The following is a 288,358-nucleotide window of genomic DNA, read 5'->3' as shown; positions in this document are numbered from 1 at the left end:
GCAGCAATGCAGGCTGCTATTCTCCCATGGAGACGATCGTAGAGATGCTGGATGTAGTCCTGTGGAACGGCTTGCCATGCCATTTCCACCTGGCGCCTCAGTTGGACCAGCGTTCGTGCTGGACGTGCAGACCGCGTGAGACGACGCTTCATCCAGTCCCAAACATGCTCAATGGGGGACAGATCCGGAGATCTTGCTGGCCAGGGTAGTTGACTTACTCCTTCTAGAGCACGTTGGGTGGCACGGGATACATGCGGACGTGCATTGTCCTGTTGGAACAGCAAGTTCCCTTGCCGGTCTACGAATGGTAGAACGATGGGTTCGATGACGGTTTGGATGTACCGTGCACTATTCAGTGTCCCCTCGACGATCACCAGTGGTGTACGGCCAGTGTAGGAGATCGCTCCCCACACCATGATGCCGGGTGTTGGCCCTGTGTGCCTCGGTCGTATGCAGTCCTGATTGTGGCGCTCACCTGCACGGCGCCAAACACGCATACGACCATCATTGGCACCAAGGCAGAAGCGACTCTCATCGCTGAAGACGACACGTCTCCATTCGTCCCTCCATTCACGCCTGTCGCGACACCACTGGAGGCGGGCTGCACGATGTTGGGGCGTGAGCGGAAGACGGCCTAACGGTGTGCGGGACCGTAGCCCAGCTTCATGGAGACGGTTGCGAATGGTCCTCGCCGATACCCCAGGAGCAACAGTGTCCCTAATTTGCTGGGAAGTGGCGCTGCGGTCCCCTACGGCACTGTGTAGGATCCTACGGTCTTGGCGTGCATCCGTGCGTCGCTGCGGTCCGGTCCCAGGTCGACGGGCACGTGCACCTTCCACCGACCACTGGCGACAACATCGATGTACTGTGGAGACCTCACGCCCCACGTGTTGATCAATTCGGCGGTACGTCCACCCGGCCTCCCGCATGCCCACTATACGCCCTCGCTCAAAGTCCGTCAACTGCACATACGGTTCACGTCCACGCTGTCGCGGCATGCTACCAGTGTTAAAGATTGCGATGGATCTCCGTATGCCACGGCAATCTGGCTGACACTGACGGCGGCGGTGCACAAATGCTGCGCAGCTAGCGCCATTCGACGGCCAACACCGCGGTTCCTGGTGTGTCCGCTGTGCCGTGCGTGTGATCATTGCTTGTACAGCCCTCTCGCAGTGTCCAGAGCAAGTATGGTGGGTCTGACACACCGGTGTCAATGTGTTCTTTTTTCCATTTCCAGGAGTGTATTATTGGGAAAACTCCCGCCAAGTTTCTCTCTGTCAAAATCATCATTTTGTCTACAAGTTTGAAAATATAAATTCTCGTCAGTGTTTTCTCAATCACAGCCATTACTTTGCATTGACTGGAGCACGTCCACCCAAGAATAATATCACAGCAGCCGAGAGGACTGCTTCACGTTCACTTAGAGTTGATCGGTATATTGCTATTTTACCTGCGGACAAAGGCCATGCTACCGTTTTATGGACAAGCGTATCGCAGTATGAATGTTCACCCCAGAAAAAGTGTTAAGTGAAAGACTAACAACCTCCTTAAGGAAAGTTTCTTATCGCTAGAGACTATGAAGAGGCTTAATTATTATTGTGCATGTTCCTCCTACTTTATAGGGCTTTCCTAAAGCCCACTAGACAGTGGCTGCTCTACGCCCGATTGTAACACTGGTGCTCCGACATATCACGTAGCAAAACATCTTTAGTCTGCTGAGCCGTATAGTAGGTCGGTGTGAGCACCACGTTAAAAAACTCAGCGGATTTCTTACGTCGATTTGAAGGATATTTGTTTGAATGACTCTGATATTCTAGTAAGTTTTCATGTGGTCTATCTCTTCACTCGTGTTCCTCTGTCAGATCTGTTACGGTTGACTGATGTTAGGTTTGGTGCTGAATTAAGGAAATATTTCGACATGTGTTGACTTCCACTTACTTTTTATGCAGTGACCAGTACTAGGCACAGACTGACAGAGACGCGATGGGAAGCCCGTTGTCACCTGTTATTGGCAATTTTTCTTATGTAAGACTTCGAGGAAAGTGCTTTGGTATCGGTGACTTCGAAACCTGTTCTGTTTTTATTAGGTAGATGATATTTTTGTTCACTCAAGGTATGAATTAAAAAATGCATTCAGTCACAATTTTTCGTGTTTTATACAGTACACAATGCATTTCGCACCCTGTTGGGTCCATCTTCAGGTGTAATTCGTCTTAATACATGCTTCATTTGTTTTCTTGAATGAGATGAAATGCATATTCTAGTCACGAAAAGGTTTGATGTTAGGTTATGAATTTCGTAAGTCAGACGCGGAAAATATGTGCGAAACAGTGGAAAAGATTAATAGTGTCAACTTACCAAATAAACCAAGAAAAGCGTTTTTAACGTTTTAGTAAGAGCGTAAGTTTTTTCCTCCGTCGTTTGTAAGCATATCACCTCATTCAAGAGGCACTTTCGCAAACATCGATGTTTTTGTACATGGTGTCGTCAAAGATAAATTTTTCATAGTGCTAAATATATAATTATTAAACAGTTGACATATGCAAGAAACAATTGACATATGCAGGAAGCAATTGACATATACAGGAAATAACTTTTAGAACAGATCTTTAAAACTACTGAAATAGCTGTGGCTTGCGAAATCTGTTTGTTCATTTAATACTGATTCTGGTTTTTTGATTTTGTGGAGGTATATGTCCAGTTGTTCTAACAGAGTTAGGGTCTTACCATTCTCTTCATTATGTAATACTTCCAAATTGTTTTCTAGATTGTTGATGACATGTTTCGTTTCCAACATACGTTATGCAATGACTGGTCTTTCAAGGGGTTGAGACTTAAAGTATCTACATGTTTTTGTAAACGGGTTTAGAAGTTTCTGCCTGTTTTTCCTCCATAGTAGGCTCCATAGTGGGCAGGACAACTGGGGCATGATACTTTGAACACTCCATTGTTGTTGTATGTTTGCGTATTTGCTTTTATGTTATGGACGAGTAAGTTTCCTAATTTATTATTAGTTGAGAATGAAACTGTTGCATTTGTTTTTTCAAATAGATTGGCTATTTTTTGTGATATGGAGTACAGGTATGGGATACTGGCGTTATCCAGTTGCATTTGAAAGTCATTTGAAAACTCATTATATTGTTGACCGTGATGAAGATGTGAGTCACTCCGCTTCAGAATTATTGCTTTTCTAGGAAAACAATTACCAAATTTTTTATTTTCATTTGTGGGAACATTGTTTACCTTGTTACTGCTTTTGTTGCCGATACTCTTTGATTTCCATGTTACGCCACTCCAACCGTTACCATTCGTTGCTTTTTCGGGCAAAGCAAACACCTCGCATGACATCTTCCAATTCTTCCCAATTTTCTCTCAACAGTTTCCGCTATATTGTGCTTCTTTTTAGTGACAAATTTGCGAAACGTACGCTGCCTTCGCGTAACGGTCTTCTTCTTTAACATTTCCACTATGAATTCCTACTTTAGCCCTGCTTCTCAATTTTGACTTTAATTTCTTCTTAGCCTTTTAGCAGAAAGTTCAGTGTACATGTGTGACTGAGCACATGCTGCATACCTGCTGCTTTCATAACCCTCCCCTTAACATCGCTGACATCATTTTTTGTAACAGTTTCTACTTTAAGTGATGGTGTGGTTTGGATTTGCTAATTTCTTCAAATTGAATGGTTCAAATGGCTCTGAGCACTATGGAACTTAACTTCTGAGGTCATCAGTCCCCTAGAACTTAGAACTGCTTAAACCTAACTAACCTAAGGACATCACACACATCCATCCCGAGGCAGGATTCGAACCTGCGACCGTAGCGGTCGCGCGGTTCCAGACTGAAGCGCCTAGAACCGCTCGGGCACACCGACCGGCGCTAATTTGTTACTAGGTTCTTAGTTACATCCAAACGTAATTATTATTATTGAATGAATCTCTTCAGCTGATACAAACTTATTGTTTACATCCGAGACTGTATGCATCATTCTTTAGTCTCATCGTTGGCCGTAGCTTGCAAAGTATTTCTGCTGGATTGCATCTGAATGGTTTCACTCGTAAACTCTCTGTTTGCTGATCTATTCCCCAGAGCATTTTCAAAGATTTTCATATGTTATTTAGACCTTGCCATATGTTTTTCTTATTTCATGATATTTTTGGTTGGTTTTCATTTTTTCTATTTTATTGTTAGTCTCCCTACAGCATTCTTCCGCGTTTTCTAATTTAAGGTTGGTTACCTTAGTTTTATTAATCGCTTCATTGATTTCTGTCATTTATAAAACTCATCCCTAAATATGTGGTTAGTTTCCCTAGAAGATTTGCTACTTGTTCACTGATATCTTTCATTTTAACAAATTCATCCCTCATAAATTTCATTAGATCTTGCATAGATGTTCCTTGAAAATTATTCCTCAATTAAACCTTACTAGCCGCGCGGATTAGCCGAACGGTCTAAGGCGCTGTAGTCATAGACTGTGTGGCTGGTCCCGGCGGAGGTACGAGACCTCCCTCGGGCATGGGTAGGTGTGTTGGTCCTTAGGATAATTTAGGTTAAGTAGTGTGTAAGCTTAGGGACTGATGACCTTAGCAGTTAAGTCCCATAAGATTTCACACACATTTGAACATTTTGAGACCTTATTAGCCCCTTCCCCGTCACTAACAACCAGAGTACGCACTTCATCAATATTTCCCGCAATAATCACATCTTCATTTCTTTTTGTCACACTCTCTCGTTAATGACCGACTGAGTGTGGGACTCCTCTACTTTATTTGCAAGACTCACAGACCTTTGGGCCATTATCTGCTCCTCATTTACCGTTAATTCATTCAATTTACATCCCTGACCTCCTTTAGATATCTTGAGGGTATTTTTATTTTGTCGTTGCAGCTACAAAAATTCGTGATTTTTTCACCAGATGCGTTTTGCTTTATAGAGGTGAAGCATCATCAGAAAAACAACGATGTGCTAGCAGACGGCATTCCCCGATGTAAGCGAGAAATCAGCCGAAAAATCACCGTATGTGCAAATCAACCTATTCTTTACGAACTGTTTTTCGACCTAAAAGAAATCAAATTGTAAATAATTTAATTACACACCACTGATGATGCTTTACCTCAATAAAGTGAAACGCGTCTGGTGAAAACATCACGCATTTTTGTAGTTGCAACGACAGAACAAAAATACCCTCAAGAATTATAAAGCAACACGGACACTATGGCCACACAAATGAAGATTTATTTTATATTTAACGAATGGATGTAAGTTATTCATGTATTCCTCTTGGTCTGTAGTTGATTCAACCATGTTCAGCTCTATGTTCTTTCTTTCTGAAGTACTCCTGATTTCTTCTTTTATCCGGCTACTCCCAACTACGATATCCATATTTTATAGCCGGCCGCGGTGGTCTAGCGGTTCTAGGCGCGCAGTCCGGAGCCGTGCGACTGCTACGGTCGCAGGTTCGAATCCTGCCTCGGGCATGGATGTGTGTCTGTCCTTAGGTTAGTTAGGTTTAAGTAGTTCTAAGTTCTAGGGGACTGATAACCACAGCAGTTGAGTCCCATAGTGCTCAGAGCCATTTGAACCATTTTTTCCATATTTTATACACCTTCTTATAGCTTGTGCTAAATTCGAATTGCTGTACGTAAGTTTCTCTGTTCTTAGGATAACGTAGCTATGTGTTGATGGTGCACCCGTCTCTCGAACTCAGGACCTCCGTTTGTGCGTCTCCCCCCTACCCCCACACTGCCGCGGTGGCGGATTGATTCTGGCACCCTCTCTGCGTGTGACAACGTTTACTGATACGTGACTGGTCTGAGAAAGTCTGCTGCCGCTGTCTTTCTTCCTTGCGATTTTTTCTTAATTATCGATCGTTATGACTGACTCACGAAATGTTTGTAATCCATAAGCTTACCTTTTTAAAATGCCAACTTATTACGTTATGAACACACTTTCCGCATTCCGTGAAGAGTTGAATTTTAAATCGACTTTGCTACCCACAATCTGCTAATCTCAGTTCAAAAAAATGGCTCTGAGCACTATGGGACTCAACTGCTGAGGTCATAAGTCCCCTAGAACTTAGAACTACTTAAACCTAACTAACCTAAGGACAACACACACATCCATGCCCGAGGCAGGATTCGAACCTGCGACCGTAGCGGTCGTGCGGTTCCAGACTGTAGCGCCAGAACCGCTCGGCCACCAGCGGCCGGCGCTAATCTCAGTCATTGTAAGTTCACAGCTCACTTGCCGATTTTCCTTTCGATGCACTTTATTTCAAATTGGATCTTCTGTCTTTCACACATATTTTTCAACTAAATAAATGTGCCACTTTCACCATATGTTTTGCTATCCACAACATAGATTTTTCTAATGTGAGGCTATCGCCGGCATAGGGATGCCATACGCAAACTCTCGCAGTCCCAAATCTCTATACAAACTTAACATTACAGCCGCGATTCCGTAAAAATGTGCAATGAACTACTCAAGCTTTCCCGCTGGAGAAAGTGGTAGTTAAAATGACCCTTTGACGGATTATTTTAGTGAAACGGCGCGCATGATTTCCTGCTACCTGTTTTCTGTGAAGCTCTCGTAGCTATGCTTCCTCAAAGCGGCTCTTGCAGCGCCATGGATTCTTCAGAAGATGCAAGCAAGCGACATATCGTGATTTTAATTGGTAGTGCGAGTACCCAGTTCATATGATATGTCCCGGGTGCATTATGAAGCATTTATTTACAAACACGGTAAAACAGTAACAGTTTAGTATCATTAAACGATTCCTCTCACAAAGTTAATAACATCCGAAAGCATGGTAAAGACGACTATCAAATAAAACAAGTTCCGCTTACGTCCCATTGTCGACTAATGTGAACAAGCTTCGAGTACCTCGTATCACCGACAGGTGACACTGGGGCTCAGCCTAAATCTCTTTCTTCCCTTCGTACTCCTTTGGCATGTTAACAATATTACAGCACTGCTTAATGCAGCGAATTTACTTCGCCCATTTGCCGAGTTTCAGCAAACGTAGAATTGGGAAAACCATTGTCAAACCAACGAATTTCCTCGCGAAACGGAATCTCTTCAGCTACATAACGAAGAAGATTTTCATAAGGTACACTCTGGGCGAACTCGAGACGAAATTGCGCTGAATGCAGTGAGAAATCAGGAAAGCTTGATCTGAACATTCCCACCAAGAATTGTTACCATCGAAAGCCTCGACACAAAGAAACTGCTAAATCCTTTCATACAGCGGTAAAACAATTCAGCCTTGTACTGTTTGTGAGTGAGCTGAAAGTCAAAAGGAAGTGTCTCAGAGTTACCACTTACCAAACTGACCTTGAAACTAAACGCAGAAAAACAATTGGCATCACTTACAGACTGCCAGAAACTATCAAGACATTAAGCTCACGCACTAAACTACAACCAGATTGGAAACCACATGGACCCTCCGTAAGTGTAGTCATCACTAGTGCATATCACGATTTCACCTATGAAGGAGTCTATCTCAAGGTGTAGGGATGCCACCAACTTAAAAAAAGCAATCCGCATCTACCCGTGTCTCACAAAACGACCAACTGTGATCTCTGATCACACGGAAATCACATAAAAACATCTTCCACACCACTTCTGGAGGCATTGCGTACCAAATAAATTTGAGCAATCCAACCCGCCATCACCGCAACTCACACAGTGCAAGACGGGCAGCCGTTTTCAGCACACCTACGGAAATCGTCGCAACAACCCAAATGCAGAAAATGTAGCGGACGACGCCTCATTTTCAACTGAAAACTTACTTCAAAAAAGAAAAAACTAAATGCAGAAATTGCAATCGTACTCACCTCGCTTCCGATCTAAAACGCTCCGGAAGGCCAAAGAAACCCATATCCGCCCACAGAATAAAGAAAATGAAATGTATTAATGCACCAACCTATTACGGACAGGAATGTTCATAAACTCAAAACTTCCAGTATGCATTCACCACTGCATTACTCAACACTCTTCCGGAACGCAGATCCCTCCTTACTGAAGCGATGAAAAAGGTTTCCAGAGAGTTCCTCCGGTGGGATACGGAATTTGCGTTCGCCTGGAACAGAGTACATATCTACATCATGCGGGCTTTCAAATAAGAATGAAATTATGTGGTGGTGGCCCTCAACTACGTACCCACAGGCTCAGAGTTGAAATATTAAAAGGTTTTGGCTGGTTTCGATTCTATGGGCTGGGATACGTAGTTGCCGCATTACAAGCAAAATACTGCTGAGTCTACTGTACACAATAGAATGGGCGAAGGTTCCTATCGCTCGGCAATTGCGAATTTTGAACGTAACATAGGCCATTCTACATGAAAGATTGCAATTAAATAAATTCTGCAGGCACTATTTTAATGACGTTAAATGATGAGTACGATAGCAGAAGTGCCTTGAAGAATGCCCTTTATTACGGTAAAACACTTGTTGGTGTTGATGGTCCAGCAGTTAAATAAAATATAATAAGTTGAATAACAGGGATACAATAGATTCCTACTTCACATAATTAGTTACGAACAACAACATAGATCGCGAGATATTCACTTCTAAACGCATACTACGCCTTCACTGCAGAAGTCACGTGAGTCTCGCAAGTGCTCAAGTGGGCACTACGAAATATTTCCATCTCCCACGACCATTCGCAAACTGCTCCACTCTCCAAGTCTTTACCGCGACTGTACATCGCTGCTCCACATCCTGCCTTTCCCACGACTGTGCGTCCGTCACGCCGTACTGTCCAGGACTCTGTCCTGTCCTCTCCCGTACTCCTCCACTTAATTACAGTCTCCGTATTAACGAGCGCTGTGATTGGCTAGAGCGCTCCCGCCATGTCGTCAGGCCAATGCATACTCACAAACACATTGAAACACATACCAAATACTGGATTTACATTTAAATAACTTGAATTTGTAAAAATATTCCTATGGCTGGACCATAAACACGCTCTAACACACGTTATTAAATACATAAACAAATCAAATAAACATATCTCAAAGGAATAGAAACAAAAGGTAGGCCCATAGCCTAATGTGTCTGTGCTTTCTAAACACAGTAAATATTTAACCCATTTCTTCATGAATAGTATATATCGGATATAAACAAAGACATAGATCGATAAGTATATTCATAAATATGCTGCTACCGATTTTTCGTGTAACTATGGAGTACTTATGGCCTGATGCGATCGATAGTAATCGGCCACTTTGACCTCCAATAACTCATGTACAGGGTGTCCAGAAAAGGGCTCCCTCATTTCAAAATTAAATATCTCGAAAACAAAGATCGATAGAGGAATGCAGTAAACGGTATGTTTATTGTGAAAGCTGTAAGAAGTTTATACAGTAGTTTGAAATAATAGTTGCAAAAGCTGCTAACAGATGGCGCTGTACGCTGTTCAGCACATATCAGCATAAATAAATGAAATAATGGTATGAAAACAATCTTTGCAAACAATCACATCACAATGATTTCAAAATGTTCACCATTGGCACTACAGAGGTGGCGCAAATGAAGAATGAAATTCGCCATCACATTTCATAGTGTCTCAACCGAAATGGATTCACATGCCACAGAGATCGCCGATTCAACCTCGTCCAGCGTGGCGGGACGCTTCGGGTAGACCATGTCTTTCACTGTGCCCCACGAAAAAAAAAAAATGTCACAGGGAGTCAAATCCGGCAAATATGGAGGCCAATCCATGCCTGCACCAGTAAATTCCAAAGCAATGACTCGATTCCCGAAGTATTCCTCAAGAAAGTGAAACACTTGTTCGGTCCGATGTGGTCGGGCTCCATCTTGCATAAACCATTCACTACCTGGTCGATCCTCTAACGCTTGCTGTGTGGCAACAAATTGTTCCAAAATTGCAACGTAACGTGCACCAGTGACCGTTTCTCGAATGAAAAAAGGGCCAATAATGCCTCTGCTGCATACTGCAGCCCACACAGGAGAATACAGGAGTTTCGCGTCGCACCAATATGGCTTTTCGGAGCCCCAAAATCGCCAGTTCTGCTTATTCACGTATCCATTCAGGTGGAAGTGTGCTTCATCTGTAAACCAGATGCAGCCAACATCAAATCCTTCACTATCAATCATTGTGAGCATCTGATTAGCAAAGGCAACCCTTTGTTGCACAGCTCGTACGGATATGGCATGGTGCGTTTGAATTTTGAATGGAAACATGTGCAGGCTCTCTCAGTATTTTCTGCGTGCTGGAACGCTTAAAACCAGTCTCAGATGCAGTTCTACGGACGGATGACATTGGATTTCGCTGAATAATTACGGAAACTGTGGCGATATTTTCAGGCGTAACTGCGGTTTGCTTGCGGCCAACATGCCCCACTAGATCATCAGTTACTCTGCCTGTTCGTTGAAATTTTGCGAAGAGCGAACGAATGGTTTTCGTATCGGGTCCTTTTGCAACATTAAATCGTGCTTGAAAACTTCGTCTTGTTGCCGTAGGACTCTCTTATAACCTGTGGTACTCTAGCACCATAAAAACGCGTTGTTCAATGGAGTACATGGTTTTAATCTCTTCCTTCGGTACGCTAACCTCCTTTCACGTTTCAATAGTGGAACTGATCGCTCTGGGCTTCGGATCACTATTTATACTAGGCATTACGTATGGCGATTACAGCGCCTTCTGTTAGCAGCTTTTGTAACTATTATTTCAAACTGCTGTTTGAACTTCTTACAGCTTTCACAATAAACATACCGTTTACTGCATTCCTCTATCGATCTTTGTTTTCGAGATATTTCATTTTGAAATCAGGGAGTCCTTTTCTGGACACCCTGTACTATTCAGGTTACATGCCTGTTATTTATACCAACTTAGGTTTACACTAATAGCTTTCTAAAGACACGTCGAGCGACAAAATCGAATCAACCGTTTACATTTTGGAAATTCGTTGCTGGGTGTCACTTATATAATTTATCGTCAGATACTAAACTTTCAACTAATCAAGATATTTCAAATATGATTACACCATAAGAATCGTCTCGAAAATAATTGTAACATACATGTTTCTTTTTAAGGTATTATGATTCCTCTGGCTATTGTAAAATCTACATGAGCTGTCCAATGTCTGCCATTATGGTTTCACAAAGTCCGCCATATTTGGCACTCCATGACACAGTGTTATCATGGAACTGCCAGCCGTGTGGTCGGCCTGCACCAAGCGCTGGGGCTACCCGTTTTGCTCCGGCTAACGTACGGCACCAGGTGGTTGCTGACGAGCCCCGGCTTGCCGAGCGGCCCGTGTGGCCACGCCAACTCCGAACTTAGAACATTTTCAGGGCGCCACAACTCGCCCGTTACCCCACAACCAGCAAGCCAGGAGATTTGATCAGCCCAAGTATAATCTATTGCTATGTTCTACAATTATTGGTAATTTTTTCACTTTCATGTCCGGACAAAATACTACAACCATATGTTTGGTCGACGCAAATGGTTTCTGTACTAAGGAAGAGCTTCTAGAAAAACTAGAGGACGAAACCTTACAATTACTGGAATTGCTTCGGGAAAGACATTGGTTTACTCGACTATGTATGCCGCATATACGACAAACACAAAACGAAAAAGAAAGCTGCTCACAAGAAGGGGTCACCATCTTTCATACAAAACAACCGGCTGCTATAAGACTTCATTTACCAGAAAAATTGAATACCCACCAAGATATTGGCATAAAAACAATAGGAAAATAAAGGAAAACGATCTTCTTCGCAACTTTATATGTACCTCCCACTGAGGATCTACCAATAGATCGCTTTGAATACGTCTCTGAACCTGGCCCACAAATCATCGCAGGAGACCTTAATGACAGATACTCTGTTTTTAATCATAAAACCAACAACAAAAACGGCGATCTCCTCATTGCAGCTCTAAACGACAAAAAAGCACCCACAAAATAATCACCCGCTTTGCACACCGCAAATTGCTAGTCACTGCAGTGAAGTGTAATTAGATAACAGCATTTCCAGCGACCACCTCCCAATCACGATAAAAACAACGGCCACTACCTACGACAGTTACAGTACGAAAGCTTTCATCGATCCCAAGAGCTGTAATATAGAAAATTTCATAACATAATTTTGAAACAAAAAGCCCACCACGACAGTCATTAATACTGCAGGAGACCTCGCAAGTATAGCCAGCTAATCATTAAAACGATACAACCAGCTATCATTAACAATGCACCTAAGAAAACAACTACAGAACGTTAAGGACACATTTCCCGCTCATATTCTCAATCTAATCAAAGAAACAAGAAAACTATATAGGCAAACTAAACGACAACCTAACTGAAGGGCTAAAACTAACTGAAACGGTCTAAATAATCGAGATTCGCCAATTCGGAACAAATAGATGAGGTAATAGATTCATCAGAATACTGGGCAAAACCGGCACTGAAGAACCGGCTTTTGAAATGTACGATCACATTACATTGGACAAAATGGAGAAGGCTGAAATACTCGTATTCCGCGATTTACTCCAAAAAGTCCAGAATCATCCACAGCATCCCAAATCTTACGACGACCACGAGGAAATTATTCTTAGGGAACTTCATTCACTACTATGCAAAATAACAGATCAACCGCTTCTGACAGAAATAACACAACGTGAGATAGCCTCTGATAAACCAAACGGCAAAAGTACAGCTCCTGGAAATGAAGGCATTGGACGATTTAATCTCCGACTATTTCTGCGACAGATATTAACTCAAATACTAAGACCTCTATTTAATGCAGCCATAACTCAAGAAACTGTACCATCCTAGTGGTAACAAGCACGTATTACAATGATTCCGAAAACTGGAAAAGCCGAAATCATCCCTAACATAGAGCTACCACATAACTTCCACTAAATGCCAAAAATTTGAAACAATGTTTAACAGACTGGAACAGTTTGCAGAAGAAAACAACATTAGACCACTGACCAAAATGTTTTCGCTCCATTAGTAAGACTAACTAACAAAGTAGCAAAAGCTGGCAACTTAACAGAAGTGGCCGCTGCCCTCGTTTCGGACATACACCGAAGAGTCAAAGAAACTGGTAGACCTGCCTAACATCATATAGGGCTCCGCGAGCACGTAGAAGTGCCGCACCACTACGTGGCTTGGACTCTACTAATGTCTGAAGTAGTGCTGGAGGGAACTGACACCGTGAATCCTGCTGGGCTATCCATAAATCCGTATGAGTACGAGAGGCTGGAGATCTCTCCTGAACAGCCCGTTATAACACATTCCAGATATGCTCAATAATGTTCAAGTCTTTGGAGTTTGGTGGCCTGCGGAAGGGTTTAAAATCAGAAGAGTGTTCCTGGAGCCACTCTGTACCAATCCTGAACGTGTGGGGCGCCGCATTGTCCTGCTGGAATTGACCAAGTCCGTCGGAACGCACAATTGACATGGATGCTTACGTACGTCTCACCTTTCATAGTCGTATCTAGACGTATCAAGAATCACTACAACTGCACATGTCCAACACCATTACAGAGCCTCCATCAGCATGAATAGTTCCCTGCTACAAGAACGGTCCATGGATTCATGAGGTTGTCTCCACACCCGTACATGTCCATCCGCTCGATACAATTTTAAGCGAGACTCGTCCGACCAGGCAACATGTTTCCAGTCATCAACAATACGACGTCGGTACTGACGGGCCTAGGCGAGGCGTAGAGCTTTGTGTTGGGCAGTAATCAAGGGTACACGAGTGGGCCTTTGGCTACGAAAGCCCATATCGTTGATGTTTCGTCGAATGGTTCCCACGCTGGCACTTGTTGGTGGCCCAGCACTGCAAACTGCAGCAGTTTGCGGAAAGGTAATACCCCTGTCACGTTGAACGGTTCTCCTCAGTTGTCGTTGGTCCCGTTCTTGCAAAATCTATTTCCGGCCGCAGTGATGTCGGAGATTTGATGTGTTACAATATTCCACATATTTATTGTACACTCGTGAAATAGTCGTACGGGAAAATCTCCCTTTCATCGCTACCTCGGAGATGGTGTGTCCCATCGCTCGTGCGCCGACTGTAACACCACTCAAATATTGATAACCTGCCATTGTAGAAGCAGTAGCCGATCTAACTGCGGCAGACTCTTGTCTCAAATAGGCGTTGACGACTGCCGCCCCGTATTTTGGCTGTTTACATATCTCTGTATTTGAATACACATGCTTATACCAGTTTCTTTGGTGTTTCAGTGTAGAACGCGCCTTTGATAAGGTATGGCTTGCCGAACTTCGTCGCAAAATGTTAAAGTACAACTTCCCACCTGAAATACTACAATTAATATCTAAACTCATTGGGCAAAGAAAAGTACATATACCAGTTGGTGATCAAAAGTAATCTTACTTCCCACCGAAAGCGGGAATGTCTCAGGTTGCCGTCAGCTCCCCATTGTTATATACAATACATGCTGCTGACATCCCAAGATCCAAGAGGCGGAATAGAGACACAGCTCTGCACGCTGATGACACTGCTTAATGGTGTCATGCACCCACTTGCAATGCAGTCAGTGAACAGGCTAATAGCTACATCAGCAAACTTGGAACCTGGCTCAGTAAATGGAGAATACGACAGAATCAAACCAAGAGTCAACTTATGCTATTCATGCATAGAAATCTTAGTAATCGCCAACGAAAGGACCCTCACAAACTCAACATTCGACTCTGGAGACAAATATTTGCAGCGCAACAAAACGTCGAAGATTTCGGAATCTACTAAACTCTTAAACTCTTAAATAAGCAAAAAAATATCTGAAAAGATTAAACTAGCAGAGAGCCGACGTAACTTAGTACGTCTCATGGAATACCGAACACGTGGTATGGGACAATCAGTTTCTCTTCTTACAAACAAAATATTTATCTCATACATTCTCGGATACAGATCTCAAGCATGGATTGTGTCACCAAACGAAACGAAAAAAACTGTCTGCGGACCAATGAGTGTTTCGATAGTTGTCGCCCATGCTATAAGTTTCCAACAATCCCCGGTGCGAAACACTTAAAACCAAAAATATACTACACTGGATAAATGAACCAATCACCTGATTCGGGCTGAACATACTATATAGCAAAGGGCTTACAAAATTACTCTTGCAGCACGATCCTACAACGTTTCACTCCGAAGATCAAATATGCATTTCTTCCCTACATTACTCTCGAAGCACTATCGATTCCACTCAAACGGAGTCCTCGGGAAGGCGAAGAAATCAATGAGAGTGTCAACAAACCATGAATGCTTATAGGGGTTTGGGATGCTGTAGCAGCCTGATATAGAAAGAACAACTTATTGCACAAAAGGATATCAGTAAATTCCTGCAGAAGGAGATAATATTCTCTACATCGACTACATTTTGAAGTTTTTCATCTTCTACGCAATCACACGAAAATTCTCTACATAAACTAAATTCCAAGACCATAATATCACTTTATCAAGACCACTGAGATAATATGTATACGCCAGAATATCAGGTAGCCAATCCCAGCCGGGGATTTTTCGAACGAGAGGCTTTTCCCTCAGCCATAAGGCGAATCAGGAAATTTGGAACGGAGGAAACCTAAACAACAACATCTTCCTCTCAATCATCCATATCCATTTATATGCAATTAAAAATCCTACAAAATTAAATAAGCACCCAGGTACCCTAAATAAATGGCATCACACTAGAAAAAACTACAACTACTGGCTGAAAAGTGCTATGCTCTCCTACAGCCCATCGAAACTGTGAGGGTATTATTTTTCAGAAGGTCTGATGGTACGTCGTCAATCTCATACATTCTACACGCCAACCTAAAGAGTCTTTGATTGTCATTTCCTCTAATTCTTTAGGAAATTAGGCCGGAATATTATCTATACCTTCTGCTTTATTTGCTCACAAGTCTTGCAGAGCTCTTTTAAATACTGACTCTAATATTCCATCCCCTATGTCTTCCCTACCGACTCCGATTTCTTTTTCTACCATGTCGTCACCCACGTCCTTCCCCTTATACAGTCATTCAGTGTACTCTTTAAACGTATCCGCCCCTTCCTCAACGTTTTGCCTTGCACTTTTAATTTTAGCACCCACGCTTTTAATTTCACTGAACACTGTTTCGAAGATTTTATGTGCTGAGTCAATATTTCCGACAATCATTTCTTTTTCGATTTCTTCACATTTTTCCTGCAGCCATGTAGCCTTGTCCGCCCTATAATTCTTATTTATTTCATTCCGAAATTTATTTATATTGCCGTAATTCTGTCTTTCCTTGAACATTTTTATATTTCCTCCTTTCGTCGATCAGTTGAAGTATTTCTTCTGTAAGCCAAGGTTCAATCACATTGCTTTACTTTTACTCGTATTTTACTGTCCACAAACTGTGACTGCCCTCTTTATATATGTCCACTCTTCTTCAACAAAACTGCCTGTTCAGGTACTCCTTATCGCAGTAACCACGTCCATACCGCCCTCAAACGTGTCACATCATTCTTCAGTTCATCGTCATCTCATTTCCTTCAACACTGATTCTCCAACACTATTGTCTTAAATTTCTGTTTCTTCTTCACCTACATTACATTGTGATCCGAGGCCATAGCTACGTCTGGGTCTGCCTTGTAGTCCAAAATCTGATTTCGGAATGTCTGTGTGACCATAACTGAATCCAGGTGGAACGTTCCCATATCTCCGGGTTTTATCCAACTATACTTCCTCCTCTTGTAAGCAGTGGACAGAGTATTCGCTATGACAGTTTGAAATTTATTGTAGACCTCAATCAGTATTTCTCCTCTCTCATTCCTACTGAGTTGCCCATATTTTACCATAACCCTTTCGTATATTCCTTCCAATACAACCGCATTCCAATCCTGGCACTATAGATTAATATATAGAATAAAAGAGAATAATATACTAAGTACTCAGATTGGTGGTCATTTCTAGATAATATCATATTGTTGTTAATCCCCACACGTGCGGATAATACTACAACTTTCAGACTGCAGGAAAGTATTCTATGTGCCCTCTCATAACCGTTTCCTGAAGTACATAAATACAAGAGAGTTAATTCTCATAGAGTTACCAATTTCATTAAAATCGCTGGCTAAGGACGATTGGTTTTTCCATGCGGTGTGAAATGTTATTTCAGAAGTACAGCCTCATACGTGCAAGAGATACATGAATCCGTAGAACTGATATCAGAGAGAATTTTTTTATGCCGAAATATGCCAGTGAAATAGTGAGATTCACTGAAATGAACCCAAAATTTAGCCGGAAATTTCGTGGGACAAGACCTTCATGTTTCTGGCAGCAGCTGAACGAAATAATTAATATTCGACAGTGCTAGCCAGCAATATGAAATTACGAGCGAACTTCGTTGCTCAGTCTGTAGTCAGCTGGTACGGATACGCGTTCGCTAAAGTAAAACTGGCTAAGTTTGTGTTACTTTAAATGTCACTATTTTAACTTGGCTCTTATGGCTATTTGACTGTTACTGCGAATTTCGTCTGAGCAGATTTCTCAGGACAGAATACTAGAACAGTTTCATTAGTAAATCTTGAATTTCTAGTTCAAGTTACAGCGAGAAATACAATATACATTTTCGGAGGTTCGTTCAGTCGCTCATTACTTCCTGAAAATTAACATTCATTTTTGATGTGAAGTACTCAACCGTAACCACTTTGCACAATGGTCGTGAAAAGACAGCTACACCTAAGTACAGTCTGAGCAGGATGTGAGCCTTATCAGCAAAAGGACAAAAGATATGCTACTCTTACAGTTGATATTGTTATAACTATTTTTGGGCAAACAAAACCTCAGCGAGTTACCATCTAACCGTTTGTTCCCTTTGTTTCCCTCAGTGACTCCAATGTCTAATTTCCTTTTAACTTTACTTATCTGAGAAATAGCCTGGTGTAGTCAGTTGCTTATGTACTGTAGACGATAGTCGCCGGGAACAATGAATGATAATTTTCAGTCCTTCATCGACGTTTAAATCATCTTAGACCTTCACGTGGTACTGCTAGCAAGGGGCGCAATCACGTTTTTCTACGCTTTTTCATACAGACAAGGAAAATTTTCGTCTTTTGCAACTGTAAATGTTTGTGTGTACGTAATAGTTTTCATTGTACACTCTGGGCTCTTTAGTGATCTAATTATTTAACTATACATATATTGATATCTGTAATGAGATCTGTAATGATTTTTAGCAGCTTACTCTATTCAAGACTGCGTGGGTGTGTCTTCTTTTCACGCTTACGATTCTTTTTTTGTCCTATTCGTGTATCCTTTTTTTGTTCTGTATGTTCTAAATGCACACAGCATAGCTTTCTTCGAACTGATATATCATATCTAGACATTTTCCTGCATATGACCTGTACTGTTGCAGACTGCAAACAAATTTTCCTGCTCACATACTTCAGGGCTGCCTGAGGAATCATGCGGGCTGTAGCAGTAGAGAGTGAAGTAAAGTGGTGGGGTGGGAATGTACGGAGGGTAGGAGGTGAGGCACAGTGTGTGCGTGGGCTTGTGTGTGTTTGTGTGTTGTGTGTAAATTGTTTATGGTAAACTGTAATTAGTTCTTTGAGAACATTTTAATTTTTATTTGTGACCTTCTGTGTGAAATATTCTTATACTCCACCACACAGCCGCCCTCCGTCTACATCCTAACATCCTAGTCTGCAGCTCCCATATTCCATCGGTCATCCCTGAAGCATCTGAGGAAGAACTTATATACTCTGCTACAGTATACGAGTTGGTTCTGTGCAGTGAAATGTTTGAATGTGGCATATCAATTCATAGAAACTTGCACCACGTGCGTCCAGTACATACAGGCCAACAAAGGGATACATGAACAGGACATAAAATTAATGTAAGTCAAAAAAAAAAAGAAAAAAAACATAAATTTGTAAATAGAATTAGAGTTGAATGAGCTGCAGGAAATCACAACAGTTCTCATATCAAAAAATGTGTAATTAAGTAACAGACCTCCGAATAGGCGAAAACTATTTGGGAAACATATTGAAATTCAGTTATAAAGATTGAAAGTTTATTATCTTTATGATATATCATAATTGAAGAATTAAATGAGGACAAATATCTACAAATATTCTCAGTACCAGAATTTTTTTTAATTTGGGAATGTATATTTTACTAAAATTTGACAGTGAATGTTATTAAAGAAAATTTCGCAATGATCATGATATAGCTCTCTTTGTCTTTACGAATATATCAAGGTTTTTGATGGCACTGCAGATACTGCCTCCAGAACATAAATTTTGGCGATGAATGCTTTTTAATATAATCACATGTAGTGAATATTAAATTTTACATATTCACATTAATTTCAGATATCCCACACATTGTATTTCTTCACTAATTCAACAGATATACACTATCATAGAAAAAGAAAAAAAAAGTGACACACTGCGAAGAATTGTCTGAATGGGACGGATATAGGCAGAAGTGATCTACATACAGAGAGAAACTTAATGAAGCATTTGGAGTATTATGATTAGGGGTCTCCAACCAGCTTACGATTCTGGATATCAAATGCGCCAGTAAGATAAAATTTGGCACGATACCCCTCAACACAGCATCCAGCAATTCTACAATTCTATCAGTCAGAGCCGAGTTAATAACTGCCTGCGTAAGATCCAAAGGTGGACCAACGTGTTATTGACTTCCTCAACATGTGAAGCTCTTTCTCTTGAAAAACTCATGCAGTTTACTGAAACTGGTATCATTTGTTTTTATATGTACATTACGTGCTTTTGTTAGAGTGTATTAGCACAGTACATATCAGTACATAATATGACAGATGCAGATATAGAGAAATTTGCTTACGTTGAGAAACTAGTTTAACCGCTGCATAAAATCACTTTATTTTCAGAATTTGTATCACCATTCGTGACTACTGTCATAAGTTTCGTGTCATATTGACATTGTAAACAGAAATGACATGCACCGACATTTGAGTTCTCGTATTTTCATACTAGCAGTTGTTTTGTTCCGTGATAATGTCACTCTAGCAGAGTACAGCCGCATATCGAAACAAAAAGTGGTCGAATCAGGATTCTCTGCAATCATCAATGACCATAGGGTCGTTTTAAGAAAGTTAGGTAGGTAGTGAGTGGAAGTTGAAGGAAACATCACTCGCACTTGTTTTGGGATTGCGTCAGCCTGCGGACGTCGTCTGCCCTCCACATTTTTGTGGTATCGGCTCTTTGTTTTCGGCGCTTGTGCGACAGAGAACAATTAAATTTCTATTTCACGTTTCCCAAATAGCGGGCTTCTCTCAGCTAAATTTTTCTAGTAATGCTTGCCTGAAGACTTACAAAATGTAAATCGTATACCTCTATTCCTTGCACTGTTCCTGAGCCCAAGTCGCCTACAACCTGGTTACTCGTTTCACATTCTTTTGTTAATGGTTTATATCACAGAATTATTATAATAATAAGTTTTAAAAATAAAATGTCTTGTACATAAATGTATCATTTCAATGACTGGAATTATTTCCTTTTTCATTTGTGTCAGGAGTAGAGTGAGGACACATGCATTTACAGAGTCTTTATCACTGCCAAACATTGCGTTAACTACATAATGATTTAGCTGAAATATTGTCTACATCTGCATCATTTCGGACGGTACACTGCCCAAATCAATTAAAAGGTGACTCTTTAAACTATATCATTTCCCCCCATTGTGACGCAGACAGAAATTTGGTTCAAATGTGCCTTCTGTGATGGTGCAAAAGGATGACATCTTGCGATGTCACCTACATCTACATCTACATGCATACTCCGCAAGCCACCTGACGGTGTGTGGCGGAGTGTACCTTGAGTACCTCATCGGTTCTCCCTTCTATTCCAGTCTCGTATTGTTTGTGGAACGAAAGATTGTCGGTATGCCTCTGTGTGGGCTCTGATTTTATCCTCATGGTCTCTTCGCGAGATATACGTAGGAGGGAGCAATATACTGCTTGACTCCTCGGTGAACGTATGTTCTCGAAACTTCAACAAAAGCCCATACCGAGCTACTGAGCGTCTCTCCTGCAGGGTCTTCCACTGTAGTTTATCTATCATCTCCGTAACGCTTTCGCGATTATTAAATGATCCTGTAACGAAGCGCACTGCTCTCCGTTGGATGTTTTATATCTCTTCCCTCAACCCAATCGGGTAAGTATCCCACAACCGTGAGCAGTATTCAAGCAGTGGGAGAACAAATGTACTGTCAGCTACTGCCTTTATTTTCGGATTGCATTTCCTTAGAATTCCTCCAATGAATCTCAGTCTGGCATCTGCTTTACCTGCGGCACACCTGAAATCACTTCGAAAGACTTCTCTCTATTGAGAATGACATGCAGCGTTCTGTTATCTAGGAATTCTTCAATCCAATCACGCAATTGGTCTGATAGTCCATATGCTCTTACTTTGTTCATTAAACGACTGTGGGGAACTGTATCGAACGCCTTGCGGAAGTCAAGAAACACGGCATCTGTCTGATAACCCGTGTCTATGGCCCTCTGAGTCTCGTGGACGAATAGCGCGAGCTGGGTTTCACGACCGTCTTTTTCGAAACCCATGCTGATTCCTACAGAGTAGATTTCTAGTCTCCAGAAAAGTCATTATACTCGAACATAGTACGTGTTCCAAAATTCTACAACTAATCGACGTTAGAAATATAGGTCCACAGTTCTGCACATCTGTTCGACGTCCATTGTTGAAAACGGGGATGACATGTGCCCTTTTCCAATCCTTTGGAACGCTACGCTCTTCTAGGGACCTACGGTACACCGCTGCAAGAAGGGGGGCAGGTTCCTTCTCGTACTCTGTGTAAAATCGAACTACTATCCCATCAGGTCCAGCGGCCTTTCCTCTTTTGAGCGACTAAAATGTTTTTCTATTCCTCTGCCATCTATTTCGATATCTGCCATTTTGTCACATGTGCGACAATCTACAGTGCAGTCTTCCTCTGTGAAACCGCGTTGGAAAAAGACATTTAGTATTTCGGGCTTTGTGACGCTTGAGACACCAAGGTGTCATCTCAAGCGAATAAAAGGTGAAAATCAAGTGAGGCGCAGCATGAGCTGATGACGTCACGTCGGCACCAAAATTCCACACAATTCTGGCCTGTTCAATCGTAGACGCGTCACAAGATGCGAAAGACGTCACAGCTCCCCTCAGCCACATATCATCCCCTCATTTGACTCCTCTGTCATGGAGAGCAGAAGCGTGACGCCCAGTTTCGGGATTAGGTGCTTTTATTACGAGTGACCGATGGGAACACTCCAGACCCACCGCATAAAACGAGAGTGTTGAATAATGATAAACACCCTTTGCTGCTTCAGATTATTTTCAGGTATACTCGAATGGTTTTCAAAGAAGCTTAGCGACCCCATTCTGTAAAACAGAGCAAGATTTGCTACAATCCAAATGGATGAAATCATGTTCAATGTGGTTGCATCCCTATGATACAAAAATGCTGAATCGTCCTGGGGAAGTCAGTAGAATGAAAACTGGCCAAGAACGTAGTTGCGTTGCACATCGAACCGAAAGCTCTCGGTTTCGACCGCGAAATTTGTGTAAATCAATGCTTCGAGGGAAGGGGTGGTTTCACTAATGCCCTTAATGCCATACCCTGAGTCCTTTGTTGTTGATCCTGAGCGTTAGTGTGTCTCAAATGCTTCTCTCGTCCGTCAATAAGAAAACGGCGGGGTGTCAACACTAGGAGTCTCTGTTATGTCCTCCAATGCAGAGGCGTCAAGACATGGGGTAAATTTTGGTAGTGGGAGGTGTGAGAACCTTCCCACCACGAGACACGTCCACAGTGGCAGCGAGCAGAATTTTGTTGAAATGTGGTGCCAATGTAACATCATTAACTCACCTTAGAACTCACACGAACTTTTTGGGTTTGGCTTTCTATCTCGAATTTGAGGGCGGAACGCGTCAAGCTTTTGCTCCGTTACACAAGAAGATTGTAGGCTTCCTGCGTCACAATGGCTAGAAACGACGGAGTTTCAAAAATGTAATCCTTAAATTATTTTGAGCAGTGTAGATTGTGCACCTCGTCGTCATTCAAGACTACTTTAATGACTTTAATGGCTGCTTGACTAGTCACGTCGGCTTGTGTGTAACGAAACGTAAAAAAGTGTAACCTCGATGTAAAACGGATGCTCTTCCGGAATGTGTAGGAACTGATAGTTGTTTTAAGGTAATCTTTGGATAGTTCGAATGACTATTCCTGCGAACTGCTGGATTTTTTCTTCACCCTGTTCGTATGTAACACCTGAATTTTTTGAGACAGGCTGCCTATAGATACTTGGAGTATCTATTTAATGATTCTGTGGTTGTTGTGTAATTTAATACAAACTCGCGGTAAATGTGATTTCGTGAAAAAGAAAATGTGGAGAGTTGTTTATCTATTACCGTAATTCGACTGTAATTTGAACTTAGATATCCCTCTGGCATCGTATTTGCATCGTTGCTGTCATACAGACATAATTTGAGAATATAGGATCACTGTAAAAGTTATTTCCACGAACTTACTTGCTTGAGAGTTGCCTTGTTCATGAATGATTTTGTTCCGACATTTCACATGTGTTGAGGACGGAACTTGTCCATAGCACGACCAGTTATTTGGAAGTATTGCGTGTTGTATTTTTTCTTCCAGCCTCTTGTTTCCATCTAAGGTTACTAACATTATTACAGGTAAGTGAGAAATAGTAGTATTGTTCCATGTTTTATATTTTGTTAGTTATGTGCCACTTAGAGCAGGAAAAGGGGTCAATTGATTGGCGAAAGAAGGCTGTACAAAAATGTTCAGGAAAACACAAGAATACAGCATTACTAATCGCTCAGCAATGAAATAAATAGGAAGCGAAGCGAAGCCAAGAACAAAATGGCTGCAGGAAAAATGTGAAGAAATTTAAAACTAAATTATCATCAGGACTGATTCAGCATATAGAAATGTCAGAACAGCCTCTAAATTTAGAAACATTGTCTATGGGGTGCAGCGATCTGCTGCAATATTTAGGTTACAATCACCAGTCGATATCTCAATAATATTTATTTATTTATCGGTTTAGGCTTCAGAATTTTTGTCCCCGTGCGGCCAGCGTAGGATCGTGGTATCAGGAGAAAACCGACTAGCCGCCAGCACCAGCCATAGGGGAGCAAAAAGTCTGAAGATGGCTATAACATGAGCCGAAACCGGTAACTAAAGACATATTATTTCGATCTCGACCGTTGACCGTAACCTAAAAACAGCCTTCGGTGAAATTAAAGGCAAGGGTAGCAACATTAAGAGTGCAATGCAAATTTCAGTGTTAACCGTAGAGGACGGAGCGGATACGTATAAATAGAACACTGCCTTTCGGAAGAACATCATTCACCCAATTCCGGAGATTGTAAGAGCTGGCAATTGCGAGAATTACCTCACAATCAGCTCAAAAGTTCATCGATACTAGTTGCTGACCAGAATAATGTACAGGACAATGGGAAATAAACTTGAGGATCTGTTTAACGACGATCACTTTGGCTTTAGGAATGGCAAAGACACCAGAGAGGCGGTCCTGACGTAGTGTTTGATAAAGGAAGCTACAAGGAAGAAAAATCAGGATCCGGTAATAGTATTTGTCGATCTAGAAAAAGCTGGAACCCTCCAGGATCTTCGGATCTTTTCCAAGTATACCTCCCCATCTTATGATTCCTGAACACAGTGTTCGCTATTACCATAGGAAACTGGACTTCTGCCTCATTCGTTCCTACTGCCAAGAACACATCCTCTAGTAACCTTTCCTTCCATCCGTTCCCTACAACCGCGTTAAAATCCTACATCACTATTCGATTTTTATCGCCTTTTACATACTGAATTACCCATTCAGTATCCTCATTACCTGCTCTACCTCTTAATGTGCTATTTGCGCCGTTGGCATCTATGCATGAACAATCGTTTTCGGCGTTGTCTTTTGCTGTCGATCTGGTGAGAGCAAGACTATCACTGAACAGTTCACGGTAGTTCACTCTCCACCCCATTTTCCTATTCATATCAAATCCTACTCTAGCTATACCATTTTTTTGCTGCTGTTGATGTTACCCTATATTCATCTGACCAGAAAACCTTGTCTTCTTTGCATTTCACTTTATACTCTCCCACTACATACAGATTGGACCTCTGTATTTCACTTTCCAGATTTTATAGCTTTACATCAGATGAATTCGCAATTGCGAATGGCTACCATCGGCTGTGGGGAATACACATAATGGTTCATGACACATGGAAGTTTGGGTCTAGCCGTGAGTCGTGCAAGGATAGGCAAACGGTAGCCGGCACAGTAGCTCAGCGTATTCGGTCAAAGGGTTAGCTGCCCTCTGCAATGAAAAAAATGAGTTAATGGATCAACAACGAACTTTCACAACGTCATGAGACGTCCGCTCCGAACTAATACAGCGACCAATAACGAACAAAATGAGATAAAAAAAATGGTAAGGCGACCGCGAGCGATAAGCAGGAAATCCGGCTTCGAGTCCCAGTCCGCCACAAATTTTCATTGTTGTCATTCCATTCTACAGCCGATGGTAGTCATTATTCGAAATTGAAGTTTTTCGCAAACAAATTTCTTCGGTTACTCAGTTGAGTTTATCGAAAAAATACGAGCTTACCCTAAACTGGACCACATTTGCGACTGGATTCAGGACTTCCTTGTAGTTAGAGTTCTACACGTTACTATTAGCGGAACAAAATCGAGAAGTGGAAATTACTCTTAACGGAACAAAATCAATAACTTTTCTTTTCTCTCTTTCCTTTGCGTGTGCCTATTTTCCCGCTTATACGCAGGGTCGGCATGGTTAATCGGATGTGGCAATGTTAGTTTAAGGGGTGGCCGAATGCCCTTCCTGCCGCAACCCCTCACCCGCCGGGAAGGAATTAGTGTACCCCAACTGTCTGCGACTAATATAATCCATGGAATAGTGCGAAAGTGTTCAGATATATGCGAGCTGTGGAACTAAGGCGGAACGTGGGGACCAGCCCGGTATTCCCCTAGGGGGATGTGGAAAACCGCCTAAAAACCACATCCAGGTTGGCCGGCACACCGGACCTCGTCGTTAATCCGCCAGGCGGATTCGATCCGCGGCTGGCGCGCCTATTCTAGTCCAGGAAGCAGCGCGTTTGCTCTCTCGGCTAACGTGGAGGGTTGGAACAAAATCAACAACTATGAAGTTAAAATCACGAATACACGGGGAAAGTGAGCTAGAAGCGTTACCTTTTGCAATATACACAAAGACTCTAGTCTAACGGAAAATGTCGGAAGTTACTTCAGGGTTTACATAGATAATGTGTTTGTCTATAAGCAGGTAGCAACGCCCGAAGACTGTAGCGAATTGCAAGAAGACTTACAGAGAATTTGTGACAGTTATGGAGTCTGTCAGTTGAACGTAAACGGAAATAAATATAAAACAGCGCGCCTTAACAGGCGTAACAAATTACTAGAAACAGTAGCAGCCGTAAAATATCTACAGCGCTCTAGAGTGGAAAGACCACATAGAACAAATAATGGGAAAATCAGAGGCTGGGCTAAGATTCATGGGAAGAATCTTAACATCACGAAATTCGTCCGCGAAGGAAATTGCATGCAGAACAGTTGTTCTGCTGATTAATGAGTATCACTCATCAGTCTGTGATCCGTACCAGGTTGGATTCACGGAAGACAAAAATCGAGCGAAGAGAGCGAGTGTGGCTACGAGATCGTTTAGTCATCGCGTAGGTATTACGGAGATGCTCAACAAACTGCAGTGGCAGCCGGTGCAACAGACTCGGTGTGCCTCACGGAGGGGTTCGCAGTTGAAATTCCGAGAAAGTGCGTTCACGGAATTGTTGACAACATTTATTTCTCCCCATTTAAGGCTTCTGAAATGATACAACAAAAGATCGAGAAATTACAACTAATACAGTGATTAGAGTATAATCTTTATTCTCGCGACTAATTTGCTAGTGGAACAGGGAAAGAGGGAACAGATAATGCTACCAGAAGTACTCTTCACAGTACACCGTAAGGAGGCTAGCGAAGGATTAAGACAAATGAAGACGCAGATTATGGATGTGAGAGCATTTGATTCGTTGTATTGACGCGTTTATTAGAATAAATAAGTAATTTATGCTAAATAACGGTGAGAATTTAACGACAAATGGGAAAGAGGACGACAAAGAAACAGAGCGTGGGACGCAAAGTCGAAGCTTGGCCTGGGTTTCAGTCGCTACAGTTACCCAACTTCACTGGATGTGTGACAGTAAGGTCGAAAAGAAGCGCGCTGTCTCACAGAAGAGACCGAAAATTTTCTGCAGGTGGCGCCAACAGCTCTTTTTAAAAAGATCATTTTACGATAAGCTACTGGTAACATGCATTTATTTACTAGCCGAGTACCCGGCGTTGCCACGATGTGTATTTAATCCGGTCTTCTGTTACTCCATCTCCTCCTTCCCCCCTCTCTGCCTATCTCACCCTCCCCTCTTGTCTATCTCATTCTGCTCCCTCTCCCTGTTTCTGTTTTCTTTCTATGTCTATCTCCATCTCACCCCTCTCTTTGTCCGTCTTCTTTCCTTTCTCTGTCCATTTACTCCCTCAGCTCTCTCTTCATCGCGTCCTCACTACTATCTCTTTCTCACCACGTCTGTGGCCAGTTTCCCTCTTTCATTTCTCTATTCGTTCTCTCCGTTTAACTCTCTGATGGTCTCCTCCCTCTCTCTGTCTCTGCCTACCTCCTCCTCCCATCTATCTGCGCCATCTCCCCTTCCCCGTCGCAGTCTGTCCATTATCTCATTCCCTCTCCTCTCTCCATGTTATCACTCTCACCCCAAGAAAACGCTGTTGGTTCTTACTCTCACAGTATTTGTTTTCAGGTCGTAACTAATATATGTACTAATTTCGGTTGAAATCATTCCAAAGCTTTAATATGGGCTTTTTACCCATGCTTTTATTCGAGTACACACATGTCACTGTCATTAATATATGTTAAATATATTTCACACGTAATTGTACACATTATTCAGTGGCATCTCTAGCGTATTCTGCCAAGCAATTTCGTTTTCACGCACCTTAATACTGACTCCCGATCTGTGTGTTGTACAATGACATAATTCTGCAGATACATCCAGTGGTCTATGTGGCCATCCTCTGAGAAAAGTTCTGTGAATAGAGTTAGTAGTAAATAAGCGATAATTTAAAGCGTCTTTGTTATTCAAGCATGTCAGTGTTTATGACGCCATGTCTCTTGATCTATAAGTAGCAAAACGACACAATTTTGCTGGTGTATGTAGTGGTATTTGTGAACAATCCAAAAACCGCGTCGCGAATACAGTTAGTAGTAAAATAATAATAAATTAAAAAGTCATGCTTCATGCGGCAGTTTTACTGCATGAACGGCGGTGAACTATTTTCCTTTCATCATTTCATGGGGATTGTCAGCTTGAAAAAATGTACAAGTTTAAAATTATGCCTAAAGTTTGCCACTAATTACTCTCCCTCTCAAGTAATGGATAAATAAAGTATGGGTATTCGGACGTCTTGGCCTACACTGCTGTTTCACCCACACCTGTTTAACAGGTAGGTGGTTCTTACCAGCACAGCAATGATTTCAGACAGTAAGTGATAAAAGTTTAGTTGAAATACGTACAGCAGTTTAGGAAGAGGTGTGGATGATACATACAGGGTGACAGTTATAATTGTTTTCATACAGTTCAATAATTATTGAACTATATGAAAAAAGATATAAATTAGTTACAAACTACGGATTGCACGCATTTAATTCAACATGTAAATGTTACTGCAGATATTGAGATTTACATGTTCGATATGCCTATCATCTTTGGCGATGATGTGGCGCAGACGAATAGCGAAATTCTGCATGATGTGCTGAGGTGTCGGAACACATGTGCTGTCGATGACCCCCTGAATGGCTGTTTTCAGCACAGCAATGGTTTTCGGCTTATTGCTGTACACCTTGCCTTTAACATAGCCAGGAGTTGCATGTGTTCACAGCCGGAGAAGCCGGAGGCCAATAGAGGCCGATACCAGTGGCCCCTGGGTACTCCAGAGCTGAATAATAGGGATGAAATCATCTTCCTAAACCTTCACGTACCGTTCGGTAGTCACCATGCCATCGAGAAATATCTCACCGATTATTCCGTGACTGATCACTACACACCACACAGTCACCCGTTGAGCCTGAAGAGACTTCTCGATCCGGAAATGGAGATTCTCAGTCCCCCAAGTACGTCTGTTTTGCTTATTGACAAACCGATCCAAACGAAAGTGGGCTTCGTCGCTAGACCAAACCGTACTCACCTTAAAGTCCTGTCTTCAATTCTGTGGTCAATAGTGCTAGCGAAACACAACCGCTGTTCCATGGCCCTGGGTGTTAATGGTTGATGGGTTTAAATTTTGTATGGGAAGAGGGGAAGGTCTTCAACAACAATGTTTCGCAGTGTCTCACGGTTGATTTCCACCTATTGCATAGTTCGTGTGACCGATTTCCTGGGCCTGGTTCGAAACTCAGCTCGTGTCTTCTCTATGTTTTCAGGCGTTATCACACATTTTAGATGACCGGCATTGCCATCACTGTCATCGCGGACAATACCCGTTACTCAAACTTGCGAATCAAATTCTTGATTGCTAACACACTTGGACTGGTTGTCTTCAGCTTGAACTCCGTCGCAAACTTCCTTTGAGCCGCAGCTGCTCTGGCTCGCTGTACCGTGGCATTTTCATGTGCAAATTATCACCACAGCCGGCCGCTGTGACCGAGTATTTCTAGGTGCTCGTCCGGAACCGTGCTGCTGCTGCGGTTGCAGGTTCAAATCCTGCCTCGGGCGTGGATGTGTGTGATGTCCTTAGGTTAGTTAGGTTTAAGTAGTTCTAAGTCAAGGGGACTGAAGACCTCAGATGTTAAGTCCCAAAGTGCTTAGAGTGATTTGAACCATTTATTTTTTTAATTACCACAACAACAAGGCGAGCGCGCATAAGCACACCAATTCCCATCATGTCCCATGGCCAACCGTGCAGTTTGAACGTATTAACGCAAACCGTTCAGAAGTTATGACGATTTCATTTCATACGGTTCAATAATTGTCACCTTGTACATACATATACTCGTATATGTACATCCATTTACATTTGTGTAAATAAAGAGTTTTACCAGCAACTCAAGATGGTAATGTGGCATTTTTTGATCCAAAATTGTTCCAGACCGTCTGGATGTACGAGGATGAACCTGTGAGTCTGTGTGTGTGTGTGTGTGTGTGTGTGTGTGTGTGTGTGTGTGTGTGTGTGTGTGTGCGTGTTGGGGGATGGAAGTGTGTTTATATCTGTTTAAGGCACGCGGACGTAGTAGTGATGTGTCGTAGTCGAGTAGTGCATCGTGTAGCGGAATGCGTCGTGAGTGTTTTATCGACGGAATAATGCGGCGGAGCTCTACAGGCAGGTTGCCGTGAAAGTACCTTGCGGCACACGGGTCCCCGTTGTGAATCCTCATTAGGACCCCGACGTCGCTAGCAGTACGGCGAGTACACACCGCAGCGCACAGCGCCGGCGAAACTCATTTGTCCTCGTTTACGTGGCAGCCGTGCCGCTGTCAGGCGGGCGGCCTACACGGCGAGTTGCAGGCGCCCCTGGTCGCGCGGCGCTTCTCTGAGCTGTGCTGAGCGGAAGCGGCGGAGCCAGGAGCAGCAATAGGCGCGTGTCCGTGTGGCCCGCTAGGTAGCTACAGAGAGAGCCGGACATCAGCGGCACGGCCCAGCCAGCTGCGGCGGCTACACAGAGGCAGGGACGGCTGCGCTAATGCGATTATGCGGCCGGCAGCGGCCAGGAGGCGAAGCGACGGCCACGGGTATGCTATGGTCAGAAGCTTACTCGCTGCTCCCTCGCTTATGACCGGGATCACTGAGAAGCAGATGAGTAAGTAAGCACATATCATTATAATGAAGCTGACAATCTAAGAATGCCTCCTTACGCTCTATAGTTTCGATTGGCTGATCGACACAGATTATCAAGTACATTTGAAATACATCTATACTTCGTTGTTGTAATCCTGGTGGTGTCACCAGCGAAACTCTCCTGCACTTCGTTAGAATTTTAACTGTGTCGTGAACTGATTATTGTAACTATTTTATTCTAATCTCTCTGTGTGCAAATGCACAACTTGACTGAATGCAATTTTGTCGAAAACTGTCGTTTGGGGATTACAGCTGCGAACAAAATTCGGATTAATTCTTTCAGAGAAGAATACAGCAACCAGCCAGTACTGATAATGCTGCTTATTTACGCTGTTAGCACCGTAACCGGTGTTCATCTTCAGATAGCTGTTCAGATCAGAATGCGCGTTTTTTGAAGTCAAATTAGTTTTTGGCTCTTATTTATTTATTTGTCGTGCGGCATACATCGCTATTCTTATACACTTTATATACAGTTTAATTACAAATTGACATCAGTACATTGGATATAATGTAACAGATAGCTTCCTATGTCGCAGCTACGAAGTCGATGAAAGTTCCCTTGTAAGCTTCAACTGGGCATTCTTCTGCTACTGTTTATTGTTCAGTACTGCAGTCGCAATTTGGATTTGGCGTCTTTCCCCGCATGTAGAGGGAGTCAGCAGTTCTTCCGTGATCATTGCGTATGCGGTGGAAAGTTGTCCACACTTCGCGTGACTGATTGAAGTCGGAGGATCTCTCATTTATCATGAACTTTTTGCATTTTGGTCGGCAGTGATCTCGCCAATGTTGTTTCCAGAGATTGTGGATATCAAAGTTGGAAGTTGTCATCTCTGTAGCACTAGATAGTAGTGGTCTTTTCGATTTGATCTTCTGCACTCCAGGTCAGCTGTATCTTTATGCATGGGCAGCTGTAGTTTATTAATTACCTTGTTACAGTCTCTGAGGAGAGAACTATTTCGTCGTATTCCTAGTGGTGGTGTGTGTCTCAAGGCTGGCGTAGATTGTATTGTGTCGCTGATGAAGCGCATGGTGTCTCTTAATACCACATCATTCTTGTGTACAGGCTATTAATCCATACTGAAGCGCAGAATTCTGCCTCTGAGTATACAGACCCAGTTGCTGTTATGCGGAGTGTGTTTGCCGCTGAGATCAAAGCCGTTCCGCACAAATTATGGAAGATGTTTCTTGTCCTCATACTGCCTGCAGTCTTTGTCAGGTGCTCCCTGTTAGAGATCGTCCTGTCCAGTGTGTTTTCTAGATATCTGGGGTAGTCGTTATCGTTAAGGCATTTCCCTTCAAAGATCACATTGAGCTCTCCTCTTGCTGAGTGGTTACAAAATTGGAAGCTTGATACTTCAGTATTGTTGGTTTCGGCTCCATTTGCGAAAGTAGCCGCTCAGGGACTTCAGATCGGAGCACAGGATGTCTAGAGAGTGACTTATAGAGGTTGTGTTTGGAACGTGGAAAATGTAAAGACTGAAGAACAATGAATAAAGAGGAGCAAACACTGAGATCTGTGGTAGCCCGTTTTGAGTACCTTGGTGAAGCTCTTTCTTTGTCCAGAGAACACTTTAAAAGGTCTCCTGTCAAGCATGTTATCAGTCTGATGGTATTGTTGCGTGGAAGTATTTGATTCAGTTTTTTTCATAGCCCTTCTTTCAAGAGAGTATCATAGGCTGCGCTTAGATCTGTGAATGCAATTGATGTTTTTTGCGTTTTCTGATAGCCTGCCTCTGTATAGGTTGTCTTCGAAAGCACTGTGCAGCTTCTATGAGTTCCGATTCCTGCTTGTCCATCTGGGATTTATTCCAGTACGTTTGGGTACAGTCTGTTATGTAAGAGTCTCTCGAGCACCTTATATATATGACTGCGAGAAGTGCGATTGATCTATAGCTATTTGGCTGGTCGCTTGGTTTTCCAGGATTAAGCAGTGCGATCGTCTTTGAGTTCTCCATTTTCTGTGGTATGTTCCCTGTTGCCTTTACATTTACATATAACTCGGAAAGCAGTTTTTTGTATACTTCCCACACTGAAGAAGGAATTCTGGGTGTATTCCATACGGTACAGGTGCCTTTCCTGCACTGAAGTTCTTCAGCCCATCTCTGATTTCTGTATGGGCAAATGTGGGAGAATATTGATAGAAAGATGAGCTGCTTGTGTTAAGGCTACTTCACGTCTTTGACTCCACTTGCCTTGCGTTGCTGGTTTCTTGTGCTGGTTTTAGAAACGGTAAGAACTGTAAGGAAAACCGTGTTAGAAACAACCTATTCCAACCTATCTAACCTCCTTAACGATCGAACACAACGCAAAGTAATATTTAAATAAAATCTTAAATACGTGTTTACACTGCGTTCGGCCTTCATGAAGGAGAGATAATTTTGCACTGATCGATTATAATACCGTTTTTCAACGCAAGGCACCAGCAAGCCACGAATCTGTCAACACGAGGGAGAATAAAGAGCCATAAAGGTTTTGTGAACCACAACAAAAATGCATCTTGATCTGAACAACCATCTGAAGCGACACCTGTCCGTTCAATACCGGTTACAGCGCTTTCTGGGTAAACAAATACCATTATCAACAGTGGCAGGGTTCTGTCTTTTTCTTTGAAGATATGAAACTGTATTGACTGACCTGTTATTTTCGTATGTGCAAAATGATGTTCTACATAGGGTAGTATTCTGAAATATAATCAGTTCGCCACTTGATTGACAATGAAAAGTTCTTTATGATTACCACTCAGATACACACACACACACACACGCACACACACAATTAAATTAATTGACTAGCTGGAGAATTAGAGGAGCAATAATCTAAAAAATGTGCCATCAGAAATACAAGCACTCTTGTATGAGATAAATTCATTGAATAGTAGTAATATATTATTTGCATAACCACGACGTGTGACGTGCACCAGTTTTCATGTAAGCTATTTGTTAACCAATAAAAATGTAATAATATTAGCAACAACAATAATAATAATAATTATTATTATTATTAATATTACTGCCGTCTCATTCTTGCAGATTTGGTTGGTATTTCTAACTGAACAGAAAAGTTGTTTCTTTTCATGCCACGTTTCGCTTCCTCTTTTCTTTACGATACTATTATTATAATTGTCATACTCCTCTTGCAGACTTAGTACATTTTCAAAATAAATAAAAGGCGGTTTCGATTCATGTCATACATGTTACGCTTCCCTTTATTTACAAAAACCTTCCGCGGCGTCTTTGGCGTGTGTACTCTTAGGTGATGAAAGTCATGCGATACATGCTACTATCATGTTGGATGTCCTTTTACCCGGCATAATGCAGCAACTCGACATGGCATGAACCCAACAAGTCGTTGGAAGTCCCCAGCAGAAATACTGAGCCATGTAGCCTCTAAGGCCATCCCATTATTGCGAAAGTGTAGCCAGTGCAGGATTTTGTGCACGAATTGACCTCTCGATCATTTCCAATAAACGTTCGATAGGATTCATGTCGGGCGATGTAAGTGGCAAAATCGTTCCCCGAAATTGTTCAGAACGTTTTTCAAACGAATCGAGAACAGTTCAGTCCCAGTCACATGGCGCACCATTGTTTGGGAACCGTAAGTCAAAGAATGGGTGCTAGTGGTCTCGAAATAGCTGAACATAACATTCCCATGATTGTCGGAAGGACAGACTCAGCATACAGAAAGTCAAAACAACCTTTGGTGACATTAAAAGCAACGGTGGTAACATTAAGAGTGCAACGGGAATTCCACTGTTAAATGCAGAGGAGAGAGCAGGTAGGTGGAAAGAATACATTGAAACCTCTATGAGGGTGAAGATTTGTCTGATGTGATAGAAGAAGAAACAGGAGTCGATTAGAATCGGAATTTAAAAGAGCTTTGGAGGACTTACGGTCAAATAAGGCAGAAGGGATAGATAACCTTCCATCAGAATTTCTAAAATTATTGGGGGAAGTGGCAACAAAACGACTATTCACGTTGGTGTGTAGAATATATGAGTCTGGCGACATACCATCTGACTTTCTGAAAAGCATCATCCACACAATTCCGAAGACGGCAAGAGCTGACAAGTGCGAGAATTATCGCACAATCAGCTTAACAGCTCATGAATCGAAGCTGCTTACAAGAATAATATACAGAAGAATGGAAAAGAAAGTTGAGAATGCGCTAGGTGAAGATCAGTTTGTCTTTAGGAAAAGTAAAGGGACGAGAGAGGCAAATCTGACGTTACGGCTAATAATGGAAGCAAGGGTAAAGAAAAATCAAGACACTTTCATAGGATTTGTCGACCTGGAACAAGCGTTCGACAATATAAAATGGTGCAACCTGTTCGAGATTCTGAAAAAGTAGGGGTCATATACTATATGTACAAAAACCAAGAGGGAATAATAAGAGTGGACGATCAAGAACCAAGTGCTCGTATTAAGAAGGGTGTAAGACAAGGCTGTAGCCTTTCGCCCCTACTCTTCAATCTGCACATCGAGGAAGCAATGATGGAAATAAAAGATAGGTCCAGGAGTGGAATTAAAATACAAGGTGAAAGGATATCAATGATACGATTCGCTGATGACATTGCTATCCTGAGTGAAAGTGAAGAAGAATTAAATGATCTGCTGAACGGAATGAACAGTCTAATGAGTACACAGTATGGTTTGAGAGTAAATCGGAGAAAGACGAAGGTAATAACAAGTTGTAGAAATGAGAACAGCGAGAATCTTAACATCAGGATTGATGGTCACGAAGTCATTGAAGTTAAGGAATTCTGCTACCTAGGAAGTAAAATAACCAATGACAGACGGAGCAAGGAGGACATGAAAAGCAGGCTCGCTATGGCAAAAAAGGCATTTCTGGCCAAGAGAAGTCTACTAATATCAAATACCGGCCTCATTTTGAGGAAGAAGTTTCTGAGGATGTACGTCTGGAGTACAGCATTGTATGGTAGTGAAACATGGACTGTGGGAAAACCGGAACAGAAGAGAATCGAAGCATTTGAGATGTGGTGCTATAGACGAATGTTGAAAATTAGGTGGACTGATAAGGTAAGGAATGAGGAGGTTCAACGCAGAATCGGAGAGGAAAGGAATATGTGGAAAACACTGATAAGTAGAAGGGACAGGATGATAGGACATCTGCTAAGACATGAGGGAATGACTTCCATGGTACTAGAGGGAGCTGTAGAGGGCAAAAACTGTAGCGGAAGACAGAGATTGGAATACGTCAAGCAAATAATTGAGGACGTAGGTTGCAAGTGCTACTCTGAGATGAAAAGGTTGGCACAGGAAAGGAATTCGTGGCGGGCCGCATCAAACCAGTCAGTAGACTGATGACCAAAAAAAAAAAAAAAAAAAAAAAAATGAATAAATGAAATAAAAATAAAAAAAACATTCCCAATAAAAGATCGATTGATGACCCAGCCCACTCCACGTAAACACAGGCTACATCATTATGGAGTCACTATCAGCTTGGACAGTGCCCTGTTGACAACTTGGGTCCATGGCTTCGTGGTGTCTGAACCACACTCGAACCCTACAGTCAACCCCTACCAACTGTAATCGGGATTCATCCGACAAGGGTGTGGTTTTTCAGTCTTCCAGGGTCCAACAGCTGAGTCCTGAAGAGGCGCTGCAGGTGATGTCATGTTGTTAGCAAAGGCACTCGCAACGATCGTCTGCTGCCATAGCCCGTTAACGCCAGATTTGGCCACATTGATCCAGCCGATACGTTTGTTGTTCGTCACACACTGAGTTCTGCTGTGTTTTCAAGTAATGTTGCTTGTCTGTTAGCACTGACAACTCTACGCAAATGCCGCTGCTTTCGGTCGTTAAGTGAAGGCCGTAAGCCTCTGCGTTGTCCGTGGTCAGAGGTAATGCCTTAAATTTGCTACTGTAGGGGCACTCTGCTGACTGTGGGTCTCGCAATATTGCATCCCCTGACGATTTCTGAAATGTAATGTCCCATGCCTCTAGTTCCAACTACCATTCGGCATTCAAAGTCCGTTAATTCCCAGCGTGCTGTCGTAATGACGTCGGACACCTTTCCACATGTCTCACCTGAGGTCAAATGACAGCTCCGCCCTTTTATACTTGTAGTATGCGATACTGTTGTCATCTGCAAATGCGCATATCGCTATCCCATAACTTTTGGCACTTTAGTGTATATAGCAAATTTGTTATATAATCATCCCAGAGATGTTGCAGTATTACGATTTTTCGTTATTCTCTTGCTGTTAGAAAAGTGACAACTTTTTGTAGAACTAAATTCTCATCTAAAAATAAGAGAAAAACGGAAAGACTGTAATACATTACACTTTGGGAGCATTATATTACATATTAGTATATATGTACAACAAACGTTTGTTAAAGTCCACTGAGAATGCATCTTGGATGAAAGGAAGTGAAACACACGAGGAATAGAAACAAACAGCCTCTTATTTAGTTGCTAAGACAGGCCGTCTCTCTAAGAAGATAATAATTGTAATAACATAGAAGCTACAAAGGAACCGAAAAAGATGAACCAATTATTGCAGGACAGAAAAATACTCCTAGTGTTGACAAGCGTACCTAATCTCTAATAACTCTTTTAAGTATTGCACATGACCCTGGCCGAATGAAAAGAAAAATCGTGAGACGATCACTGTCCCACTGTCCTTACCTATGTGTCTCTCACTTAAACCTATCTTCCCCAGCAAAGAGTCACCGACCAACCTGTATCACTCAGATCTTGCACTGCCCAAACATCTTGCACTGCACAATGATATGCGAGTGTGCCTATATCTTTTACGCCAGCGATAATGCCAAACACTAGTCCGTCCTGTAGAGCCATGATTAAGTGATAGTCAATGAAAGGTAACACATACACCATACAAATCAGAAATAGTTGCAAGTACACTGAACCCCTTTCATATGTTATAATTTGATTTCTCCTATATTTAAGAGATTAGTTTTGTGGCAATCAAATGTAAGTACAGAATGGTTAACAAAGAAAACAGGCAAGATGAATTTCGGTTTGTCTAATATGAAAACGTGTATCTTTACGAATATTAAAGTTCCTAAATTAAACTGGAATTATGTTACTTTAAAAGAATAACAGCAGAAAACACTTTACTTCGTTATTTGATTTTTTGCACGCAACAGGCTTCTTAACAATTCCTTGCACCTAAGCATGACCTTAAGCCGCCGGCACACGGACCGTGTATCCGAACGTCGAGCGTTGAGCATGCCGAGTTCCTGACGTCATAGCATGGAACAGCGCGTTCTGGAGTCTTTCCGAACGTGCAGAGCAATATCAGGCATGTCAGCTATTCTCAGCGTGCGTCTGAGCCTTCACCAATCACCTGGCACAACGTCACCTACGTCACACGCACGCCATCTCCCTCCAGCGCAGAGCTGTGAGGCACCATATTGGCATTCAGTTCAAGCCTATACGTACATATGACGTTTCTGTTCATCAGCAAATTGAGAATCACTCGAAAACCCGTTGTTAACTGTGTGATTCGTTGCAATAAAATAATGAGAAACGTCATATTCGTGGCAAAAGAATTATTGTAACTTGCCTATTATGAGTGTATGCCATTTGAAGGTAGCGACACACTGAGGATCCACCAAAAATCCATTGTTCTTCGTCCAATTTGTTATAATTAAATTTCAGGCAGTAACGTAGCTACGATTAAAGCATTTAGAATGTGGTAATATGTTAGAAGTGGCCACAGATGAATTGTCACTTTAGCGTAGTAAGTAGCGTCAACGATCTACGACCAGATGGGTAGTAAAACGATCGTTCGTGTCCCGAGGAGTTTTCCTAACATTCGCGTATTTAATAGGTTCTGATGCTTTATTATTAGTTTATTGTAAGTACACTCCTGGAAATTGAAATAAGAACACCGTGAATTCATTGTCCCAGGAAGGGGAAACTTTATTGACACATTCCTGGGGTCAGATACATCACATGATCACACTGACAGAACCACAGGCACATAGACACAGGCAACAGAGCATGCACAATGTCGGCACTAGTACAGTGTATATCCACCTTTCGCAGCAATGCAGGCTGCTATTCTCCCATGGAGACGATCGTAGAGATGCTGGATGTAGTCCTGTGGAACGGCTGGCCATGCCATTTCCACCTGGCGCCTCAGTTGGACCAGCGTTCGTGCTGGACGTGCAGACCGCGTGAGACGACGCTTCATCCACCCCAAACATGCTCAATGGGGGACAGATCCGGAGATCTTGCTGGCCAGGGTAGTTGACTTACACCTTCTAGAGCACGTTGGGTGGCACGGGATACATGCGGACGTGCATTGTCCTGTTGGAACAGCAAGTTCCCTTGCCGGTCTAGGAATGGTAGAACGATGGGTTCGATGGCGGTTTGGATGTACCGTGCACTATTCAGTGTCCCCTCGACGATCACCAGTGGTGTACGGCCAGTGAAGGAGATCGCTCCCCACACCATGATGCCGGGTGTTGGCCCTGTGTGCCTCGGTCGTATGCAGTCCTGATTGTGGCGCTCACCTGCACGGCGCCAAACACGCATACGACCATCATTGGCACCAAGGCAGAAGCGACTCTCATCGCTGAAGACGACACGTCTCCATTCGTCCCTCCATTCACGCCTGTCGCGACACCACTGGACGCGGGCTGCACGATGTTGGGGCGTGAGCGGAAGACGGCCTAACGGTGTGCGGGACCGTAGCCCAGTTTCATGGAGACGGTTGCGAATGGTCCTCGCCGATACCCCAGGAGCAACAGTGTCCCTAATTTGCTGGGAAGTGGCGGTGCGGTCCCCTACGGCACTGCGTAGGATCCTACGGTCTTGGCGTGCATCCGTGCGTCGCTGCGGTCCGGTCCCAGGTCGACGGGCACGTGCACCTTCCGCCGACCACTGGCGACAACATCGATGTACTGTGGAGACCTCACGCCCCACGTGTTGAGCAATTCGGCGGTACGTCCACCCGGCCTCCCGCATGCCCACTATACGCCCTCGCTCAAAGTCCGTCAACTGCACATACGGTTCACGTCCACGCTGTCGCGGCATGCTACCAGTGTTAAAGACTGCGATGGAGCTCCGTATGCCACGGCAAACTGGCTGACACTGACGGCGGCGGTGCACAAATGCTGCGCAGCTAGCGCCATTCGACGGCCAACACCGCGGTTGCTGGTGTGTCCACTGTGCCGTGCGTGTGATCATTGCTTGTACAGCCCTCTCGCAGTGTCCGGAGCGAGTATGGTGGGTCTGACACATCGGTGTCAATGTGTTCTTTTTTCCATTTCCAGGAGTGTATATACTACATATTTGATCTTACGTAAATATAAGTTCACCTTTTTTTGAGAATTGAGTTTGTTCGATTGCCTTAATTTACAGGACAGCTTGCGCAACTTGTTTAAATTCTTTTGAGTTTCGTAATTCACGTCTTTTAAAGATTCTGCTAATGTGTAGGAACAGTGATCGACTATGAATGACCTTAGTGTTTTACCAAAATGTGGAAAAGATAAAATAACGTTTATCTTCTGTGGAGAACTATTGAAAATTTGTGTCGCACTGTTCGTAATGGAACGTTTATAAGCCTGTGTCCTTATTGATTGTACTTGGTACTTTCCTTTTTGTCTTAAAACATGTACATAGATATTAAAGTTTTTGTGTATATTACGTATAGAACAACGTGACTAGGATATGAACAATGGAGGAAACGTGCGTTTTAATAGAGCTAACTTGGAAATTTTACGCGCGCCCGTTGAGTAAACAGTGTGATTTATGAATAGAAACATCCCACAACGGCCGCTGGAGTGCGTCGCGATCGCGTATACCACGTTGGGGCCCACGTACCGTATGCACAAGTCGCATCGTCTCCGAGCGTTCAGCAGCACGTTGAACTTGGGCACGCTCAACGTTGACGTTCGGAAGCACTATCAGTGTGCCGAAGGCTTCAGCAATCGTTAAAGGTGTTCACTTTCACGCTGAAGTCTGCCATCACTGTATTGCTTTTCCGTATTATCTTTGAGATTGTAAGTGTGAAACATAGCATTTATATAAGGGTTCACTGGAAGATCTTACTGAATAAAACTGACATTACTGTTTCGTCAGTTTACTGTCGTCAGGCTTAACAGAAATATGAGTGTTCCATTATGTTCTCTACTGGTATCAAAGAACTTATAAAGGCCTGCGTTAATGCACTTCACCTCTGTCACCCAGTCAAGGTAATTACAACGTTTGAAAATCTCGCATACATAATAGAAAAAGGTATAACGTAGACAGTAAGAACGTATGTGAAACTGACAATAGGGCCGGCCGCGGTGGTCTCGCGGTTCTAGGCGCGCAGTCCGGAACCGTGCGACTGCTACGGTCGCAGGTTCGAATCCTGCCTCGGGCATGGATGTGTGTGATGTCCTTAGGTTAGTTAGGTTTAAATAGTTCTAAGTTCTAGGGGACTTATGACCACAGCAGTTGAGTCCCATAGTGCTCAGAGCCATTTGAACCATTTGAACCTGACAATAGGAAAGCATTTTCGAATTCTGAATAATATTTTGTAAATACGTAAATTTGGTAGTATTAAATAAATTGATATTATACAGAACCATTTCTCATACCGACAGAATTCGAGGTTATAACTTGTGTATGTAATCCCTAGAAAACGAGGGATTATATAATCTTTTGTTTTTAACGTTATGGCAGCAGAGCTATAGCCATTAGAATTTAAACCTAAACCAGGAAAACTGAGCCTGAGGGCTCTGCAGCGGTACTGACAGCGTAAATGATGCTTAGCAACGGCAATTCAGAAAAAGGGTAGCTGGGGTTTGACTTGCAATGATTGTGCACAGAATTACACGGGTACTCCACCGTGGTAGACAGAAAGGCTCAAAGCGTTTTTCTTTAAAATATTTCTCGTCTGATTAAATTTTCTTCGGTGATCTATTCACGTTAGAGTGAACAAAGATGTGAACATTTAATGTCCATCCGACCCCATCATAAAATTCTGGAAGTTTCATTGAAGCCAGTCATCTTAGTAAATAAAGGTACGAAAACAATGTGTAATAAACTATTACGCTCCCTTTTTTACAGATTTCTTAGGCTACATTCTATTTCATCCTACATGAAATAGAAGATGGACTACGCCACTTTTCACATGACAGCAAAATGTAGAAGGCACGCAGAGAAATATGTAACGGCAGTTGGTGCTGAAATGATTATCTACTTCTGCATCTACACCTACAGTTCTAAAGTAAACTTACGACATATGGTGTAGATTTGTTCAATACTACTGACATTATCAATTTGTTACATGAATAGAATGTATTTTAATATACACAAGAAAGAAAAGAATTGTCTCACAACCTTTATATTATTATGTTTGTAAATTATCCTAGATACACGCTCTGAAACTCATGTTAAAATTAGGATCGACATCGCTTAGCCGGCTGGAGTGGCCGAGCGGTTCTAGGCGCTACAGTTTGGAACCGCGCGACTGCTACGGTCGCAGGTTCGAATCCTGCCTCGGGCATGGATGTGTGTGATGTCCTTAGGTTTGTTAGGTTTAAGTAGTTCTAAGTTCTAGGGGACTGATGACCTCAAAAGTTAAGTCCCGTAGTGCTCAGAGCCAATTGAACCATCGTTTAGATGAACTACTGTGGCTGGACGTCCCAACAAACGAAACTAAGTAGTTTATTTACTTTCCCTGCACCAGAATGATAACTTGCGGTAGGAGGGTTCTTCGGAGGGTAGTACTCTCAATTCAATGCCCTGAGAGCATGTTCGTTTCCATGTTTGCTCTCATTTCTGGCTGAATCTGAAACACTCGATGAAATTACCGTGGTAAGTTACAAGAAAGTCTTATGTGTCCCCTTTTCCGACCACCTGGTGGCGTTGTGGCGCTACACATTGGTGGCAACTATTGGCAGACAAGACGATGGAAGTTTGTTGCCATCAACACGTTTCATGTTGGTGGACCGCTTGTAACGTCTTGTAATAAACAAAGACAATATATTATGTAATAATTAAAATATTAGATGTGTCATATTGTGTCATTAGGTAAAATTATGTATTATTTTCTTTATTTTTTATTTTTGAGAACGTCTGTGTCGGCGAGTAATAAGACCGACACAGAAGATAAATGTTGTACAAAGATCACCAAATGAATTTGTATATAAGGCATGATGTAATGCAATGTCTCTGTTCTTCTTAATCTGAAAGCTGTGAGAGAAAGATCTCCTGTTATTGTCGTAGAGAGCGCGGAGGTAGCATTCTTTTGTCGAGATTGTGAATTGGACGCCATTGCGCGTGAATATACACAGGTCTGTAATTATTAAGATATTTAAATGTTTAAATAGAGTTGTTTAAATGAAAACTTGTATTACTTAAATGTTAAAGTGTGCCTGCCTATTATCCCATCCTGTTAAGATATTTTTCAGCCATATAAAAATATTATCTGTGGAGCTGAGTTGTGTGGAGAAAGAAGAGCCGCTGCCGCGGCGTATTTAAACGACTTACAATATAGTCGAGTATACCGCAAGGAAGCGGTAAAATAATAGTAAAATATAATATTATTTCTTTTAGCTCCCAGGTAGGCAGTGAAGATCAGCAGATTTTATGATGTGTTGCAGGTTGACGCGGGCTGCTGATAGGATATAATTTTCAGTGCAAATAATTTTATGTACCTAAAGAATCTGATAGGAAACTTGCTGTGCTCCGTTCTGATCTGGCTAAATTTTATAGTGAATACGTAATTTTCTTAAATGAGAGTCTCATGTTCTTGGGCTAGCCGTGGTATGAAATAACATTTTAGTAAGAAATAAAATCCACTGCAAACTTGTATTTGTGAACGATCGTACGAACTGTAACATCAGTGATCATAGGACATTAATTTCAACTTTGAATAATTACGAAGTAGGAAGGATATATTGATACTTAGCATGAGTTGCAGTTACTAAAAAAAATCGTTCTTTAAATTGTAGGCCAGATTCAGGACAATAATACTTCCATCATTTTATTTTGCTAAAAAAGGGTAACGATGATAAAGCAATTAAAAGCACAGCATTGTTAAAAGAATTTCACGTCACTCTTCCCATATATTTTTATAAAAGCAATAATTAACGAAAGGGCAGTCAGCAACAGCAATAATAGTTTTTTTTTCAGAGAGACGTGAAACTGTCGCCCAAAAACGCGGGGCCCGAATTTGCAGTGGCCACAATTATAAAATTTTATGTATTTTCTTTCAGTGTCTATTGTTATGTAGGTGTATATGTATATGTATTTAGTGTTAAATGTATGTATATCATGATCTATGCTATGTATTAATGAATGTTCAAACACTCTTACATGACAAAACGTACTACTGCAAACGAGTTTGAGAAGACGATCCTGATTGTACTGAGAAGCTCTAACGACCACGTAATCCGGGGGCAGCCGGACCCCGAGATAATAGAAACTAAAGGTAAGACTACAGTGTAGTTGTCCTGTTTGTAGAAGTTGAGCTCCAGTGAAGTAATCTCATATCGCTAGTGGTGTGCATACTGTACGTAGTTTGATGTTAGTAATTGTGACAGGACAAAGTTGATGTAGATAGTAATTTTTAGTGTGCAGTGTAGTGTATATAAAGTGATGTATTTTGTGTGCAAGGGGAAAAACTGTTAGATTTTGTGTTTTAGTAAGCAATTTAGGAATATGGTTAAGTTGCGTAGTCAACGTCCAAGCAATATGGATACTGAAGAACAACAATTAGCTAGTGAAGGAAATGTGGAACCGGGTGCCTCAAGTAGTACTAGTACTCTCTTTGAAGATATAATAGGCGAAAATGTGGGGGCAGGGCCACAGGAAGTAGTGCCACCGCCCACTAGTCATCAAGTTGATGTAGATAAAGAAATTGTACCACCACCAGAAAAGCAGGAACCAGAGAGTGGTAATCTGCCTGGTGGGTATTCAATTCAGACTATATTAGAGCGTGTGCTAGATTACCAGGCAAAATTTGCGCAACAGCAAGTTGAGCGAGATCGCCAACAAGCTGAACGAGATCGCCAGCAAGCCGAGCGAGATCGCCAGCAAGCTGAGCGAGACCAGCAACTTGTGCAATCGATAGAAAGTATGAAAAAAGAGATAGCAGATATGAAAAAGAATTACGAGTCGATACCTAAGGCCGTGCAGGAGCTGACTGAACAGGTCACCCACCTGCAAGTAGCAAACACTAACATGGTAGATGAAATAGGTGTCTTAGCCAACAGAGTAGAAAAGCTAGAAATAGATTCCACACAGCTTGTAGAGCAGAAGTGGAATGAACAGGCAAATAAAATTGAAACAGAATTTAACTCATGGCTAGAAGTGAAGGAGACTGAGATTGACACGAATATTAATTCTAAAGTAGAAGCAGCAATAGCAAATAGAGATTCAGAATCGTTCAGTACCGCCGTAAATAGTCAGGTACAGAACGATGTGCAAACCATTAAACAAATACTCAGTGAGGATATTCCGCAGTGGCAAGTGAATGTTAACAAACGGATATCCGATCTGGAGAAGGGTTTAGCACAAAGCAGGAAACAAGTGGAACAGGAACCTCTGTCGCCAACAGCCCATGGTTTTGGCAACGCACAAACTTATATGCGATACAACAATGGGGAATCTGTAGTCGATAATGCGAAGAGCTGTAGCTCCGGTTCGGAGCACACAGCATATGTCCCAGCAGCGAACCCATGTAGTTCAAAAATATTAGTGGAAGAAAGTTTAATTAAAAATAGACAATTTCAAACATTTACTACTGAAAGGAAATCAGTACACCCAGTGGTATTTATAAAAAGCTTTAAAAATATCTTACCCAGTGTATGGAACGAAACACAGAAAATACAATACGTAATGTCGTACATTCAAGGTGACGCAGCACTGTGGGCTACAGAAGTAGCAGACAGCTGCAAGACATACGAACAGTTTGAAAGGGCATTTTTATCGAAATATTGGTCGCCGTGTATACAAGAGCGACTAAGAAAAGAGGTATATAATCCCGAACCGTACTCACCCCGTCTTGGGAATTTGAGGCGGTACTTTGAAAAATATATAAACAAAACACGCTACTGGGACGAGCCTATATCACCGAGAGACATAATAAGACTACTCAAATCCCATTTACCAATTCAGATCAAGGAGAAGTTAATACATGTACCAGAAAGCGACATGGAAAACTTCCTGTCGGTCCTAGATTCCATAGATTTGATACAGGAAGATGTAAAATCGGCGTGCGACCATTTGCGGAATAATGGGTCGGGATGTAATCACGACAGAAACAGTAGTGCACAGAACCACAACCATAGAAATGGTGGGGGTGGTGGCAAGCGACAAGAACAATCGCAAAATGGTAGTAACGGTAGAGGCCAAAACGGGTATGGACAACCAAATTATAACAAAAAGCGTCGATTTGACGACAGATACGAATCCGGAATATCAGGGACCAACCGCTGGAAAAATGCGCGAGGTCAGTGGCAGAGTAATTATAATGATAGTAATCGAAATTGGCAACAGAATCAGTGTAGAAGCCCAGAGCGACAGGCTAGTGACCGGTATGACAACAATAGACCACCACCGCAAAACGCGCCTATTGCGCAGCCGTGGCGGCCTACAAATCAGAACGTACATATAGTGGAGGTCGCGGACAATAGCCGTCCAAGTACCTCCCAAGTAACTAATCCAACAAACTAGAATCGGCCTCGATATGCTCTCCATCGACGGCCGAGGGATGGAGTGAGAGCAACTCGAGTAATAACAGTAATAGACCTGGGATACGCATGCTGCGATACAACGAAGGTGTCAGTATGGATAAAGATCTGCTGAACGAACCGCACGAATGTAAGAAGGATAATAACGAAAATGTGCAAGCTATTATTGAAGCTAGAATCAATGATGTTGCAGTAAACATAATTATCGACACAGGTGCCTCAGTAAGTGTGATGAGTATGGAGCTATTTAAAGCACTGGGAAAGGGACATAGTATTCCGACCTTCCCGGTTAATAATTGTAAGGTGTCTGGAGCCATTAGTGCACAGAGCCAATCAGTTAAGTACCAGGTGCAGGTGGAGATTTATAAGGAGGGCGAAGCCATAGTGAGCTCGTTCCTCGTGGTTAAAGGATTGAAGGTGGCCTGCATTCTGGGAATAGATTTTCTCCGTGAGAGGGACGCATTGATCGACCCCTCCGTGGGGAAACTAAGCATAATTAATAGGGGTAGAAGGATTGAATTATCTATGATGAAATCGAAGGAGGTACTTGTGCCGTACTGTAATCGAATCGATATCAAAGGTAGGAACCCTTGGGTACTACACATCGATGATTTTTCACATGCAACAGACCTCTATTACCCGAATTTAGAGGATCAAAATTTCGAAACAAATGTTGAGGCATTTCAGACTAAAGTGCACGAATCGGAAGGTTTAAATGATACGCAAAAGCAACAGTTGACGCAGCTGCTATCGGAATATACTATGGTATTTACCGACCGTCCAGGAATAGTCAAAGGGTACCACTATAACATAGAGGTGATACCCCATAATACATACTGTCGCGCAACCTACTCCATCCCTTGGTCGAGGAGGGAATTCGTAGCTAAAGAGATTCAGAAGACGTGAAGTTATTTATTCAGTGACACATAATATATAAAGAGTAATAGGTGTAAAAAGATTTTAATTGTGTTTTAGAATATAAGTGTGTTAGTATTTAGAAAGAAATTTGTGTGTAATGAAGTTGGGAGGAAGTGGAACCAGAAAGTGAGCAATAGCTTACACAGGACAGATTTTGTTTACAGACAATTAGTCATTAAGATATTATGTGCTTATTAAAAAATGAACAATTTTCTTGTTGTATAAAGGATTAATTTCTTGAACCATTTTCTATGTGTAGTGTGTAAGTGCAATTAATGATGCAATCTTATAGAGTAAGGGAATTGCTGTAATGGTATTAGGATAAGAAACCCTGAGAGAGAGAGTCTTTACTAGCCAGACATTGACTTTGCAATATGCGACAATGATGTAATGTGATGTTGGCTGCCAGTAGTGATTTGAGAACGACACTGGAGCAGAACCTAATTAAAAATGAGCCCGTTCCGTGGAAACTCCGTTCTGTATGTAGCAATGCTTCAATTGAAGCCTGTGTACTTGGTACACGACCTTGAATATTCATTACGCGATACGCGAGTTAAGTCAGACAATGCAGAACCTACACTGTAGTCATATAGGAAAAATCATTAAAAATAATGTTATTGCTGAACGAAGTATTTATTGAACAATATGCCCGAGTCAAGCTGTCATGCACATGGTAAAATCTGTTTGATAGATGGGTGATAATCAGGCAAGCTACACTAAGAAAAAAAAAAAAAATATGTATAAAAAAAAAAAAAAAATTTACAAAAGGGCCAAATACGCCTAGCAACAATATGAAGAGTATGGTGTGATAAAGTGAAAACAAATAAATGCTATGTAAATCAGAGTGACTATGCAAAGAACAGTTAAAAGGTGTTAAAAAATAAACTGTGTGCATAAACACTTAAGGACAGGACGGAATATTGTGTGTAGTAGGGACAGAAAATGACTGTTGTATCTGCACCAATATATACGTCGATAAATCTAGTGTTGAGTGATAGACTGTCCTAGTGCAGCGCTCAACGAACAATAGACAGTGTATAAAAACAGTAGTTATTGATCCGTTCGGAGACGATTTACACAAACATCGCTCAACGGAGACATGTGGTATGAGTGTAACGAACCATTTTCGCGTGTTGAAAGACGCTCTGGCAGTGTATCAACCGTGGAAGTGAGTGAAAACGTGTAGTACAATGTGCGTGTGACGAACTCTGAATACCAGTGTCACGATGCCACAAAAAACCTGTTATCACGCCAAAACATCCTGTGCATACCAGTGAAGCGACGGCTTACTGAACAATAAACGCTTTTAACAAATTGCCTCTTCTTCCACAGCTAGTAATCTGTGTCCTTAAAGACAGTACACCGTTGTGGAATGTTTGTTTCATGCGCCACGACGGGGAGCCATGCGGAGAAGCAGAGACGAGTGCCGTGCCGCCATCCAGCCGGTTGCGGTAAACCACTGCCACTCGCCGACAACAGCGAATGGTTCCGCGCAGTTCGCGACTGCTTGGACGCCACGCTAGCACGACCTCACTGTTATTGAGAGCCGGTCGTCGAACCCAGCGGCCGTCGGTACGCGGCGTTCCAGACGACGCTACTCAACAATTGCTTCGCGCCGCCCGCTCCATACCACATTGTTGTCATTCAAATGAACTATTAACTATATGTATAATGTGCTAACATGAATGGTGTTTAATGGACACGCAATGACGTGATAAACATTTTTTTTGTTGTTATCCAACACGAACTCACAATATTCATGGATTTAGTGATGTATCGATATAATATGTTTGCGTCATGTTAATGAAAGGTACTCGCACGAATGCTAGACATTTTAAACCAACTGTCGCGAGTAAGTGCAAAGACGGTTCATTATACTATTGTAAAAATGTGTAATAAGTGACTTTCATAACAATCCAGAATACAAGTAGTATATTGATAACAAAGAGACTAAAAGTGTAGCATGCTATCACAAATAGCCTTTGTTATATGTGGACATTGAATAGAGTCTAAACTTTTCGTGAGATGACCATGGCTCCGGCGCAGTTTTCCCAGGTTTTCTGATCGCACGTAGCCCGAATGGGGGAGCCAAATAAATGTAATGACCCTGGGACTAGGTTGACGGTCACCTCGCAAAGTGTAAGAACAGTATACGAAGTGTAATTAAACCTACAGTGTAAAAGAACTGAGTAGTGTAAAGTGAATGTTCCAACCAAAGTAATAAACCATAAACAAGACAGACGTTAGTGGCAGCATATTGCCGAACATTTTCATCGTTAGTCAAATGCTGCCAGGGGGCAGTGTAACGTCTTGTAATAAACAAAGACAATATATTATGTAATAATTAAAATATTAGATGTGTCATATTGTGTCATTAGGTAAAATTATGTATTATTTTCTTTATTTTTTATTTTTGAGAACGTCTGTGTCGGCGAGTAATAAGACCGACACAGAAGATAAATGTTGTACAAAGATCACCAAATGAATTTGTATATAAGGCATGATGTAATGCAATGTCTCTGTTCTTCTTAATCTGAAAGCTGTGAGAGAAAGATCTCCTGTTATTGTCGTAGAGAGCGCGGAGGTAGCATTCTTTTGTCGAGATTGTGAATTGGACGCCATTGCGCGTGAATATACACAGGTCTGTAATTATTAAGATATTTAAATGTTTAAATAGAGTTGTTTAAATGAAAACTTGTATTACTTAAATGTTAAAGTGTGCCTGCCTATTATCCCATCCTGTTAAGATATTTTTCAGCCATATAAAAATATTATCTGTGGAGCTGAGCTGTGTGGAGAAAGAAGAGCCGCTGCCGCGGCGTATTTAAACGACTTACAATATAGTCGAGTATACCGCAAGGAAGCGGTAAAATAATAGTAAAATATAATATTATTTCTTTTAGCTCCCAGGTAGGCAGTGAAGATCAGCAGATTTTATGATGTGTTGCAGGTTGACGCGGGCTGCTGATAGGATATAATTTTCAGTGCAAATAATTTTATGTACCTAAAGAATCTGATAGGAAACTTGCTGTGCTCCGTTCTGATCTGGCTAAATTTTATAGTGAATACGTAATTTTCTTAAATGAGAGTCTCATGTTCTTGGGCTAGCCGTGGTATGAAATAACATTTTAGTAAGAAATAAAATCCACTGCAAACTTGTATTTGTGAACGATCGTACGAACTGTAACATCAGTGATCATAGGACATTAATTTCAACTTTGAATAATTACGAAGTAGGAAGGATATATTGATACTTAGCATGAGTTGCAGTTACTAAAAAAAATCGTTCTTTAAATTGTAGGCCAGATTCAGGACAATAATACTTCCATCATTTTATTTTGCTAAAAAAGGGTAACGATGATAAAGCAATTAAAAGCACAGCATTGTTAAAAGAATTTCACGTCACTCTTCCCATATATTTTTATAAAAGCAATAATTAACGAAAGGGCAGACAAGACGATGGAAGTTTGTTGCCATCAACACGTTTCATGTTGGTGGACCGCTGCACTATCCCAATTTCCTTTCATATCTTTCTTTACAAAATACAGGACGTAATTAATGTGATATTGCTGTCAACAGATACAATACACATAGCATAATTGATAGTCGCAGTGGTGACCGAACGGCATACTTGTACTTAAGTTTACCCAGGTGTTAGTTAAGGTCAACTAACGCTCCTCATCCAACCGTGTCACGATTCTGGAAATGTGGGACGGGCAGTTATCTAGCTGCAAGAGAGCAAAGTAGTAGGTGTAGTTGCCAGGTGTGAAGGGATGCAGTAATATTCACAGAATCCTCGGCTGTCATGGTGCTTTCGATTACCAACAAAATCGCGTGGAAGACCAGATAAATGACTCCCTTTACCAAATAAGGCATGATTTGTGTTAATACCTCGTAGCTAGGAGTAATGGATTGCCCAATTTTTCGTGCGGATCTACGTATTTATCAGGGTGTCGTTAGTACGGTTATGAACTGTGATTGCTGTGGTCAGATGCGAGCCAAGTTGTTGAACCCTCCCTCACAGCTCCGGCATGTGTTGGCTTTGGTCACGCAGCTTGAGGACGTCACCAATGGCAATCACTGCGAGGAGGCGGTCGGCACTATGCGAGGGATGTCCAGCTTGGTCCACGTGCCTCCCGATCGGTCCATTGCGTGAGTGCCTTCGGTACTGCCCACAATGAGGTTGATGCCTCACGCATGGTGCAACTGCAGGTCGTTGCATCGTGTGGCCGGCAGTGAAAGGCTTTCTTAGCGGCAGATTGGAGTGCCTTCCCATTTCGTCTGATGAAAAGATTTCGAGCGTTGTCTGTGGCTGACAAGGACCCTGAGCTAGATTAAGTCGCTCCCCCTATTCCAGAGGAATCTCCTCGGCGCGCAAGGTTTGGGCATTCGCAGAGGAGGGGATTGCTGGCAGGTGGGAGCTCCAGCGTCAGGCATACAGTGGACCCCCTTACATGATATGGCTGTGGAGCTTGGGAAGGATTCCTACGTGCACTGTGTGTGCATACTGGGAAGTACCACTCCATATGTGGAAGAGGTGCTTCCTGTCGCCAGCCACAGGTGGTGGCTTATGCTGGTACTAACGACAAGTGTCGTTTTCCATCAGAAGAGTTTCTCTCTGGTTTCGAGCAGCTAGCTGAAGTAGCTAAAGACTGTCAGTCTTGCTTGCAAGGTGAAGACGGTGCTCATAGTCTGCAGCATCGTCAACGGAATAGTCTGTTACCATTTGGTACAGAGTCGAGTAGAGCATCTGCATCAGAGGCTCAGAGTTTGTGCGACCGTGTAGGTTGCAGATTCTTCTACGTGGACATTAAGGTGATTGGTTTTCCAGCTTGCATTAAATAGGTCAGAAATCCACTACACGCAGAAGCGGCTACACTGGTACCGGGCGCTGTATAGAGGGGACAGGACGAACACAGAAGGATGGTTCAAAAGGTTCAAATGGCTCTGAGCACTATGCGACTTAACTTCTGAGGTCATCAGTCGCCTAGAACTTAGAACTAATTAAACCTAACTAACCTAAGGACATCACACACATCCATGCCCAAGGCAGGATTCCAACCTGCGACCGGAGCGGTCGCTCAGCTCCAGACTGCAGCGCCCAGAACCGCACGGCCACTCCGGCCGGCCACAGAAGGATGCTAGACATAGGAATAATCAATATCGTAGATGTAAATAATCGAAGCCGTGTTGGAAAATAACCAGATCTCCAGGCGGTAACAGAAAACACTGAATCTGAAATAGTTGTAGGTACAGAAATCTGGTTACAGAAGGAAATAAGTCAGTCGAAACTTTTACAAAGGACCTGACCATTTTTTGAAAGGATAGATTAAATATCTTTGGTGGTGGAGTGTTTATTGCTGTCAGAAGTAGTTCACGTTGTAGTGAAACAGAAGTAGTTAATTCTTACGACTTCGTGTGGGTAGGGATTACACTTAACAACCGGAATAAATTAATAATTCGTTCCTTTGTCCGACCCCGACTCAGATGATATAGTTTCTGAACAGTTCAAAGGAAACTTTAGTGTCAGTTCAAATAGGTGCCCCACTAAAACATTCATAGTTAATTATGACTTCTGTGTACCTTTCATATGTTGGCGAAAATACGTGTTTCAAGTAGTTCGAATTACTACTAGGCATAAAATGCGTTCTCAGAAAATTTATTTCGACAACTAATTCAGAAGCCCACTCTAAGTGCAAATGGTTGCGAAAACCTCTTAGCAACGAATAAACCTGGCCAAACAGGGAACGCCGTAACAGAAATGTGTTGTAGTTGCTAGACAGAATACCTTAACATTCAAGCCCACCAAAGGTAAAGGCAAAATATATCTATTTAAAAGAGTAGATATGAAATTCGCTTAACTCTTTCCTAACAGACAGTCTCCAAACCTTCCAAACGGATTATGTAAGCGTAGACCAGATGAGGTTTAAATTGAAAGAAATAGCATTGACGACAATTGAGAGATGTATACACCAAATAAAGTAATAAGAGATGATACTCATCCCCCTTGGTACCCAAAAATGTTTCAGAACACTATTGAAGAAGCAAACAAAAAGTATGCCAATTTTGAAATAATGCAATATTCCCAAGATTGACAAAGTTTTAACGAAACTTGAAATTTGAAACGAGAAACAATGCGAGACGCTTTTAATAGTTCCCACAACGAAACTACGTCTCTAAATCTGGCAGAAAACCCAAAGAGATTCTGGTCGTACGTAAACTACACAAGTGACAAAATACAAACAATACCTTCATCGCGCGATAGCAGCGGTGATGTTGTTGATTATAGTGCCACAAAAGCAGAGTCACTAAACCCGATTTTCCGAAATTCCTTCACAAAAGGAGACGAAGTAAATATTCTAGAATATGAATGAAGAACAATTGCCAACATGAGCAACTTAGATGTAAATACCCTCGGCGTAGCGAAGCAGCTAAAGGACTTAAGAAAGGAAAGGCTTCTGGTGTAGACTGTAGACCAGTCAGGTTCCTTTCAGAGTACGCTCATAGCTCCTTACTTAGTAATCATATACAACCACTCACTCATAGAAACATCCCTACGTAAAGACTAGGAAGTGGCGCGCACAAGCACCCAAGACAGAAAGTAGGCGTAATTCGCTAAATTACAGACCCATGTCACTAACGTCGATTTACAGTTGGGTTTTGGAAGATACACTGTGCTCGAACACAATGAATCACCTCGAAGAATACGACGTATTGACAAACAGCCAACACGGATCCAGAAATTATCGTTCTTGTCAAACACCAATAGCTCTTTAATCTCACGAAATGATGAATGACGTCGACAGGGGACGTCAAACTGATTTCATATTTTTAGATCTCCAGAAGGCTTTTCACAACGTTCCGCACAAGCGAGTTCTAATTAATTTGCGTGCCTATTGAATATCGCTTCATTTGTGTGACAGCACTCGTGATTTCCTGTCAGAAAGTCACAGTTCGCCACAATTGACGACAAATCATCGAGAGAAATAGAAGTAATATCTGGAGTTTCCAAGAAAAGTGTTATAGGCCCTCTGTTATTTTTCTCTGCCTCGTGATGACTGGGTGTTGTGTGCTGTCCTTAGGTTAGTTAGGTTTAAGTAGTTCTAAGTTCTAGGGGACTGATGACCATGATGTTAAGTCCCATAGTGCTCAGAGCCATTTGAACCTCTGTTATTCCTGATCTCTATAAACGATTTAGGAGGCTATCCGAGAAGCCCTCTTACATTGTTTCCGATGATACTGTCATTTACTGTAATGTGAAGTCAACAGACGATCAAAACGAATAGAAAAATGATTTAGACGAGATATATATATGGTGCATGGAGAGCTGCATCAAACCAGTCTCAGGACTGAAGACCACAACAACAACAACAACATATATATGGTGCAAAAAGACGCAATTGACTCCACATTATGAAAAGTGTGAAGTGATACACATAAGCCCTAAAACGCAAAATTTCAGGTAAACGATAAATCACACAAATCTCAGTGCTGTACACTCAACTAAATACTTAGGGATTATAACTGCACATAGCGCTCACACAGATAATGTTTTGAGGAAAGCAAACCATAGACCGCGATTTATCGGCAGAACGCTAAAGAAACTGCGCTTAATTTACGCTTGTCCACCGTCTTCTGGAGTATTGCTCAGTGCTGTGGTTTCTGCATTACATAGCATTGACGGAGGAAATCGAAGAAGTTTATATTTTGGTGTTCCTCATCTACATAGGGAGAGATGATCATCATAACAGAAATCAGAGCTCGCACGGAGAGATTTAAGAGTTCGTTTTCCCCACACACTGTTCTAGAATGGAACGGTAGAGAAGTAGCTTGAAGATGGTTCGATGGGCCCTCTGCCAGGCACTTAATTGTGCTCTGCAGAGTAATCATGTAGATTGTAGGTGACTTCGATGATGAACTGATCGGACAAGAAGAGAACACCAGCTTTCGAAATGTGATGCTGCTGATGAATGCTGAAGATGGTGTAACCAATGAAATTTATGACACAACATAATTCAAATGAGCAGTTACTTTATGGGAAACATCGTTACTCATCGAGGAATTGTCAATTCTGAAATGGAGGGTTGCGATTGGGGGTAGAAACAATAGAGAATAACGCTTGACTACGTAAGCAGGCTCAAATAGATGTCGTTATTCCGATAATTGCGCCGGACAAAAAAAAAAGATATTTCTAGAGAAAATTACAAGCATAATTTAACAACGTGTAATTTTGCCCCTGGACTTGATAACCGCCTTGACCCGACTAGAATGTGACTTCACAAGGTTGTGCAGATATATCGCATCCAGTTGAAGCCACTATCTGGGGATTTGATAGTGCAGTCCCATCAAATTGCGGGGATGCTGACGTTGGCATTGCAGCCGCTGTTCCAAAATGTAAGACAGATTTAGTACGGGCTTCATGTCAGGAGATTTTGCAGACCAGACGAAATGTAATAGGATGACGGAGTGTTCAGAAAACCAGTCACATATTCCTCCAGCCCGATGAAATTTCCTGTTGTGTTTATGTACCTGTGGGGAGCACCGGCCTATTGTTAGGTGGCCGACTCACAATCATCACTGCATGCAGTTTCCGTCACAATATTCTGTCGCTAACAGGTTGGGATGGACCTTCCTTTACTGCCTGCAGATATTCCTATCTGGTTCGGAAAAGATTTCGATTCGCAAGCCGTGAAGCGTTTTCCCGGTCCCTCTCAATCAGGATCCTTTTCCGGTCGCGATTCTGACGTCGCGTTACGTCGCCACGAGTCTTACACCACTTCTTATAGACACGTTGAGCAGTCAGCGACAAAACATTAACATAGCTGACAACTTCATACACCGGATGAACATGGGGACGGCCGAATGCAATTAGCGTTTTACGGCTCCGTCACGTCCTTATATTTCACCATGTTTAGCTACAATGGTCACTTGAAACATAAATGTCTCACTGAGAGCTAATGCGCTATGTTCCTGTAGAGGCAGCGCGCCACGTGTCAAGGATTAACGATTCATCTGTGCGTGTGCACTGCCGTGACTAATTATTTGTCCGGCGAGCTTTTTAAAAGGATCACACAGAACGGAACAGGACTGAGATTTCTATCAAAACCCTTCAGAACTAAATAAAACAATAACTTCTACTACTACAAATGAAACAGTAAGCTGCATTCGTTTGTCAGCCATGTAGCTTGGCTGGTTGGTTGGATGATTTGGGGGAGGGGACCAAACAACCAGGTTGAAACTTTTTTGTTTAATAAATTTTTAACTAAACTGCTGAGTGAAATTGAATGTAAGTGAACCTGCTTAAACTGCTGAGTGAAACTGAACGTACTGCCTCTTTGCATCATTTTTATCATATCACTGACCTACAGATTTTTCCCTAACAAATACAACTCAAACTTATTCATTTATTATCCACAATATACAAGGATAACGCAATCTGACTGTTACTTAACACAAAAGAATGGCCCTGAATTAAAAGAAATCCTAACAATAACCCATACATTTCATAAGTCACTTATCTCATAGAAAATCTTCATTACACGAACTAAAGCGATAAAGCAAGCTCCAATAAAGTCAGATAAATTAAAGATTCTGACTACTGTAGGCTCTAACTACTAACAGGCATGAGGTTAGCAAAGGAAAGACTTTGTTGCACAGCAAACAATGTTTTTTTCCGGTTTTACCTTAATCATTTGACATCCAGGTCAAAAATTATATAATCGTCAATGATGTTACATCTCCATGACGGACACACGTCCAGACCGTCCGCTCCCGCTAACACTTCAGACCTCTAACCTCCAGCACTGTTAACTACACTACCGGCCATTAAAATCGCTACACTAAGAAGAAACGCAGATGATAAACTGGTATTCATTGGACAAATATACACTCCTGGAAATGGAAAAAAGAACACATTGACACCGGTGTGTCAGGCCCACCATACTTGCTCCGGACACTGCGAGAGGGCTGTACAAGCAATGATCACACGCACGGCACAGCGGACACACCAGGAACCGCGGTGTTGGCCGTCGAATGGTGCATTTGTGCACCGCCGCCGTCAGTGTCAGCCAGTTTGCCGTGGCATACGGAGCTCCATCGCAGTCTTTAACACTGGTAGCATGCCGCGACAGCGTGGACGTGAACCGTATGTGCAGTTGACGGACTTTGAGCGAGGGCGTATAGTGGGCATGCGGGAGGCCGGGTGGACGTACCGCCGAATTGCTCAACACGTGGGGCGTGAGGTCTCCACAGTACATCGATGTTGTCGCCAGTGGTCGGCGGAAGGTGCACGTGCCCGTCGACCTGGGACCGGACCGCAGCGACGCACGGATGCACGCCAAGACCGTAGGATCCTACGCAGTGCCGTAGGGGACCGCACCGCCACTTCCCAGCAAATTAGGGACACTGTTGCTCCTGGGGTATCGGCGAGGACCATTCGCAACCGTCTCCATGAAGCTGGGCTACGGTCCCGCACACCGTTAGGCCGTCTTCCGCTCACGCCCCAACATCGTGCAGCCCGCCTCCAGTGGTGTCGCGACAGGCGTGAATGGAGGGACGAATGGAGACGTGTCGTCTTCAGCGATGAGAGTCGCTTCTGCCTTGGTGCCAATGATGGTCGTATGCGTGTTTGGCGCCGTGCAGGTGAGCGCCACAATCAGGACTGCATACGACCGAGGCACATTGGGCCAACACCCGGCATCATGGTGTGGGGAGCGATCTCCTACACTGGCCGTACACCACTGGTGATCGTCGAGGGGACACTGAATAGTGCACGGTACATCCAAACCGTCATCGAACCCATCGTTCTACCATTCCTAGACCGGCAAGGGAACTTGCTGTTCCAACAGGACAATGCACGTCCGTATGTATCCCGTGCCACCCAACGTGCTCTAGAAGGTGTAAGTCAACTACCCTGGCCAGCAAGATCTCCGGATCTGTCCCCCATTGAGCATGTTTGGGACTGGATGAAGCGTCGTCTCACGCGGTCTGCACGTCCAGCACGAACGCTGGTCCAACTGAGGCGCCAGGTGGAAATGGCATGGCAAGCCGTTCCACAGGACTACATCCAGCATCTCTACGATCGTCTCCATGGGAGAATAGCAGCCTGCATTGCTGCGAAAGGTGTATATACACTGTACTAGTGCCGACATTGTGCATGCTCTGTTGCCTGTGTCTATGTGCCTATGGTTCTGTCAGTGTGATCATGTGATGTATCTGACCCCAGGAATGTGTCAATAAAGTTTCCCCTTCCAGGGACAATGAATTCACGGTGTTCTTATTTCAATTTCCAGGAGTGTATTATACTAGAACCGATATGTGATTACATTTTCACGTAATTTGTGTGCATAGAATCTGAGATACCAGTGTCCAGAACAACCACCTCTAGCCGTAATAACGGCCTTGATACGCCTGGGCATTGAGTCAAACAGAGCTTGGATGGCGTGTACAGGTACAGCTGCCCATATAGCTTCAACACGATACCACACTTCATAAAGAGAAGAGACTGGCGCATTGTGACGAGCCAGTTGCTCGGCCACCATTGACCAGACGTTTTCAATTGGTGAGAGATCTGGAGAATGTGCTGGCCTGGGCAGAAGTCGGACATTTTCTGTATTCAGAAAGGCCCGTACAGGGCCTGCAACGTGCGGTCGTGCAGTATCATGCTGAAATGTACGGTTTCGCAGGGATCAAAAATGGTTCAAATGGCTCTGAGCACTATGGGACTAAACTGCTGTGGTCATCAGTCAACTAGAACTTAGAACTACTTAAACCTAACTAACGTAAGGACATCACAAACATCCATGCCCGAGGCAGGATTCGAACCTGCGACCGTAGCAGTCGCGCGGTTCCAGACTGTAGCACCTAGAACCGCTCGGCCACTCCTGTCGCAGGGATCGAATGAAGGGTAGAGCCACCGGTCGTAACACATCTGAAATGTAACGTCCACTGTTCAAAGTGCCGTCAATGCGAACAAGAGGTGACCGAGACGTATAACCAGTGGCACCCCTTACCATCACACCAGGTGATACACCAGTATGGCGATGACGAATAAACGCTTCCAATGTGCGTTCACCGCGATATCGCCAAACACGGATGCGACAATCATGATGCTGTAAACTGAACCTGGATTAATCCGAAAAAATGACGCTTTGTCATTCGTGCACCCACGTTCGTCGTTGAGTACACCATCGCAGGCGATCCTGTCTGTGATGTAGCGTCAAGGGTAACCGCAGCCTTGGTCTCCGAGCTGATAGTCCATGCTGCAGCAAACGTCGTACAACTGTTCGTGCAGATGGTTGTTGTCTTGCAAACGTCCCCATCTCTTGACTCAGGGATCGAGATGTAGCTGCACGACCCGTTACAGCCATGCGGATAAGATGCCTGTCATCTCGACTGCTAGTGATACGAGGCCGTTGGAATCGAGCACGGTGTTCCGTATTACCCTCCTGAACCCACCGATTCCATATTCAGCTAACAGACATTGGATCTCGAAGAACGCGAGCAGCAATGTCGCGACACGATAAACTGCAATCGCGATAGGCTACAATCCGACCTTTATGAAAGTCGGTAAAATGATGGTACGCATTTCTCCTCCTTACACGAGGCATCACAACAACGTTTCACCAGGCAACGCCGGTCAGCTGCTGTTAGTGTATGAGAAATCGGTTGGAAACTTTCCTCATGTCAGCACGTTGTAGGTGTCGCCACCGGCGCCAGCCTTGTGTGAATGCTCTGAAAAGCTAATCATTTGCATATCACAGCATCTTCTTCCTGTCGGTTAAATTTCGCGTCTGTAGCACGTCATCTTCGTGGTGTAGCAATTTTAATGGCCAGTAGTGTATTAACTACCAACTTCCATCACTGATGGTTATTTGCTCCCAACTGCGAGTCCGGCCAGCCACAGAGTCACTTACAGAGGACGCACAGCGTTGTCTTTGACACTGATGCAGGCTAAGACGCTGCCAACATACCAACACACAACAGGCTACTTACAAGGTTATCGGTCCCATTGGATTAGGGAACGATAGAGGACTTCCCCGTTCAAAGGAACCACCCGACATTTTCCATATGCGATTTAGGGAAATCACGGAAAAAATTGAAGTACGTTGGCCGGTTGCGGGTCTGAACTGTCGTTCTCCCGATTGCTAGTCCAGTGTGCTAACCACTGAGCCACCTCGCTCGGTCACCCTTGGAGAATAAAACTAACGCCTTTAAACGTGTAAACGATAATCTGCAATAAAAATTAATTAACAATAGTCTTGACTGCAATAAAGCATTTATTTTCCTTGTTTGCTGGTTTTTGTCAGAATATGACCATCTTCAGAACATTATAAATACACTCCTGGAAATTGAAATAAGAACACCGTGAATTCATTGTCCCAGGAAGGGGAAACTTTATTGACACATTCCTGGGGTCAGATACATCACATGATCACACTGACAGAACCACAGGCACATAGACACAGGCAACAGAGCATGCACAATGTCGGCACTAGTACAGTGTATTTCCACCTTTCGCAGCAATGCAGGCTGCTATTCTCCCATGGAGACGATCGTAGAGATGCTGGATGTAGTCCTGTGGAACGGCTTGCCATGCCATTTCCACCTGGCGCCTCAGTTGGACCAGCGTTCGTGCTGGACGTGCAGACCACGTGAGACGACGCTTCATCCAGTCCCAAACATGCTCAATGGGGGACAGATCCGGAGATCTTGCTGGCCAGGGTAGTTGACTTACACCTTCTAGAGCACGTTGGGTGGTACGGGATACATGCGGACGTGCATTGTCCTGTTGGAACAGCAAGTTCCCTTGCCGGTCTAGGAATGGTAGAACGATGGGTTCGATGACGGTTTGGATGTACCGTGCACTATTCAGTGTCCCCTCGACGATCACCAGTGGTGTACGGCCAGTGTAGGAGATCGCTCCCCACACCATGATGCCGGGTGTTGGCCCTGTGTGCCTCGGTCGTATGCAGTCCTGATTGTGGCGCTCACCTGCACGGCGCCAAACACGCATACGACCATCATTGGCACCAAGGCAGAAGCGACTCTCATCGCTGAAGACGACACGTCTCCATTCGTCCCTCCATTCACGCCTGTCGCGACACCACTGGAGGCGGGCTGCACGATGTTGGGGCGTGAGCGAAAGACGGCCTAACGGTGTGCGGGACCGTAGCCCAGCTTCATGGAGACGGTTGCGAATGGTCCTCGCTGATACCCCAGGAGCAACAGTGTCCCTAATTTGCTGGGAAGTGGCGGTGCGGTCCCCTACGGCACTGCGTAGGATCCTACGGTCTTGGCGTGCATCCGTGCGTCGCTGCGGTCCGGTCCCAGGTCGACGGGCACGTGCACCTTCCACCGACCACTGGCGACAACATCGATGTACTGTGGAGACCTCACGCCCCACGTGTTGAGCAATTCGGCGGTACGTCCACCCGGCCTCCCGCATGCCCACTATACGCCCTCGCTCAAAGTCCGTCAACTGCACATACGGTTCACGTCCACGCTGTCGCGGCATGCTACCAGTGTTAAAGACTGCGATGGAGCTCCGTATGCCACGGCAAACTGGCTGACACTGACGGCGGCGGTGCACAAATGCTGCGCAGCTAGCGCCATTCGACGGCCAACACCGCGGTTCCTGGTGTGTCCGCTGTGCCGTGCGTGTGATCATTGCTTGTACAGCCCTCTCGCAGTGTCCGGAGCAAGTATGGTGGGTCTGACACACCGGTGTCAATGTGTTCTTTTTTCCATTTCCAGGAGTGTACATGTCTTATTGCGGTCGAGACTGTTTTTAATCTATTTTTAATGACCGCTGTTTATCCACGAGAAATGTACTTAAAAATTGTTGATAATCTGCGAAATTAGTTTTTTGACAACTCGTAAGTTATTTCGCAAAGATAATCAGAATGAGTCAACAATCCTCGAAACACCACGTTGTAGATAAAATTGCATTTCTTACTTGTTTGAAAAGCAATTTCATGACCAACTGCACTGAGAACATCAGGATAAAACGAACAGTACAAATGGCTCTGAGCACTATGGGACTCAACATCTATGGTCATCAGTCCCCTAGAACTTAGAACTACTTAAACCTAACTAACCTAAGGACATCACACAACACCCGGTCATCACGAGGCAGAAAAAATCCCTGACCCCGCCGGGAATCGAACCCGGGAACCCGGGCGTGGGAAGCGAGAACGGTACCGCACGACCACGAGCTGCGGGCGAAACGAACGGTACTCCGTCCGCTCGGTCCTCTTGGCTGACACTGACTAAATCTTTCTTGAGTGACAGGAGGTTGTGCTGCTCTTGTTTCGCCGCGGAGATATTTTAAACCGAGTACAGTTTTTATGGCACAGCTGTTGCCTGATATGCATAGACGTTAGTAACAGCTGTTACGTCGAAAATAAAAGACGGACGGGAAAATATAAGGGGAAAAGTCGGTATACAGCGAATAAGATTTATGCAGCAGAACTCAGGTAATATAAGTAGTACTATGATTTATGACATTCAGAGTTTATTACTGGGGGCCATTGATAACATCCAGCGTCCAACTGTCCCACATGTTTGGCAGTAAGCTATCGCTGTTTGATTTATCTCCCGGGCTGTCGGTGGAACGAGGACCCGATATTCAATAGCGTTCTTTCATAACGTATACGCCGCTCAGTTTGTGCTCACCTTGCAGCTTTCTCCTCCAGAGTAGTGTCACTCTCGTTGACGTACTGCTTGTGGAAGTCGTAACACTGTTCATCCCAAAAACAGGACGTTAATGATTCTGCCACTATTTTTATTACATACGTCATTTATGTGAGACATACAAAGGAGGGACATGGAAGGGAAGCAGTGGTTGGGAAGGGAGTAAGACAGGGTTGTAGCCTCTCCCCGATGTTATTCAATCTGTATATTGAGCAAGCAGTAAAGGAAACAAAAGAAAAATTCGGAGTAGGTATTAAAATCCATGGAGAAGAAATAAAAACTTTGAGGTTCGCCGATGACATTGTAATTCTGTCAGAGACAGCAAAGGACTTGGAAGAGCAGTTGAACGGAATGGATGTTGTCTTGAAGGGAGGATATAAGATGAACATCAACAAAAGGAAAACGAGGATAATGGAATGTAGTCGAATTAAGTCGGGTGATGTTGAGGGTATTAGATTAGGAAATGAAACACTTGAAGTAGTAAAGGAGTTTTGCTATTTGGGGAGCAAAATAACTGATGATGGTCGAAGTAGAGAGGATATAAAATGTAGACTGGCAATGGCAAGGAAAGCGTTTCTGAAGAAGAGAAATTTGTTAACATCGAGTATGGATTTAAGTGTCAGGAAGTCATTTCTGAAAGTATTTGTATGGAGTGTAGCCATGAATGGAAGTGAAACATGGACGGTAAATAGTTTGGACAAGAAGAGAATAGAAGCTTTCGAAATGTGGTGCTACAGAAGAATGCTGAAGATTAGATGGGTAGATCACATAACTAATGAGGAGGTACTGAATAGGATTGGGGAGAAGAGGAGTTTGTGGCACAACTTGACCAGAAGAAGGGATCGTTTGGTAGGACATGTTCTGAGGCATCAAGGGATCACCAATTTAGTATTGGAGGGCAGCGTGGAGGGTAAAAATCGTAGGGGGAGACCAAGAAATGAATACACTAAGCAGATTCAGAAGGATGTAGGTTGCAGTAGGTACTGGGAGATGAAGAACCTTGCACAGGATAGAGTAGCATGGAGAGCTGCATCAAACCAGTCTCAGGACTGAAGACCACAACAACAACAACAACATACAAAGGAGCATGATTAGCAATTTTGATGTCATATATAGAAGAAGGCGTGTGCACACACGTCACCGTATCGATGAAGAACAAAGAATAAACCGAAATATGTAGTAAAAATATGTGGGTTAGGTTTCTTTCAAATAGAGTGAAATTACTTATTCATTTATTCCAATTTATTAAAGATCTGCCCTTTTGAATTTCTGTTTCACATCGTTAAAGGCACGAAGTGGCAGTTAATCGCAAGACATTCTTATACAAACTATAATCGTAAAGATAGTTGCAGCAACAGAAAATGCAAAAAGATAGGCCAAGTGTGTGTAGGTCACGAGTACTGAGAGTTCCGTACAACCTGAACTGTGTATATAGACGACGCATCCATACAGGAACTCGACAGTCTGGGCGATTTTAACCTGTTACCGATATCGATACTGGCAAGATATCAGTCCCGGGAATTCTAAAACCGTACCAAAATCTCTGGGGAGACTAGCCCAATCATACAAAAAGAAGCGAGCAGGGGTCATCAGTTTATTTATGTAGAGAGACAAGATTTGATAAAATACTTTTTTATTTACTTGCTGAAACTTGATTCCAATTTACATTTTACGTTTGAATGCGGTAGCATTTTTCTGTTATACTTTTGACAGCTAATGAAAGCAATGTAAGTTCCAATTTCAAGAAGATACTTTTATGTGATTTAATTACAGTTTAACAGTATACTGATTTTTTCCCCTATCTTGTGCCGTGAAACTTGCTCCTTGCCAACTTTCGTGATTCTAGTTATTGAACTGGAAGTATCCTGTTGGTTCTCATGAGTGAGTTTGTGGGTACCAAAATGTGTGACCTCAATGATCGTATCTTCTAACGACACTGACTTACAAGTCTTACACCACGAAAGTATCATAGACCTAAGTCTGCAGCATCAGTTTCACCTTGATACGTCTATCCGTTGCTGAAAGGAAGGGGTCTTAACAGACAGACAGATACAAAGTCGGACAAAAATTGACAGAAAAAATCATGAGATATAATTACATATCAAGAACTTTAGGATTTTCCCTTATTTGTACTTTAAGGCCTTGTTTCTTGCCGAATTTCATAATTCACTGTCATCGGGAGGTACCCTATGAGTTTTAATTGAACGTGAGAGTATCAGGATTTGATAAATGGTCGTACCTTTTCACTGCATTGACTTAATAGCTTCATTGTTTATACCGCCTAGGGACAGTAGACGTTAGTATTGGTCACTGAACTTGCAGCCCCTACCCGTTCCTGAGAAAAAGGGTTCTTATCAGTCGGACAGACAGACGGACTGACATACAGAAAACAAGGAAAATAAAACATAAAAACCTACCAAAACAGTATTTCTATTACACAGATCTTCACACTTTCCCGAATTTGCAGGAGCTACTTAATCTAAGTAATAGTACATTATACATAATGTGTTCGGTATTCAAGACTTTGCACACTTTTGCTGTTCCTTCTATTCCAGCTCTAATATCAAATTCAACACACTATTTAAAACATGTCTCTGCGAGCAAACAAATACAGACCGCTCAGTAAAAACGATGAAATACAACTGAGATTTTTGCATAGTGATGAGCCGCAGTTATTTACTTGCCACGTGCATCGTGCAAATTCGACGTTCAGATCTACCTTATGTTTTCCACGGGAGAAATGATTACGGGTTGAAATTGTGGATGTCATTTCTTCAGGTATTTTCTGTCATTTCTCAGCTGCTTCCGTCAGTATTACTGACGGAAGCGCCCAGAAGCTACGAAGCTGTAATTTAGACACTGGACATAAAATGTGAACTACAGTATTCCAAACGGAAGGCGATACATTTTTAATAGTTGGTGGGTCTTGATACAAAGGATGTAAATGCTCTCTGTTACTCGCTGATGTGTCTTTGGAACTTACCACCACCGAGTTCCACTTTAAACGCATCTTCTGTTTAGTACTACCCACTATGGTATAGCTTAATTTTAATCACTCCATTTTCTCCAGCGGTTAAAATATTGTTTAATTAGGTATTTTTATTCAGGAATGATTACAGTTGCACATTCATCGTTAGTTCGAGGCAGTAAAACGAATTTTCTAGAATCGAACCTAAGTCGCTGTCTTTTCCTATACCAGTTTCTTCGTGCCACTTGTTAAGACGAAAACGTTAATGGAGGACAATTCATTTGATTACCTGCACTGAAAACGACATAGACACTATATTAGTTATAACGTGTAAATGTATCCATTTAAACTTCTGTTGTCTATTCGTTGAAAGACATGTGTTAAGAGGTAGCGATTCTGTAGGGGGAGCCAACATGGCTAGCCCAAAATGCATCTTTTTCGCTCCTAATGTATCAATATTGTTCTTGGTGCAGTTTTCTCTAATTGCGTAGTAGGAAATTTAACAAATTGTAACGAAACTGTTGTCACATCAATGGTACATAAGTAATCCGACGTAGAAGCTTCGTCGCGGGTCCGCAGTGTATGTGTGTGTTGGGAACCTGTTGAAATTGCATTTTCTCGTTAGCATTGAGTTACACTAAAAAATTATTAATTTATAATTCTGTATTATTACTTTCGATTCCTTTTGTTCGCAAAGGGGTGTTTTAAGTAGTATATTGGACTTGATATTAGACCTATAATAGCAGAAAACAGCACAAGCTTGTAAAGTCTTGAATACCGAGCACATTAAGCGTAAGTTAGTTGCATTAGATTAACAAGCATGATACGGTACTGGCAAGACGTCCAGTCTTTCCAACAAAGCCATGGAAATATGTAGGTCTGTGCAATAAGAATAAGTTTGTAGCACATTTATAGGTTTCATGTTATTAGGCAGTGGTGAATTTGTGTGAATTACATTTCATTTTATCATCCACACTATGTTATGTCTTTTTTCTTGTTAGAGGAATCAAGACACAATATATGTCTTTTTGGATATTACTTATTTGTATCCAGAAACCCAGCAGATAATCTAATGGTGCAGAGTTACGCTGCCCACGTCAACCCTACAAAAAATAATCACGCACATTAGAAAATAAACAATTTTTTTATGAACGTGTAAGTATCACAGCAGGAAACTCAGTGGTTCGGAGTATCAATATGAAAGTTTTTGTTGCAAGTGCCATTAATACAGAGACACTACCCTCTCTCTGTGAAAAGATAAGTACGCAAATACAAATTTCCTTTATATTTTTTACAAGAGAATAACAAAATTATATTAAAGGAAAACAGTCTCCCACTACTGACTTCCATTTTTACACAACTCCATTCTTCTAATTAGATGTCACAAAGTTTACTGTAAAACTCGTTTTGCTGTCAGCAGGATTTTCCGTTTTGTGTCTGATAAACGCGGCTGGCCTTTCAAATAAAGAACGTTGTGGCATATATCTGCTGTTGTCTTCCCTTTTTTGAATATACTGAATTTTTTTAACCCTCCTGTTTCAGAGTAAGAATTTTTAATAGCTCTTTGAGACGGATGAATAAGAGACACTTTGATTATACAGAATTGGGAGACCTTACACGCCTGCGTTGACCATAATATTTCAGTAGAATCTTTAAAATGAACTAAGTCCCTTGTAGGCACTGGAATTACGTGCAATGGCTTTAGCTGGCGCAACAGTCATTTGTAAACTTTGAGGAAGAAGGCCTTGGTTATGTTATTTCGTTTCTTTATATCTGCAAAACCTCTGTCTCAGTTAAAACCGCTGCACCCACTCACCAAAAACCTGTGTGTTGTCTCTTTAAACCATTCAAATCTAAATAGAAGAGACTTAGTGCTGAATGTTTGAAACACGTCCTCCATTATTTGACTCTTGTTACAAGTGTAGGGATAACCAATAGAGTGTAGAGAACGCAACAGTATTGAAACTGCGTTTTGTAAGTTAATGACCAGCTAACAAATCATTCTTACGACCATCTTCCATCAATAGACACGGATTCATAAACGATGACGGAGTGTAGGATCGATTGTTCATCTTGATGTACAGGATACATTCGGCGTCTGAGGATGGTCAGTCAAGATGGTCAAGTTGATGATGAGTCCGGATGCCTTCATTTCCACGTTTAATTATGAAAATCCTCTTCAATGGTTGGTAGTGCCAGCAGCTTTTTTAAAAAAAGACTTCCTTTATATGGGTTACCAACGCCTTGTCACTACGTCTTTTCCACAGAAGCCTCGGGCACTGTCGACATCACTAACGTGGTTTCACACTTGAAATGTTTTGCACACAAACGAGGTAGATTGTTGCCAATCTGTATAGGTGCTGTATCCTCGGTACGATGCTTCTACATGACATTCTGACGATTCATTTCCGAAATCATCTTTGAATTTCTATTATTTTGGGTGAGTATGGGATAAACAACTTCGTGACATGACCGTCATGATGTACGTACCTACGATTAATCGTGCACTTCAAATCGTCGTAAAGTCTCGGAAGAATGGTGCATGAAATACCAGTATCGTTTCCGTTCCTGCTAGTTGACGTTTTCTGACAGTAACAGCACGTTGCCATTAATTATGTAAGTAGAAATTTCCACACCGGATGTATTCTGCATAGTTGTTGTTGTTGTGGTCTTCAGTACAGAGACTGGTTTGATGCAGCTCTCCATGCTATTCTATCCTGTGCAAGGTTCTTCATCTCCCAGTACCCACTGCAACCTACATCCTTCTGAATTAGTTTCACTTTTTGCTTTCCTGTTACAGCATGTGGTTGATTACATGGTCCACTCACATTAATGTGACCATCGCTTACGGTCGAAGTCAACGTGTACAGACTGAAGGAAGTAGTGAAGAGTATTTAAAGCGTGTCGGGCGGGCGGGGGGGGGGGGGGGGGGAGGGGGACGCGGAAACCAGTGCAGTACTTGTCGTAAGGAGGAAACGAACTGATTTACCTGACGTCCAAAAGGGTATGATCATTGCCTTTCGGGCGAAGGGTGAAAGCATTACCGTAACGGAGTGCTTTGTTAACTGACCGCGCGCCACCACGGTTAAAGTATACCGTGCACGGCAAAATGGGGTGAACGACATCTGCGGAGATATTTACGGGAGAATACTCGTGCAACTGTTGAGCAACAGACCGCCCATATGAATTAAGGGGCCACCAACGGTGTCTCCTCAACGACCGTTCAGCGAACGTTGCTGAGTATGGGCAACCACAGGCCGCGCCTTGTTCATGCGCCGTTCATACAGGGTGTTTCAAAAATGACCGGTATATTTGAAACGGCAATAAAAACTAAACGAGCAGCGATAGAAATACACCGTTTGTTGCAATATGCTTGGGACAACAGTACATTGTCAGGCAAACAAACTTTCGAAATTACAGTAGTTACAATTTTCAACAACAGATGGCGCTGCGGTCTGGGAAACTCTATAGTACGATATTTTCCACATATCCACCACGCGTAGCAATAATATGGCGTAGTCTCTGAATGAAATTACCTGAAACCTTTGACAACGTGTCTGGCGGAATGGCTTCACATGCAGATGAGATGTACTGCTTCAGCTGTTCAATTGTTTCTGGATTCTGGCGGTACACCTGGTCTTTCAAGTGTCCCCACAGAAAGAAGTCACAGGGGTTCATGTCTGGCGAATAGGGACGCCAATCCATGCCGCCTCCTGTATGTTTCGGATAGCCCAAAGCAATCACACGATCATCGAAATATTCATTCAGGAAATTAAAGACGTCGGCCGTGCGATGTGGCCGGGCACCATCTTCCATAAACCACGAGGTGTCGTCTAAGGCAGTTTGTACCGCCACAAATTCACGAAGAATGTCCAGATAGCGTGATGCAGTAATCGTTTCGGATCTGACAAATGGGCCAATGATTCCTTTGGAAGAAATGGCGGCCCAGACCAGTACTTTCTGAGGATGTAGGGACGATGTGACTGCAACATGGGGCTTTTCGGTTCCCCATATGTGCCAGTTCTGTTTAAGGTAAAAATAAGCTTCGTCAGTAAACCAAATGCTGCCCACATGCATATCGCCGTCATCAATCCTGTGCACAATATCGTTAGCGAATGTCTCTCGTGCAGCAATGGTAGCGGCGCTGAGGGGTTGCCGCGTTTGAATTTTGTATGGATAGAGGTGTAAACTCTGGCGCATGAGACGATACGTGGACGTTGGCGTCATTTGGACCGCAGCTGCAACACGGCGAACGGAAACCCGAGGCCGCTGTTGGATCACCTGCTGCACTAGCTGCGCGTTGCCCTCTGTGGTTGCCGTACGCGGTCGCCCTACCTTTCCAGCACGTTCATCCGTCACGTTCCCAGTCCGTTGAAATTTTGCAAACAGATCCTTTATTGTATCGCTTTTCGGTCCTTTGGTTACATTAAACCTCCGTTGAAAACTTCGTCTTGTTGCAACAACACTGTGTTCTAGGCGGTGGAATTCCAACACCAGAAAAATCCTCTGTTCTTAGGAATAAACCATGTTGTCTAAAGCATACTTGCACGTTGTGAACAGCACACGCTTACAGCAGAAAGACGACGTACAGAATGGCGCACCCACAGGCTGCGTTGTCTTCTATATCTTTCACATCACTTGCAGCGCCATCTGTTGTTGAAAATTGTAACTAGTGTAATTTCGAAAGTTTGTCCGCCTGAAAATGTACTGTTGTCCCAAGCATATTGCAACAAACGGTGTATTTCTATCGCTACTCATTTAGTTTTTATTGCCGTTTCAAATATACCGGTCATTTTTGAAACACCCTGTAGGTGACGAAGGCTGGAACTTGCACACATATCGCAGCTGAACGTCCACTGAGCGCCGACAGATTGCCTTTTCGGATGAATCGTGTTTTGTTTTCCATCTGACGAATGTCCGCTGTCATGCACAACGTGAAGCCCCTGAAAGCAAACACCCTGCAACAGATGAAGTGCCTAATTCGTAGGAGGGAGCGTTTATGGTCTGAGGAATGTTTTGTGGCATTCCCTCGGCTCGGCGATCTCGTTGTTTGGGAAGGCACAACGGATCAACACAAGTTTGCTTCTATCCTTGGAAACCACGGCCACTCTTACATGCAGTTCGTTTCTCCTCGGCATGATGGCATGTACCAGGTACCAGCAGGACAATGGCACGTGTCACGCTCCTGACTGTATGCGTGCGTGGTTCGAAGAGCACCAGGCCAGGCTTCCACGGCCACCCAGCTCCTGGATTAAAACTCAACCAAGAAACCTTGTCAGCTCGCCATGGCACTGACGTCGACTTGGCGGCACATCCCTGTACGTAACTTCCTAGGGACCTCATAAATTCTCTTCTTGCAAGCCTGGCAGTGATCCGCGCTGCAAACGGTAGTTACTGAGTCTTTTGACAGGTGATCAAATTAATGTAACTAGGCAGTGCATGTATTTATCTAGTATACACTCCTGGAAATGGAAAAAAGAACACATTGACACCGGTGTGTCATACCCACCATACTTGCTCCGGACACTGCGAGAGGGCTGTACAAGCAATGATCACACGCACGGCACAGCGGACACACCAGGAACCGCGGTGTTGGCCGTCGAATGGCGCTAGCTGCGCAGCATTTGTGCACCGCCGCCGTCAGTGTCAGCCAGTTTGCCGTGGCATACGGAGCTCCATCGCAGTCTTTAACACTGGTAGCATGCCGCGACAGCGTGGACGTGAACCGTATGTGCAGTTGACGGACTTTGAGCGAGGGCGTATAGTGGGCATGCGGGAGGCCGGGTGGACGTACCGCCAAATTGCTCAACACGTGGGGCGTGAGGTCTCCACAGTACATCGATGTTGTCGCCAGTGGTCGGCGGAAGGTGCACGTGCCCGTCGACCTGGGACCGGACCGCAGCGACGCACGGATGCACGCCAAGACCGTAGGATCCTACGCAGTGCCGTAGGGGACCGCACCGCCACTTCCCAGCAAATTAGGGACACTGTTGCTCCTGGGGTATCGGCGAGGTCCATTCGCAACCGTCTCCGTGAAGCTGGGCTACGGTCCCGCACACCGTTAGGCCGTCTTCCGCTCACGCCCCAACATCGTGCAGCCCACCTCCAGTGGTGTCGCGACAGGCGTGAATGGAGGGACGAATGGAGACGTGTCGTCTTCAGCGATGAGAGTCGCTTCTGCCTTGGTGCCAATGATGGTCGTATGCGTGTTTGGCGCCGTGCAGGTGAGCGCCACAATCAGGACTGCATACGACCGAGGCACACAGGGCCAACACCCGGCATCATGGTGTGGGGAGCGATCTCCTACACTGGCCGTACACCACTGGTGATCGTCGAGGGGACACTGAATAGTGCACGGTACATCCAAACCGTCATCGAACCCATCGTTCTACCATTCCTAGACCGGCAAGGGAACTTGCTGTTCCAACAGGACAATGCACGTCCGCATGTATCCCGTGCCACCCAACGTGCTCTAGAAGGTGTAAGTCAACTACCCTGGCCAGCAAGATCTCCGGATCTGTCCCCCATTGAGCATGTTTGGGACTGGATGAAGCGTCGTCTCACGCGGTCTGCACGTCCAGCACGAACGCTGGTCCAACTGAGGCGCCAGGTGGAAATGGCATGGCAAGCCGTTCCACAGGACTACATCCAGCATCTCTACGATCGTCTCCATGGGAGAATAGCAGCCTGCATTGCTGCGAAAGGTGGATATACACTGTACTAGTGCCGACATTGTGCATGCTCTGTTGCCTGTGTCTATGTGCCTGTGGTTCTGTCAGTGTGATCATGTGATGTATCTGACCCCCGGAATGTGTCAATAAAGTTTCCCCTTCCTGGGACAATGAATTCACGGTGTTCTTATTTCAATTTCCAGGAGTGTATGTTATGTACTGTCCAGGATCTAGCTATGGATCTCTGAAACCAAAATTATATCTCATTCAGTCTATTGAACCATGACAATAAGTAACAATTTTTTACAGGTCAGCTCTTTGGAATGATTCAAATGGCTCTGACTACTATGGGACTTAACATCTGAGGTCATCAGTCCCCTAGAACTTAGAACTACTTAAACCTAACTAACCTAAGGACATCACACACATCCATGCTCGGGGCAGGATTCGAACCTGCGACCGTAGCGGTCGCGGGGTTCCAGACTGAAGCGCCTAGAACCGCTCGGCCACTCCGGCCAGCCGACATTCAGTTTCTGCAACAGCGACGGCCGACAATGAGTGACTGTCGCCACCTCCTCGATCGACGACTTCAAATCTTCAATTAAACAACAAGGAAGACTGGAAGCACGTAAAGTTTTAGAACTGTATGGCAGTCCTCAGCTTTTCAAACTGTTCCATTTGCCTCACAAAATTACAGCAACTTAGCATGAATCTTTGTTGCTCATTGTCCGAATTGCATTACCATGGACGGTCCCTTCCCTTTCCGGAATGAACCCGAGCGTCGTTGAAATTCAAAAGCCAGCATTAAAGTAATATCATTCGATTTCACTGCTTTAATTTCAAAGTTCAGTTAAGGTATTCATAGCTGGCTACAATATTTAGATTACACAAGCACAACTTAAGAGTGCGAATTTTGTTACCATATTTTAGCTTACCTGTGACTGCAGGTCAGCTTGGTACGTACAAAATTTTACTATTGTTAATTGTTCAGAATCATTTAATTCAAGTTCAAAGTTAAATCTCTTATTTCTAAACTGCGTAGATTCAAGTAGCTTCTGAAATGATTGTTGAGGTAGCCCAAGACTAACCTTACTTTACTGAATTTCGTAGTGCTTCAGAAACAAAGCTCACTATTAATTTCAGTCACTAAATTAACTTTCAATATTCCGGTTTTATTACTTCTTTTGCTAAAATAAGTCAGAGTGTAGCGAAATTTATTACTTCTGACAAACATTCAGTGTGTTACTTTGCCGAAAACATGTGTCAACCTTCAGTTGCCACGCTTTTAGTGCTAATTATATGTGCAATAACCTTTCTTTTTCAGTTATTATAGTAGTTGTCCATAGGACTGGCAACCGTAATTTTCCCCAAATCTCAAATATCTGACTAACACTAGTTAATTGTTAACGTAACGACCGCACATTTACTTTCTTTATTAACTTTACCCCTTTCCAAAATTAATTTCCACGAGTTTCATTTGCATTTTTCCTTTCATTTACATGTAACCCTTTCCTCCCTCTTTACCGACAGATTAACTTCGGTGACGATTGATTTTCCCAATCTTCCACTAGGTACACGTGGTTTAATTTTTACTGTCATTAAGGTCGATAAGGGAGAGGGGGAGGTTACACATTGAGCTCTGAACAGACTCATAGATTGAATTTTATGGAATGGGTACCACCTTTGCCGAAAACTGTTACACAGCTCAAAGTGCGCGCTTTTAGTGTGCTTTCGTTGATGACCGCACATATGCTTCAAAAGGTATGGAAACTAACCTGCATTAAAAACGCTTTGAGATTCGAAATAAACGCCTCCAAGTGCTACTCTCTCATCACTACAATAAACTGTAAAAATTAGCGCACAACTGAATTACTATCACATTGAACAATACATTAGTGTATTCCTGATTTGGTAAATAAAGGTCACCTAATCATGGAGGAAGTTGTAGGGAGTAGCGTTCATAAACGGACGCCGCTTACACAAATTACTAATTTAATTGAAATTTAATAACTAACATGGAGTCTTATTGCAATGTGACTCTCGGAAAACTGAATCACCGTAAACTAAGATCATAAAACACTCCTAACCAGATGAAGGCGACCTACTCACAGTACAGACTCTGAAACGTGCAACACCTCATTCCGTAGAAAAAAGTTTTACTTCCATAAACTGCACCGTCAGCACGGGAAGACAGCTAGGCAGTAAACGATGGTCCACTCCCTGGTAACGAGTAACAAGAATACAGAATTCTAAGTTCTCGAATAACATTTGGTAGGAGGCGCATGTAGGCAGCAAATGTGACCAAAGTAAAATTCTTCAAATGGTTCAACTGACTCAGAGCACTAGGGGACTTAACATCTGAGGTCATCAGTTCCCTAGAACTTAGAACTACTTCAACCTAACTGACCTACGGACATCACACATCCATGCCCGAGGCAGGATTCGAACCTGCGACCGTAGCGGTCGCACGGTTCCAGAATGAAACGCCTAGAATCGCTCGGCCACAGCGGCCGGCAGTAAAACTGTCTCGGAGCAAGGACGAAGGAGGGTACGCTGCAAAAATTTCCCTGATGTTGTGAGCAAATAAACATAAATAATTTATTAGGTCGGTTCAGAGTTCAAATGATATTTCGCAATTGGAAGACATATCACAGACAATGAGGCAATGCACATGACTAGATGAATGTAAATATTGATAAGATAATGCTCATTTTCTTACGTTTTATTTGAACTGGAAGGCAGCACTATAGTTGCTATCCTCGCTGGATAGTTGCTACATCTCAGATGGGCACAAAGGCAGCCTGGTGACGTTGCTTACCGCCCGAAAACCGCAACACCAGGATGGGCCCAACAACCCCTGACAACCATCTCAGCACTGCCATCCAGTTCTTTAGCAAAGCTGTCAAGTCGAACACGACAGTAACAATGGGTAGCGAAGGAATCCTCTTACTTGCGTGACAGCATTTCAGCCAACTGCACGCCTTACTACAAGAAATAAGTGGTACTGACCTCATATAGAATCGTGAATTGATTGGTACCAGTCAATTTTACGGTATGGCGTGAAGTGGATTATCCCTTAGATTCTGTCCTGATGACCAAGGAAGGTCGTACGTAACACTTATGAAGTTCGTAAAAATAAAGAATCTGACTCATTCTTTTACGTTCCCTGTAACTGTTACAAACTTATCGCTATGCATTGGTTATACTAACTTATGCAGGACTTCAACATCGCTACTTTTGCTCCCGTAACACATACGAGCGAATCCAGCAGTGCTTATTAATTGGTAAATAAATATGAGCATTATATATACATGCTAATATCCTTTTCTACCCTCTCTCTGTCCATCTCTTCGTACACTATTCCTTTGCCCATCTCCGCTTCTCTCCGTCCATCATCTCTTGACCCCCGTCTCTGTGCATTTCTTTCTCTATCTCTCTCTCCATTCCACCTCTCCCTCTGTCCATCATTTCCTTCCCACTCTCCGAGTATATTTCCTCCAGCGCTCTCTGTCCACCTCTCCTTCACCCCTCCCTTCGACCTTGAAACTTGTTTACTAGTAAGTAAATTGAAGATGGAGAAGGGAGAAAGGAAAGGGAGAGTGTGAAACCAAAAATGCAGATAAGATACCTTCTACACCATCGAAAATTTTTGGCCGTTTAATACCCGTTGATAACTTGTACTGTAATTCTGATTCTGAATCTGTAAGCTTTATTACAAATGGTTCAAATGGGTCTGAGCACTATGGGACTTAACTTCTGAGGACATTAGTCGCCTAGAACTTAGAACTACTTAAACCTAACTAACCTAATGACATCACACACATCCATGCTCGAGGCAGGATTCGAACCTGCGACCGTAGCGGTCGCGCGGTTCCAGACTGTAGCGCCCAGAACCGCTCGGCCACTCCGGCCGGCAAGCTTTTTTACAGAAACTATATTTAGTACGTAATCGATGTAACAGTGTATTTATTTCTGACTGTACGTAATTGATCGTAATTATAGCGAAAATATTGTAAACTGCTGCCTAATTGCCAAGGGAACTTTATTTAAATGTATTTGAGCTATGTGTGGCTCATGTTCGTGCCATCTTTATTGAACATCTTGTTTTTACCGTACGGCCGCCTCGTCACTTTAATTTCAATTCCTTGTGTCACTGAATTGCTGTCTTGTATGCCCGTGAGTGGCAGTAGAAGCGCGTATCGATAAGTGCACTATCGTACTATCTCTGGGCGACGAATAGTATTTCTGATTCGTCGTGTGTCTGGGAGTCCGAGTAAGAGGACCAGCAAGGCGGGCATGGAGCCTCAGTGAGGTCCGCATAGCCCTTACCCGTGAGGACGACCGTTGGTTGGTCGTTCAGTAGGTCGTCTCATCGACGGCGTGTATTTGGGTCGGTTCCTTCCTGTGCAGAGATATCGGTCGTGTTCCCTCTACATGGTTGGCTCACAGCCCGTGTCTCTGGGACGTCGTCCGTCCGAAGGAAGTCAGTGAATGGGAGACGCACCAGCAGTGCAGTCGCGATTGAGCAGCAGTCGCGCACGGACTACCAGTCCAGTCGGTCGGTTGGTGTGGAGCAGCAAGCAAGCCCCTCTCGCGCGGGATCGGGTTGGAGCCGCTGGCAGGGTGCGCGAGCGGTAGGGGTGCGAGGTGGTGCTTGCGAGTGCTGCGGAGACCGTCGCCCATGGATCTTGGACATGAAAGTTTGAAACGTCCCCTTTTGAACAATTTTACAGGACTGTGATTAAACTGACGCACAATATTTTTAGCGCAACGCAATCTGACTTTCAATAATCTCTACAAGAGAATGGCCCTGACTAACATTAACCTGTACTTTTCACAAATCACTTACCTCACAAAAATCTTGGTTACTCCCACTACTGCAATACAGAAAGCGCCACTACTGCCAGCTAAATAAAAGATTCAAACTATGGAAGGCTAGACTACTGATAGGGATAGTTAGCAAATGAAAGATATTAATATATATATATATATATATATATATATATATATATATATATATATATATATATATATATATATAGAGCAGTTCATGACAAATTTCAAAACTCCGCCATCTCTCTCCCCACATCCACCACTGCTGGCGGCTCACCTCCAACTGCCCAACGCTACGCGCTGTTCACAGCCAGCTGCCTAACACTACAATGGCGAGTATTACAACAATGAAAAGCAGCCACAGACTGCACACAGCACAGCCAGTGATTTTCATACAGAGGTGGCGTTACCAATAAAAAAACCTAAACAGCCTACTTACAAGTTGAGTCCTCACTTGACTTACTATCGAGTCTCAACTGTTTACATTTCTTTGTTTGATCCCGGTTGTGTAGTTCGACAGCTGACTTGTTGTTAGTCGTTGTAGCACCTATATTCTGTGTGTCGTTGTATTGAAATCTTGTGGTCGTTTTGCTGGTTGCGTCGAGCGGAACTGATCAGGTTGATTGTTCGGTCGGCTGTCGGTCGGTTGGGTTGCCTTCCGATTAAGAGATTGTTGGTCAGGCTGCTTGTCTCTCCTAAACGGGCACTAGTGTTACAATTCCAGGCCGATCCTTGGAACTTGTGAGCACCGTTCCGTGTCTGTTACATAGTAACTTCCCTGTTTGAGTTTTAGTTATTTGGTTGATGTGTGTCCTTCAGCCATATTTTAATATCTCTTGAATTAATGTTCTTCTCTTGCCCTTAATTCATGAGATTGTTGTTCTTATAGGGGCCTTCAGCCGCATTTTACATCAAATCTTGTAAGGCCTGAAACCGTTAAATTATTGTGTTGGCGTGTGGCCTTCAGCCAAGTTTTAGTATCTCTTAAATTAATGTTCTTGTCTTGCCCTTAGGGCATACTGTTGTGATGTTCTTGTATGGGGCCTTCAGCTAAATTTGCTTCAATTGTTTCAAGATTAGGCTTCCTGCTGTTGGATTGAAACATTTCTTATTGGTTAATATGCGGCTCCCAGCCGAGTTCCACTAAAAGTAAAGTGCTACGGCCTTCAGCCTGTTTAAATTGAAGATTTAGAAAATATTTTTGGGTCACACCTCCAGAAGAGCCTTCTATGTTAATTTCTTACTTAGGCCTTGCGTCTTGGATTTTGAGTGTGGTCTTCAGCCTATCTAAAGTTAATCAAGGGAGATCCATTATGACTCTGAGTGTTTGGCATTCTTGTGTAATGTTGTGTGTGGAGAAGTAAAGTTTATGTGTTGAGTGCATCTGACAGCAACCTCATTTTGGCCCCTTTCCACAACCTAACCCGCTGTGGCCTGCTATCCTAGGCATTTCGGTATTGACAGCAACGACGAAATGGCAGTAGCTGTGCCGTTGTTTATCTTTGCGTATGGATAGGCTCTGTCGCGTTGCGAGCAGGGAGGAAGCAGAGCCACTTGAGTCACGAAAGAGTGCGGAAATGTTAGTTGGACACTCCCGCAGACGCAGTATGCAGCTATTATTGCGCCAGTGTAAGCGCGTCAGAGTCGTTAACCCGCGGGTATAGAGGGCACGGTGAGAGTGGACAGGCGGAAGAAGCTGCAATTCTAGCTACTACCTATCCCATGATTATCCGTGGTTCTAGAGTCAGCTCAGTGGTTGTCAACCAGCAGAAACAGCGACAGGTCAGCATTGTCGTCGGCTACATTCATCGTCCGCACAGATACAACTTCGCAAGACTGTTAAGTGGAACATTATAAACTTATACAGGCTTCGCCCAGCGACATTTCTTTCAAGAAATATGACTAACTTGAATAATAAGCTGCAACAGTTGAAACTTGTAGGGCAGCCGTGTTATCATTGTCCTCAGACATTATTACCAAGCAGGGTCCCTTTCCCTTCCAAGCAATCACCGAGTGTCGAATAACTATGAAAATTGATTATTTATTGACAGTCTTTTATTTTTGCTAATGACCAATTTCAGCCTAAATTTTCTGCCTTAGTAACTGTTCACTCTTGTATTGCATAACAGTGGCTTAACTAATTTGCAATTTTAAGTATTAACTTCATTCACTTAAATTAACATAAAATTCCACTGGCAAAACTAATAACTAAAGATACAGCAGAAACTGAATTTAGCTTAGCGAGTGTCTTCTGTTAGGTTGATATGCATTTTATTGTTGTTATATTAAAAATAAAATCATTTGCTGTTTTGCTTTATCATTTCAATCTTTCAATAATCAAAAGTAAATTGATTGCCCTTTTCTAAATTTTGTAATGTGCTACACTGAGGTTACTGGAACTAACATAACAAAGCCTTAGTTACATTTGTTTAACCAATAGCCGGCCGAAGTGGCCGTGCGGTTAGAGGCGCTGCAGTCTGGAACCGCAAGACCGCCACGGTCGCAGGTTCGAATCCTGCCACGGGCATGGATGTTTGTGATGTCCTTAGGTTAGTTAGGTTTAACTAGTTCTAAGTTCTATGGGACTAATGACCTCAGCAGTTGAGTCCCGTAGTGCTCAGAGCCATTTTTTTGTTTAACCAATAACTCCATTTAACTTTACTTTCAAAATGTTGTATTTCCGAATAAGTAACTGGGAACTCAGAGCTTTCCGATTCATTTATTTTCTCGTGAACTGTTGTGGTGTGGAATAGCGTGACGTCCTTCTGCCAGTGATTATTTGCTTAAATTTCTTTGCCGTTACCTTTCTCAAGATTCTGGGGATTCCTTATATTACTTTAACTAGTCAGTGGTTTCTTTGTATTATCAGTAATTTTTGTAATAAATATTAAGTGGTACCCCTCTCCCCCTGTGTGTTTCCTGAGCGATTGCACTATATTCCACCGACTTCAAAATTATCATCAGTATTTAAATTAGGTTTACATTGGATTCTTCTTTCAGAAGGGTCTGTTGTACACTATCCTTCAACCAACTGTTGTTATTTTCCTTCGATAACTATAGCCTTACCCACTGTTAAATTACATTTGGCATACGCGATCACGTTCAGTCATTTCGCAATCCAATAGGTTGATTAGGAAGGCGGAGGCTACAAGGGGAAGCAGTTGTTGATGTCTACTCCATTGGGACTTCATCGGCGATGGGTGAAAATGTGTTCCGGAGCTGGATTCGAACCTCGGATCTCTTCCTTACTAGGCAGTTGCACTGCGCCATCCAGACCGTGCTCATCGCATTTGCGCAGACTGTCTCGGAATGGTTCCCGGCCGTCCCATATTACCATCCAGCGCCACCTATCCGCAGTGCTCTCCATGTCCTCCATGCTCACTACTTTGAGATTCCTGCAGGACGTCGAACGTAATGGTGCATCCTCTCTGAATATAGTGAATTCACTGCCCATCTAGACAAATAAATTATATCTTTCAGACACGCCCAGACACTACATGGAATCCACAGCTGTGATACACATACAATTCCAGGTTGAAGGGGAGAGAAAGGAAAGGAAAGGGAGGGGTGCCAAGATAGTCAGCACGATTGTGATAAACACTGTGTCCGGATGGCGTAGTGGTTAACGCAGTTGCGTAGTAAGCAGGAGTCCCAGATTCGAGTTCTGGTCAGGCACACATTTCCACTCTTCGTCGCTGATTCCACATGAAGTCCCGAAGCACTTAACGTCAACAGTTCCTTCCATTTCTTTTTACTTCTCCAATCTGCACTTTCAGTTTACATAATATGTATCACTGCTGTAGAAACTACATGGTGCCCGTTCTTCCGAACATGCCCGAAACAACAGATAGCACGCATTCGTATATTTTTTTATTATTACTGACAACTGCAGTCGCTTAAACTGAATGGACAAATCGGTTGGGATCATAGTTGTGTGGGGTATGAGAGACATTTCCTGGTGCTAGACTTCTAAGGATGGTATCTCCAACGACACTTTTTCAGATAGTTTTAATATGCAAATGGAGAGGATTGCAAGGTTTCGAACATATTCTCTGGTAGTGGCCTAATGATAATACTTCTTTTCTGTTTTTTGTCGAAAGCGCTGCGAGAAAGAAAACAAAACACGACATACTTGTCTTTACAATATTCTTGTTTAAGGTTATATATGAGGAGAATGTATATATATATATATATATATATATATATATATATATATATATATATATATATATATATGGGAGATATAATTTGTCTAATGGGTTGAATTCCTTGGAGTCGTAGTTAAAACGGATGCGAGAAAGAAAATGAGAGCACATTTCAAAGAACAGTATTTTCTTTCTTGCAGTTGGTTTTAACAGAAAACCTGTACATTGATGCTTAAACTGAAATTGCTTAACTGAAGTTGCTTCAGATATATATAACCGATATCCGTTTCAATATTTGTTAGAGTCTCGTCTGAAGATTTTAAGTAAATTGGTAAAGAACTTCTCCTGCTTTTTGGTAACAACGATGTATCTTTGTATAGTAGTTGAGATTTCAAAAATGTGTGGTGGCAGGAAGCTACACTTAGTTGCCGATACTATGTTGCACCTGCAGTTGATGACCCTGTACTATGGGTCATCATTGCTGAGCACAGCTCACATACGTTTTTACATTTTTTTCATGGTGTCTGACTTAGCTACAAGTTTCCTATGTTTAGTTACCAGTTTAGGAAGAGAGGCATGCTGAGTTTCGGCTGCTTCCCCGGTCAACTACGTTGTTGCTATCACCGATAGAGTTGCATGTGACCGTAATGCTCTAATTTACAGGATTGCACATACTTTTTGTCAACAAAAACACAAGGGACTGAAGCTGAAGCAAAAAACCTGACAGCCAAAGACGACTCGAAATGAAGCGAAACGTCTCTGTTTTAAATAAGACGTTTACTATAGTTCCGACGACGTACTATATCCCATATTAGTTGTACAACTGTGACTGCGTAAGACAGGCTAGAAAGATAAAGTGAATAATCAGTTAATTGACGTTTGTAGCTGTTTAGTAATGCCACTTGTTTATTACATCACAATGTGTCACTGACGGTATGCCAATGTCCATGCGTCAGAAGTAGACAATGTACGAGGTTTGCCCTGAAAGTAATGCACCTCATATTTTTTCTCAGCCGAAAACAATGCTATGAATGCGAAACGCTACGTATGTAGTCTCCTGAGTGAGCGCGCCTAGTTTCCGTCACTTCCGATACATAGCCTAGCTGCAGGACAGTTTCAAAATGGCCTTTGTAGATGATGTATGTTACAAGCAACGCACCGTCACTGAATTTCTCACTGTAGAGAAAGAAACTGTGGGAAGTATTCACAAACGCATGTGCGAAGTCTATGGAGCATCTGCTGTCGACAGAAGTACAGTTAGTCGCTGGGCACGGAGGGTGAGGTCATCACAGGGCGGTTCGGCGGATCTCCACGATCTGCAGCGGTCGGGGAGACCATCCACGGCATTCACACCTGCCATGTTGCAACGAGCTTCCACTTGTTTGGGCCATTACAGCATGTCATTCGCTGAAGACATTTTGAGGGCGATAAGGAGGTGATTCATAGAGTGAAGCACGGGCTCCACCACCAGGACAAGGACTGGCACCGACAAGGCGTACACGCCCTTCTTTCGCACTGGAGGAAGGCCACAGAACCGGATTACGTTGAAAAATAAGTTGTGTAGATAAAACTCCATTCTTTCGTCTTTGTAAATCTCACTATATTCAATAATGTTGTAGAAAAAAATGAGCTGAGTTACTTTCTGGGAAACCCTCGTACATTCAGACAGGGCCTTCGTAAGAAGTGGCCTGCGACTGTCTAGTGACGTCACGGTACAGGCAAGCAATCATAAACAGAGTGAGTACGAGTCCAGTGTTAACGGTTGCTTACTTTATAAATCAAGGAGCCACAGTCACATCACTTCCATAATGGCCTCTCTCATTCCTCCTACGGTACCGCGAGTACGGTTAACTGGTCTGAGAAAGGTGGCGCTGCGTCACATCCTACTAGTCGACTCGTTCCCTTATTAAATCGTGCAACAGTGTGTTGTCAGCGGTGAGTTTTGAGAAACAGCTCCACCTTTCTTGTTATCATTTTCGCATGTTTTGCCAAAGCTCTGCACAATCTACAAAAATTCATCTAACACGCTGATCAATTTATAATTGCAACAGAATCTCGACGAAGTGTTTTATTAAATAAGCAACAGAGGACATGAAAAAGCTCATTCTCAGAATAAAAGTAAACGTCTAAATTCTTCACTTACGTTGGTGCGAAATCTCACCGATTGGGCTACCTTTTCTAACCCCGAACCATGATCCATTCGGAATGGTCAAAGATCTTCGCTGCACAAGAGTGTCATTTAACTTGTAGGAGCAAAAAAGGGTAGTGAGGTTGATATAAAGACTATATTGTCTCTTTCTACGATTAAGGATCGAGTAAGATCCGCTACAGACTCTCTTAAAAAAGTTGTTTGTTTTACTAGTTACTGCTGCTATCACCGATAAAAGAGCTTCTTCCAAAATCGATATATGGATGGATGACGCATCTAAAATACTTACACTACAGTGACCGTATCCACACTAACAAGGGGAGGCCGCCAATTGTGAAATTCAGATTTGATTCATACTGCGCATAATAAAAGCTCATGGCCAGAGGTGTAATGTGGCGAAGCACCAAGATGCACTTCTCAGCCGTTGTCGAGAAAATCGACAGTTAAAAGAAACCGTTGCGGTGAAATACTCTCGACGATTAATAATTTTCTACAGCGTCGTGGCGCAGCGGTAAGCGCTCGGGTTTGTAATCCGAAGGTAGCCGGATCGAATCTCGCGCCATGCAATTTTTTTTATTATTAGTTTTTTGTAATTCAAATATATATATATATATATATATATATATATATATATATATATATATATACATATATAATTCCCGGCAATCAGTTGCAACAATTATGCATATAATAAGTTGTTGAAAGTCGTTTGTCGTCGAAAACCTGGCGACTTCGAACATCATTATGTTTTCCGCAAACAAAGTTGTATTTCACAAATGTTATTAATTATCTTCATAATGTTAACCACGTATAGTTAACGGAAGACGTAGAAACGATATTCCGAAACGAATACGTATGGCGTAAGTCAAACGTTCGAATTAGAATAGAGACCCCACGAACACAAATTTGCTGTGGCAGGTATGAAATATAAACTCCGTTACCCGCTCGTTACACTTGAAGGACAGATGTTGAATGGGCCGAAACGAGACGCCGCATAACAGGGTAGTTGCCTGCTAACTTCGAAAGCAGGTAGATGCGGTCCCTGGCGCCACTTATAACATCGTCGAAAATCAGTGCGGACGGGAGAGCTTTGGTACACCCTGTTAAAAAAACGGAAAAATGGAGGTGGTACAATTGGAGAGCGATCCGCCTTCACCAACATGCATAAGCAATTCATTAATACTTTATATATATGAATAACAAAAAACTAATAATAAAAAAAATTGCATGACGCGAGATTCGATCCGGCTACCTTCGGATTACGAACCTGAGCGTTTACCGCTGCGCGACGACGCTGTAGAAAATTATTAATCGTCGAGAGTATTTCACCGCAACGGTTTCTTTTAACTGTCGATTTTCTCGACAACGGCTGAGAAGTGCATCTTGGTGCTTTGCCACATTACACCTCTGGCCATGAGCTTTTATTATGCGCAGTATGAATCGAATCTGAATTTCACAATTGGCGGCCTCCCCTTGTAAGTGAAACGTGCGTGTGGAGAACAGAATACTGTTTACCGCCCCATTTCACACTGACGAAAGAGCAGCAGTTAACGTTTTATCTTAGCTTGTCCGCCGTTTCGATGTTATGCATCTGTTCTTTATCATTATTATATCTCCTACGGTATGTTACATACCAAATTACGCGCAAAATGTTCTATTTTATACCCTGTTTGAATCTGAAATTTTACGCAGGTTTAGTACTTACGGTGAAAGCGAGTTTACGGCGCTCATTTCTGGTACCTATACAGGTTCAGGCGCGTCGGCACTGTCGGCTTATGATGCGAATTCCAGTCTGGAATTGTGGTGCAAACGTGTGAACTAAGATACATTGTGCATTAGCCGATTACATTACCCTATACAGGAACTGGGAAACGTGATCCGTCACGTTAGCCGACAGTGCAAATGCGCTGTTTCGTGGACTCGGGTAGGCACTCCGGCCCCGGATCGAAGAGGGCCGGTGTGCCTGCCAGCCTCGAGGTGGTTTTCAGGTGATTTTTCACATACCACTAGGTGAATACGGGGCTGGTCCCCACGTCCCGCCTCAGTTACACGCCTCGCAGACATCTGAAAAACTTTCGTACTATTTCATGGTTTACACTAGACGCAGACAGCTGGGGTACACTAGTTCCGTCCCCAGGTGTGTGTGTGTGGGGGGGGGGGGGGGGTTAGGGAGGTGACAGGAAGGACATCCGGCCACCCCTTAAAATTATCCATGCCAAATCCGGCTTTAACCATGTCGACTCTGCGCAAAAAGGCGGGCAAAGGCACTAGCAAAAAAAGAAGAAGAGGAACTGAGAAAGGGGAATATGAACTATAAACAGTCTTAAGCAATATTACTGTAAACACAACTTACCTTCAGGGCATCTACTTGTTTCACTTTCGTGCTTTCGTGAAATTTGCAGCCTTGTAGCTTGCTTCAGTCTCCAAAATAAAGCGTTTAAATCATGAGAGTACACAAAATTAAATATTCGGTAGGGAAAAATACTAAGGAAAAAACACGCCACTGCAAAGAATTCAGCACTTAGAAAATGTAACTTCCGTTTACTGTTGTTTACAAGGGGATTGTTTCTTATTTTAGAATAACTGTTCGTGAGAGTATTTCCAAAAATATGTCATGTTTTTGAAATGATTTCTTTCACATCGTTACTATAAGCAAGTGTCTCAGAAAAGCGACTATAAACACTTTTCTGCCTTTTTCACTGCTTACGAGAGAATTTTCAATGCTACCAATTTAGAGGGAAACGGCAATTTCTAATTCAAAATCACACTTTCCCTTAAGGTTGTTCTGCACAGATTTAGGAAATATTAATTAATGTCATCCTTATCACGATTGCAGTAGTCTCTATTTTAGTTGAATGTTTAACAATATGCTTGAAATGCCTAACCAAAAATTAATCATCTGTTGTTTCTACAGAGCTCAACGTAAAATCTCAAATAGAGGTCTACAAATAACGGAGATGTCATTTTTAATATATTCATTATGTACTGTTCCTTTTCGGTTTCTAAGACCTACGAAACTAACAACTGGTAACATACACCATATAATTGCCTGTAACGAACAAACTTACTCTCAACATATTCCCTCTGAAACTTACTCAGTAACAAGCGTCCACAGCCCACTGAAAACATGTTCAGTTAAATGGATGTCTGTTGCTGATGCAGGTAGCAAAGAAACAATTACCAGTTGTAAGTTTTAAAGCTGGATCGGGCGTTGAAAAGTAATGGGTCAAATTTTGTATTTGAAAACGTTACTGTTTTTTAAATAAAACAAACGTTACTAACATTCTTCATCTTTATTCTTCATATCTGCATATCCGTATCCTTCTGCCGCTAGAAAGCTCCGAATTGTAGCGTGTAACAGAGCGGTGTGCTACGTAGGTATGTGGGTGTATCAGGAACTGCGTGCTGTAATCAAGTTTCGAATTCGAAGAGTTCGTCCACACATGGAGCATCTCTTCTTCAGACTGGCAGTGATAGACCATACATGAGTGGGACGATATGAGCAACAATTCGACGTCCAGGATTCACTCTCATCGATGATGCTCCACACAGTCCCGACCTGGCCTATCCGATTTTCAGTTACCCAAAAGTTAAAGAACACCTTCGAGGACTTTACTTTGATAGTGATGAAGCGGTGCAAGCAGGTGAGAGGCTATGGCTCGGTCAGCATAGTAAAACATTCCACAGTGACGACAACAACAAACAGGTCTGTCGCTGGGAGAAATGTGTTCGTCGCAATGGCTACTACGTTGAGAAATAAGCATGTAGGCACGAAGATTAAAGATGTAGGATATTAATAACTTTTGTTTTATGTAACAAGCTGTAAGTGTTTTTAGACAAAATATTCTGAGTCATTACGTTTCAGAACGTCCTCGTACGTTACGGCGGAGGTACGGCCAGTGGTAATGGCAAACATTTCTTTTTTGAGACATCAGCTTCCCCACCAATTCCTCTCCTGTGCCAACCTCTTCGACCCAGAGTAGTACTTGAAACCTACGTCCTCAGTTATTTGCTGGATGTACTCCAGTCCAGTCTCTGTCTTCCTCAACAGTTTGTACCCCCTACCGCTCACTCTAGTATCAAGTACGTTATTCCCTGATGTCTTAACAGATTTCCTGTCACCCTGTCCATTTCTTATGTTCCATTCCTGGCCGATTATGTAGAAAACCTCATTACGTAACTTGTTAGTCCACTTAATTTTCGACATTCGTCTGTAGTACCACATCCCAAATGCTTCTGTTCTCTTCTGTTCCGTTTTTCCCGCAGTCCATGTTTCACTACCATACTACATTGGCCATTCTTATAAATTTCTGTTTCAAATCAAGGTCTAGGTGATTTCTGTTGGTCAGGAATGCCCTTTTTGCAAATGCTAGTCTGATTTTGGTGTTATGCATGCTCCGCCCGTCACTGGTTGTTCTGCTGCCTATGTAACAGAATTCCTTAAATACATCTACTTCGTTACCATCATTCCTGATGTTAAGTTTATCACTGTTCTCGTTTCTACTACTACTCATCACTTTCGTTTTACTTCGATTTACTCTCAATCCATATTATGTACTCTTTAGACTGTTCATTCAATTCAGCACATCATTTAATTCTTCTTCACTTTCACAAGGATAGCAATGTCATTAGCAAATATTATAATTGATATCCTTTCCCCTTGAGTTTTAATTCCACTCCTGAACCTCTCTTCTATATCTGCGACTGCTTCTTGTATGTATAGACTGAAGAGTAACGGCGAAAAGCTATATCCTTGTCTTACACCGTTCTTAATCTGAGCACTTCGTTCTTGGTCTTCCACTCTCGTTATTCCCGTTTGACTCTTGTACGCGTTGCATAGTCCCCTTCTCTCCCTACAGCTTACCGCTATTTTCCTCAGAATTTCGAACTTCTTTCACCATCTGACACTGTCGAAGGCATTTTCCAGGTCGACAAATCCTACGAACGTGTCTTGACCCATGTTTAGTTTTGCTTCCATTGTCAACGGCTACTTGAGATTTGCCTCTCCGGTGCCTTTACCTTTCCTAAAGCGAAACCCATTATCATGTAACACAGCCTTAAATTTGTTTTCAGTTATACTAGGAATTTGACATTACTATCACTGCCAGTTGGTTCCTGCAGTGGATCTCTGAGGCGATTAAGAGTGTTAGGAGAATGAACGTTCAAAACATCGATCGTAAGCTGTGGTATTTCCAGAATCTCAAAGGGATTCCGCTCAGAAATCGCCTTGCTGCGAAGTGGTGACGTCATTTGGCTCTACCTGTCTATTTTCACATGCTACGTATCCCGTACGGTGTGGTTCATATCGCGCACGTAGAAACTCCACCCTCCGCTTGCTCTGCGTGGAACTGTAAAAAATTAATTCGGTCTTTCAATAATGTCCAGCTTATAGTTCTGGTGAGATGAAGAGTTAAGACGTGTGGGAAATTTGGTTTGTAAATTTTTTCGGTATTAGGGAGCGAAAGTAAGTAGCGTCCTGGTCGAAAGGACTCGTTCACTTATTGTTTCTAATGTATCCTATTTTGCACTTAAACAGTAAATATTTTCACTTTTTACTTTTCGCCATTTCGAAATTCGATGCTCCACTTCGTTAACAGCGTGTATTTCTGAGCTACACGTCGCCTGCTTCTGCTGTAACCAACTATTGGAGAGGAAATGAAGGGGGCGACACAGAGAGCGCTTGGCCGGATCCCACTGTCCACAGCAGGCCGTGGAGCGCTGCGCGGAACTCGGCCGGCCGTATTTGCTTCTTGGCCAGAGTTCCACTTGCGGAAGAACAAACTGGCCGGACGCGGGACCCGGCTGGAGAGGAGAGCACTCCGGCGCGGCTGATCCTTTGTTCGAGTTCGCAACTTGCCTCAAGAACCGGCCTGGCCGCCGAGCCGCCCTCTGTGAAGCACTGCCGCCGCCGCCGCCGCCGCCGGAGGCCATCCGGGCTGCCCCGCGCAGCACGGCCGCCGAATTACGGCGCCGCCGACGCGAAATATTACCTTCGATTGGCGCCGGCTTTCCTGTGGCTGAGCACGGGAGAGACGATGCTGCAGTTTAGCTTGCCAAACAGCGAATACTGATACTAAAGGCGACGCTCTACGACGCGTAAAGGCTTCGTATGTCACATATTTTAAATGATAGACAGGAACGGTCTATTACAGCCTAAATTAAGAGACATCTTTTTCATACGTTTGTGACTACACGGCAGGCCCGATAATGTACTCGTATTTATTCCAATCATCTATTAGTCCACCTCCTCCTTCCGCTTCTCTTTGTTCATGTTCTCCTCAACCCCTCCCTTCCATGTCCATCTCTCTCTCTCTCTCTCTCTCTCTCTCTCTCTCTCTCTCTCTCTCTCACTCTCTCTCTTTCTCTCTCTCTCCACCTCCTCCTCTGGCCCCTCTCCATCTCCTCCTACCACTTTTCATTCCCCTGCTCCTCTGTCTGGCTGTTGCTTCCTCCCCCTCTTACTGTCAATTTCCTCCTCCCCTCTCGCTGTTCATCTCTTTCCATTCTCTATGTCCATCTCCTCCTCACTAATCTCACTGCCCATTTCTTCTCCCTCTGTCTTTAACCACTTTCTCCTCTCCCCACGTTCTACCATCATCTCCTCTCCTCTCTCTCCGTCCATTTCCCCTTCCCGCTCTCTCTGTCCAGCTTTTTCTCCCGCTCTGTCTATCTCCATCTCATCGTTCCCCCTCTCTGTCTATCCATATCCTCTCCCCCTATTCTCTCACCACTTTGTCTCCACACCCTAGTAGGTGTCTAGTGGTTCTCACCCACACAGTATTCGTTTCAGGATCGTAACTAATGTACGTACCAAATTTGGTACAATTCGTACCATGTGCTTGGGAAGAGCTCTTTACCCATTGCTTTAGCTGCGTACGCACATATCAAACTTATTTCACATATAATTAACATTTTTCACGTGTATTTGTGGACATATTTCAACCATAGCTCATTTCGCCATGCATTTTCATTTTAACACAGCTCAGTGTTTGTGGAATCGTATCTCCTATATTATGTGCTAAGCAGTGATTTCACGTACATCCATTGTTATATGTGGCTACTATCTGCGAAATGCGCTGTGAATAAATTAATACTAAATAAGTTATGAACTAAAACGTCATGCATGACCCGTCAGTTTTCCATGCATCTCAGTATTGGTATAATATCTCCTGAACTATATATAGTACAATGACATATTATTCTAGATACCTTCAGCGGCATGTGCGGATACCTGTGAAATGTGTTCCGAGTATCGTTAGCATTCAGAAAGTAATAAAATAAAGCTTCATACATGATGTGGCACTTTTTCACACATCTCAGTATTTGACGTCAGATCGCCTGAACTGTATGTCGAACAATGACACATTTTTCTTGGTACATCCACTGTTAACATGGTTACTGTCTGCGAAATGTGTTGTGAATGGAATTAGTGGTAAATGTGTCATGACGCGTCAGTTTTTCAGGCATCTCAGATTTTACAACGTCGTATCTCGTGAACTACTCTTACGTGACGTAAAATCATATAGTTTTGCTGGTACATTCTGTGTAAAAATTTTAATGCTGTCGGCAAAATACAATTAGCAGTAAAGAAACAATAAATTACAATGACGTGCTTCATGCAGCTGTTATAATGCGTGAACAGCGAAACTGTACTAAACAATAAACTTTCCTCCTTTCGTCATTTTGTGTGTGTTAAATGAGAGAAAAAGTTTTGTAATTGTTTGAAACTCTGTGTAAAGTTTGTTACAAGACACTAAATACTGTCAATCTCGAACCGCGGTTGAAAAACATACGGCTATTGACGCATTAAGTGTACATTGTTTTTTCACCCTCCCCAGCACCATATTCATAGGTAAACAGCTTAGGTAGTTATTACCCTCACAGCGGTTCCTTCCAGACAGTAAGTGACACGTATTCCAAGTTTCGTTGAGATCGGTCCAGTAGTTTAGAAGGAGATGTGGCCCACACTTATTTATATAATACTCGTATATACGGGTATATTCGTTCGCTGAATCATGACATTTACGTTTCCGACCTGGTAAATCGTAATCGTAACCAGTACCTTGCTAGTAAAAATTTGAATTTTAATAAGAAACTGGTACTGACGAAGACGGAGTCGAAACCGATTAACAGTCACAAATAAACCAAATTTGATAAGTACGTTTCTGAGTAACAAACTATTTCTCAAATAAATCATGTGCTCCACTTTGACAAAGCCCAATATTCCACCAAAAAGTAAGACATTAAGAGATGATGAATCTGCGTACCTTGAGCGTAGGCTTTCGCGGTCGAAGACCCTTTTAACCAAATCCGCATATTCGGCTACTGATAACACATTATATTGAGAAGATTTTTGTTTTCATTCCGCAAAATTTCCTCCAGAAACTTTTCTCTCCACAGCTTTTGGTTGGCTTGTCCACCACACGAAGGCTCAACCATGATGAAACGCCTCACAATAACTGTACTACGATTATAATAAAATCTTTTAAACGCAACCAGTAACTTAACACGCTGACTCGCAGATAGAAAATACCGCTAAGAACAAAGAACAGTGCTAGTGAAGAGCGGTTTAGAGGTGCGAGGGGCGAGCCAGAGATGATTCGGGGATTCCCCGTTCGTACAGGCAGCGACATACGTTCCTACTAGGCAAACTTAGTTCAGACTAGAACGTACCAGTTTATCCTAAAGCATGTAAATTCTAACTAGGATAAACTGATTTGACCTAAGCTAAATTGTTTTATCCTATCGGTAACAGGATGAAAGAGTTTGACCTGGGCGAAATTAATTCATCTTGTACTCGGGTTTGGCCGGTAAGAATTAAACATGATGTGTGCTATTCCTTTCATTTTGTTGGGATGTGTGAGCGAGAAAAAGTTTTATAATGGTTTGAAATTATGTGTAAAGGCTGTTGCAGATGATGCAGGAGAAACTCAGACGTCAGCCTCATTCTGGCATTGAAATATGTTGTATGGCGACAACTGAATGAATATACGCCACAGACGGCGAAAAATTTTCGGAAGCAGGGCGCCAAAATGATAATCTTCTGCTATTAATATAAGAAAAATTAATAGTGAATTTACTTGCCTTTCAATAAATACGTCTTTCAAGAGGAGATTGTCATTCTATTGTTTCAAAGTTCAATGAACTGTGGATGAAGCCCGACCAACAGGCATTACATGCATTGACCAAAAATGATAGTGCATTGAGAATGGCTAGTTTCTAGCTGAAATCTAGATCTGGCAATAAAATTTAAAAAGGACAACTGATAGCTGAAATCTATTATTTACAAGTCAATATAACAGTCGCTGCGTGCAACAACCTTCTGAATGGAAGGTAACCTGAAAGTAAAGAATTAATTAGCACTCTCTGATTTGTAAATGTAAAGCTCGATCGATAGTATCGGAGGAGAGTATGCTGCACGGCGCGGTCGGTATCGGTTAAGAATTTAATTAGCAATATCTGGTATTTTCGAAATGAAACTGAAAACTAGTCTGACAGTAATTACGCAAACACGCAAGCCATAATTTCGTTCGTTTTTTTTCTGTGAAAGAGAGAAGACCGGAAATTATTTGCGATTTTTCAACTGGACTTTAATTCTGTTGAGACAAGGGACTTAGGGAAAGGCAGGATTCGGTGTAAACGGGACCTTTTCAGTTACCGTTGATTGCTCAGTCCTTTTTTTTAAAAAAATCACGTACACTTTATTTGGAACCAATTTCAAATAAGATTGACAATAAGGAACAATTATCAAATTTGACTGTTAAGACACAATGTCTAATAGAAAATTCGTAAGCAATTTGCACTCACGGCAGAAGGCCTTATTGACCAGAAATTCAAATTATTTGTTGGCTGAAGGCCCCAACAGTAATAACTCAAAAACAATGTGACGGCTGAAGGCCTGGATACCAAATTCTTAAAAACTAAAATATATTACTTAAAAAAATCATGAAATTTTACTATTAAGAGACAATATCTAAGTAAAAATTCTTAAGATACACTGCATTCACGGCTGAAGGCCTTAGTGATCAGAAATTCAAATTACTTGTCGGCTGAAGGCGATCACAATCTGATCAAACCAAGAGAGAAGTGGCCTCAGACAGAGCTCCAAGGATCGGCCTGGGAAAGTCGCTCAGCTCCGTAACCGATGATAAAGACAGCCAAGAGTCGTATTCCCTTAACCGGACGGCAACTCAAACTAGAGACAGTTTACAGACCAACACTCTTGCAGAATCTACCTATCGTGTGATAAACTATACAACGATGGAGTAACCCAGGCAAGGCGGAACCGGCGGACAGTACAGCGTCTTGAGAATGTGGTTTTTAGAACACCCAGAAGCAGAAGGAACCACTGCGACCAAAGTAGTCCAAAAGTAATAACATATCCGGACCACAGTCAAGGAGGCCGTCGAACTACACGCCTTACCGTACAGCAGCAGCAAGGTGAGGAAAGGTACTCTGGCGAGAAAATACGCTAATCTCCAGGGCAGGCAACTAGGGCATTGGCGGCCACTAGGCAGAAAAATATTGCACGTTGAACTTCACCAATTAACACAAGGAATTCAGTGACTAATAATAAGAAGTGGAGGATGGCTAACTAATTTCGACAACTCCAAACACTCCACTCGTTGCTCTTCATCTTCCCGACCCTGCGACCAGTGGCGTGATCTCAGAATTGTGGAGGTTTCACTACTGGGTTAATGTTCACTCAAACGTCCTGGGTCCGTTGGACTACGCGGTTGTGGCCCTCGCAACTACAGGCCCTCGATCTGGCAGTGCCTGCGCGCCACCAGCGGTCTCGGCATGTCTTTCCGCTGCCGCACCTTACTACTGCTCTATTCCAACCAAGCTACCCGACACAATCCGACCCGGAAAACGACGTTCTTCCGAACACAGTTCCACGGTACTAGGTATCGATAACCGCTGCTGCTGGCATGAGCTGGCAGACAACGCTAGCAAACGTAGTGGTGCTAGTAAACACAATAAGAGGATGAGACGCCACTATCACTATTACACGATGCCAACCTACCGACAGCACCAACGCGAGCCGCAACATGGCTCAACCTTCCCCCATCAAACACCAACCCAGGGGTAAACCAACACGTGGCATAACCAAACTTAATTTCACCCAGATGGACCCAGTATTTCTCACTGGTGTGGTTGTCCTTAACCAGAAAATCAACTGGGCCTAAAATACGCTTAATAGTACAGGAACCCAGGAAACGGGGGTGAACTTATCAAGGTTTCTAACACGCACCTCCCTCCCAGGTAAATTACGGACATACACCTGATCTCCTCGTTTACCCTTAAAGACTCGTTCATTAAGGTTGTAACGGTCATCTTGTCTCTTGTGGGCCCTGAGAATATTGCGCCTAGCAAGATTCCAGTTTTCCTTGACGATCTAATTGGTGATATCCGCAGGGATTAGATCTTGAATTCCCCATAAGTTCGAAAGGGGGGAATTAACAGGATAAGCAAAGATCAAGGAAACCGGAGTAGCATTCAAACCCTAATGGCTGAAGGTATTCAAGGCAAAACTAAGCCAAGGGAGACTAGTATCCTACCTACTGGGAGCCTTCTGATGGAAGATAATCAGTGCGAATTTGAGACTACGTTTGACCCTCTCCGCGAAAGAGCTCTGCGGGTAATATGGTGTGTCACGTGCTTCACACCGCTTTGAAAACAGGGAGCCGAAAGATAGGCCGGCGCATTATCACTAACGATTTGCTTAGGGGGTCCAAAAGCACTAAATACGTTAATTAAATGCGCAATAGTAGTAGCAGCAGTCACATTACGACTCGGCGGAAGTCAGGTAAACCTCGAAAACGCGTCAATAATGACCAATACGTATCGATGGCCTCTTTTGGTGCGTGGTCATGGCCTCACATTGTCGATATAAAGTTTGTCCATGGGGCAGGATTCGCGCTGAGAACTCAAGAAGCCCTTCCTGATGACGCATCCATCCAAAGGTTCCCCCGTCGACAGCCGTTCGTTAACTTGTCCTCAAGTGGGGTCCTGATCCCGATGGTCGCCAACGTCACTAAACAAATCAGGGATGCCGCATAACACGACCCAACTAAAATTGCCTTCCTCCGCTTGTAGGGCAACCTCACTGGATGGATGTTCAGTGAACAGACGGCTGAGGATGTTCGCGAGCACATTCTCAGTCCCCTTGGTGTGTTTAAACTCGAATTGAAACGCTGAAATGCGTACTGCGCTCTTGGCGATATGGCTAGTTTTACGCGACCAGGCTAGCACCCAGTTTAATGCTTGATTGTCGGTTTCTAGCTGAAATACTCTATGTTCGAGATAACAGCGATACTTCTCAAGCACAAACAAGACGGCCAATGCCTCACATTCATAAACGGAATATTTAAGTTCGGCACTGGTTAACCGACAAGACTCGCACGCTATAAGTAGCCTTTGACCCTCGAACTCCTGTAGGAGGACGGCCCAAATCCCCACTTTAGATGCATCGGTTTGTACAACAAATTTTTTATTAAAATCAGGCACTCCGAGAACCGGAGGGTTGGCTGTAGCTACCTTAAAGTGCTCAAACGCGGCCTCTTGGGTAGATCCCCATTCAAAACGCACACCTTTTCGACATAATTCATTTAAATGAGTCGCCAACTGAGCAAAATTAGGGACAAAAGACCTAAAACAATTCGCCATGCCTATAAACCTGGCAATCCCACGTTTCTCAGCAGGCAGCGGGAGAGCTCTCAAAGCCTTAGCCTGCTGCAGGTCAATGAGAATGCTCTCGCCTGATACTAAGTGACCTAAGAAGGATACCTACTGCCTGGCTAATGTCACCTTACTGGGTTTAACAGTCAAACTGGCCCTTTGCAACCTAGCAAAGACTTGCTGGATATGTTCCAAATGCTCCTGAAACGAACGGCTATAAATCTCCAAGTCGTCCAAGTAATTATAAACACAAACATCAAGTCTCCATAATAGTAACCAGCAAACGAGTAAGAACTGCTTGGAGAGTAGCCAAACCACAGGGAACCCTGCAATCAGTACAAAATGCTGTAACATGTTTGCATTCTTCGGCTAAGGGTATCTCATTATAGGCTTAATTCAGATCGAGCACAGTGAACAAATTAGCGCCAGCAAACCAAGTAAAGGAACTGATTCGAGGACAACCTTGGTGTCCAGGCGCCGGTAGTCAACAGCAGGCCTAAAATCCCGACCCTGATCCTCAGGAACAAGGAATATGGGGGAAGCATAAGCAGATGTAGAAGGCCTAATAACTCCTTGCTCGAGCACTTTAGAGATATTTCCTCTTATCTTCATCTTAGGCGGTGAGAGACGATATGGGGACTGTTTGACGGGAATATGGTCAGATAGACGAATATGGGAGTCAAGAACATTAGTTACCCCCAGTCTATCACAGAGAAGCTCGGGTAACCTCTCCAACAAATCTTCTAGTTCAGAGGCCTGCTGTGAAGACCGATGGGTGAGATCAAACTCATTAGCCTTAGCATCAACAACAAGCATACCGGCATTTCGATGCACCTTACGCTTAGCACATTCACAGAACTCAAACTTCTGAGCAGAAGCGAAGTTAAAGAACAAGGTGTTCCCGGAATAATCCAAGAGAAGGCCAGTTTTACTGACAAAATCACATCCCAAAATCATATCGACTGGCAGCTTCTAAACCAAGTCCAGAGAAAAGGGCGAAGAGAAATCCCCAACCGAGATACTCCCTCGGACCCAACCATGCAGAGGCAACACTTGCCCATTGGCAACCCGACATCTCTGCACCGAAGAAGCGACCGACCTAAGTCTCGTAAGGTGACCAAATTCAAGAAACCATTTCAAGCCCAACAAGGAAAAGGAGCTACCAGAATCCGAAAGGGCACAAATAGTTTCGCCATCTACTCGAGAACAAATATAAGGCAGAGGGGATGATGATCGAACAGCGACAGGGGCATACTAAGGTTTAAAGGCTTGATCCCGAAGTCGCGAAGTCGCTAAGTGTCATATATTAGTTCTGGGTGCGCGCGGTCGAACTCAAGAACGAACTAAATGACCTGTCTGACCGCACCTGAAGCAACGCCGAGGTTCCCTTTTAGCAGACTCAGCCGATGTGGATAATCCGGGGTTCTCTTTGATAACGCCCGCGGGCCGAATCTTAACTTAATGGCATGGATCATAAGCGACCAGTAACGCAGATATCGTTGCAACGACGGCACGAAGTTCTTCCCAGGTGGAGGGACCACCACGAAAAACAAAGTGTAACTTATCCGCCTCTCGCATTCCCCTCAGGACAATAGAAACTAACTCCCGTTCTGCCAAGTCGACTAACAAGGCCAACTATGCCGTCTTGACTGTGTCGACTTATTGATGTAACTCCTCTTTATCTTGCTTCATCTGCCAAATATAGCGATACTCGAGCTGTTTGCGAACTCACATGATCAATCCTTCGTTAATTACAAGCTCCCTCAACCGCCGCAAGGAAAACCCCTCTGCCATGGCTCTGGATACGAGGGTCCTCAATTCGCCTCTAGCTAACGGATACAATAGCGACAAAACTACTTGATGCGAAACACCAAAGGCATCAGCGTCTTGCTCAAGGCTAACCACCAACCATAATAACCTTTCAGTTTGCTCGAGTCGGTCTATAGCTAATTCTGTGATGTGTTTAAAGAAATGCACCAGAGGATTAGGAAATTTCGCAAACGATGCGTCTAACCTCTCGGGAGACATTGTTCCCAGGCTGGCTTGCACGTCCCCCTGAAGACAGCAAGTCCTGATCCGCAGTCCTCTTTCCATCAAGCTCTAAACATGCAACATTAAACTGCAATTCATTAATCAAGGACCCCAATATAGCGCTCCATTCCTTAAAACGATAGTCTGACTTTAATGTCCTCAAATCCACTATCCGGTTGGTTAAACGTATTAACTGTGCCCGCACCCTGTCTAGCTGACTGCCATTAGTTTTAGTGCCCTCCAGAAAGCCGTTGGTGTCCCCAAGACCTCTAACAAAAAAATGGTTCAAATGGCTCTGAGCACCATGGAACTTAACTTCTGAGGTCATCAGTCCCCTAGAACTCAGAACTACTTAAACCTAACTAACATAAGGACATCACACACATCCATGCCTGAGGCAGGATTCGAACCTGCGACCGTAGCGGTCGCACGGTTCCAGGCTGTAGCGCCTAGAACCGCTCGGTCACTCCGGCCAGACCTCAAACAGCCTTACTCGAAAACACGATGGGTGCTGCTGTCTCACGCAAAACAGCCGGGGTGACGTCAACAGGCTGAAGGACGGTAGCACGCAAACGGGCGGCTATGTCCGGGACACTGCCCTCAATATGCTGGCGACTTATCGCCACCTCATAAATGAGGTTGTCCTTCTTCAACAGGGCGATCCAGAGGCACTGCCTGACCACCATTAGAACTGGTCACCTGAAGCGATCAGATAGCTAAGACATATATTGTGTAACACTGACAGAGTTACAATTCGAACCAAAGGTAATTGTAATGGCAATATTGCAATCGTAAACACGCTATGCTACCACTGAGCAATGGGACTTAGGGAAAGGCAGGATTCGGTGTGGACGGGGCCTTAATCAGTTAACCTTGGTTGCTCAGTTTTTTTTTATTTTTTAATCACGTACACTTTATTTGGAACCAATTGCAAATATGGTTGACAGTAAGGAACAATTATCAAATTTGACTGTTAAGACACATTATCTGAATAAAAATTCTTAAGACAAATTGCATTCGCGGCTGAAGGCCTTAACGGCCAGATATTCCAATTATTTGTCGGTTGAAGGCCCCGATGGTATTAACTAAAAAACAATTTGATGGCTGAAGGCCTGGGTAGCAATTTCTTAAAAAACTAATTAAAAAAACACAATCATAAAATTTCACTAGTAAGAGACAATATCTATTAAAAATTCTTTAGACAAATTGCATTCACGGCTGAAGGCCATATTGACCAGACATTCAAATTATTTGTCGGCTGATAGCCAGGGTAGTATTAACTCAAAACTGTTTTGTACGTGGGAGTCTGATTCTTTAAAAAAAACAGGGCGTACTGGTATTTAAAGACGAGGCAGGATTCACAAGAAACTGCACAGTACAGGCGCGCGTGTCAAGTAGATGTGAAACCTCGTGAAGTCATGGGGCTGAGGCATCATGATGGCGTCAGTATCAATGTATGGACGGCAATTGTCGATGACAGATTCATTGAGCTATAGACCCTGCCGAACGGATTAACATGTGCTTTGTACCCCACATTTCTGCTCGACAGATTGCCAGCGCTATTGCGCAATGTTACCTTTGCAGAAAGACGACGGACGTGGGTTGTGCATGACGGGACACCACATTTTCTCCGGATTATAGGACAGTACTTCATCGAAACGTTTAATGAGCGACAGACTGCTCGAGGGGGTCCGGTATCATCGCCTCCCCTTTTACACGATGAAAATCCGTTGGATTTCTGGTTGCAGGGATATTTGAATCCATTGGCGGATACCCAAACCGTCGACAATGTGCAGGCGTTACATGGACTTGCGACCAATACATACGACTCAGTCCGAATGGAGTATTTGAAAGAGTGCGTTATTCACTGCGAAGATGCGCTGAATGATTTGCCAGCGTGGCGATAATCACAAGTTGTACTGCTTGGAGTGCCTACTTCTATGTAACATACAGATTGGCTCATATCTCGAAAGATTTGGTCATATCACAACACGTATCATTACAGGAGCTTGTCCTCTTGTTATGACCTATTCTTGTCCACGTAGAAATGTGTGACATTTTTTTAAACAATCTGTTCTTTAATTCTAGGCGCTTGAGTCCGGAACCGCGTTGCTGCTACGGTCGCAGGTTCGAATCCTGCCTCGGGCATGAATGTGTGTGATGTCCTTAGGTTTAAGTAGTTCTAAATTCTAGGGGACTGATGACCTTGGACGTTAAGTCCCATAGTGCTCAGAGCCATTTGAACCATTGTTTGAACTGTACAGAACGTGCCACATTGGTGTAGGGGAAGTCGAGACGAAATACACTCCTGGAAATTGAAATAAGAACACCGTGAATTCATTGTCCCAGGAAGGGGAAACTTTATTGACACATTCCTTGGGTCAGATACATCACATGATCACACTGACAGAACCACAGGCACATAGACACAGGCAACAGAGCATGCACAATGTCGGCACTAGTACAGCAATGCAGGCTGCTATTCTCCCATGGAGACGATCGTAGAGATGCTGGATGTAGTCCTGTGGAACGGCTTGCCATGCCATTTCCACCTGGCGCCTCAGTTGGACCAGCGTTCGTGCTGGACGTGCAGACCGCGTGAGACGACGCTTCATCCAGTCCCAAACATGCTCAATGGGGGACAGATCCGGAGATCTTGCTGGCCAGGGTAGTTGACTTACACCTTCTAGAGCACGTTGGGTGGCACGGGATACATGCGGACGTGCATTGTCCTGTTGGAACAGCAAGTTCCCTTGCCGGTCTAGGAATGGTAGAACGATGGGTTCGATGACGGTTTGGATGTACCGTGCACTATTCAGTGTCCCCTCGACGATCACCAGTGGTGTACGGCCAGTGTAGGAGATCGCTCCCCACACCATGATGCCGGGTGTTGGCCCTGTGTGCCTCGGTCGTATGCAGTCCTGATTGTGGCGCTCACCTGCACGGCGCCAAACACGCATACGACCATCATTGGCACCAAGGCAGAAGCGACTCTCATCGCTGAAGACGACACGTCTCCATTCGTCCCTCCATTCACGCCTATCGCGACACCACTGGAGGCGGGCTGCACGATGTTGGGGCGTGAGCGGAAGACGGCCTAACGGTGTGCGGGACCGTAGCCCAGCTTCATGGAGACGGTTGCGAATGGTCCTCGCCGATACCCCAGGATCAACAGTGTCCCTAATTTGCTGGGAAGTGGCGGTGCGGTCCCCTACGGCACTGCGTACGATCCTACGGTCTTGGCGTGCATCCGTGCGTCGCTGCGGTCCGGTCCCTGGTCGACGGGCACGTGCACCTTCCGCCGACCACTGGCGACAACATCGATGTACTGTGGAGACCTCACGCCCCACGTGTTGAGCAATTCGGCGGTACGTCCACCCGGCCTCCCGCATGCCCACTATACGCCCTCGCTCAAAGTCCGTCAACTGCACATTCGGTTCACGTCCACGCTGTCGCGGCATGCTACCAGTGTTAAAGACTGCGATGGAGCTCCGTATGCCACGGCAAACTGGCTGACATTGACGGCGGCGGTGCACAAATGCTGCGCAGCTAGCGCCATTCGACGGCCAACACCGCGGTTCCTGGTGTGTCCGCTGTGCCGTGCGTGTGATCATTGCTTGTACAGCCCTCTCGCAGTGTCCGGAGCAAGTATGGTGGGTCTGACACACCGGTGTTAATGTGTTCTTTTTTCCATTTCCAGGAGTGTATTTGATATGAGACACATGTGGGCTATCACACCAAGGAACACCCTCAATTTCGCCTACAAAAGCCACCTAAGCGCGCCACGTGAGATTTTGGAATATCCTCTCACACTCATACGCCATCGGCTTACCCGTGCAGTTAAAAATTATAAAACTAACGTTTGTGTCAGTTTTTCGTCAATGTTGTCAATGAAGAGCGTAAAATTAATAATCAATATTTAACTTTATTTGCATGTCTTACTGTGACACTAGTCTGCACGTACGAATTTCGTTTGGATCGAAATGGTAATGTAATTAATTATTGCACAACGATTACTAAAACTCTTTGTTTCTTCCATTATCCGGAAAGAAAAGCTTAACTACGGATGTTAATAAAAGCCAGTGGTATAATAAGGCAAGTGAGCGTTCAACGTATGAAGCAGCGTGCATCCAGTGTAGCTTAGATGGCTTTTGTAGGACAAAATGAGGTTATTTCCGGCTAGCCGGACAACAAGCGTCTTATATCAAAGTGCTCTTCACGACTTTCCCTATTCCATGGTAGTACATTGTAGACAAATGCCGCTTACACTACGTATAGTAATAATAATAATATGAAGTGTGTTCCAGGCGAATAGCCAATAGTCAGGTATATGACAGGAACGATCATTCGAAGTAAAGCATCTATTCTAAAATACATATCTTAAGTGCCATGACAACTTCATCTTCGGTATTATGAAAGAAATCTGAACTGCAGTATCTTTCCATTCCGTATTTTGGTTCGATCTCATTATTTTCCGCTGATTTAGTAACAGCACACATCTCGTAACTTGCTATCAGCTTATGAATCTTCTTATCCACTCCAAGCCAAAGAAATTGTTGTCTGTTTTTCTCCCCCATGTTCCACATTCCTAAATGTCCTCCAGCAGAATATCCATGGAAGTAGCGGAACTGTAAGGAAACAAATTTCCTGGGTCACATTGTCTTGAACCGATTAGTCTCATGTGCCTTACGACACGTAACTTTCTCACTCATAAAATAGGTTTTACAATTTCTCCTTTGCCTGATCACTCGTAATCTCATGAAGGCCTTCGTCTTGATGAAGGAACTCCCTAACATCACGAAATATGCGAGGAATCGGTGTAAGAATCGAAGTTATCAGGGACTTAGAATTGCAATTTGTCAGTAGCTGCTTATCACCTTGACTGTCGTCAGTCCGTCAAAACATGCGCCAGAAACTTTTCGCGACGTCCAAATGTTGTTAACTTCAAGTTTAAAGCTTAAAATCCTAGTCACCTACGTGGCAACGCGACCCGTTTTTCTTGGTCTGACAAACACCCTGCTGACTGCTTGACTGTCGGTTTCCAAGACAAACCTACGGTGTGCCAGATAATACCTAAACTTCCCTGTGCCAAACAAAATTGCCAGAGCCTACCACTCGTAGATGTAATATCTTTTCTCCATATCATTTAATCCCGTTGAGGTGTAGACGGCTAAAGACCTTCATGTTCCGGCAACAACACTGCTCGTACCACCAGAGCCGACGTCCGCCCCCGGTAGCTGCGAGTTCAGCGCGACAGAATGTCAATCCTAAGGGCCCGGGTTCGATTCCCGGCAGGGTCGGAGATTTTCTCCGCTCAGGGACTGCTGTTGTCCTACTCATCATCATTTGTGATAGGCTGCTCACAGGAAAAATATTAGGGTGGAATCGATTGATTGAGTTAACAGTATAACAATAATCATTTATTGAAAACAAAGCCGGCCGAAGTGGCCGCGCGGTTCTGGCGCTGCAGTCTGGAACCGCGAGGCCGCTACGGTCGCAGGTTCGAATCCTGCCTCGGGCATGGATGTGTGTGATGTCCTTAGGTTAGTGGTTAGTTAGGTTTAACTAGTTCTAAGTTCTAGGGGACTAATGACCTCAGCAGTTGAGTCCCATAGTGCTCAGAGCCATTTGAACCATTTTTGAAAACAAAGTTGATCCACAATAAATAACTTGTCTTAAGCTCACGAAAAATTAGCAAAAATGTAACAATAAGAACATAATAATTATTCAAAACTTGGGACAGGGACAACAGTAATATACCCTGAAATTCAAGTGCTAAGAGAACACTCAATAAAATCATCCATTAAAATTTAACGATGTTTTGAATATTACAGCATAAGAAGAAAGGCACATCAAATATCCAGCTATTAAGAAGAATAATTTCAATAACGACAATAATTTAGAACGATGTTTCCCTTGGCAAAAGCACTGAGATTTCCAACCAGATCAGCACCACGGTTTGGTCTTTAGTACTGGAACTTGAATTCACACACATAAAGACAGGTCATAGGTTACCCTGAAATAACTGAATGGTAGAAAGTAGAAAGTAGAAATTCTAAGCGCAACCAGGCAGTACAGCACACGATGTTGTTCAAAAGTGGCTCTGAGCACTATGGGACTGAACATCTATGGTCATCAGTCCCCTAGAACTTAGAACTACTTAAACCTAACTAACCTAAGGACATCACACAACACCCAGTCATCACGAGGCAGAGAAAATCCCTAACCCCGCCGGGAATCGAACCCGGGAACCCGGGCGTGGGAAGCGAGAACGCTACCGCACGACCACGAGCTGCGGACGGTGTTGTTTAACAAGCCGACTATCAACCACATGTCATCATGAAAGGCTAAAGTTATAAAACACCATTAAAAGATCCGTCCTGTTCACAGACTGCAAAGGTAACCATACAACTGTCCATCGTGCAAAGTCAATCACTGCATGGAACCAGGGAACAGAAAGTACAGTCAAATACGATAACACAGTTCAAATCACTCTGTCGGAGCACAATCGGTAAATAGAAACTAGAAAACGGTCATATGTCCACACCACGACACGGTACTTGTTTCTGTCAGAAGCAATCATGGCTTTATTCCGTGCTTTAAAACTTGAGTAAACACAATACAGCCACTGCTCTGGCTGCAGCGCCTCCAGACTCAACCCTACTGCAAGCCCGCGACCACACAGTGTGTGCGGCCGGCCCATAAACAGTCCGCACTGACGGCTTGCCGGAAAGTTCTTCCATAATGAGCAAGCCACCATTTTTCGTACCTCCAACCAGCGACCAACTGACCTCATCTGTGTTCTGCATGCCACCAGACAAACACTTCCGCTCTAGGACAGGGAAGAGCATAAACCACTAGGAAGCGTAGCCAACCAATGTCTGCTAAAATCAACCTAAGCAATAGTCCTGCACATGGTACGTAAGCCTATCCAGTAGTAGATATGGATTTCAAATCGCAATTTGGTAATGATGAAGACTCAAGTTCAAGAAAGAGATAAATAAATAAATAGACACTGAATTAAGTGAGGAATGATGAGAAGCGTTTCAAGTTCTCTTAGGCCATAGATACCGTGGCAATGAATACCAAAGTTGGTTGTTCTTATGAATAGGATTGAACATTTCTACAAAGTGCTATTACAGAATTTGGACACACTACTACAGCCACAAGGAATATAAGCACAAAGAAAGCTTAAGCAAGAGAGGAAATACTGTAACTGGTCGATAAGAAGATGTACAAAAATATTCAGGGATAGACGGGAATAGCCGGCCGGGGTGGCCGTGCGGTTCTAGGCGCTACAGTCTCTAATCGCGTGACCGCTACGGTCGCAGGTTCGAATCCTGCCTCGGGCATGGATGTGTGTGATGTCCTTAGGTTAGTTGGGTTTAAGTAGTTCTAAGTTCTAGGAGACTGATGACCTTAGAAGTTAAGTCTCATAGTGCTCAGAGCCATTTGAACCATAGACGGCAATAGAGATATCTAAGCTACTTACAAAACAGTGAATGAATAAAAAGTGCAAAGTAGCGGAGCCAGAATGGGTGCAGAATAAATGAGACGAAACTAAAAAAGCATGGTCATTGGAAGAAAGTATTCCGCGTATAAAATCAAATAAACTTTGATGAAATTTAAGGAAGGCAACATTGAGAGTGCCGTGGGAATTCGACTGCAAAATGCAGAGGATAGAGCATATACGTTGAAGGAATGCACTGAATGGCCTTACGAGGGGTAATACTTGTCTTATGTGACAGAAGAAATTACAGTTTTCAAGACACACAGAATACAGTGTTAGACCAGAGCTCCAGAACTATGATCATTTAAGGCAGAAGTGTTAGATAACATCCCAAGAGATTGCTAACGTAATTGGGCGATGTGGAAACCAAACAACTATACAGGTTTGTATTGAGAGTCTATGAGACTGAAAATGTGCCATCAGCCAATCGGAAGAATATCTTTCATGCTATCCCAACATTTCGAAGGCAGATAATGGTGCGAACTGAAGACAATCAGGTCAGCAGCTTAATAGTACTGACAGGGGTAATATAATCTTATACGTTCTGAATAGACACCTGCAATCTGCGGCCAGGCATCTCACAAGGTCGTCTTGGCATTCCGCTGCCAGAAGCTGTAGAGGGTTTGCGCCGGCGTGATGCACGTCTCCTCCGCAGCACAGGAGCGAGCCGGTTACCTCTCATCTAGCCTACTGTCCATTGATATGGCTGGAACATTGAATTAACCAAGTCTAGGAATGGTGCTGCACTTCCGTAGCTGTCTAAGTGACGACAGAGCTGGTCTCGGCTGCCATTAATACCACCCGCTCCGGCAATGCAGTATCTGTTGCTGGCTGCAGCCCGCACCAAGAAATAACTCCTCGCCATTCCTTCACATTATGTTGTACATCAAGCTGCAACTACCAGGTCCTTCCTCCTCTAGCTACGGGTCTATGAACCACATATACTCCCAGTGCTGATGGGAATTGAACTGGTGCATGCCGGCTAGGGTCCTGACATCAGCTGACTCGAGGGTGCTACGTAGGCATCCAAGTATGGTCGCTCGAGTTCTGGTGCCAATCGTAACGGATTTGCAGCCAGGATGCTGACTGCTCCAAAACCACACACTCTGTAATCTCATACATGTGTCCGTGGGGCTCTGACACCGTATGCTTGGCGAAGTTTCCTTGGTTTACAGCCACGCTTGTGTAGTGGCATCTTCTGCCACCGAATGTATCAGGATGACCAAATGTAGAGGAAAGAGGTAGAAGGGACTTATTAAGACTCACCTGAGCTTTCCAAATGATTATTTGTTTCCACTAGAGTGCCCCATTCACCTCGGTCCGCAGCCCAGTCCCGCAATGCTGAGGCTGCTATGTGTCGACCTGGTAGGGCCGCATCGTCAGGGCTGCACCGGCAGCTGACTCAGCAGTCTTTTCCCCTTTGACACTGTGCCGCTTCGCTGCGAGCCGCCAAGCGGCCCGCCGCGTCCTTCCTCACTGGCATTGCTGAGATCAAGGCGACCCCAAGCAACCGCGATCCCGTGTCCGAATCTGTTGGCCTCGGCCCAGGATGCCTCTGGCGTGCGTTGTGAGCCAAGACGACTGTCCTCGGTAGCAAGCCGAGGAATGGCTCACCACTGGCTAGCTACGGACCCACATCAACCTCAGAGGGTCGAACCAGCGACCCGCTGTGGACTGGAATGCTGGCGCCCCATCTGCTGATGTGTGTAGCTGGTGGTGTGACACACCCCGCCATCCAAGAGAGCTGCCACACTTGAATGCCTTGTTAGAAAATCGGCACCTATTTATACATGGCTGTGCACCTCTGTTTTGTTAACGCGGTAGTCCGAGTCACATACTCACAACACCTAGGTTGCGCTAGTGGGCCCATTATGCCTGTAACTCGCGCCATGCAAATCGCTGCATTTACGCTTTTCAGTGGTTCGACAGCCCTGTGACCTCCATTCTTCTTAGCAACCACAGGTCAGCATAACTTACTGTCAACAGGCCAGCTCCTGGCTGTAACTTGGGTGCTCAGAAATGTTGCACCGATTCTAACTTTCCTATCTTAAACTGTGGTACTGCTGCACTTGGGTCCTTTCTGTGGTAAGTCCACCACTATACTGCGTCGTCGCTGCATTTGCACATGGTCAGCTTACATCGGACTGTAAGGTAGCACATCCACGAGAACGTGTTGCAGAGCTCACTGCCCTGCTTACTAGCCTACAAAGTCATCTTGACATGTGGCCTATATCAACAACACTCAAGACGATCTGAACCCCGCTGTAACACAAACTAATTCACAGAAAATGAGAATCCCTTATATTACGATCAGGTAGGCTTTCGTAAAGGTACAGGGACACGAGAGGCAGTTCTACTGTTGCGACCGATAATGAAAGTAGCTCTTAAGGAAATGAAAATACAATTCATAATATATGCCGACCTACAAAAAGTTTTCGACAATGTAAAATTCTGTGAACAAGTGGTTAAGCTGTAGGTAAGAGGAGACAATAACATTGGAAGACCACGGACTGACTCGTCGACACCATCATCATTATCGTCATCTACATCAGGTGTTGAGGCATTTGGTTCACTCTCTCTCTTTCAAATTGATTAAGTAACATCTTTTGCCCCTTGGCCACATCGTTTTCCTCTTGCTTTTTCTATTATTTTATTGTTTTAGTTTTTCTTGAATATAGTATATAACTTCGTATTGCTTTCAGCTTATCTGAAATTGTTTAGTACTGTCAGTTATATTTTGCAATTCCCTATCAGCTTGAGTGCCATAATTTCATTTTTATCAATCAACGTACGTCCAGGTACATTTCTAACGAATTCCATTTCACAATATTTCTCTTCTTGTTATCCCCCTTTTCTCCTTGTTATCTCCCTTCTCAAGGGGCCGTTTTAGTATCCATTGACCATAACACCGTATATTTCCAGCAATTAATGTACACTCTCTTACCCAACGCTGTGAGCGTAATTCCACAACAACAAATACATTACTGGCCATTAAAATTGCTACACCACGAAGGTGACGTGCTACAGACGCGAAATTTAACCGACAGGAAGAAGATGCTGTGATATGCAAATGATTAGCTTTTTAGACCATTCACACAAGGTTGGCGCCGGTGGCGACTCTTACAACGTGCTGACATGAGGAAAGTTTCCAACCGATGACTCATACACAAACAGCAGTTGACCGGTATTGCCTGGTGAAACGTTGTTGTGAAGCCTCGTGTAAGGAGGGGAAATGCGTACCATCACGTTCCGACTTTGATAAAGGTCGGATTGTAGCCTATCGCGATTGCGGTTTTGTCGTATCGCGACATTGCTGCTCGCGTTGGTCGAGATCCAATGACTGTTAGCAGAATAGGTAATCGGTGGGTTCAGGAGGGCCGTGATAGCACCCAACGGCCTCGTATCACTAGTAGTTGAGATGACAGGCACCTTATCCGCATGGCTGTAACGGATCGTGCAGCCACGTCTCGATCCCTGAGTCAACAGATGGGGACGTTTGCAAGACAACAACCATCTGCACGGATAGTTCCACGACGTTTGGAGCAGCATGGACTATCAGCTCGGAGACCATGTCTGCGGTTACCCTGGACGCTACATCACAGACAGGATCGCCTGCGATGGTGTACTCAACGACGAACCTGGGTGCCCGAATGGCAAAACGTCATTTTTTCGGATGAATCCTAGTTCTGTTTACAGCCTCATGATGGTCAGATGCGTGTTTGGCGACATCGCGGTGAAATCACATCTAATAGACTATACTTTATTTCTTACCCCATGTGTAACGTTACGCACAATATGAGAAAAAAATTAACATTAACGTGATGGCTCATTGCCAGTTAACACAGTTCGCTCTATGAAACTTGGAGCATACATAGAAACAAGTGCCACAGGATGGTGTAGAGGGTAACTGGAAGAATAGCAATCAGACGAAAACAGTGATAATTTTGTTCAAAGGAAACAATTACACTAAGGTCACCGCGATTCTTGATGGCCCGTTCCACAATAAAAAAGGCTGGTAACAATATTTAATAGCCTGTGTGACCACCACCCATGTCAGTCCATGCTCTGCAGCCTGCTTCCAGACTTGTCACAAGGTTGGTAAGGATTTCTTGTGACAGGTCGTTCCATTCCTGCCGCAGCGCTTTTGTCGTTGGTGCATGTTCGTCACACCAACGTATCCCACATATGCCTGATGGGATTGGGGGGGGGGGGGACAGGGCAGTCCATTTTCCGAATACCTTCTCGTCCCAAGAGGTCCTCCATCTGCGCTGATCGACGCGGTCACCTATTGTCATCCAGAAAACTATCATCAGAGCTAAATGAACCCGTTCCTCGACGTCCTACGAGTTTTCACTGCTCGCCCTGTGAGGTTACGTCGAGTAGTGTATGTATATTCTGTTTGAATCTGTATCTGCTGTAGTTATCAAGGATAATATTTGGCTATAACTTATGTATACGACAGTCATATTCATCACCTGCAGCATTAGCCATGTATCATCAAATTGTCTACCAAATTCCGTCCAAATGTGACTAAGATCATCAGCTTTCGTTCAAAGTTATCCTGCTTATTTCATTTCACCATCTATAAAGTTCTTAATTCTGCCACGTTCTTAATAAGTTTGACGTGATTTTGTAATTACGGAAATAACTTTACATAGCCTTTTAATCCGTCCCGTGAAGTTTTTTTCGTTTCTTTTTTTTCTGTGTGGCTGGGTAGTTAGTCGATTACAAATTATTCCGTCTCCTATATGTCTGACGAGTCCCCATTTATCCGTGATGGTCATTGCCATGAGAAACATTGAACCATGCCATGGTACACTGCACTGTGTGACTCAACGAGATGCGACAGCCGAGCTCTAAACGCAAACACAAGGTTTAGTATCTGTGGAGAGACCGAAGAGGGGCAACAGCCTTTCTAGTAGTTGCACGAACAACATGTGGATTCTTGATCTGATCTTGGGACACTAGCCAACACGGCATTTTTATGTACTGTGAACGGCTGTAAAAAAAAAAAATAAAAGGAAACTGCTGCTATTATTTATCCCGAAACCATGCAAGTGTACTGTATTGACTGCATAGTAAGGAAGACATGAATTCAGTCACAGACATGGCCCTATATTCAAGCTCATACTTTGTTCACTAAACTAAAGAGCGACGTTCCTTAAGCTCCAGTGATTAACAGATTACCTGCAAGGGATTGTTTGGGACGAAGGTATTGTAGAAACTTAGCTCCTATACTAGTTTCAGGTTAAGAGTCAGAAATTTTGTATACAATATGTTACAGATGTTTGGTAAGCTGCTTTGGTGAAACCCATCAAATGGTACTTTTCAATAGACTCACACAGTAAAGTAACTGATAAAAGTGTAGCACCGTCAGTATATTCACACCTTGGATTATATGCCTTTAATTATGTAGAATTCTCAGTAATAGAACGGATTAGTTAACTACCGTCGGCACAGTGGGTTGAGATATCACATGCATTTTTAAACTTTCTTTAAAACAGATTAAGTCTGAAAAGTCATTATAAACTCACAGAACGTAGCAACTGTTGCCAGAGTTAACATTAATCACTAATGGTTCCTCCACATTTTATTGAAGTATTCCACAAGAACTGTGGATCTTGTCACAGTGTGATGGCTGGTGTACCACAGTGGTACAGCTCGCCTTTGATACAGTCACATCTCAGAGGTATTTTTCAGACGACAGGCTAACATGTGCCTCTTGTATTGTATTGAGTTAACGCAGGGACGTCTGAATGACTGATCTCGCCTTGCGACGTCAGGTAACTGGGACTTGCTATGTTTGAACTACGAGCAGCTGAAAGCAGTGTGATGCTGCAGCCATTACACTTCTCGTGAGAATCCAGCCGTACTGTATGGTTTAAAGATGATGACATCCCATTGCAAAAATATCCCGAAGGTAAAACTCTGGATCGTCAGCCGTGGGACTGCCCAGGAATATGTCGTTATCAGCAGCATCTAGACAGGTATTTCACGTGCCGCAACGTATATTATTAGGTCCCCTAATCGACTACGTGGAACTGATGACGCGACAAGGGAGGAAAGGGGAGTCGTTGCGGCAAATTCAGAGGTTCCAGTATTAGATTAACAGATCAACAGAGCACTGGAAGTCTAGCAATTAAATAAGGCAGAAGGCATACACAATATAGATAAGGGTCCTTCAAAATGTCTAAAACCCTTGGGGTAAGTGACACCCAAAGGACTGTAAAAGTAGGTTTGCATTGTCTATGAGATTGAAGCTATACTATCGGAGTTCTGAATAAAAAAAGAAAAAAAAATCACCCACAGAACACCAAAGGTAGCAAAAACCGATAAGTACGTGAACTTTCACAAAATAAGCTTAACAGTTTACGCATCAAACTTGCTGAAAACAGATCTATACAGAATAAAGGAAAATAAAACTGAAGAGCTGTTTTATGACTACCAGTTTGGGTTTAGAGAAGGTGAAGAACCAGAGAGACTCCTGAAGGTGGAAACAACAATGGAGCATGACTTAGGTAAAATAAAGAGACCTTCATAACATTAGTCGATGTAGAGAAAGTGTTCAACAGTGTAAAATGGCGAAAAATTCTTTAAACAGATAGAAATATGGTATATACTTTGTACAAGAAAATATAGAGGAAACTGTAGGAAGCGAAGACCAAGTACGAAATGAATGGATTAAGAAGCGTGTGACACTGGGCTGCCGTGTTTCACACCAACTGTTCAGTCTATACATCGAAGAAGCTATGGCAGACATAAGAGAGAAGTTCATGAGTGGTATTAAAGTTCATTGTGAAAGCATAGCAGTGATAAGATTCGCTGATGATATTGCTAAAACAAAAAAAGGTGAAAATAATGGGGAGTAGCGGAAATAAGATGACTGCTATTGTTAACACCAAATTTGATGACCACGTTGTAAAAGTGTTCTGCTACCTTGAAAGAAAGTAACATATGAAGGACGAAACAAGGACATTACACACAAACTAGCGCGGGCGAACGAGGTCATTCTGAACCACAAGAAGTCTAGAAGAGGTCTAGCATAGACCTTAATTTGAGGAAGGTGTTTCAGAGAATGTACGTTTCTAGGTAATCACTGTATGGTAGTGAATCATGGAATGTGGGAAAACGGCAAAAAAAAAAAAAGGAACATCCGAAGCGTTTGAGGTTTGCAGGTGAAGAAGGAGCTTGGTAGTTGGATATAAGAAAAGGTATGAGGAGGTTGTCCACAGGGACAATCAAGAAACGAACTTTCGCAAGTCATTGACTACAAGAAGGTACCAGATGATGGAAAATGCAACAAAACGTAAAGGAATAATTTCCAGGGTGTCACAGGTAGATGTAGAAAACTGTAGGGGGGAGATGGAAATTGGAATATATCCAAGAAGAAATGATTGAGGACATATGGTGGTAGTGCTACTCGAGATGAAGAGGTTGGCACTAGAGAGAAATTTGAAGAAGAAATTTCTGAGAATGTACGTTTGGAGCACTACAGTGTACGGTATTTAAACATGAACTATTGGAAAGCCTGAACAGAAGATGAGAATCGAAACATTTGAGGAGTGGTGCTACAGATGAATGATGAAAATTAGGCGGACTGATAATTTAATGTATGAGGAGGTTATGCACAGAATCTGAGAGGAAAAGAATATGTGGAAACACTGCTAAGGAGAAGGGACAGGATGGCAGGACAATTGTTAAGACATGAGGGAATGACTTCCACGGTATTAGAGGGAGCTGTAAAGATCAAAAACTATAGAGGAAGACAGAGATTGGAATACATCCAGCAAGTACTTGAGGGCATAGGTTACAAGTGCTACTATGAGATGAAGAGGTTGGCACTGGAGAGGAATTCGTGAAGGCCCGAATCAAACCAGTCAGAAGACTGATGACTCAAAAAAAAAGCATAAATGTGTCAGCAGACCGATGTCTCACAATAAAAAGATCAAAGAATTTAAAAATGGGTATGGAGAGGCTGAGATACAGTACGAGTTAATGAAGTGCCACGGCAGGAAGGGTGTATGGCCAGGAAAGCAGAGAACTGTTATCACAATATTAAACAAGCTTTTTGCAGGAGTTGGTCACAAAAAGACTACTAAAACAGATATGACGGTAAATTACTTTAAACGCTGCAGTGATAAGACTTTCTTTTCCTAGGTAAATACAGAGGTCACACACTATGGTAGAAAATGCATATGTGCCTACTAACTCCGAAGTTAAATAAAATGTTGAAAGAGCGTATGGTAAAATAAAAGAGATCATTAGGTACTTTAAGGAATATCAAAGTTTAATTGATTGGATGCTGGAATTCGTTATCAGGAAAAGCAAGAGTAGGAATAATAGCAGGAGAAAGTGCACTGGAAGTAAAGGGGATTTCCCGTTGTAGATTTACGCATTTAGTACAATTTAATCTTTGCAATTACTTGGTCCAAGAAATCAGAATGAAGGTCTTTATACTTGCAAGCGATCTGGAGACGCCGAGATGATTCAGACAGATTATATATTCTTATGGTAAAATATCGAAATCATATTTAGATGTAACACATGTAGAATCTGAAGTCGGCTCTGATAGTTTATTGGCAATTAACTGACGATTAAAACTGGAGAAATTGTGGAAAGGTAGAAAATAACGTATATGCAATTTGAAAGAACCAGTGAGAACGTTGAGAACTTCAAAAGAAGTGTTTGGAAACTATTGACTGAGCCAGGGACAAGCAACGGATACAACACGAATATGAAGCAATTAGAGCTGAAATGGGTTGAGACAGGGTAATGGTAACTAGGCAAAATGCCAAGATCGAGTACAAGTTCTTGGATACCACACGAGATACTGATTGAAAAGGAGTAAATGAAAAAGATGCAGCACGTGAAGCTGGAGAAAGAGATAATTTTTTTTTTTTTTTTTGGGGGGGGGGGGGTCGTCAGTCTACTGACTGGTTTGATGCGGCCCGCCACGAATTTCTTTCCTGTGCTAACCTTTTCATCTCAGAGTAGCACCTGCAACCTACGTTCTCAATTATTTGTTTGACATATTCCAATCTCTGTCTTCCTCTACAGTTTTTGCCCTCTACAGCTCCCTCTAGTACCATGGAAGTCATTCCTTCATGTCTTAGCAGATGTCCTATTATCCTGTCCCTTCTCCTCATCAGTGTTTTCCACATATTCCTTTCCTCTCCGATTCTGCGTAGAACCTCCTCATTCCTTACCTTATCAGTCCACCTAATTTTCAACATTCGCCTATAGCAACACATCTCAGATGCTTCGATTCTCTTCTGTTCCGGTTTTCCCACAGTCCATGTTTCACTACCATACAATGCTGTACTCCAGACGTACATTCTCAGAAATTTCTTCGTGAAATTAAGGCCGGTATTTGATATTAGTTGACTTCTCTTGACGAGAAATGCCTTTTTTGCCATAGCGAGTCTGCTTTTGATGTCCTCCTTGCTCCGTCCGTCATTGGTTATTTTACTGCCTAGGTAGCAGAATTCCTTAACTTAATTGACTTCGTGACCATCAATCCCGATGTTAAGTTTCTCGCTGTTCTCATTTCTACTACTTCTCATTACCTTCGTCTTTCTCCGATTTACTCTCAAACCATACTGTGTACTCATTAGACTGTTCATTCCGTTCAGCAGATCATTTAATTCTTCTTCACTTTCACTCAGGATAGCGATGTCATCAACGAATCGTATCATTGATATCCTTTCACCTTGTATTTTCATTGCACTCCTGAACCTTTATTTTATTTCCATCATTGCTTCCTCGATGTACAGATTGAAGAGTAGGGGCGAAAGGCTACCGCCTTGTCTTACACCATTCTTAATACGAGCACTTCGTTCTTGATCGTCCACTCTTATTATTCCCTCTTGGTTGTTGTACATATTGTATATGACCCGTGTCTCCCTATAGCTTACCCCTACTTTTCCCAGAATCTCGAATAGCTTGCACCATTTTATATTGTCGAACACTTTTTCCAGGTCGACAAATCCTATGAAAGTGTCTTGATTTTTCTTTAGCCTTGCTTCCATTATTAGCCGTAACGTCAGAATTGCCTCTCTCGTCCCTTTACTTTTCCTAAAGCCAAACTAATCGTCACCTACCGCATTCTCAATTTGCTTTTCCATTCTTCTGTATATTATTCTTGTAAGCAGCTTCGATGCATGAGCTGTTAAGCTGATTGTGTGATAATTCTCACACTTGTCAGCTCTTGCCGTCTTCGGAATTGTGTGGACGATACTTTTCCGAAAGTCAGATGGTATATCGCCCGACTCATATATTCTACACACCAACGTGAATAGTCGTTTTGTTGCGACTTCCCCCAATGATTTTAGAAATTCTGATGGAATGTTATCTATCCCTTCTGCCTTATTTGACCGTAAGTCCTCCAAAGCTCTTTTAAATTCCGATTCTAATACTGGATCCCCTATCTCTTCTCAATCGACTCCTGTTTCTCCTTCTATCACATCAGACAAATCTTCACCCTAATAGAGGCTTTCAATGTTTTCTTTCCACCTATCTGCTCTCTCCTCTGCATTTAACAGTGGAATTCCCGTTGCACTCTTAATGTTACCACCGTTGCTTTTAATGTCACCAAAGGTTGTTTTGACTTTCCTATATGCTGAGTCTGTCCTTCCGACAATCATACCTTTTTCGATGTCTTCACATTTTTCCTGCAGCCATTTCGTCTTAGCTTCCCTGCACTTCCTATTTATTTCATTCCTCAGCGACTTGTATTTCTGTATTCCTGATTTTCCCGGAACATGTTGGCACTTCCTCCTTTCATCAATCAACTGAAGTATTTCTTCTGTTGCCCATGGTTTCTTCGCAGTTACCTTCTTTGTACCTATGTTTTCCCTCCCAACTTCCGTGATAGCCCTTTTTAGAGATGTCCATTCCTCTTCAACTGTACTGCCTACTGCGCTATTCCTTATTGCTGTATCTATAGCGTTAGAGAACTTCAAACGTATCTCGTCATTCCTTAGTACTTCCGTATCCGACTTCTTTGCTTATTGATTCTTCCTGACTAATGTCTTGAACTTCAGCCTACTCTTCATCACTACTATATTGTGATCTGAGTCTATATCTGCTCCTGCGTACGCCTTACAATCCAGTATTTGATTTCGGAATCTCTGTCTGACCATGATGTAATCTAATTGAAATCTTCCCGTATCTCCTGGCCTTTTCCAAGTATACCTCCTCCTGTTGTGATTCTTGAACAGGGTATTCGCTATTACTAGCTGAAACTTGTTACAGATTTCAATTAGTCTTTCTTCTCATTCATTCCTTGTCCCAAGCCCATATTCTCCTGTAACCTTTTCTTCTACTCCTTCCCCTACAACTGCATTCCAGTCGCCCATGACTATTAGATTGTCGTCCCCCTTTACATACTGCATTACCCTTTCAATATCCTCATATACTTTCTCTATCTGTTCATCTTCAGCTTGCGACGTCGGAATGTATACCTGAACTATCGTTGTCGGTGTTGGTCTGCTGTCGATTCTGATTAGAACAACCCGGTCACTGAACTGTTCACAGGAACACACCCTCTGCCCTACCTTCCTATTCATAACGAATCCTACACCTGTTATACCATTTTCTGCTGCTGTTGATATTACCCGATACTCATCTGACCAGAAATCCTTGTCTTCCTTACACTTCACTTCACTGACCCCTACTATATCTAGATTGAGCTTTTGCATTTCCCTTTTCAGATTTTCTAGTTTCCCTACCACGTTCAAGCTTCTGACATTCCACGCCCCGACTCGTTGAACGTTATCCTTTCGCTGATTATTCAGTCTTTTTCTCATGGTAACCTCCCCCTTGGCAGTCCCCTCCCGGAGATCCGAATGGGGGACTATTCCGGAATCTTTTGCCAATGGAGAGATCATCATGACACTTCTTCAATTACAGGCCACATGTCCTGTGGATACACGTTACGTGTCTTTAATGCAGTGGTTTCCATTGCCTTCTGCATCCTCATGTCGATGATCACTGCTGATTCATCCGCCTTTAGGGGCAATTTCACACCCCTAGGACAAGAGAGTGCCCTGAACTTCTATCCGCTCCTCCGCCCTCTTTGACAAGGCCGTTGGCAGAATGAGGCTGACTTCTTATGCCGGAAGTCTTCGGCCGCCAATGCTGATTATTTATCAAAATTTAGGCACTGGCAGGGATCGAACCCGGGACCGAAGACGTTTTGATTATGAATCAAAGACGCTACCCCTAGACCACGGGTCTAAAATGAGACTGGCACAAAGGGCCAGTATTCGAAGAAGGAGTGGCTGAATTGACGTAGAAAGGTGTTGAAGTATGCACTTCCGTGGGGATGGCAGATGTTGTGTGTAGGAACAGAGTGAAAGCTCAATTAGAGCGACTAATTGGTGGAGAGCCTAGTACGAAACATTAAAATGGAATGATCATCCAGTAAGAGACAGTTTCATATGCTTTGTAGACCTGCACCACAGACAAATTTCTCTCATCCAAAACGGACTTTAGTCTTTACAAAATGGTTCGCCTGTACCTAAACTTTCTCCATACACTTTTCTGCCAGAGGTGTTATGCTGATTACGCACTTTAACAACAGACTGTTAATGGCGTAGATGCCCGGTTAGCCTAATTTATCGCAGATCTTTGCGCTGCAACCTCCAGTTCGACTGCTCTTACAGAAATTTCGACAGAATAGTGCCATTTGTATATGTTGTGGTGGTCATTTGTGGTCCTGATATTTCACGTTGTTTCCTGGCTGATTCATCTTACTTTACGCAAGTCTGAAATCTTATTCCAGTTGCTCTTAATTTCTTAATGGGTCGACTACTCAAAGCTATTCTTTCTCATAAAACTCTCGGCAAAAACAGCGGCTTGTATTTTTTCAGGCACTATTATAATAACCTCTAAATTCGAAAACTGATCACTACCTTCAAAATAGTTGTGAGTTAGTAAGATTATATGAGTCTGGTTTTAATTCCTTGAAATGTTCTTCTTTTTAAACGATACCTGGTCCGTAAGCGAACAACAATGCAATTTGACTAACTTTTATGGTACATGCTGTAGTGACCAGGAACTTCCTCACAGTGCTGCGGAATAATGAATGGGGGATTTAACATACAAATAAGTTAAGACAAGATAAACTAAAACCGTAACGTTTCCAGCATTGTCTTATATTTGCTCCCTGTCTGTGTTGTTGAATCACTCCCTGTACGGGAAATTCTTGCAATGCAAACGACGTTACAGATGGTATCCTACAACATCTAATAAAGCGAAATTACTTCGTACGGTTACCAAATATGAAAGTGTTTATCACTGCATACACATACCCCCCGCACTTAGCACGCTAACCGAAAACTGCATTGAAGAATGTAGTAATCTCTATACAGAGAGCAGATCATTCTCTTTGCTTCTTAAACATAATAAAACTGAATGTAAATCTTTCGCGAAATTGATTCTTGAGTGACCTGTCTAAGGATACATTCAAGATCACAGAAGTGGAAAACAACTTCTTGAAAATAACGGATTATATGAATACTAATGAAGCTTGCATATATACGGTCCAGTAACATTAATGTGACTACCGTCCACGTTGAACGCCGAAGTCCAATATCCACTTAGAGACCGCCGGTGGCTTCACTTGCAGTGGAGGGTGCACAACGCGTGTCTGGGGGACGCCGAAAACAATGGAGTCCCTGTCGTATTGTGGTATCCGAGCGAGTCATGTGACATCCGAAAGGTCTTGATCAGTGGTTCTCAGGCTAAGGGTGGAAGCATTTCCGAAACGGCTAAGTTTCTACTCTGCCAGCGTGCCGGACAGTTCAAGTATATCGTGCATAGCAAAATGGCGCTTTTGAAAACTGACACTGAGGTAGCTGTGGTGTACCGCGGCCCATTGATGACAGGGGTGAACGACGGCTCCAGTGACGTGTACGGGATGAATAGTGGACGTCCTGAGTAACTGAGCACCCAGATGAACCAAGTGGCTAGCAACAGTCGCTCCTCGACGGCCGTTCAGTGAACGTTATTGTTTGTGGACCTCCTCGGCAGGACCCTCGTTCATACACCCAACATGATTGCTGTTCATCGTCGACGAAAGGAACTGGACTTCACCTTCAGTGATTTTTTCATATGAATCACGTTTTATGATTGGACGGATGGCGGTTGGTAAGTATGGAGTGACATATCTGAAAGCAAATACCCCGAAACAAACGTCGAAACGGTCGAGACTGAGAAGGAAGCGTTAAGGTGTGGGAATTTTTTCGTCTCATTGTCTGGAAAATGTAGTCATTCAGTAAGGCACAATAGATAAACACAAGTATGCATCTATCCCTGACGACCATGTACCCAAACCACGCCCTATGTTAGTGCTCGGCACGATGGAATCGACCAGCAGGGCGAGCAACTTGCCATAGTGCACGCACTGTACATGCAAGATTCGAAGAGTAAAAGGACGAGTTTACCGAACTCTCCTTGCCTCCTGGATACCAGACCCCCCGACTTGAAACCAAATCGAGAATGTGTAGGACCACCACCATCGGGCTATTTGCGCCATGCCGAGAAATATAACGCAGTTGGCCATGGGACTAGAGCCGGCGTGGTTCTTCATCGCCGTCAGTACCTCACAAAACCACAATGACGCTCTTCCTGCACCTCTCGCAGTGGTCCTCATCTTCTTTTTTGTTTTTTCATCTCGGAGCAGCATTTCCTGGATGTGTACAAATCTCTGTCTTCCTCTATATTTTTTAACCACTACTGCTCCCTCTAGTACGATGCAAGTTATTCCCTGATGCCTTAACAGATGTCCTACCATCCTGTTCTTTCTTGTTGTCAGTGTTTCCCAGGTATTCCTTTCCTTGACTGTTCTACGGAGGAACTTATCAATTTTGTGCTTAACAGCTCACATAATTTTTAACATTATTCTGTAACATCACACGTTAAATGTTGCGACTGTTTTCTTTTCCTGTTTTTCCGCAGTCCATACTTTACTACCGTACAATGTCGTGCTCCAAATGTACATCCTCAGAAATTTCTTTCTCATAGTAAGGACTATGTTTGATAGTAGTAGATTTTTCATGGCCAGGAATGCCCTTTTTGCCAGTGCTAGTGTGCTTTTGATGCCCGCCTTGCCCTAACTTCAAAGTTATTTTTCTGCCCAGGTAGCAGAATAATTTAACTTGATATACTTCACAATCAGCAGCCCAGATGTCTCGATCCAGACGCTTAGTTTCTCGCTGTTCTCATTTCTGCAGCTTATCGTTACTTTCGTCCTTCTTTGATTTACTCTCATTCCGTATTCTGTCCTCGTTAGACCTGACATTCTATTCAGAATATCCTGTAATTTTTCTGCACTTTTATTGTGGGTACCAAAGTCATCAGCAAATCTTATAACTGACTTCCTTTAACCTTGAATTTTAATCCCTCTCTTCATCCTTTTCTTTATTTTTGCCATTGCTTCTTCGAAGTGCTGACTGAACGGCATGGACGAAAGACTACATCCATGTCCTACATCTTTTCTAATGCGAGCACTACGTTCTTGGTCTTCACTCTAATTTGTCCCTCTTGGCTCTCGTGCATATTGTATATTACCATCTTTCCCTACAGCTAGCTCCTATTTTTCTCAGAATTTCGAACATCTTGCACCATTTTAAATTGTCGAACTCCAGGTCGACCTATTCTATAATCGTGCCACTATTTTTCTTCAGTCTTGCTTCCATTATTAACTTCGACGTCAGGAGTGTCTCTGGTTCCTCTGCCTTTCCTAAATCCAAACCGATCGTCATCTAACATTTTCTCAATTTTCTTAGCAATTTTTCTGTGCATTATTGTTGTCAGCTACTTCTATGCAGGAGCTGTTAAGATGATTCTGTGGTAATTCTTCCACTTGTCTGCTCTTGCTATCTTCGAAATTTTGTGGATGATGTTTTTCAGAAAGCATAATGGTATTCGAAAGTTTCATACTTTCCATGCATCAACGAGTGTAGTCATTTTGTTGCCACCTCCCTCATTGATTTTAGAAATTCAGATGGAATGTAGTCCATTCCTTCTACTTCATTTGTTTCCTAAGTGACTTGTATTTCTGTACTTCTGATTTTTCCTGATCGTTTTTGTACTTCCCTTTATCGTCGATTTACTGAAGTATATCGTCTGTTATCCTTGATTTCTTCGCTGGTAACTCCCTTGTGCCTATGTTTTTCTTTCAACTTCTGGCTTATACTTTTTAGTCATTTCCTATTGAACTGAACTGCTTATTAAGCTTTTCATTACCGCTATAGCCATAGCCTCAGAGAAATTCACTCGTACCTATTCATTCTTTAGTATTTTCATTGATCTTCCTGACTAGTCTCTTAAACTTCAGACTGCTCGTCATTATTATTAATTGTAATCAGAGCCTATATCTCCTCTTGGTTACGCCTTAGAAAGCAATATCTGATTTCGGAATCTCTGACTGACCAAGATGTGATCGAACTGAAATCTCCCCTCATCTTCCGGCCTTCTCCAACTATACCTACATCTTTTGTGATTGCTGAACAGACTGTTCGCTATTACTATCTCATATATATTGCATAATTCAATTAGTCTCTCCTTCCTAACATCTCCTAACGCTTTCTTCTACTCCTTTCCCTACAACCGCATCCCAATCTCCCATAACTATTAGATTGTGAACGCCCTTCAGGTACTGAATAATGTGGCCTGCTGTATATGGTGGTTTGATTGCGTGTTGTGCAATTTCAGCATGATTATAATAAAATAACTTACTTATTATTAATATAACGTGAACTTTTATTTAATCACTGCTTTTCTCGGATAATGATAGTTATTTTATTAAAGAAATCTCCACCTTGGAACGTGTAGCAAAGTTGTGTGTCAAGCAGTGTAAATGTCACTAAATTCCGGCACAAAAGTAATCATATATAACCAGCAAACACGCTAAATGTATGATAAGTAATCTGAAATAAAGAAGAGTACTAATTTTTAGTAATTTTCAGCGGTGTTGCATAATAGTCTTTTTACTAGTTGCAGATCGTTTATTGAATTTAACGCTACTGTTATTAGAGGTGGCAACACTTTTCTTTAAGCAAAATGAACAGTTTTTGTCACACAGTGCCACACGCACACAACACTAATGTATTTTTCCCTGTCAAAATACTTCATAAAAGTTGTTACGAAATAACCAGGCTTCATACATCAGCATATAATAATTTGTGTCATGTAAGATGCTGTTTGGATTCATAGAAGTTTACTATATTTAGAGATTATTCACAGTCTAACTGGAATTTATGTATAACTTTTTACTAAATATTAAATTATCTCATTGACATTAATTATTTATTATTTTATTAACGATGAGGTACATTTTATTAATATCACTATAACGTTCGTTAACATCTCACAAACAATGCTGTCGTGAATATTATTCTGAATTAAATATATACATGGATATTACAAAAAGCCTTTCAATACGTCCACACGCTCTCTTTATTTCTTCATCTTCTGTTTGCGACGTCGGCATGCATTGCTGAACTAGTGTTTTTGTACGTCCAACCTTGTGGTTGGAGGTGTGGGGGACTTCGGCCGTTCTCTTTTGTAAGAAAATGGAACACCCACAGCCATCCTTATGATGTTATTTATTGTTAAGTTACCAGTTTCGGTGCTTCAGTGCCTGAAGATGGTGTACTGAAGCACCGAAACTGGTAGCCATACAATAAATGACATCATAAGGACGGCTTTAGGTGTGTAATTTTATTACATGAACTATTGTTGTTAGTGTTGGTTTGCTGTCGATTCTGTTTAGAACAACCCAATCACTGAACTGTTCTCAGTAACTCACTTACTGCCCCACCTTCCTATTCATAAAAGAACCCTACTCCCGTTATATTATCTTCTGCTGCTGTTGATATTATCCTATACTCATCCGACTGGAAATCTTTATCTTCTATGCATTTCACATTACTTACCCTACTATAACTAGATTGAACCTATGTGTTCCCTTTTCAGCACTTACTGCCCTACCTTCTCTCATAAATAACTCTACTCCAGTTACATCATCTTCCGCTGCTGTTGATGTTATCCTATACTCATACGACCGGAATGCTTTATCTTCTATGCATTTCACTTTACTTACCCTATTATACTTAGAATTAACTTTTGTATTCCCTTTTCAGATTTTCTAGCTTCCCTACGACGTTCAAGATTCTAAAATTCCACTGCCCGACTCGCAGAACGTTATCCTTTGATTGGTTATCCAACATTTATTTCGTGGTCACCAACCCCTTTGCGGTCCCCTCCCGGGGATCCGAATGGAGGACTATTCCGGAATCTTTTGCCAATGGAGAGATCATAATGATACTCTTCCATTTACAGGCCACATGTCCTGTGGATACACAATACATGCCTTTTATGCAGTGGTTTCCATTGCCTTCTGCATCCTCACGTCGTTGAACGTTGCTGATTCTTCCGACTTTTAGGGGAAGTTTCATACGCCAGTGGCTAGAGAGTGTCCTGAACTCTGTCCGCTTTTCCACCCTCTTTGACAAGGCCGTTGGAAGAATGCGAGCGACTTATTATGCCAGGAGTCTTCGGCTGCCCTTGCCGATGGTTTCTATTCAAAGTTTAAGGGATGGTGGGGTTGTCACCCGGAACCGAGGACTTTGTGATTATTATTCAAAGGATGTACCCCTAGCCCCGAGCAAAATTTTGTTAATTAGCCTTTTGACAGGTTTTTCGCATTAATTTGATTTCACAGTTTTATGTAAAAGGCGAATACAAAGTCTTAGAAACGAGTGCTTTCAAGGGATTACGTGACTTTATATCACAGATTTACAAAAGCCGAAACGTTATCCTACATTCATATCTAGGCCAAAAATATTATTTGTTGAATGTAAAACCATTGGGATAAGACACTTGCAGACTAGGATGAGCGAATAGAAAATATTCGATCGATGTTTTGTCGTCGGACAAATAAGTTAACCTCGCTGATATGAAATACTCTAGCAAACTGTGTCAAGTGCATAAATCTGCGAAACAACGAAACATTTAATGACACAAATAAAACAGTTTTCTGTGTCAGTCACTTGTTTATTTTATCACTACATTATACGATGGCTGCTGCGGTCATCTTCAGGTAGAGAACCGTTTATCTGCGTAGCTAGTTTTGGTGAAGAGTACAGACGCCTTTCACAGAGGCAGACCAAGGGCAATGTAAGTTATGTTGCTTGTCATTTCAGGGAAGGTAGAGCACCAAAATTCGGCATACTGCTGTCTGTTGTACGTTCTCTACACTGTGCGTCGTGTTTACATCGTCACTAGGGAAATAAACAATTCTCCAACAACTTAGTTGTTGCCAAGCCTTCGAAAGACGCACTCGAAACGCGAATTCACGATATCCAGACACTGCTCCATTCAGTATTCCAGTTTCAATACGCATGAATGTCTTTACATTTACTGCACATGGATCTGAAGGTGGCGAAATACCGGAATTGCTAGTAAAAATCAAATAACATAACTACTCAAATACTTACGGCTTTTTGGCGATCTTCCTTGATAAACATTTAACCAGCCGCTGTCCCTGGTCTACAATGGATTAACAGAGGTGTAGAAAAATAGTTGAAGATGTACAGTTCATGATGCGATGTTTTCATAATAAAATTTCCGAGTGATAAACAGTGACGAAACTTATTTTCAGAACGTCTGTCGTACCGTATTGGTTGGAGAACTGTACTCCATGAAACTTTATAACAGTTTTAAACGATCATGAAGATGGTATTCAACACGACACTCTCTCTGCAGCAAGAGAACTGGGCAGGCTTTGATTTTGTGGTGTGCCTATGACCAACAATGAAACATACGAAAGGTTAAAACTTTTGGGTGTTAGGCCGTGTCATTTTTGCTCTATATGATCGACTTTTAGACTCCTCTGCTGGAGTCAAACCCTCGATCGTGTAGAAGAAATATTACGTTGCCTAACAATCCAGAAGATTTCACCCTCAGTGACGACGGCCACATTAGCCTGCGGACCTACATAATGATGCTAATGTTTTTGTTTCCGGGAATGGTTGAAGGGAATGGGAAGTGAGGGGATTACATTCAACGTTATCCATTAAATGAGTTCATTGCAAATCACATAAGTGTAGTAAGGCGGCCTTTCACTTCACGATAAAAAAACCACTCCGAATTATCGAGAATTCGTGTTCATTATTGTCCACATTGTCCGCCGCTCGTGGTCTCATGGTAGCGTTCTCGCTTCCAGAGCACGGAGTCCTGGGTTCGATTCCCAGCGGGGTCAGGGATTTTCACCTGCCCCGAGATGACTCGGTGTTATATTGTCGCCTTCATCATCATCATTCATCCCCATTGTGGTCGGAGGAAGCCAACGGCAAACCACCTCCATTAGGACCTTGCCCAGTACGGCGGTGACGGTCTCCCCCATCGTTCCCCTACATTCTGTCAAGAAGCATGGGACTTCATTTTATGGCAAGAAAAAGTGAATAAAAGTGAGATAGTGTTAATACTTTCATCCTTCTTTACCTCCTCTGCATTACTGCAGATGACGTGTCACTGAGCACATTTGTACTGTGCATGCAGTACACGTGAGGTGCCTAGTTGTTTCCACTGCCCTGTGTGGAATACATAAGTTCTTGTACACTTCACTAACCTGCTGTCTTCATGACGCTGATGATGTCCCCAGAGCAGAAAACAGCACACAGGTCGTGGATTCTTTTTCTTGAGGCTGAAATTAACTTCGCATGGAACTGCTGCTACGAATAAACTTTAACTCATTTGGGATGCCACTCGCGTTTTTATTGATATAGATACGAGAAACTATTCTTGCTCACAACGTATTGAACATATCTTTCCACAGTCATTATATCTGGCTAAAATAACATGAAATACATCCTGCCACAGACAACATGTCTGTCTACTGGACCCGTCATAACTGGAGAATAAAATTACATAAATCAAATACTACTATTACAGACAACATGTCTGTACCTAGAGACGGTCGGAACTGTAGTAAATAAAATTGCATGAAACAAATACTGCTATAACAGACAACATGTCTGTCTACTGGAACGGTCAGAACTTGAGAGCCGGACTGCCCGAGACACTTCGCGCGCCAAGGCAGCAAGGCGTGACCCGAACGCCACCGAAGTGCATCGGCAGTAATATCGTCAGTCTTTTGTTTTTAGTAATACTTTGATTTTAATAATTTTGAAATGACTGATTGATAGCTGGCTGTTGAGAGATCTTTATTTTAAAAAAATGAAGTAATTTGGATGACAGGTTTAATTAATAATAGCAACTAAAGTTTGTAAGTAGGCTGTTTAGGTTTTTATGTTGGTAACGCCACGTAGCGCTCTGTATGAAAATCACTGGCTGTGCTGTGTGCAGTCTGAGGCTGGTTGGCATTGTTGTAATATTCGCTAGTGCAGTGTTGGGCAGTTGGCTGTTAACAGTGCGTAGCGTTGCGCAGTTGGAGGTGTGCCGCGAGCAGTGGTGGATGGTGGGAGAGAGATGGCGGAGTTTTGAGAGCGGATGATCTGGACGTGTGTCCATGAGAGACAGTAAATTTGTAAGACTGGATGTCATGAACTGCTATATACATTATGACTTTTGAACACTATTAAGGTAAATACATTGTTTGTTCTTTATCAAAGTCTTTCATTTGCTAACTATGCCCATCAGTAGTTAGTCCCTTCAGTAGTTAGAATCTTTTATTTAGGTGGCAGTAGCGGCTCTCGCTGTATTGCAATAGTTCGAGTAACGAAGATTTTTGTGAGGTAAGTGATTCATGAAAGGTATAGGTTATTGTTAGTCAGGGCCATTCTTTTGTAGGGATTTTTGAAAGTCAGATTGCGTTGCGCTAAAAATGTTTTGTGTCAGTTTAGGGTTGATCAAAATAAGTAAAGAGAGTAATGTGTGAGTACATTCAGTTTTGCTCAGCTGTTTGAAAATCAAATAACATACGATGTTTATCAGCTCAGTAATTCATTAAGTTTTATAAGGGGACGTTTCAAGTCTAACGTTTTGGTGCCCTACCGCCGAACACAGCAGCCGATCACAGAAGAGCAGCATCATGCAGGCGGTCTTTCTCACGGGAATGGTACCGAATCTAACATCTGTCACCGGTACCTCAACCCACATTGCGTCATTTCTATGCTTCTTGCATCTCCACTGCCCTGGGAATAGCTTCCTGGAGCCTAATATGATGGCTGAATAAGCCAGAAATATTAAAATTTCCGTTCCATTGTCCAAATCACTGGGAGCTTACCGCATTAAGGGAACCACAGGAGAAAAGAATAGCCATGTGGATATTACGAAAATGTGTCTGTAATAGCTATGTAAAGACATTCGACATCTGGAGACTGTTTTATTGGCAACGAAGTTTCTTTTCGGCGCGCTTGGACGCCCTCTCCGCAAATGCACGGTCTGGTCACCGTGCCGTAATAAGCCTTGAGTGCAGCCACCGCGCAGACGCCGGCAGTTTGCGAACTGCGGTACTGCACCTCGCCCAGACTCACCACTCGAACGCAACGCACGGCACAAACAGGCCGCTGCTCTAACGAGCGTCTGGCGTGCTACGCCGCGCGTCTGCAGCCGAGAAGCCCTGCCGAAGCAGAACGCGCGCCCCGGCGCGCCGCGGTGCGCAACAGCCCCAGAGCCGCAGCGGTTTGCGGATTGTCCGGGGAATGTGACAGCCAACCCCAGTTCACCGGTGGCACCCTCCCTCCCCTATCAACCCCACACCACCCTAGTCTCTACCCCACGTCTAATGAGGGCTCGAGCCGTGTCGCCGTGCAGCCGCCTCGCTTTTGCCGCAAATCCCTTCAAAGGCCCGACGCTAATTAAATTGTGTTGAGCGTAATGATGCGTGGCCCATTACTGAAAGCTTTGGTTTGCCTCCAGCCGGTGAGGTACCGCCGACGGATTTCAAACCTGCTCTTGCACCCGTCTTGGTGGTTGTTCTCTTTCTGCAAACGATTCTGCCACATTGCCTTCTTTTTTTTTTCAGGCTCTCAGCCTTTTTCTCGTCGTACCTTACAGTGTCAGAGTTGAAGGTGAAGTTAAAATCTTCTGGGTTATTAGGCCGCTTCATGTTTCTTTAAAATGTTCGACGTTTCGACCCCTGTCCTGGGATCTTCCTCAGGATCTTTTGGTGTCCACTACTGGTAGAACACTGTGTTCTAGCAGTAGTGGACACCAAAAGATCCTGAGAAAAATCCCAGCACAGGGGTCGAAACATCGAACAATTTGGAAGAAACATGACGCGGCCTAATAACCCAGAAGATTTTAATTTCCGTGACAACGGCCACGAAAGCATGCAGACTTACATGTTTCAGAGTTATCTCTCAAGGAACATTCCTTAGAAAACGTCTCTCTGCTCACACACGGAATTCATTTCGTCATCATAGATTAGGTTCGGTTGCCTTTCTGTATCTTTACAGTTTTCAACATACAATAGTACCTAAACTACGCCTAGAGCCACACTGTTTGAACGATTTCAGAAGTGAGGGTGTCCCGCTAAAAAGTCCCAAGCCACATTTTTGGACAAATGGAACTAATTGTATCATTTTGTAAAATGTGTTAAACTGCAAACCATGGCGTCAAATGGTTCTGCAACAATCTCAGGAGACGGCACTGTTTTCAGGTTTCTGTTCTTGCCCGAATGTTTTACTATTTCCCGTATAGACAACTCAATGTCAAGCAACACTACGAACTTGATGAAGATGGCTTCCAGAAAGAAACTGAACTTTTCTACGAAAACGGTGATGAAGAAGCAGGCGCTAATTCTCACTCTGAATATTTACCACGAATTAACATCAGAAAGCGAAATTCAGGTATGTCTTCCTTGCCACTACATTGTCCTCATCGTACATCAACTGTATTTTTCTGGCTGGACAAAGTGTGGATTTCAGTTTACGAGACATTTTTCTGATACTTATTTACTTGTCTTTATGACATAATTACAGTAAACATTACTTCACACCATTAAGGTACTTTAATTTTATGTTACATATATATCAAAATATGCCAAAAGTAAAATTGTTACTTGGCACTTTGTTGACCTAAAGTTTCGAAATCTATATTCATGAAAAATTTAACAAGTATTCTGAATAGTATAAACAGTAATCAGTTGTTATTATGAGGTGTTTACAACAATATGCCTTTAATCTATACACATATATTTCGCTTTGTTAGAATGATACAACTCTGTTTCACGAAGAAAAATAGCAACATATGAGAGACTGCTATTCAGTAGCCTTCCAAATCAACAAATATCAAGAAAGAGGGGGCAACTCACGAAGAAGGTTCACAGGAATAAAAAAGAAGATATAGAGGTAGTGAATATACATCAACTGCAGGTAATCCTGTCCCAGCAGCAACAATAGGAGAAAAGTGTAAGTGCCCATTAAAATGCTTTCATTTGAATAAAGAAGGAATAAAAAAGGTGTTCACTGGATTTTGGGAGATTTTGATAAGCAAAATGCCTACCTGTTGGCAGTACAGAAGCATGTTCTGTAAAACGGAAATACAAGAAACGTCCTCGAGAAAATTGGTACAAAACCAATAATTTGATTTTTATGGTGAAGATTAATGGAAAGTCAGTGATAGCTTGTAAAAATACCATTTATGAGCATTCTTGGCCCACAAAATCACAAAGGCCGTATCAACAATATAATATCGAGAATAAAAATTAAAGATGGAACACCTCCTTCCGATAAACGAGGTAAACACGGTAGTAGACCTAATGCGTATACTAGTGATGCAGTGAATGGTGTCCATGCTCACTTTAACTCCATTTTCAAGTACTGCTCTCAATTAAAGTGCGTCACAAAATCCTGAAAGAGTCTACTTAGGCAGTGATATTAATTTCACACGCCTGTATGAAAATTACTGTCAGTACTGCAAGGATGCAAATATGGAAGCAGTGTCTCAAAGAAAGTATAGAAAAATATTCTGTGAAGAATATAATAAAGGCTTTAAATTCCCAGCAATAGATACGTATAAAATATGTGACTCCCTCCAATAAAATATAAAAAATGAGGCAGAAGAAGAGAAGGTTGTTACATGCGTAAAAAAGGAATTGTACTTGTGTCATGCTGAATGTTAGAAGTCCAAAATAAGTGAATTTTAAGAATTTTCCAAGTATGATCCTAATATACATGTGAGTTCCTCTATTACCTTCTGCTCCAGAAAACTGTGGATATAAAACGTTGGGATACATGACTGTGGCCAGAATATAGGATATATGCTTATATGGGATGAATGTATTGCCAGGTGAGGTAGTGTATCCTCAAATATTTGAAAACAACACCCACTGATGCAAGAAAAACGTACTGTATTTTCTGACAACTGTGGGGGTCACAATAAGAACTGGGATATAATGGCAGTTTGGTGTTATCTGATACACACAAAGCGTTTTGAAAAAATTGAGCATTATTTTCTTATTCCTGGACACATTTACTTTCCCTCTAATAGAGACTTCGCTAAAATTGAGAGATATCAGAGGGAAAAACCCGACCTATACTCTCCACCACAATGGAGAGAAATAACTGCTTCTGGTGGCCGTAAACACAAATCCATTGTCACAAGTATGGAAAGTGGTGATTTCCTTGACATAAGACAAATGAAAAATGGGATGCTTAATACTAATGTGAAACAATGTGTTAGTGGATTTCAGCTTCAATTCCCTGAGGATTTATGCTTCAGATTTGAACAAACCAACCTTTGGGTAATGAAACTGAAAAACTGAATCAACATGAATCAAGTTTTTTTGAAGAGGATGTATCTCATGCTGAGTAAATTTTTCAGGACACACAAACAACAATGTCAACAACAAACTATGGAACACACTTTTTGGTGGTTTTAAGTGATTACTACAGTGATATCTGATTTATATGAGAAGGATTTTCACCTTCAGTAATAATGCTATGTGTAATTGAACTGTAAACTTCATTACGCCCTTTTAAAAACAATACATCCTAAATTTAAAAAACTCATCAGAATTAAGATTTTTTTAAAAAAAATTCGTTTCATTATTTTTGAAAGTATATAAAATATTAAGACCAATGGTTTCGATACAAATCACAATAATTAATAAAAAAATATAACACCAGTGCTGTCATCATCTAGATTACATAAAATGCATTCCTCTTATTCTGTGGCATTTTCAGGTTCAGTTGGCCAAGAAAATTGTTCTGTGCAGAAATACTTGTGCTCTTGAGGAATGTAGGGTTCGATTTTCTTCAGGCCTTCAATCTTTGCTCTTTTGAGGGAACTTTCCCAGAAGAGTATGATGGTGATGATGGCGGAGCAGGTGTCATTGAACTGAGAGCCATGAAGGTAGTGTGGAGGACCAGACCATTTATTGTCGAATACCCCTTAATGTAGCCTTTTCTTTCATGGGAATAGACAAAGTGATAAAGAGTACTAACTGAAAGCTTAACTCCTTCATTTCCGGGTTTGTTTCTAGTCTATTCAGAGATAGCATACTTTTGTAGTGCAATGGCCACCAGCTTTTGAAATTCAGAATTTCTGTGGTTGCCACTTCTTTCACCACACGCTTTCCTCGTACGGAACTCTCTATAATATGACGAGCAACCTTGTGCCCTGAATAGATTCTATCAAATTTTTTGAGATGTTTTGAGATGATTCCAAAGTCACGGTCACAAGGTAAAAAACTGTGACCTCTCACAGGGAAAAATTGTTGTTTTTTCTTAAATCGACCTGGGTCTGTGAGTGAGAGAATATATCGAGAAAGTGTGTGATTTTCGTTTTGGACTGCGCAGTTATCTGAAAATAAACAGAGCTCGGTTTTATTTTGAAGCACTTCTTTTATAAAATCTGATAAAAAAGAACAGACCCCATCTGGGGATTTTCTGTCATTCCCTTCATGATAAACATACAATGTACCCTTCTTTTCTTTAATGTTACTGATGCAGGATATACTAACAGTAAACTGTCTTAAATAGAAGAGGTCATGAACTGGAACCTTCGGTAGGTCTCTATTCTGCATGTAGTCAATTGCGATGGACAAAAAATGGCTTTTTTTTGCCCCTCTACAGATAATTCATGCTTTAGAGCAGAATAAAACTTCCTACTCCTACGTTTATGTATTAACAGTTCGGCTGTAGCTGTCCATTTAGCAACATTATCAAGATAAGTGGCTTTAATTTTCTGGTTAAGTTCTTCACAGGCATAACGTACATCTACTATAGGCCTACCAACTCTGTAACCAAAACTCTTGTTAAAATCATTCCAGTATGTGTTGTATGAGACAGTGCATGGGGGCTTAATTAAAAGAAATGAAAATAATTTTAATTTTTTGATTTAGTAGCTGTCTGTTCGGTTACGAAGTCTCGTAACGGTTGGCCCTGACTAGTATTATTACGCAATCCGACTGCATAGAACAACAACAAAGAATGAAATGGAAATTTTCATTAACACAATTAATTAATTAAGTCCCCAGCAACTATAAAACCTACGAAACCAAAGCACAAGTGTAACTGTTCTGTGTGTGGAAGTATGACTCAACGTACGCATCTGGCATGGTTCTTCTTCAACAACACAAGAAATTTTAAATATCATTTAAACTGAATTAATTAAAGAAAATAGAAATACCATAATTACTCAAGAAAACCAGAATTACACTCTAATACAAGAACACAAGCCAGATGCTTTGTTGACTGAACCTGTAATGACGCATTATTCAGGACACCATTTCAGTATAAGCAGTTCCATTAGTGGCACCAGCAATGTTGAACAGGTGCAGATATCAACAAGTAACACCATTTCGGTAGAAGCAGTCCATCAGTGGCACCCAGTAATGTTGACCAGGTGCTGACCGCAGTCCATAAAATTCACTATCACTAATCACACTGTTCATCAGCAGAAATTAAACATGTCCTAGTGGCACCAATCATGTAGAAAAAGTGCAAATAACAGTCCATAATATTCCCTATCACTAATCACACAGTTCAGGCATGAACAGTAGTTTGAATGCACATACAAATGCTTTACACACTAAACATATAAATTCTAATAAACACACAAATGATGTCAGATAATTGTCACATTAACTATTACAATACACAAATAGCAGTAAACCTATAATATTTATGGGTGTCAGTGCAAGCCACAACAAACAAGTAAAATAATATTTAGGAGATAGGTTGGGATCATTTCTCTGGGATTATAAAAGGAAAACACACAAAACACACTCACTCATCTTTCATCCACATTAGTGCTACTGTGTAATTGAATAGTGTTAACTGTGTAAATGTAATTCTGTCAAAATTTGATGTTCATCATGTGTATCAAGTAGTAGTGGCAGCAATGTATAACAGTCAATAATAGTTAGTCAACGTCATAGTCATCATGTCAAGACCAATGTTTGCCAAGCCAGATCAAAATGTACGGTTGCTGAACAACTGTCAGTGAGCCAAGATATGCAAATATTTCCTCTCTTCAAAAAAAGTATATACTGCTTAGTGATTTAACAAAGTGTGTGTGTAGACAATCTTCCTTCTACTTGAGTGTTCTAGTCTGCCATCTTCATCCTCCTTGTTCCATATAGACCAACAAAAAAAATATGCTCCTCACTTACTTCACCTCTTATCCACCAAAACTCCAATAATCATCAGCATCACATAATCTCAATACTTCAATAATACCTCTTCAATACGTCGATCATCAACATCATTTACCTTACCTCTTGTCCACGAAAACTCCAATAATCATCAACTTCACATAATCTCAATACCTCAATCATACCTCTTCAATACGTCGATATATATAAACCTCAGCACCAATATCATTTCACTTCCATAACAACTCTTTCCTCTAGTCAGTCTCCTCCAACAAGTGCAGACAAAATCCTAATGCAAACCTCAATTCATCATCTCATACAATCCGAAGACACAATGTCAACACACAACCTCTCGTGTAATCCATCTGATCCAAATCTGCTACTCATTATAAATTATAAGATACATTTTGTTTACCTTGTCCATCATTAAATAAAAGAAATGCGTACATGACCTCTAACAGACTTAGTTCGAATAACTCTCAGTAATTAATTACGATTACGGAATGTGAATGATCATAATATTTCACAGTGTGTACACCACTTCAAGAATCATGGCAGAAGCAAACATGTGGAGTATTTCTTGTGTCAAGTGTCACTTCCTATTTCAATTACTCACGAAAAATGCAGTGTAATAACTGTCGATGGTCTGAACCTAGTGTTGGTATGTCATGTCGTTATCTTCCTTCCTATTAGCATAAATTTATACAGCTTCCATAAAACCTCCAGCTCATGTGACTTCTATGAAGTTTCTCGTACTAATGTCGTTCGTCGAATTATAGCAGTTCATTTTCTTATCTTAAAAATATAAAGCACTGAGCGTAAGCAAAACATGCAATAGCGAGTAAATATACCAGTAGAGAACAGAATGTCAACAAGTGGATGCAGCACAATCCCTACAACGAGGCTCTGCCAAGCAAACAATCTATAATTAATACCACAGTGTAACCTAAACTCCATGTTCGTACACAGTATATCAGCATTTCTATATTCTAAATTAAAGAGTAGTTATGACAACAAAACAGAAGTGTGTAAATATGCAATCCATACGCACAGCAGCAAACATATATCTTACATAATAAACAAGTCATTAGCATCATTCAGCATAAGCAAATAAATGTTCATACGTAATCTTAATAAGTAAACATGAAGGCGCAAGCAGATAAATCACAAAGTGTAACCTACATACCTAACTACAGTCAGCACAATTAATCAGGTGACAATTATAATTTAAATAAATAAGCACAGCAGGCACATAATAGAAAAATATGACATCAGTGAAAAAGCAGTGCAGCCAAGCGATGCATAATATATACAAATAACAAGCCTGTTCATTAATCAATCATCGTCAAAATCAGTAAATGTACACAAGCACGTCGCTTCACAAGTAAATTCATAGAACATGAAATTTAGCACAAAGTATGAGTCACGTAATCGCAAGCAGCAAATTACGTCTAAAGTACGTACCTAAGTGGAAATATGTTACCTGAAAAATAAACTCAATTAATAGTTACCCTTTTTAGTTTATTACTTTTTTTTTCTTCGAAATTACATTCTTCCTGAAATTTTCTCCATAGCAAGTCGTCTTAACGTCGGACACGCACAGAATTTACCTGAAGGTCTTAAATATTTTACACAACCGTATCCTGAAAAATACTGAACGTTAATAACATAATTTATAAAGTCACCATAGCTTTATACAGAATTTAGTCGGAGAAATTAGACTGTGTATTTGTTTACGTCTGTCAGTGCATTCGCACTGAGCGCTCGATCAGCTGTAGGCGCGTGACGTAGAAAGTGATTGTTTGCGGTCAACGACTGCCTTGTGCGGGGCGCAGACTTCACTGTTGCTTTGAGTACGCGCCGCCGCCAGAACACGGCGCGGTATCCTTGTATTCTCTGCATGTTTACATGTAGCTGTTAGTTTCTCTAAAGTATGTCATTCCACAACAATTTTTACGTTCGATATATGATGTATTCCCTTAGAGCGCCGAGATTTAAGAGTTTCTACTTCGACAGTGTTATGATGAATAATTTTGCGAATCCTATATGGACCGTTATAAAGCAGAAAAAATTTGCGACATAAGCCTTTTCCTTTATGAGACAAACGATGAGACTTAATTAACACCTTTTGACCAACTGACAAAATTTTTAAACGACCAGGACGTTTAGCTGATTTCTCTCTTCTTGCAGCCGCAGAAGCAATATTTCGTAGGGCCAGGTTGACAACTTCAGAATGCCGCAGTTTCCGTGAAGGCGGAAAAGGAACGATTTCAGAAATGCGATTTGTTGGTACTTTATTTTTTAATATCAATAGAGGCGGTAAAGAGGTTGAATCATTAGGGAGTTCATTCAGAATGTTTTGAAAAATATGAAGATACTGATCCCAAGTTCTGTGATTCTGATGACAATAAAGACGGCACAATTTATTGATTTCCTTCATCCATCTCTCTGAAGCGTTAGATTGAGGGTGAAAAAGTGAAATAAAAATTGGTTTAATCTTACGACGCTGTAGAGTATGAAGCCAAATTTTAGAACGAAACTGTGATCCATTATCTGATATAACCTTATCAACATGACCAACTTCTTTAAGAAAATGTTTGATGAAAGCATTAGATACTGAACGAGCTGTTGCTTTGCGTAAAGGTGTAAAACACACATATTTTGATGTCAATTCCACTGCTACGAAAATGTACGCAAAACCATTAGTAGAACGAACCACTGGACCGAACAAATCGACTGCAGCCATGTCCTTTAATTTCGCTGGAATGATAGGAAACAACGGTGCTCTGTGAGAAACAGTTGGCGGCTTAGCCTTTTGACATAACTTGCATTTGGCAAGAACAGATCGAATGCGTTTTTCCATATTATTGAAGTAGCAATTTTCCCGTAATTTATGAAAGCATTTTCTGGGACCAAAGTGTGCATAACTGAAATGCGTATACCAAATCAGCTTATTAACCCACTCATCAGGAATACAAACTAACCAAACACAGTTGTCGACCGATTTTCGTTTAAAAAGAATGTCGTTGCGAACTAAATAATGCTGTCTAATCGCTACGCTTTCCTTTCTCCTCCACATCTCCTTAATGTCCTCCCAGATTGGATCCTTATTTTGCTCTTTAGCGATGTCCCGGAGCGAAGACGAAATAAAGTTCTCAAACGCAACACCTTGAATGTATATCAAACAATAACGGTTTTCTTTGCAGTCATCTTCAGCACTTTGTTTCAAACCCATAGGTGCACGTGATGAAGCATCAGCAACAATATTTGAAGATGCCTGTATGTAAACAATACTAAAATCAAATTCCTGTAGGTACAGCGCCCATCGTGACAATCTTCCATGAGTTAATTTTGTCGACATAAGAAATTCCAGAGCTCGATGATCGGTGTAAACCTTAGTATGTCTGCCATACAAAAATGTGCGAAATTTTGTGAAAGCCCAAACAACAGCCAAAGCTTCAAGTTCCGTAATCGAATAATTCTTTTCGGATTTAGAGAGAATACGACTTCCAAAGGCAATAGTTTTCTGTACTACAACGCCGTCTTCTTCTATCTCTTGAAATAAGTGTGCACCTAGGCCTTTGTATGATGAGTCCGTCGCCAAACAAAAATCTTTAGATAAATCCGGATGTGAAAGAAGTGGAGCAGCAACTAAAGCATCACGAAGTTGTTCAAATTCTGACTGAGCTTCCTCATCCCCACACCAGTTAGATATCTTTCCAGATCACATAAACGAGGTGTGGCCAAATTGTCCAATCTAACAAAGCGTCTAAGAAAATTACAGACACCAAGGAAACTACGAACATCACGTTTTGTGGTAGGAACAGCATAATTACGAATAGCGTCTAGTTTCTCTGGATCAGGAAGAATACCTTCTGTAGAAATAATGTGACCGAGAAATTTCACCTGAGAACGACCAAATTCAGATTTTTCCAAGTTCACTGTCATGCCAACTCGTGCAAAAATACGTAATAATGAATCCAAAATTTTGTTATGCTCACTCCAAGAACGTTTAGCAATAAGAATGTCGTCAACATATGAAGTAATATTGTCACGAAGATAAACAGGTAAAATTTCATGTAAACTACGAATGAATGCTGCAGAAGATACAGTAAGTCCAAACGGTAATTTCCGAAACTGGTAACAGTTACCAAAGGCTAAAAAGGCGGTATATTTTCTACAATCAGGGTGGAGTTATATTTGCCAAAAATTTGCGCGCATATCAATCGTGGATAAAACTTTAATTCCATGGAAATGTTGAAGAAGTTCATCTAAATTTTGTGGACGGTCAGTTTCAGGAATAATAATATTATTTATCTGTCTGGAGTCCAGAACCAAACGAATTGACCCATCCTTTTTAAGAACAACGTGTAATGGGCTGGTATAAGGGCTGACTGCTGGCTCAATAATGCCCTGATCTAACATGTATTGAAGTTCATTCTTAACCTTGTCTCTGTAAGCCAAAGGAATAGCGTACGTTTTCCCGCGAAATGGTGTGTGTTCTTTTACTTTAAATAAATATTGTAAGCCTTGTATAGTTCCTGTGTGATGACTAAACACTGTAGCATGTGAAGTCAAAATATGGTGCAGCTCTTCTCTTGCAACGTCATCTGGCACTTCAGCTTTCTTAACCTTTTCATTAATTAATTCTTCGCTACTAATTACATCCTCCATCGCGTCTCTGTATCTATTGTCATTGTCATGAATAAACACACTGTCGTCATAATGCTCAACGAAAACATCAGAAGTAAGAAACCTTAAACATTTTGTATCTGATTCATATCTTGCTAAACACTCGAAAAATTTCAAACATTTCGGCATTCCGGCAACAGTCAAATTCACACTTCCTTCTTTAAAGTTCAAAATTGCCTTATGTGTGTTAAGAAACTCCATACCTAATATAATCTGTGTACTGAGTAATGGAACAATAATAAAATTAGCAGACAATTCGTATCCTTGACAAACGAAATTTAGGTTGGTCTGTTGTTTAACTTCCACACCTTTTCCAGAAATCGCTCCTGGAATTGTAGTTTTAGAAATAGGTAACACAGGACAGGCAATAGTTCTTTCACATATATGAAAAACTAATTCACTAATGACGTTCAATGGGCTCCCAGAATCTAAAACTGCAGTGAACTTATTCTTACCCACACATACTTCAATAACAGGATGTAAAAATGCGTCTACATTATTTTCCTTTTCGCCTAGCAAAATGTCTCTCATATCTTCCAGGCGTACGTAGTGTAAAGTTGTAGTGTCATTACTTTCTGAACCGTCTATATTGCTGCCAGAAGCCGAAGCTGCAAGTCATGGTCGATTGTTTGCGTCACGTCTTTGATTATTCCCGTCATTTCGCGGATCAATTTCTACTATTTCCACTTGTCTCTCTGAATTTCTGTCACGCGGAGGGTGCCAATTAGGTCCTTCCTGTCTGTTAGATGTAAATTCTTGGTTGTGTCTGTTATTAAAATTTCTGTTTTCCTGTCTGTCTGCATAACTACTTCTTGTATAATTTCGACTGTCACTTCTGAAATTATTGTTAGACCTACTACCCTGGTTATTTCTGTAGTAAGAGTTTCTATTATTGTATGAATAATTTCTGTCTTGATGATACCGATTACTGTTTCCGTATGATTGATCATTCCGGTAAGAATTACCGTTATTATAATTGTCTGTGTAATTTCTGTTAGAACGTCTGTTATTGTCATAAGGCTGGTATCTATTGTCCTGTCTGTTACGTCTGTCATTCTCAAAATTACCCATATAACGCCCGTTCCGATCACTATCCCTTTTCTCTGAAAATCTATCGTAATTACTGTTACTGAAAAAGTTACGAGAAGTCCCGTCGTCGTTGTCATACTCAAGTTCTTATAACAAAGTCTTAAAAGTCTCAATGTCGTCTTTACATCTTCCAGTTAAAGCAATTTGTCTTATGGATTGTGGCAGCTTAGTTAAACCAATGCGAATTAATTCAGTCGGGCTATAAGGGTTGGACAGGAACTGATTCTTTCGAATCATGTCCTCAAAGTATTCTGCCGGCGTGCGGAACTCAGACTGTTTAAAATTACGCGGCATAGTCAGACTATGTTTGACTCTGTCTTGTGTGTTTTCGGACCAATATGCCGATAGAAATGCATTATAAAAATCATTCAGATTATTACAATCTCTAATGAGTGCACGCATCCGCGTCACCGGTTCGCTTTCTAAATATCCACACATAAATTCCAGTTTGTGACTTAGTGGCCAATTCGGTGGGAGTGCATACATAAATTGATCTAACCATGCACATGGATGTATGTCATTCTTAGAATTGCGGAAGATCTTAAATTTCCGAACAGTCAAAAAGTGTTTATAGTCAAAGTTATCGCCTCGTGGCGACAAAGACCTACGGCTTCTGTCCCAGTTTGAATGTCGATTATTGTCAAGTTCGCGCGCCTGGCGCTCTCTTGTTGCATCCCGTAAATGAAACAAATTATTTTCTTCAAACCCTTCTGCTATCTGTGATTCCAAATTTCTTTTGCTGTCTTTTCCTACAATTTCCCCTTCAATTTGTTTGACTTGCTTTCGTAATGCCTCAACTTGCTTTTAACATGTTCATTAAATTTTCCCTGATTTTCAACATGCTTATTTATGTTCTGGTACTCTTCGGTTTCTGCAAATGGTAATGGAGCTGTATCATCCGAATCTCTGCCCCCATGTAAACTAAGACTTGTCAATTTATCTGAAATCTCCTCAACTCTTTCAGATAAGTCACCTATTTTTTCTTTCTGTTTACGTACGTCTTCTGTAAGTGTCGCGACTCGGGTTTCAGTGTTGACACATTTGGTAGTTAACTGTTCATATTGTTGTGTTAGGTTATTTAATCTGTCATTTGGTACGGATTCCTCGATTCTCTCAAATATTTCTTCCTTATCGTGTGCACGTTGTAAATTTAACTCTGAAAATTTTTGTACTATCACGCGATCTCTTTCTTCCTGTTCTCTATCTTGTTCCCTTTGTCTAATCTCTACTGCAATTAATCTATTATTGTGAGAATTCAAAATCGGTTTACTTCTTCTCTGATTTCTTTCTTCAATTCATCTTTCATATTTTTGAAACATGTCCCTATTCGTGAATCTAACCGTGTTTCCAAAGTTCCCATCTCTGTTTTTAATTCAGATCCTAACCGTGTTTCCATTGTTCCCATCCGTGTTTCCATTTGTGAGTCTAACCGTGTTGCCAAAGTTCCCATCTCTGTTTTAAATTCAGATCGTTGTGAGTCTAACCGTGTTTCCATTCGTGCTCCCAAATTTAATATAGCACTCATCAACTGCTCCATAATAGCCGGTTCGAAATTCTTTTCGCCCCTAACATTTCCCGCGAAACCAACTTCTTTTGTCATAGCTGTAAAGCTATCTGTGTTCGATACTATTTCAGAATCTTCTATCGTTAATCTCGTATTCTGTAAATTTTCTGATCGAGAAAAATTTTGAAATGGTTCCGGACTATTTTCCCGACTTATTACATTGTTTTCCACTTCATTATTCATCACACTATTTTCCTCTGTTGGCGAGTTCGCCATGTTAACAATTTCGTCATTCTCACTATCCATCAATTTTGCCTTTTTCATTGATCGCGTGATCATTTACAAAATATACAAAACTCGTCACTATAAAAAAATTACACACAATGACACTATATCTCCAACAATATCATTCACACGAAATGCTTCCCTCAATCACGATCATCGAACAATTGAAATAATTGCACTAAATTGTCAAACCCATAGACAAGACAACAAAAATTAAATTTTTTAAAAAAATACCATTAGAAAAATGCCAATTACCAAATCTACACATGCAATATAGACTACAATTACTAAATTACAAATTACTAGAACAAAACTACTGTCTACTATTTTTTACAATCAGAAGAATTCCAAGGGACGATCCGAAGCAGCGGTCGCCACGTGCATGGGGGCTTAATTAAATGAAATGAAAATAATTTTAATTTTTTGATTTAGTAGCTGTCTGTTCGGTTACGAAGTCTCGTAACGGTTGGCCATGACTAGTATTATTACGCAATCTGACTGCATAGAACAACAACAAAGAATGAAATGGAAATTTTCATTAACACAATTAATTAATTAAGTCCCCAGCAACTATAAAACCTACGAAACCAAAGCACAAGTGTAACTGTTCTGTGTGTGGAAGTATGACTCAACGTACGCATCTGGCACGGTTCTTCTTCAACAACACAAGAAATTTTAAATATCATTTATACTGAATTAATTAAAGAAAATAGAAATACCATAATTACTCAAGAAAACCAGAATTACACTCTAATACAAGAACACAAGCCAGATGCTTTGTTGACTGAACCTGTAATGACGTATTATTCAGGACATTGAAATAATGAGAAAGAAAAGAAAAGTAGTTTGTTACCTTAATTTATATTGATGAAAAGCACTCCAGACATTACAATCTCTCCACACCGACTCGCTACTATCACATCTCAACAAGAACTTTTCAGTATCACATTTCAGCAAGCACTGCCTACTAGCTCATCTCAACAAACACTCCTCACTACGACATCTCAGCACTGACTACCACGACTTCTCCCAAAGCACTGCCCACTACGAGTTCTCAATAATCACTGCCAGTGGAGGCGGCGGAACAATACTCTCTAGCGCGATCTCTGGCGCTGTGGCTCAGTGTAGCCACCTTTCAACTGTTCTCAATTCAGGATATTTCGTTCTGAACTGTTTCCACATTGTTTTTATTGATAGCTGAAGGCTCAGGTAGCACATTTTGTCCTGAGAATAATGCGATTCATACAATGGTGAAGATCTACTATGATCGTGAATTGCCTCATCCATTTCAGGTGCAAGACATCTGGTAATACCTCTACCTCTTTTATCTTCTGTAGTACATCCAGCAATTTTTAAACCTCTGATTCGCTTTTTATTCACAGAAAGAACTGAAAGAAAGGTTTCACTCACGCCTTCGTTCCATCACTTCCTACAAGAACGTGAGACAGTAGCACTTTTCACTACCTTGGGATTAGTTCTACCCTCTGGTCTTCTCTGTTTAACTTCACCTACATCAATTAAGACTTATAGATACAAATCCTGGGCGTTCTCACGAATAATATTGTAAAATTTTGAAAACACATCCAAACACTTGTCTTCCCCCAGATTGTCCAAACACTTTCTTGTGCATCTAACACAAGAAATGAAAAGAAAGAAACAAATGAGTAATTGTTGCAGCAAACGCAACTAGTACATGGTCTTTCTGAAGAAGATGGAAGCTACCATTTAAAACATCTTTGGTTGCCTATCAATAATATTAATTGTTTTAATTATAAACATAAAGTATTGCTTTGAAACAATGATATATTGTTAAATCATTAACACAAAAACGGAACAAAATAATGGAAGTAAAGTGGCTTACCTGCAGGAAAATTCATGTCTTTTAGTCTCAGCATTGTTGCCTCTGCGGTTAACATAACCTTCACCCTTGAGTCGGGCTGCTTTTACTTTGTTTACCTTACATAATGACGGATTTGCACCACTTTTTCTTTTGCATGACTTGTCAGCGTAATCACCACTACGCACGCTATGAATGTCACTTATTTTATCGTTTGACGTGAACTAATTGTCAACTGAACAGCAATGGAACAAAGGCTGTACACCACAGGTTAGAAAATAAGCGGCAGACTGAAACAGCTCTTTACAATGCTTCCAACAGATTTTCTTTAAAGTGGTGGAAGTCGGTGACATACGCCCATTTTTTTAAAAAAATAACTGCGTTCTTTTGTCTGGGATTCTCGCTCAATGTGAGGCATTAGAAACGCCCTTTTAGAACTAATCGATAGGCATGTATATCGGGTTTCTGAAACAACAAAAAACTGAAAATCGGTGAAATGATGAGTTACGCTCCTTTAAAAATTTCGATTCACATGGAATTTGAAGAGGTATCTACAAGGAAGAAGGGGAACACAAGTATCATGGCCATCAGACCAAAACACAATGGACCTGCTGAAATTAAGAAAATCAAACCGAATGACGTAATGAAGCTAATGGATTATGTTCCACCAATCTACCAAGACTTTTATTCCAACTTGCTGCCTGCTGCTGTTAGTAGTGATGATAGGGGAGAAGAAGATGTAGAAGAATTATTTTAGGTCATTGTTAATCTATTTTTGAAATGCAAGATTGTCTGTTAAGAGAAAAAGTAAATAAACTTGCGTTTTTCAGCACTTGTAATGTTAATAAAAATATTTTTCTCATACAAGTTACGTTTACTCTTCAACATAGTGCCAAGCAATATACCATCTTATTTTAAAATGTTAGTTTCTATATAATGTGGTTTAAAATATTTATATTAAGTCTCATAAAACAAAATAAAATATACCGGAGAAACGTACTACATGTGCTCAACCAAAATTCAATAATTCACGTGATTTGAGGATTTGCTCAATCACCAATAAAGCTTTATCTCGAAAGCATAAAAATGTAGCGGGGCACTTTCTTGCCGGGACCTCCTCAAATGTTACCAAAGAAGATCAAGTTTATCGCAAAATATTCGTGACCAATAGCGACTTGTACTTCGAAGCGTCCCAACACCTTAGCTGGTGCCCCCTCCACTGAACATATACTTCCGCGCTAGTGAATCACAGCAGATGTACTAGCTCTTGAAATCAGTGGAAACATATAAAACGATATAGAGGACTGGGATCCATTAGATATTGTCCTCTCTTACTGCCAATCCTACTTACCATCCGGCTACTTCACTCTTGTCTTCCCTTTCTAGACAATTTGCCACCTTCGACGTGTTGCGTTCCGTCGCCCATCTGCGTAGTGATCCGTCAATTGCTCCCCCTTACTTTAACTGGAGTTCAAAGTAAATAGTTTATTTCACGTAGCCTGCTGGGTAGAGTGAAATTCTTCTTTTTTTAATTTAGGTGTAAACTTTAGTTATCACTATTAATCGAAAACGTAAGTAAAACGAATATAGAGGAGGATACGTTTATACATTACTACATAACGTAATTATCAACGTTACAGTTTTCATCGCGATGGGCACATTGAAACCAGGACGTCCAGAGTTATGGTGAAATGGTTACTTACTTAATTGCATAACATTAGTGTAATTTAATATTAAGCAAATTGCACTTAATATTCTCTGCAATTGCATTTCATGTGAGCAGCGTTAGTTTTATTTGTTCAGAGTCACAGTTTGATTGGAAGATGTGGAGTCCATGTCCACTTCCTATTCACTCGTCCGAGTCTGCAAGTATCTTATTCCAATGGTCTTCCATTCATCATGTAATGTTGTGGGCGGATATATGAATACAGAGTACTTTTTTATTTTTTATTTTCGTAAATGTGTGAGGCAACGTCACGTATTCCTTTGAAATCATTTATATTTAGAACATTGTATTCACTATCTGCATAATACACTCATGATCATAAATTAAGGATAATTGCAGAATGTGGTGCCACACAACGTGGCACTACATACAACTGGCGCTAATAGCATAGGCTCATAGGGAACACACACGACACAGATCTGTAAGTCCACGGTATTGGTGATAACTTGAGAAAACCGTCCCGAAACACATGTGCTACAAAACGCCACTGTTTCCTGTGCGTGTACCCATACATTAATATGGGATATGATCACCATGCACACGTATACAGGCCGCACAACGGGTTGGCATACTCTGGATCAGTTGATCGAGCTGCTGCTGGGGAATAGCCTCCCATTCTAGCACCAGTGCCTCTCGGAGCTCCTGAAGTGTCCTTGGGATTTGAAGACTTTCTGCGAGACGTCGACCGACAGCATCCCAGACGTGCTCGATGGGGTTTAGGTCTGCAGAACAGGCAGGCCACTCCATTCGCCTGATATCCTCTGTTTCAAGGTACTCCTCCACGATGGCAGCTCGGTGGGGCCGTGCGTTATCATCCATCAGGAGGAAGGTGGGACCCACTGCACCCCTGAAAAGGCGGACATACTGGTGCAAAATGACGTCCCGATACACCTGACAGCTCCTTTGTCAAAGACATGCAGGGGTGTACGTGCACCAATCATAATAATACCCACACCATCAAACCACGACCTCCATACAGGTCCCTTTCAAGAACATTAACGGGTTGGTATCTGGTTCCTGGTTCACGCCAGATGAAAACCTGGCTAGAATCACTGTTCAGACTATACCTTGACTCGTACATGAACATAACCTGGGACCACTGTTCCAATGACCATGTACTGTGTTCTTGACACCAAACTTTACAGGCTCTCCTGTGGCCACGGGTTAGTGGAATGCACCTTACAGGTCTCTGGGCGAATAAACCATGTGTGTTCAGTCGTCTGTAGACAGTATATCTGGAGACAACTGTCACAGTGGCTGCGGAAAGGTCCCAAGCAAGGCTACTTGCAATACACCTTGGCCGTCTACGGGCACTGATGGTGAGATATCGGTTTTCTTGTGGTGTTGTACACTGTGGACGTCATTCGACACGTTTTCTGTCTGCTGGAATCGTTGCCATAATCTTGAGACCACACTTTGTGGCACACAGAGGGCCCGTGCTACGACCTGCTGTGTTTGACCAGCCTCCAGTCGCCCTAGTATTGTACCCCTGATAACGTCACCAATATGTGTTCTTTGAGCCATTTTCAACACACAGTCACCATTAGCACGTCTGAAAACGTCTGCACACTTACTTGCTGCACCGTACTCTAACATGCACCAACACACCTCTGCGTATGTGGACTGCTGCCAGCGCTAAGTGCGACGACCACAGGTCAAATGCACTACATGTACCCCAAGGTGATTTAAACCCGAAAACCGCCCACAAGAGCGTTGTCTCACCATGTATCAGCATTATCCTTAATTTATGAGCATGAGTGTACATTGAGCAGTAGGTAATAAAGATTTATCCAGAGTCAGTAAATTGTCGAACTGCGGTTAGGCCGATCCACACCCCCACCACTTTCCAGCAGTCCTCGCAGCCTGGTTGGGCAATGGGCCTACCTTCTTCAATGCCAATGCACAAATACGTCCGAGATCCTGTGGGACACTCTGAGTAGTAAAGGGAGTATAATGGGCAGGGACTGCAGATAGTCGGCGCTTGGTGAGAGCGTGGATCGGTGGTGAGGCGTGCCAAGGTAATGCGTGCAGTTGTGATAACACTGCGTCCCGGATGGAGCAGTGGCTACCGCACGTGCCTAGTAAGCAGGAGATACTGGCTTCGAATCCCGGGCTGGTACACTTTATCGCTCGACGCCGCTGATTCCGCTTAATGTCTCGCTGCAACTGACAGCAGTGATCTCCCTTAAAGTTACATATAAATTCCCGACACTCCATACCAACATTGAATCTACATCTACATTTAGATCTACATACGTACTTCGCAAGCCACCGTATGGTACACGACGGGGGCACTCTATACGACTACTTTGCACTTCCTTTCCTGTTCCATTCGAATTCCTGCAAGGGAATATCGGCTGCGTACACACGATGCAAGCCCTAGTTTGTCATATAAGTGCTGTGGATGCCAAGTCCCAACACTGTTGAAGTGGAGGTGCTCAGAACACGAAAATTATGAGGCATTCAACATATCATGAATGTCAAGGCGTTCCTGAACTGACAGAAATCTTTGTACTTATAATTGGCGAGAAATTGTTGTGTACAACGAAAGCAACTGAATCAGTGAGTATGGCCGTTTAATTTCATGATGAGAGCATGTATACGACAATGTACTGGCCCTTGAGCATACGTAAAACAGAGACATAATATTAGCTGTTTATTGTGTACCAAACTTCATTCTGTATGTTCAAGCGTTTTCCTTGAGAGAGGACACGCCACTCTCTTAGTTATTTCCAAATTCAATGCTATTCCGTAGTGTCATTATTACACTCCAGGCATCATTATCTGTCACACAACAGCAGACAACAGGAAGTTATCGACATGAGTAGACACTGATCGGAGCATGTACAGTCTTAACGTATGCGGAAATTTGTATGGTAGCTCACCTTTGAATAGCATTTTCTGGAGTTGAGAACAAGCTGGCCATTTGATTGTTTAACAGTAAATCTTGCAGTGGACATTCCGGGCTTGGAAGCCACGTGCAGCTGCTATGGAGAGGAACATCTCAAACCATTTACTGGGGAAAGAATGTTGGTCCCAAGAATTACTCGCACGGCTGTGCAGACAATGCTTTCAGTCGAAGAGGCAACAAGCAGACTATCTGGTTGTACCTGTTAGATGTTAATGGCCATGGCAGGGATAGGGGCACAGGAAAGCAAGTAGGTCGCCCGGCCGAGATGTCTCGATAGTGTCGTAAAAGCCCATTGTGTAAAGAGCTGGCAACAATAGAAATTCCGCGAGTTTCCATGTTCGTCTTTTACCGAATGCAGTAGATGTAGATGGAGTCCTCAGGTTGTGTCGTCCCCCTTCCTGCCAACTTTATTGGGAAGCCTCAGGCCTTTGGAACAATTTTAGGACAGAATGCAACATTTATGGAAGCTCTAATATGGTCTATTTTGGAACACCAAAGCACTTCTGTTAGTTTAGCCAAGGCCTCTGGAAGGACATGCTGTAATGTTCGGCCCCTCAAGATAATGATCGCTGTGATTAATGGGCTGTTGACTTTAGGCCTGAACGGAAAGACTCAAATTATGTTGCCTAAAGTGGATGTGGAGAAAACAGTTTGGGAGTGTAATGTCTTTTCCTCCCTGCGTAGAAATTTATGAGTCAGAGATTGGATGCTTTTCCATCAGTGAAAAGAATATCATTAATTTGATTACGATTGGTTCAGAGACTGAGCAGACGAGCTAAAGGGGAGATGTGGTGGTGGTGGAGCCCTGTGACTGGCACGAAACCATGTTGGGGCAGTCGTATTGGTGCACTTTTCAAGTTTCCTGGGTTCCGATGGAAAGGTGATGAGTGGAGAAAATCACTTATGATTCATACACTGGTCTGTAGAGAAAATTCTCGTCTTGATGCTGGTTATGAGAGTTTTGCACTTTTGACACTCCTCCTCAGCACTGGCGCTGGTCTTGACTGCGGGGCTTGAAAAGTCTTAGCTGTATGGACAGTTTGGACGTCAATCATCTCTGAGAACTCGCTGTGCTGAGGACAATCTTACTCATGTCAGGTCTGCTACCTTGACATTTGATCTCTTTGTGCGCACTGACGTATATCTGTGTGAAATTGGACCATGGTATGATCGGCGAACAGACGTGTCACAAGGTGGAATCTATAAGATTTCAGGGCTCCATTAGGGAATAATTGCGATCCGTCTGGCAGATCACCTGCCCTCAGCATTGCCCGAGTCGTGACCGCGATAACGAATTACAGTCGCTACACATCGCTACTCTGCCAACGCCTGCACCACGACCGCCACCTGAAACAGCGCTACTCATCGAGAAAGGGCTATAGTACTACTGCTCTGGCTTGTTTGGACAAACAGCATCACGATCTCGCCACTTCTTCTCAGTTGCACCAATTTAGTGAAACTTCTGTGTAGAATAAATCCTTCAAAGTCTGTTCAGCGTTAGATACTTTCAGATGGCGTTATACATCTTTCGACCCAGGGTAAGTAGATAACACAGATAAACCTTAGTCTTTACCAACCAGACGCCACCCAGTGGCATACTAACTATTTGTTGCTCCTGTTTCTGTTGCCAACAGTTCATGTCACTTCGCTTAACTTGTGTTGTTTGTCCTATTTTATGCTTAATAAACTCATACGATTTTTATAAATGACTAAACCGATGTTGGTGCACATTAATCACCCATCACTAACTAAGTACAATAATGACAAGGCTATCCTTTCATTGAACTTTCTCAGCATTAAATTTTTATTTAAGATTGTGATAAAACTGATAACCCTAATTTAGTTTAGCAATATCGACCAATGTCAGAGAGCTGATTCACTTTACCAGACGCATGGCCAGATAGACAAACGGAAGGCTTCAAAGTTAAAGCGAGTGCTGTAAGGATGTAAACTTGGTCGCCTGTAGTCTTTCAAATCAAACCGTAATACCAGCTTAGTTTTGCATCTTTTCAGATAACATAACAATTGGGAAAACACAACAGTATAATTTTTAAATATCACACATATCCATGTATATGTTGCCTTGTGTGATGTTGGAATTTTCTATAAATGCTAGATTTCCTCCTGCCTACAATGTAAACCATCCTATGTTAGAAACATAAATAAGCACTAGAGGAATATTTCCAGTCTTGTTCGGATGTGGTTTTTTGTTTACGTTCCTGGTATGTAGAGGTTGCAAACATGCATTCCCAAGTGGTTTGAGATAATGCTGATAATATATTTGTTGCATATGAATGTACACTTGATTCTCCCATTTCTAAATCTCTAATGGCAGGTGAAGTAGATATCCTTGCACAATCATCGTTCCTACAGTACACAGAACATATGTGTTTGACTGGAGCAGAGATTGCCAGGAGTGAAAATGCCGTCTATGTAAACTCCAAGGTTCTCTTAATAAGTGAAAGCTCTAAAACACACATTATCTGCAAACAATTGATACGCAACTCCATGTCTCCTCCACTATTTGCATAAAAGAACAACAATTACAGGAGATACAGCTCTTACGACCAGGAGAGGTATGCCAAAACATAAAGTCAAACTGCAAAGGGGTAAGATGGAATTCAGGTCAACAGACATTATATAAGAGAACTCTAGCCTTTCGTAAAAATCGCACTGATATTGACCTCATCAACTGTCACCTGGCAAGCAAAAGAATTATTGATCAGTAGACAACACGTGGGAAGCGAAATGTCCAATTCATAGAGATATAACATTATCCAAACTATTTCGTCCATATCTACCAAATATTTCGACATAGGAAATTTCTGATCATTTACGAAGTAATGGGCTTACACGGCAGAGAAGCGGCTACAGTTACGATATTTGAATTCGTGTAAGACAGCATGTAATGAAATACTAATCAATTAATTACCTCGCTAATTCACAAAACATTACATACATTGGAATGAACTTCAGCCAAAAATGTCGTGTGATAACGAAATGGTTTGCTGAAGGCTGTGTAGTTTTAGAACAAGCATTAAACAATAAAAGAAACCATTTATCAGTTAATATCTTTGATTAAATTTCAAAATGTTACTCAAATAGTTAGTCTGAGAGGACACGTTACTTGCAAAACGATCAAAACAGAAACTCTCTCTAGCACAAACTTGGTGTAGTGTAGCAAATCTCACAAAGGTACCCCGAACAGCGGGTGGTCTGGGGTGAGCTGAGTTTGCTACACAAGCTCATTTAGAAAGAAATTTTCACTCTACAGCGGAGTGTGCGCTGATATGAAACTTCCTGGCAGATTAAAACTGTGTGCCGGTCCGAGACTCGAACTCGGAACCTTTGCCTTTCGCGGGCAAGTGCTCTACCGACTGAGCTACCCAAGCATGACTCACGACCGTCCTCACAGCTATGTCTCCGCAATATCCTTTCTTTCAGGAGTGCTAGTTCTGAAAGGTTCGCAGGAGAGCTTCTGTAAAGTTTGTAAGGTAGGAGACGAGGTACTGGCAGAAGTAAAGCTGTGAGGACGGGGCGTGAGTCGTGCTTGGGTAGCACAGTCGGTAGAGCACTTGCCCCCGAAAGGCAAAGATCCCGAGTTCGAGTCTCGGTCCGGCACACAGTTTTAATCTGCCAGAAAGTTTCAACGGCTCATTTGTTCACAAATTCCCGCTAGGTCGTCTGTGTGACTGAGCAAGATATACCATTTTTCCAGTAGCCTTTTATTTTTCTCAGTGCGTCCGTCAAATGTCTTATTGGCCCACATCATTTGCGACATGTTTGATTAGAACTAAAACCAGAGTACACACGAGAGATGAGTTACTGTATACGAAATATGGAATGCTGTCTACCAGCTTCAGCCTACAAAATATATATGTGCACTGTAATTATAATAGACATGAGTATTCATATACAATCTAATTACGGAAAAATCGCAACACCAAGAAGTTGTGTGACATGAATGAAAGTTATTAGGCATATGTCTATATCTCAAAGATAATGTCTCTTCAAATTTCGCACCGTTCACTTAAGAATGTCGTTAGTAGCGCCAATATAAGGATATAAATTACATTTGCCTCAAATATACGCTGTAATGGTGGTGAGAATTGGTTACTTTTTATATTGGACATGGTGAGTTAATGATAATCAAGAATGCCCTTAAGTTGACAAAGACGCCATGATCAACACCTCATCAAGTTTGAACGAGGTTGTGTAATATTTCTACGAGCAACTGGAAGTTCTTTGAGCGATATTGCAGGAGGACTTGGTAGGGGGTGCTTTCCAACATGATGACGCTCGCCCACATACCGCTGTTGTAAACCGACATGTTCCACAGAGGGTTGCCATTTTGTCTAGGCCTGCTGTATCAGCAGATCTGTCTCCTGTCTAACACGTATGGGACCTCATCTGCCGAAACCTCCAGCGCCATCCTCAAAGAGCATTAATCGTCCCTATATTGACCCACCAATTCCAACAGGCATGAAAGTCCATCCGCAACATGACATCCGGCACTTGTACAACACAACGTATTCGCGTTTGCATGCTTGCATTCAACATTCTGGCGTTTATACCGTTTATAAATGTATCAATACTTCCATTTCCAATGGCTTATCTTACATTTACATTGACTTGTGATCTTGGAGTCCTAAAGAGTTAAATATGTCACCTAGATAAATGTATTCCCAATATGTAATTACTCTAAACTAATTATTCCTTAATGTTTCGATTTTTTTATGTCAGTGTAAGCGCTGTTATTGAGTGAGTGTTAGACTGCAGAAATAATACATTCTCTATTCGAATAACAGGCAGAGTTTATGAATGAAATACTAAGTAATATAAAATCTTATCACCACCCCTAAAGAGAAGTATTAATTGTTTTGTTTGTTTGAATGGCTGAAATACTAAATAATATAAAATCTTATCACCACCCCTAAAGAGAAATGTTAATTGTTTTGTTTGTTTGCAGGCACGTTGGCGCATTTTTACACACAGGGGAAGACTTGAGACTCAGTACTGTCGCATGCAGCTGAGATAGGCAGAATCATTAGTCGAAACACATTACCTAAGTGGAGTCTCGCGTGGTAATTTGCTCTATGCATTTCCAGGGAAATAACGTGGCAACGTTCTACGCTCACAGTGTACGTGTACAGAACAATGCACCGTGTGTAAGTTCATGGAACAATGAACCAAAGCACTGCCCAGCCGCTACGTGGCGCAGCCACTTTCTGTGTGGTAAAATAAGTAAAAATATGAATAACGAAGAACGAAGTGGGTGACTATGGACATCGCCAAAGCTTATTGAACCGCAACCGGTTTCTCATTACCTTGAAATATGTGAGAGACTCACACGGATATGATAAACGAACTGGGGTGGCAACGATTAAAACGACGGCGTTTTTCGGTCTGGAGAGACATTTTCGAGAAATTTCTGTCGCCATCTTCCTCTTCCGTATGCTTATAGCTGGAGGGTTCTGTGAAGAACTGTGTGAATTCATGTCTTAACAAATTCATTCTACCTTTTAGATTAACTATCTGCCTCTACTTCTTGGCTTTATATATTTGCCTTGATGTGACTGTTCTTTTGCACCACCCAGAGGGAATGTCACGGATGCGAAATGTCAAGTCTTAATATTTTTATAGGATTCATGATGCGCTTCCGTTGATCTAAGTACAGCATACAACATGGTTTGGAGGTATGGACTGCTTTAAAACTTACTACAACTTGTCCCATGCGCCAAAACCATAAAACTAATAGACAACATTTTAGCTGGAAGCACATTTACAGTAAATACAGGATAAGACACTAACTGTACAAAAGTATTGAATAATGGCTTACAACAGGGATCCTTCCTTGCCCTTCATTTCTTTCTTTCGATATTAATCAGAAGTTCCTCAGTCACGGTTTTGAAATCCACCACCGCTTCAATTTTGAGTAATAATCAGCATTGGCGGCCGAAGACTTCTGGCATAAGAAGTCACCCTCATTCTGCCAACAGCCTTGTCAAAAGGGCGGAGGAGCAGCGGAACTTCACCGCTCTCTGCTGCCCTCTGAGAGGAAAACGGCTCCTAAAGGCGGAAGAATCAGCAACGATCAACGGCATGAGGATTCAGAAGCAATGGAAGCCACTGCATTGAAGAACATAAATTGTATTCACAGGACATGTGACCGGCTATTGAAAAAGTGTCATAATCATTATTCCATTGGCGAAAGATTCTGGAACAGTCCCCCATTCGGATCTCTGGGAGAGGACTGCCAAGGGGGAGGCGACCATGAGAGTAACCAACATAAGGGTAACGTTCTACAGGTCGGAGCGTGAAATGTCAGAAGCTTCAAGGTGGTGCGGAAACTAGAAAATCTGGAAAGGGAAATGCAAAACCTAAGTCTAGAAATACAGGGTGTCACAAAAAGGTACGGCCAAACTTTCAGGAAACATTCCTCACACAAAAATAAAGAAAAGATGTTATGTGGACATGTGCCCGGAAACGCTTAATTTCCATGTTAGAGCTCATTTTAGTTTCGTCAGTATGTACTGTACTTCCTCGATTCACCGCCAGTTGCCCCAATTGAAGGAAGGTAATGTTGTCTTCGGTGCTTGTGTTGACATGCGACTCATTGCTCTACAGTACTAGCATCAAGCACATCAGTACGTAGCATCAACAGGTTAGTGTTCATCACGAACGTGGTTTTGCATTCAGTGCAATGTTTACAAATGCGGAGTTGGCAGAGGCCCATTTGATGTATGGATTAGCACGGGGCAATAGCCGTGGCGCGGTACGTCTGTATCGAGACAGATTTCCAGAACGAAGGTGACCCGACAGGAAGACGTTCGAAACAATTGATCGGCGTCTTAGGGAGCAAGGAACATTCCAGCCTATGACTCGCGACTGGGGAAGACCTAGAACGACGAGGACACCTGCAATGGACGAGGCAATTCTTCGTGCAGTTGACAATAACCCTAATGTCAGCGTCAAAGAAGTTGCTGCTGTACAAGGTAACGTTGGCCACGTCACTGTATGGAGAGTGCTACGGGAGAACCAGTTGTTTCCGTACCATGTACAGCGTGTGCAGGCACTATCAGCAGCTGATTGGCCTCCACGGGTACACTTCTGCGAATGGTTCATCCAACAATGTGTCAATCCTCATTTCAGTCCAAATGTTCTCTTTACGGATGAGGCTTCATTCCAACGTGATAAAATTGTAAATTTTCACAATCCACATGTGTGGGCTGACGAGAATCGGCACGAAATTGTGCAGTCACGTCATCAACACAGATATTCTGTGAACGTTTGGGCAGGCATTGTTGGTGATGTCTTGATTGGGCCCCATGTTCTTCCACCTACGCTCAATGGAGCACGTTATCAGGACTTCATACGACATACTCTACCTGTGCTGCTAGAACATGTGCCTTTACAAGTACGACACAACATGTTGTTCATGCACGATGGAGCTCCTGCACATTTCAGTCGAAGTGTTCGTACACTTCTCAACAACAGATTCGGTGACAGATGGATTGGTAGAGGCTGACCAATTCCATGGCATCCACGCTCTCCTGACCTCAACCCTCTTGACTTTCATTTATGGGGGCATTTGAAGACTCTTGTCTACGCACCCCCGGTACCAAATGTAGAGACTTCGTGCTCGCATTGTGGACGACTATGATACAATACGCCATTCTCCAGGGCTGCATCAGCGCATCAGGGATTCCATTCGACGGAGGGTGGATGCATGTATCCTCGCCAACGGAGGACATTTTGAACATTTTCTGTAACAAAGTGTTTGAAGTCACGCTGGTACGTTCTGTTGCTGTGTGTTTCCATTCCATGATTAATGTGATTTGAAGATAAGTAATAAAATGAGCTATAACATGGAAAGTAAGCGTTTCCGGACACATGTCCGCATAACATATTTTCTTTCTTTGTGTGTGAGGAATGTTTCCTAAAAGTTTGGCCGTACCTTTTTGTAACACCCGGTAGAAGGGTGTCATGAAGTGAAATAGAAAAATTACAAGGATTTATGGTCAGATGAGTACAGGGTAATATCAACCGCAGCAGATAACGGTATAACGCGAGTAGGGTTCGGTATAAATATGAAGGTGGGGCAGAAATGCGATGCTGTGAACAGTTCAGAGATGGGGTTGTTGTTATCAGAATCGGTAGCAAACCAACACCGACAACGGTAGTTAAAGTATAGTTGCTGACGTCGCAAGCTGAAGATGAAGAGATAAAGAACGTATATGAGGATATTGTAAACGTAAATGCCGTTTGGCTGGGTCTTCCCGTCGGGTAGACCGTTCGCCTGGTGCAAGTCTTTCGAGTTGACGCCACTTCGGAGACTTGCGTGTTGACGGGGATGAAATGATGATGACTATGAGAACACAACACCCAGTCCCTGAGCGGAGAAAATCTCCGATCCAACCGGGAATCGAACCCGTGCCGTTCCGTATGACATTCCGTCACGCTGATCACTCAGCTACCAGGGGCGGACAGAAAGGGTCATACAGTGCATAAAGGGAGGGGGAAATCTAATAGTCATGGGGACGGGGAAATGGAAGAACAGAAGAAAAGGTTACCGGAGGATATGGGCTTGGGTAAAGGAATGAGAGAGTAGAAAGACTAGCTAAGTTCCGAAATAAATTTCAGCTAGTAATAGCCAATATTCAGTTCAAGAATCGCAATAGGAGGAGTTATACTTGCAAAACGCCGGGTGATACGCAAAGATTTCCGTTACATTACATCATGGTCAGACAGAGATCCGAAATCAGATACTAGATTGTATTGCGAACCCAGGAGCAGGTATAGGCTCAGTTCAGACTGTAGTAGTGATGAAGAGTGGCCGGCAGTTTAAGATATTCCTCGGGAAGCACCAATACCCAAAGAAGGGGGATACAGATGTACTAATGAATGACGAGAAACCATTGAAGTTCTCGAACGCTGTAAATACAATAATAAAGATTAGTTTAGTAGGCATACAGTTGAAGAGGGAGGACATCTCTAAAAAGGGCACTCTTAGAACTTGGAAAGAAAAGCGAAGGTAAAAAGAAGGTAACTGCTAAGAAACTATGGGTAACAGAAGAAATACTTCAGCTGATCGATGAAAGAAGGAAGCGAAATTCAGGTACACAGAGATACAGATGGCTGAGGAATGAAATCAGCAAGAAGTGCTGCATAAAAATTGTGAAGAAATCAGAAAAGAAACGATTGTCGGAAGGACTGACTTAGCGTATAGGAAAGTCATACCAGCCTTCGGTGATATTAAAAGCAAGGGTCGTAACATTAGTAGTGCAACTGAAATTCCACCGCTAAATGCAGGGGAGAGAGCGGATAGATGGAAAGAATACACTGAGGCCTCTATGAGGAGGAAGATTTGTCTGATATTATACAAGAAGAAACAGGGATAGGTTTAGAACAGAAGCTGACCCAGTACTTTAATGAGATTTTAAGCGAGCTTTGAAGAACTTACGATCAAATAAGGCAGAAGGGATAGATAACATTCCATCAGAATTTTTATAATCAGTGGGGAAGTGGCTACTAAACGACTATTAACGTTGGTGTGTAGATTGTATGAGTCTGGCGACATACCGTCTGACTTTCGGAAAAAAATCATCCACACAATTCCTCACAAGACTGCAAGAGCTGACAAGTACGAGCGGGATGTAGTCTTTAGACCCTGCTGTTCAATCTGTACATCGAAGATGCAATGATTGAAATAAAAGAGAGGTTCCGGCGTGAAATTAAAATTTTAAAGATATATTATCCGCTGATGACATTTCTATCCTGAGTAAAAATGAAGGAAAATTACATGAAAGACTGAATGAAATGGTCTAGTGAGTACAGGATATGGATTGAGAGTAAGCCGAAGAAAGTAGTGAGAAGTTGCACAAATGAGAACAGCGAGAATCTAACTGACTGATGATCACGACGTAGAAGAAGTTACGGAATTCTGCTACCTAGGCAGCAAAATAACCAATGACGGACGTAGCAAGGACATCCAAAGCAGACTAGCATTGGCGAAAAGCGCGTTCCTGGCCAAGAGAAGTCTGCTAGTATCAAACATAGGCTTTTATTTGAGGAAGAAATTTCTGAGAATGTACGTTTGGAGCGTAGGATTCTATTGTAGTGAAACATGTACTGTGGAAAAACCGAACCAGGAGAGACTCGAAGCGTTTTGGATGTGGTGCTACATACCAGTGTTGAAAATAAGGTGGACTGATAGTAAGGAGCAAGGAAGTACGACGTAGAATCGGAAATGAACGGTATATGTGTAAAACACTGACAAGGAGAAGGGACAGGATGATAGGACATCTATTAAGACATCACAGAATGATTTCTATGGTACTAGAGGATGCTGTAGAGCGCTAATGCTGTGGGCGAAGACAGAGACCGCATCACATCCACAAAATAATTGAGGACGTAGGTTGCTAGTGCTACTCTGAGGTGAAGAGGTTGGCACAGATAAGGAGATCGTGGCTGGCTAAATCAAGCCAGTCAGAAGACTGAACACTGACACACACACACACACACACACACACACACACACATATATATATATATATATATATATATATATATATATATATATATATATAATCAGCCATTTCAGTCACTGAATTATGTGGCCTCTTCGAGTCGTGGATTCGGGTATATATATTACCACTGGATATATTTCGTAAACCACATCAAATACTGACGAATCGATTCCGCAGACCGAACGTGAGGAGAGGGGCTAGTGTAATTGGTTAATACAAACCATAAAAAAATGCACGGAAGTATGTTTTTAACACAAACCTACGTTTTTTAAAATGGAACCCCGTTAGTTTTGTTAGCACATCTGAACATATAAAAAATACGTAATCAGTGCCGTTTGTTGCATTGTAAAATGTTAATTACATCCGGAGATATTGTAACCTAAAGTTGATGCTTGAGTACCACGCCTCCTCCTCCACTGTTCGATGGTGTGTATCGGAGAGCACCGACTTACGTAGGGATCCAAAGGGAACGGTGATGGACCTTAGGTACAGAAGAGACTGGAACAGCACATTACGTCCACATGATAACACCTTTTTATTGGTCTTTTTCACTGACGCACATGTACATTACCAAGAGGGGTGAGGTACACGTACACACGTGGTTTCCGTTTTCAATTACGGATATTCTATGTGGTGGCCATCATTTGCTGCACACAATTGCAATCTCTGGCGTAATGAATGTCGTACACGCCGCAGTACATCTGGTGTAATGTCGCCGCAGGCTGCCATAATACGTTGATTCATATCCTCTGGGGTTGTAGGCACAACACGGTACACATTCTCCTTCAACTTACCCCACAGAAAGAAGTCCAGAGGTGTAAGATCAGGATAACGGGATGGCCAATTTATGCGTCCTCCACGTCCTATGAAGCGCCCGTCGAACATCCTGTCAAGGGTCAGCCTAGTGTTAATTGCAGAATGTGCAGGTGCACCGTCATGCTGATACCACATACGTCGACGCGTTTCCAGTGGGACATTTTCGAGCAACGTAGGCAGATCATTCTGTAGGAACGCGATGTATGTTGCAGCAGTTTGAGCCCCTGCAATGAAGTGAGGACCAATGAGGTGGTCGCCAATGATTACGCACCATACGTTTACAGTCCACGGTCGCTGTCGCTCTACCTGTCTGAGCCAGCGAGGATTGTCCACGGACCAGTAATGCATGTTCCGTAGATTCACTGCCCCGTAGTTTGTGAAACCCGCTTCATCGGTAAACAGGTAGAACTGCAACGCATTCTCTGTTAATGCCCATTGACAGAATTGCACTCGATGATTAAAGTCATCACCATGTAATTGCTGATGTAGCGACACATGAAACGGGTGAAAGCGGTGACGATGCAGTAGGCGCATGACACTACTTTGACACAGTCCACCGGCTCTCGCAATGTCCCGTGTACTCATATGTGGGTTCATGGCAACAGCAGCTAACACACCAACTGCACCCGCTTCTCCTGTGACGTTCCTGTTACGGACCCGTTTGCGTGCTACGACCATACCTGTTGCATACAGTTGGCGGTAGATGTTTTGCAATGTGCGGCACGTTGGATGCTCTCTGTCCGGGTACCGTTCTGCATACACCGTGCAGGCTTTAGCTGCATTTCGTCGACACTCGCCATAGATGAGTATCATCTCCGCCTTTTCAGACTTCGAATACACCATGATCACAGTTCCTACAACACTACACTATCACAGACGTCTGGTAACACGGTGTACTACAGTTGGTCTGCGTGCGGTGACGAATGCAGAGTAACAATAGCAGCAAGCGCTACATGCGGACACTGCGACAGCTAGACCAAACCACAACAGTGCACTACAGCCACACTCGTAAACACGGTCGTCATCGTAAACATGTCCCTGCAGATGCTGCTCGCCGCCCGTGGCCCGTGTTTGTTACAACATGCAACTGAACGTCGGAGGTTTCAAGCGTCAACTTTAAGTTACAATATCTCCGGATGTAATTAACATTTTACAATGCAACAAACGGCACTGATTACGTATTTGTGTATATGCTCAGATGTGCTAACAAAACTAACGTGGTTCCATTTAAAGAAACGTAGGTTTGTGTTAAAAAACATACTTCCGTGCATTTTTGTATGGTTTGTATTAAACAATTACACTAGCCCCTCTCCTCACGTTCGGTCTGTGGAATCGGTTGGTCAGTATTTGACGTGGTTTACGAAATATATCCAGCGGTAACGTTAGGTGACTCACCCTATATATATATGCAAGATTCCACAGACCGAACGTGAGGAGAAGTCGTGATCCCATTCTTTTCTGCGTATGCTCAGTACGCACATCAGGCAATCCAGTTTTTGCCTTTTCACCACTCCTGTCCACTGCCGGTATTCTCCAGACATGGCAGCCTGTGACTTCTTCTCTTGCCTTGTATGACAGAAACATTTCATTGCAAACGTTGCAACAATGGCGAGATAATTTTCTATACAGCATACTTTCTGAACAGTGAAAGGGCAGACTTCAGCAACAATGGTCTCGTCAAGTGGCCTACCATTGAGAAAAATGACTTGCATATATATATATATATATATATATATATATATATATATATATAGTCGAAACAATGTCTTTCAAACAACTGGAGAAATCCAAATATCTGGTCCAGCCATCTTAAGGTTTTCTAGAGAAACCCGTGGAGGTAAACACCTGAAACATCAGTGGTACACATATGAAACGTCATCCGGAAGTTGCACGAAGGTTTGTTTCTGTATCTAACACACATCGTGGGTAAAGATATATTTTGTTCTAAGACACAAAAAAATTATAACTTGGAGTTTGAAAATTTGTTCTTTTTGTCACTAAGGGTCCTATTTTCTATGTGGTTAATCGTCGAATTATTAACAAGAGATACTTAAAATCTGATGTCTTTATCAGCCTAGTTTTTGAGAAAATTGAACCAGAAAATGAAAAACGTAGTTTTGAGAAAAACTGTATTAAGGTTTTACGTTCAAGAAAATAATGTACATTTCCATACAGACACACTTTTAAAATATTCCACGTCGATGCTCTGGCTCAGCTTCTTCCTCTTCATCTTCTTTTCTTTTATCTTCTAGCTGCCCTGGCCTCCCTGGTACGATTTCCAGCAAAAATTCAGCATGACGGATACGGTCTAGGCCGATGTTTTTCAATCCCTTGATAGTACTGATGCCATCCTGTATTCCCATGAGTCTTAACACGTTAGTCTTCTTTGACATATGAGCACTGAAGCATGTCACCACGTCACTGCATCATGAACACCAAGTGTTTGTGTTCCCTTTCTAACAGAAACAGTTTTTGGTAGCCTTATGCGAGTGACAGAATTCAAACTTTTATCGGGTTTTGCGTTTTACCATGGAGACACTTTTTAAAGAGATCTTGTTGGCTAAGGTCTCTCCAAATGGATTTCGCAGCAAGTGGAATATTTGTGCTTATAACGGGAAGCCGTAGCTGGATTGTTCAATTTGCACCAGCTGTCAAGTCCCCGTATGCAAAGGTGATGTAGTTTCTTATCTCTTGATATTTTGTGAAAGAATGTAGCCCAGATAGCTCTTCTCATTACTTCTACACTGTTGCATTTATTCCTGTCATACTTAGCAAGGCTGGTCCCTGTCTGTTCCAAACTTAGCCACCTTTGTCACCTATATTTTCTTTGTTGCTTACCTTCAGAAGTCGTGATCCCATTCTTTTCTGCGTATGCTCAGTACGCACATCAGGCAATCCAGTTTTTGCCTTTTCACCACTCCTGTCCACTGCCGGTATTCTCCAGACATGGCAGCCTGTGACTTCTTCTCTTGCCTTGTATGACAGAAACATTTCATTGCAAACGTTGCAACAATGGCGAGATAATTTTCTATACGGCATACTTTCTGAACAGTGAAAGGGCAGACTTCAGCAACAATGGTCTCGTCAAGTGGCCTACCATTGAGAAAAATGACTTGCATTAAACGGTGACTATGTAGAGGAGAACTTGCTAAAACCCTCGATCCACCAAACCGATACAAAAATTTCTGTTTTGACACAATTCATTGGAGTATGGTGTTATTGACATCATAAGACATGCTTTATAACTGGTCATGCCTTCCCACCTGAAACTGCCCTAATGAAACCCACCCTTTCATGGATTTTTTATATATCAGCGTACATGATTTCCTCTCAACCTGTTTCCGTGATTCTCCTGTAGATGTTGTCCCTCCAAAGAGCGCTTTCAGCGAATCTTCAGAAGATGCAGGCATGCTACCTGTGGTTATTAGTACGAAAAGCTAATTTACATGAAGTATGTCCCGAGATGCCATTACGATGTGCGTATCAGCAAATAATATAAAACAGTTACCATTTAAAGTTTTGAAACACTCCCCTTGAAAATGTTAACAAACGTCAAGAGCATGAAAAGTACTGACTGCCAAGCAAGATTCGCTCTCAGGTCTCGCGTACTTCTCTCCAACCCCATGATTCGCTATCGTACCACAGGTCCTTTTCGTCACAAGCTTCCTAGTCGCTGTCGTCGTGTTCTGCAGCACTGCTTAACCCAGTTGTGTTGTTTGGAGTGCGCTATACCCCCTATTACAAATTTCTATAATTAAATGCTAGATGGCATGTCGCCTACTTTGTGGTTCCAGGTAGCTGCTACGAGAAGTCAGCAGAGTGGTACGTGTATGTTATAACAGGGTGGTCAAAAAATGTGTGAAATGCTTTTAGGGATGTTACAGGGCAGGTTGTACTGAGACATAAATGTTAAGAAAGAAATTCGATACGTTGCTCCGTTTCCGAGTTATTTAGCATTGAAGTTAGCCAATCAGATCATCGCGGGCGTAAATTCAAGTTTCAGCTAACGAGACGAAGCACTCGTTGGCCAACACCGTCCCTGGCAGGCCGCTTCAATGAGAGCGCGCGACGACCCGATTGGCTAAATTCAACGCTAAATGACTCGGAAACGGGGCAACGTATCGAATTTCTTTCTTAACGTTTATGTCTGAGTACAACCTGCCCTGTAACATCCCTACAAGCATTTCACACATTTTCTGACCACCTGTTAGTTGTTTGTAGGACTTCGTGTGATATTGTTCAAACAACTCTTTCATCTTGCTGGGGCTTGTGTAAAGCCTAAAAACACCATTCTCGTCTTTGAAGGCGAAAAAGTCAAGGTAGCTATTTCAATGCGTTTGTGTGCGTATTTTGCTTAAGATTTGATATATGATTGCATAATTAAGAGCAAACACCGTTATAGTTGGATCATTATAGTTGCGAATGGGACTAAGTGCGAGCATTGACTGATGATGTACTTGATTAGGGGACAAATGATTCTAATGGTGGAGATTAAGATGTTGTTATTGTCAGTGAGGACGACAAATCAGAGCAGGGAGGAGTTTAAAAGGATGTGGTCAGTGATAGTTATTATCCAAGTAAATACGGAACAACTAAATGGAGAAAATAATTGTGTCAGTAAGGAGAAATTGATGATGAACCGTGGAAATGCCTAGTGCCTAATGAGAGTATTATTGTACTGTCTATACTTCAAACAAATTTTGGCTATTGTAACCTCAGTTATTTCAATAGAGTAACTATGAACACAAAAAATTAATTTCATTATAGTACAACTCATTATTTGTAACTTATATGTGGCTAATAATTAATCAATTAAGTTCCCTTTTATTGTTGTAACTTGTGTTAAGGGGGGTAAGACGTGAAACGGGCCGTCTTGGAGCAAGGAGAGGCACCACAAGACATTTTAATTTCCACTGTCTATACTTTTACAAGTAAATTCATAAAACTTTGTCAGCATGACTAGGACGGATTTGGGATTCACACTCGTAGCAGTGGAAGTTCAAAAACATAACAAAATAAATTATTTTACATGTGAAATTTCATCATTTTTTCACATACTATTGGCTGCATTTGTTGCTACAGGTACATTTTTCTTCACGCGTAAGAGAGATTCTTTGATGAATTTTGCACAGCATACAAACCATACTTACAGATGTATGAAACTCTAGAAGTTTCCAAATCTATTAAAAACTGTGGTAAAAATTGAGATAATTAACTACAAAATTTGATTTTTTCGAAACATAAAGTTTAAAACGTAACAGCTCATTCATTTTTACATAAATTAAATAGATTCTAGAGTTTCAGACACATGTAAGTATGGTTTGTATGCGGTGCAAAATTCATCGAACAGTCTCTCTTACTTATGAAGAAAACTGTACATATAGCAACAAATGCTGCCAATAGTAAGTGAAAAAATGATGAAATTTCACATGTAAAATAATTTATTTTGTTATGTTTTTGAACTTCCGCTGCTACGACTGTGAATCCTGAATCCTTCCTGGTCATGCTGACAAAGTTTTATGAATTTACTTGTAAAATTATAGAGAGTGGAACTTAAAATGTCCTGTGGTGCCTCTCCTGCTCGAAGTCGGCCCGTTTGACGTCCTACCCCCCTTAATAATACACAATAGCGTTAGCCCCTAGTAATAACTAATTTCAATGTTAAAATAGTCAAAATACATAAAAAATGCTGCATGGGTTATACAGCACCTCACACGCTACTAGTGTAACAATAGCTCCATTGCAAAACAGCGCCGGGTTAAGGTAGCGAGTTAATAATTCGGATAATCCTGCGCGTTCTAACAAAAGAAAAAGTGTAGAACATAAAATACATTCCAGTACATGAGTAACCTCAGAAACCAAGTATCGTGGTCGCAACTTGAAATTTTCTAAGTTACATCTGACACCTTACCTTCGTAAAACAAAGATTTCTCTCGTATATTTGCGACTGCGAGCGCAGTTATGCATCCCGATTGCTAAGGTTTTGGATCCGTTCACTCGGCAGCGTCCGTCTCGGGGACACAGGGTCCGCTCACCACCGACGCAGCTGGCCGCAACGGCGCCGTTGCCGCTGCGCACCGATTCCTCATTATCGCCGCCGGCAGTGTAATTTACGACGGTGCGGGCCCATATTTCTGCTGAGCACTGCGCACCCCATAGCCATCCTGACGTGCTAAACTCGTAATTGTGCGTTATTAATACCCGACGTCACCGCAGAATGCGTTATTGAAGTGGTCATTACATCGGAGGAGCCACGTAATTATTCTCAACGGGCTCGTTCACGCGCGCTTCTGGCTATTGGTGATCATTAGAACTGTCAGGGGTGCCCTGTGGTATCTTGGGACGTCACTCCGACCGTTACGGTGTTTCCCCTGTGGAGGACCTGGGAGCTGACATCCACGACAAACGCCACCACACGCCATGAAAGAGCAACATCCAAAAACTTTCCCTTCATTCCAGTTATGTTTCTATAGTCAATGCCTTTTATTGCACGACTATCATGCTCAAGTTTTACAAGAGATACTATTTACAGTAACTACATTCTAGCGTCATCACCATCAGACTATACAGGGTGGGCCACTGATAGTGACCCGGACAAATATCTCACGAAATAAACGTCAAACGAAAAAACTAAATAGAACGAAACTCGTCTAGCTTGAAGGGGGAAACGAGACGGCGCTATGGCTGGTCCTCTAGATGTCGCTGCCATAGGTCAAACGGGTATCAACTGCCTTTTTTAAAATAGGAACCCCCAATTTTTATTATATTTTCGTGTAGTGCGTAAAGAAATATGAATGTTTTAGTTGGACCACTTATTTCGCTTTGTGATAGATGGCGCTATAATAGTCACAAACGTATAAGTACGTGGTATTACGTAACATTCCGCCAGTGCGGACGGTATTTGCTTCGTGATACATTACCCGTGTTATAATGGACCGTTTACCAATTGCGGAAAAGGTCGATATCGTGTTGATATATGGCTATTTTGATCAAAATGCTCAACGGGCGTGTGCTATATATGCTGCTCTGCATCCTGGACATCATCCAAGCGTCCGGACCGTTCACCGGATAGTTACGTTATTTAAGGAAACAGGAAGTGTTCAGCCACATGTGAAACGTCAGCCACGACCTGCAACAAATTATGATTCCCAGTTAGGAGTTTTAGCTGCTGTCGCGGCTAACCCGCAATTTAGTAGCAGACAAATTGCGCGAGAATCGAGAATCTCAAAAACGTCGGTGTTGAGAATGCCCCATCGACGTCGATTGCACCCGTACTGTATTTCTATGCACCCGGAATTGCATGGCGAAGACTTTGAACGTTGTTGTACAGTCCTGCCACTGGGCACTAGAGAAATTACGGGACGATGACACATTTTTTGCACGCGTTCTATTTAGCGACGAAGCGTCAGTCACCAACAGCGGTAACGTAAACCGGTGTAATATGCGCTACTGGGCAACGGAAAATCCACGACGACTGCCACAAGTGGAGCATCAGCGACCTTGGTGGGTTAATGTATGGTGCGGCATTATGGGAGGAAGGATAATTGGCCCCCACTTTATTGATGGCAATCTAAAGGGTGATTTCCTACGTAATGTTCCACCGATGTTACTACGAGATGTTTCACTGCATGACAGAATGGCGATGTACTTCCAACATGATGGATGTCCGGCACATAGCTCGCGTCTGGTTGAAGCGCTACTGAATAGCATATTTCATGACAGGTGGACTGGTCGTCGAAGCACCATACCACGGCCCGCAGGTTCACCGGATCTGACGTCCCCGAATGTCTTACTGTGGGGAAAGCTGAAGGATATTAGCTATCGTGATCCACCGACAACGCCAGACAATATGCGTCAGCGCATTGTCAATGCATGTGCGAACATTACGAAAGGCGAACTACTCGCTGTATAGAGGAATGACGTTACACGTATTGCCAAATGCATTGAGATTGACGGACATCATTTTGAGTATTAATTGCATTAATGTGGTATTTGCAGGTAATCACACTGTAAGAGCATGCGTTCTCAGAAATGATGATTTCATAAAGGTACATGTATCACATTGGAACAACCGAAATATGTTCAAACGTACCTACGTCCTGTATTTTAATTTAAAAATCCTACCTGTTACCAACTGTTCGTCGAAAATTGTGAGCCATATGTTTGCGAATATTACAGCGCCATCTATCACAAAGCGAAAAAAGTGGTCCAACTAGAACATTCATATTTCTTTACGTACTACACGAATGTGTAATACAAAATTAAGGGTTCCTATTTTTAAAAAAACGCAGTTGATATCCGTTTGATCTATGGCAGCGCCATCTAGCGGGCCAACCATAGCGCCATCTTGTTTCGCCTTTCAAGCTACACGAGTTTCGTTCTTAGTAGTTTTTTCGTTTGACGTTTATTTCGTGAGATATTTGGCCCGGTCACGATCAATGGACCACCCTGTATGTTTGAAGAAGAAGGAAAACGGAGATAGTAAAAATAAAATACATGGTCAAACTAACCCATGTGCTGAAGTATTTACGGACGGAATGTTATATTTGAAATAGTCTGGTGTGGGAAAAGTGTATGTTATTACGGGTCACCATCAAGAACTTTGGGAAAGCTGCAAGATTATGAGATGTATTGTTCCAGGAATATGGTGAATGTTAAGAGTGGAAAAAAATAAGGAGATAGTCATCAGAATCGATCAAGAAAGGAATGTATTGAAAACACAAACTAAAAAGTGGAACAGGATGGTAAAACCTGTGGTTCAAGATATGGGTTGGGACAGGATGCATGGTGATAACTCTCTCTGTTATACGAGCTCTGAGCAGCCTCAGAGTTAACTGATCCTGAATTATGCCTAACAACAATATGCTGAACAAGCACTTCGACAAAGCATAAAGTAAGGGAATTATAAAGTATTGTGACATTTTCGGTGCATCAGAATGATGTTCACGTCGGACAGTCAACCACATTAATTCAGCTTCCCAAATGAAACTGACTTAAAAAAGGCTTCAGCACCAGCTTGTCTTAAAACTTGTGACTGATTACCGGCTTAAATACCCTCTTCAACATTGCACATTTAACTATCCAAACCCAGTGAACCGGTAATAACCTGTAAATCTTCGACTCAAACGAACAGTTGCTTGTCTCCTTTCCTCATCATTAAGCTCAAGATGATTTAAATGAGTAAGACGATTATGCCAATAAAACAAAAGCATCTGAATCACCCACAATTGCCTTCTAGTGGGTTGATTATGTTGAATCGAGGCTAGTCGTCAAATATGGAGTGTCTAGGAAACCTCCTTTCTCGGATCGCTAGACAAATTCAAACAAATTGTATTAATGAGCTTTATTACAAAAGGAAAAGATTATAATACTTAACTTTGCGATTACACAGATGTATCCCAAGCAATGGGTGACATACAAAACAATCAAGTTTCTTCAGTATAGGGAATGCTAAGTCTGTGTTACAAAGACAGCAAGTGATAGGAGTTGGCGCTTCCATACAAGTCGCTAGTCTTGAAGCTAGTCTTCAACTGAGCAGCACCATTCGGGCGCGGCTCTTTCCCATAGGGGCCGCTGCTGTCGCGTTGTCGTCCTGGAGGGAGGTCCGGTCAGCGTGCGATTGGCTGACGTCTTCTCACAGCCATCTCTTCTCTATCGTTCTCGACTGGCGTGCCGTGGCTTGACTTTACGCCGTAACAGATTACCTTCCTAAAATTGAATGTTATGAAACATTTAGTACACAGCTACGGAAGCAATAAAAATAGCGGTACCTACTTCGCCAGTGGTGTTAGGGGAACGGTGAAGAGGGTTATCCAAGGATGCGCGCAACCTGGCTGCAAGCTCTATGACGCCCTATCCAACAGGGATGCGTCGCACCCGAAATCCATATGAAACATGCTCGCACTTGAGGTAGAAAATACAACAATCTCAGTGTTCGGTGGTCATATATCGTTCTCTGTAACAGTTCAAAGAGTTTATGCTTAAGGGATATGTTGCTCCCCCTCCCCCCCCCCCCCCCCTCTTACCGCCATGTTGACCCACGTAACCATTGAAACCTCAAGATACAGATTGGGATAGGAAAAGAATCACTTGGAAGGGTGGGTCCACAATCTTTACATCATTTGTCCTTTGAATGTTCATATTTATTTACAACATACGTGACAGCACGAAGTAAAGTAGTATAATAATCACCAAATGCGGCTGTTAAATGAAAATAAACGTTTTTAAATTTTAACAACGCATTGACACTATTAAACTTTTCATCTAACTTCCCCACGGAATCAGTGCCAGCAACAATAAAGGAATAAAGCATAATAAAATCTCTCTTGCACAATAAATACACTGTAAATAGAAGTTAACTCTTGCATAATCTTTTTAGATAATCACAGTTATTAAGTTAAGAACTTATAATTTAGAATAAAGACCCAAGCATGGCAGATCTGACAAATTTTCTTACATCCATACAGCGAATAGAATGACAAAATCAATTAAAGCAAAGAATGGCGAGTTATCAGAATGAGATTTTCACTCTGCAGCCGAGTGTGCGCTGATATGAAACTTCCTGGCAGATTAAAACTGTGTGCCGGACCGAGACTGGAACTCGGGACCTTTGCCTTTCGCGGGCAAGTGCTCTACCAACAGAGCTACCCAAGCACGACTCAGAGCGGAAATTACATTAAAATTTTCCTCGTCACACGAAGTACGTATGTACTCAAATATTTGAACAGGCAAAGGAACTAGTTCAATATTTAACTGCAGCATCGCTCACATATGTGGATTTAGGCAGTATACTTACAAGTTAAAGAAAGTAAATCAGAGCCTCAAGAAAGGGAAGGCGAAATATAAAGAAGGCAAATCGACAAGGTGAACAGTTCCACTATAGCAATAGTGGACACGCCTCAAACACAGCCGGAAGGCACGTGCAGGGGCACAAGAGCAAGAGGCACTCGAGGCCGGCAGCCACCGAAATTTCGGGCTCGTACTTCACAAGGCCGAGGGAGGCTGCTAACAAACACCAAATAGGTGAGACATAGGCTACAGAAATAAAAATTACATGAACAACAATCGCCACCTTTTTGAGAGATCGCAGATGTAAGCCCAAAAAATCCACCATAAAACAAAGTAGCAAATATCACTCCCAAAACACCTGCCTAAGGGAAACAGATCTTTAATCACTGGAAAGCTAGTAAGAGACTATACGAATACAATAATTAACGTCTCCCCAAACAATTTAGTTTACACCAAAGTTGCACGCTCAAGTACCTATGTGAATCAAACAGTGATCGAGCTTACGCTTCCAAGGGAATACTTATTGGCTAGACAGGGTTTCCTTGAATCAGTCCTCAGGCTTGCCAACCATCTAGAACCAAGTTTCAAAACACACATATTAGTACAGCGAATTCACATATTAGTACAGCGAATTCACCTTAAAGTAATTAAAATTACAAACCTTACAAAACGAGAAAAGAATCTCAAACTCAGAGAACACGAATCATGCCACATGGTTCATGACTAAGTTCTTAAAACGGTGTAAAGAACTTCAGTAAACACTAAAACTCAAACACCAAGCTGCCAAACACATGGGCGAAAGTCAAGTAAACCACAGAAAATGAAAGTGCTGCACGGCTTTTGGCCAAGTTAATGAAACTGAGTAAAGAACTTCATTAAATACTAAAGCTGAAACAGGTAATGCCATACACCCAAGGCCAAAGGTAAGATGCACTAATAAACCACTGAATTTGAAAGCGCTGCACGGCTTTTTTTTTCTTTTTTGAGTAATCAGTCTTCTGACTGGTCTGATGCGGGCTGCCACGAATTCCTCTCCTGTGTCAACCTCTCCATCTCAGAGTAGCACTTGTAACCTACGTCCTCAATTACTTGCTGGATGTATTCCAGTCTCTGTCTTCCTCTATAGTTTCTGCCCTCCCGCCCTCTACAGCTCTCACTAGTACCATGGAAGTTATTTCCTGACGTCTTAACAGATGTCCTATCATCCTGTGCTTCCTCCTTGTCAGTGCTTTCCACATATTACTTTCCTCTCCAGTTCTCGGCAGAACGTTGTCATTCCTTGTTTTCTCAGTCCACCTAATTATCAACCATCGTCTGTAGCACCACATCTCAAATGCGTCGATTCTCTTCTGATCTGATTTCGCAACAGTCCATGCTTCACATCCATACAATGGTGTGATCCAAAACGTGCATTCTGAAAACTTTCTTCCTCAAATCAGAGCCTATGCTTGATATTAATAGACTTCTCTCGGCCAGGAATGCCCTTTATGCCAGTGCTAGTCTGTGTTTGATGTTGTCCTTGCTCCATTCGTCACTGGTTATTTTACTGCCTACTTTGTGACCATCAATCCTGATGTTAAGCTTCTCTCTGTTCTTATTTCTCCTACTACTCCTTACTTTCCTCTTTCTTCATGTTATTCTCTGCCCATATTCTGTACTCATTAGACCATTCGATTTAGCAGATTATGGAATTCTACTTCAGTTTCACTCAGGATAGCAATGTGTAAGGTTATGATTAGGTGGTTTCTTATTCTATGACTGAACATAAAAGTGTAAGCTTAATGACAGTGTTTAATATTGCAATTTTGTCATGGAAATACATGCTTTTACTCAGTTTACAATGTGACAATGATAAAACAGTTGTCAAAATGATGCACGTCGGCCTCTGAAAGTGAACGAATCCTAAACACAATAGTATTAAATTTTAACCATCAGAAAGTTAAATAATCCTAAACACAACAATATTAAATTTTAACTAGAACTTTCTTTACAAAATTAGTCTCACAATTACATTATGATGTTGGCCAGTACTAAATAAATCGTCCGACTCTAGTTCAAAGTTCAGTACTATTTATGGGATGACAATCAAGTCTACAGATTGGTTTTGTGCCAAGTCTAGCAAAAGATTGCCTGAGGTCGCTCGAGTTTTCAGTGGATGTAAGCTGACGAATCAAAAAGTTTATGTCTCTGCACACGGTATTTACCTTAGCTGCGATGACTTGTCGTCTGCCTGTGTCCTTTCGCCGTCTGAAATTTCTATAAAACTAATTAAACCTTTGCTGAATTTTCCAGCAGAAACACTCCCTATGTTTCTCAGTGTGCGAGAAAACATGGACTCATCCCTAGTCTCAGACTATGGCGATATATACGCGCATGGCTGCAGCAGCGTGCATACTATAATGCCCTCTCAGTTCTCATAAGAACAATTAACTTACTGGCTGGTTCGTTTCTTCAGAGTTGGATTTCAACGACGCTAGAGCTAATTTCCAGCTGAGTGTCATTCTCGCTTCCCACGCCCGGGTTCCCGGGTTCGATTCCCGGCGGGGTCAGGGATTTTCTCTGCCTCGTGTTGACTGGGTGTTGTGTGCTGTCCTTAGGTTAGTTAGGTTTAAGTAGTTCTAAGTTCTAGGGGACTGATGACCATAGATGTTAAGTCCCATTGTGCTCAGAACCATTTGAACCAGCTGAGGGTCAGCTCCTGTGAGCACAGTGGTCACACAGATTTCTCCTCTGCATCGTACAGAACGTTAAGAGCTCCATTCTGCACTTGACGCCCGTTCAGAGAAGGGTCCCCCAAAAGTTTTCGTCTTCGCTTGCTCATAGCCGAACTGTCTGCCCACGTGGGTTCTTTCGTTCTCCACGTCATGGCGTTTTTCTGCCAATAGGAGCGTTCCTCTTGTTTTGTGGACATTCTCTCTACCAATCGCTAGGGTCCTACCACTAAACTGCGTCGAAATCTCGACACTTTAGTACTTCCCAGTGAGTTTCCCTTTGGCTTTCGGAAACGCAGTTTCCTGAAGCTTCTTTCAGTCCTACTTCAGGTGGCCCGTTACTCTCCCTGCTGTATGCACCACCTGTCCGGTCTCTGGCTCTCGCTGTGGGCTGCACCCCCTAAGAGCTTTCTGAAGTGCCTCCCGGGGTACTGCCTCTGCGTCTGCCCATGCTGGCTTCCACACAAAACGTTTCCTCTCGCTGCTTGTTTCATCTGCTCATTGACATGCATTATATAGGAGTGGTGTGTTAATACCATCGATTGAATGTCATCCTTTTTGCATTACATACTTATAGGCAAATATGCTCATTACCACCAAAGTAAGTTAGGTGTCGTATTCTCCTTTCCATTGTTGTTGTTGTTGTTCTGGTCTTCAGTCCTGAGATTGGTTTGATGCAGCTCTCCATGCTGCTCTATCCTGTGCAAGCTTCTTCATCTCCCACTACCTACTGCAACCGACATCCTTCTGAATCTGCTTAGTGTATTCATCTCTTGGTCTCCCCTCTCTTGGTTTACCCTCCACGCTGCCCTCCAAAGCTAAATTTGTGATCCCTTGATGCTTCAAAACATGTCCTACCAACCGATCCCTTCTTCTCTTCAAGTTGTGCCACAAACTTCACTTCTCCCCAATCCTATTCAATACCTCCTCATTACTTACGTGATCTACCCACCTTATCTTCCCATTATGATGTATAAAACTCTTCTGCAAGATGATCTTCATTTATTCGACCACCATACAAATGTCATCAATGAATAGTATCACTGATATCCTTTCACCTTGAATTTTGATTCCACTCCTGAAACTTTCTGATATCCCCATTATTGCTTCTTCGATGTACAGATTGAACAGTAGGGGTGGAAGACTAATTCCCGGTCTTACACCCTTTTTAATCCGAGCACTTCGTTATGGGCCGTCCACTGCTATTATTCCGTCTTGGCTGTTGTGCGTATTGTACACTCCTGGAAATGGAAAAAAGAACACATTGACACCGGTGTGTCAGACCCACCATACTTGCTCCGGACACTGCGAGAGGGCTGTACAAGCAATGATCACACGCACGGCACAGCGGACACACCAGGAACCGCGGTGTTGGCCGTCGAATGGCGCTAGCTGCGCAGCATTTGTGCACCGCCGCCGTCAGTGTCAGCCAGTTTGCCGTGGCATACGGAGCTCCATCGCAGTCTTTAACACTGGTAGCATGCCGCGACAGCGTGGACGTGAACCATATGTGCAGTTGACGGACTTTGAGCGAGGGCGTATAGTGGGCATGCGGGAGGCCGGGTGGACGTACCGCCGAATTGCTCAACACGTGGGGCGTGAGGTCTCCACAGTACATCGATGTTGTCGCCAGTGGTCGGCGGAAGGTGCACGTGCCCGTCGACCTGGGACCGGACCGCAGCGACGCACGGATGCACGCCAAGACCGTAGGATCCTACGCAGTGCCGTAGGGGACCGCACCGCCACTTCCCAGCAAATTAGGGACACTGTTGCTCCTGGGGTATCGGCGAGGACCATTCGCAACCGTCTCCATGAAGCTGGGCTACGGTCCCGCACACCGTTAGGCCGTCTTCCGCTCACGCCCCAACATCGTGCAGCCCGCCTCCAGTGGTGTCGCGACAGGCGTGAATGGAGCGACGAATGGAGACGTGTCGTCTTCAGCGATGAGAGTCGCTTCTGCCTTGGTGCCAATGATGGTCGTATGCGTGTTTGGCGCCGTGCAGGTGAGCGCCACAATCAGGACTGCATACGACCGAGGCACACAGGGCCAACACCCGGCATCATGGTGTGGGGAGCGATCTCCTACACTGGCCGTACACCACTGGTGATCGTCGAGGGGACACTGAATAGTGCACGGTACATCCAAACCGTCATCGAACCCATCGTTCTACCATTCCTAGACCGGCAAGGGAACTTGCTGTTCAAACAGGACAATGCACGTCCGCATGTATCCCGTGCCACCTAACGCGCTATAGAAGGTGTAAGTCAACTACCCTGGCCAGCAAGATCTCCGGATCTGTCCCCCATTGAGCATGTTTGGGACTGGATGAAGCGTCGTCTCACGCGGTCTGCACGTCCAGCACGAACGCTGGTCCAACTAAGGCGCCAGGTGGAAATGGCACGGCAAGCCGTTCCACAGGACTACATCCAGCTTCTCTACGATCGTCTCCATGGGAGAATAGCAGCCTGCATTGCTGCGAAAGGTGGATATACACTGTACTAGTGTCGACATTGTGCATGCTCTGTTGCCTGTGTCTATGTGCCTGTGGTTCTGTCAGTGTGATCATGTGATGTATCTGACCCCAGGAATGTGTCAATAAAGTTTCCCCTTCCTGGGACAATGAATTCACGGTGTTCTTATTTCAATTTCCAGGAGTGTATATTATCTGTCTCTCGCTACTGGTTACCTGTATTTTCTTGCACAATTTTACACTGTCGAACGCTTTTTCCACATCGACAAATCGCTTCTCTGGTGCCTTTTCCTTCCTTAAAGCCAAAGTGATCGTCATGTAACACATTCTCAATTTTTTTTCCATTCTTCTGCATGGCTTATCGCCTCGGTAATCCACAGCATGCAAAGGTTTCAGTGGTACACTGTATTTACTTTATTACCAATGGAGTGACAGTCATTAATTTATATGCAAAAATTTAAGTCAATTAAATACAGGTGCAACACGGTTGCGGCTGTGATTAATATCAGTAAAATGAAAATGGTCCAGTGATCCATGAGTCACCAACAGATGGTACACAGATACTAGAGCGCGAGCAGCATTGACTGCAACATTTTTGAGTAATGGCCCATGAATACGCGGAAACGGTTAGGGCAAAACCACAAGCGTCCAGATACGCACATCATGGACAAACAGGGAAGTACAGATCCACTGAAGACATTAGGAGGATACCGTCGATACAGCCTTGTGATTGTTATTACCCAATGGAGTGACAACTGGATTTCGCAACAAACAAAACTAACGGCCGAAGGAACTGGTGCGCGCGAAAACCCACGTCTCGTACCCTTACGCTGCTCCCCTCCTTCCCCTTCTCCCTTCACAACCCACTCGCAGCCTACTTTAAACTCTATGAGCCAGCGATCATCTACGAAAACTGAAAGTGCAATTCTAGGAGCCATTCTGGGTGCTACTTAAAGAAGGCTCCGGGAAGACGGAGATGAAATGAACTGTAGCCGCCACGGCTCAGTAAGACACCAGAGAATGAATTCCACGTTAGTAAAGGATGGCGTAGAGGGCAAAAATTATAGGGGAGGACAGAGATTTAAACATATGCAACATGAAAGAGAAGGAGAGAGACAAAGTGTGAGGGACACAGAGAGAGCGATTTCTTGCCATACGAGGAGGAAAGAAACCATTAGTATCAAGATTTATTCAGGAAAGCAATTGGTAGATTCGGAAATATCGCTTTTATGTTCATTTCAGTTACATTGAGGAGCATTCTAAACGGTTTTCCGCTTAGCCATACTGTGCTGGCAAACTCATTTCCAAATAATATACGATACAAGAGCATCGCGAGTGACGATTTGTACAAATGGTATATAACAAGAATCACAAGGGCACGCTGTTGCTCTAATCTCGACCTTACCGTTTACACCTTACTGTTTGAAGTCTGACACTAATATTTTCAAGTGAAGTGGCGTCTGATGTCTCTAATGCTGTCAATGACTAAAAGCTTCCTAGCCGTTTCTTAGGAATGTATGAGTGAAATTTTGTACATAATGATGTACTTCTATTGACAAGGATTGCATAATTTCTGCGGCCATGCCTTTCTCACAGGGGATAACTGTTCAAAAGTCTATATACCACTTGAAAAATACGCTCCATAAGATGCATTTAGTGTGTCATGTAGGAGACAGCTACATCTTTGTATAGGAATTGGCACGTTATCCTACGGTTTCGAACAATTTTCAATCTGGAACACTAAGAGTCAGTTTAGGTTCGTGACTACTGAGCGTTCGGTATGACACACAAATTTAAGTTTACCTTAGTAATGTCGAAAATTTTGTTCTGAAAAAGCATGAACAGAAACTTTGCAGTCTCCATTAAGACAAAAGACATAGATCACAATACCTCAAGCAGCCTGTTAGGCCTCCTTGAAGCGCCTGTGTAACATTACACAGCCTACTGCAGTAAGGATTATCCCTCTTATATAGACGCGCCAAAATGTTTATTGGTGCGTGTAATGAATGCAAAGTAGAAATTCGATTCATCTCACCGTTTAACATGTTTCTATTCAACAATTCGTTTTCCTATGCCTGTTATACACTAAAGAGCCAAAGAAACTGGTACACCTGCCTAAAATCGTCTAGGGCCCCCGCGAGCATGCAAAAGTGCCGCAACACGACGTGCCATGGACTTGACTAATGTCTGAAGTAGCTCTGGAGGTAATTTATAGGATGAATCCTGCAGGGCTGTCCATAAATCCGTAAGAGTACGAGGCGGGAGATCTCTTCTGAACAGCCGGCCGCTGTGGTCGAGCGCTTCTAAGCGCTTCAGTCCGGAACCACGCGACTGCTACGGTCGCAGGTTCGAATCCTGCCTCGGGAATGTATGTGTGTGATGTCCTTATGTTGGTTACGTTTAAGTACTTCTAAGTCTATGGGACTGAGGACCTCAGATGTTAAGTCCCATAGTGCTTAGAGCCGTTTGAACCATCTTCTGACCGTGCGGGGTGGCGCAGTGGTTAGACACTGGACTCGCATTCGGGAGGACGACGGTTCAATCCCGCGTCCGGCCATCCTGATTTAGGTTTTCCGTGATTTCCCTAAATCACTCCAAGCAAATGCCGGGATGGTTCCTCTGAAAGGGCACGGCCGACTTCCTTCCCAATCCTTCCCTAATTCGATGAGACCGATGACCACGCTGTCTGGTCTCCTTCCCCAAACCAACCAACCAACCAACCATCTTCTGAACAGCACCTTGTAAGGCATCCCAGATATGCTAAATAATTTTCATGTCTGGGGATTTGGTGTCGAGTTGAATAAGATTAGAGATGACACCACTTACATAGAACACTAAAAGGAACTAACGATACAACAAGGGGTGTGGATGATGACAAGATTATTCTATACCGTCAGTGTGAACACTTAGCGCTCTACTGCCAGTCAGCTGCTCCATACTTCTTTTGGCAACGTACAAGAGTCTACAATGTTACTTATAATCCGTCTTGATTGCAAAAATGTTTATTCACATGACCAGTTTCGGTTCCTCTAGAACCATCTCCAGATCTGCAATTTCGGTTGCAGGAGTAACCCGTCCACACACAGCAACCTTCACATGCTGCGTCACACTATAAGAGTCTGATGTTGCTAATAACTTCGAAATGCTGGGAAAGTAGCTTTTCTTTCGCTAAGCTTCTAAATACTCTCCATAGGTCTCCTGGACAACTATCTATGTCTTTGACCACATACATGAAACTACATCCTTTCGAATGTATAACTCAGGTTCTCCTTCACAGACCACTCACTCGACAGGTCCTGGGAATAAGTAACTACGGCAACACGTACATAAGATATGCTACTTTACCTACAGAAATATCTGGAAGCGTATATGTTAGTGGTAAATCTTTTTTTAATGGAGATGCACTGATCGTGAAAATTTCTGACAAGAATTACTTAATGTAGCACCATGGAACAACGGGGAGACGTATTCTCTAAGTGGGTGTTTTGGCAGGTTGTCACTCTTTTTCTTCCTGGTAAAAATATCTACTGGTCTCTATTGTGTGAGGAAAGAGAGAGCATTCTGTATCTCTTATAAGAAAGGTATTTGAGCCGCTTCATTCACTCATATTAGTATGACTCATACGATTGATGTTTATCCCTAAGACCTATGTTGTCCACACATTTCAGATCTTCATTATCCCGATATATATATATATATATATATATATATATATATATATATATATATATATATATATATATATACCCTTTTTAATCAGGGAAGTGCGCGACACCCATACGTGAACATACAATGAACTTTGCGTAAACTGCAGTATCCACAAGTTACGATCGGAATCATTCTAAATTCGGAAAATTTGAAGAAAAAAGAACCGATAATAAGTGATTAAAATTGTAGAGAGGTGGCTTGCACATACGCCCAGTGGAGCCCTCGTTTGCGTGACCAGGCAGTTCAGTGATACGCCACGCTGAGTCGCTGGTGGCTTGACCTTTACGATCACTAGCTTCACCCTGTAATGAGCAGCCAGAATAAACCAGGCATTGGAAACATGGCTGTGTGATTAACGGAATTTATAGAATGAATACATGTGTACATCATCAGTCTTCTCCTCACTGGCTTAATGCGATTCTACACGAATTCCTCTCCTACACCAACATTTTCACCTCAGAGTCGCACATGCAGCCTATGCCCTTTCCCGGAAGAAGAGATCGGTTGGTAGGACGTGGTCTGAGGCATCAAGGGATCACCAGTTTAGCAGCGTGGAGGGTAAAAATCGTACAGGGAGATCAAGAGATGAATACACTAAGCAGAACAGAAAGATATAGGTGGCAATTGGTACTTGAAGAAGCTTGTACAGGATAGAGTAACATGGAGAGCTGCATCAAACCAGTCTGGACCACAACAACCAACCTTTTCATCTCAGAACAGCACATGCTGCCTATGTCCTTAATTATTTGCTGAATGTATTCCTATCTCTATATTCCTTTACAGCTTTACCCTCTGCAGCTCCCCCTATCAGCTCGGAAATATTCCTTGATATCGTAACACATATCCTATTATCCTGTCCCGTCTTCTTGTCAGTGTTTTCTATTTAATCCTTTCTTCGCCGATTCTGCAGAGAACTCTCTTTATTCCTTAGTTTATTAGTCCACGTTATTTTCAAGATTCTTCCATAGCACCACATCTCAAAAGCTTTGATACACGTCTGATCCGGTTTCCCTACAGATCATGTTTCACTACCATACAATATTGTACTTCAAAAGTAGTCCTAAAAATTTCTTCCTCAATTTCACATTTTCTTACTCAATTTAACGCCTAAGCTTGATACAAATATCGTCTTTGTGCAACACAGCTAGCTCATAATTCCCTTGAAGTAATCAGTGCTGTCGACAAGGGGTCTCCTAGATTTCCAGAAGGTTTTTGATACCGTTCCTCACAAGCGACTCTTAAGCAAATTGCGTGCGTATGGAGTGTCGTCTCAGTTGTGTGACTGGATTCTTGATTTCCTCTCAGAGATGTCACAGTTCGTAGTGATAGTAAATCATCGAACAGAACAGAAGTGATATCTGGCGTTCTGCAAGGTAGTCTCCTAGGCCCTCAGCTGTTCCTGATTTACATAAATGACCTAGATGATAATCTGAGCAGACCCGTTAGACTGTTTGCAGATGATGCTGTAATTTACCATCTAGTAAAATCATCACACTATCAATTCCAATTACAAAATGATCTAGAGAGAATTTGTGTATGGTGCGAAAAGTGGCAATTGCCACTAAACGAAGAGAAGTGAGAGTCATCCACATGGGTACTAAAAGAAATCCGATAAATTTTGGGTATATCATAAATCGCACAAATCAAAGGGCTGTCAGTTCGACTACATACCTAGGAATTACAATTACGAGCAACTTAAATTAGGAAGACCTCTTAGATAATATTGCGGGGAAGCCGAGATGACGACTGCGCTTTGTTGGCAGAACACTTAGAAAATGCAACAAACCCACTAAAGAGACAGAGCCTACATTACACTTGTCCCTCCTCTGCTGGAATATGGTTGCGCTGTGTGGGATCCTTACCAGGGAGGATTCACGGAGGACGTCGAAAAGCTCCCAAGAAGGGCAGTTCGTTTCGTGTTATCGCACAATAGGGGTGAGAGTGTCACTGATATGATACGTGAGTTGGGGTGGCAGTCACCGAAACAAACGCCGTTTTCCTTGCGACGAGTTCTATTTACGACATTTCAATCATCAACTTCCTCTTACGAATGCGAAAATATTTTGTTGACTTCTACCTACGTAGGGAGAAATGATGATCATAATAAAATAAGAGAAATCAGAGCTCCAAAGGAAAGATTTAGGTGTTCCTTTTCCCACACCCCATTCGATAGTGGAATGGTAGAGAAGTAGTATGAAAATGGTTCAATGAACCGTCTGCCAGGCACTTAAGTATGAATTTCTGAGTAACCATGTAGTTGTAATTGTAGATGAAGCAGACTTACCTGCCGCGGTTTAGGGGCAGTGGGTTTGACTAGTAAGCAAAACATTTTTGGTCTTCGAACCTTGCCCCTGCTTAAATTTTGTATTATAATCATTAGCATTAGCGGCCGAAGACTTCCGGCATATGAAGTCACTCTACATCTACATCTACATCTACATCCATACTCCGCAAGCCATCTGACGGTGTGTGGCGGAGGGTACCTCTATCTTTTCTCTCTTCTATTCCAGTCTCGCATTGTCCGTGGAAAGAAATATTGTCGGCATGCCTCTGTGTGTGCTCTAATCTCTCTGACTTTATCCTCATGGTCTCTTCGCGAGATATGCGTAGGAGGGAGCAATTTACTGCTTGACTCCTCGATGAAGGTATGTTCTCGAAACTTCAATAAAAGCCCGTACCGAGCTACTGAGCGTCTCTCCTGCAGAGTCTTCCACTGGAGTTTATCTATCATCTCCGTAACGCTTTCGCGATTACTAAATGATCCTGTAACGAAGCGCGCTGCTCTCTGTTGGCTCTTCTCTATCTCTTCTGTCAACCCTATCTGGTACGGATCCCACATTGGTGAGCAATATTCAAGCAGTGGACGAACAAGTGTACTGTAACCAACTTCCTTTGTTTTCGGATTGCATTTCCTTAGGATTCTTCCAATGAATCTCAGTCTGGCATCTGCTTTCCCGACGATCAAGATTATATGATCATTCCATTTTAAATCACTCCTAATGCCTACTCCCAGATAATTTATGGAATTAACTGCTTCCAGTTGCTGACCTGCTATATTGTAGCTGAATAATAAAGGATCTTTCTTTATATGTATTCGCAGCACATTACACTTGTCTACATTGAGAATAAATTGCCATTCCCTGCACCATGCATCAATCCGTTGCAGATCCTCCTGCATTTCAGTACAATTTTCCATTGTTTCAACCTCGAGATATACCACAGTCTCAGTGAACTTCCGATGTTATCCACAATGTCATTTATGTATATTATGAATAGCAACGGTCTTGCGACACTCCCCTGCGGCACACCTGAAATCACTCTTACTTTGGAAGACTTCTCTCGATTGAGAATGACATGCTGCGTTCTGTTATCTAGTAACTCTTCAATCCAGTCATTCATTAAACGAATGTGGGGAACTGTATCAAACGCCTTGTGGAAGTCGAGAAACACGGCATCTACCTGGGAACCCGTGTCTATGGCCCTCTGAGTCTAGTGGGCGAATAGCGCGAGCTGGGTTTCACACCATTGTCTTTTTCGAAACCCATGCTGATTCCTACAGAGTAGATTTCTAGTGTCCAGGAAAGTCATTATGCTCGAACATAATACGTGTTCCAAAATACTACAACTGATCGACGTTAGAGACATAGGTCTATAGTTCTGCACATCTGTTAGACGTCCCTTCTTGATAACGGGGACGACCTGTGCCCTTTTCCAATCCTTTGGAACGATACGCTCTTCTATAGACCTACGGTACACCGCTGCAAGAAGGGGGCAAGTTCCCTCGCGTACTCTGTGTAAAACCGAACTGGTATCCAATCAGGTCCAGCGACCTTTCCTCTTTTGAGCGATTTTAATTGTTTCGCTATCCCTCTGTCGTCTATTTCGATATCTACCATTTTGTCACCTGTGCGACAATCTCGAGAAGGAACTACAGTGCACTCTTCCTCTGTGAAACAGCTTTGGAAAACGACATTTAGTATGTCGGCCTTTAGTCTGTCATCCTCTGTGTCAGTACCATCTTGGTCACAGAGTGTCTGGACATTTTGTTTTGATCCACCTACCGCTTTGACATAACACCAAAATTTCTTACAATTTTCTGCCAAGTCAGTACACAGAACTTTACTTTCGAATTCATTGAACGCCTCTCACACAGCCCTCCTCACACCACATTTCGCTTAGCGTAATTTTTGTTTGTCTGCAAGGCTTTGGTTATGCTTATGATTGCTGTGAAGTTCCCTTTGCTTCCACAGCAGTTTTCTAACTCGGTTGTTGTACCACGGTTGTTGTACCACGATCTTGCTTGGCGCATACTCATCTAATGCATACTGTACCATGGTTTTGAACTTCGTCTACTTATCCTCAACACTATCTGTACTTGAGGCAAAATTTTTGTGTTGAGCCGTCAGGTACTCTGAAATCTACTTTTTGTCACTTTTACTAAACAGAAAAATCTCCCTACCTTTTTTAATATTTCTATTTACGACTGAAATCACCGATGCAGTAACCGCTTTGTGAGCGCTGATTCCCTGTTCTGCGTTAACTGTTTCAAATAGTTCGGGCCTGTTTGCCACCAGAAGGTGTAATATGTTATCGACACAAGTCGGTTCTCTGTTTAACTGCTCAAGGTAGTTTTCAGATATTGCACTTAAAAAAATGTCACTGGAATCTTTGTCCCTGCCACCCGTTATAAACGTTTGAGTCTCTCAGTTTATATCCGGCAAATTAAAATCTCCACCCTGAAACTATAACATGGTCAGGAAATCTACTCGAAATACTTCCCAAATTTTCCTTCAGGTGCTCTGGCATAACAGCTGCTGAGTCTGGGGGCCTTTAGAGACATCCAATTACCATGTTTGAGCCTGCTTTAACCGTGACCTTCACCCAAATTATTTCACGTTTCGGATCTCCGTCAATTTCCTTCGATACTATTGCACTTTTTATCGCTATAAACACGCCTCCCCCTTCACTGTCCAGCCTGTTTCTGCGGTATACATTCCAATCTGAGTTTAGAACTTCATTACTGTTTACGTCTGGTTTCAGCCAAATTTCTGTCCCTGTTACTAAGTGGGCATTGTGACCGTATTGATGAGAGGAGTTCTGGGATCTTTTTATAGACGCTCCTGCAGTTTACTATTACCACACTAATACTGTTATTCCCTGTTGCGTTTTGCCTACTACTACTTAGTTGCGTCTCAGGAGACGTCTTATCGGGCCTAGGGAGGGAATTCTCTAACCTAAAATACCCACATGTGCACTCAACACGTACTCCGCTACCCTTGTAGCCGCTTCCTGCGTTTAGTGCACGCCTGACCTATTCAAGGGGACCGTACATTTCTCCACCCAATATCGGAGGTCGAGAAATTTGCCCCCCAGATCTCCGCGGAATCGTCTGAGCCTCTGGTTTAAGCATTCCACTCGGCTCCAAACCAGAGGACCGCGATCGGTTCTGGGAACGATACTTCAAATAGTTAGCTCAGATTCCACCCCTCTAGCGAGGCTTTCCACCTTCGCCAACTCCGCCAACCGCCTGTATGAACTGAGAATGACCTCTGAACCCAAACGGCAGGAGTCACTGGTGCCAACATGAGCAACAATTTGCAGTCGGGTGCACCCAGTGCTCTCTATCGCAGCCGGAAGGGCCTCCTCCACATCTCGGATGAGACCCCCCCGGCAAGCAGACAGAGTGATCACTGGCCTTCTTCCCCGAGCTTTCCGCTGTTTCCCTAAGCGTCTCCATCACCCGCCTAGCATTGGAGCTCTCAATCACTAATAACTCTCATCCTGCCAATGGCGTCGTCGGACAGGGTAGTTGAGCGGACAAGGATTCACGACACTTAACTTGCCCTGGGATGGGCAACTGCCCATAAAAGCCACAAGAACCAGCAATTTTTAACGGCTTGTGAATGCAGAAGTCAGTGGAAACCACTGCATCAAATCTATATATTATAAATCCACAGAACATGTGCTCTGTAACTGAAAAAAAATATTATGATGTTCTCACCACTGGAAAAAGATTGTGGACTACTGGTGTAGGTCCCCATTTGGATATCCGGGTTGCAATTTCCAAGGATGTGTGGGTGGGGGGTTGGAGTTGACCATGAGAAAAGCATAGCACAACCAACTGAAAGCTAACGTTCTCGAGTCGGGGCGTGCCATGTTAGAACTTTAAACGTGATTAGGAAGCGAGAAAAGCTGAAAAGTAAAATGCTGAGGCTCAATGTAGATACAGTGCAAGTCAGTCAAGGGAAATGGCGAAAAACAACAAATTCTAGTCAGATGAGTATAGGGTAAAATCAATAGCAGCAGAAAATCCTATAACCGGAATAGGATTCGTTGTGAATAGGGAGAAGAGCACAAAGTGAGTAACGGTGAAAATTTCTGTGATGATGCTGTTCTCGCCAGAACCGCCAGCAAAGCAACACCGGCAATAATAGTTCAGTGACACAAGCCGACGTCGCAAGTACAAGATGAATATAACGTATCTGAGGGTACTGAAAGGGTACTTCAGGTCCTGGTATATAAGAATGTAGAAATGGAAGATTTGGATGCGGTTGTAGGGAAAGAAGCAGAAGAAATGGTTACGGCTGAATATGGGATTAGTAGTTGGAATGAGATAGGAGAAAGACTAATTGACTTCTGCAATAAATTTCAGCTATTAATAGCGAATAATCTGTATACTTGGAATAGGCCAGGTGATACGGTTTTGAATTTTCTTCTGCTGCCACTACCAACCACAACGTCGGAACTGCCTCTCTAATGCTTTACGTGTCCTAAGGACAAACCTGAGCGTCGTCTAACAGATTCTCAGCTTTCTTTTCCATTGGTTTGTACATTTTGCTTGTCAGCAACTTGGATGTATGAGGTGTTAAGCTGATTGTAAGATGATTCCCGCACTTGTCGGCTGTAGCAGACTTGGGAATTGTGTGGATGGTATGTCGCCAGTCTCATACATTGCGTGATCATCTTGAGGTTTAAGCTTTTTTGTCCGTGTTTGATTTAACAGTAAATACGTTTTAGGATGGGGTCCGCCTTTAGCAAAACACAATTTTCGTTTTTGGTAAAGGCGGACCCCATCCAACTTGAATGGTCGTTTTGTAGCACTTTCATCCACTGATTTTAGAATTTCTGATGGAATGTTATTTATACCATATTCATTTCTTTAGTCGTTCAGAACTCTTTCACACTGTGATACCGGATCCCCAGTCTCCTTCCTGTCAGCTCCTGTTTGTTCTTCATCAGAGAAATTGTCTCTCTCACGGAGGCCTCCCGTGAAGTTTTCCACCTATCCGCTAACTCCTTTTACTTTACAATGGAATTCTCATTGCACTCTTTAATGTTACCACCCTTACTTTTAATTTCATCAAAGATTTCTTGGCATTTTGTATGTTGAGCCTTTTCTTCCGAAGCTCATTACTTTTTCAATTTGATCACACTTTTCTTGTAGCAATTTCGCATTAGCTTCCATGCACTTCCTCGTTGTTTAATTCTCAACTGACTTTAATTTCTGCATTTTTTAATTTATCCGAACATTTTTGTACTTCGTTCTTTCATCGATCAATTGATGTTATCTTCTGTTACCCACGGTTGCTTTGAACCTCTGCTTTCATTTCGTACTTCTGAGATTGCCCTTTTTGGAGATGTCCATTCCTCTTCAACTGAAATGCCTACTGTGTCTGTTTAATTAGTTCAATTATCAATAGTCTCAGAGAACTTCAAATGTATCTCTTCCTTCCTTAGTACCATAGTATCGCACGGTTTTGCACATTAAATCTTCTTGATTAGTCTCTTAAACCTCACTACTAATTAGAAACCTGTCTCTATGTCTATTTCTTCATCTTAAGCTTGCGACGTCACCATGCATAACAGAAATATTGCTTTCGGTGTTGGTTTGTTGTCGATTGTGATGTGAATGACGCTTTCTACAGCAACTGTCTCTGTGATTTTCCATTGATAAGGAATCCTATTCCTGTTATACCTTTTCCTGCTGCTTATAAAATAAATAAAATAAAATAAAATGTTAATTATTCTATCTGTATGATAGTGATTGGTTGTAATTAATGTTTGCTTATCTGGAACGTGGACGTTTAATTATTCGGTATCAGACGCTTGACAATGGCTTTTTCGTAAATGAATGTTATTCGTAGTTGACCGTGAAATAAGACTCGAATAATCGGACTTCGTATTTAAATCGTTTCCAAAGACTGCTGCGGTAGGTGCGGACTCAAAATCTAAATTTCAATATTACAATAATTTGCCAGCCATGTCAATACGTCGTACAGAGGTGACTGTCTACTAAACATAAAAAAGTTTACACAGTTATTTAAATCAGATATATTCAACGAATAAGCCTACAGTTAAATAATTCTACTTACTTTCATAAATATAAATTCTTTACAGAATCGAGTGCCTAGTAAGATTGCAACTCGCAGTGTTCTTATACAACATCAAATATGGCGGTGTGCCAGTCAATAAAATATACGTGCTTCCCGCACCACTTATCCAAGACCTCTCCTTCTTAAAGAAACATAAGAGTATCGTAATTGTGTTTTTGTTTTATCAGCGACACAGCGCTGCAGTTCTGTGCCATAGGCTTTATTTATTTGTCACAGATTAATTATTTAATTAAGATTTCCCGTTTCCGAGGAAACTCACGCACGGCATGCAAATGTGCCTTTATATGCTGTTGATAGTACCCAATACTAATTTGACCAATAGTCCTTGTTTTCTTCCCATTTCAATTCACTGACTCTCATTACATCTAGGTTGAGCCTTATGATTTCCCTTCAGAGATTTTCTAGTTTCCCTGCCACTTTCAAATTCTGACATTCCACGCTCCAGTTCTTCGACGTTACCGTTTCCTTCGTTATTCAGTCCTTTTCTCATGCTGACCTGCACCCTTGGCAGTCCCCTCCTAGAGATCTAAATGTTGGTAGTGTGGAATCTTTTGCCAATGGATTTATCACCACGACACTCTTTCAGTTACAGGCCCCATGTCCTGTAACTACGCATTTTGTGTCTTTAAGACAGTAAATTCCACTGCCTTCTGTATTCCCATGCTGTTTATCAATGCTGATTCTTCCGGCTTTTAGGGGCAGTTTCCCACATTAAGGCCAAGACAGTGATCAGACATTCTTTCCTCTCCTACGCTCCGTTACACAAGACCGTTGGCAGAATGAGGTTGACGTCTTATGCCGGAAGTCTTGGGCCAGCATTTCTGATGATTCTTACTCAAAGTTTAAGGAACGGCGAGGTTCGAACCTGGGACGCAGGACGTTCTTATTATTAGTCAAAAACACTGCTCATAGACAACCGGTGCACTGTCCCTAACTTCGTGATAAATATTAATCATGGAATAATAAATTTGATCGCAAACCAATGCTATGTCATTATTTGTCCTCGTTCATTGGTAGTGAACTGTTAGGTGAAAATTACATAAATATTTCCAGTTACCTGCCATCACTAAGTTAAAGCTATTATACAGGCCTGAAGAAGTCGAAAAGATAATGTCCTGTGGCTTAGTAGAAGTCACTCATTTTTAGTGCTGTGTTAGCCATCGCACAAACCTGACTATATGGCTTAATATTTTGTAGATTTCTCGTAAAACTACTTACAGTGGTTCTTATAAAGTGAGCTGAGGGGAGGTTTCAGATTTTATACGAAATTTTATGTGAAGAGCAAGCCAGATCTGGGTTTGAGGTTCTCATGCAGTCGTGCTTCATCTACTGCACTTCGTGACATATGGAAGTGTGTGTCTTCGAGGCGTGCTCGGATAGCCTAAGAGGGTAAAGCGACCGCATGCGGTAAGCGAGAAATCCAGTTTCGAATTTCGGTCTGGGTCAAATATTCATCCAATACATACAGCTGACACCAAACCAGATTCGTACAATGTGAATCAGTTTCGTAATGACATCTGTAGTACCTAGTGCTTCTTGAGGTGCTGCTTCAGCACTTTCTTTGATTTTCTCTCAATAATGATTTCCGTTACTTTCTGCATTAATGAGTGTGTCTTTCACTTTCTCCACTAAACGTTTTTTATATTTTCTGTGTTTGCAATCCTCTTTGCTGTTCAAGGAGGTAGTGTTCAATTTGCGACGAACCAGTATCAGTTTCAGCAGAACTATTCTCTCAGACAGGTACTGGCACTCATCAATAAGATCTTTGTATTTCTTGTGGATAACTATACCTAATGAGTTTGTCTTTCACTTTCTCTACTAATCGTTTTTTATATTTTCTGTGTTTGCAATCCTCTTTGCTGTTCAAGGAGGTAGTGTTCAATTTGCGACGAACCAGTATCAGTTTCAGCAGAACTATTCTCTCAGACAGGTACTGGCACTCATCAATAAGATCTTTGTATTTCTTGTGGATAACTATACCTAATGAGTTTGTCTTTCACTTTCTCTAGTAATCGTTTTTTATATTTTCTGTGTTGGCAATCCTCTTTGCTGTTCAAGGAGGTAGTGTTCAATTTGCGACGAACCAGTATCAGTTTCAGCAGAACTATTCTCTCAGACAGGTACTGGCACTCATCAATAAGATCTTTGTATTTCTTGTGGATAACTATACCTAATGAGTTTGTCTTTCACTTTCTCTAGTAATCGTTTTTTATATTTTCTGTGTTGGCAATCCTCTTTGCTGTTCAAGGAGGTAGTGTTCAATTTGCGACGAACCAGTATCGGTTTCAGCAGAACTATTCTCTCAGACAGGTACTGGCACTCATCAATAAGATCTTTGTATTTCTTGTGGATAACTATACCTAATGAGTTTGTCTTTCACTTTCTCTACTAATCGTTTTTTATATTTTCTGTGTTTGCAATCCTCTTTGCTGTTCAAGGAGGTAATGTTCAATTTGCGACGAACCAGTATCAGTTTCAGTAGAACTATTCTCTCAGACAGGTACTGGCACTCATCAATAAGATCTTTGTATTTCTTGTGGATAACTACACCTACTCTTTCCCACTTTGTTTATAAGTGAATAGGTACTGCCCTCTGCTTTCTTTCTTGTCTCTTGGATACTACACTACTGGCCATTAAAACTACTACACCAAGAAGAAATGCAGATGATAAACGGGTATTCATTGGACAAATATATTATACTAGAACTGACATGTGACTACATTTTCACGCAGTTTGGGTGCATAGATCCTGAGAAATCAGTGCCCCGAAAAACCACTTCTCGCCGTAATAATGGCCTTGATACGCCTGGGTATTAAGTCAACGGATATAGCTGCCCATGCAGCTTCAACACGATACCACAGTTCATGAAGAGTAGTGACTGGCGTGTTGTGACGAGCCAGTTGCTCGGTCACCATTGACCAGACGTTTTCAATTGGTGAGAGATCTGGAGAATGTGCTGGCCAGGGCAGCAGTCGAACATTTTCTGTATCCAGAAAGGCCCGTACAGGACCTGCAACATGCGGTCGTGCATTATCCTGCTGAAACATAGGGTTTGGCAGGGATCGAATGAAGGATATATCCACGGCTCGTAACACATCTGAAATGTAGCGTCCACTGTTCAAAGTGCCGTCAATGCTAACAAGGGGTGCCCGAGACGAGTAACCAATGGCACGCCATACCATCACGCCAGTATATGGCGATGACGAATACACGCTTCCAATGTGCGTCCACAGCGATGTCGCCAAACACGTAGGCTATCATCATGATGCTATAAACAGAACCTGTATTCATCCGAAAAAATGACGATCTGCCATTCGTGAACCCAGGTTCGTCGTTGAGTATAACATCGCAAGCGTTCATGTCTGTAATGCAGCGTCAAGGGTAACCGCAGCCATGGTCTCCGAGCTGATAGTCCATGCTGCTGCAAACATCGTCGAACTGTTCGTCCAGATAGTTGTTGTCTTGCAAACGTCCTCATCTGTTGACTCAGGGATCGAGACGTGGCTGCACGATCCGTTACAGTCATGCGGATAAGATGCCTGCCATCTCGACTGCTAGTGATACGAGGCCGTTGGGATCCAGCACGGCGTTCCGTATTACCCCCCTGAACCCACCGATTCCATATTCTGCTAACAGTCATTGGATATCGACGGACGCGAGCAGCAATGTCGCGATACGACAAACCGTAATCGCGATAGGCTACAATACGACCTTTATCAAAGTCGGAAACGTGATCTCACGCATTTCTCCTTCTTACACGAGGCATCACAACAACGTTTCATCAGGCAACGCCGGTCAACTGCTGTTTGTGTATGAGAAATCGGTTGGAAGCTTTCCTCATGTCAGCATGTTGTAGGGTGTCGCCACCGGCGGTAACCTTGTGTGAATGCTCTGAAAAGCTAATCACTTGCATATGACAGCATCTTCTTCCTGTCGGTTAAATTTCGCGTCTGTAGCACGTCATCTTCGTGGTGTAGCAATTTCAATGGCCAGTAATGTACATATTGAGAGTTCATGATGTTTCGATTTTTTATAAGGGCTCGATTTTTTTATTAAAGGATTTTATGTTCCATGTTCCAATTCTCAGAATATTTTTATGTTTCCATATCTTAGACTTGTTCCTAGCGTCGGTTGTCATATTTGTAGTCCGTCCTTTCCGAGGCGCAGCACTCGTATTCTGAGCAACGTAATTACCCTTACAGTAGCTCACTGGTGTGGGTGCCGGTGTGGCTGTTTTCAAGGTTTTCCTTTCCATAAGCTGGCTGCCTTCACCGCAGCTTAGGAGCCCAACCTGTAACATCAGCTTTTATTTTGGAGTTCTGGCATCGTCTAGACTAAAGTGCTGCCGTACCATTAAACCTCAAGGCAGCAGGATTCACTAAGTTTGTTTGTGTTTTCTTCCCTTAGCCTATTTTACAAGACAGCAGATGTGGCGGTCTGAGCTGAGGACAGAAAAAGATAGACTCCCACGCGCCTCGAAGTATAATACCGCTTGATCGGAAAAGGAACAGGAAAGGAAACAGAAGTTTGACACCAGTAAGTGGAAGTATTGTCAAACTCAGCTCAGGGCCCCACAGTCACTAACCTGTGTACTTCCAAGCTGGGAGCCTCGTAGGGGCTCGTTTTAGCCGAAGAGGAATGATTTTTGTTAATCGCAACGGGAAAGTAAAGCTGTATCCCATATTCTTTGCACCCGTCAATTACATTATCTACTGTAACTGTTCTAAAATAAGCGGTGACCAATACATAGGGTGGTTGCAGACTTGCCCCACTCACTGAGTTAAAAAGAAGAAAAGAAATAGTAGGATTGACAAGTCTAAGACATCAGTAAATAGTACAGGTGAGAAATATATAGTCTAAGGTATTCGTCTGTAAGAAACAATAACCAAATGGTTGCAGCGTGTTCACTTTGCGAACTTCTGCTGTCTCCTCGCGTGCTGTGTTAGTACGATCCCTATGTTGGTGCTACATCCAGCAGTGAACTTAAGATAGAAGAGTTGTCATCTTTCTCTTCTTATGAGCTTGCCCCATTCTTCCCTACAACTTGACTTGATCTCAATCCTTGCAGAGTCTATGAAAGAGTCTGAAAGATATTTTCTGGGTTTGCAGGACCAAAGAGGTTATGGAACTTGCTGAAGCCTTGGAGGATAAGAGATCAGTTTCGACTCTCGTTCTGCATGGACTGTTACGATTTCGAAGACAACGGGTGATATAGACTGGTAGGAGTCGCTTCGATGATCCATCTGCCCGCTTACCCAATCGATGTGAGGAACACCATTACAGACTACGATTCTCTCTCCTAACTGAAAGTCATAACTCGGGAGACGTAGAACATAACTTGTCAATCGCGACACCTCTCCGTACGTCAGAAAGTAGTTAACACGCTGAAATTTAGCACCAGCGAGCCTCTGCTACTCAGGTATAAGCCAACGCAAGAGTATCCCAATAAAATTCATCTAAGGATCTGGTGTCTAAACATAATTTAATTAACGATTCTGAATTGTTATGAAGGAAAATGTTCGCTTTCGCGATTCTCATTAGATTAGGTCTACTGCCAAGTTAGCCAGGGATTAATATTAGTAATGAATCAAATTTATATTAGCCTTCCAATTTCTTTTAGGGTCAGACTACCTCATAAAGCTCCATTTGCAGAGTTTTACGGCCCATAACGCTTTCTCCTCGGTTGGCCACTACGTTTATTGTCTTGGCCCCTGGCGCTACCTACATCAAAAGTTCAAAGGATATCCCACGCTTTCCCCCTCCCCTTCTTGGTCCCCAGCGAAACAATGATAATAATTTTCTACATTCGTGCAACTGGTGACTAGGCAGTAAAGCGAATTTGTTAGGGCACAATATCTTATTTTCCGCTTACCTAAAACTTGCTGAGAAACATACAGGTTGAAAGAGCACGTACAGAATAAAATCAGTCAACAGTATTTTTGCTATACAATGGTAAACCGCAGTAAACACCAAAATATAACAGATTCAAATGCTACTTCACTCGTGTGAGGAAGATATCAGATGAAACATTTTGATCATTTTTAAGCTTGGCTGTTTGAGCATCAACCTTTTTCACTTTATGTGATATATCAACTGTGCATGAGTGTCTAAAAGCTCCCGAACAGAAAATTATAACCCCTTCTCCCTCTCTGTCCATCTCCTGTTCCACCTCTCTCTGTCCACGTTCTTCTCCCCCTCTCTATCACCTCTACTCCCCTATCTCCGTCAATCTCTTCCTTTCTCTATTTCCTTCTTCCCCTCTCTCAGTCCATTTTCTCGTGCCCCCTCTCTCTGTCTGTTTCCTCTTCCTTCTCTCTATCCACGACCTCCTCCCCTTCTCTCTGCCTATCGCCTCCTCTCCCCTCTGTCTGTCCATCTCATCCTCTTTCTTTTTCTGTCCATCTTGTCCACTCCACTCTGTCCGTAAATCTCTTTTCTCATTTTCTGTCCATTTCTTCCAATCCTCTGTGATTTTTTCCTCCCCGTCACTCTCTGTCCATCTCCACATACTCCTTTCTATCCATATGATTCTTTCTCAGTCCATCTTCTCCACCCCTTCTCTCTCTCCATGTTTTAAGCCCTACACCAAAGAAAGATTACTGGCACTTACTCTATGATATTTACTCTAAGATATACACCTAGCCTCGGGCATGGATGTGTGTGATGTCCTTAGGTTAGTTAGGTTTAAGAAGTTCTAGGGGACTGATGACCTCAGCTGATAAGTCTGATAGTGCTCAGAGCCATTTGAACCATATACACCTAGTTTGGCTGAAATCGATCGTGAAATTTAGGTGGGGCTTTGTGTCCGTGACCTTGTCCGTGTATGTACACGTCATGTACATTTTATGTATATTTTAGGCTAGCGAATTTTGCCCTGCAATTTCGTTTCCATGCAGCCTAATATTTCCGACGTCATATCTCCTGAAGTAGGTGTTATACAGTGATATAATTTTGTAGCTACATTCAGCGGCAAGTGGGAGTACGGTCTGCAAAATGCACTGCAAATTGAATTACTGGCAAAGAAGTAATAAATTTAAACGACACGCATAACGCAGTAGTTTTTCACATATTTCAGTGTTTATCACGCCGTACGTACCATACAATGATATAATTTTGAAGGTACATTTATCGGCATATGTGGATACTATCTGCGGAATCTGATGTGTGTAGAGTTACTAGAAAAAAGCAAGTAGTACAACCTCATGAAAGTGTAAAAGACCTAAGAGTTTTCAAATCTTGGTACATGATCCATCAATTTTCCTGAAAATTTCCCGTTGAGCGGTTACAATTCTGACGTCCGAGTTGTTGGTAGGTTAGGTCCTCAGGTACACTGTCACGCAGTAATGGACTGTGCGGCTGGTCCCGACGGAGGTTCGAGTCCTCCCTCGGGCATGGGTGTGTGTGTTTATCCTTAGGATAATTTAGGTTAAGTAGTGTGTAAGCTTAGGGACTGATGATTTCACACACATTTGAACATTTTTACACTGTCACGAGTATTTCCGTGTAGATACGCCACCTTGGGTTGGTCTCTGTACGCGACTGATTAACCGGAAGCAAATTGCTTTCACTCATGCACATGGCCACTCAGCAACTCTACGCCGACAGACCGTGTAGACCAAATATCGAATGATATCCAAAAGATGTAACGTATCATCAAGGACGTAAACGAGATTTATTCCGTCGGCCAGAAGGATCAACCGCCATCACTCAAATATGCACCACACTCGACTGTAAATGAAGCTTAATTACCCTAAGTCTGCGAAGAATTTAATGAAATTATTACCCTCTCCTTGAGCGACCAAACCTACATCCTCACACGCTCCTTACCCTTGATGACTACAAACGTCGGCATCCTCCGCTAGGTCTCGACAAAGTGAGCTATCTTGGGACTTTCAGAGCGTTCCCTCCCTCTTTGCAACGAAAAGTGATTTTTGGTCAATGTCATAAACCGCACTGGGGCCGTCGCTCAGGCGGTGATAATAGTGGACATTTATCCGCAACGAAAACGAACATGTGAGTCGTTTGAGCGCATTACTAATACAAATAATAATCTCAGATTCTTCGTACATGATGCACTTATTTGTAATGAATTACTTAATGAAGGAATCTGGACAGGTATCCAGTCATAGCTCGATAAGATTTAAAAGTGATGCTAAGGTAGGCAGTTTCTTTTAAATGTGGAGAAATGAAAAATTTATAATATCCCTTCCACAAGTTAATTGAAATAATGTACTGATTCTCTCTTAAGAGAATGTGTACTGTACTAAGTGACAATGTAGATAAAAAATGAAAAAACAAGAATATTATGAATTTCAGTATTTTAAACATAGCTGCGCTACAGCAACGGTTCCACGTCAAGAAATTAAAAAACAGCCGACCAGTTGCAAAGGATAAAGTAATCTTTACCTAGGTTTCAACAGATATAAATCTATTTTCTTCAGAAGACGGCCTGCTTTCACAATTTTTAGTTTGATGTCCATATACCTGGATGCAGCTTTTGATACCTCGGCGGGCAGGAATTTCAGTATTTTAAACATAGCTGCGCTACAGCAACGGTTCCACGTCAAGAAATTAAAAAACAGCCGACCAGTTGCAAAGGATAAAGTAACCTTTACCTAGGTTTCAACAGATATAAATCTATTTTCTTCAGAAGACGGCCTGCTTTCACAAAATTTTCTAAAAATTGTGAAAGCAGGCCGTCTTCTGAAGAAGATAGATTTATATTTATTGAAACCTAGGTAAAGATTACTTTATCCTTTGCAACTGGTCGGCTGTTTTTTAATTTCTTGACGTGGAACCGTTGCTGTAGCGCAGCTATGTTTAAATTACTGAAATTCCTGCCTGCCGAGGTATCAAAAGCTGCATCCAGGTATATGGACATCAAACTAAAAATTGTGAAAGGAGGCCGTCTTCTGAAGAAGATAGATTTATATCTGTTGAAACCTAGGTAAAGATTACTTTATCCTTTGCAACTGGTCGGCTGTTTTTTAATTTCTTAATATTATGAATGTTTGTGAAACTGATATCAAGCATTTCCTAACAAAAATCTTGAAGATTCTCTGAAAATAATAATAATTATTATTATTGTTTTCTTATCTCCAGCAATAGAGATTCGCTGGAGGACGAATTCTTCTTCTAACTCTCGGCGAGGTCGATCCCCGGACTCCACAGCTGCGGTGGTCGACGATTTAGTATTGATGGTTCTGCACAAAGAAAAACAGGAGGGGAATGAAAATGGCAACAGATCCTTAATCGTTGTATCGAGAATAAATCCAGCTCCGGGCTATCGAATGTTACTTTTGAGAAAAGTCGGCAATGCCGCTCGTCGTTGGTTTTGATCCGTGTTATTATACACTCCAGGAAATGGAAAAAAGAACACATTGACACCGGTGTGTCAGACCCACCATACTTGCTCCGGACACTGCGAGAGGGCTGTACAAGCAATGATCACACGCACGGCACAGCGGACACACCAGGAACCGCGGTGTTGGCCGTCGAATGGCGCTAGCTGCGCAGCATTTGTGCACCGCCGCCGTCAGTGTCAGCCAGTTTGCCGTGGCATACGGAGCTCCATCGTAGTCTTTAACACTGGTAGCATGCCGCGACAGCGTGGACGTGAACCGTATGTGCAGTTGACGGACTTTGAGCGAGGGCGTATAGTGGGCATGCGGGAGGCCGGGTGGACGTACCGCCGAATTGCTCAACACGTGGGGCGTGAGGTCTCCACAGTACATCGATGTTGTCGCCAGTGGTCGGCGGAAGGTGCACGTGCCCGTCGACCTGGGACCGGACCGCAGCGACGCACGGATGCACGCCAAGACCGTAGGATCCTACGCAGTGCCGTAGGGGACCGCACCGCCACTTCCCAGCAAATTAGGGACACTGTTGCTCCTGGGGTATCGGCGAGGACCATTCGCAACCGTCTCCATGAAGCTGGGCTACGGTCCCGCACACCGTTAGGCCGTCTTCCGCTCACGCCCCAACATCGTGCAGGCCGCCTCCAGTGGTGTCGCGACAGGCGTGAATGGAGGGACGAATGGAGACGTGTCGTCTTCAGCGATGAGAGTCGCTTCTGCCTTGGTGCCAATGATGGTCGTATGCGTGTTTGGCGCCGTGCAGGTGAGCGCCACAATCAGGACTGCATACGACCGAGGCACACAGGGCCAACACCCGGCATCATGGTGTGGGGAGCGATCTCCTACACTGGCCGTACACCACTGGTGATCGTCGAGGGGACACTGAATAGTGAACGGTACATCCAAACCGTCATCGAACCCATCGTTCTACCATTCCTAGACCGGCAAGGGAACTTGCTGTTCCAACAGGACAATGCACGTCCGCATGTATCCCGTGCCACCCAACGTGCTCTAGAAGGTGTAAGTCAACTACCCTGGCCAGCAAGATCTCCGGATCTGTCCCCCATTGAGCATGTTTGGGACTGGATGAAGCGTCGTCTCACGCGGTCTGCACGTCCAGCACGAACGCTGGTCCAACTGAGGCGCCAGGTGGAAATGGCATGGCAAGCCGTTCCACAGGACTACATCCAGCATCTCTACGATCGTCTCCATGGGAGAATAGCAGCCTGCATTGCTGCGAAAGGTGGATATACACTGTACTAGTGCCGACATTGTGCATGCTCTGTTGGCTGTGTCTATGTGCCTGTGGTTCTGTCAGTGTGATCATGTGATGTATCTGACCCCAGGAATGTGTCAATAAAGTTTCCCCTTCCTGGGACAATGAATTCACGGTGTTCTTATTTCAATTTCCAGGAGTGTAAATTCGATACAGGCTCTTGAAATTATTTCCGCCACAGGATGTAAATCTTTCTGGTAAAACTTAAACATATATAACATCCAATGTGAAGTGTTGGTGTTTTAAAAAAATGAATTACCTTTCCCTGTCTTGTTGGCCTTGAGATGATAATATTCGCCGTTTATTCATCAGGATGAGCTCTTTCGAATTACAATGATTTTTAATCCTCCCACCTTTTCTATATAGACACTAAACATTAAAGTCACAATTCTGATTGCAAGGGCGGACAATCCCTTTCAAGCAACAGTATATATCTCTCTCCACTCCCGCTAGGAAGACAACACAAAACAAACAAAAATTAGAAATTACATGCAAGTCGGCTAACAAAGCTAGAGATACAATGTACCACCGTATCTTTTTAGCATCGCTGCTGTCACTCGCAGGCACTATATCTTTGAGTGTCAGTAGTTCGTAACACATGAAACAGTTTATAGCTATTTTAGTGTATGCTGATCGGACGTAAAATAATATATCATGCATTAAATTTCAAAATATATGCCAAGTCAACATTTGGCCCAACCAGTTTATAACAAAATTAAAAAACATTTCCACCGCGTTAACAATTTTACCACTTTCGCACAGGCGTCGTATGGCAGAGAACATAATGAAATATCAAATTCTCTCGACGAGATACTACAAATTGTACACTTCGAAAAAAGTTGGAAGGTAACATCCTATGGCAACAAGTCAATGAATATAAACTGGTATAAATTTACTCATATAATTAACTGGGTAGAACTATTTGTAGGGATCTGAAATGGGTCACATACGCTCAGTCGTAGATAAGGCAGGGCACACTTCGGTTTAGTTGCCGGATACTGGGAGAAGGTAGTTAGCCTACACAAGAGACAACCGACAAATCAGTTGTGTGCCCAGCCTTAGATTAATGATCATGTGTGTGAGTTCCATACAGAACAGAAGTAACTTTGAATATTGTTCAGATGCGTAGGACTAAATAGGGTAATAGTGGACACTGTAAGTTTACAGAAGAGTGCGGTTCGAATGTTCACGGAGTTCCTTGTTTCACTTGAGAGCTTCACGGGAATGATGAAAAACTTGAAACAGCTGAAATTTGAAGATATTCGTCAGTTATTTCATAAGAGCCTACTTATAAAGTATCGGGACCCAGTAGTATATATGGAGTACACACAATTCTTAATCTTCCTCCGTATTATTCTCGTAGTGCCCTCAGTACCAGATGAAGTTATTAGCACTACGCACAGAAACACTGGACTATTCCTCTGGCGCTCCTTAAGAGATTAGAGAGGGTGGAAACTGTAAATTGTGGTACCATGCGAAACACTTTGCCCTGTCCTTCACAGTGATTTGCAGAGTATCTACGAGAGCAGTGCTTAAGTCGCGATACTTCGCTGTCTCCCTTGCTTCGGCGGTGAATGGAAGCAATTGCTTTGGATGCCAAACCCGGTATTGTTATTTCTGGCCAGCCTGTAGCGTTTTTAAACTTTGGACCGTCTGAAATGTGGAGCCTTAGTCAGGAAGTGCTAGTAATGAATTATTTGGACCATTACAACTCTCTTCCCTCCAGCAGATCGTCTGCGCTTTTTACGACTCATTCTGGCCACAACATATCGTCGTCAGCTCACTCCACAGTTTAACTGTGGTAATTAGTTTTTCCCTCCATGTGCAACTGTGTTACCATCATAAAGTCTCAGAGCGGTAAGTACTTTCTGTTAATTTATTTATTCTCGTTATTTCCAAACCCTCTTATTGAACGTGTAAACAGACCTAGATAATTAATGAAACTTGATACAGAAATATGAAGTTTCCTCGGAGCAAATCATTGTGTTGTATTCTGATGCTTCTTCTACGATTAGAAATTCATACATTTTTAACAACCAACAGACGAAGAGATAAATAGTAATGCATTACATTGGACATTATCACTATGATTCTCCCTTCTATATAGGCATTTAGGTTTTTTGCCACACTAAACAGATTATTATAAATGTGGGCATGGTAAATTATCTCTTTCTTTTGACCAGCATATGCTGAAGAACGTAATGATAGTTGTGTTCCAGCATCATGGATGTGCTACAGCAGTTGTACAAAAATACGGAAAAACAAAAACACATTACCACGCCTATGGACGGGGAACCCGTTGGCATTAAAAACAGCTACCAGTTGTCTCTGAATGGATAAATACAGGTCATGTATGGTTTTCAAAAGACTTTTACAGCACACCTTCAGGCAAAATAATGGCTATTTCAGGCAATGATGGTGGAAGTAGATAGCGATCAAGCACTCTTCTCTCCAACGTAGACCACATAACGTGAATAATAGTGAGATCATGTGACTCTGTTGGCCAGTGGAGATGTGGCAATTCATCCTCGTGCTTCAAAACCAGTCCTGAAGGTTGTGAACAGGGGTCGTTTCGTCTTGGAAAACAGCATCACCACTGGGGAACAAATATTGTACCATAGGATGGACCAGTTCAGCCAAAATGGTTACATAACTTTTAACAGTAATGAGACCTTTTTGAAGTAACCCTAAGGTCCATGGGCCCCCAGGGGCTCAGCATTCATTTGCTGAGTACGGGCTTGGCGACCCCGGGGTCCTGAGCTGGGGACTGGTCGGCGCCGCCGGTCTCCTGTCACCGTAACCCCCGGACATGCTTCAGCGACCACCGTATGGCGCGGCGGTGGAATGTTGTGTGCTGCGGGGAATGGTAATCTTGGCTTGACCGCCTGGATTGCGAGGAAGGTCAACCTCTATAAAAACCCCTCAATCTTCTGGTGTGCTCCGCGCCTATGAGATGCATGGCTGTTGAGGCGGAACAGTCGCAAGCGGGCAACCTCTGGGGCACCTGCCGCACCCCAGTTGTATAAGGCTTACCTAGGCACGCGGGGCTCTGTCTAGGTGGACTTCTAGTTCCCTAGCTGCTCGTGGGACAGAGATGGATCCTTCGAATTCCTCTTTTCCTCCTCCCAGCGGAAAGGGTGGGCCGCTGGAAGGTTCCAACACCCAGTCTCTGAAGAGGGCTCGTGCAGTCAGTCCCCCTGACTGCAGCACATCTTTGACAAGTCAAGTCTTTAGTAACAGAATGCATTCTGGTAATCAGAATGTGTTTCTCATTGTAAAACGGAAGGAGGGTAGTTTTGAGAAGGTTTCGCCCTTCTATATACAAAAGGGTCTGGAGGGCATCTGTGGCTCCTTAAAATCAGTGAAGCGTTTGCGTAATGGGACCTTGCTCGTGGAAACTTCCACTTCCCAGCAAGCTACTAATCTGCAAGATGCTAAATGCCTTGGGGAGTATGCCATAGACACTGAACTGCACAGCACCTTGAATTATAGCAAAGGTGTGGTGACATGCCGGGATCTAGTCGACATTCCCAAAGACGAACTGCAACGTGAGTGGGCTCCGGAAGGCATCGTTGATGTTCAACATATCATGAAGAGGGTTGATGGCCATCTTGTGAAATCCGACTCTTTTATTCTGACCTTCAGTAGCACGAAACTTCCAGACCATATTAAAGCTGGCTTCCTTCGCCTTAGTGTGCGGCCTTATTTCCCGTCTCCAATGCGCTGTTTTAAATGCCAGCGTTTTGGGCATACCACCTTCGGGTGTAAAGGCGACGCGACTTGTGGCAACTGTGGTAAGGCTGCTCATGAAGGAGTTGGTTGCTCGTCTCCACCTAGATGTATCAATTGCTCTGGCAACCACCCTGTGTGGAGTAGGGACTGCCGAATATTTTTAGAGGAACGCAAAGTCCAGGAAATAAAAACAACCAAGCGTATCCCCTATGGTGAGGCCAAGAAGATCTATAAGTCGATGCAACCTCCCACATTTGTTACATCTTTTGCATCCCTGGTTCAGAAGCCTACTCCAAAAGTCGATGCCTCGACGCAGACCGAGGTGGTGAGTGTTGGCACTAACACCTGCAGCTGTCAGTGCACTTACAACGCAGCCAGTGTTTCAGAGCCAGTAGCCCCTACTCGACTGGCAGACACAGGTACAGTGGCGAACTTGGGCCAGCCCCTGGCGCCTCCAACAGCTGCGGCTGTTCCCAAGCCCAGTGCGCCGATTACCCCTCCCACATCCGCTCCCCCAAAGCCCACCAAACCACAGAAAGCTCCTGTACAGCAGCCACAGCGGGTCAAATCCCGTGGTAAACCATCTGACCATGCGGATGTTGTTTTACGAGAGGCTTCCTCTGACTCTTCCCCGGAGTTGATGGAATACGATGTATGTGTGGGGCAATCATCTCGGCCCATGCCTGCTCTTCCACCTGCTTCGGTCTCCCCGCCTCGTCGGAGAGACAGGATGAAGGTGCTACCCCCATCATAGATGGCTCCCATACTTCAGTGGAACTTGCAAGGGTTCAGGACGCATGTGGAAGAACTTCGTCTACTATCTCAGGATAGACCACTGTGTCTATGTCTCTAGGAGACTTATTTCCATCCATCATACTCCCCTGAGATATGAGGCTATACACTTCACAAAAAGGACGACCTGCGTGGAGTGAGAGCTAGAGGAGGCGTAGGTATTTTCGTCAGGACGGACTACCACTCCTCGCCTCTCTCACTTACGTCGACTTTACAGGCCGTCGCTGTGTCCGTGCACGTGCGTCATCCATTGACTGTATGTTCACTTTACTTGCCCCCACATGATGCTCTTGATGAAGAGGCCCTCACCGACCTTCTTACACAGCTCCCCCAGCCATTCATTATTTGTGGTGATTTTAATGCCCACAATGTGCTTTGGGGCTCTGCAATTACCTGCCCCAGGGGTAGAGCAATTGAGAGGCTTCTCCTGTCATCCTGTGCCTACTTGCTCAATGGAGGACAGAATACTCATTTCTGCACGGCGACTGGGTCGTTCTCTGCCATTGATCTCTCGCTTTGCTCTCCAGCTCTTGCCGCCAGTGCTCACTGGGAAGTGGTTGCTGACTTGCACGGCAGTGATCATTTCCCAATCTGGATTCACCTGCCAGATGGCGTGGGGCCCGAAAGGAGACCACCACGATGGGTGCTCAGTGGAGCTGACTGGACACTTTATAGCCAGTTGGCCCAATTCGAACACTGTGCGAATGTTGAGGTGTGGGTGGATCATATTACCAAAACGGTCCACCGCCGGCCGAAGTGGCCGTGCGGTTAAAGGCGCTGCAGCCTGGAACCGCGAGACCGCTACGGTCGCAGGTTCGAATCCTGCCTCGGGCATGGATGTTTGTGATGTCATTAGGTTAGTTAGGTTTAACTAGTTCTAAGTTCTAGGGGACTAATGACCTCAGCAGTTGAGTCCCATAGTGCTAAGAACCATTTTTGAACGGTCCACCACTCCGCTGCAGCATCCATTCCACAGTCCACAGGCCACCGGAAGAGGCCACCTGTGCATTGGTGGAGTGCCGAATGCCGCTCTGCAATCAGGACCAGGCGTGCGGCTCTGCGTCGGTTCAAGTGTCGGCCGACTGCTGAGAATCTTGCAGCCTTTCGGGTGGCGAGGGCAAGATGTCGCCGCATTATTCGTGAGAGCAAGAAGAGGTCGTGGCAAACGTTCCTGAATACCATTAATCGTTCCACCAACAGTTCCATTGTGTGGGAGACCATCAGGAGAATTTCTGGCAGAGGAGGGAGGTGCCCCATAGCTGCTGTAATGACTAACGGCACTCTCCACACGGATCCGCGGGACATTGCCCAGACTATGGCAGCGTATTTTGCCACAGTTACTGCAACAACCAGTCAGGATCCAGGTTTCCAGCGCCATAGAGCGGTTGCAGAGAGATGTAGTCTGAACTTCCAGTCCACCTCTCATGAAGTTTACAACTGCCCATTTTCTATGTGGGAGCTGGATTCTGCATTGTCTGGAGCTCGTGACACATCCCCTGGTCACGACGGGATCCATTGCAGTATGCTATGGCACCTCACAATGCGCAACAGAGAAATACTCCTCGCACTTTTTAATGCCATTTGGGCGTCGGGTCACTTTCCTGACGCGTGGCGTGAGGCAGTTTTAATCCCTTTTTTAAAACCTGGTAAAGACCGCACGCGCCCAAGTAGCTACCGTAGTATTGCCCTCACTAGTTGCATAGGGAAGACCTTGGAGCGGATGGTCAACCGCCGCCTTGTCTGGATGTTAGAATCCCGGCAACTCCTTAGTCGCTTTCAGTGTGGGTTCAGGAGGTTTCGTTCCACCTTCGATAACCTTGCCCTCCTGGAGGCGGCTATACAACAAGCTTTCCTCCGCCGTCATCACCTTCTAGGTGTATTTTTCGACATCGAGAAGGCCTACGATACCACTTGGAGGCGTCTCATCCTGGAGCAGTTTCACGAATGGGGTTTTCGTGGTTCTCTTCCTCTTTTTATTCAGTCTTTCCTCTCGCCACGATATTTTAGATACCGAATTGGTGACGTCCTGTCTGATCGCTTTGAGCAGGAGAATGGTGTCCCTCAGGGTAGCGTTTTAAGAGTGACTCTCTTTGCCATCGCTATTAATAGCATTACGTCCATAGTGAAAAGTCCTGTCCAGTGTTCTTTGTTTGTGGATGATTTCTCTTTGTTCTGCTCTTCTTCAGGCCTTGCAACGACAACTCGTCAGTTGCAACTTACGATTAGGCGTTTGGATGACTGATGAGTGGTTTTAAGTTTTCCACCGAGTAGTCTGTATGTGTTCTTTTTAACCGTTCTCGTTCGATTTTAACCTTTCTTGAGTTGCGGTTGAGGGACGCTATTCTTACTTTTAAAGACACGGTGAGATTTCTGGGGCCCATTTTTGACTCGAGGCTCACGTGGTTACCTCATCTTAAAGACCTGAAACGGCGGTCGCTTCAGGCTTTAAGTATTTTAAAATGTCTTAGCCACAGTGCATGGGGAGCTGACAGGACTTGTCTGCTCCAGTTTTACAGGGCGTTTATGCGATCTCGGCTTGATTATGGGTGCACGGTGTATGGGTCCGCGAGGCCTTCTTACTTAAAGATTTTGGACGTTGTCCACCATGAAGGGCTTCGGTTGGCCACTGGGGCATTCCGAACTAGCCCCATACCAAGCCTCTGTGCAGAGGCTGGTGAACCGCCACTTCATATGCGGCGACGGCTACTTACAGTGCGCCAGGTGTATAAAACTTTGTCCACACCATACACCCCTGCATACCATACCGTTGCTCAGCCTCCTCTGGCACGATTGTTTCATAACCGGCGACGTGCGACGCAGCCCTATGGGATTCGCGCACAGGATTGCCTCGGTGCGATGTTTATGGCTGGTCTTCGTGTTTTACGTCGCGGTTGGAGCAGATCTCCACCTTGGCTCCTCCGGAGACCCAAACTTATTTTAGATTTGACTAATTTTAAGAAACATGGCACACCAGATTTTACGTTCCAATCTCTGTTTTTTAACATTTTAGATGTGCATCACGGTTTCACTGTTGTTTATACTGATGGCTCCAAACAGGAGAATTTCCTTGGCTGTTCTGTGGTGTTCCCTGATCATGTTACCCGGATTCGCCTCCCTGCTGAATATACCGTTTTCGCAGCGGAGCTCCACGCGATCCTGAAGGCACTGGAGCAGATGCATCGTGTTCGGGGCGATCGATTTCTTATCTGCTCCGATTCTCTTAGTGCCTTACAATCACTGCAGAACCTATACCCGGCTGAGGAGATGGTCCAGCTGATACATGACCAAATGTACTTGCTCCAACGGCGGGGTAAAGAGGTATCCTTCTGCTGGTTGCCTGGTCATGTCGGCATATGGGCCAATGAACAGGCCGATCGGGCTGCCAAGGAGGCCTGCAGAGAGCAGGATGTGGTCCAGTGTCCTATTCCCTTGCAGTCAGTCATCGCTGCACTCCACAGGAAGTGCACGGAGTTGTGGGAGGACGAATGGCTGGCGGTGACGGCCAATAAACTGCGGTCGGTAAAGTCAACCACTCGGCCGTGGCGTTCCTCCTGTCGGCTGCTCAGGCGGGAAGAGGTGGCCCTCACACGTCTTCGGATCGGGCACTGTCCTCTGACGCATAGCTATTTATTACGGCGGGAGGATCCTCCGTTTTGTGATGCTTGTGATGTGCCAATCTCTGTCCGGCACATTTTAACAGACTGCATTTTATACCGTGATGCAAGGGCAGAAGCACAAGTTTATGGGGATCTGCCTTGTGTTTTAGCTAACGATGAGACGTGTGTGTCTAGGGTTTTTAAGTTTTGTGAAGTGTCTGGACTCTGGCCTAAACTTTTAGGCCGGAGGTTTTAGTGTATTGCAGAGTGACTGACTCCTCCCTTTTTCCTTGCGGTCAGCCAGCCACTTCCATCTGCTACATTGTTTTAGCTCCCTCTACCTTTTTCTTCCTGTGTTGTCCATGTTTTACTGCTGACGCCCTGCTTCATCCCACGCTTCGGTGTGGGTGAGCACATATTTTTCAATAATTGTTCCCCGTGTTTTATGTTCCGTTTTATGTCAATGTTGTGAGTTTTTTTTCTTTTCTTGACACCCGTCTCACTATGATACTGAACGGGCGCTGAAGACCTTGCTGTCGTGCGCCCACCAAACCCTTCTACTACTACTACTACTAAGGTCCATGGAATACCACTATACAGCTGAGCAAGCCTCGTCATGTTTCACTCTTTGGACGTAAATTCGGCGAGAATTTGGAAACAGTGTGAAACAAATCTTATCCGACCAGATGACGTTCTCCCATTTCTTCATAGTCCACGTTTATGACTTTCTGTTACGGGTATTTGCATCACGATGAGAGGTTTTGGAATTCAAGCTCGCCCTGCAGTATCCTGCTTCATGTTGTTTAGGTGCTTATAGTTTTGGCGAGTGCGACATTCAGTTCCGCAGTGACTTTTGCAGCTGTCGTCCTCTTATTTTTGTTCTCAGTCACCTTCAGTGACCGTCTATGACGATTAGCCCTACCCAACACACTGTCATCCGCGTTGTGACTTAGAAGAGAACATACATCACATTGGAATTTCCAAATATTGTTCAGCTTCTAATAGTGCGGAAAGTACCATGGCAGGATTACGAAGACTGTTTCGAGAATACCGATTTCGAAGAAGCGATGAGTAGTTTATCTAATGAAAGTACTGGTTTCTACCCTGTACAGGTTTACACGGAAGAAAGCCTGTCAATATTTTCAACGAGAGCATTGATTTTCCGCCATGAACTGACTTCAAAAGGAAGACTGCGAGCACCTAGACAGTTATGACATGACAGCTTAGAAGACCTATTGTATCTAACGTGGGAAATTATATGCTGATACGTTCATATCTCAATTTAAGAAATTTCTGCACTTCCTCCTGTGACCATTTAGGATGCAAAAGATGGTGCACCCATTACCTGTCGTGTTAGAGAGACCAGGAGTAAAAATATTTTGGATTTTATCATGTGGAGAAAATTATAAGGAGCAATTATTTTCTTAAAAGTATTGAAATTTAAAATTAAAAAAAATAATCAGTCTCGATCGCAAAAGTATTTTTTCTCGTATTTCTTTTAATGGTTTGAATCATCAGACCATTAGATATCTCTTTAGGTGTTGTGCAGGCATGCCGAGCGGAGCCAAATGTATGTTCAGATACATATTAGTCGAATACTTGGGCATTCAGTGAATGTGTCTCCTGACACACGTTCGTATTCTGCTTAGCTCTCTGCACACCTTCTACCTGGAGGTAGGTAGTGTTGTGTCGGCTACTCTGGGAGTCAGCACCGACACAAAGAAGGAAAGAGAGAAGTAGCGTTGGCCGGAGGTACGTACCCAAAATTATATGTGCATAGCGCTTTCAAATTAAGAGAACACTTTATTTGTTTTTAACTTCTTCTTATGAGGTGGGGTTATGTGCTTCCTGTGCCTCCAGCACGCAGTTACATTTACACCCTATTGCTAATCGCAGAACGCAGGCCAAGTTTCGTCTTGCTGTTACTCAGTTCTGATGCTCTCGAGGCCTGCGACAGAACTGGCGCCCAACAGCAATGAGCCGCTGATTAAGTCGGCGTTGACAGAACTCGGTGCTCCTGGAGGTGTGACGCTACCCACTCTTCCCAAACGTGCCCGAGACCGAGACTTCTTGAGGCCGTTTCACCCCCCACCCCCAAAATGCCGCACCGTTGTCGTCGTGTAGAGAGCCATGCGACCACTGTGGCGTTGGGGGGGGGGGGAGAGGAGAGGAAGCCGAGGGGAAGGGAGGTAGGATGCTGGGATGTGCAACTTGGATGGATGTGCTACTTGGATGGCTCTGAGCCCCCGGCGGCGCCCCGACGCCCTGCACTCCGAGGGGAACGTCGTCAGTAGGGAAGTGGTTGTGGGATTGAAGGGACCAGACAGATACGGTCAGCGGTAATGTCGGTAGGAAAACCCTCGAAAAAGGCGACCACTCTCTTCCTGAGCCTGTCCGACGAGAAGGGCGCGATGACGACGGAGGCGTTGGCGGCGACGCTGACGACGGCGGCGACGGCGCCGGGTCCATGGAGGGCGCTGGAACGAGCGCCGTGAAGATAAGCTGCTGCGCTGGAGAGGGCGATGGATCCAGTTCCATCGGTTCCGTAGGCCACGGGAGAGCGGCCACACCGGCCGCAGTTTCCCGTTAGCTTGCGAATCGCGGGACATAAAATCTCGGAAGAATTTCGCAGTCTACAAAGACCATTCAAGTTCTGATGGAGACGCAGCAACCGAGCACGACCTTGAATGAAACACAGACAAGCGCCTAAATTTTGAAGAATCATTCCTCTCTCCTAGTTCCAGGTGCGATCAAAAACTCAGAAAAGAATAGAATCATCAGGACCAAAGCGATGCTTACTGATCGCGGGAGACGCCGTGCACTGCGGTAGGTGCAGCAACTGTAGCAGCGTGCGGTAGCGCCGGCCATGTAGAAACTTGGCCGGCGACGGACCGTCGCTGGGCAGGGAGCGGTACGTTGCTAGGAAGAGGAGCAGCGCTCGTGCCCGTCTGTGGGAGAAATGTAGTTTGTTCATCTGTTGGATGAACTTAAGCAGAACTCGTTCCGTTTCTCCGTTCCACTGACGATAAAACAGGGTGCTGGTAAGGTGAGGCACACCGTTAGCTGTGAAAAACTATTGAGATTCCTGTCGTAAACTGTGGTTCGTTGGTTGTAACCAACAGTTCAGGAAAACCTTACAATCGAAGATTGGAAGACAAAGCCATAGTGGTACTATATCAAGTAATCTAGTACATGGGTGCTGCAAATGGATATTTGCTAAAAGAGTCCACAATAATGAGCCAACGAGTGTTCCAAAGTGGGCCACCAAAGACAACATGCACTCGTTGCCATGACGATTGAGACTCTCACCAAGCTCAATGGTTCAAATGGCCCTGAGCACAATGGGACTTAACATCTATGGTCATCAGTCCCCTAGAACTTAGAACTACTTAAACCTAACTAACCTAAGGACATCACACAACACCCAGTCATCACGAGGCAGAAAAAGTCCCTGACCCCCCCGGGAACACCAAGCTGAAAACGTTTGCGGAATGGCCGATAGAATTTCAGCACAAGGGTGACACTGTGATGTCACCTGTACAATGAGGGCGTCCATGACCGTACAAATGGTTCAAATGGCCCTGAGCACTATGGGACTTAACATCTATGGTCATCAGTCCCCTAGAACTTAGAACTACTTAAACCTAACTAACCTAAGGACAGCACACAACACCCAGCCATCACGAGGCAGAGAAAATCCCTGACCCCGCCGGGAATCGAACCCGGGAACCCGGGCGTGGGAAGCGAGAACGCTACCGCACGACCACGAGATGCGGGCCATGACCGGACAAGTACAGTGCCGACACAGTAACTGTTTAGCGCGTAGAATTCCCCAACAATGCCCTTGGCGGAGCAATCGTAAAACATGTTTTTGCAACAAAGCGCACGCGATTATCCAGAGTCATTTTGCAATGAAATCACACCGTGCTGGACGGAGAGGGTAAGGCGACGAGCAAAATATCGGCGCACAAAAAAAATTTTTGAACGGTTTTCACTGAACGAGGCCAAGCAATACGGGTGTAGTGCAACAAAATGTTCAAACCAGGGCCTGATTCTGTGGTTTGAACAATTTTCCTATAGTTCAGTGGAAAAGTCTGTAGAAGTTCAGTGTCCTACGCATCCGTCCGACAGCAAAATGTGGCAGTAGCATCGAATTCAGAATCAGGACCAACAGGTAAGCAAGAAAGGGCGTCAGCATTTGCGTGCTTCGCGGTGGGCCGGTACAATATTTCGTACTGATACTGTGACAATAACAAAGCCCAACAATGCAGCTTCGGAGACGTCCATGGAATAACGGGTTTTGACGGATGAGACAAAGGCGGAAGCGGCTTACGGTCCATCACTAGGGAAACTTGCAACCAAACAGCTAATGGTGAAACTTTGACACACCATAGATAATAGCAAGCGCTTCCTTGGGAATAGTTGGGAATAGTTGGGAATAGTTACACTGAGGTTTGGTCAATAACTTGGAAGGGAAAGGAATCAGCCTGACATGTGAACAAAATCTGTGTAAGAGAAAAGCTGCAGTTCCGTACGAAGAACCGTCCACAGCCAAAACTACAGGTCTAGCAGGGTAGAAATGAACAAAGTATCTATAATATTACTTGAAAATACAGCTCTTCGGTTGCACGGGTAAAAAATTTTTCAACTTTACCTAGGTTTCAACTGCTCTAAGGCAGCCTTCATCAGAAGTTAAAAAAATTTACATTACATAGAGTAAATAGTTATGAAATGATTTAGAGCAACAGTGCTGACAAAGATAAAAATAAATTTGTACATCATAAAATTTTACTAGGAATGCACAACTTGATTAAGACGCGCCGCTAAGGGTCGCGTGAACAAAGTATCTGTCACTCAACGAGGCATTTATAAGTTTCTGGAATGCATTCTGACGCTCTTTAGTTCAAACAAAAGGCCCATCCTTGCGGCACAAACGATGCAACAGAGCCGTCATAAGAACTGCGTTAGGTATAAGCCGGATATAATATGTCAACCTCCAGAGAACTGAATGGAAACCCATCATGTTCCTTGGGTCACGTAGGTCCTAGATGGCCAGAAAGTGTCACTGAAGTGTGTGAACACCTTGGCTATTACGAACATGGTCACACATCAAACCTGCAGTTGAAATTACATACTGCTCCTCTCGTGTATGTCCTGACACAACAGTATCATCCAAGTAATGTAAAGAGGATGGAACTTTTGTAGTAAGCTGTTCTAAGTAGGGTCGGAATGTGGCAGGCGCGGAAGTGCTGCCAAAGGGTAAGGCTAAATATTTGAACAACCCTAATGTGTGTGGACCACAAACATTTTTTGAAACACCTCATCTAGCAAAATTTGCAAATACACATCGCGTAAGTATATTTTAGAAAAACAGCGGCCTACACCAAGCCTGTTGAATAATTCATCAGAGTGAGACAACAGTTGAGTGTGGATTCACGGTGGATTGCAAGTAAGAACAAAGTTGAAGTCTTCCAGGAGGCTTTGGTAAGAGTACTGAGGGAGAAGCTCATTGATTAGCCTGGATAGGAGCAGTGACACCAATGATTTTTCAGTCTTTCAGTGCTCTTGCATCGTTGTCTCTAAGTGCAAGAGATACTTAAGTTGCTCATTTTCCTTCTTAGTAATGCGCCCCACAAAATTATTTGCTTGCCAAGTCCTTCAGAAAATAAATCAGCAGTTTCCTAATCAAATGAGTAACAGTCTCTTGGGTTGAAAGCAGAAACAGAAAGGACATTGCCCTGAATCCGAAGACCAAAAATATCAAATAAATCTAACGCAAAATTATTTTCACAATCTCTCGAAGACAAAGTTGTAAATGTTACTGTTCTGGCGTGTGACTGGAATGTTCCAAGCAAACTACATGTATCAAGCATTAGAATGTCATGACTGTTGTACGCAGTAAGCTATGTAAAAGATTTTGTAAATTTTCGCGAGCCCAACTACTCAAAAGTCGCACAATTAAGCAGTGTAACGGAAGCACCAGTGTATAAAAACAAAATTGTGGTAAGATCTTATGGAACCAAGGTGCTGAGGTCGTTGGTTCCTACGCTTACACACTACTTAAGCTAACTTAAACTAACATACGCTAAGGACAACACACATACACACATGCCCGAGGGAGGACTCGAACCTCCGACGGGAAGAGCAGCGCGAACCGTGATAGGAAGCCTAAGACAGCGCGGCTGCCCCCGCGGCACCATTGTCTAACTGAAGTCGCACACAGCGTCTGGCAATGAGTAAGTTCACAATCAGTTAGTTTGACTGTCGTTGCACAGCAGTTGGGCAAAGTGAAGGTACATTCTGAATTTAGTCATTACTAGTACTGGTAGCCGGTTTAGAAAAAAATCTACATTCACTGAGTGAGAAGGTGCTCCGCATTTATGAGAGCGAAAGCGTGTGGAGCTGTTTTTCTGTTGCAAGCACACAGATTGTACATGACCTGCCTTCCCACTAGCGAAACAGGTAGCATTCCACGAAGGACAGTTCTGCCTTACATGTGGAAAAGGAACTGGGACATGATTTCACGGGAGAGGCACATGATGACACTTGTTTACTATGTCCACGGTGCGGTGTCATGTTTTCATACACTGGTCGGTCCTAAGGCCATACTTAATTGTCACTTAGCGCTACAATGCAAATGGGAGCTACATCCAAAGTTTTACATGGCACTATCACATGAGTCCTGACAATTAATAATTCGTAACACTTGTGTCAAAGTCGGATCAGAAAGTTTGAAAATTTGTTCAAGAATCCTACTGTCTGGCACATTGTACGGAATTGCATCACGAATTATTGCATGCCTCTAGGAGTGCCCACAGCTACACTGAAATCAGACAACGTCGTGTCAAATCATATAGTTCAGTGTCCCACTGACGGTATGTCTGTTCTGGCTTTTTCCGCAATCGAGAGAACTTGTAATGAGCTGCAGCAACCTGTACCTGGTCCTCCCACGAATATTTAGTGAGGGCGTAAACTAAATGTTCAAAAACTAGCAACTCCGACCTACCAGTCGGGAATAACTGCTGAGGATGGCGGTAATCTCCTTAGTCGGCCGTTAACAAGAAATAACGAAGTTTTACAGTACCTTGCGTAGTGGGAATAGAACTGAGCGCACCATTCCTTTCATTCCTCTTGCTGTTCTTTGAAAGCTCAGAACAGGGGTATACATGGAGGCGGTGGAGTGGATGTGGCTGCCTGATGCAGCAGCGACTTGTGCATTAATGAGGTGCTGGACTGCCGTCGTCAACTGCGACGGTTGGTAGTTTTAAAACGGAATGAGCGGTATTACATCAAAGCCAGCAGGAACCAGACGAATCTGCGCAGGTGGCTTAGGAGGAGGATTAGAGGCCATTTTAATGAGAGGAGAGCGGCAACAAAATAATTAACAATGCAGATATACAAAAAGCGGAAGCGTTGATGGTAGTCTGCACGAAAGAACACAGTTACTACAGTAGTGGCCATTAAAATTGCTACACCACGACGATGACGTGCTACAGACGCGAAATTTAACGGACAGCAAGAAGTTGCTGTCATATGCAAATGATTATCTTTTCAGAGCATTCACACAAGGTTGGCGCCGGTGGCGACACCTACAACGTGCTCGCATGAGGAAAGTTTCCAAGCGAATTCTCATACACAAACAGCAGTTGACCGGCCTTGCCTGGTGAAACGTTGTTGTGATACCTCGTGTAAGGAGGAGAAATGGGTACCATCACGTTTCCGACTTTGATAAAGGTCGGATTGTAGCCTATCGCGATTGCGGTTTATAGTATCGCGACATTGCTGCTCGCGTCCGTCGATATCCGATGACTGTTAGCTGAATATGGAATCGGTGGGTTCAGGAGGGTAATTAGGAACGCCGTGCTGGATCCCAACGGCCTCGTATCACTAGCAGTCGAGATGACAGGCATCTTATCCGCATAGCTGTAACGGATCGTGCAGCCACGTCTCGATCCATGAGTCAACAGATGGAGACGTTTGCAAGACAACAACCATCTGCAAGAACAGTTCGACAACGGTTGCAAAAGCATGGACGATCAGCTCGGAGATCATGGCTGCGGTTATCGTTGACGCTGCATCACAGACAGGAGCGCCTGCGATAGCGTATTCAGCGACGGACCTGGGTGCACGTATGGCACAACGTCTTTTTTTCCGATGAATCCTGGCTCTGTTTACAGAATCATGATGGTCGCATCCGTGTTTGGCGAAACCGCGATGAACGCACATTGGAAGCGTGTGGTCGTCATCGCCATACTGGCGTATCACCCGCCGTGATGGTATGGGGTGCCATTGGTTACACGTCTCGGTCACCTCTTGTTCGTACTGACGACACTGTAAACAGTGGACGTTACATTTCAGATGTGTTACGACCCGTGGCTCTACCCTTCATTCGATCCCTGCGAAACCCTACATTTCAGCAGGATAATGCACGACCGCATGTTGCAGGTCCTGTACGGGCCTTCCTGGCCGGCACATTCTCCTGATCTCTCTCCAATTGAAAACGTCTGGTCAATGGTGACCGAGCAACTGGTTCGTTACAATATGCCAGTCACTACACTTCATGAACTGTGGTATCGTGTTAAAGCTGCATGGGCAGCTGTATCTGCACATGCCATCCTATCTCTGTTTGACTCAATGCCCAGGCGTATCAATGCCGTTATTACGGCCAGAGGTGGTTGTCCTGCGTACTGATTTCTCAGGATCTATGCACCCAAACTGCGTGAAAATGTAATCACATGTCAGTTCTAGTGTAATGTATTTGTCCAATGAATACCCGTTTATCATCTGCATTTCTTCTTGGTGTAGCAATTTTGATGGCCAGTAGTGTAGCAATGCTTGTCTGAAAGAAAAGAGGAAAAGGTTAATGACGCAATGTGACGGAGCGGCGAAGAGCGAAGGGAGCATAGGTTCTGGAAACCTACTTGCCAGATGTCGTATCGGCTGCTGTGGGACTCGGGACCAACTCAAAATAAGGAAGGAGAGAAGTCGCGATGACCTGTGGCAGAGTCCAGATTGGTCTGTATGTAACACTTTCAAATTAATAGAACACTTTATTTCTAAAATGGAAATAAACATGACTTCTCGTAGTGAGGTGGCTTTATGTGCTTCGTGTGCCTCCTACATGCAATTACATTTAGACTCTGTTACTACTCGAAGAATGCAGGCTACGTGTCATCTTCCTATTACACAATACTGACGCTCTTGAAGTCTGTGACCGAACTACGGACGACCAGGGATGGGCGGCTGGTTAAGTCAGCGCTGACAGGGGCGCTGAACTCTGTGTTTCTGGAGGTGCGGCGCTGTTTGCTCTTTCCATTGTCACGTGGGTCAGCGCCTTGTTAGTGCCGTTTCACGGTGCTGCGCTGGTCGGTGGACAGTCGATGCTTTAGGACTGCACAAGGATATTCGAGGAACGTGTCTCTTGATACACATTCGTGCACATATCCACATCGTGTGGATATAAAATTTTCGTGTGATGTAATGAATCCTGTATTGTGGAACAATGGACGTTGCAAACTCTGATTGTAGTGAAAGTGATCTGAATCGAATAATAACTTTAGTAATAAATCGTATAGTCAGCGATTCCCTAGTCTGTGACATCGATCGAGCCTTTCACTGTCCGCTGTACAAAAATTACCGCAAAAGAAAGTGTATAATTTGGTCCTCAACGTAAGGAGTTAGGCGCAATCTCTCGTTATGGTACACCAGCCGGTCACGTTAAAGCATAAAGATCCTGAACGAAGTCTCCATTCCATTCAATTCCATTCAGCTTCTGTAACCACTAGTTTGATAACAGGCAGCAGCTAACTGTATGAGTTTTACCTGAGACGGAAAATACGTAACATTAATTGTGGATCCGTTTATGTTGAACGAAAAGACAGTCATGAGTTTTACAGCAGTGGTGGTCGCTTGAACACTTCCGAGAACACGTTATGTGCAGTGTAAACGAACTATGCGCAAAAGAAATCTATAAAAATAATTTATAAGTCTATATTTTTAGAGTAAGCTGTTATTATTGGCGTATAATTGGACCCTAGAAATGGCAAAGTTGACGTTTCAGCAAAAAGGCGAAATAGTACTTTTCGATTATTTCAGCAGGATTCTCCTGTGTAAATAGTCTCCTTTAACACAACTGGACAGCCTTCAAAACCATGCTTTCTATTGCGTTCATGTGGTGCCTTTGTTATTCATCATGTCGTTGTTAATTTATAACCCCTTTGTATTAAAATCTACCATTAGAATATTTGCAGCTAATTTATCTCGTTCAATGTAATAAGTTGAAGTACCTGAACATGGAAACTGATTAAAAAGAAACGTTAATAAGTCACAGTGGTCTGTAACAAGAGAAACTTCATCTGATATGTGGCATAAACAGGAATACAATAGTGGGGAACGTTGACGCTTTGGGATTCTACGTATGGGGACAATAGAGAGCAAGTCGCTCCTGGCTGGAACAATGCGCCACATTCTGCGCTCAGTGGCTCTGTCCCTCAGTGTGTCTGTCCTGGTAGACAAGCAGTGTGGTCACAATGCATAGTAATATGACTAATCAGAATAACATAATCTTTCATCTTTCGTCAAAAGTTTGGAACATTCTGTGTAGTTTGAGGATAATTTGCCCTGTTGAGAGAGAGAGAGAGAGAGAGAGAGAGAGGGAGGGAGAGAGGGAGAGAGAGAGAGAGCAGCTGCTATTATCCTCTAGCGCAGAAACTGTTTTAAAATTTCTACAGAATGTCATAGAATACTATGGAAAAAAACACAGTTCACTCTAAAAACTACGTCAAAAAGATTCATCTGACTTTGGTGGCTGTAAATTTCACACGAATGAAGATATAAGCTTGGGGTGACTTTTTAGCAAGATTCGAAAGTAAAGGTTTACCTCGCTGTAAGTCGTAAATTGCCGGTTCACGGGGTAACCGACAGGTGCCTTCACGTAGCAAACAGATAGCTTGCTCCTTCGTTACGAAATTTGCATTATACGAGATGACAATCATTCAGGGAGAAGGATTTTCTGTATTTTGCTGTTCAGCAGTCGTAATATAATAAGAGCTGGGGGATGTGATTTTCATCGAGAGCATGCCACTGTGACCTATACTGCTCAAATCAGTCGGTATGGAAGCGCTGATGTACTGTTGGCCTCCGACATCTAATCGCGATTTTTGTGGTTGTGGTTAGTGAAGTCTCTGTTTATGTGCCTCTTCTACTAACAACTTTGAGTGAATTGCGATGCCCAATAATGGAAGAAGTAAATGCAACAACTCTAGATGAGCTTGCAAAAGTGTGATATGAGTTAGACTATTTATACCATGGGCATACATATTCGTTGGAGCTGAGTTATAGATAATATCTGCCTCACTGTTGGGAAACTGGAGTGCGCCAGCCCACGAGAGGCCACGTGCGCAGTGGCGGGTGGGGATGTAGTGGCGTGCGCGGCAAGTAGGCAGCAGTGCGTAGCGCTGGAGGTCAGGTTTTGTGTACGACGTGCTAGCATTCCATTTTGCTGAACATAAGTGGGAGGCAGCGGCCTAGCCTGTGGAGTGTTACTGGCGCCACGTAATGGACCGTGTTTAACTTATAGCTACCAGACCATTGGAGGAGCCGGCCGGAGTGGCCGAGCGGTTAAAGGCGCTACAGTCTGGAACAGCACGACCACTACGGTCGCAGGTTCGAATCCTGCCTCGGGCATGGATGTGTGTGATGTCCTTAGGTTAGTTAGGTTTAAGTAGTTCTAAGTTCTAGGGGACTTATGACCACAGCAGTTGAGTCCCATAGTGCTCAGAGCCATTTGAACCATTTGAACCATTGGAGGAGGCGAGCCCACCAGAGGAACTGTTGTGTGCCTATATTGTTCACAAAGGTCCTTTTCTGTATACAGTAACTGATGTGTGATCCACTGCATCTTGATTCCTTTCAGATGTGCCTGGTATTAAGGGTCGTACCTCTGACATTCTGTTGTGAGCGAAGGTACTCGTTTGCGTTTTTCTATTCGAGGTATGTTCTCACTTATTCTGGACTTGTACTCATGATTTATGGCGAATGTGGATTGTAGTTTGAATTTTGATTCCTACTTGCCATGTAACTGAGTAGCGACGATGCTTTGACTGCATATGAAAGCCCGTGCTTACCGTTAAAACTTTTATGCAAGCTACTTGTGTGGTTTATTACCTGTTCAAGTTCTATAGCCTTCTTTTATTTATTGATGCTCTGTATTCTATTATAATAGTGATATGTGATTTTCATCGAGAGCATGCCACTGTGACCTATACAACTCAAATCAATATATGTGTGTGAATGTTTACAGAACAGAACAGATTAGTCATTATTTAATACTTTGTTTATTGTTAAGTGAACCCAGCAAGTGGCCTCAGTGTATGATTTAGTTAACCTCTTGGCTCTCATGATATCACCTGTGGTAATGCAAATACCTTCCACATCTAGGAAAACGGTATCTATTTTGAAAGAAAGCTGACTAGCTTATTCCAGGAAGTACGCATTTCACATTTTTGTCTGAAGCCACTTGTGTAGTTGCTAAGTCTGGTTACATGTACGATAAGAGCAGTCGAATTTCTTGACCTGTAATTCTCTGTTAACAAGCAATGCTGTATACCAACAAATAATACTTACTGCAGTTCTTAGAACCACAAATTAATTTGATAAGGAATGGACGTAGGTCTTATTTTGGGTCCCCCAACACACAGTGATTTTTCTTTATTGTTTTTTTTTAATTGTGACATGCACATTTCAATTTTAAGAATTGCATTATTTAAGCGGTGAGTCTTGTGTTTGACTGCCTTAATCAATAGTCACCAGTGCTCCCACTGTTAATTGCGTATTTTAGTTGCTGTAAAGTGTTCAGTTGTTTTCTGGTAACAAATTAATGTTTATGTATATGCAATTTTGTCAACCCCGCACCTTACCACTCCACAACCAGCTCCCTACTGCAGCAATGACAGCAGAGTGTTGTTAGATTTGTGTGGTGGGGTTATGGAACCGTACCTTGGTAGAACAGAGTAAAGTTGCTTGTACTGTGTGTTTTCGTTTTTGTGAATGGCGAGAGAGATCTTTGAGGAAATCTTATCATAGGAAATCCCAACTACAGTATAAAGTGCCTATCCAGGGCCAGGGCAGTGTTGCGGGGCTGGGACAACACTTGCAGAACACACTGTGCTTATTATTGCACTTATCATGGTTGGCAAAGTAAGTGCCATTTTTAAAAACCGTGGCATACTTCTTGCTGATTTGCTGACCAACACTAAGCACACTGGCTTGCAGGAGGACGCAGGTCGGGGTAATGGTTCTGTTCCTGTGCAGGCCGGCCAACAACAAATGTCTGAGTTCACTAACTGGAGCCAGATAGAAGGCTGGTTGTTATACTATATCTAACCAGAATATCTGAGCAATATCTATAGAGCTGGATGCTGGCTGATAAGTTAAAAAATTGATTGAATGTCTATAATGGTTGCTGGTGTAGTTGTTTATAGTCTATTAGATGTGACACAGATTAAATGAAATTAATGATGTCTTTTTAATTGCGGCTAGATTTCTCCGTTTCCAAACAAGGAATTCAATGTCGTCATCATCCAACTTTTGCTGAATTTCTGTCTTAAGGATCAGATAAATGTGAATATCATTAGCTGTTGTAATTCAGCAGACACCAACACTGCATATTTGCCAAAGAAACCTGAAAAACTGTGATGAAATCATTCATCGGCGAGTAACTGCCTCTCAGTGAAATGCTGTGACTGATTTAAGAAATAGAGATTTCGTCTAATGTGCTACGACGAAGCTCAGCGAAGAGGATGATTGGGTATTCTTACCATGTTGTACACTGACATGCAAGGTCGTTTTATAAAATTTTATGTGAATTACAACGTCCAAGTTGCAATATTCGACTAGCACGTCAGCCTTCACTCTTTCCTGTATCTTCAGTCGAGAAAGTACCTGGTACATGAAGTAGGTCCCAGTAATCTCTGAGAAAGTCACTGAACGTACTTTAAGTAATGTAGCTAATTATATATTTTCAGAATTTCCGCAACTCACAACTTTAGTATCCTTTAATACTGTCAGCAGATTTTCGTCCCACACCAAAAGTAATTTGACAAATTACAACTTTTCCTTTAGGCACAATTAACCCGAACATAACATTTTAAGTTAATTATGGTATCCCATGGAGTTAACGTCCATCGTTTCAGAGATTACATAGCTAACTCGCGACAGTCACTTTGGTATCATCGCTTGCTGCGGTCGGCTGTATAGCAAAACGTCATGTAATATACATTTCCACACATATCTAGAAGTTCATAGCCTCCCATGGTAGGCAAGTAGTCAATCACGAAATTGACTACTACATAATTTGTCCTATTAGAAAAGCACGTAATTGTTAATTAAATCATCATCTGAATATGGGGCCTACTTCGTTTCCCTTTCGTCATCAATTACTAGTACATCCTTGAAGTTAGACATTAAGTTTGAAGTTTAAATTCTATGAATGCGAGAAATTACATAACTTTAAATATCTAGCTTCTGCATTTACAAAGATTATCACTGATCAGCACTGATCAGCTGATTCAGGTTTGGTGGTATATAACATTGAGCTACCTTAAAGTTTGGCCAAGTGTGAATTTCAAGAAGGACAGCTGGATTTAATTTAGTTTAGGTGCTAATAGTAGTGTGGTATTCTGCCTTATGACAGGTTTTGTCATGGGTTAAGCGTCTTCCACTTTTGTCTCTCCATAGCCAGTCTTTTCATTTCTGATTATTTGTCTCCTTTGATATTGTCCAGCACTTGATACCTTCTTTTTCCTCTTCCTCTTTTTCCCTCCACCATTCCTTCTATTCCTTCCTTCAATAAACAATCCCTCCTCAAACAATGTCCTATTCATTTCAGTTTTCTCTTTCTGATGCCTTTCAGCGTGTTTCTTTCTTCCCCAACTCTTCTTAATACTTCTTCATTCCTTACCCGGTCTTCGCATTTCAATTTTTCCATTCTTCTCCATATCCATATTTCTAGTGCCTCCAATCTTCTTTCATCTTCCTTCCTCAATGTCCAGGTCTTCGCACCACATAGTGCAACGCTCCAGATGTTACATTTGGCAAGTCATTTCCTCATATCTATATTTAATGGTCCACAAAGTAATTTCTGTTTCCTCTGGAATCCCTCTTTTGCCATTGCAATTCTTTTTCTAAATTCTGTTGAGCAATACATATCATTTATTATTACACTTCCCAAGTAATTGAAGTTACTCACTTGCTCCCTATTTTCATACGGTATTTTCTCCCCTTTCCTCCAATTACCACACTTTTCGTTTTCTTCTTGTTAATCTTCCATCCATATTCTTCTAATTTTGTGTTTAGACCATCTAACGCTTGTTCCATGTCTCTTGCAGTCTCTGCCATCACAACCATGTCGTCTGCAAATCTCATATACTCAACTCTCCGACCCCCTACACAAACTCCCCTCCTTCCATCAAAACTTTCATTAATAATTTCCTTAGCTGCTAATACGTGTGTGAATTAACAATTTAATACTAGGGTTCTCATTTCGAAGCTGGGTCAAAGGGAATCCAATGTAAAACCTTGACCAAACCGCAGCCAGCCCTGGCTTACATAACAAAACGTAGGTTATCACAGATTTTGATTATAATTCTGACGGTTTCAAAACTGATGGTGAACCAGGAGCTATGGAACAAGGAGTGTGCGAATACAAGAACGCCACAACAAAGACAGTGTGCTGGAACAGGATGGGCATTGATCTGGGTAGGGTTGATCTGGAATGTCGTGCCTGCGGTCATACTTAAGGGTGTCCGTTGCTTTTGGGTTGTTTAGAACGAAACGTCACAGTTGGGATGGCCTTGACCCTATAAGAAATGGTTATGGGAAACCAAGCAACATACCTACAACCCAGTTGTAATATCACTTCCTAGTTAGAACTGTAAGGCACAGATTAGACAGTCGCATGAATATATTACTTGAGTGGGTTGACCTGAATTCATTTGCTCCAGAAAGGTTAATTTTACAGGTATTAAGAACTGTTACTTAGGAATTGCGGATATGCTCATTGTACTGAGTTCAATTGAATTCACAAACAATCAATGTAAATAATGCTTCATTATCAGATAAGCGGCCTCAATTGATCACAGTCATTGAGCTTTTCATGTTAAAGTCGCTTCCATCGCATTTACGTTCATTACCACACATGCTCACAGGATACAGTTACAACAATACAGTCAAGACTGCGCATTATGCTGCTGCATTTGATTCATTATTTTAATGTTCTGAATGGGTTTGACGTGCTGCTGAATCAGAAATTCTGGTAATCATCTCCTTACACAGCCACTAATTATTATTAGTGCACAAATATTCATTGAATAATTATAACAACAACAGTACCATAGCTTTTGCACTTTCGACCAAGGGAACGAGTTTCAGAAGCTTGCCAAGCTGCTCATTCATACCATATCATGTTTTAAACATTATTTTTACCTCTGGATCTATATATTAGAACTTGTTCTTAATTATGAATCATTAAGCTATAAAATACTAGCATTGTCAGAAGCTCGGAATCATTTCAAAAGGATAAAAAGTGGCTTACCTCATCTGACTGAGATTCTGTAATTCAAATTGGAAAAAAATTTATACTCATTTTCAAGAACTGTTTTGCACAACAAAAATAGAACGTTATAATGTATAATAATGTTTATATAAGAATTAACATTGTGGAAGAAAATTGTTCTTCACTAAAATGAAAATAACATTGAAATCCATCTTATTTTTTGGAAAACCCAAATTGCACTCAATTAGCACATCCTTGTATGATGACATTCATCTTGATAATTTTCCTACTATACTGAAACATATAAATATTAGTACCTAAGTAATATGTAACTATTATTTATCGAACATTAACAACTGAAGATTCATGAATAATATGTACATAAATCTTGATGAGGGTATAGCAAATTAATCTTGGGTGTTTTTGGTTACCCTAGCAGATAAGCACCATCGTTGGGGATCCGAAGTATTGTAGAGGATCCAGTATACAGAATCTGACAATTCTTATTCCTCCTTCTAAGCAGTGAAGCTTGTGAATGTGACCTGAGCAACACTTTATCGCCTACGTTGAAACGCTGCTTAACAGGCCTCTCATACAACAATTTTCTTCGTCGAGATGTTTCAGTCAAATTAATTAATGCTTCTCAAAGCATCTGTTCCCACTGGTTTTCCATAATTGGAATTTGGGTAAAAACGCTCACCCATTCGTTCTCTCACAGGCTCCCTACACATTAGTTCCGAAAGAGTGAATCTGGTGGATGAACGAGGTAAATTGTTCACCTCTTCATCAAACTGTCGCAAGTAGTTAATCCACACGGCCTGTTTGTTATGGCAGACTACAAGAAGGCACCACATGAAATGATCTACAATGTAGGCTGGTGCACGTCTTTATCAAATCACATTCCAACATCGTCTTAATTTAGTCGTCAACAGTCTTCCATAGTGACCAGGAAATTGGATAAAAGCGTATGGTGATGAAACAGTCTGTAGAGTAGGCACATCCTTCAATGATGCTAGGTCGTTCCTCACAAACATCCGAATTTTGCTAGAAAACTTTCACCAAATACTGCTATAGTACGACTCGAGGTGCTGGGCTTCATGTAATCTTTGCTGGATTTACGTGTCTAGAGGAAGCACACGTATTTTCCAGTTCAGTAAAGACTGCCTGTAATGGCGTTTCCCATAAGACATAGCCGATTCTGTGTGCAGTATTGTCCGTGACTCCCTTCTTACTGAACAAGCTTTAATCGGGATGCCGCTCCATTAACCCGGCATAAGACATGAAGCTCTAGAAAGCCGAAACTTGCGTCCGTTTCGCGGAGAAGGTCATGTCAAGAATGCTGTCTCCTATTAATCCTTCAATCATTAAGGATATGCTTGGATTCGCTATATTTCTTAGCGTACTTATCATTAGAGTTTGCACCCAAACTTTCCTAGATTTCACGCAAGTACCTCCAACAATCTTCCAATGTCCTACTGGGAATAAAGGCAACTTCTTCTGTTCTGCTATCTTACGAAACAAATTCGCTGACCCAACATTCTAAAAGAGTTTTTACAGGTTCACTTCCTACCATGGCCATTATATGGACTGTGGTACCGCTGGATACTTCTTGTCACATGTTTTATTACCAGCAGTTAACTCTTGTCTGATATAGTCCCATTCATTGTATCTTAAAAATGATACTGCACGCAAGTAACCACTGCTCCATCGAAGAACTGCTTGCCCACGTTTAGAGGCAGCTGGTCTTAGTTTAGCGGACTAACATTCGGATTTCCTTTATCAATCACTTCTGTAATTACAAGCGGTCGATTTCACCAATCACTGTTACTAGTGTGTTGCTCAAGATTTTAATTCAGTGTTGACTATTTTCAATAATGTGGTACACTGGGTTATAACAGTGGTCATTATTGTTATCATCACGGTTTGGCTTTGGTCGGCTGTTATTCCCGTTTTAGCTTTGCAAGCCATGACACACAAAACCGGATGTATGATTGTTGTCCAGTTGCTGAACCACAATTGTTTCGCGCTCCATCTCATTGCTGTTTCTTAAATTCCTAGGCATTGTGGCATTCGAACTATACCCAATATTCGCATCTCTTGCTCGCGCATCTTCTTCCATGAGGTAAACTGCTTTGATAGCACATAAAAAAATTTCTGAATTGTCTACAGGTATATGTAAGAGTTTTTCCACGACATCCGTTTGTAGATTATTTTTTAATATCCTCAGAATATTTGAGTGCTGATCCCAGCACTTTGATTTGCTTATTTATTTATTTCTCAAAGAACCCTCTCAAACTTCCGTTTCGTAATGAAAATGGTTCAAGAGTAGAGACATGCTCGTTTTATGTCTCCCGTATACTACCTTACCAATACTTATTTAAGAGAGCCTTTTCAACCGATTCATAAGTATCGCATGATTACATCACTTTGGTTACCCAAATTGACCCTGTATCTTGTATGTATGCTGTGACATAACTTATCTTCTGCTTATCATTCCATGACGCAGGCAGAATATGTATGAATCATAATAAAAAAATTACCGTGTCAATTTATTAGGTACTAATGTCTGGGACTGTATATGCTTGAGAAGTTTGTGTTCGACAAGCACTGCAGCATAGACATTTGTAGTGAGAATCACCTGAGGATATGAGCTCGTATTGTTTGTCGGCTCTGGCTGACATGGGTAAGCGTCTCCAAAATACACTACTGGCCATTAGAATAGCTACACCAAGAAGAAATGCAGGTGATTAACGGGTATTCATTGGACAAATACATTATACTAGAACTGACATGTGATTACATTTTCACGCAATTTGGACGCATAGATCCAGAGAAATCAGTCCCCAGAACCACCACCTCTGGCCGTAATAACGGCCTTGATACGCCTGGGCATTGAGTTAAACAGAGCTTGGATGGCGTGTACTAGTACAGCTGCCAATGCAGCTTCAACACGATACCATAGTTCATCAAGAGTAGTGACGAGCCATTTGCTCGGCCGCCATTGACCAGACGTTTTCAATTGGTGAGAGATCTGGAGAATGTGCTGGCCAGGGCAGCAGTCGAACATTTTCTGTATCCAGAAAGGCCCGTACAGGACTTGCAACATGCGGTCGTGTATTATCCTGCTGAAATGTAGGGTTTTGCAGGGATCGAATGAAGGGTAGAGCCTCGGGTCGTAACACATCTGAAATGTAGCGTTCAGTTTTCAAAGTGCCGTCAATGCGAACAAAAGGTGACCGAGACCTGTAACCAATAGCACCCCATACCACCACGCCGGGTGATACAACAGTATGGCGATGACAAGTTCACGCTTCCAATGTGCGTTCACCGCGATGTCGCCAAACACGGATGCGACCATCATGATTCTGTAAACAGAACCTGGATTCATCCGAAAAAATGACGTTTTGCCATTCGTGCACCCAGGTTCGTCGTTGAGTACACCATCGCATGCGCTCCTGTCTGTGATGCAGCATCAAGGGTAACCGAAGCCATGGTCTCCGAGCTGTTAGTCCATGCTGCTGCTAACGTCGTTGAACTGTTCGTGTAGATGGTTGTGGTCTTGCTAATGTCCCCATCTGTTGACTCAGGGATCGAGACGTGGCTGCACGGTTCGTTGCAGCCATGCAGATAAGATGCCTGTCATCTCGACTGCTAGTGATACGAGGCCGTTGGGATCCAGCACGGCGTTCCGTATTACCCTCCTGAACCCACCGATCCCATATTCTGCTAACAGTTATTGGATATCGACGGACGCGAGCAGAAATGTCGCGGTACGATAAACCGCAATCGCGATAGGCTACAATCCGACCTTTATCAAAATCGGAAACGTGATGATACGCATTTTGTCTCCTTACACGAGGCATCATAACAACGTTTCACCAGGTAACGCCGGTCAACTGCTGCTTGTGTATGAGAAATCGGTTGGAACCTTCCCTAATGTTAGCACGTTGTATGTGTCGCCACCGGCACCAACCTTGTGTGAATGCTCTGAAAAACTAATCATTTGCATATGACAGCATCTTCTTCCCGTCGGTTAAATTTCGCGTCAGTAGCACGTCATCTTCGTGGTGTAGCAATTTTAATGGCCAGTAGTGTAGTTAGCTCAAGTCGGGATTCCAAATGGTATCTCTCTGGGACATAAGTGCAATGGGCTCAATGTTGACTGACTGGCATTTTACGATGACCTATCACTTCTAACAGATTCATTAGAAACTTTAGTGGAACACCCTCAACGTTCTATCTGATCTTAAGTCTTTCAAATCTCTGATTCTAATACGGGATCCTGTCCCTCTTCCCTGTCGACTCCTGTTTCTTCTTCTATCACGTCATCAGATAAATCTCTCCCGTAGTAGACGTCTTCAGTTTATTCTTTCCAGATATCCGCTCTATTCTCTGCATTTGAAAGTGGAATACCTATTGCACTCTTGAAGTTACTGCCCTTGCTTTGGATTTCTGTATGCTGAATCAGTCCCTCCCACAGTCATTTCTTTTCCAATTTCTTCATACTTTTCATGCAGCCAAAGCGCCTTGTCTTCTCTGCACCTCCCATTTATTTCATTCCTAAGCAACGTTTCAAAATCTCCGATTTTACATCCGTCATACAAGTCTACAATAAGCAGCTTCTTAGAGCAGCTGAGAAGACAGCACCGGGAAGATGACGCAGTGTAGTACGGGTACCATGATACCATCTGACCAAGAATACTAACAATAAAAAATGTCTCTCCCCTAACACTAAACTCAAGCACTACCAGACAGTCGTCCGTCCTGAAGCCTAATATGGTTCAGAATGTTAAATACTCATTAGGAAGGGACTTACTGCAAAGCTTGAAATCCAGGAGAGAAAGATAATGACTAAGATACTGGGGCGAGTCCAGGAAGGCGACAATTATAAAAGGTGACCCAACCGAGAGCACATACGTAGCTAGGAAAAGACGTCTATCATTGTATGGACAATTTTACAGGATGCATCGTGACACATTGACCAAACAACTTCTGTGTTACTGGCAAAAGAGGAAGACCTTGTCACCATGGTCGATGGAAGTGGAGAAAGATCTTCAGGAACTGGGAATAACAGAAGGATACTTGAAGGATCGGACAGTACTCAGGAAGAAGCTTAGAGGAAAGAGGTTCCAGGACAGATTACTAAGAAAGAAGACTGGTGCCCTGTAGACACAGGAGAGGATGGAACAACACAGCCAGAGGATGCGTAACAACTGGGCAAACGTCAATCCTCATTCCAAACGCAATAGTTGGATGTCGTAGTCCATAGTTGGCCTTTACGAAATAATAAGAAGAAGAACATTATTGAAAACGATCAAGGACAAACTCAACTTCCGGGTCACAATTTCAAGTAAGTCATGCCACTATAGATTGTGAGGAGGTGCGCAGTTTATTTTATTCCCCTTTTTTTTATTTTATGATGTTACAGGTGTACTGCGTCTAACTTGCTTCATACATGCCCATATACTCGTTTTCTATCAAGCCAGGTTTACGAAGATATTCTTACACTACATCTGAGTGGATTGTCGTAATTCGAGTTGTCAGGAGTGTGTATGTGGAAGCCACCGTTTGCTATAGGTAGTTCCGTTCAGCAAAATGTTTTAATATGTTAGTACATATTTTTTTGGATCATTTTTCTTGCTTTTCAGTGCTCCCCCCCCCCCCCCACTCCCCACCCCACGACTTCCCGCACTGTGCAAACCTCTCCATCCCACAGTAGAGCTTACACCAATTTCGTTATTTACTACGACTCCCATCGGTATCTGATGTCTTAACACATGTTGGACCATCCTGATCCTTTATTTAGTCAGTGTTTTCGACATAAGAGTACTTCATTCCTCGCCTGATTTCTTGTTAGCCAACTTAATTCTCAGCAGTTGTAATAGAACGACATCGGAAACTTATCGACTATCTATTACGGTTTTGCCACACAGATTCCTTGAAATGCTATACTCCAGGCGAACATCCCGAGAGACGTCTTCCTAAGACTAACGACGATATTAAAAGCTAACAGACATTTTTATCGAGTCTGAGTCGTTCTACATATGTTATTCTGCTTCCAAGATAGTAGGAATCCTTCACATCGAACACTATGGGGTCCACAGTGTCTGTTGCTAATCTCACATCTGCTACTCGCTATTACGGCTTTCTTTGGTTTATTTCTCAGTGCACGTTCTGTGCTCATTAGACTGTTTCCTTCAAAACGTGTTTCAATTTTTCAACACTTTAAATGAGGACTGCAATGTCAGCTACAAATATTATCTTCAGTATCCTTCCCTCCTACATTTCAGTCCTATTCCTAAATCTTTTCGGTAGGAGGAAAGCGCTGCAGCCCTGACGTATATTTTTCTTAATCCAAGCACTTCCTTCTTGTACCTGATTGCTTATCGTCCTCTCAATATTTTTGCGGACACTCCATGTTATCAGTGATTCCCTAATCGACACATATTTTCACGACAATTTGGAACATGGTGCGGCATTCTTCACTGTCGGGCGATTTTTAAAGGTCAACAAATCAAACTTTTCGTAAGTCTTTGTTCCACATCAGTCGCCACACCAGAGCTACCTAAGCTGGCCTTACTTTTTCTAAAACCAAACTGATCGTAATGTAATGCATCTCTGCCGTACGTCGTTTCTAACCCTTTTGTGCTCGTGTCCTCATCTGTTAATGGTCGTTCCTTGGGTGTTTTCAGTCAATCATGAGGCCTCAAATGCATACAAGGCACAGTACCAGAAGGGAGTGTCCATCTAGTGGACTTCTTGTATTTCCAGCCTCAGGACTGACTGAAAATGCCAAAGAAGCGACAAGACCAAATAGTTAATCGGAAGACTTCTCCTCTCTTCTTCCATTCTGGCAACTCTCTTGGTTCATCAAACTATGACCTTTCCTTATACGTCGTATGTATTCTTGCGTGCATTTCGAACATCCTCCATAGCTGTGCAGTACTCTTCTGCAAGTATAGTGCTAATGTATTAATTGTGAAGGTTTTCCTGTCGACGGCAGACGCACAGCGTTCACGAACCGTTTCCTTTGTACAATTTTCGAAGAGCGCTTCTAGAAATATGAGGTTAGCCCCCACTACTTTTATGGTACCGTCTCTGCGCGCTTTAGATTTCGTTCTTAGCCACCCTTCATACTCCCCGCTGGTCGAGCACGCACGAGTTATTGCCTCTCAAATGAACTGTCAGTCAAGGACCTGGCTGAGGAGGTGAAGCCCCTTTCACCGCATCTGACGTGACGCAGCGCTCACATTTCAGACAGGTTCGAAACCAATCTCGTCTCATTGCTCGGGTGAGCAAACAAGGGGCCTTCAGGCACAGGCAGTTGGCATTGCAAACAATTTCCCCTGGTCTTTTTTTTTTTTCATTTTTCCCCCCTGCTGCGGGACCCTTAGGCCAGGAGGGTCCGGGAGCGAACGGAGACGATTTAGCGACCATCATTTATTCAAGGCGGAGCGGGAATGGCGGCAGACCCTACTAGCCGAAGCATAGGCGCCACCCCCACTTTTCTCCAGGAGGTCACCCCCTCCCCCTCTCCTCCCCCACAGCGCCGGTGCCGATATGTAACTCCTTCAGGGATGCTATTAAATATTAAGCTGCAGCTTGATTAACGTCCCAAGTTCACAAACACGCCGCGCCGGAATAGACGCCTAGCACAGCCCCTCATCAGGCAGTCCGCCCCCTCCCCCCCTCCTCTCTCCTCCGCAACTACCCTCATCGCGCACTTCATACAACATTCATCCCAGGAGTGATGGTGACGTCACCGTTAACAGGTTGTCTGTCGGCTTCGCGGCGGCGTACGCGCCCGCAGCTCGGCGCGAGGTACGATAGCGCAGAGGCCGCGGAGGGGAGATTTCCCAAATGTCATCAGAGGGTGCGTGGGAGCAGCAGAGAAATTTTAGAAAGTAATCTTCTTCTTACCGAACAAAACAATCTTTGCACGTAACGCTAAAAATCTGCTGGTATGAAGTTCTTTCATCAGTTTGTGTGATGATCTACTTACATATAGCTTATTCCATGAAATTCACTCCCGAAATAGGTTGCAAGATTGCAAATCCGGCGGCCATACTTACAATTTTGTAGTTTATTTAGCACCCTCCGTGAAAGTGGAGACGAATTACAAGATCTGCTGAATGTTTGACCCACCTAATGAACACACAATATGGAGCAGATGAAGTAGCTATCTATGTAGCAAAATAACCGACAGACGGAGCAATGAGGATACAGAAAGCAGACCTGCATTGCCAGAAACGGCATACCTGGTAAAGAGAAGTCTACCAGTATAAAAAAAAGGTCTTCATTTGAGGAAGAAATTTCTAATGATGTACGTTTGGAGCACAGAATTCTGTGGTAGTGAGAAACAGGTTGTGAGAAAATAGGAACAGAAGAAAATCGAAGCATTTGAGATACGGTACCACAGACGAATATTGTCAATTAGCGGACAGAAAAGGTAAGTAATGATGAGGTTCTCCGTAGAATCGGCAAGGAAAGGAACATATGAAAGACACTGACAAGGAAAGGAACAGGATGATAAGACATCAAGGAGTAACTTCTCTGGTGGTAGAGGGAGCAGTAGAGGCTAAAAATTGTAGAGAAAGACTGAAATTGGGATAAATCTAGCAAATAATTGAGGACGTAGGTGGCAAGTGCAAGTATGAGATGAAGGGGTGGCCACAGGATAGGAATCTGTGGCGGACCGCATCAAACTAGTCAGAAAACTGATGACCCCTTGTACTCCACAACCAATAGTTCCAGATTAAGGTGGCCGGGTCGCTGTCTCCAAAGCTCCCAACTGCATTGGATATCTGCATCGACCATGGAAGGCACTTCCTCTGCATGCCTTCACCATTCAAACAGCATTACAGCTGAGATGAAAAGGCTGCCACAGGAGAGGAATTCAAGACGGGCAGCATCATATCAGTCAGAAGACTGATGACACAAAAAAAAATTTGATTGTACAGGTTGTATGGTTATTTTAGGTACAAAGTAGGCAAGTAGAGGAAAGTAAAACAGTCAAATACTCCTAACTGAAATAAGTCAGGAAACTAATGGCTTCTCTGAGACAACGTACTGTGACTGAGTACATGAACATATTACTCATTCCCCAAGGATCGAAACTGCAGATATGCACTGGAGGACAAACACTTTTCAACAAACGTTCCATACGATAGCCGTCCACATGAAGATGGGCTTGAAAGCATGTCGCCTTACCACTGCGCATACATGTTCGTAACATACGTATGTGAATCAAATGCATTGACAAACCATCTGCAGTGCTTTCCGAGCCCTCATCGATACTACCAAATGGCTGTAATAAAACAAATCTTTTAAATATTCCCACGGAAGATAATTCAACGGATTAAAATCAGAGCAACTGGGGTACATTGGTATTGCTGAGCCGCCACCGATACACTTCTTATCGAAAGGCTATTTACCAGCACTTAGGAATGGAATGACTATCAAAACAAATGAGTACGGCTTGCCACTTTGTAATTTACGCCCAGCCTGCAGTATTTCGATACAAACGTATCCTTGAACATGAGTGTTGTAACATGGGCATGACATAACTTGTGCATAAGTTCTATCGGGAAACCATGACATTCCGCAGCTATGTTTGTCTCATTGTCCACTATTCACCTGTTTCATTTATATTTATGTGGATCACCAAAATAAGTTATTAATTTTCTCACTGAATCGCACTATATTCATATTAAAAAACTATTAGAAAGAAGAAAAGTATCAGATAAAGAGCCACGTGTATAAACGTATTAGCAAGCAATAGTTACAATATGATGAGATCAAAAATCGATACAATGTGTCTTATCACGCTTGCTAGTAAACCTTAACTGTAAACTGAATATACAGAGTGTTACAAAAAGGTACGGCCAAACTTTCAGGAAACATTACTCACACACAAAGAAAGAAAATAGCTTATGTGGACATGTGTCCGGAAACGCTTACTTTCCATGTTAGAGCTCATTTTATTACTTCTCTTCAAATCACAGTAATCATGGAATGCAAACACACAGCAACAGAACGTACCAGCGTGACTTCAAACACTTTGTTACAGGAAATTTTCAAAATGTCCTTCGTTAGCGAGGATACATGCATCCACCCTCCGTCGCATGGAATCCCTGATGTGCTGATGCAGCCCTGGAGAATGGTGTATTGTATCACAGCCGTCCACAATACGAGCACGAAGAGTCTCTACATTTGGTACAGGGGTTGCGTAGAGAAGAGCTTTCAAATGCCCCCATAAATGAAAGTCAACAGGGTTGAGGTCAGGAGAGCGTGGAGGCCATGGAATTGGTCCGCCTCTAAAAATCCATCGGTCACCGAATCTGTTGTTGAGAAGCGTACGAACACTTCGACTGAAATGTGCAGGAGCTCCATCGTGCATGAACCACATGTTGTGTCGTACTTGTAAAGGCACATGTTCTAGCAGCACAGGTAGAGTATCCCGTATGAAATCATTATAACGTGCTCCATTGAGCGTAGGTGGACGAAACTAAAATGAGCTCTAACATGGAAATTAAGCGTTTCCGGACACATGTCCACATAACATCTTTTCTTCATTTGTGTGTGAGGAATGTTTCCTGAAAGTTTGGCCGTACCTTTTTGTAACACCCAGTATATGGGAAGGGGAAGTGGCTGTAGGCTTTTTTCGAAGGACTGTACAAGCAGGAATAATGTATGTCGTAGACAATTAGGTAGCTAGAATTCCAGACACAAGATGAAGTAGGTTGATGCGAAGTATAACATCAATATCGTCATTACAAATAATTAATAAAAAGTGATAGAACTGACCATATAGTGTCCATAACACAACAGATTTGAGACCAAATAATGCTGCAGGCCTCTACCAAAAGAAATATGTGATAACAAATAAAAGACAATCGCTTACTACGTAATTGACACATTGATGTGCTTTACCTCTTAACTATTAAATCACATGTTGCAGTTAATGGATGATGCTGAATACACTAATATACAATGATAAAGATAAATATTGAACTATAAAGCTATAATGTCGTTATAGTATGAAGCATTAGTCCCACGTAGAAATTCTGGTGTTTAATTTCTCCAATTTACAGCTAAAATCATTCCAAACAACATACAGCATAAATAAAAATTTTTACAACATAAACGAAAAATAAATGTTCATTGCTATAAACGGCATTATTATCATTATATGTATTTTCTTAATCCTTGCTTAATGTAAGTAATTCGCAGGATATAGCGATGAAGCCTTGCAAGTCCTGCGATTCAGTTCGACAGAAGATTAAGTTAAAAAAATATAATTTTTCAATTTATGTGATGAAACAGGAAATAAACCCAGTCACATGCGGATCCCAACAAGAGTACGTGTCTTGTGTGGAATTCACACCATTATTGTAAATGCAACGACTGCATAAAATATTGAACTACTTACAATTACACTTGTCAGAAATTATTAACACAATCTACATAACTGTTATTCTCATAAATTACTCATTGTTTATGCATTCCTTTAAAGAAGGAGGTCTGCGCCCGTTTCCCCTACTTCTTTCAGTCTACTCTTACGTTTTCTGAGCGACTGTGGCAGTATATATTTCACTGATTTTTGATCGCACTATGTTGAAATTAATTTTCTAATGTTGCTAATCATAAAAGCTTTTCAGAAATATCTCCTACTTTATACGGTCCTTTAAAGAAGTCGTGAAATTAATCAAATGCTTGTGGTCCAGACAATCATGTACTGTAATCATACTATAAAATTAACTGTCATGTAAGAGTGACAAAGTAAAACCACTATTCCTCTTCGAAACAATGAATAAGACTCATTTTCAAAACAAAAACGCAATTTTTCTTTGAATTAAATAATCTTCTGACAGGTTCGATGTTGCTCAACATAAATTCCTCCATTATGTGAACCTCTTTATTTCAGGGTAGCACTTGCTCTTTTCGTACTCAATTATTTGATGGATACATTTCAATATCTGTCTTCCCCTATAGTTCTTACCCTTTACAGCTGCCTTCACTACCGTGAAAGATATTCCCTGATAACACATGTCTTCTCATCCCGTCCCTTCTTCCTGTCAGTGTTTTCTATACGTTCTTCTTTCTACCGATTCTGTTGACAATTTCCATCCACTTCTCAACATCTTTGTTTATTATCACAACCTAGACACTTCGTTTCACTTCTTTTCCGGTTTCCCACAGTCCATAATTCACTACCTCACAATGCTGTGCTCCAAAGGTACAGTCTCACAAATATCTTTCTCCACAATAGGGCGACGTCTGATTTTAGTAATCTCGTGGCTGGTAATGATATGTTTGCCTGTCCTAATCTCATTTTTATGTAATTCTTACATCATACGGCGTGCGTTATTTGGTTGCGAAGGTAGAAGTATACCTTGATGTCGTTAGCATGTTTCGTGACATTGTCAATGTTGGAGCGACCTATCATTTTATATATATATATATATATATCCTGGAAATGGAAAAAAGAACACATTGACACCGGTGTGTCAGACCAACCATACTTGCTCCGGACACTGCGAGAGGGCTGTACAAGCAATGATCACACGCAAGGCACAGCGGACACACCAGGAACCGCGGTGTTGGCCGTCGAATGGCGCTAGCTGCGCAGCATTTGTGCACCGCCGCCGTCAGTGTCAGCCAGTTTGCCGTGGCATACGGAGCTCCATCGCAGTCTTTAACACTGGTAGCATGCCGCGACAGCGTGGACGTGAACCGTATGTGCAGTTGACGGACTTTGAGCGAGGGCGTATAGTGGGCATGCGGGAGGCCGGGTGGACGTACCGCCGAATTGCTCAACACGTGGGGCGTGAGGTCTCCACAGTACATCGATGTTGTCGCCAGTGGTCGGCGGAAGGTGCACGTGCCCGTCGACCTGGGACCGGACCGCAGCGACGCACGGATGCACGCCAAGACCGTAGGATCCTACGCAGTGCCGTAGGGGACCGCACCGCCACTTCCCAGCAAATTAGGGACACTGTTGCTCCTGGGGTATCGGCGAGGACCATTCGCAACCGTCTCCATGAAGCTGGGCTACGGTCCCGCACACAGTTAGGCCGTCTTCCGCTCACGCCCCAACATGGTGCAGCCCGCCTCCAGTGGTGTCGCGACAGGCGTGAATGGAGGGACGAATGGAGACGTGTCGTCTTCAGCGATGAGAGTCGCTTCTGCCTTGGTGCCAATGATGGTCGTATGCGTGTTTGGCGCCGTGCAGGTGAGCGCCACAATCAGGACTGCATACGACCGAGGCACACAGGGCCAACACCCGGCATCATGGTGTGGGGAGCGATCTCCTACACTGGCCGTACACCACTGGTGATCGTCGAGGGGACACTGAATAGTGCACGGTACATCCAAACCGTCATCGAACCCATCGTTCTACCATTCCTAGACCGGCAAGGGAACTTGCTGTTCCAACAGGACAATGCACGTCCGCATGTATCCCGTGCCACCCAACGTGCTCTAGAAGGTGTAAGTCAACTACCCTGGCCAGCAAGATCTCCGGATCTGTCCCCCATTGAGCATGTTTGGGACCGGATGAAGCGTCGTCTCACGCGGTCTGCACGTCCAGCACGAACGCTGGTCCAACTGAGGCGCCAGGTGGAAATGGCATGGCAAGCCGTTCCACAGGACTACATCCAGCATCTCTACGATCGTCTCCATGGGAGAATAGCAGCCTGCATTGCTGCGAAAGGTGGATATACACTGTACTAGTGCCGACATTGTGCATGCTCTGTTGCCTGTGTCTATGTGCCTGTGGTTCTGTCAGTGTGATCATGTGAATGTATCTGACCCCAGGAATGTGTCAATAAAGTTTCCCCTTCCTGGGACAATGAATTCACGGTGTTCTTATTTCAATTTCCAGGAGTATATATATATATATATATATATATATATATATATATATATATATATATATATATTAAGGATTAAAAGTTTCAGAAGTCAAAAGCATTAACTAATTTTTGTTGTGCTTACGAGTTTCAGGTGTGTGTGTGTATGTGTGTACTGACTGAATGCGGGACCTAGATACGACGGAGAGGCTTCGTCCCACCGTAGCCCTCAGTGGTTCACAACCGCACCACAGGCCCCAGTGATCCAACCACCCCACCGCCGCCCCACACCGAACTTAGGGATATTGTGCGGTTGTGTTCGGCTCCCAGAGGATCCACCCCACCCCCCACCCCCTCACCCCCAGGAACGTATCATACCAGAAGAGTGCAATCCCAAATGTTTGTGTGGTAGAGTAACTATGGTGTACGCGTACGTGGAGACAGTGTTTGCACAGCAATCGCCGACATAGCGTAACTGAGGCGGAATAAGGGGAACCACCCTGCAATCACCGAGGCAGATGGAAAACTGCCTTAAAAACCATCCACAGGCTGGTCAGTACACCGGACCTCGACACTAATCCGCTGGGCCCATTCGTGGCGGGGACCGGCACGCTTTACGGCTCGGGAGGCAGCGCGCTAGACCCCGCTGTTAGCCAAGCGAGCAGTTTCAGGTACACACGAGCCATATTCAAATCGTAAAAAATAGTTTTGATCACTATAATTGCCGTAACGGCTTAACAAACCGTCATATAATTCTTAGTGTAGTTGGAATAATTTGACACGTAGTTCGTATATAATGAAATAGAGCGAAAGTCATAAAACTAAGGCATTATAACGTTAGAACTTAGTAACTGACACATTGAATGTTCAATTACAAAGCTCTAACGGCATGGCAGTTACACTGAGACTGCTTTTAATGATCTGAAGATGTTTCGTATGTAGCTGAAACAATTAATCACAATAAAAATTAGTTTACGATCTTGGCTTCCAGGATTTTTTATCCTTAACATGTATAAAAAGTCTTTAACTTCGTCCACTTCGTGGTTCTCATTATTTATGTTAAGTTCACCAGTAATCTCGTTCCTCCTGCTACTCATCACGTAAATCTTTCCTGTTTACTCTCAGTCCATTTTCCGTATCTATTGGAATATTCACACCATTCAACTTCTTACACTTCTTCATTTCACTGGAGAGAGCAATATTACCTGGCAAATCTGAAACGAATATGATACCTGTCCTCGAACAAACATGACTTTTATTGCAAAGGAAATACACTGAAACGCCAAAGAAACTGGTTTAGCCATGCGTATTCATATACAGAGATACGTAACCAGACTGAATACCGCGAGCGGTCGGAAAAGCCTATGTAAGACAACAAGAGTCTGGCGCAGTTGTTAGATCGGTTACTGCTGCTAGAATGACAGGTTGTCAAGATTTATGTGAGTTTGAACGTGGTTTATATCCGGCAGAAGAGCGAAGGGACACAGCATCTCCGAAGTAGCGATGAAGTGGGAATTTCACGAGTGTACCATGAATATCAGGAATTCGGTAAAACATCAAACATCCGACATCAATGCGAGCGGAAAAAGATCCTACAAGAAAGAGACCAACGACGACTCAGGAGAATCGTTAAATGTGACAGGACTGTAACCCATCCACAAATTGCTGCAGATTTCAATAATGGGAGATCAACAAGTTTCAGCGTGCGAACTCTTCAACGAAACATCATCGATATGGGCTTTCGGAACCGAGGGCCCACTCGTGTACCCTTGATGACTGCACACCACAAAGCTTTACGCCTCGCCTGTGCCCGTCAGCACAGACATTGTACTCTTGATGACTGGAAACATGTTTCCTGGTCGGACGAGCCTCGTTTCCAATTTGTATCGAGCTGATGGACGCGTACAGGTATGGAGACAACCTCATGAATCCATAGACCGTGCATGTCAGCAGGGAGCTGTTCAAGCTGGCTCTGCAGTGGTGAGGGGCGTGTGCAGTTGCAGTGATATGGGATCCTAGATACGTCTAGGTACGACTCTGACAGGTGAAAGGTACGTAAGCATCCTGTCTGATCGTCCGCATCCATTCATGTCCAGTGTGCTTTCCGACGGACATGGAGAAACCCAGCAGGACAATGCCACAACCCACAGATCCTGAATTGCTACATAGTGACTCCGGGAACACTCTTCTGAGTTTAAAAACATCGGCTGGCCGCCAAACTCCCCAGACATGAACATTTTTGAGCATATTTAAATACCTTGCAACGTGCTGTTCTGAAGAGATTTCCACTCCCTCGTACTCTCATTGATTTATGGACAGACTTGCAGGATTCATCGTGTGAGTTCCCTGCAGCACTCAGCACTACTTCAGAGTTAGTCGAGTCCATGCCACGTAATGTTGTTGCACTTCTATTTGCTCGCGGGGGCTCTACACGATTAAGTAGGTGTACCAGTTTCTTTGGCTCTTCGGTGCAAAATGACTGTTGTAAAGCAAGCAATATCTCTCCTCTTTAAAACGCAATAAAGCAGACATCTCTTCTAAAAGCTATTAATAGATGCATTCAGACTTATTTTAAAATCACAAACATGATAATTCAAAACAAAGAGGCGTTCTCTTCCAACGCAGATAAGACTCCCCTTCTGGAGTAAGCAAGATTTCTCCTTTTTGGTAAAGAAATGCTCTATTCTGCAAAACATTTACATCCCTCTTTTGAATTGTAAATTGTTCCTCGTCTAAAATACAAAAATGCTCATCTTCTAAAACGAGAAGGGCTTCTCTTCTCGGTGTGAAACATGAAAACATCAAAGCTCGAATCGTTATAGGTACCCAAAGCTGGCTAAAGGAGATAAATTCTGCCGAAATTATTACAAAGAACCCATAAGTATTTGGAAACGATAGATTGGATACTGTTGGTGGCGGCGCATTTATTGCTGTTAGCGGTAGCAAAATTATGGGTGCTGGCAATACGTAACAATCGGGAATAAATTTATAATTGGTTCTTTTTACCAACTGCCGGACTCAAATGACAATGTCGCTGAACAGTTCAAAGATATCTTGAGTCTCATCACAAAGCTTTATGCCATTCACACGAGTAAATTTGGTTGTGACTTCGGTTTACCCTCGATTTTCTGTAAAAATACACGTTCAAAATCGGTACTGATTACTTTTCCCAAGAATTATTTTGAGGAACTGGTTCAGATCCCGCTCGAAGTGTAAATGGCTGCGAAAACAAATAATTCTGAGCAGATAGGGAGCATCATGACGGATACAAGGAATGGCGATCACAAATTCGTTGTAGTGAACTGCCCATTGCTAATCTATATCCAGCAAAAGTAAACGCAAAATATATCTATCTAAAAATATCATGTAAGAATTTACTTGACGCCTTCCTAAGAGACAGTTTCCATTCCTTCCCATCTAACTGTATAACTGTAGACGATAGGTGGTTCAAATTCTAAGACATAGTGTTTGAGGGATTTGAGAGATTTATGCCTCATAAATTAATAAAGGATGGTGCTGATCCGCCATGGTATAGAAAACAGGTCAGAACACTGTTGCAGAAGCACCGAAAAAAGCATGCCAATTTGAAAGAACGCGATGTCTTCTAGATTGTTGGTATTTTACTGAAGCTCTAACCTTACCTAATGAAGATTTAGTGGCTCTCTGCTGTTACTAATGTGCATAAACCATTGAGGAGACACTGTGAGCAGCCTTCTTAGATTTTTTGCAGATAATGCTCTCATTTATCGTTTAGTAATGTCACCAGAATATCAAAATCAATTGCAGAATTACTTCGATATAATATCTGATTGGTGTGAAAAGTGACAATTATTTCTCATTGAGGAAACGTGTGAGGCGATCCACACGAGTAGAAAAAGAACGTTAAATTTCGATTTCTCGATAAATCACACGAAATTAAAGGCTGTCGGTTCGACTAAATACCCAGAAGTTACAATTCAGAATTACTTTAGTTGAAACTATCACATAGATATTGTTCCTGGAAGGCAACTCGCACAATACATTTAATTTGTAGATCACTGAGAAACTTCAGTAGTCCTGCTACAGAGACTGGCTACACTAATCTTGTTCATCCTCTGCTAAAGCGCTGCTGCGCTGTATGGGTTCCTTACTAGATAGGATAAGCGGAGGACATCGAAAAAGTTCAAAGAAGGGCAGCCCGTTTTGTATTATAGCGAAACACTGGAGAGATTGTCACGGATATGATAAGCGAGATGAGAATGCAATCATTAAAACAAAGGTGTTCTTCGTTGCGACGAGATCTAACCACGAAATTTCTCAAGAAATTTCTATTCTGAAAAGGAAAATATTTAAATGGTGGCAACCTACATAAGGAGAACTAGCGTAATAAGAGAAATCAGAGCTCGTACACAGGAAGTTAAGCGTTCATTTTTCCGAAGTTCTATTACAGAGTCGAACGGTAGAGAAATGGTCTAAAGGTGGTTCCAAATCCCTGTGCCAGGTGCTAAGTGAGAAACGCAAAGTAGTCACCTAGATGAAGATGTAAATGAACTGCGACTCCTCTTGTAGGTAAGAGTTGCTTTATTTACAACAGTCATCGAACGCAAATAAGACTCTTCTAGAACAATCAAAAGTTTTAACTTTAGATGACTAGCGTCCTCTTGTAAAACTAACACATCTCCTCTTCGAAAACGATCTAACTCATGATGTTATCCTTTCTCCTTCTTACATAAAATAAACCAGCCACTTCATCTAAGACCAGCCACGGTCTTCTCCTAAGTCTAAGAAGAAGAAGGCTATTCTTTTGAATCAAGCAAATTTTTTCTTTCTAAACGGTAGAAAGCCCATCTTCTAGAACAGGGAAGTCCAACTCACAGCCTGCGTACCGCATGCAACAGAAAGCAAGTATCGACGTGGCGCAAGAGCTGACAATCTATCACAAGACTGGTAAAAATAAAAAGTTCCGTACAATCCCGTTTATGTAAATTGTGATGAATTGAATATTTCCAGTCTTAACGTCCAGCCGCATGATGCTATTCTCTCATTGGTCCATCCCACCTTTTTTTTTCCTCTTCAGCCGTTATTGTTACTAGTGTTACGTATATCATCTTAGGCCCTAAAATATTGGTCTTCTTCCAATGCGGCCCGGCTACGTTGAAAAGTTCGGCTCCTGTGTTCTAGAAAAACCTAGTCTTATCCTTTAAAACAGGACGCTTTTCTTTTAAAGCAAACAGTGACCGTCTTCCAAATTTTAACTACAATTATCTGCAATGTTGTGGGTAAAGCTGACTGGATGACAAAGACAGTCATTAACTGTACGTTTATTCTGTTGTGCTGCCTTCTTTCCCCTCATCCGAGACAGTAGCACTTTATTCCATATCTTGGATTAGTACCTTAATATAGCATTGAGTAATCAGGAAAAGTAATCTTAGTGTTTCGTGAGTTACAGATATTGTAGTGCTCCACTGTTAAGGACTGCCTCTAGTCATCGAGATTATAGTAAGTATTACTAGATAGGAAGTAGATACACACTTCGTGTGTGTCCCCAGCTCGTGGTCGTGCGGTAGCGTTCTCGCTTCCCGCGCCCGGGTTCCCGGGTTCGATTCCCGCCGGGGTCAGGGATTTTCTCTGCCTCGTGATGACTGGGTGTTGTGTGATGTCCTTAGGTTAGTTAGATGTAAGTAGTTCTAAGTTCTAGGCGACTGATGACCATAGATGTTGAGTCCCATAGTGCTCAGAGCCATTTGAACCACACTTTGTGTTTAATTTTTGGATAACAGGACTTGTTCGGAAATAGAATATTTTCCGCAATTGACGTAGATGGTGAAGTTTGTCTAATGATTGTGTTTATCTCGTCCAGTGACGGGTCAGTATCCTCGTAGCATTTTGGGTGAACATATACCGTATAATCAACGTTACTGCAAGGAATTGAGGAATTTCCTGGTTTTGCGATTTACTTCAGTCGATTTTTCTACATAACTGTACACTGTCTGATGATACTACCCAGACAATCGTATACAATGCGAAATCGATCACCACATGTCAGGAGGAGCCTTTGTAAAGGGAGGCGTAGAGTACTGTTTTATCAGTAGAAAAGCAGTAACAGCAGAATGATTAGTTGTAGTAATATATTTCATCAGCCGCTATTTTTGAAAACTTTAATTTGGTTACAAGTTTCACCATCTCAGTACCGCCATCTTCAGGCCCGTATATGCTTCCAAAAAATACAAAAAACGATAAAGTATAAAATAAATTCAATAGTACGACTGAATTGTTATATCAGGTAGACACAAGTAAATATTTGTGAGCAAAAAAGTTTATGCGACAGTAGTTCACAGACAAATTATGAGTACATCAGGTCTATTAATAAAAAGGCTGTGAAACACGAGGATATCAGAGTAATGGTATGTAGTAAACATATATATATATATATATATATATATATATATATATATATATATATATATATATATATATATATATATACAACGTTCAAGAGATGAAACCAATTTAGTAAGAAGACAATATAAGAACTATTATAGAGATGACGTAATAGGGACGGAGTAAAAGGATATAGTCACAGTGTATGAAAAATATATACAAATTAGCAGTAGAAAATGGTAATAATTAAACGCAATGAAAATTAGTTTAAAGTAGGGTTGTGTGCAATATGTGTGTAACATACAAATGAATCAATTCTAAGGTTGAAAAGAAAATAGGAAAAGATTGTGTCACGTACAAAAATGCCTCAAATTATATCGTGAGAACCATACAGAGTAGGGTGAAAACATGTAGAGAGACTACATAGTACAGACTGATCATATGGTAAGATCACTCTTTTTAGTGTCTCACATGTTCGACGAATAATTCAATCCCATGTGTAATGAATACTTAAACTTTTAATATCGAGTTAACCCTAAAAAAAAAAATCGTTCCTGTCGATTGAATGTACGATTGATGCTATTTACATTTTGCGGTAGTTTTATTTTGTTGACGTACAATGTTCTCCCGCCTCAGATTCCTTTCTTTGATTATCTCTGCTTCTGTTTTAATATTCCATTACATTTGTTCTCCCTTCCACGCACTTACAGCAGTAGTCACTGCTCTATCATGGAGTAATTTGAGTGCAGTGCTTCATTCGTTACTTTTAAGTTTTCCAGGCGAAACCTATGCAGTACTTTTAATTACGTTTTTCCTCGTTAGCACTTCGATATCCGCCTTACTAAACTAATCTCCCGCATTCTTTAGTGATAAGAAAGACATTCGTCAATGCTAATGAACCATTGTTTGGTAAACTGTAAGGTTTTCTCACCCAGTCAGTCTTACGGACACTCTGTTCTTTCGATTTTGACGATGAAGAAATCACTACGCGATTATGTCGTACTATGAGAGAAAAGCACGATGTGCAGCTACTTCAGCATCATTTGTATTGTTGGGAAGTTCCTCCATTCTTACTTCACTATTTTATTTGAATCACAGCTTTGTGAAGAAAATTTAAATAATACACGAGCGAAAGAATGTTAACAGACCGCCTATTAAAATACAAATAGCTAGTTATTTTGAGAGGAACTGATGGAATAATTGTGATTTACTTGTATTTGAACAAAGCGTAGTCAACTTCTGTTCTTTGTAAGAAGAGTTCTCATTAGGTGGCCGCAGAAAACGTCGCTGGACTGAACTGGAAAACCATTAGCGGTACTTCAGGACTTCAATTTCTTGATAGCGTCGTGAAAAACAGTTACAGCTGCGACCTGAAAGCCGGCACTAACATGCAATTTAGCGACGGCGTAGCTCAGTATTGGGTACTAACGATAATGCACGTAACCTGTTGCTACCAGTTTAATAGGCCTTGTAATGACGAAAAGCTCTTTGCCTCCTTCGATATAAAACGCCACTTGGAGCGGAGTGGTGCGCTGGATGGCGCTATGGCAGCGATCACGCCCTCCAGGCGGCGGCCGTCTACAGAGGGAGGGACGAACACAGGGAGCAACACGTCAGTGCGTTCCCACAGCTCGTAGCGTAGGTGGATGTATACGTGAAATACTAGTAGGTAGATATCTCACTGTAAGTGCTAATTCCAGACGCATGCAGGCAACAGTTTACTGACGGGCATTGTGTGAACAACTAATTTATTTGCTGCCTGTGTACAAACATGAAATGAACTCAGAATGAGATTTTCACTCTGCAGCGGAGTGTGCGCGCTACTCAAGCACGACTCACTCCCTATCCTCACAGCTTCACTTCTGCCAGTACCTCGTCTCTTACGTTCCAAACTTTACAGGAGCTGTCCTGCGAACCTTACAGAACTAGCACTCCTGAAAGAAAGGATATTGTGAAGACATGTCTTAGCCACAGCCTGGGGGATGTTTGCAGAATGAGATTTTCACTCTGCAGTGGAGTGTGCGCCGATATGAAACTTCCTGGCAGATTAAAACTGTTTGCCGGACCGAGACTCGAACTCGGGACCTTTGACTTTCGCGGGAAATTCCTCAACCATCTGAGCTACCCAAGCCCGACTCACACCCCAGGCTGTGGCTAAGCCATGTCTCCGCAATATCCTTTCTTTCAGGAGTGCTAGTTCTGCAAGGTTCGGAGGAGAGCTTCTGTAAAGTTTGGAAGGTAGGAGACGAGGTACTGGCAGAAGTGAAGCTGTGAAGACGGGGCGTGAGTCGTGCTTGGGTAGCTCAGATGGTAGAGCACTTGCCCGCGAAAGGCAAAGGTCCAGAGTTCTAGTCTCGGTCTGGCACCTAGTTGTAACGCCAGAAATGCATATCCTCCTATTTCCATCTATTGTACTATAATTTTTTCCTTGTTTTGTTACCTCAAGATATGACATTTCTGTGTCTTTATATATTGTAATTGTTTTACTATTTGTATATATATATATATATATATATATATATATATATATATATATATATATATATATATATATATATATATATATATGCATTTATGTCGATGTATAATTGGTTTGTTTTGTAAATATTATTTGTATTTTACGCTGGGTCTTGCCTAGGAAAAACTATGCTATCGAACGAATACATCGATAGGTCGTGTGGAGAACGAAAGTGTTTAGAATCTTTGGTAGTGTTAGCTCTGTCGCGTGGAGCGCGGGCAGAGCGGAGAGAGTCTGGCTGGGGTGGTGCAGTGGAGCAGGTGTGTTGTGTGACGCTCCCGCGAGTTGCCGCGCTTTCGGGGTTGGGCAGCTTGTAATTGCGCTTGACTTGCTATGTTAGTTTCTGACACGGTGTCGCGGACGGGAAGCATTAGCTGGCGCACATCAAGAGCCCGTTTCGTCTGGTGACCGTGTCGAGAAGAAGGCGCGCCAACATCCAGCTTCTGCAACAGCGACGGCCGACAATGAGTGACTGTCGCCACCTCCTCGATCAACGGCTTCAAACCTTCAAACAACCAACAAGGAAGACTGGAAGCACGTAAAGTTTTAGAACTGTATGGCAGACCTCAGCTTTTCAAACTGTTCCATTTTCATAACTAAATTACAGCTACGTAGCATGAACCTTTGTTGCTCATTGTCCCAATTGCATTACCAAGCAGGGTCCCTTCCTTTTCCGAAATGAACCCGAGTGTCGTTGAAATTCAAACGCCAGCATTAAAGTAATATAATTCGATTTCACTGCTTTAATTTCAAAGTTCAGTTAAAGTATTCATAGCTGGCTACAATATTTAGATTACACGAGCACAAATTAAGAGTGCGAGTTTTGTTAGCATATTTTAGCTTACCTGTGACTGCAGCTCAGCTTGGTACGTACTAAATTTTACTATTGTTAATTGTTCAGAATCATTTAATTCAAGTTCAAAGTTAAATCTCTTGTTTCTAAATTGCGTAGATTCAAGTAGCTTTTGAAATGATTGTTGAGGTAGCCCAAGACTACCCGTATTTTACTGAATTTCGATGTGCTTCAGAAAGAAAGCTCACTATTAACTTCAGTCACTAAATTAATTTTCGATTTTCCGGTTTTGCTAAGTTAAGTCAGAGTGTAGCGAAATTTATTACTTCTGACAAACTTTCAGTTTCCACACTACACGTGTCAACCTTCAGTTGCCACGCTTCTAGTGCTAATTATATGTGTAATAAACTTTCTTTTTCAGTTACTATAGTAATTGTCCTTAGGACTGGCGACCGTAATTCCCCCCAAATCTCAAATATCTAATTACCGCTAGTTAATTGTTAACGTAACGGCCGCACATTTACTTTCTTTATTAACTTTACCCCTTTTCAAAATTAATTTCCACCAGTTTCATTTGCATTTTTCCTTTCATTTAGATGTAACCCTTTCCTCCCTCTTTACCGACAAATTAACTTCGGTGACGATTGCTTTTCCCAAATTTCCATTAGGTACACGCGGTTTAATTTTTCACTGTCATTAAGGTCGATAAGTGAGGGGGAGGTTACATAGTTTTAATCTACCTGGAAGTTTGATGAAATGAACAAGTGCAATACGTTGAGACTGTGAACATACATCTAGTGTGGAGAATCTGACAATCTTAAATTAGCGTCAGTGACACTCATAAATAATGTTCATTGGGTTCTTTGTAAACATATATCTACAAAGGAGAATCAGATAATTTAAATTAGCGTCACTGACGCTGACAAATAAAGTTTACTGGGTTCTGAACTGTCTACAGATGTAATATACAATCATAAACCATTGTATAGCTTCTGCCCTAAACCAATAACGGCCCTAGTTAAGTTCAACTACTGAATGACTGACAGAATGAGAAGCTTTTGTTATATCAAAGAAAGAATACCTTCAGCCCTCGACCTGTTGTTTAGCCCCGCTAACAAAAGAGTAAATTGCCAGATTACACTGAGGTGACAAGCGCCGTGGTACACCTTCTAATATTGTGTCGGATTGCAGGAACTCGACGTGGCATGGACTCAACAAGTTCTTGAAAGTCCCCTTTAGAAAAAGTGAGCCATCTGTCTCTGCAGCCGTTCATAATTATGACGGTGTTGCTGATGCATGATTTTGTGCTCGAACTGACCTGTCAATAATTGTCCGATGGGATTCGTGTCAGGCGATGTAGGTGGCAAAATCACTGCCAGCCATCTTCAGGTGAGCCGAACGAGGACTGACGAAGACGTTCTCTGCTACGTCTTATATAGTGCGCTGATGGTACTGCCGTGCAAGCGTTGCAGCCGCGGAGACAGAAGAACCACACCGCCCAGCGAAAACGCCCTCGCTCGTAGAACTGCAAGACTCAGCTACTGTCGGTATTGTCGCTGGCCGCAGCTATCGAAGTCTTCTGACGTCTTCGTCTCGAGTAAATTTCGGAGATGACGGGATTCCACGCGTTATTCAATTGGTAACCACTGTCACGGTTCATCAGATTTCTCGCGATGCGTATTTCAACGGATTCTTTGATAATGGAGTCCCAAAAAGTTGTTGCTGTGGCCAAAATCGAAGTTTTGTCGTACTACATTTAATGTCCGCTGGAAATACAATGATCCGCAACTGCAGACTAACTGGGTTGCAGTAGGCGTGTGCAACGTCGATGTTCCATACAACGCTCTTAACTGTACGCGTTGTCTGTCCTATATAGGCCATACCACATAGACACGGTATTTTGTAAATTCCCGCCTTCCGCAATAACAAATCATTCTTCACCTACCCCAGCAAATCCGAAATCTGAGAAGGTGGACGAAAAACCACTGTCACATGAAAATTATTAAGAATCCTCGCTATTTTGAAGGAGACATTTCCAACTAAGGGAAGAAAAGCTAGTGACTTGGCTGGCGCGTTCTCCTCTTTATCCACATCCCGGTTCCTGGCTCCAGTTGAAAAGGCCCAGTTAATTTGCCGGGTCGAGTATCCATTGTCTCTGAACACCGTCCTTAAATGTGGAAGATCCTTAGGCAAATTTTCTGCGGCCGACACCGTATGTGCCCTGTGCACAAGGGTTTTAAGTGCACTCATGGTTTGTGAGTGGGCTTACGATAAACAGAATGTCGCGCCGAGCCGTCACTCTTCCATTTAACCAAAAAATCCAGGAATGGAAGGCAACCATCTTTCTCTAGTTCCTTAGTAAATCGAATATTCTCATGGATGGAGTTAAGATGAAAAAACTCCATTAACTTTTCTTCTCCGTGGGGCCACACTATGGAAGTACCATCGACGTATCTCCAAAAAACAGTTTGTTTACAAACCGCTTATTCAAGTGTTCTCTCCTCAGTATCCTCCATAAGAAGGTTAGCCACCAGAGGAGACAGATGGCTGCCCATAGCGACACCATCAGACTGTTCAAAACATTCCTGGTTAAACATAAAATGAGTTGATGAAAGAGCATGTCGAAACAAAGCAGTGATGTCTGATTCAAACTGTTGACCAATTAGCGTCAAGGAATCCGCAAGAGTTACTTTTGTGAAAAGGGAAACTACATCAAAACTCACGAGAAGATCCGAACTACTTAAGTGGCGAGCTCCCAGTTTGTTGATAAAATCAGCAGAGTTCCGTATATGATGTGAACATTTGCCAACGAATGGTCTCAGCAAAGAAGCTAGATCTTTGGCTAAATCATACGTGGGTGCGTCAATATTACTCACTATAGGCCGTAAAGGCATACCTTCTTTATGTACTTTAAGAAGACCATACAGTCTCGGTGGTACGCTGCCATGTGTTCTTAACCACTTGATGGTCTCTGGACCAAACGAGGAAGAGTTAAAAGGTGCGCACTTCTTCCGTTGCACACGTGCTCTTGGGACTTGATCAATTCTCCTATACATAGTATCACTAAGTAGACTTTACATCTTCTCCAAATACAACCCACGAGGTAACAAAATGGTAGAATTACCTTTATCAGTCTTCAGCACCACTATTTCCGGATCTTCTCGAAGTTCCGTAGTGCAGCCCTTTCTTCGGCGTACAGCTTCTTCAACACCACTTAAGAAACTTATAAGAGGTACTGCACTTGGTGCAGGCGCAAAATTAAGGCCTTTGCCCAAAACTGACATCGTCGCATCGTCTAAAATCTTCTCAGTGAAATCAACAGCGGAACGTCGTACAGTTATTTCCTGTGGCGTCGGCTCACCTGAAGATGTCTGGCAGTTGTCCAGCCGAAATATCGAGCAATGAAGTTAACGACGACCGGCTGCAAGCCCGAAATCTTTTTGAATAGTTGATTCGTCGGGAAAATTTCAAATTTTACAATGTCGTGCTGTTAGCAAAGGCACTCGCAACGGTCATCTGCTGCCATATCTCACTAACACGAAACTTCACCGTGCTCTCCTAACGGATACGTTCGTCGTACGTGTCACATTGATTTCTGCCGTTATTTCACGCAATGTTGCTTCTCTGTTAACACTGTCAAATCTACGCAAACGCCGTTGCTCTGGGTCGTAAGTGAAGACTGTTGGCCACTACTTTCTCTGTGATGGGAGGTAATGCCAGAAATTTGATATTCTCAGCATATTCTTGACATTGTGGATCATACTATGGATCTCGCAGTATTTAAATCCTTAATGATTTCCGAAATGGAGTGTCGCAGCTAACGGCAAGAAAAAGGATTAAAGTGAGACAGTGTTAATACTTTCATCCTTCTTTACCTCCTCTGCATTACTGCAGATGACGTGTCACTGAGCACATTTGTACTGTGCATGCTGTACAGGTGAGGTGCCTAGTTGTTTCCACTGCCCTGTGTGGAATACATAAGTTCCTGTACACTTCACTAACCTGCTGTCTTCATGATGATGATGTCCCCAGCGCAGAAAACAGCACGCAGGTCGTGGATTCTATTTCTTGACGCTGAAATTAACTTCGCAAGGAACTGCTGCTACGAATAAACTATAACTCATCTGGGATGCCATTCGCGTTTTTATTGATATAGACACGAGAAACTATTCTTGATCACAACGTATAGAACATATCTGGCTGAAATAACATGAAGTACATCCTGCCACAGACAACATGTCTGTCTTCTGCAACCGTCAGAATTGGAGAATAAAATTACGTGAATAAAATATTACTATTACAGACAACATGTCTATACCTAGCAACGGTCGGAACTGTAGTAAATAAAATTGCATGAAACAAATTCTGCTCTAACAGACAATATGTCTTTCTACTGGAACGGTCAGAACTGGAGAGCCGGACTGCCCGAGACACTCCGCGCGCCAAGCCAGCGAGGCGTGACCCGAACGCCACCTAAGTGCATCGGCAGTAATATCGTCAATCTTTTGTTTTAGTAATACTTTGATTTTAATAAATTTGAAATGACTGATTGATAGCTGGCTGTTGAGGGATGTTTATTTAAAAAAAATGAAGTAATTTGGATGACAGGTTTAATTAATAACAGCAACTAAAGTTTAACGTTTTGGCGCCCTACCGCCGAACACAGCAGCCAATCACAGAGCAGCAGCATCATGCAGGCGGTCTTTCTCACGGGAATGGTACCGAATAAAACATCTGTCACCGGTACCTCATCCCACATTGCGTCATCTCTATGCTTCTTGCACCTCCACTGCCCTGGGAATAACTTCCTGGAGCCTAATATGATGGCTGAATAAGCCAGAAATATTACAACCTCGAACTGCCATTCCGCGTTCAAAGTCTATTTATTCCCGTCATGCGGTCATAATTACGTCGGAAACTTTTTCCACAGAAATCACCTGACTACAAATGACAGCTCCGCCAACGCTTTGCCCTTTTATACCTTGTGTACGCAATACTACTACCATCTGTGTATGTGTACTTCGCTTCCCATGAATTATGTGTGTGTGTGTGTGTGTGTGTGTGTGTGTGTGTGTGTATGTGTGTGTGTGTGTGCGTGTGTGTGTGTGCGCGCGTGTGAATTCCTAAGGGACCAAACTGCTGAGGTCATCGGTCATTAGACTTAAACACTATTTAAACTAACTTATGTTGAGAACAACACCCACCCCATGTGCGAAGGAGGACTCGAACCTACGGCTGGAGGGGCCGCGCAATCCGTGACATGGCGCCTCAAACCACGCGGCCTCTCCGCGAGAACCCATGAACTGTATCACCTCAGTGTATATCTAGCAAAGAAAATCAATCTGAAATTAGCATCAGGGCCACTCATAAATAATGATTATCGTGTTCTAAACTATCAACAAAAGTCATGTTCAGTCGTCAACCATTGTTTAGCTTTTACCCTAAACCCATAACGGTCCGAGTTATGCAAAAATATTGCAAACGTTTTGCATGACCGTCACGATCAATTGGTTTTATTAAAGCAAACAATCCCTTCAGCCCCTAATCTGCCACTACGCCCTCACACAGAAACGAATTGCGTACCAAATTACACATTTGTAATATACAACCGGTCATATTAATCTGACATAAACAGCCAATTTAAATTAGTCTCAGTTCATCATTCACAGCTGACATAACAAGAACAAAGTATGTTCTCTGTGGAATACAATTTTCTCAAAAAATTTTGGAAGCTCTGGTAGAAGATGAATACGCATAGTGAAACATCTCGCAGTAAGCGGTTGCTAATTACAGTCCCATGTAGACATCCAGTTAGTGACATAAGCATGCTAAATAATAAAAACATCAAACTTATTTGCAGGTTGCACAAGAATACGACAACAAGCAGCAAAGAAGGAGTACTACTGTAACGATATATTTGAAAAATGTCGTATTATCGCCTTGAGCTCCTGGTAAAATTCTTTACCTATACAGCCAGCTTCAGTCGTCTGGCCATCATCAGGATCATAGAAGGTTTCAAAGCATCATGTAAAACGGAATAAAACATCGTTAACGTTCGTCTAACACGATACGTTTATGAACGTAATGATAGTCGGACAACTGAGGCAGTTGAGGCAGTAATACAACATTGATCGTGGCCTCGCCAAATATCTCACGAAATATGCGTCAAACGAAAAAACTACAAAGAACTAAACTTGTCTAGCTTGAACAGGCCGTAGGTCAAACGGATATCAACTGCGTTTTTTTCAAATAGGAACCTCAGTTGTTATTACATATTCGTGTAGTACGTAAAGAAATTTGAATGTTTTAGTTGGACCACTTGTTTCGCTTTGTGATAGATTGCGCTGTAATAGTCACAAACGTATAAGTACATGGTATCACGCAACATTCCGCCAGTGCGGACGCTATTTGCTTCGTGATACATCAGCCGTGTTAAAATGAACCGTTTACCAATTGCGGAAAAGGTCGACATCGTGTTCATGTATAGCTATTGTGATCAAAATGCCCTACGGGCGAGTGCTATGTATGCTGCTCGGTATCCTGGACGACATCATCCAAGTGTCCGGACCGTTCGCTGGAGAGTTACGTTATTTAAGGAAACAGGAAGTGTTCAGCCACGTTTGGAACGTGGACCACGACCTGCAACAAATGATGATGCCCAAGTAGGTGTTTCAGCTGCTGTCGCGGCTAATCTGCACATCAGTAGCAGGCAACTTGCGCGAGAATCGGGATTCTCAAAAAAGGCGGTTTGAGAATAATACATCAACATCGATTGCACCCGTACCATATTTCTATGCACCAGGAATTGCATGGCGACGACTTCGAACGTCGTTTACAGTTCTGAGAAATTACGGGACGTTGACAGATTTGTTTCACGCGTTCTATTTAGCGACGAAGCGTCATTCACCAACAGCTGTAACGTAAACCGGCATAATATGCACTATTGGGCAACGGAAAATCCACGATGGCTGCGAGAAGTGGAACATCAGCGACCTTGGCGGGTTAATGTATTGTGCGGAATTATGGGAGGAAGGATAATTGGCCCCCATTTTATCGATGGCAATCTAAATGATGCAATGTATGCTGATTTACTACGTAATGTTCTACCGATGTTACTACAAGATGTTTCACTGCATGACAGAATGGCGATGTACTTCCAACACGATGGATGTCCGGCACATATCTCACGTGCGGTTGAAGCGGTATTAAATAGCATATTTCACGACAGTTGGATAGGTCGTCGAAGCACCGTACCATGGCCCGCACGTTCACCGGATCTGACGTCTCCGCATTTCTTTTAATTTCAAGGTTGTTCTTTGATGTTGTTATTACATCCTAGAGATGGTTTTTGTGAGACAACAGGAAGTTTTCAACAGGAGCGGTCACTGATGGGAGCTTGTACATTGTTAATGCATGCGGGATCATTATGGTAGCTCTTCTTCGAATAGTATTTTGTGCAGCTGGGAACAAACAGGCAGTTTGGTTATTTTATAGTAAACCTTGCATTGGGGCTTCGGAGCCACGTGCAACTATTACTAGAGGAACATCTCGAAGCAGTTGCCGGGGACAGAATTCTGGTCGCAAGAATTTCTATCACAGGTGTGCAGACAATACTTTCGTCCGTAGAGGCGAAAAACTGCTTACATCGATCTACCCGTTAGGCATCTCTGACCTCGGCAGGAACAGAGACATAGGAGAGAATTAGGTCGCCCAGCCAGTGCGTTTAGACCGTGTCCTAAATGCCCGTTGTGTAAAGAGATGGCAGGCATAACAACCCGCGCATTTTCATTTTCACCTGGGACTGGACACTATCGATGGAGCCATCAGGTGGTGACGACCCGCCGCCTGTTCAGTTTTTTGGGAAGCCTCAGACTTTCGGAAGAATATTAGGATGGAACACAACATTTATGGCGGAGGTGAAATGATGATTTTGGGACACAAAAGCACTTCTCTTACTTCAGCCGGGCATCCTGGTCAGACGTGTTGCAACGTTTGGTCCATCCAATTAATGATCTCTATGATACGTATGTTGTCCACATTAGGCCTAAACGGAAACTCGAAACATGCTGCGTAAAGTGGCCATGGTAATAATGTTTTTTCATCCCTGTCCAGGACTTTAAGAGTCAGGAATTGATTGCTTTCCCAGCAGGGAGAAGAATATTATTAACATTGGTTAGGATTGTCTGGAGGGTAGAACAGTCGAGCGAGAGGGAAGACATGGTACCCGTGGAACCTCGTGACTGGCACGAAATCCTTGTCGGGGCACTTCGATGGCTGCTTTTTTCTAGTTTACCAAATTTTAATGGAAAGGGAGGAGTTGAGAAACTTGGCCTTCTGATTCAGACACCGGCCTGGAGAGGAGATTCTCTTGTTGTGAGTGGGCTGCTCTTGGGGCAATCGTCCTGAGTGTGACTTCACACTTGCATGGTCCTGACTTCGACCCTGTGGTAAAGTCTTAGGTGTACCAACAATCTGAACCTCAATCATCCCGCACAACTCGCTGTGCTGAGCACAATCTCATTCATATCAGGTCATGACAGGGTCTTCGTATCATAAAAGTATATCAGCATTGAAGTTTTATTTAAGATTCTGACAAAAATGGTATCCTCCAGTGTAGGCTAGGAACTACAACTACTGTCAGAGGACAGAATCAATTTAGCAGACGTATGACAGGCAGACAAGTGGAAGATGACAGCATAAAGTGATTCATGTTAGGGTATAAACTTACAGTCACATGTAGCCTTTCAAATCAAACTGCAAGACCAATGTAGTCTTCCACAGTAGTACTCATAAACAGTGAGTAGTGATTACAGCGTACGTGGCTATCTACAGGGGAGATATGTGATGGCAGAGTATGAACATTGCATAGAAGGTTATCAGACTTCGTGAAAACACGGAGATCCAATTTAAACAACAGAACATTCAACGATGAAGCGCCGAAAGTCCATGACCGTTGCGTCACAAAACGTACCTTCCCCTACTTTGTTTGAATGTATATTTTCGTATTCCATTTATCAGGAAAGGAATGTTGTTATAACCAAGATAGAAACAAAAGCGGTTTCACGTCACAAACGGTTATTATTTCAAATAACAAGAGACTACGTAACACTGACGTCTATTGTACACGGCATCCAGAAAGAGAGCAAAAATTACAAAAGAATCTCGGAGCGGCGGTATCACTTGATCAGCGTCACTAGTCGATGTATGTATCAATTCATAATGAATACTGAGTGGTTCACAATTATAGATGAGAATCGTTATGAATTTATGTTTGTGTTCGGCATGAGGGAATTACATGTAAAATAAGGCTGTAACTTCAGGAACGGAAAGGTAATTAGAGCGGCGAGTAATGTAAAGGAAACTGTCATTTTAAAAAATATCACACACAAAACACTTGATTTCGATATCAGAAACATAATAGAGTTTTAATCACATTTCAAAGATTGGTTCCTTGATTTTTAAGTTGTTACACGTTTCTGCACTTTACAAGTTTGTTCTGTAGCACCACACGTTTACACTGCCTTCATCTGAGGGCTGCATGTTTGACGTCTGTTTCAGGACATCCACCAATACTCTGGTTTCTTCCCCACTTAATTTAAAAATTCTTGCAACATGGGAACGTGACGTACCGGTGGAATGAATGGAATGAATGAGAGATGGTGAGATCACCTTTGATAATCACTGTGAGACAAACCATTTGCGACTTAACGAGAACTGGGAAACGATTGGCTCAGATTAGATATTTGTTGCACTATTGTCATGTGAGTATGGCCACACACGTCTGCTTTGACCCCCTACAGTAATTGCATGATGTACATCAACTGCTAGTGACCTTACAGCTAGTTTACCAGACGCTGGATAGTCACTGCAAATAATAAATTACGTAAAGTGCAACTGATGCATCAAATAAATGATATCAGGTGGTGTCACAATTGAATGATGTAGTCGACCAATAAGATTTATTAATTCTTTGAAATAATTAAAGATGGTGGTCCTACATAAGTTACTCGAATAATTATTAATAACAGAAATCCGACAGTGGAGCTTACTACAATGAATTAATATGAAAAGGTGTCAGATACACCGATACTATCTGCTCACAAAGCTCAACTCGACAACGGGTCTCAGCTGCTGACTTATGACTACGTCCAACATTACACGTATATTTTCAGAGTCCCGGCAGTTGTTACAGTATTTAGTGGGACCGCACGCCGCCCAAGTTAAAACATCACTCGGAGACTGTTCTTACGAATCACCGAATGTAACCGTCTCTCTGCTCGCGTGAGACGAATACCTCTTTTCACACCGTCCGTTGGCTATCAACGGGACAACCCACCAACACTGCTGCTCAGCACCAGTAAGATGCATATAAGTCCTCGCCAATTAGCCTTAGTTTCCAACCGTAAGTTCACGTCGCAGCGTGTAGCGACTTTTGAGTCTTTTTTTCCTAAATGTAGGGAAGGATGTCCGACTTTTTGTCCAATAAAGAAAAATTGCAGAAAAGGAAATTGAAACAGAGAAAGTTGTCCAACTGTATAAATTTTAAACATTGTATACGTCTCTCACCACTATGTAAGGATGGTTGGCCTGTAAGGGCTTACCTCAGGGAGGTGCAGAAGAAAAGTGTTTTAGGTACTGCCTGGAGAGAGTACTTGACATGTTTGTTGCGCTCCTCGTGTCGATAAGCTGAGGCCTCCTAAGCTACAAATCTCGAACGGAAGTGGCACACATTTGGAAATGCATATAACGAGACAATAATTTTCAAATGCGATAGTTATTTGCAGCGACGAACGTAATTTAAAGCTGATGAAATACAACGCAATGATTAGAAGAAAATCTGCCACTGTCGCTAGCAACACCCGTGGATAGAAGATAATCCGTATTGTGCGGAAATGCGACGACCAAAGGTCAGTGGCCCATTAGGCAAGTTCTAGCGCGTCTACTGAAATCTCTGCACCATCGTTACTTCCACAGTTACATTCTTAACCTCGGGCGGCAGCGATTATGTTTCTGTTCTTCTTGTTCATTCACATGTTGAAAATAAACGACAAACAGCTCGCGTAGGTCAATTCAGTTTCTTTAGCCTTTATATAAGCTTATAAAGTTTATATTTTGTTGGAGTATGTAATTGTAGCGCAGTATTACTTTCTTTTTTTTTCGTTATGACTTCAGCACCGAAAAAAGGAAAGATTCAAGTGACTCTGAGCACTATGGGACATAACATCTGAGGTCATCAGTCCCCTAGAACTTAAAACTACTTAAACCTAACTAACCTAAGGTCATCACACACATCCGTGCCCGAGGCAGGATTCGAACCTGCGACCGTAGCGGTCGCGCCGTTCCACACTCAAGCGCCTAGAACAGCTGGGCAACACCGGCCGGCAAAAGGAAAGAGAGTTGCAAGACAGTGATAGTCAAAGCAGAAAACTGATACGGAAGAGTGACACGAGCAAGAACAGTTTAAAGGGTGGTTAACTGCAAATCCCAAGGCCAGGTATCGTGTTCGTTGAAGAACGTGTGATGTTAGTCTGTCTGCAGGAAGAAGCGAACTTCTGAAACAAAGGAATCGCGATTCGCAAAAAAGTCGTGTGTCACAGTTTCATAAACAATCAGTGCTGCCGTCGTGGGTGCATCAATAGATCGTAAATGTGACATCATAGAAACATTTTCGTCGATTCTAAAACAGCCGAAAATATGAAAAATCACGGAAATTATTTACAATTTTTTTAAAGACATGTTGTGGCTAAAGTAGACTCCAATATTTTTGACGATATTCTGCAAACTCTCATGTTTTCATTATTTGTAGGTCAAGGCAGTGACGCTTCCTGGTAAAATCATTGTATGTAGTTGTTAGATATTCTTGGGAAGACAGTTCGATATTATAACATTAAATGCCATAAACTATACTGCACAGGCTCTGTCTCACGCAGCCGTCACATGCTTCTACGAGAGAAGTGTTCCAGCTAAAAATATAATTGCCATGGAGGCAGATAATCCAAGCGTAATGGTAGGGGAAAATTACTTTTGATGACAAAACTGAAAGCTGAGACAGTGACTCACTCTTCGTTATGAAATGTGTACATTATCCCTTCCACACTGCTGCCAGTAAAGCTGCAATGAGGCTATCTTATTTTAGCCACAGCAGAAAAAGACAAGAATGTCCTCTTCGATACAAATTACTTATGAACCAAGATAAAGATAAAATTTTAAGACCTGCTAAAACAAGGCGGCTAGCACTAAAACAGTGTGTATCGAGGATATTAGAGCCCTGGGAACCTCTGCAACTATAATCTCCTGAAGCATGGTAAGATGATAGAGTGATGATGACATAAATGATAAGATATGAAATGAACAGCGTTTTTACAAAAGCTTATGTCGAATTTATGAAATATGTTCTTGGTTTTTGTATCACTGCAAATGCTCTTTTTCAAACTAACCAGAATTTAATAAGGCAATTACAGCCATTAAGGCAGAGATTAGTCAGATCACTTAACCAAAACTTTATGAAACCCGTATCCTTTGAGAAAATGGGTAAATTAAACCCTCTTGGCATTCAAAGTAAACTTACTTTAGGTCAGATCTACCTTGGAAGCGATGGTGAAAAATTGCTAAACACCTCCACTGAAAACGTAAAAACAAATGGGCATAATTTTAGGCTACGATGATTGCTGGTTAACGAAACTGCTGTGATCGAAGTAATACACAGACTACCTTTATCACAACCACTTTTCCACGAGATTCGGTTTCTTGCTCCAAATGTAGCCCTTAGCTGTGAAAAGAGGAAAGATATACCAAATTTGCAAATCTTTTCAGAGAAGTACTGTAAGTAGGCTGTTTAGGTTTTTATGTTGGTAACACCATGTAGCGCTCTGTATGGAAATCACTGACTTTGCTGCGAGCCGCCAGCAGTTTCAATTGGTTCTGACCACTATGGGACTTAACTTCTGAGGTCATCAGTCCCCTAGAACTTAGAACTACTTGAACCTAACTAACCTAAGGACAACACACACATCCATGCCCGAGGTAGGATTCGAACCTGCGACCGTAGCGGTCGCGCGGTTCCTGGACTGTAGCGCCTAGAACCGCTCGGCCACCCCAGCCAGCCCGCCAGCAGTGGTGGACGTGGAGAGAGAGATGTCAGAGTTTTTGGGAGGTTGCTGTAAGCGGACGATCTGGACGTATGTCCGCCAGAAAAAGGAAATTTCATAAGATGGATGTCACGGATTGATAGATATATATGATGACTTTTGAACATTATTAAGATAAATACATTGTTTATTCTCTATCAAAATCTTTCATTTTCTAACTGTGCCTATCAGTATTTAGTGCCTTCAGTAGGTAGAATCTTTTATTTAGCTGGCAGTATTGGCGCTCAATGTATTGTAGTAGTCAGAGTAACGAAGATTTTTGTGATGTTATTGTTAGTCGGGGCCCTTCTATCGTAGGGATTATTGAAAGTCAGATTGCGTTGAGCTAAAATATATTGTGTGTCAGTTTAGTGATGATCAGAATAAGTAAAGAGAGAACTGTCTGCGTACGTTCAGTTTTGCTCAACTGTTTGAAAATCGAATAACGTAGAAGTTTACTAACACAGTCATTCAGAACTTTTCTAAGGGGACGTTTCAGTATCAGCATTAACTACCAAATCCTATCTCATTACAGAATGAGGTCGTTACGATGCTATTCTGATGAAACAGAAGGAGCTCTTACAAAAATAATTGCTTGTAGTGAACTGTCGGTAGTTCAAAATTTTAAAGGACAATCAGTTCTCGAATCAGTTCTCAAAAGATTGTGTTAACACTGCCGCATTCAAGCACAGAAACAGAAGGTGATTTTGTGTGTGTGTGTATGACACTAAAACAAAAAAAAAAAGGTAACAAGGTGAAACGACACAGTAGTTTCCGCTCCATAAGCAGCAGATTTCGCTGCTCGCTTGCACCTGAAATACAAACGGAGGCGGCTCCGCCGCCAATTTTATTTCACGACGTGGCCGGCCGCTGATGCAACAGAACCCATGTGGACGGGTGGAATGAAATGTGTCAGCCTTCATAAAACGTATTTATATGTGTCGTGTATTATGCATCTCTTGTATGTAAATGTGAATCTGCACATGAAATTTCCTAATCGTCCTCACACCTTTCCATAAAGCTTGGCCAAATCTTAATTGGGAAGAAGTTCTGAAGTAAAGTAGTGCCAACCTCACTCCTGGGTAGGGGATCAGAGAGACAGCACTGGCAGGTAAAAGTCAAAGACGTTCCAGTGTCACAAGATTTGGGGTGGAGAGGTTGGTCACGGCCAAGTGGTTTGATCATCCCCTTCACCGGGGCCCAGGAAGACCTCCAGGTGCCCGCGATATTCTGGGAGTGTTACAGAATATGGGTAAGTGAGCAGACGTGCCCTCAGTTCGTCTGTCTCGATGTCCACGCCTGTAAGAGAAGTATTTGAATAATTGCACAAATTCTTTTTTTTCCAGTTTCGGGTTGTGTAAGGAAATGAATGTTCTCGTTTAATTTCGGACATTTGACCCCCGTGTTAATGCATCTGGTCCCCAGTTTGCCCGTTATCCTCCTCACACAGTGGATGTACCGTGTAAAATATTGGGAGACTTTGGTGATATACATTTGGCCAACGCAATTCCGTTTTACCGTAGAAATGTGCGTGCAGATTAGTATATAATATACCAGAGCTATAAGTTTTAAAATTGTAATATCTGTAAACTGGAACAATTGCTGCAATCGCTGTAAAGTCGAGTGATAATGTTTAAAATAAATAGGTAATCAATTGTCATCAATCTTTAACATACCCTAAAAATCACAAATTAGTCACGTTAAAGGAATTCGTTTAAAATAAAATATATAGAACGCAGGGACCCACACATCAGCGTGTGAACCCTACAGCCCCTTGCCTAGTATCGTACAGAAAGGGCACGCTCTCTAGGTAGCGCTCACAAGCTCCCCTCCCCAGTTATCCGTTGCGCAATTTTCATTCAGGGCTTGACGACGTCAACTTTCGTCTGGCGTCCCTAGGCAAGGAGGTTTGACGGTAATCTTTCAATGGGCTCTGCGCTTCTTAGCTCGCCGCTAACAGTTAAATCTGATATGAAAGCTCAGAACAAGGATTAAAGAAGCGACAACTATCTCACTCTGTATAACCAGCAAATATATATTTTTAAGTAATCTTCAGCAAATGCAGTTACCAACAGGCGACTTCATTGAAAAACAAGTGAGTGTACGTTTTTACCTATACCGCATTTTTGTTAAGTTACTTTACTGCATGATTATGTTTATAAAGTGTTCATGAAGTACATGAAACCTTTAGTCACTCAGCCGTCTGCTAGACGTAGGTACTTTTTCTGTTATTAATTCATTAAATATAAAAATGTTATCGTTCACTCCGTGATGGCCTGTACAAGCAGTTGGTATTTTATGTTGCAAATTCGTAAAATAAATAAATGACTGTTGCTTTCACTTAGAATCCCTGCCCCTGGACTTAGAACCCCTGCCCCTGGTATTGATCGCAGCACCTCTACACAATTTAGTTTCGTGCTGCTTGTAACTACTAGCAACCGATAGCCTCTAAAACTGTGTGGCGCAGTAGCCATGAAGTTGCGTCCGTTCAGCTTTTTGCACGCGCCAACATTGCCGGAAGTGCAACTACGCGTGCGCATTTGTGCATGCCTCATTTCTTCGAAATAGAGGCCGCCCGTAAAAGTTTATTTCTTCCCTGGCTCAGTGGGAACTTCTTGCGCTGTTTAACTGGCGGCAGACAGCTGGGGGCCGTGTGAGTTTCGTAGGTTAGTGTGCTGAGGTTACGCTCGTATAGTATTGGTATCTCTGATGCAATAATAGCTTTTGACTCCACAGAAAGGACAATGAAATTAATCGATGACTGTTAACAAAAAGAGGTCATATGGAATGCCGCTTTAAAAATTACGTGAACAAATATTTGGGGTATGTTGCCATCAATCTCAAGTATTAGACCTAGCCTTCCATCTTACAACTGTAAAAAACAAGATAAGCTTAGAAGTAGGAAATCAGAGGAGAAACAGTCTCTAAATCTATGTAGAGTGTATGTGAATACTTTGAACGAATATTAATGTTATGGCTACTTAATAGCACAACATTTGAAGAGCCTGACATCTACTAAAAGAAAAACATAGGCTGGGTGAACTCCTCAACAAGCTACTAATGTAGAGACAGAAATGAAAGGCACGGATTATGTAAAAAATACAAAATTGGGAAGAACTACTTCCATCGTAATGGATTCTTGTGTCCACGGCATTACCGAATTTATCGAGCACGAGGATGTTAGCCTGCATATAATCCCTCTTGAAAGACATTGTGCTTGATGTTAACTTACAAATAACCTCTCTTGAAGGAAATTGTGCACACAACTTTTTTAAATCAAAATGACGTGATAACAATTATTTAATCATTACAGAACGACTACGAACTCCTCCTAAGTAGGTATGGCATTACCAGGCAACGAAATATTATTGCTAGCCTTCTCGCTACATTTTCCGAAGCAGAAATTCTTAAATCTCGCTATGACCAACTGTACTGGAAATATGCAAATATTACGTCAGCTCCACTTTGTATTTCTCATATTATGCTCTTCATGTACTATTTTACACACAGTCGTCTTGTGTTTACTTTTTCTGTCGCCTTTCACCGCAATAAACACAGCGCGAATTGCCGAGAAAAGTAATAGATGCACTGTAGACCGCTTACACAATGAGACAACGTCTGAACGCGAGAATGCTCATGCTTAAGTGCGTCCTTTCCTCTAATTTTCATGCTTGTTACACAAGCGTCAGCGACTGGTCACGAGGTAAGACGCCTCGTGTGAACATGCCTTTACTTTGTCAAGTGCTTCCTGTTTCACCACGAGCTGTTCGTCAGTGGAACCGCGCGACCGCTACGGTCGCAGGTTCGAATCCTGCCTCGGGCATGGATGTGTGTGATGTCCTTAGGTTAGTTAGGTTTAAGTAGTTCTATGTTCTATGGGACTTATGACCTCAGATGTTAAGTCCCATAGTGGTCAGAGCCATTTGAACAATTTGGAACCAAGTGTTCGGTAAGAATCACGAACTGAGGAAGTTACTAGAACTGCGGAACATCTTCACACACTTGGCATTGATACTGGTTTCAGTGCTTATCCTTTACCTCACAAAATTTCGATCACCAAATTTCTCCACAGAATGCGAAAACACTTTATTGACGCCGACCTAAATACGGATAAACGATCATCGTAATAAAATGAGGGAAACCAGAGCTCGCACGGAAAGATATAGGTGTTCGTTTCTACTGCGTTGTTAGAGAGAGGGATAATAGAGAATTATTGTAAAGTGGTTCACTGAACACTCTGCCAGACATTAACGTATGATTTGAAGAGTATCTACGGTGATGTTAATGTAGATGTTTTGTTTCACCGTTGTCCCAAAAAAGAGGTCACCTTTAAGATGCAAATTTCATGTCTTCAAATACGCGTTTGAGCGTTTCGCACTATAATAATCTGAAGATTGCGACTTTGTGAAACCCAGAAACTAGCCATTTGAAGAAACAAAAATTGGCATCTGAAAGCTAGCTTTCTATCTTTGTAAAATGCTGAACATCTATTCCTCGTCACACCCCTACCCGAATCCCTGCACTTCACAAGAACCCGGTAGCCGACGGCCTTAGATAAAGAGAGCAGACAACAAAAATTTTTAAAAATACATAAAAAATTAAAAATTTAAATTATAAATATATTTTTCTCTTTAGACGCCGCCAATGGAGATTAAATGGAAATAGTGCATTATTTCCAAAAGAAAGACTCCATTCCACTCCGTCCGTCGGCGCTTTTAGTAGGAAGCACAAAATGATGTATTGCCGCATATGTCATAGAGACTAACAGCAGAAAGCTTCGCAGATAGCATTGTGAATAATTTATTTGAAAACAGTGACCATTCATTGTACAAAATTTTTAATAAAGGACAAGTGTTACTAAGCAATACATGATTATCTTTTGCTCGAAAATGAGTTGGCAACACTGCAATTGGCTACAGTCTGACTCCCTTGCACCTTACAGTCTTTCTTAAATCCAGTGAAATGGAATGCTTTAATTAATTGGATCAACACACCTGGCTGCTATACATCCCAGTCATTAAAATGAACATTTTTGTAGCGACTGAGTGTCTTCCCTGTAGTTCACTGCATTCATTTCATTCTATCATTGGCATATGAATTTCGAGCTTTTTTTCTCGTTTAGCGCATTCGCAGTAAATGGCCTAACTGCTTCATTAACTTGAACATGAAATTCGTCCACAGACCCGTAATTACTGCTTCCAAACTTCAATAAACAAATTTTAAGAATAGGTTGCACTTTCTTACTTGGTTCCAAACTTCAACAAACAATTTTAAACGATGGGTTACATTTTCTTACTTTTCACTGGTTAGGAGTACCAATCATCACCAGGTGATACGGTAAGTGACCCCAGATTATCAACACATACAGTTTATCTGCTGGGGTTTGCCTAAAAGATAAAAAAAAGTTCTAATGTTTGTGAAATCTTATGGGACTTAACTGCTAAGGTCCTCAGTCCCTATGCTTACACACTACTTAACCTAAATTATCCTAAGGACAAACACACACACCCATGCCCGAGGGAGGACTCGAACCTCTGCCGGGACCAACCGCACACCTAAAAGATCCTAGAATGTCCAATCCAATCATTACAAATGGACGAATAGTCTTCAGTAACCTTTCCAGTCGAATTTGCTAAAGCCTCAATTCAGCTTGCTGCAAACAAGGTACACAGACCTTCAAATATTGCTGTACTTCCTGTACCATGGATCGCCACCACTAATTTCCAGCAACAGAAAGCTGTTTCGCCCTACATCCTCCGTGCCTTGCTAACAGATAATCATGTGAAACTTCCTGGCAGATTAAAACTGTGTGCCAGACCGAGACTCGAACTCGGGACCTTTGCCTTTCACTGGCAAGTGCTCTACCATCTGAGTAACCATAGCACTTGCCCGTGAAAGGCAAAGATCCCGACTTCGAGTCTCAGTCCGGCACAGGAAGTTTCATATCAGCGCACACTTCGCTGCAGAGTGATAATCATATGTTTGCGTCAATACTTTGCATGCAGTGCTGCCAGTAACCGGCATAACTATTCACGGCCCCCGTGTGGTTTGCTTTCAAAAGCAACCATTGTGAATAACGAACAAAAATTTTGATGCAAACTATTGGCGGTCGTCATGAGCTGCTCTCGGCTTAAAAATTCTGTTACAAAACACCTACGCACTCTACTGCACACATTACGATTCAGGTTGTCTGCTTTATCGTGGTCATACCAAGTTGATACATGACTTCCCAATGAAATTCGCTGTATCAAACGGCCAGATGGGTCCTGATACATAATAGCGGAGTTAACCTGCATGGTACGCTTTTACCTTAAAACTCATTCCACGCTGATGTTTTCAGAAACAGTAATCAGGTGTCCGCTCGGGCGTATGTAGGGTGCCTCCTCTCCTAGCGTTGTAGGCTGACCACTACAGTAACAAGAAGGACAGCAGTGTCTGAGAGATATTTAATATTGACGTTGTAATTTATGTTACTCTTTGACAACAGTAACAAATCGTGAATTTTACACTAACACCATTGACCTAATTTTGCGTTGTATGTCGTTGTAATTATTTTATGACACCTGATGATGGTCAGCGGACCGAAACTAGTTGTATGATAAAGAATGTTAGTTAGCAGCTCTTGGCGGTGAGTCAAATGGTTCAAATAGCTCTGAGCACTATGGGACTTAACTTCTGAGGTCATCAGTCCCCTAGAACTTAGAACTATTTAAACCTAACTAACCTAAGGACATCACACACACCCATGCCCCAGGCAGGATTCAAACCTGCGACCGTTGCGGTCGCACGGTTCCAGATTGTAGTGCCGAGAACCGCTCGGCCACCCCGGCCGGCGGGGGTGAGTCATAAAGTCTTCAGATATTTACATGCTGTGAGGTACCACCTTGCTAAAGGAACACTTAGACACATTTGATATATTTCTAATAAGATCATTATTTTCATAATCGCCTGAGGCCTGAAGGTGTTCTTACTTGATCTGAAAAATGTCGTACCATATGATATTTCATAGAATTCCCACTCACGCCTGATGATTTGCAGTAAATGTTGATGTTGTGCCACTTGTTGTGCAAGAGATGCGATGTCCCGTGGTATCCCGCGACGTGATGTTACTGGCTGGAAGCAATTTTCTTCTGACTCTCCTATTAGCTCACTGGCTTTTTTGATCACTTACGGAGCCAGCGGTGTACGATAGTGTCGACCCCCTCGGAGAGTTGGGGAGTACGTCACGGCGTCTGTTCTGATCTCTTCGGCACAACCGTGCAGTTTCACCTGTGGGGAACAGGAGCAAATTAAGCACTGCTCCTATTGTAACCAGATACTTGTATTAGACTTGATACAGCGATTCTCCAGTCCATTATCCTGCAGGCAGGATGGGTCTCGAAGCCACGTCGTTTAACTGTTCACGGCCCCGTGTGGTTTGCTAACAAACCCGACCATATCAAAAGAAAATTTTGATGCAAACTATCGGCCATCGTCATGAGCTGCTTTCGGCTTTGAAATTGTATCACACATTACGGCTCGGGCTGTTCTCTTTATCGTGGTCACACCCGGTCGATATACACTCCTGGAAATTGAAATAAGAACACCGTGAATTCATTGTCCCAGGAAGGGGAAACTTTATTGACACATTCCTGGGGTCAGATACATCACATGATCACACTGACAGAACCACAGGCACATAGACACAGGCAACAGAGCATGCACAATGTCGGCACTAGTACAGTGTATATCCACCTTTCGCAGCAATGCAGGCTGCTATTCTCCCATGGAGACGATCGTAGAGATGCTGGATGTAGTCCTGTGGAACGGCTTGCCATGCCATTTTCACCTGGCGCCTCAGTTGGACCAGCGTTCGTGCTGGACGTGCAGACCGCGTGAGACGACGCTTCATCCAGTCCCAAACATGCTCAATGGGGGACAGATCCGGAGATCTTGCTGGCCAGGGTAGTTGACTTACACATTCTAGAGCACGTTGGGTGGCACGGGATACATGCGGACGTGCATTGTCCTGTTGGAACAGCAAGTTCCCTTGCCGGTCTAGGAATGGTAGAACGATGGGTTCGATGACGGTTTGGATGTACCGTGCACTATTCAGTGTCCCCTCGACGATCACCAGTGGTGTACGGCCAGTGTAGGAGATCGCTCCCCACACCATGATGCCGGGTGTTGGCCCTGTGTGCCTCGGTCGTATGCAGTCCTGATTGTGGCGCTCACCTGCACGGCGCCAAACACGCATACGACCATCATTGGCACCAAGGCAGAAGCGACTCTCATCGCTGAAGACGACACGTCTCCATTCGTCCCTCCATTCACGCCTGTCGCGACACCACTGGAGGCGGGCTGCACGATGTTGGGGCGTGAGCAGACGACGGCCTAACGGTGTGCGGGACCGTAGCCCAGCTTCATGGAGACGGTTGCGAATGGTCCTCGCCGATACCCCAGGAGCAACAGTGTCCCTAATTTGCTGGGAAGTGGCAGTGCGGTCCTCTACGGCACTGCGTAGGATCCTACGGTCTTGGCGTGCATCCGTGCGTCGCTGCGGTCCGGTCCCAGGTCGACGGGCACGTGCACCTTCCGCCGACCACTGGCGACAACATCGATGTACTGTGGAGACCTCACGCCCCACGTGTTGAGCAATTCGGCGGTACGTCCACCCGGCCTCCCGCATGCCCACTATACGCCCTCGCTCAAAGTCCGTCAACTGCACATACGGTTCACGTCCACGCTGTCGCGGCATGCTACCAGTGTTAAAGACTGCGATTGAGCTCCGTATGCCACGGCAAACTGGCTGACACTGACGGCGGCGGTGCACAAATGCTGCGCAGCTAGCTCCATTCGACGGCCAACACCGCGGTTCCTGGTGTGTCCGCTGTGCCGTGCGTGTGATCATTGCTTGTACAGCCCTCTCGCAGTGTCCGGAGCAAGTATGGTGGGTCTGACACACCGGTGTCAATGTGTTTTTTTTTCCATTTCCAGGAGTGTATGATTTCCCAATAAAATTCGCTGAGCTTAAGTACACACTGCATCAAACGGCTGGATGGGTCTTTCAAACATAATAACGACTTTAACCTGCATAGTCTGGTTTGCAGCAGTATGTAAAGTGCCTCCTCTCCTAACATTGTAAGCTAACTGTTACAGGAACACGAAGGACAACAGTGTCTAAAAATTTTTTTACTATTGATGGTATAATTTATGTTACTATTTGACAACAGTAACGATTTTATACTATCTGATGCCATTGATTTTATTTTGCCTTGTATGAAGTTATAAATATGTTATGAGACAGATGACTATCTACGGACTGAAACTAGTTGTATAATAAGGTTTTATCAAGAGCTCTTTAAGGTGGATCATAACGTCTCCAAATACTTACGAGCTGCGTGGTACCACCTTATTAAAGGAAAACTTAGAGCAATTGGCATATTCCTTACAAGAACACTACTTTCATAATCTTCTGAAGGCCGGTGGGTTCTTATTTGTTCTGAACAACGTCGTGCCATGGTATTTCATAGACTTCCGACTCACGACTGACGATTTGCAGCAATTCTTGGTGATGTGCCACTGGTTGTTCAGGGGACGCGGTGTCTCGTGATATTCCGCTAAGTGATGTACCTAGCTTGAAGCGATTTTCATCTGGCTCTCATGTTGCCTCACCAGCTTTTGTGATAAAATCTCTCTCGGCACCAGCGGTGTACGTTAAGAGTCGACACCCTTGGAGAGATGACGACTATGTTAGGGTGACTGTCCTCATGTCTTCACCCAGACTGTGCAGCTTCATAGCGCAGAACAGGAGCAAATTCAGCACTGCTCTCTTTTTAACCAGATATATGTACGAGGGTTGGAACTTAAATAGTGGCAACTATTTATTCACAACCGATACACAAGAGTTACATGTTTACACTTGTTACTTCCCTTCAAAGTAGTCACAAGCGTTGTGTAAAACCCGTTGCAAGCGATGTGGAAGGCGTAGTATACCGTTAGCAGAGCCTGTTCTGTTGATGGTGCGAATGGAGCTGTCGAAAGTTGTGGCGATTCTCTTGTACCACTGTGATGATGTTATCCTTACGCATTACGTTCCTCCACGGCAGACCGTAAATGCACAGTATTACTGTTCGCTTTTGGAGCATCACCTGCGACCAGCTTTGTGAAAGAAGCGGCGACACTTTCTGCGCAACCCATCCATCATTTTCCATGACAATGCGCGGGCGCATACAACGCATGCTGTGGCTACTCTGTTCGGTCGATGGGACTGGGAAGTACTGTACCATTCACCATACTCCACGGACTTAAGTCCTTGCGACTTTGATTTCATTGCGAAGATGAAGGAACCACTTCGTGGCATTCGCTTCAGGACCGTTCCAAGGATTCTCACCATTAAAAGAACAGGCTCTGTTAACTGTAGGTGCCTATACTACGCCTTCCACATCGCTGGAAACGGGTTCTACACAACGCTAGTGACTACTTTGAAGGACAGTAACATGTGCAAACATGCAACACTTTTGTATCGGTTGTGAATAAATAGTTGCCACTATTTAAGTTGCCACCCTTGTATTAGACATGATACAGCGATTCTTCAGTCCCATGTCCTGCAGGCAGGATGGGTTTAAAAGCCACGGTCATTGGCGGCGGACCACTGTCTGGATCCTGTGCACGCCTTCAGACAGCAAAGTGGTTTTGAGCGGAGCGCTCTTTCGTAGTATGTACTCGACAGTTGATGTTGGTTGTTTGGTTTGTGGGGGTTATCGGCCCCATTTTCAAAAAAACCTAAAATCACCCACAGAGAATAAAAAACGAACAACAGAAAAGACGGAATACGACACAGGACAAGAAAGACTCAGGCGGAGATCAGACAAAACAAATTAAAAACACACAGAGTGTGACGGTGGTTGGCCGACCATAGAGATAAAAAAGGAAAAGCCAACCACTGAAAACACATTAAAAACTCAGTCTAAAATCGTAGGCCAAAGGCTAGAATCAAAACAAAAAGGACATAAAAAACACTCAGATTGAATGATAAAAACCCCTGCCCGAATAAAACGCAAAACTAAGTCCACCATGGCACAGTCATCTGTTAAAAGTGCAGGGAGCGTGTCAGCCAGTGCGAACGTCTGCCTGAGCACAGCTAAAAGTGGACACTCCAATAAATGAGGACCACCGTGAAAACCGAGCCGCAGCGACATAAAGGTGGGTCCTCACGCCTCCATAGGTGGCCGTGCGTCATCCATGTGTGCCCAATGCGCAGCCGGCAGAGGACAACAGAGTCCTTGCGAGAGACCCGCAAGGAGGAGCGCCACACATCGGTAGCCCCCTTGATCGCCCGAAGTTTGTTAGGTGAATGCAGGGCGCGCCATTCAGTGTCCCAAAGTTCGAAACTTTTGCGGCGTAAGAGCGCTCGCAAATCAGTCTCCGGGAGGCCAATGTCCAGAGATGGTTTACTAGTGGCCTCTTTCTCCAGGCGGTCTACATATTCATTGCCGGGTATCCCAAGATGGCCTGGGGTCCACATAAAGACCACAGAACGGCCGCAACGGGCAAGAGTATGCTGGGACTCAAGGATAGCCATCACCAGACGAGAACGAGGGAAACACTGGTCGATAGCTCGTAAACTACTCAGGGAGTCACTACAGATAACGAGCGGGAGCGGATATACTCAACGGCACGAAACATGGCGACCAGCTCAGCAGTAAAAACGCTGCAGCCAGCTGGCAATGAATGTTGTTCATAGTGGTCCCCTAGAGTCAGACCATAACCGACACTACCAGCAACCGTCGAGCCGTCAGTGTAAACATTGTCGGAGCCCTGATACGTGGCCAGGATGGGATAAAAGCGGCGGTGGAAGGCCGCTGGAGGAACTGAGTCCTTCGGGCCCTGTGCCAAGACGAGCCGAAGGCAAGGGCGAGAAACACACCATAGGGGTGTACGCAAAGTGGCCCGGAAAGGAGGTGGAACAGGGAAAATCCCAAGCCCGGACAGAAGATCTTTGACGCCGACCGCGATCGTACAACCTGACCGGGGCAGATGGACGACCGATTGCGGGAACAGAAGACGATAATTTGGATGCCCGAGCAAGCTAAATACATGGGCAGCATAAACGCCCAGCAAACGTTGGCGCCGTAACCGCAGTGGAGGGACACCTGCCTCCACGAGTATGCTGTCCACAGGGCTGGTCCGGAAGGTACCAGCGGCAAGTCGTATCCCGCTGTGTAGGAGTTGGTCCAGCACCCGCAACGCAGAAGGGGATGCCGAACCATAAGCCAGGCTCCCATAATCCAGATGGGACTGGATTAACGCCTGGTGTGGCTCAGGCATCGCAGAGCATTTAGATGCCGCCAACACATCTGTTTAAGCTACTGAATATGAGGCAGCCAAGTCAAACGGACATCAAAAACTACACCCAAAAACCTATGTGTCTCAACCACAGCAAGAAGTTTGCCATCAAGATAAAGGCGCGGCTCCGAGGGAACAGTGCGTCGCCGGCAGAAATGCATAACGCAGGTCTTGGCAGCCGAAAACTGAAAGCCATGCGCTACAGCCCAAGACTGTACCTTGCGGATAGCGCCCTGAAGCTGACGTTCAGCGGCTGCAATGCCAATAGAGCTATAGTAAAGGCAGAAGTCGTCAGCACACAAGGACGCTGAGACAGACGTTCCCACCGCCGCAGCGAGCCCGTTAATTGCTATTAAAAACAGGTAGACACTTAAAACAGATCGCTGTGGCACTCCGTTCTCCTGAACTCGGGAGGAGCTATGTGAGGCTGTGACTTGCACGCGGAAGGTTCGATGCGACAGAAAATTTCGGATGAAAATCGGCAGTGGACCGCGAAGACCCCATCCATGAAGCGTAGAAAGGATGTGATGACGCCATGTCGTATCGTACGCCCTCCGCATGTCGAAAAAGACAGCGATCAGGTGCTGACGGCGGGCAAAGGCCGTACGTATGGCTGACTCCAGGCTCACCAGATTGTCGGTGGCAGAACGGCCTTTACGGAACCCACCCTGAGACGGAGCCAGAAGGCCCCGAGACTCCAGGACCCGATTCAACCGCCGGCTCACCATCCGTTCAAACAACTTGCAAAGTTTTGTGACGGCGTTCGTAGCGACAAACAATTCGCTGTAGAAACGGCTTACGAAGCCACCGCCACACTTTTAATAGCGGGCCGACCGGTCCGCTGGAACAGTGAACAGAAAGATGAAAACCCAAACACTCGGATTAAATGAAAGTCGGTACTTATCTTTATTAACGACGATACAGAACACAGTGGTGAACATGGTCTACAGAAATCTGTCTAGTTCGAGTCGGTGCGGCTAGGTCAGCGTCGGCTGACGACAAACAACAACTCTGCTGCGATGAACACACAACTCACTAGCAAGTACACAATTCGGTGGCGAGTCTACAACTGAGCGGCGAATCCAGAACTGTCCTAGCGCTCGCGACTCCAGCGCTTAAGAAGCCAGAAGCCAGCGGTGGCGCGCGCAGACTTGCGGCGATTTCCTGTATCGCTGGCGCTGCTTATGCGGACGGCGTCCGGACTTTGATGCTGCCAACCTTTTGGCAGCGGGCTCGGTTGGCATTACTGGCTAGGATATAACACTCCTCCCCCCAAAATCGCCGCACCGTCGTTGAATAATGACGTGGCGAGCGTCGACGGCGGGGGAGGGGTCTGGCCGCAGACGTAGCAGAAGAGACCGGGGCGGAGACTGTTGTCGGTGGCAGTCCCCGGTCCGCACCCCAGCTTTGGCTGCGCGGGGCCTCGGGAAACACCGACTGAAAACCGAGGTCAGGGTGCACGCCTGTGACCACGGGCGCAGCTTCTGGTACTGGACGCGACGGGGCGTCGGGACCCACGAAGAGAGGCAGCGTCTCCTGACGCTGCGTCGACGGCTGCTGAGTGGGCGCCGGACAAGGCGCTGCGGTGTCAGACTCCTTGGGGGTGCCCAAGGAAAGCGGCTGCAGTACAGGCTGCACAGCCACCGCTTGGGAAGGCGGCCCGGCTGAGGGGTCGACGTCCATCAGCTCCGAAGGCGGTGGCGACTGAAGAGGGACCGCAGGCGCCGGAGCGACCACCCGGGGCGCTCCCGCATGAAGCTGCGCGGGAGGCATCAACGGGACGGGCTGTCGGCGCGGTAGCGGCGACGGCTGCTGCTGCTGCCCTGGGGGCGGCAGCGAAGTCGGAAGGCGCGGCTGGAACCCGCCGCGGACCAAATCTGTGGACAAAGAACGAGCGGCAGAATCCGGGCGGCCAGCGCGGCGCAACTGGTTCTGATGCCTCCTGTGCACCCCAGTAGCACCTTGAACAGTATAAAAACCGCGACCCTGGACACTTATCACGGTACCACGTTCCCAACGACGGCGACCGTGATAAACTCTGAAAAAAACGGCGTCGTTGCGCTGAAAACGCGTGCGATGCTCAGAAGCGGCGGGTCGATCCGGGGGGTGCAACAACCGTAGTAGGGTGCGATGACGACGGCCGTGGAGAAGCTTCGCAGGCGAAGGGCCGTCGCGTGGCGTGGTCCGGTACGACGACAGGAACGTGATGAGGGCCTGCTGACGAGAGTGCGTAGCACGAAGGCGGTCCATATGATCCTTGAATGTGCGTACAAAACGTTCCGCTGCACCATTCGATTGAGGGTGGAACGGCGGAGTAAGAACATGGCGAATGCCATTGGCAGAACAAAAACTTTCAAATTCAGCAGAGGTAAATTGTGGACCATTGTCAGACACTAAAACTTCTGGAAGACCCTCAAGACAAAAAATTGAAGTCAACGCCTGTATAGTTTGTGCAGACGTTGTAGACTGCATGGGCACAACAAACGGAAAATTACTAAATGCATCTATCACGATGAGCCAACGAGAATGCCAATATGGACCAGCGAAATCAATATGTACTCGCTGCCAGGGACCGGCAGGGCGTGCCCACTCAAAATAGCGTTGAGGCGGAGCAGCTTGGTGTTCGGCACACGTCGAACAATCTGTAGACATCTGCGTAATCTGCTTATCAATGCCGATCCATGTACAATGACGGCGGGCAAGCTGCTTGGTGCGGACCACTCCCCAATGACCTTGATGCAACAAGTCGAGGACCTTGGATTGGAGCACTTGGGGAACCACTACACGAAGCTGGTCATTCTCGGTGCGTAACAGCAAAACTCCGTGCGAAACAGACAACAGATGACGTTGCGGATAATAGCGACGAACCACAGGATCCGATATGTCCTTTGCCTTGGACGGCCAACCACGTTGAACAAAACGTAATAGTAAACTCAGATGAGGATCCGTAGCTGTCTCACGTGCCACCTGACGATAATCAATCGGAAAATCCCGGAGGGATTGATGCTCATCGGCGTCAATCTGATGGCAAGAGTCGTCAGAGGAATCGAAGACCTCATCCGCAGCAATCGGCAATCGAGAAAGCGCGTCAGCGTTTGCATGCTGAGATGTAGGGCGATACAGTATCTCATACTGGTATTGTGATAACAAGAGAGCCCAACGTTGTAGTCTCTGAGCTGTCCGCTGAGGTACTGGTTTAGACGGATGAAACAGCGACGCCAGGGGCTTGTGATCTGTGACTAAATAGAATGGTCTACCATAGAGGTAGTGATGGAATTTTGTGGCACCGAACACAATAGCCAACGCTTCCTTGTCCAATTGGCTATAATTACACTGAGCTTTGTTTAACAATTTAGATGCGAACGCAATAGGACGTTCGGTGTTACCGACTCGGTGAGACAACACAGCACCGAGACCGAAAGAAGAAGCATCACAAGCTAACACCAGAGGCTTGTTAGGGTCGTAATGGACCAGACAACGATCATTCAATAAAGCCTCTTTGAGCTGCTGAAAGGCTGATTGGCAATCAGCTGACCACACAAACGGAACATTCTTACGGCGGAGACGATGCAACGGTGCAGCAATCTGTGATGCATTGGGTATAAACCTAATATAATACGTCAATTTGCCAAGAACTGCTTGCAATTCATGCAGATTGCGAGGGGCGGGCAAATCACGAATAGCTGCTAAATGTGACTGGGAGGGATGAATGCCTTGAGCATTAATAACATGTCCCAGATACTCCAACTCCGTAAGGAAAAATGAACATTTATCGATGTTGCAACGTAGGCCTGCCTGAGACAACACTGTAAACAAACACTCCAAATTACGGAAATGTTCAGCAGGCGTCCGACCGGACACAACAATATCGTCTAAATAGTTGCAACACGATGGCACATTAGCCAGAAGTTGTGACAAAAAACGTTGAAAAACAGCTGGAGCTGAGGCACAACCAAAAGGCAAACTCAGAAAACGGAACAACCCCAACGACGTGTTTATGACAAAATACTGTTGTGATTGCTCGTCGAGGGGCAATTGCAAATATGCTTCACGGAGATCAATTTTGGAAAAGAAACGAGCTTCCCGTAACTTATCCATCAGCTCGTCCGGTCTAGGTAAAGGAAAAGAATCAATGACAGTCTGAGGATTAACTGTCGACTTAAAATCAGCACACATACGTAACTTGCCAGACGGTTTCTTTATAATAACTAAGGGAGAAGCCCACTGGCTCGCTGAAACGGGTTGAATAACACCGTTGTTTTGCCAACGACGAAGTTCATCTTCTACAGGTGCCCGGAGGGCGTGAGGCACTGGACGAGCACGAAAAAATCGAGGCTGAGCATTATCTTTTAACGTAATATGAGCGGCAAAGTTCGCAGCACAACCGAGTTCGTCTTTAAATATGTCACTGTATCGTTTACACAAATCGGTTATGCTGTCTTGAGGAACAACAACAGAATTAAGTTGCAACACATTGTCTTGGATAGACAGGCCAAACAAGTCAAAACAGTCTAATCCGAAAATGTTTACACTGTTTGTAGCGCGGAGCACTGTGAATGAAACTGTTTTTGTATTGCCACGGAATGTGGCTGGCACGCTACATACACCTAACACAGGAATTTGTTCTCCACTGTAAGTAGCCAAAGAATGTTTTGCCGCTGAAAGTTTAGGGCGGCCGATAGCCGCATACGTAGCACTATTTATGAGAGTCACAGACGCACCAGTGTCTAATTGAAAATTGAAGGTCTTATCCTGGATGCGTAGCTTCACAAATAGTTTATTACACTGTCTCTGGATCGGTGCAGCGGAGGCGGAAGACACAAAATCAGCGCGTTTAGCGCGTGTTCGCTGCTTACAACAACTCGTGGGTTGGGCGGGTGGAACAACAACTCCCGCTTCACTTGCAGTCTGTACATTACTTTTTACAGCGTTTGAATTACGCTTGGGTCGCATAGCAGAGGGCTGGGTGGGTGGCTTATTGCGAACAAGTTTATTACCCACACGAACCGTGGAAGAGTCTTTAAACCCGACCTCCTGGGCGGGCTGGCTTCGAAGAACATGAATATCCATGGGCTGCGCAGCACTAGAATTGTTCTTGCGTTTACGCAAACAAACAGTCTGGATGTGTCTTTTCCTTTGACAAAAGTGACAAACCGCGTTTCTTAACGGGCAACGTTCACGAGGATGAGCAAGAACACACTTAGGGCAAGACTTAACTCTATCATTTTGCACACGCGGCTGACGAATGTGTTTAACATGACGCGGCCGGCTAGTGTTTACAGTCTGACTCTGCCGGTGGGGCCGCGGGCGTGACATAACTTGCTTAGCACAGGCAATTTGAGAAATACATGGCTGATCTAACTCACACTCAGCATAGTCAAAAGTATCTTGGGCTTCAATAATGTTCATCACAGTCTCTAATGACGGGTCAGGCAACTTTAAGATAGCAGCACGAATACGAGAATCTGCAATGTTTTGAGTAATAGCGTCTCGTAACATGACGTCACTGTAGGAAGCTCCATACACACAATTAAATCGGCACTGACGGGTGAGGCCCCGTAAATCTGTTAACCACTGTTTATTAGATTGATGTGGCAGTTTCTTTAATCTGAAGAACTTGAATCTGGCTGCTGCCACATGAACTCGCGACTCGAAATACTCAGCAAGCTTGTTAACAACAACGTCATAGTCTAAAGCTTCTGGCTTGGATTCCGGGAACAACTTACAAAGTAGTCGATAGACTTCCACGCCTGCAGTGGAAATTAAGTAAAGCTGCCGCTAATTACCTGTGATTTTGTAGACTGACATGTGCGCCTGCAACTGCGCGAAATATTCTTGCCATTCTTCCCGTGATGCCTCAAAAGCACGAAAAGGCGGTGCTGCCTGTGCTTGTTCCTTGTGTGGTGGTGGATTAGCCGTTTGTTTGGCGATTGCTTCCACCAGACTTTGTATTTGCTGACTCTGTAACAAGATCAACTGTTGTAATTCGGCAGACATAGTGAACACAAATTAAACCAGCCCCCAAAATTCTATCTCAAGAAACAAGTTGAACCAGCCCTGCACACGAGTTCGGAAGTCCTCGTCGCCAGTTTTGTGACGGCGATCGTAGCGACAAACAATTCGCTGTAGAAACGGCTTACGAAGCCACCGCCACACTTTTAATAGCGGGCCGACCGGTCCGCTGGAACAGTGAACAGAAAGATGAAAACCCAAACACTCGGATTAAATGAAAGTCGGTACTTTATTAACGACGATACAGAACACAGTGGTGAACGTGGTCTACAGAAATCTGTCTAGTTCGAGTCGGTGCGGCTAGGTCAGCGCCGGCTGACGACAAACAACAACTCTGCTGCGATGAACACACAACTCACTAGCAAGTACACAATTCGGTGGCGGGTCTACAACTGAGCGGCGAATCCAGAACTGTCCTAGCGCTCGTGACTCCAGCGCTTAAGAAGCCAGAAGCCAGCGGTGGCGCGCGCAGACTTGCGGCGATTTCCTGTATCGCTGGCGCTGCTTATGCGGACGGCGTCCGGACTTTGATGCTGCCAACCTTTTGGCAGCGGGCTCGGTTGGCATTACTGGCTAGGATATAACACAAAGAACGTTGGTGAGGCTAATGGGACGGTAGCTGTCCACCTCCAAAGGGTTCTTGCGAGGTTTCAAAACGGGGATAACAATACTTTCCCGCCATTGCGACGGAAACTCACCCTCGAAGTCGCTGGCAGTCCACTGAAAGGTGTTTCAGCATCTGACAGTGGATGCGATCTGGCCCAGGTGCGGTATCAGAGCAAGCGGCGAGGGCACTGTGAAATTCCGACTCACTGAATGGAACATTGTAGGATTCACGATGGTGGGTGCAAAATGAAAGGCTCCGACGTTCCATCCGCTCTTTAATGGAGCGGAAGGCCAGTGGGTAGTTCGAAGAAGCGGAACTCAGAGCAAAATGCTCTGCCAAGCGGTTGGCAATTACGTCAGTCAGTACAAACTGCTCCATTCAGTGAGAGCGCAGAGACGCTGACAGGGGTTCGATAGCCATAGAGGCGTCTAACCTTGCCCCAGACCTGCGATGGAGGCACATGGAGGCCAATGGTGGACACATACCGCTCCCAGCACTCCTGCTTGCGTTGGAGGATAAGGCGGCACCACCGCGCACGCAGCCGTTTGAAGGCGATGAGGTGTTCTATGGAGGAATGTCGCTTGTGTCGCTTGTGTCGCCGGCTATCTTTAATCGCTTCAGCGATCTCAGGCGACCACCAAGGCACAGTCCTCCACCGAGGGGATCCAGAAGATCGGGGAATTGCAGATTCTGCGGCAGTAACGATGACGGTGGTGACTGAGTGAACCACCGCATCAATGGCGGCATTAGAGAGAGGGTCAATAGCGGCAATGGAGGAAAACAAGTCCCAGTCAGCCTTATTCATAGCCCATCTGCTAGGGCGCCCAGAAGAGTGACGCCGTGGCAGTGACAGAAAGATCGAAGAGTGGTCACTGCCACACAGGTCGTCATGCACACTCCATTGGACAGACGGTAAGAGGCTAGGGCAGCAGATCGAAAGGTCAATGGCGGAGTATGTGCCATGCGCCACACTGAAGTGTGTGAAGGCACCATCATTTAAAATCGAATGTTCGAGCTGCGCCAATAAATGCTCAACGGTGGCACCTCGACCTGTTGCCACTGACTCACCCCACAGAGGGTTATGGGCGTTGAAGTCGCCCAGTAACAAGAAAGGTGGCGGCAATTGGGCTATCAGCGCAGCCAGGACGTGCTGCGCGACATCACCATCCGGTGGAAGGTAATGACTGCAGACGGTAACAGCCTGTGGCGTTCACACCCGCACAGCGACAGCCTTTAAAGCTGTTTGTAGAGGTACAGACTCGCTGTGAAGAGAGTTAAGGACATAGTGCAGACGCCACCAGACACCCTTTCATAAGCTGCCCGGTTCTTATAATAACCCCGATGGCCACGGAGGGCGGGGTTTCACATCGCTGGAAACCAAGTTTCCTGAAGAGCAATGCAGAAGAAAGGGTGAAGGCTGATAAGTTGTCGGAGCTCAGCTAGATGGCGGAAGAAACCGCTGCAGTTCCACTGGAGGATGTCCATGACTGAGAAAGGCGTGAAGGGACTGGGAAGGCATATTACGCCGCTGGGTCACCTGCTGCCTCCAATTGAGCACCTCTGCTAGTGCTATCCATGGTGTCTGAGCGACCGGCGAGATTGCGGTCCTCAGCGGACGCCAGAATCTCCACCTCGTCCTCAGACGCAGAGCTTGTAGGAAGTGGTGGGATGGGTGCCACCGCAATGTCGTTATTCTTGGGGACTTTCTTCTTTTTCTGCTTCTCTCGCTGTGCTTTTGGTGGTTCAGGCTTTGAGGACTTTATAGGGTCAGTCACAGGGACGTACGACGACCGTAAGGCCCTACGACCAGGGACTGGTGGTTATTTCAGCCATTTGCGGGTAACCGCTTTTCCGCTGGTCGGAACTTGCGAAGGGAGGTCCCCAACGGACCCCTTCCTGGCGAGAGTAGCCGAAGAAGTCTTACTCTTCTCCGGCTGGGAAGGGGGAACTGATGTCCCCGATGGTTGGGGGGGGGGGAGGGTGTTGCTTCTGAAGTAGATGGATCAGGCGCAACAGGGTGAGAAGTGCGCCCCACAATCAAGGGGGCTGGTGGATTTTGACCAATCATAGATCCAACCGGACGGGACGACACAGGAGATTGGAGAACCGTCGTTGCAGCAGCGGCGTAGGTCGACGTCATTGGCACAGGATGGAGCCTCTCATATTTCCGCCTCGCCTCGGAGTAGGTCAGGCGGTCAAGGGTCTTATATTCCATTACCTTCCGTTCTTTCTGGAATATCCTACAGTCCGGCGAGCAGGGGCAATAGTGTTCTCCGCATTTAACACAGATGGGAGGCGGAGAACATGGAGTATTGGGATGCGAAGGGCGTCCACAATCTCGACATGTGATGCCAGAAGTACAGCGGGATGACATGTGCCCAAACTTCCAGCATTTAAAAACACCGCATCGGAGGACGGATATATGTTTCACATCACAGCGGTAAACCATCACCTTGACTTTTCGGGTAAGACGTCACCCTCGAAGGCCAAGATGAAGGAACTGGTGGCGACCTGATTATCCCTCGGACCCCGATGGACGCGTCGGACGAAGTGAACACCTCGTCGTTCGAGGGTGGCGCGTAATTCATCGTCGGACTGCAGAAGAAGATCCCTGTGGAATATAGTACCCTGGACCATATTTAAACTCTTATGGGGCGTGATGCTAACAGAAACTTCCCTTAACTTATCGCAAGCGAGCAACCTCCGCGACTGGGCAGAGGATGCTGTCTGGATTAGAATTGAACCAGAGCGCACTTTGGACAAGACCTCCACCTCCCCGAACTTGTCCTCTATATGCTCCACAAAAAACTGGGGCTTGGTTGACATAAATGAGTCACCATCAACTCAGGTACAGACTAGGTACCGGGGTGAATAATCTGCTCCGCCTTCTTTAGCCATACGTTCCTCCCATGGAGTGTCCAGGGAGGGAAATGACCTCGAATCAAATTTCTTGCCATTGAGGTTAGACCTCGATCGCTTATAGACTGCTGGTGGAGGCCCACCAGCGAGAGATGATGTACCACGCTTCATTGCGGGTCATCCGCACTGATGACACCCACTCCGACCAGGGAGAGACCCACGGGCGCCACCCAGGCACAGCAAAGACCACGTGGCAGGATGGCCTTTGCCGGGATTCCCGATGCCCCAGAGGCATAGGCGCATACGTGGGGGGGGGGGGGGGCGGGTAAAAGCTCAGGCATCGGCAGTGCGATCCCTGTGTAGTCAGGGGGCTACCACCAAGAGGGTACATGACGACCCCACCACAACGGACTGGCTATCATGCTGGTTGTCGGGTGTCAAATATCCATTAATAAAGGGAGCAAAGATGGAAGTGCACAATGGAGGGAATGTAGGCTACCCGGAACACACTGCAGCCGATGTGGCCGGAAGCTCAGTGTAAGTCCAAGACCATGAAAACAACGAATATGCCAGATCTTAGGGCAAGATGGATATAGAATGCACCACATAAGGCGTCCTTCCCCAAATGGTACGCACTAACGGAAAAATTTTGAAAGGGAGTGGTCAAACCCCGTAGGGGACCATCACATTAAAGGCCGAAACGGTTGAGACTCCTTTTAGTCGCCTCTTGCGACAGGCAGGAATACCGCGGGCCTATTCTTACCCCAGAACCCGCAGGGGGGGGACAGTTGATGTCGAATTAGTGCTAGAGATACAGCCGTGCTTACGTCGAGTCACTTGCCTGGCCACCAATGCCTTGCAGAGAAGATGGTGTCATCCAGGCAGAAAACTCCGGACCCCTACGTCTGGCTTGCGGTCTCCAATGATTGCCTCATCTGATGGCGGCTTGTAACGTCCCATTTCGAGCCTCAAAACCGTCGACACTAGATGCAAGACTGTTTAGCCTGTGTTACGTCTGAATTATGTTGAGTGACAGTCATGGCTGCACCAGCGGATGGTGAATGAACGATGATGCTTCTCCAGACCACACAGGGTTTGTCGCTCCGCAACGATCGCAGTTGATGCAGTTGATCAGTGTAAGCAGGTAAGAAGATAATGAAAGCTTTCATTGTGTATTAATTTACTGGAATCAGAATTTAAATTTGTATCTAAATATGTTGACATGACCATTTCGTACATAAGTGGTTGTTCTTCTGTGTCATGTCGTGACCAAGAGTGTAGCGAACACGCAGATGATAGCATCTTCGTCGGTGCCGCCAGAGATGATAAGCTGACCCCTACCACATACACTCTAAACCGAAAAAAAAGAAAAAAACGCACCACGAAGGACTTATCTATTTGTGATGTACGAAGTCTGTTCAAAAAATTCCGAAACCTTCGCAATTTCGCTCCAGTGTTGTGCTAGGTGTAAATGTATTTGGCATCCCTGCACACGTCTATGTTTAATGTGTAACTGCCGGTAGTTCATTGTTGTACTTCTGCTAATTGTTTTCAATATAGGACTATACAACCAACCGGTTGCAATTAACTGTTAGGTATATTGTCCTACGTTTGACGCCTACTACGGGTATCTTCATCAGAATGAACTTTTGATAAATCGTAAGATTACATTGCTAAAAATGCATGGTCAATATTTAGAGCAGGAACAACATCAGATATTCTTCCTATCTTCCTAGCTAGGTACACGTGGCAAAGGCTGGGGCGTTTTATTTCACTTTTGACTTGAACATAGCTGCACCAGCTTCTAACCATTGCATTGTAGTAAGGTAATTTTATGATTTATCAGTATTTCATTCTGATGAAGACACCCATAGTGGGTGTCGAAACCTAAGTCAGTGTACCTAACATTTATTTGCAACCGATTGGCTGTATAATCCTATGACGAAACTAGTTTACGGTTGCTAAGTAACAGCCATGTTTGAAACTGACTGTTAGTTATTGCGTCAATGTTGTATTGAGTAGAACGTTGTGCTGCACAGTTGGCGAATTTCGAGATGGTAGAGTCACACCAGCAACGCGTCTGCATTCAGTTTTGCGTGAAACTCTAGATACCCTTACAAAGACACAGTAAATCATACAGGATGAGTTCTTAAGCCGTACTCGGTGCTACAAATGGTTCACAGGGTTTAAAAATGGCCGGAGGAATTTAAAGAATACCCTCTTTCAGGACGCCCTTCAACGTCTACTCATGACGCTCATGCCAGGAACGTCAAAGGAATTGTGCGTGCGAATGGAAGACTGAGACTGCAGATGAATGTAATATTTAAGAGTCATAAAATCCTGGCACAGCATCTTAGAATTCATAGGGTTGCCGCCAAGTTCGTTCCACCGCTCATGACTCAAGACGAGAAGGACCCTCGCCTCACAATCTGTGAAGAGCTTTTGGATCGCGCAAATGAGAACGAGATGTTTGTTAAGAGAATCGTAACTGGTAATGATACGTGGGTTTCCGGTCGTAATGTAGAGACCAAGGTTCAGTCTTCACAATGTGTCAGGAAAGGTTCTACAAGACCAAAAAAATCTCGTCAGGTCAAATGTCAAAGCCAAGGTGATAGTTTTCTTTTAATTTAAAGTTTTTTTTTTATGTTACAACACAGCATCACCAGTCTCTTGCGGTCTTCTTGTGTTGCTGAGGCACTAAATTTATCCACAGAGCAGTGACATTGCGTCACTGCAATACACTTTGGAGGTATGGCGGTGGGACTTGGAGTCCCGTACCGCCCTCCGACGATGACAGTACTACATCAGTCAGGCAGAAAAGCTTAGCCCAACGTGGGCAGGTAGGGTGGGAAAGTATTGGACGTAGAAATAGTTCATCATGAATTCGTGCCACAGGGTACTATCTCGCCTGCGAGAAAATGTGGGAAGGAAACGGCTTGAAATTTGGCGAGACGATTCATGGCTCTTGAGTCACCATAACGCAATCACAAACGAGTATTTCGGAGGGTACTGTGCATAATAAGTAAAAGCTAAGCGTAGAAAAATTTTGTGGACAAAGTTCCCGTAATTTTTTGAACAGATCTCGTACAGTTACAGACAAAGAAATGATTACAATTTAAGAAATGGCTCTTATCACTATGGGACTTACCTTCTGAGGTCATCAGTCCCCTAGAACTTCGAACTACGTAAACGTAATTAACCTAAGGACATCACACACATCCACTCCCGAGGCAGGAATCGGACTTGCGACATCACACACAACCATGCCCCAATTTAAGAAAAGCTGGGTGATTTACTCAAAGAAAGAGCTTCACAAATTGAGCAAGTGAATAATGCGTTGATCCACCTCTGGCACTTATGCAATCAGTTATTCGGCTTAGCATTGAGAAAGTTGCTAGATGTTGTCTTCAGAGGGATACCTTGCCAAATTCCGTCTAATGGCGTTTCAGATCACTAAAATTCAGAGGCAGTAGGAGGGTCCCGTCCATAATGCTCTAAATGTTCCCAGCTGCGGAGAGATCCGGTGACCTTGCTGGACGAGCTATCGGCCTTTTTAGCGAATCACGCGCGTGCTGTCAACCGCGTTTTAATTTTTATCAAAGCAATATGGCGAAGGCCATTTAATTTTTAGTTTTGGACCTAAATTTTTGTATGGTGTCTTTTGTAGCCCATTCTCCTCGTCCCTGGTGTAGCTGTCTTATCTTATGTCAATTCGGATTGACGTATACACGTTTTTAACTCCTCTCTGTCTTCGTGTTCTACAGGTTTGACTTGGCCGAGTATGACCCCAGTGGATTTTGCACCCTAAACCAAAACTAGCACGAAGACAAGCAGTAGAATCTGTAGGCGTGTGGGAGGAGGTATTACACCACTGGCCGTTAAAATTGCCACACCAAGAAGAAATGCAGGTGATTAACGGGTATTCATTGCACAAATACACTCCTGGAAATTGAAATAAGAACACCGTGAATTCATTGTCCTGGGGTCAGATACATCACATGATCACACTGACAGAACCACAGGCACATAGACACAGGCAACAGAGCATGCACAATGTCGGCACTAGTACAGTGTATATCCACCTTTCGCAGCAATGCAGGCTGCTATTCTCCCATGGAGACGATCGTAGAGATGCTGGATGTAGTCCTGTGGAACGGCTTGCCATGCCATTTCCACCTGGCGCCTCAGTTGGACCAGCGTTCGTGCTGGACGTGCAGACCGCGTGAGACGACGCTTCATCCAGTCCCAAACATGCTCAATGGGGGACAGATCCGGTGATCTTGCTGGCCAGGGTAGTTGACTTACACCTTCTAGAGCACGTTGGGTGGCACGGGATACATGCGGACGTGCATTGTCCTGTTGGAACAGCAAGTTCCCTTGCCGGTCTAGGAATGGTAGAACGATGGGTTCGATGATGGTTTGGATGTACCGTGCACTATTCAGTGTCCCCTCGACGATCACCAGTGGTGTACGGCCAGTGTAGGAGATCGCTCCCCACACCATGATGCCGGGTGTTGGCCCTGTGTGCCTCGGTCGTATGCAGTCCTGATTGTGGCGCTCACCTGCACGGCGCCAAGCACGCATACGACCATCATTGGCACCAAGGCAGAAGCGACTCTCATCGCTGAAGACGACACGTCTCCATTCGTCCCTCCATTCACGCCTGTCGCGACACCACTGGAGGCGGGCTGCACGATGTTGGGGCGTGAGCGGAAGACGGCCTAACGGTGTGCGGGACCGTAGCCCAGCTTCATGGAGACGGTTGCGAATGGTCCTCGCCGATACCCCAGGAGCAACAGTGTCCCTAATTTGCTGGGAAGTGGCGGTGCGGTCCCCTACGGCACTGCGTAGGATCCTACGGTCTTGGCGTGCATCCGTGCGTCGCTGCGGTCCGGTCCCAGGTCGACGGGCACGTGTACCTTCCGCCGACCACTGGCGACAACATCGATGTACTGTGGAGACCTCACGCCCCACGTGTTGAGCAATTCGGCGGTACGTCCAGCCGGCCTCCCGCATGCCCACTATACGCCCTCGCTCAAAGTCCGTCAACTGCACATACGGTTCACGTCCACGCTGTCGCGGCATGCTACCAGTGTTAAAGACTGCGATTGAGCTCCGTATGCCACGGCAAACTGGCTGACACTGACGGCGGCGGTGCACAAATGCTGCGCAGCTAGCGCCATTCGACGGCCAACACCGCGGTTCCTGGTGTGTCCGCTGTGCCGTGCGTGTGATCATTGCTTGTACAGCCCTCTCGCAGTGTCCGGAGCACACCGGTGTTAATGTGTTCTTTTTTCCATTTCCAGGAGTGTATATTTTATTAGAACTGACATGTGATTACATTTTCACGCAATTTCGGTGCATAGATCCTGCGAAATCAATACCCAGAACAACCACCTCTGGCCATAATAACGGCCTTGATACGCCTGGGCATTGAGTCAAACACAGCTTGGATGGAGTGTACAGGTACAGCTGCACATGCAGCTTCAACACGATACCACAGTTCATCAAGAGTAGTGACTGGCGTATTGTGAAGAGCCAGTTGCTCTGCCACCATTAACCAGACGTTTCAGTTGGTGAGAGATCTGGAGAATGTGCACGCCAGGGCAGCAGTCGAACATTTTCTGTATCCAGAATTGCCCGTACGGGACCTGCAACATGCTGTCGTGCCTTATCCTGCTGAAATGTAGGGTTTCGCAAGGATCGAATGAAGGGTAGAGCCACGGGTCGTAACACATCTGAAATGCAACGTCCACTGTTCAATGTGCCGTCAGTGCGAACAAGAGGTGACCGAGACGTCTAACCAATGGCACCCCATACCATCACTTCGGGTGATATGCTAGTATGGCGATGACGAATACACGCTTCCAATGTGCGTTCACCGCGATGTCGCCATACTCGGATGGGACCATCATGATGCTGTAAACAGAACCTGGATTCATCCGAAAAAATGACCTTTTGCCATTCGTGCACCCAGGTTCATCATTGAGTACTCCATCGCAGACGCTCCTGCCTGTGATGCAGCGTCAAGGGTAACCGCAGACATGGTCTCCGAGCGGATAGTCCATGCTGCTGCAAACGTCGTCGAACTGTCGTGCAGACGGTTGTTGTCTTGAAAACGTCCCCATCTGTTGACTCAGGGATCGAGACGTGGATGCACGATCCGTTACAGCCATGCGGATAAGATGCCTGTCATCTCGACTGCTAGTGATACGTGGCCGTTGGGATCCAGCACCACGTTCCGTATTAGCCTCCTGAACCCATCGATTCCATATCCTGCTAACAGTCATTGGATCTCGACCAACGCGATACG

This window comes from Schistocerca nitens, chromosome 5 (genome assembly GCF_023898315.1).
Source record: "Schistocerca nitens isolate TAMUIC-IGC-003100 chromosome 5, iqSchNite1.1, whole genome shotgun sequence".
Classification (NCBI taxonomy): domain Eukaryota; kingdom Metazoa; phylum Arthropoda; class Insecta; order Orthoptera; family Acrididae; genus Schistocerca; species Schistocerca nitens.
Note: the sequence above shows the minus strand (reverse complement) of the source record.